Source organism: Telopea speciosissima, chromosome 6 (genome assembly GCF_018873765.1).
Source record: "Telopea speciosissima isolate NSW1024214 ecotype Mountain lineage chromosome 6, Tspe_v1, whole genome shotgun sequence".
NCBI classification, from domain to species: Eukaryota; Viridiplantae; Streptophyta; class Magnoliopsida; order Proteales; family Proteaceae; genus Telopea; species Telopea speciosissima.
This window is the reverse complement of record NC_057921.1, coordinates 30,821,694-31,110,051: the sequence shown is the minus strand read 5'-3', so window position 1 is coordinate 31,110,051 and position 288,358 is coordinate 30,821,694. Positions and strand designations below refer to the sequence as shown.

The 288,358-nt window shown below is 40.7% G+C and overlaps 7 protein-coding genes and 2 long non-coding RNA genes across 13 annotated transcripts; 5 read left to right on the top strand and 4 right to left on the bottom strand.

Annotated features, from left to right (window-relative positions):
* Nucleotides 1–6,497: 6,497 nt before the first annotated feature.
* LOC122665611 (exonuclease 3'-5' domain-containing protein 2-like) lies at nucleotides 6,498–7,091 on the bottom strand. The gene has a single exon (XM_043861765.1). The coding sequence runs from the start codon at nucleotides 7,089–7,091 to the stop codon at nucleotides 6,498–6,500; it is 594 nt and encodes a 197-aa protein (XP_043717700.1).
* A 42,955-nt stretch (nucleotides 7,092–50,046) lies between these two features.
* Nucleotides 50,047–113,217, top strand: LOC122664089 (phosphoenolpyruvate carboxylase 4). 2 transcript variants are annotated; one of them, XM_043859775.1, is made up of 20 exons: nucleotides 50,047–50,266; nucleotides 50,517–50,680; nucleotides 50,842–50,956; nucleotides 51,048–51,125; nucleotides 51,237–51,305; nucleotides 51,383–51,461; nucleotides 51,616–51,692; nucleotides 52,044–52,139; nucleotides 70,558–70,699; nucleotides 75,392–75,526; nucleotides 76,949–77,022; nucleotides 77,150–77,431; nucleotides 78,095–78,220; nucleotides 78,322–78,423; nucleotides 78,509–78,655; nucleotides 106,126–106,224; nucleotides 106,357–106,445; nucleotides 107,344–107,470; nucleotides 107,557–107,763; nucleotides 112,206–113,217. In XM_043859775.1, exons 1-20 carry the CDS (start codon nucleotides 50,111–50,113, stop codon nucleotides 113,028–113,030), a joined length of 3,189 nt encoding a protein of 1,062 aa, XP_043715710.1. In that variant the 5' UTR covers nucleotides 50,047–50,110; the 3' UTR covers nucleotides 113,031–113,217. The 2 variants fall into 2 exon arrangements, with proteins under 2 accessions (XP_043715710.1, XP_043715711.1); XM_043859776.1 differs by having other exon boundaries at nucleotides 50,842–50,959; nucleotides 51,051–51,125.
* A 12,114-nt stretch (nucleotides 113,218–125,331) lies between these two features.
* On the bottom strand, nucleotides 125,332–173,211 carry LOC122666167 (protein Dr1 homolog). Of its 3 annotated transcripts, XM_043862299.1 has the most exons (7): nucleotides 173,207–173,211; nucleotides 159,984–159,989; nucleotides 150,133–150,198; nucleotides 147,397–147,486; nucleotides 126,835–126,929; nucleotides 125,902–125,970; nucleotides 125,332–125,794 (listed from the first exon to the last, which is right to left on the bottom strand). In XM_043862299.1, the coding sequence occupies exons 3-7, from the start codon at nucleotides 150,185–150,187 to the stop codon at nucleotides 125,636–125,638; spliced, it is 468 nt and encodes a 155-aa protein (XP_043718234.1). In that variant the 5' UTR covers nucleotides 150,188–150,198; nucleotides 159,984–159,989; nucleotides 173,207–173,211; the 3' UTR covers nucleotides 125,332–125,635. The 3 variants fall into 3 exon arrangements, with proteins under 3 accessions (XP_043718234.1, XP_043718235.1, XP_043718233.1); XM_043862300.1 differs by lacking the exons at nucleotides 159,984–159,989; nucleotides 173,207–173,211 and adding an exon at nucleotides 150,270–150,335 and having other exon boundaries at nucleotides 125,902–125,964; nucleotides 126,829–126,929; XM_043862298.1 differs by lacking the exons at nucleotides 159,984–159,989; nucleotides 173,207–173,211 and adding an exon at nucleotides 150,270–150,332.
* LOC122665610 (zinc finger BED domain-containing protein RICESLEEPER 2-like) lies at nucleotides 158,413–160,670 on the bottom strand. The gene is made up of 3 exons (XM_043861764.1): nucleotides 159,018–160,670; nucleotides 158,587–158,911; nucleotides 158,413–158,501 (listed from the first exon to the last, which is right to left on the bottom strand). Exons 1-3 carry the CDS (start codon nucleotides 160,668–160,670, stop codon nucleotides 158,413–158,415), a joined length of 2,067 nt encoding a protein of 688 aa, XP_043717699.1.
* A 1,981-nt stretch (nucleotides 173,212–175,192) lies between the features above and the next one.
* On the top strand, nucleotides 175,193–178,529 carry LOC122665609 (ABC transporter G family member 21). Its single transcript, XM_043861763.1, has 5 exons — nucleotides 175,193–175,339; nucleotides 175,431–176,229; nucleotides 176,558–176,749; nucleotides 177,563–177,744; nucleotides 177,838–178,529. The coding sequence occupies exons 1-5, from the start codon at nucleotides 175,193–175,195 to the stop codon at nucleotides 178,486–178,488; spliced, it is 1,971 nt and encodes a 656-aa protein (XP_043717698.1). The 3' UTR covers nucleotides 178,489–178,529.
* Nucleotides 178,530–198,617: 20,088 nt separating this feature from the next.
* LOC122664837 lies at nucleotides 198,618–199,196 on the top strand. The gene is made up of 2 exons (XR_006333382.1): nucleotides 198,618–198,814; nucleotides 198,918–199,196. It is a non-coding gene; the product is annotated as an uncharacterized LOC122664837 (long non-coding RNA).
* A 2,160-nt stretch (nucleotides 199,197–201,356) lies between these two features.
* LOC122665347 (probable isoprenylcysteine alpha-carbonyl methylesterase ICMEL1) lies at nucleotides 201,357–235,070 on the bottom strand. 2 transcript variants are annotated; one of them, XM_043861468.1, is made up of 11 exons: nucleotides 234,636–235,070; nucleotides 224,401–224,477; nucleotides 224,113–224,182; nucleotides 223,938–224,018; nucleotides 223,545–223,619; nucleotides 207,510–207,611; nucleotides 207,298–207,438; nucleotides 203,734–203,799; nucleotides 203,480–203,623; nucleotides 202,206–202,296; nucleotides 201,357–201,640 (listed from the first exon to the last, which is right to left on the bottom strand). In XM_043861468.1, exons 1-11 carry the CDS (start codon nucleotides 235,031–235,033, stop codon nucleotides 201,479–201,481), a joined length of 1,407 nt encoding a protein of 468 aa, XP_043717403.1. In that variant the 5' UTR covers nucleotides 235,034–235,070; the 3' UTR covers nucleotides 201,357–201,478. The 2 variants fall into 2 exon arrangements, with proteins under 2 accessions (XP_043717403.1, XP_043717404.1); XM_043861469.1 differs by lacking the exon at nucleotides 234,636–235,070 and adding an exon at nucleotides 233,915–233,958 and having other exon boundaries at nucleotides 201,359–201,640; nucleotides 224,401–224,472.
* Nucleotides 235,071–271,851: 36,781 nt separating this feature from the next.
* LOC122663782 (arabinosyltransferase XEG113-like) lies at nucleotides 271,852–276,056 on the top strand. Its single transcript, XM_043859426.1, has 4 exons — nucleotides 271,852–272,184; nucleotides 273,321–273,605; nucleotides 273,741–273,946; nucleotides 275,694–276,056. The coding sequence occupies exons 1-4, from the start codon at nucleotides 272,010–272,012 to the stop codon at nucleotides 275,916–275,918; spliced, it is 891 nt and encodes a 296-aa protein (XP_043715361.1). The 5' UTR covers nucleotides 271,852–272,009; the 3' UTR covers nucleotides 275,919–276,056.
* A 290-nt stretch (nucleotides 276,057–276,346) lies between these two features.
* On the top strand, nucleotides 276,347–277,748 carry LOC122663781. Its single transcript, XR_006333221.1, has 2 exons — nucleotides 276,347–277,324; nucleotides 277,453–277,748. It is a non-coding gene; the product is annotated as an uncharacterized LOC122663781 (long non-coding RNA).
* The last annotated feature ends 10,610 nt before the right edge of the window (nucleotides 277,749–288,358 follow it).

The following is a 288,358-nucleotide window of genomic DNA, read 5'->3' as shown; positions in this document are numbered from 1 at the left end:
TCAAAAATCAAATCAAAATCAGCGGAATCGCCCAACTTGAATCAGAATTGATGGAGGCTAGTTCAAGTTTCTGGCAATTCTATACAATGAAATTTGGATTGGTCAAATGTTCAAGAAACCAAAAAGACAAAAAAGTGAATGAAATTCACTGTTTTGGCCAAATTTGTAAGTTTATTGAGTAAAAACTCTAAAAAATTGAAATCGGAAGAAACCTACCCTTCTCTCAGATGCCTATTGATTTCTGGAAATTTTGAATCGGAATCAATGGAGATCAATATGGTGCCTGATTGTAAATTAAAAACCATTGTTTTATTTTATTCATGTCATAGGATTGCTTTTACTTTTGAACTTGGGGCATCTTATAGGACCATTTTCCCTATAGGGTGGACTTGTAGTAGTTGTGAAGTTTTTATGTTTTTATTTTATGAGAAAAGAAAATATAATTTTAAATAAAAGTGTCAGCACGAAATTAAGGTCTACATCAATGGAAGCAGGTCAGTTGGTGAGCTCTGAGCAATCTCTACATTGACCTGTCTTTCTTAATGACTAAAACAGAATGAAAACGGGTCAAAAGGTTTCAGTATCAAACATTACTGCAAATAACTGCCATGTCCAATGAAACTCCTTATTGGTCAACCAATTCACCATTTACTGAGAATCCGTCCAAATCTCTATGGTGTTTGTGCCCATCTGCTGTTTGGCTTCCTGAATTCTTTGTTGGATCCCTCGAGCTTCTGATTCCTTTGGATATCTTGCAAAACCATATTCTATGAAGGCATCGATAATATTCCCTTGATGAATTATAACAGGTGCCCCATCCTGCTTCCTTTGTGTCCTCATTGAAGCCACCATCAGTTAGGATGATGGGATGACAACCAGTTGAGAATACCGTGGGTTTTGGGGGTGGGCGAGATTGATATATCCGTGACTGTTATGGGATGTATGATCAGATAATAGCAGAGATCATTTTCCAATTTGAGAATGTTCTTTAGAACTGGGGGGAGGGTGGGTTGGTTCCAATGAGAAGACCAGGTGTGCCAAATAAAGTAAATGGTGATAGACATTAAGTTCAAATTTGTTTTCTTTTCTAATTTTCCTAATGGGATTGAGGTCAATTTTTTTGAAAGAGGTCACAGAGTGATTCTGTCCTCACGTTCTCAGTTCTGAGACCCAATGAATTTGCTGCCCATATCCTTTTAGAGAACTGCATTAAAGAAAAAGATGCCATAAAGTCTCCAGCTCTTGATGACAGAAAGGGCATGTGGGATTTAGGTTCAAAAATTTTGCAAAAGAGTTTTTCTTGGTAATAGGCAACCCAAGGTGTTGGGAGGGGGGGGGGGGTTCAAAAACACTCCTAGGCACCGTGTAGGCGACCAAGGTGCCCATCCAAAAAAAGGCGCCTGGACGCCTAGGCGACGCTTTGACAACTATGCCCTTAAGTACCTTCCATACAAACAAAATGAATTTGTGATGGGGTTGAAACTTTCATAACGGAGGCCAAATCTTATCCTGTGCACTGTTGGATAAGCTGGTTGTGAAAGTATTGGAAAGGTATGCAGCTGTAATCTTAGAAGAGAACAAACCCGATTTTGAAAAAAGAGTGAACCATTGATCCTCATTTGTGTTAGTACTCAAAGGTATATGAGCAATTTTTGAGGCAATGGTATATTGGAAGATGTTGAATATTAGGTTGCCAGACCAGCTTCTGTAGGACATGAGCTCATTGACTTTTGAGAACATTGAGTTCCTCTGAACAGAGTTAGGGATGCATAAATCATCACATCATGGTATCTATGAGTCAGTCCATATATCAATATCAGTCCCATTACCCACTTGATGACATACCATATTTTCTAAGATTGGTCAATGTTTTTTAAAATATATTCCACATTTGAGATCCATGGACATTTCTTTGACAGTGGATGAAAGTTGCATGATTATTTAATTATTTAACCTTCAGCACATGAGCCCAAAGTTGGGAAGGATTGGTTAGAAGTCTCCAACCAAGTTTTAGTTGAAAAGCACAGTTATCCATTGAACTTTTTCTGAATTCCAATCCCTAAGTAGCTTTGAGTTGAAGCCCGTGATATCAAGTGTAGTTTTCTGTTAAATTCCTTGTGTCTCCACTCTCCACCAAAAGCTCGATCTAATTTTGTCAAGTTATATGCAAACCTTCTAGGGAAGAGAAAACAGGACATGGTATATAGAGTTAAAATTCCACAGAAGACATGGCTGCTGTCATTGTTATACATTGACCCGTTTATCTGGGTGCCTGATTCATTGTCACTCTTGAATGTCATGTCAATGAGAGCTGTCGTAACTTGTATTATGTAGCACAATTGTACTTTCCTGTTTCTTTCTAGTTTCTATTTCGACCCTTTTGACTTCTTATTTGTTAAGACTGGGATGCTTTTTAGTAGATGTCTAATCTTAGCAGTGGAGGATATGCACATGCTGTTGTCTGAATATTTCTTCTAAGCATCTGTCTTCAATTTGCATTTGTAAGTGCTTTGTGGATTCAATTGTGTATAGATTAGTCAATCTTGTCAGTAGTTTGGATAAAGCTTAGTTCAGTTTTTTTTTAAAATTAATCTTGTTGGAGAGTGCCACATTCTGTTTATGGTGGTGAGAAGTTATAAAAGCTTAGTTCAGTTGAGGATGCCATCACTTATTGGGTTTTCTCATTTAAATGGTGTGAAAGGAAAGAAGAGTAAGAGACTTAAAGAGGAGAAGGACAGGATCCCGTCTCTAGAAACGGCACTGGTTGCCCAGTCCTAAAATCATGTGAGGTGGCTAGTGATTGCAATGTCAAAGAAAATGATGAATTAGCTTGGGTGATTGCAATGTCAAAGAAAATGATGAATTAGCTTGGGTGACATTAATGAACCTGAAGCCATTGATTTAATAAAGCTGCAGCTACCTGGAAGATGAAAGGGGATGTGAAGGCATAACTGTCACCTATTGATGATATTTTTTATCACTCCACAATATCATCAATAGTTCAGGGGACGTGAAAGGCATAACTGAGGCAATCTGAAAATCCAGATTAAGGATCTCAGATGCAAGCATACCCAATAATCAAATCTGTGCTCAGATCTGAGATAGAGGAAGCAACTGTGTTGTTAAGGGAAGAAATTAGATTGATGGAAGGGGAGGGAACAGAGATGAGATCGATCTTCTTGGGAGGAAGAAGAGAGAAGACAATAATAGAAGAAAAGAGAAGAAATCAGGTTTGAAATACCAATCCCGTATGCACTGTTCAACAGCACCAAAACTCTTAGAAAAAACTCATATTCATTACTCAAATCATTCATAATTGATGGGTAATGTATTACATATATATAGACCTTTTAAAATTCCTAATTTGGCTCATAAAAGGACTTTCAATCACTCTAATACACTCAATAAAGTAAATAAACTCAAAACAGAATTCTATTTATCTATTAAGTATCCTAATCTAACTCAAACACTCAATTTAACTGCTAATCCCATGTACTAACATTATCCCCACTTTTTTCCACCAAAAAAAACATTATCCCCACTTTATGGAATTATAAATTAGGCCCATTACATCAATAACCCAAAAATAGGAAGACCAAGGTCTATAGAGCCCAACCATGGGCCAAAATAAAATCTTCTAAGGCCCAATTGACCCAATTGGACAATCTTAACTACATCAATAACTGTCATTCAGCTCTCTTGGGTGGGTTGGTTTTTGTTCCATGACAGAGACTGGAAAATGAGCAACAAATTCAGAATCAGTTTTGCTTGTATGAGCAACTGTTCATGAGACCTTCTCAAACACCCCACATGTCCTCCTCTCACCTTTTTTATTTCTCTAAAGAATTTAATACGGAGAGGCATGGATTATTTACTTCTAAAGTTGTACAAGAAGTGACTACGTCTTTGATTTCCTCATAATTAATGAACCTCAAGCAAAGGAATTTGTAGTTAGGAGGTGGATCTTTAGGTTTCTTGATCAAGGCCATTGATGAGGTAAGATAAATACAAAACGGCCATTTGGACTTTTTTTATATTTCTAAATATGGAAGATATTGTTGTATAAGTGTTTTGTTGGGTATGTACCATGGTTGAACATGTTAGACTGAATGATATCTTGAATTTTCATTGGATTGCATGCAATAGTTGTTACAAGAAACTTCATATGTGTTGACATCAACTCCCTCTAGTCATTGTTGATGCAGCTGAAGAATGCAGTTGAGAAGGACGAGAAGAAGAGGAATGGAAGAGTTAACTGACTGATGCAGACCCTAGCCTCCTCGAATTGAAGAAGCCACCCTAAGCCTAGGGTTTTAGTAGGAGCCTTAGTTTAGTTTATTTGAATTCTATACTTAGTTTTTAATTGAACCGGTTTAAATTGGTTGCATCCAATTGCTTCAATTGGTTTAATTTAAGTGAAGTGTTCTTATTGGCTAAGAGGTTCTTATATCCTATTGGCTAGTAGAGAATCTTTTTTTATTTAAGTTGTTTTAAGTTGTCTTAAGTAATTAGGGGTAGATGAGTCTTTTCCTTTTAAGTTTTAAGTTATTTTTAAGTAGGGCCACCTCTCCACGATTTTAAGTGAGAGATTTGAATTGTAATAGATTTAGGAATAAGGCCCTTGGCCTCTTATTTAATACAAACCGTGGGAGAGGCTCCCCCACCAATTCATGTTTAAAAAAAAAATCAAGCTTTTGCTGTTGGCCTTTGTTGCTGCTGCTTCTCTCTTCAGAGACATGTCTTGTGAGTCATATCAAGACCCCTTGTGAGTCATATCAAGGGTGAGGGCTGATGGATTCTGGCGACTCCTTGCATCTTGTAGATCGGGAGGTCCTTCTTCTTCTTCTACAAGTTGATTCTACTTGCTGTTTTCAGATCCCCTGCAAAGCAAATAAGTTATTTATTTTTCTACAACTACCTTGCTGTTTCTCACCTTCTAACCTAGACCTACACTCTCCCAATCAATTATCATAAACCCTAATTATTCTTAAACCAGTCCAACCTTCATCCTTCATTAATTTTCATCCAAAATCTAACCACAACCCCTTCACAGCAGACCCTCCACTCGACTGCCATCTCAGCCCCAACTTACAACTCTAAACCCTAATTCCCCTTCATCTCCACTAAAACTCTAAATAGTCAAAACCCTATTCAGACCTAATTAGCCATCCAATTCAGCCCAAATTACTATCGAGTCTCCCCTTACTGTTTAGAGTACTCGATCCCAAGCCCAGCCCCTAAACACCACTTTAAACCCTAAATTCCATTCTTTTCCTAAAACCCAAGACCGAAACCGTAAACGTTGAATTTCAGGATTTTAATTTTTTTGTTTAAACCTATTTAAAACCTATACCATTAGCTTCCTTTAGACCTGTCCATCATATATCACATTCACTCATTCCCCTTACCTAACCCTAATTTTGAGTCAAATCACCCTACTTTGCCCCAATTGGCTGGTCAATTTCAGAACCATTGTACACCTGGCCTCTAGTAGGACTGCCTCCTACCTAGAGCTACATTACTGACCAATAAAATAGTTATATTGCTTATGAAGATTTTATAGTTACTGGTTAGAAAATAGTTACATAACTTGGGTTTTCATGTGGTATTACTTTAACAAACTGATAAAGATGATCCAACACCAGAAACATTTGACCGTAATAGAACTAATGTTTTAATTGAAGTATCAATTTTGGTTTGTTTTTTTGTCTGGAACTTTTTCCTTCTTGTTGCATATAGAATGTATTGGATTTGTCACCATCTGTTCATCTATAAGAAAATCTGGGTATGAGGCCTGGTCTGGTGAACAGAAATGATGTTTCTTCTGTTCTCTAAATTATGTATGGTAGAAATTTTAAATTCCACCTATATAGTTGTTCTTAGGTGGCTCTTGTTCATGGAATATGCATTGGTGGAGGTGCATCTCTTATGGTTCTAATGAAATTCTCTGTTGTCACAGATAAGACTGTATTTGACAGTGTTTGAGATATTGCTAGATGCAATTCATTAAGAATATCCTTGATGATGGCTGATACGATAGTTGAATATCCACTATTGAGATAATCGACATGATTGTTTTTGAATGAATGGTAGTCCCACACACACAATCAGAGTTTTAAAACACGGAATCGGGGATTCCCAAAGAACCCTAGAATCGGTCCTCAGATCCAAAAACAGAGAATTTTAGGGTTTTTGGGTATGAATCGACCGTATCAGATCGGTGAGAATCGGGACGATCAACTGATCTGATTCTCGATTCTTGAAACCCTGCACACAATAGAGAGGGAGCTGAGGTTCTCTTTCTGTGAATAAAAGAACATGGAAATATAATATACAGACAATTTAAATTAGTAGACCATTCTCTTACACAGACATGAGAGAAGAAGAAAATAGAGACAAACCCCAAGAAATCAAAATAAATTTCAACCCAACACAAAATTACAGAGGGCAAGTCCCAATTAAGTTCCTAGAAAATGATGGTAATGAACCACAAAAATTCACAAGCCCCCAAGCAACTTGTTCCCAATCTTATAAGAAGTATAAGCATCAATTGTTGCAAACTCAATCTCCTCCATTGTAAGGTTCTCTCCATTCCAATCACTCAAAAACACTGACGCAGGTTTCTTCATAACCTGAAGCGGTATGACATGATAAGCCAAATCAACCAAACCATAACCCACAAGCCTTCTATCATCAAGAACTGAAGAAGCCAAAATCCTTAAATCAACCATGTTTCTACATTGAAGTCCATAATCTCTCTCAAGCAGAGCAACATTCTCTTTAATTCCAACACCCACAAATGAAACATCAGGGAGACGAAGGAAATTGAAGAGGAAATGAGGGATTGTACCTAAATTCAGAAGCCTTATGATTAGACAGAAAGACCCAGTTGCCAATTTCAAGATTGAAACTTTATTTGTTGATTCAACTGGTGTGCATTCGATATCTAGACCCACCACATACTTTGAACCAGTGCCTTTACCGACGAATGACCATAGATCTTCTATTCCGGTCTTTAAAGCGATTACTGTGTCTATCACTCTGGGCTTCACCTTGATGCCCTGTACCTTCACTTCATAGTGGCCAGTCATCTCTGAGAACCAAAACTATGGATTGTGATTGAGATTGTGGAAGAGAAGCAAGCTTGAGAGAATGGAGAAGGAAGAGGAGGAGATGTTAAGTAGTAGAAGAAGGAACGTTTTTAACGATTCAAAGTTGAAACTTCAAACTATCATATTTCATAATCGTCGTGCGCAGCGACTTTCGCTGTCTTCAAGACTCACTAAACAAAGACGAGTAACGTGATTAAGGAACGCACGTTTTTGTTAAAAGAAACCCATGAAAAGTTGACGTGGAACGGTTCAATGGAGTTCTTAATTTCTTATATGGGTGTTGGAATCCAACAGATACTTTGATGCCTAGTTTTCTGCAGAAATTCCCTCGAGATGTCTGTCCATTTCATGGTTTTTTACTTATAAAAAAAGTGGGGGGGGGGGGGAATGGGGATTTTCTAGGGTAAGGAAACTTCGAGAAGGATCTCTACGTGGACAAATATTTATCTCCTCCAGTTCTCTGCTCGGCCCAATTCCCCAGTTCCTCTAACGGGAGAGCTGGAATCACCACACTATCCCTGCCCAAACACTCAGCCTGGATGGGGTCCATCACCCCGAGTTAGAGGAACTGGGAACTGGGCCGGGCAGGAAACTAGATGAGATAATTTTCGCTTGGTGGACTCTATTGGCACCTTTGGTCCCCTCATGGACCCTCCCTTGTTATTGGTCCATGTCTTGAACTAGTGGGGCTCATGAAAAGAATATGGAGGAATGTACTTGTTCAATTATCTTTTCTTGCAAAAAATATAATGAGGATAAAGGCCGGCTTGAAGGCTAGGTGCAAGTGCAATTACCCTCCAGTGTTGCATGATACTATTTCAACATCATTTGAAGGCTTCGGTCAAGGGATTTTATGACTGAAGAAAAATACTACCCATTAGAGGGCTAAACTATCAGATTGGGCGTCCAAGAGGTTGCCCAAATAAGGGTAAGGGACAAGGGGGTGGGGGTGAGCCACAAGAAGGCCTCTTGGTGTGGAAGGGGGTCTCGAACTTGAGACCAAGATCCTAAGACCTAAAAACTACCTCCAGTGCGCAACCAACTGCACAAGGCAAATTGTCCACATTGACTTCAATCTCATTTCCAAAACTTTTATTTTTCAGATAAAACGAGATTTTCAAAAGTTCAAAAACCGTGTAATTAAGTAGATTGATTTTCTATGGAGAGGAGTAGCATTTTAGATTTCAACATAAAAGTTTGAACTATTAGATGGAGGACCCAGCCAACAACATATGAAGACACCTAAAGGCAAACTGACCATACAAGTGGAAAGACAAACGAGACTTTGATACCATATTGAAAGGTCCAATGCAAAAACTGAAGCTATTAGATGGAGAAGGTTGAGAGACCAACTAATATATGAAAGGGTAAATTATATTTACGGTACCCAATGTGTTAATCATCCATAGACAGGATTATTCTTGGTATATCACAAGACTCCATGGACTTGGTTGTAGATATTCAAAAACTTAGCATCAGAAAGTTGGGGTAGAAGGGGTTTCGCTCAAAGGCTCCTCGATACCAGAGGAATATTACATTTTCCTTTCTATCCCTAACTTTTATTTCCAACCTTGTCCTTAGGAGTATAGTTCTATAAGGGTATTTGGTGTCTTGTGAAGTTTGGAAAAATAAGGCTCTCTGTAATACAATGTTTATGTTTAAAAAACAAAACTGGTTTTGAGTTAAACAACTTGTTCTATTTCTAGGTTTTTATCTATATTTCTGGAGTTATTATGGACCAACAAATGTTGTATTGTAAACTTGAAAAAAATTATTTCTTTTGTAATAGAAAAAACCAAAACATGTATGGAATGCATTTTCACAAAGTATATCTTCTGGTAATGGTGTCGGTAGTTCTAGTGGCTAAGGATGTCAAATTCGAATCAGAACCAAAAACCTAATTGGAATTTGACCAAATAAGCCAAACTGAACTAAATTGAAAAATATACGGTTACTTTGAGTATTGGATTTCAAATTCAATTCAGTTTGAGGTTTGGTTCCAGATCCAGCACAAAAACTGAAATCGAACCAAATTTGGATACTAGTACATTATAGTATGTTACTATATCATAATATTAATATTTTATCATATATTTTAGGGTTAAATACACATACCCTTATAATGCACCCAATATTCCTTATGCCCCCCAAAAGTTCTGACAAGTCCATACGCACCCCTTGAAAATTCCACGTACCACCCCTATTTTACCCCCTAAAGCCATTTAAGTCCAAACCGTTAATTTTAGGCGTTAAATACAAACGTGAAGAAGGTAATGTACAATTATACCCTTTCTTGGCTTAATTACCAAAATGCCCTTAAGTTAAAAAAACAAAAATGTCTGAAATTGAAAAAGCAAAATACCCAAATCGCCCTTTTCTTTTTTAATGAAATCAGGAATCTAGAATATTCCATCATCCCTAACTTTTCCCACGATTTCAATATTGTATGGTTTTGTGAAACCGTAAACTGGGTTGTTGAAGACGGCACACAAGGCTATCATCCGCCGTGCCACCGGCCGGGAAATAATCTCCAGTCTCAGGCGACGGTCACCACCCAACTATCAGCTGGAAAACCTCCCCCGTCGGCCGAAATCTCAAAGAAAATAACCTCTGTTTTGCCTCTTTTTTTTTTTGTTAAAGCTGCGGCAAAACGATGACTGTGGGCAGCGATACATTCCATCGCCGGGCAGGCCACCGCCCAAAGAGTGCTCGCCGGACTCCGCAGACGCCTGCCGACCAGGATATGGCCTGGAAAACCTATTTTTCCCCGGCCAACACCACTAAAACGGACCCTGTTTGTGCCCTTTTAATAATTTTTTTTTCAAATCCAAGAGCCTAACGAATATTCCAGATTCTCTTTTCTTCTCCATGCAAACACCAATTCAAACCCTAATTTGGGTTTTCAAACCTTGACAGTGGCCGCCCAGGCAAAACCGACCCTGTTTGTTCAGTTCATATTGTTCTGTCTCACATTTCAGAATATTCCAATCCATAAAGCTATCAATTAGTTTCTGCATTGCAATTACGAGAGCAGAAGAAGGATTCTGTCTCGAGGAAGACAAGAACATATTCCAGCCATTATGGGCATTAGAAGTTACCTGGGTCAGAAATATGGAAATTCACCACTTCACTCCAGGATATAACTTCATTGTTCGGTATTATTTTTTCTGCCAAAAAAAAAAAAAAAACCCATTAAATTACATGAAAACCTTCAAAAAATAGTGGGAGAGAAGATTATAGATAACATGGAGATGACATGCTAACTACATCTAAACTAGTATACACTTTTCCTTCTTCACCTTTTCAGGGCTCCTGGCTGTTTACACGGTTGTGAGGCTCCAACATCTCTTGATGGTTGGGGTCAACCATTTAAGTCCACGTTAGCAGAAGGAGAAGAGACGGAATACAGAAGGAGTTAGAAGAAGGTTGGCCATAAAGGTCTTCTCAAATTATGAACAAATAGGTCAGGGCAATAAGGTCCTTTCAAATTTTAGGAGTGGGTAGAAGAAAGGGTAGTTTGGTCAATAAGAAAAAGTTGTTAGCATTTAACGCCTAAAGTTAATGGTTTGGACTTAAATGGTTTTAGGGGGGTCAAGTAGGGGTGGTACATGGAATTTTCAGGGGGTGCGTGTGGACTTGTCAGAACCTTAGGGAGGCATGAGGAATATTGGGTGCATTATAAGGGGTATGTGTATTTAACCCTATATTTTAATACATTACAATACTAATATATTATAGTATATATTACTAATGTTAGTGTTAGATTTTATAATACTATTATACGAAACTATACTATGATACTATACTATATATTGTATATTATAATATATGGACCGAGTACAAGAATCGAACTCAAACCATGTGAGAACATAATAGCGGAATCAAATAAGAACCAACATCGAGCAGGTTCGATTTGAGTATCGAATTTTAGAACGGATTCGGCTCTCGGTTCGATTCTGGATCACACCTACAATCTCTGGAACCATACCAAAACCGAACCAAAAAACTGATTTACACCCTTAGTGTTGGCAATGGTGGAGGTGGTGGTGGTTGAAATCGCATTAAAGGTGGTGGTGGTAGTGGCAGTGAAGATGGAGATTGGTGGCTGAAGTTGCATTAGAGGTGGTGGTGGTGGTGGTTTCATGCGCCTAACTCTTTTTTTTTTTGGGTACAAGTTTTTCTATTTCTCAAAAGGACCTCAAATCTGTTTTTTTTTTTTTCATCTTGTTCGTTAAAAAAAACAAAACACCAGAATAGTGTTTTTTTTTTGGGGTTAAATGTTGCCATACAGACCCTAATAGACCATTGTGACAAGAATACTGCCCCATAATCCAATTATCATCACAAGAAAATGAATATGTGATAAGGCATAAGACACCCCACCAATCAGAAGCTGCCACATGGCCGAGCCGAGGTCAGTCCAAGAACCGAACCGAGCTCAGCGGAAGACCGGGCTGACCCGATCTTCGATAAACCTTACTACTTGGCCGAGCTCGTCAGAAACACCCAAGTCAACCGGACGCTGAGCCGAACTCGTACGGGCCCGACGAGGCCTACCTAGTAGGCCGAGCTCTTTGACCGATCTCTGGCCACACGACACGGCATGACAGATCAATACTGACCCAAAGATCCCCCACCACGGCCGAGCCGCACGCCTGCCGATCTCATGGTTCGAGCCTATGCAAGTCGGCTGTGATTGGAGCACCATGGCACGGCCGAGCTCACACACACACAACTAACAATATGACCCCCAGGTCATATTGGCCGAGGCCGACCTCCGATGCCGAGCCCTCCACCAAGGTCATCATAATGACCCGCTGGGAATCACGGAGCCACGTCAGCACATCCTGAGAATCACGAGATAAGGATCGAGCCACGATCGTAACGCGAAACGGAATCATACTTTACATAGACTCTTTACCTTAACAAGAGTCCGACCTCGAAAGAAACTCTCCACTCCGCTCCACGAGGAAGAGCCTTACCAAACAAGGACTCTTACCATACAAGGACTCCTCCAACCGCGTCATCTCCCTCTATAAATACCCAGGTATGGAGCTCTATTGCTCACTTGACTTTTCACTAGCTGTTACGCTATTGCATTAGAGACCTAACTAGAGCGTCGAAGATTCCTAGGTCAAAGCCACATCGGCTCTCTTGCGCTCACTCGGTTTTTTGCAGGCTCATCCGTGGGTGAATCGGGCACCGGAGGTTTCCACAGGCAACAGATTTGGCGCCGTCTGTGGGAACGACGTTAGCAAGCCATCGTCATTTCTACCAACTTCAAGAGCAGCAATAATGGTGCACACGAGATCAGGGCAGTATGGCTCGACTTGCCGTGGGGATGAGCTACAGCCCGTTGTGCAGGCGAGTCGATCACCGCCCCCTGAAGCCTCGCTACAGGGCGCAACCGAAAGACCGCCTTGGGCAGGGGGTGCGCAGCCCAGCATGGGCGCCGCAGCCAATCCCATTCCCCCGCCAGAGGGTGGGAACGGTGGAAGTGTGCTCAACACAGCAGCGGCTGACCGGGCACAGGTCGAGCCAAACTTGAACGGGCTGGGCCTACCACCGCCGCCGCCGCCCTTACCAGAGAATTTGGACCCCAAAGCCCCGACAAATAACTGACATGTTACGGACTTGCACCTGCAGATGCTCCACACCAACGAGATGCTGCGTGCTTTCATGACCCATATGGCTCGGGGTGGGCTGATGGGCCAACCACTGGTCGCGCCCCCTCCAGCCCCGGTGCGCGTAGAGGGAAACTTGTAGCAGAATGGTGGCCGACGTAGGGCCAAGCCGAGCCGGGCTGCGTCATCACACCCGTCTCGTCAAAAGACTCCTCCTCCACACCCTAGTAGAGGCGCTCGACGGGATGAGCAAGAGCATCACTGAAGCCCAGAGGGAGGGTAAGAAATTGAACCAGCGGACTCGGTAGTGAGAAGGTCGGTATTTTTCGGTCGGCTCCAAGAAGACGGGCAATCGAAGGGAAATCGAGAACAAGGGAACGATCCAAATGGAAGATGTGTTGCGAGGCAAGGAGAAGGATCTCGCCATAGCCCCCGACGTCGAAGCCCACCTCCCCGAGAAGAGCAACAGAGGAGCCCCTGTGGGTCCAATTTCCAGGTGGAAAGAAGATTAAGGAGGGATGGCGCTGACCGACCCGACTAGAACGACCGACCACAGCGGGACGACCGAGCATACCGACCTCGAGCTGAAGAACAAAATGGCCGACCTAGGCCGAGTGAACAAGACAATTTGTACCAGGTGGATGAGCCAAACGGCCGAGCACCTGAAATCGAGCTGGAAAGGATGCTACAAGACTTGGCTGAGCAGGTAGAGGGATTGAAAAAATAGGCGACCCCGGACGCCTATTCACTAGTCGGGCGACACCCTTATCCTCCTGAGATCATGACCGCGCCACTACCGGCCGGGATCATATCAACTACTTTAATGCGATGATGACCATGTACAGGGGAACCGAGATTATTTCTTATCGGGCTTTCCCTGCATCCCTCAAGGGCGCGGCGACCTCATGGTTCTCCTGGTTACCGCCGAACTCCATAACAAGCTTTACTTAGCTCTGTCGAGCCTTCGTCACGTGCTTCCAGAGTAGTATGAAACACAAGAAGACGATGGTCAACCTCCTCAGCGTGAAGCAAAGGTTTGACAAGTCGATCCGAGCATTCGTCTCCCGCTTCAACAAGGAATCCTTAGACATCAAGGATTTGGATGAGGCCACGACCCATACTGCGATGAGCAACGGGCTCGCTGACATGGACCTCATCAAGGACTTGGCCCGGAAGCTGACCAGAAACCTGGCCAAGCTCTTAGAGAGGTGTAATGAATTTGTAAATATGGCCGAGGTGCTCCAAGCCAGGAAGGGAAACCAAGGCCGAGCCGATAAGAAAAGGCCGACGACAGATGACCGCAAGGAGGACAAGCGGCCCAGGATGGATTGTCGAGCCGAGAGATCAGACCGAGCTCGGAGCCCCGATTACACCCCACTAAATGACCCGGCTTGTCGCGCAAGGAGATTTTGATGCAAATACAGGACGATGGGTACATCCGTCGACCCCGATCGATGCAAGCCGGGTCATCTCAGAATCCCAACAAGTATTGTTAATTCCACAAGGACACCGATCACGACACCGAGGATTCCTATTAGCTGAAAAGAGAAATCGAAGAGCTGATAAAAGCGGGGCACCTAAAGCGATATGTCAAGGGAGGCCGAGAAGAGCGTGGGGGTCTGCGACCTGAAGATCGCGATCAAAGGAGAGCCGAGTCGAGGCCTGAAAATAGGCGAGCCGAGCGAGATGAAGACAAAGCCCAAGCTGAGAAGAAAGAGGACGGATCCGGGCCCAGCAGTGACAAGGGAGCTCCCATATACACTATCCTCGGAGGGCCCGGACAAGAGTCTACTGGAAAGGCCAAGGCAAACGCACGGTTCGTCCGAGTCGCCGAGATGCCTACCAAGAAGCTCAAGCCAGTGGTGACGATCTCCTTCACCGAGGCTGACCTCGAAGGTATAAGTTTGCCTCATGACGATGCTTTAGTGGTGTAGGTAGAAATTGCGAAGAGACCCGTCCATCGAGTATTGATCGATATCGGCGCATCCGTGGACCTTATGTCGCTAGACGCGTACCGATAATTTGGCTCCAGCGACAAAGCGCTCAAGCCTGAGGGCACCTCACTTCACGGGTTCTCGAGAGCTACCACGACCATCAAGGGCTCAATCGACTTGCTGGTCACGATCGGACAAGCTCCATGTCAAGGGACGATCCAGGTCAAATTCATTGTAGTACGGTCGGTGGTGGCTTTCAACGTCATACACGGTCGCCCATCATTGACCGCTCTCCAAGCCATCATCTCACTGACGCACTTGAAGATGAAGTTCCCTACCGAGACGGTATCGACGAAGTCCGAGGTGACCAGAAGAAGGCACGGGAGTGCTATGCTACTTTTGTCATGCAAAACAAAAACAATGTTCGAGGAATTGCAATGTGCGTTGAGCACCTCCCTGAGGATCAGCGGGATGAGCTCATCGAAAGGAGAGGACGACCCGTGGAAGACCTGACCCCATTCCCCCTCTGCGAGGAAGACCCAACAAAGGTGGTCCAGCTCGGATCATTGCTGAGCGAGGATCAAAGGAATCAGCTCAAAAATTTCTTAAGGGCGAATGCCAATGTCTTTGCCTGGTCGGTTGTCGACATGCCTGGCATACCAAGGCATATAGCCGAGCATCGACTCCACGTGGATCCGAGCCGAAAGCTGATCCAGCAAAAGAGAAGGAACTATGCCCTTGATCGGTAAGCCGCGATCAAAGAAGAGGTGGAGAAGCTCCGCCGATCAGGGTTCATCCGAGAAGAAAAATTCTCGACCTGGTTGGCTAACGTCGTCATGGTCCCCAAGTCGAATGGGAAGTGGAGAATGTGTGTCGACTATACCGACCTCAATAAGGCTTGCCCAAAAGATGAGTACCCGCTACCTCGGATCGACCTCTTGATCGATGCCACGACAGGCCACGAGATGCTGAGCTTCATGGACGCATATTTCGGCTACAACCAAATCATGATGCACGAGAAGGATGAGCCATACACGGCATTCCGAACTGACCAAGAAATTTTTTGCTATAAGGTCATGCCATTCGAATTGAAAAACGTCGGAGCGACATACCAGTGGCTCATGAACAATATATTCCGTGAGCCGATCGGAAGAAACATGAAAGTCTACGTGGACGACATGTTAGTGAAGAGCTTGAAGGCCGAGCACCACTTGGCCGACTTGGAAGAAGCCTTTGGCGTATTGAGGAAGAACCAAATGAAGCTGAACCCCGCCAAGTGTGCGTTCGGCGTGACCTCAGGAAAGTTCCTCGGCTTCATGGTCTTTATCAGAGGCATCGAAGCTAATACGGCAAAAATCAAGGCCATCCAAGAGATGAGCCCTCTAAGGACTATCCGAGAAGTACAAAGGCTAAACGGGCGAGTGGCGGTATTGGCACGATTCATGTCGAGGTCGGGCGACAAGTGTCTATCGTTCTTTAAGGCCCTCAAGAACATCCGGAACCCGTAGGACTTTGTCTGGTCAGGCGAATGCCAACAAGCTTTTGAAGAGCTGAAGAAATGCTTGGAGAACCCGCCTCTTCTCAGCCGACCCGAGCCAAAAGAGGAGCTTCAAGTTTACTTAGCCGCTACCCCGGTAGAGGTCAGCGCGGTGTTGGTTGGGAAAGAAAGCCGAGCTTAAATACCCATATAATACATCAACCATGTTCTTGTCGACGTCGAGACAAGATACTTCGGGTTCGAGAAAGTAGTATTCGCTCTTGTCACGACCGTGAGAAAGCTAAGGCCGTACTTCCAAGCTCATCCGATCGCGGTGCTGACCGACCAGCCACTCAAGAAGATATTGCACAAGCCGGACATGTCAGGTCGGCTGGTCACCTGGGTGGTCGAGCTGAGTGAGTACGATATAAGCTATCGTCCAAGGACAGTGATAAAAGGACAAGCCCTTGCCGACTTCATCGCCTAGTACACAGTACCTGACCTCAAAGTCGAGGAAGAGAAGATAGTAGAAGTGGCTGGGGCTAAGGCCGACCCGACTTGGACCATGAATGTCGACGGCTCGAGCAACTCCGGAGGAAGCGGAGCTGGCCTGATCCTGGTGAGCCCCGAGGGGTTTCGGATTCAATATGCCCTAAGGTTCAAGTTCCCCGCCTCGAACAATGGGGCCGTGTATGAAGCCCTTCTAGCCGGACTTCGAGTCAGCAAGGCAATTGGCGTAAAGCGGTTGAAGGTGCGAGGAGACTCCCAACTCGTGGTCAACCAGGTCAACGGAGACTATGAGGCGAAAGACGAAAGGATGATAGCTTACCTGAGCCAAGAACGGGATCTGATCTCCGAGCTCGAGCACTTTGAGATGACCCAAATACCAAGAAAAGAGAACGTCGTGGTTGACTCCCTGTCAAAGTTGGCCGAGGCCGACCTCCAATATCTGAGCCGATCAATGTACATAGAGATCTTGGAGAAGCCATCCTTGCAAGAAGAAAGCGTAAAGCATATTGAAGAGGACGGGCCGACCTGGTTGGACCCCATTGTCAACTACTTGGAGAATGACCAGCTCCCGGAGAACCGAGACGAAGCAAGAAAGGTCAAGATCTGAGCTGCCAAGTACACCATGATTGACGGAGTGCTCTACAAAAGAGCAATTTCGACACCTCTTCTCCGATGCCTTGGACCGAAGGGAGCCGAGTATGCCTTGGTCGAGGTACATGAGGGTATATGCGGGAATCACATGGGTGGCTGAGCTCTGGCATACAAGATACTTCGGCAAGGATTCTATTGGCCAAGAATGCAAGAAGAGGCGATGAGGTATGTGAAGACATGCGAGAAGTGCCAGCTATTTGCACCAATTCTGAGCCGACCAGCAACAAATCTGACCTCAATGCTGAGCCCAATCCCTTTTGCTATGTGGGGGATGGATATTCTCAGAGATTTCACCCCGGCGTCGGGAAACAGGGAGTACGTGGTGGTGGCGATCGATTACTTCACTAAGTGGGTCAAGGCCGAGCCCCTGGCAACCATCATCGAGAAGAACATGGAGAAGTTCTTCCGAGATAAGGTCATCTATCGGTTCGGACTACCAAAAGTGCTCATCACAGATAATGGCACGTAATTCAACAACCTGGCTTTCCAAGAGTTCTGCAAGCACTTCTACATTGACTTCCACGTCTCAGTAGCTCATCCACAAGCAAATGGACAACCGAACATTACTCGCCGGCATTAAGAGAAGGTTAGATGAGGCCAAAGGAAGATGGGTGGAAGAGCTCCCAAGTGTCCTATGGGCATATAGGACGACGGTAAGAACACCAACTGGGGAGAGCCCTTTTCGCCTCGCTTATGGGATCGAGGCCCTCGCCCCGGTTAAAGTTATGGCATCATCATACCGAGTGCTCAACTTCGATGAGAAGACCTATGAAGATGGGCTGAGAGCCAACCTTGACTTCCTCGATGAAGTTCCAAAAAATGCCCTACTCTGGAACACGGCATACCAACAGAGGATGACAAAGTACTATAATTCAAGAGTAAAAGAGCGGCACTTCCGTCAAGGGGACCTCATCCTCAGAAATCTTAGCGCATCCCAGCCAAGGTAGCAAGGAAAGTTAACACCAAATTGGGAAGACCCGTACATAGTCTCCAAGCAAATTCGCCCAGGGACGTATCGCTTGCAGACTCCGGGGGGCAAGAAGGTACAGAGACCTTGGAACTCGAAAAATTTGAAGAAATTTTTTCAGTAATTTCCTTAAGTATCCTGCTCGGCAACGTTTATGACGAGCGTATTTATATTCGGCTTTGGCCCCAACGTTTGATTCAATAAAACAAAGTCTTTCTCCACCACTTGACGTGTTTGCAAGCTCCAAAATCAAAGTCATAAGACCGGTCCTCATAGACCTGGCCGACCTCAAAGATCGACCCTCATAAGTCGGCAACCAAGTCATAAGACCGGTCCTCATAGACCTGACCAACCTAAAAAATTGACCCTCATAGGTCGGCAACCAAGTCATAAGACCGGTCCTCATAGACCTGGCCGACCTCAAAGGCAAACCCTCAAAGGTCGGCAACCAAGTCATAAGACCGGTCCTCATAGACCTGACCGACCTCTAAGATCGACCCTTATAGGTTGGCAACCAAGTCGTAAGACCGGTCCTCATAGACCTGACCGACCTCTAAGACCGACCCTCATAGGTCGACAACCAAGTCATAAGACCGGTCCTCATAGACCTGGTCGACCTCAAAGATCGACCCTCATAGGTCGGCACTCAAGTTGTAAGACCAGCCCACAAAGATTGGCCGACGTTTGAACCAACAAGAGCAAACTCTCCCCATGGCCGAGCTGAATAAAGTCTAAAACTAAGCTAAGGTATTACGCTCAGCCATGGAGGCTGCTCGGCCACGCAGCCGCTTATGTGGTAGCTGATCTGATCTGACCATTGGGAACAACGAATTAATTAACCAAGGCGAAAGTCATCCTGACCTCAGACATGGCATGGCCGAACCGACGATCCAGTAAAGCATAGCTAAAAAATAGCCAAGTCCTTAAGATCGACTAACGGAACGGGTCGTCAGCTCGGCCACAACATCAAATGGAACAACATACACAAGGAAAAGAAGGCTAAAATTGCCGACCTAAAACACTTAGATAAATTTTGAGGAAAAGAGATTTTCATTCAGTATAAGCTGACTGCTCGGCATGGTTACAAAGTGGGCAGTTCGGCTTAGCAAAAAAAAAAAAAATAAAAAAAAAAAAAAAAATATATATATATATACAATAATAATTACATTTCAATCTCCTCGACAGCAGACTTAGAAGCTACCTCGGCGACCTCCACGGTAGTATGCTCGACAAGGAGGTCTTGGGGCTCAGCGTCGAGGGCGAGGGGGTCGACCTGCGTAGGGTCCTTAGTTGGCAGAGCCTACGTGACCTCCGCGCCCTCCTCATCTCCCAACTCCTCAGCAAAAGTGGTCGCATCATCGTCAAAGCACGAGAGATTGAGATGGGGATAGGCGGCCTTAATCTCGGCTAAAAGTTCAGCCCGACCTACCTCAAAACCATCAGCATAAGGAGGCTTCCTGATCTCATGGCATACGTCAGCATACTCCTTCGATTGGAGGTAGTCGTTGATCGCCTCGTCCCGAGCCAGAGCCAGGTCCTCCTTGGCTCTCTCCCTCACCTCGTCGAGCTGAGCCTGCAGAGCCTTGACCTTCTCCTTCTGCTTGGTCACCTCGGCCCTAGAGCTCTTCACCTCGACTTCGATGGCGGTGAGCTTCTTTTGAGTCTCCCGACGCCTCTGAACGGCCTCCTGAGCATCCTGGTAAGCCTTTTTACACTGGACACCCAAGGAGTGGTTCTCGGTCAAGAGCGGCTCAAAATGAAGCATGGTCTCCACTGCCTTGGCGAAGCCCTACAAGAAAGCATTAGAACAAAGGTCAGGTCGGACTACACAGGTCGGATCCAGTCACAAGAGCCGAACAGGAAACTTACCATATTAATTTCCTGAAACAAGGTGGAGAGGAGCTTGGGGTCGGATAGTGCCTCGAGCTTCTCCTTGTTGGCCGGTAGCCGACCTGCGTCCAGCCATTCCTTGGCATGCACGGCCAACGCCAATGCAAAGTCCCCTGGGAAGAGGTGCCAGGTCGGCCTCACCGGAACGTTGCTGGCCGAGGCCCTCCCCAAGATATATCGGGAGATGTCGGGGGTGAGGCCACGGGCGGAAGACCACCACTCGTCTGATTGAGCGAGAGCTTCTTACGTTTGATGTCCCTCGGCGGGCTCCTCTTGCCTTTTCGACCTTTTCCCTTCCTTGGAGACCCCACTGGGTCCGTGCTCTTCTCGGCCTCAAGGCCGACCATGGCGTCTGAAGGGCTCGGCAACACAGCCTTACCCTTGGAAGCCTTGGAGGACTCACCCCGGGACTTCTTCTCGGCATTTTTTCTCCTCCTGTCCGTAAGGGTCTCGGCCCTGAGCCGAACTGAATCCATTGGGGGAATGTGGCCGACCACTGCAAGAAAAATAGAACGTTAGAAGCATATCAAAAAGGAAAGAAAACTAAGTAAAGGGATCAGCTTGGACAACAGAAACTGGCTCAGCTCGGGCTCCTACCAGGGGTCATATGCTACCCTTGGAGGAACCCCTCGTCCTGAAGCTGGAGGATGTTGAATGGCTGACGCTGGAGGATCAGGTCAAGTGAGGTCAGCTTGTTCTCGGTCAGGGGCAATACCCTGTTGACGTAGTTCAAGTGGATCTCCTTCCACTCGGCTCGAAAAGGGTTGTTTGGAATGGAAGCGAAGAAAAAATGAGGCTTCCATGATTTGTTGAAGCTCGGCGTGCCGACCAAAAATTTATGGCCTCCCAGGGTCGCCCTCTTCCCAGTTCTGCGGGTGAAATAGTACCAGCCCTTCTCTGGTGACTTCTTCAAGAAAAAGAGCCGAGTAAAAAGCGCTACGCTTACACCTCGGCCCATCTCACAGAATAGGGCGTAGAAGCCATACACGGCCAGCCAGGAGTTCGGCACCAGCTGACCTGGGGACAGGTGGAAGTGGTCCAATATCTGGTCCACCAAGTCGAGCACGGGGAGCCTGAATGCATACTTGAAGGGCAGCTCGTACAAAACCACCTCATCGGGCCTGATATAGCAGGCCATCTCCCTTGGGTTCGGAGCTAGGAGCTGGATGTTCTCGGGGATGGCGTAGATTATCCTGAGGCGGTCGAGGTCGGCATCCGTGATCGTGCTCGGGACGGTGTCGACACTCCCTTCTTCGGGTTCAGGGGCGTCAGCGGTCGAGCTGATCGAGCCGACCCCCGCTTTTGAAGAACTGTCCTCACTTGACTCCTCATCATCGGACGAGGATGACCCGGAGCTCTCGGCTCGGTCTTCGGAAATTGATTGGGCCTTGAGGTCGGACTCCAGAGGCAACGAAATCTCGATAATGTCGACTTGATGAGGCTCCCCTGCACCGGGCTTGTCCGAAGTCGAGCCCAATAGGTCTATTGTGGGAGAACAAGCTGGGAGCTCTCGACTCAGACTTGCGTCCTCTGTCGCCCTGGCCAGCAGCTCGCCGATGTGACTACTACCAACTGACATACTGGGCGGAGAGGACTTACTGGTTGAAGAAGAGCTGGAGATGAGTTAAACACGAATAAAGTAGAAAAGCAAACCAATCACGAACTGGAAAGCATCGAGTACTGCAGAGCTGAGAAATCCGAGCTAGCCGAGTGGTCAACAACTTGAAGCAGTGAAGAATGAACAAGGAGGAGTCACCTATTTATAACTTTTGGGCTGAACTGATCCACCGACCTAGAAGAACTTAGCAAGATTCAACGGCCCAGATCAAAAGATGATTCGAATTCCCGAGCCTGCCATAATGACTCTGCTGACGTGGCACTGACGCCCAACTGTCAGACCGTACAATGTCAAATCTTTGACAAAATGAGCTCCGCTCGGCCGTAAGAATCTTTCAGACGAGCAGACCAGGAAACTTCACTCATCAGTACCGAGCTGATCCCTGATGAGTGGGGGGGCCTGTGATAAGGCATAAAACACCCCACCAATCAGAAGCTGCCATATGGCCGAGCCCAGGTTAGTCCAAGAATCGAACCGAGCTCAGCAGAAGATCGGGCCGACCCGATCTTTGATAAACCTTACTGCTTGGCCGAGCTCGTCAGACACACCCAAGTCAATCGGATGTTGAGTCGAACTCGTACGGGCCCGATGAGGTCGACCTAGTAGGTCGAGCTCTTCAACATATCTCTGGCTGCACGGCACGGCACGACAGATAATACTGACCCAAAGATCCCCCATCACGGTCGAGCCGCATGCCTGTCGATCTCACAATTCGGGCCTACGTAAGTAGGCTGTGATTGGAGCACCATGGCACGGCCGAGCTCACACACACATAACTAACAATATGACCCTCAGGTCATATTGGCCGAGGCCGAGCCCTCCACCAAGGTCATCATAATGACCCACCGGGAATCGCAGAGCTACGTCAGCGCATCCCAAGAATCACGAGATAAGGATCGAGCCACGATCATAACGCGATACGGAATCATACTTTTCATGGACTCTTTTCCTTAACAAGAGTCCAACCCCGAAAGAAACTCTCCACTCCGCTCCGTGAAGAAGAGCCTTACCAAACAAGGACTCTTACCATACTAGGACTCCTCCAACCGCCTCATCTCCCTCTATAAATACCTAGGTATGGAGCTCTATTGCTCACTTGACTTTTCACTAGCTGTTACGCTGTCGCATTGGAGACCTAACTAGAGCATCGGAGATTCCTAGGCCGAAGCCACACTGGCTCTCTTGCGCTCACTCTATTTTTTGCAGGCTCATCCGTGGGCAAATCGGGCACCAAAGGTTTCCACACACAACAATATGCGTGTCAGTATTATCCCTCAATCTATCCAATGATATTTGATTTTTCTTCCAAGGATGTTTATTTAGAACTTGACACCTTTTTTTAATTACTCCTCTTATTCCCAATATTTCTTTAAGGTTAGGGATAGAAAATGATTCTCAAAAATAATTTGGAAGTTACGTTTCATTGTATCATTATCAAATTGCCATGTACATATTTCGAGTACACATATAAAAATGATAATATTTACCCTCATTGGAAAAAAAAATCCGTAGCAGAAAAGGAAATGCGTCAATAAAAAATCCATTCTTCTAATTGGTTCGCCACCTTTACTTTATAGGAAATAAATGCCTATTCAGCCTCACCCAAGATTCTAAGAAGATTTTAGTGTACCCTAGTAGACAAATTCCCACGGTGGACCTCCAACCGAGATATGTATTCTAACAGGGTCAATTAGGGGTCTGTCTAGCAACGTTTGAAAGAAACATTTTTAGGTGTTTTTGTGTGTTTTTTTTTTTAAATAAATTTGGAACAAAACACTGTGCAATGTCTAGTTTGTTTTTATGTTTTTTTTTTTGAATTAACCGGGTGAAAAAAAAACACATTTATTGGTCATTGGAGAAACATATTTGATGTGGTTTATCACGAACCCAATAAACCAAAGTCTTAAGCTTGACTCTGTCTACCGCCACCACCACAAAACAAACAATATACTTATGTTAATATGCATTCCATACGTGTTTCTGTTCTTTTTTAGGGATAGAAATATTTTTTTTTATTTTATCATACAACATTGATAGAAATATTTTTTTCCAATTTTATCATACAACATTTTTTGTACAAAAGTATTTCAAACAAGGATCCTTCTATACGTCACTATGAAGAGTGAAGCAGTTCACTTCATTATTTTTTTTTATCTACCATCTTAAATCTTTTCCATGAATTGAGGTAGAGGGATAGAAGTTATAAATTCAACACTAATGTAATCTTGTAGGAAACTCTATGTCTCCCTCCCTCTCCCGCTCCCGCTCCCGCTCCCCCACCCCCACCTCTTCTCATTGACAATTGATGAGGCTGGTGGGTTTCTGGGCCTGGGCAAGGTTGCGATTGAATTTGACACGTTGATGGACGTGGAGTTCAAGAACATTACCAGCAACCACATAAATTTGGATCTAAATTGCATGGTTTTTGCTCAGTGGGTGATTTAGATGCCATTGTAGTCAATTTTAAGAGCTGAGATCTTGGGAATGATTGGCTCGATTACAGTCTCTGCTCGTCTGCTTAATAGCTCCGTCTCTCACTCTAATCTCCACCCAGTTGATTCCCCTTTTGTCCTCCCATCTCGATTTGGATCACTTCATCAACGATTTCACGTTCGTGGGCTTCTTTGGTTTCAATCAAGGGAGTACAAAGATCCATAGTGTTGAATGGTGAAACTTCTTAGTCCGCCCCTTCTTCTCTGTGAATCTTTGGTCAGTGGTGCCATGGAAGGAGGGATGTGGACTCGAATAGTGCCTTATCGAGGCTTCCCTTAAACATAGAGTCTGAAATTAACTTCGTATAGAGTCCCGAATGCTCCATGTACTCTACTTAGGTACGTATAGAAGGACCTTGTTGCCTATTGCAACACTTTATAGCCAAACTTTTTGGAGGGAGGTTTGACGGTCTTCAATACTAGAGAGACCCCTTTTTTTAGGAGTTTTGATCCTTTTGGAGAAAACCCAAATGAGAACACCAACGAAAATGGAGAGAAAAAAAAAAAAACTCTGGTTGTTCCCACCCCTACAACCGCCCTGGGTTGTTGTTTACAAAGCTAATTACGGCAGGACGAGGACTTGCTGGTCATTTTTTGTTTCGAAGAGTTTGAAACTGAAGCAGAAGGCACATGATGTTGGGTTCGGTGGCTTTTATCTAGATCGGTTGAAGGTTCGGTTCGATGGTCTAGATGGGTGAACGAAGAATGTAGAGAATTTGTTGGTGTTGGACTATGTTGGGTCCAAGTCCACGTGTGTAAGTGCCATATGAGTGGGTCACTTTGGGTATGTGTGTGCAGTGGATTTTCTCTACCATGAGAAGAAGAAAGAGAGTGAATGGATGCTGGCAAGGTTGGGTCTTCTAAGAGAGTAGAAGAGGTGGAGCCTTCCAAGTTTTGGGAGTTTTTCAAGGAAGTGAAGTCTTCAATGGGGCTTTCCAAGTAAGTGGAAGAATGAAGTCTTCAACAAGATTAGGTCTTCCAAGGGAGTAATAGTGGGTTGATGGTTGAAGACATTAAGCAAGAAGAAGAGAGAGAGTTAGTGGGTTTTCTCTAAAGAGAGAGAAAAAACAAAGTAGATATCAAATCCTAAAAAAGGACAGAGGTGTCTACCAAAGAGAGTAGTGTTTATCCAAGTGATGAGCCAAGATGTGAGGATCTAAGTGAGAGTCCAAGAGTTACAATGTGAGTGTAACATGTGTACAAGGATTAAACGAGGATCCAAGGTGAAGATATAGACTGAATGGGAGACGAGAGAAAGGTGTACATAGGTGCTTGGGTTCGGGTATCAAATCACAAGGGTTGTACTATTTTCTCTTTTCTTGATTCATAGTGGATGTTGGATCTCACTTCATGTATGTAGGCAGTTTTGCTGAACCACGTAAATCTCTTGCCTCTTCTTTGTGTATGTGTGTGCTTGTTTTCTCTTTTGTATTTATGTTGATCGTGCACATATTGATTTGGTGCATTTCTCACATCACAAAAAGAAAATTGAAATTTTTGTTTTTCCAATCCCAACACATGAGATAGAGGTGTGAATTTTGTAAGGGGATTTATGCTTTAAAAGAAGGAACATTTCTTGTTGTTTGTGACGATGGGTTGTGGGTGTTTGCAAGGGTAGAATTGCAGCAGTTTGGGGGCTCAACTGCCCCTCAAAATAGAAACAAGGCTTCGATGGAGAGGGAGGGTGAGGGGGATTAAGGTAAATGCGAGCAAGGGAGGGTGAAATGGGCAAAGGGCAGGGTGATATAGGGGGAGGGCCAGGTGAGATGTGTTGGATGGGGGCGACAGAAGGAAATAACGACAAAGATGAAGACGAAGAAGGGGTCAAAAAAATGTAGGGAATCTCCTCCTTCCTGATCCAACGACCCAAAAATGTTGATTCTTTTCGGTGCGGCGACACCACTATTCTACTCTTGAATGAAAGCCAAAGGGATAGACTATCTCTGCACACATTGAGTCAGTGCCTCTGAATCACACTCAATCCATAAGAAATCGATTCTTTAAGATTGAGCTAATTGGATACCAAAACATAGAGCCGAGAATTCTGCAAAGAAATTTGTCTTGGTGCCAACAAAAAAGGAGAAACATCTAGACAATTTCCCTTTGTAATCACGAAAAGCTCCACCCAGTTGCGCCTGGATTGCCAAGGGAGTTGTGATCGACATTGAATTTATTGTTACATTTGTAAATGAAAGGATTGTGGAATTCCCCTTCAGGTTTTGATGAAGAATTTTAAATTTGACATATTAATCTTGCATTACACCAGATTTCTGCACTTGGTTATATTTCTCTCTCTACCATGAAACAAATGTCCCCACGTGCATTTGCACATGAAAGTTTACGAGTATATAAACCAGTAATAGTGCATAGGCCCAAGATTGAACCATATCACTAACCAACATCCTGATTATTAACTTATTTATGCCAAATATCATTAAGTTGTTTACTAGATTGAGGACTGGTTTAGGTTCTAAAAACAAGCTGAAGAAGAAGCTTGAAACTTTTAATCAATCAATTTATTTTGATGAGGAAGATGACGATTCCTTGACTAAGAATGATGAGGATAATAATGATGATGATGATGGAATCAGTGGCAGTGATGAAAGCATTGACAAAGTATTTGCACATAATGCCACTAGTGGCAACAGTAATGTTGGAATTCAAAATAAATATGGGGGGAGAAAGGAAGAGAAAGTGTGTCCATGCACCAAAAGATGTTGATAAGGTTTTCACAACTCTCTTTAATTCTATTTGGGAGAAGGGGGAAGGTAAAGTGCTTTTGGATAATTAACTTCTAACTGCGATGCTCGCAAAGAAGAAATACATTCACCTGTGGTTGAGACGAAGCTTCCATTGAAGTTCTCTTTTGGAATTAAGAAGCCTGTACCAGTAGAGAAGTCAGATTCTAAGAAAGAACTGGATCGACTGTAGGCAGAGTTTGATTTTGTTCTCAATTCCAATGAGATTGATTTCTTTGGTTATTCTCTGGTAAGTTTGGCATAAATAGAAACCTAGCAAAAACAAAACTTCTACCTTGACTTATTCAATTAAGAAAGTCATCTTTTGTTATTCTATATTCACATGTGTCGACGTTTATGGACTAAAACCTTCCTGATACAAGAATATATATGGTGAGATAATTCTTACCATATCAGAAGATTAGATATCAACAATGACTTGTATTTGAACAATTTAGGTTTATTTTTCTTACAAATATTCTCATTGTTCAAGAGAGTCAAGTTTACTTTATATTAAGATCTTTTTCTTTTAATATACTGAGGCTTATTCAATTGACTTAAAGAGCCTTGGACGTCTTAGTTAGGACCCATTCCCAGTGTCAGGACTCAATCTTTGTGCATGAGTACCAATTTACATTGAGACAGAGGTTCAATGTGTGATCTTTTTGTGAATTTTTTTTTGTTCTATCTATTTATTGTTTTTATGCTGGTTTGACTTCAGTATATTCAATGCTTGTTAGCAAATAAAAGCCTCAAGACATATCTGAATATTGGTCTCCATGTCTAAATGTCCCTTGAAGCTAGCATGTTATCTATTAATGCATTTGAGGTAAGACAGCTTCGTAAAACTAATAATAAAACTACATATGTTATTTTGGTTCTTGAAATTCCTTAATCACCTACTGGACTATCAGAGAAAGTCCACAAAGACTAGGAAAATTAGGTTACACGAATGGACCAGGGTAAGGCTGAATTGACACATTATTACACTGTAACTGTTGAATTTGGGCTTAGGTTTTGGAAATATTAAAAGATAAATGCGAATTAGAATTTAACAGCAGAAGTAATGACCGAAAAAAATGACTTCGGGAGAAGTGATAAGAAAATACATGCATAGATGAGGGTTGACAACAAGTATGGATGTCAATAAAGTTGAATTACAATATACTATCCATGTAGCCGACCCCATTTAGTTGGGATAAGACTTAGTTGAGTTGAGATAGTTGGAGCAATTAAGGAAAGATTAGATCATCTAGGTCCTTCCTAGGGCTGGCTGAGCTCCTTCTCTTCTTTATGTACAAATGGAGAATGCTCAAGACGGAGTTCATTAAGACTCAAGTCCAAGTTCTTTTTGAGGCCCACTATTGATGACTGTTACTCTATTTGGCTCGGCTTAATGCCAATGATAATTATGGTTACAAATCAAATATGATTTTATAAGATTGAGTTTTAAGAACGTGGTGTTATCTTGATGGTCCTAGGCTGTGGACAGGTTTTTATTGAGTCATATTTTTTATGTTTTGCATTTGCTACCACTATTATATTATATTGCTGTTTTTTATTACAGGCTGACCCCATTAAGTTGGGATAAGGTTGAGTTTGTTGTTGTTGCTATTGTTTATTACATATGTTAATCTATAATACTTTCAAACTGCTTAATTTTGTTGTCATTATTTCTTTTCTAATCACCACTCTTGAACTTTCCTTTAATGTTTGAATTATTCATTCAGTCTATTTTGTTCTAAAAAGGGTGTTTCTAGTGCACGGGACTAACCATATAATGAATTGATATTTAGCTACTCTAATGTACTAGTGTATTTATATCTACAAGGCGATGCTAAAGACACCAATGTACCTGATACTGAAACAAATCCATGTTTTCTTTGTAATCAAGGAAAGCATCAGGTCTTCCCTGATGAGAATATAGGAATCTGATGTAGGTTTTCCACTTTCGTGAAGTTGGAGCTTAAATATATATTGCCATCATGGGTAAGCAATGAAAGTTTACTTTCAAACTGACCTTTTTCACTATTCTCACATTTTATGACAAAATTAAGGACAACTCTGTAACTGTATGATATGTTAAAGTTATTTTATCTTTTTCAATGTATAATAATAGTTTTCTAATGTTTATCAAGTTTAAGTTACGTGTTCTGAAAATTGCATTAAAGTATTTAGAATTAGGGGTGTTAATGCTAGGCCCGCACCGACCGAACCCGATCGTTAAAAAACCGACCCGACCCAATAAATAAACGTGTCGGGCTAAAATAACTGATCGTTCCCGGTGTTGGAGTTAACACCGTCGGGTACCCGATCGAACCGACCATTTATAATCCTGACCGAGCCCGACCCCCTTGCCCTTTAAGCTCGACCCCCTAGGCCCGATGTATATTCCCTAATCTACCCCCCAAGCCCAAAGCCAAGTACAAACGACCCAAAGAGCCGAAACATCCCAACTCCCTAACCCTAAGGCTAACTGGCTATGTGGCCAACTTTAACTTTTTATATTCCACTTCTCCTTTTTATTTCCTCTTCAGTCTCACACAGTCATTGAGACATTGACCTGGTGCTCCATTGCTGTAAGTGAACCTGCAAGTGCACAAGTGCAAGAGTGCAAGGCTGCAACAGTGTCACGCCCCCAACCCGATGAGAGATATTTTAAAATAAAGGGGGTGACTGGGACAACACGTGTCATCCCAATACCTACCAGGATCACAGATACAGTGTCCCGAGCCACAATCCACCCTGTCATCAAATCATGATAACAGCAAAGAACGTGCCCAATGGAATAAATCGTTCCAATTACAGAGTTTGTGGAAGTGAAATTTAATTAAATCATGTGAATTATAGAGCATCGGTTCTCTAATGATAACACATAGTACAATTTCAATATTTATAACTATTCATTTCTCTCCCTATAATTAAACATAAAGTTTATACATGATTGTGGATGAATATAGAAAATTAAATAATAAATCACGCTACTAGTGCACCATTCTTGGGTGTACATCGACAGCCAAGTCACAGCCATCGGCTCTACTTGATTCGCATCTGTACGTGCGCATCAAGAGATTACCTGCATATCAACTAAAAAGGGGTTGAGCAACGGGGTTAGCTACACTAGCTAGTGAGGGAGCAAAGGGGAATGCACATACATACACACAAACAATTTCAAGAAATATGATGCATGCTAATGTTAGATTCATTTTCCACCTAACACACAATTCTATAAGTCAAGTATATGCTACTGTGATAACTCGGGAGACACTGAGGGTCACTTGACTTATCGCCCCAGTGAAACCTCAATTATCACATGGGAGCCTATGCTGGTAGAAGCCATCAGACGACCCAGTGGCAGACCCCGATAGTCATCACTATCCCTGACCTGGCCTCTCCCACCTCCACAGGCAACAGGTGCTTAGACTATCCAACACATAAATCCCTGTTGGCAAGGGTCGTAGCATAAGGGAGCAAGCATCCTAACCACAGATATACTACATGCAAGTCCTATCGTCCTGAGAGGTATTTCGGGTGCATCAACGTCCCATTCCATCTAGTACCCGGGTACCAGCACGGCATGACGCATACAGATCAGGATGGCAAATAGTAAATTTTATAATTTAAAATTGGGGTTCCGGTACCAGCACACCCGGCACCGTAACCCGATACAATATTGAGAATAATATCACATTCATAGCAGTCACAATTGTGATAAATAATGCAATGCGCACAATACTTATATTTATATAATAGCATGATAATGGTTGCTTAATATGTATATTCAAGCCCAACAAAGTCACCTAAAACCCACTCACCGAACTCGGGTGTCACCCGACGTGGTTGATATGAATCTCACCGGTGCACCAGTAATCCATCGAGTTGGGTAGCTTAAAAATACAAAAGCAATCATTAAAGATGTATAGAGGGGTCCTATGTTAGGCCCCCAAGGTTAAAACTAAGTTTCAACCAAGACAGCACGAGCGGACTCACAGACGGAAGCAACAGGGTGAGTCCGTGCCTGACTCCGTTCAGGCCAAAAGGTCGAAACACGAGGAGCGAATCCACGAACGAAACATCTTGCATGGATCAATTCCTGCATCTGTTCGATTTTTGAGACACTCCCGAGAGCGAGTGGATCCACAAATGGATGCACCATCTTAATCCACCCTTGCATCCGTTCGATCCCTGAGACATACCCGAGAGGGAACAGACCCACGAGTGGAGGCAACAGAGTAAATCCATTCCTTCATCCGTTCAGGTCCAGTCATTGGGATTACACTAGACGGACTGACGGATAGAACCAAGATAGTGAATCCGTCCGTGAGTCCATCGAGATTCTTTTTCGAGATTTTTCAGGGTTTTTTATCTAGCTTGAAGCTTGGAGTTCACCCAACACTCAGGGTCATAGAAGGGGTGTCTTAGGTCTCCCTAGGGTCACTAGAACCTAGGCTTACCTCATGGATCCAAGATCTCATAAGGATTTGGTCCTATTTGGTCCAAAGGTAGGGTTTCATAGTTTAGAACCAAAGGTTCAGCAACAATGGCTGCAAAACAGCTTTTGGAAACCTTAACTAGGGTTTGGTCATCACCATTTGAGCTCCCTCAAGGGTCAAGCCTCACCTTGAGTCCCAAATGGAACCCTAGGTTAGCTCAAGCTCAAGGAATCTACTTCAATCAAGAATAAGAAATGGGAAAGAAGGTTGTACTAAGATTTAGGTCATACCTTGGTGAGTGGAGCTCCAATCCCAGCCCTAGCTAGCCTTGAAGATCCACCTCCTCTTCCTCCTTCCCTTCCTTTCCTTCTCTCCTTTTTCTTCTTTTCTTCAAGCCTTGTCCGGACAACAAGAGGAGGAAATGTGGGGCAGCCAGCCATCTGGCATGGCCTCCATCTTCTTAGCTTCCCCTCTCATTCCTCTCCTACTTTCACTGCTTCTTCTTCCTTGTCTCTTCTCCTCCATGGTTTGCTTAGGAGGGGGAGAGATAAGGGAATATGAGGCTTGTTTTATCTTTTAAGGGTTAAAAGGGACCTTAGGTCTTGTTTGTTTAGGTACTTTAAAATATAAGTTAGTCTTTTGGGTTTAATTAGGCCTTAGGTCTTGTTTGGCCCTTGTCATAAACCATTAGATCCATCTAGTTAATCAGGACATGTTTGGGTACACCCTAAGTCTCATAAGACCTATTTGTCCTCTAAGGTTTGTTTGGTTTAAGCTAGAGTATAAAACCTATTATTTATTTAAGTTAAGTCTTGTGGGCCCACTTTAATGGCCCAATTAACAAATTAATGGTAACGGTGGGGGTCCATTTGGTCCGAGGGTCCAATTATGGTGTTCGGGACAAGGGGATGTGGGTCCCATAGGAAAATAGATCAAAAGGGCAAGTAACAGCACGGGCGGATCCACGAGCAAAATCAGTTAAGTGAGCCCATTTGTGACTCCGTTGCTGCTGTCAGGGTCCAAACTTCAAGGAAAGTTGCGGGGCTTTGACCCGTACTCTCAAGGCTTCGAGCGGACACTTATAAGAAAATATTAGGTTCAAGGTCATAGAGGTTGACCATTGCCACCATGGCATTACCCGTCGGTAAGGTATAGTGTACCCCGAGGTATTAGGGTATATTTTGGGTGCGGGTGTAACATCCCCCCAACCTTATTAAAAATATTATCCCCAAAATTTGACTCATCTAAGGGTCTCAATGGGTAAGGGCTGTTAAATAACACCTCTAGTCACCCACTACATGGACTAAGTAAAGGGTTTAACCAAGGTGGGGCAGTGCCTACATGGCACGACAAGGCATGTTCTATAATTCCCTTTCCTTATAGGGTCACATTACCACAGGAGGTATAGTTCACAGTAACCCTGGGCTCCATTGGGTTAAGAGCCGGTGATTACAATATTCTAGGGGATAACATAAGGCCTCAAACACTAAGTTAAGCCACAAGGAACAGAAGGTTCCTTAGATCTTCCAGATCAGGTCGGTATTACACTCTGGTCATCCTAGAGTTATAGGACTTAGCTTGCCTAGTCTCAAATCATAGGATTCATATTTGAATGCTTTCACTTCGGGTTATCTGATTACCTAACCCAACTTTATAATGATTTGGAATATTGATGGAATCTCCTATTGTTCACTCCCAGTACGGAGGGAACACATTTGGTGACCCATTACCCCATTCATATCTGTTGTTGGAGAAGATCTTGTTACATCCTTCAGTTTCAGCCTTCACAGCCTTATAAACTTACTACACAGTCATCCCACAAGGAAAAGTCCACCTTAGTTTTCTTTCGAGAACCGACAATCTTTTAATAGGTTTCGGTCTAAGTCAACTCTTTTGAGCAGGTCTTAATTATTAGCCTAACCGGTCATTGTCAAAGCATTGACCACTAACTCGTGATCAACTTGACCAAGGTCGGGGCTCAATTAGCTAATCATAGTAAGATCAAGGTAAGGTCACGTTTGTAATGCAGGGAAGTTAGTCTAGCCACACACTTCAAGACTTAAGGATGTATTTATTTTATTTTATTTTCAATTCACATATATACATAAGCATAAGTTTAATAATTATATTCATGTCCCTAAGGACGTATCTGTAACCCAGGTAAATTCACAAGGGTAGGCTAGTCTTAGGCATGGTATACTAGGTCATTTGGAAAGTCTAAACATGACCTGAGACTCCAACTATGAGTCCAAGTAAAGTTTGGACGGACCAAACAAAATTTTGAACAAAATGGTCACTAGTTTGTGAGGTGTCATGAATGACCTTCACTTCTACAAGGTCTCTATTGATCACTCAACTAAACCATTCGAAGCCAGCCTATTAATTCTCTTTCTTATTATCTAACAACGAGTTCAGATTCTATACACCCCATTAAGGGTTCCTACACCGCATAGGTTTAGGCTTCCTTTTCATAGGTTTTGGTTCATTAAAATCACGGGGTTTAAGAGTTTTCATTCTCGAGGGTAACTCTCCTTCTCTCACATAAGAGGGGAGTCACCACGCTTACTAAAGCCTATCATCTCTTACCGGCTTGGCCAATTAGGTGTAGGCCCTAACCTTTCAATTTCAAGGCATTAAACTAGATTTGAGTGGTCTCCAAGAATGGGCCAAGCAACAGGGGTGTTAAATCTAGGGTATAGGCACATAATCATCACATATAGGTGTGGCCAAAAGGTCTAAAAAATCTGGGCCCAAAATCCTAAAAGAAATTGGACAAACTCACTGGCGAAATCAGTTTATGAATCTGTTTGTGGCTCCTCCGCAAGATAGGCAGAGCGAACTAACGGGCAGATGTGGAATGTGAATCCGTTCATTCGTCTATTCTCAAAAGACTAAGTTTTATAAAAATATCAAGGGATCAGATCTTCGGACGGACTCATGAGAGTGGATCTGTTCGTTGTTCCATGCAGTTTTAAGAACCAAATTTTACAATTTTGTGCTGAGCGGATTCACGAGCGGAATCACGATAAGTGGATCCGTTCGTACATCCGTTCCCAGAATTTTAATAAAACAGAGCCACGAGTTTTAAAACTCATTTTGGCTCCAAAAGAGAGGGACACAACCTTATGAGAAAAGGCTCTCCAAGGACTTCGGTTCAAGCATCCCTTGCTCTTCTTGGGTGGTTTTTGGCAAATCTAAGGCCTAAAATCGATCTCCTCCATTTCTAAGGTAAGGTTTTTCTTCCCATTTCTCCTTTCCTTTTCACTTCCTTCCCATTTCTAGGGTCTTTATGATGGTGTCTCTTCATCTTCCGTTCCTTTTTCTTGGATTTGGGATAAACATCTCAAGTTTGTGATTATGTTTTGATTTTGATTGCATTTTCCTAACTATGTACACTAAGACCATGCCAAAATCGATTGAGACTAGGGTTTTTGGGGTTGAATCAAGCCCTAATCGATCAATGGCACTATGTTAGTGGTCCCTGTATGAACATTGTATCTTTTATTGAATTTAAAAGTCTTTATAAGAATTTTAGAGATTTTGTCATGTTTGCCATGCTTAGTTGACTCTCAAAAGCATGTCTATCTTTTTATATGCCCTAAGTTTGCATAGAAAATCATTCCTTTGATATATCCTCAAGCATATTCTCTTATTCATGTGGTCATTGGTACAATCCTTGGAATTTATCCCCTTTTTCCCTAAAATAATTAATTCCTTGTCTCTTGTTGGGGTCTTTCACTCAATGATTTATTGGTTTGACATTGATTGGGATGTAAAGTTGCCAAAAGCACATATCCTTCACATTGATCTCATCCCTTTATGCTTGTGCTATATGGTCCTCATATGGATTTTGTATGTGTATTGTTCTTGTCTCTTTTCCTTCACTTTAAGCATCTCCCCAATGGTATCCATGTTCTATTTTCTCATTGATTAATCTTCTCATCTAACAATTTTCACATCACATAAGCATTTTGCTTCTACAATCTTATTTGCCATTTATATTGCATTCATTCCAATTTGCTTACATTTGTTGTCTTCTTTTGTGGTGTCTTGTGTGTAGAAAATTAGCCATGGCTCCCAAAAGAAAGAGGGATCTAGCCATTGTGACAGCGATTCTCATAGCATACATGTGAGGAGGTTTATCTTGGCAAAGATTGAGGGGATATTCCTGGAACACCTCTACGACAGCAAAATTTTAGTGGAGAGAGATGTAGTGGTGGAAGAGCTTCTGGCCTACAAGGTGGGTACCAGATTTGACAAGCTGAAATGGAGTAGCATGCTGACTCATTCGAACCTCTACTATCCCACATTGGTCAGAGAATTTTATTCTAATCTGGTGTTAATCAAAGAGGACGATGATGGCTTCAAGTTGACTTGCTTTGTGAAGGGGATCACCATTGCCTTCAATGAGGTGGAGTTGGGGATTCTTCTGGATGTTTCTGCAGAGGGTGATAGGATTTATCATCTCCCAGGTAGTGATCCTAACAAGTGTTTATCTCTAGTAGAAAATCAGAAATTGTTCAAGACACTCACCAATAACAAATATGATGAGAATGAAGACATTTCTAGGTTTCCTCCTTCACAACGGGTTCTCACATTTATAGCCAAGACCAATTTGGCTCCTTCCAAGGCACACAACACCCAGCCTCCTCTGATGTCGGCAGTACTAGCATACTCCCTGTACACTGGCCAGCATATGATCATCCAACATGTGGCTCGCGTGGTGTTAAACCCTACCCGCAATAATACTTTGCCATATGGTAGACTGCTTACCGGGTCCTTCTATATTTTGGGATTGATCTCGACCATGAGCCCAAGGAAACAAGTACTGAGGGACCTTTTGGGTTCAATGCAATACAGAAGATGGGATTGTACTGCGATTATGACAGTTCTAGGGAGTCGGTTAGATATGGGTAGGGTGGAGGACTCAAAGATATTGATGATGAGGATGATGATGATGACATCGAGTTCATGGGCTCCGGGCCATTTGCTGCAGGGACTTCTGGTGCACCAGGGGGAGGTGGAGGTGATATTCTGTTTGCCATTAGACGATTGAACCTGAGGATGTTGGAGGGCTTCGATGATGTCAAGAAGCAGTTCACTTCTCAGGCTTGGCGTCTCGAGAGCATAGAGAAAGAATTGAGCGGCATCAACACCTTCCTAGGTTGCGGTGATGGCGATGGCACGGATGATTAGCCCAGTTCTCTTTCCAAGTAATTTGAAGTTGTTTTGATCAGTCTTTTAATTTTTTGTCTTTGGATGGATGTTTGTGGAACTATCTTCTTTTAGTTTTCTTGCTTTTCTCTTCTCTTTTTTTTTTTTTGATCAGTTAATTTGGAAACTTTTGAGTATGATGGACTCGTATCTTTTGATTTAGGATGGACAGAATCATAGGTTTTAAGTTTGGGATAGATGAAATCATGGATGTCAAGTTGAGAAGGACATAATTGCCTTCAAGGAAGAATCGAAACAATTTGGAAGTTGTATTTAGTTTTATATATATATATATATATATATATATATATATATTTATATGTTTACTTATTTCTTCTTGTTTGAATCATTGTTCATAATTGTGGGTTGGTTATATTTGGTTTATTATTGTTTATTAGGAATCATCACATATAATTGCCCATCTATTAATTGCTCAAGGCCCAACCAAACATCAACATGATTATCAATTGACAGTCTATGTTTCAAGTCTTAAATCACATGGTTGCCTATTATCTTCTAGGTTTTTATTTCACCACAATCAGTCTTCTCCTATGTCTGCACACAGTTATTTATGTTCTTGAAATTTTTAATTGGGAACCTAACTGTGGAGAGTAAATTAAGTGGTTACGCCAAACTGTGGTCAGTGCAGAGCATCATTGCTCTGATACCACTCTGTTACACCCCCAACCCGATGAGAGATATTTACAATAAAAGGGGTAACTGGGACAACACGTGTCATCCCAATACCTACCAGGATCACAGATACAGTGTCCCGAGCCACAGTCCACCCTGTCATCAAATCATGATAACAGCAAAGAACGTGCCCAATGGAATAAATTGTTTCAATCACAGAGTTAGCGGAAGCAAAATTTAATAAATCATGTGAATTATAGAGCATCGGTTCTCTAATGATAACACATAGTACAATTTCAATATTTGTAACCATTCATTTCTCTCCTTATAATTAAACATAAAGTTTATACATGATCGTGGATGAATACAAAAAATTAAATATTAAATCACGCCACTAGGGCACCATTCTTGGGTGTACATCGACAGCCAAGTCATAACCACCGGCTCTACTTGATTCGCATCCGTACATGCGCATCAAGAGATTACCTGCATATTAACTAAAAATGGGTTGCGCAACAGGGCTAACTACACTTGCTAGTGAGGGAGCAAAGGGGCATGCACATACATACGCACAAACAATTTCAAGCAATATGATGCATGCTAATGTTAGATTCATTTTCCACCTAACACACAATTCTATAAGTCAAGTATATGCTACTGTAATAACTCGAAAGGCACTAAGGATCACTTGACTTATCGCTCCAGTGAAACCTCAATTATCACACGGGAGCCTATACTGGTAGAAGCCATCAGACGACCCAGTGGCAGACCCCGATAGCCATCACTACTCCTGACCTGGCCTCTCCCACCTCCACAGGCAACAGGTACTCAGACTATCCAACACATAAACTCCTGTTGGCAAGGGTCATAGCATAAGGGAGCAAACATCCTAGCCACAGATATACTACATGCAAGTCCTATCGTCCCGAGAGGTATTCTGGGTGCATCAACGTCCCATTTCATCTAGTATCCAGGTACCAGCATGGCACGACGCATACAGATCAGGATGACAAATAGTAAATTTTATAATTTAAAATTGGGGTTCCGGTATCGACACACCTAGCACTGTAACTCGATACAATAGTGAGAATAATATCATATTCATAGCAGTCACAATTGAGATAAACAATGCAATGCACACAATGCTTATATTTATATAATAGCATGATAATGGTTATTTAATATGTATATTCAAGCCCAACAAAGTCACCCAAAATCCACTCACCGAACTCGGGTGTCACCCGGTGTAGTTGATATGAATCTCACCGATGCACCAGCTATCCATCGAGTTGGGTAGCCTAAAAATACAAAAGAAATCATTAAAAGATGTATAGAGGGGTCCTATGTTAGGCCCCCAAGGTTAAAACTAAGTTTCAACCACGACAGCACGAGTGGACTCAAGGACGGAAGCAACAGGGTGAGTCCGTCCCAGACTCCATTCAGGCCAAAAGGTTAAAACACGAGGAGTGGATCCACGGACGAAACATCTTGCATGGATCCGTTCCTACATCCATTCGATTTCTGAGACACACCCGAGAGCGAGCGGATCCACGGACGGATGCCCCATCTTAATCCGCCTTTGCATCCGTTCGATCCCTGAGACATACCCGAGAGGGAACAGACCCACGGGCGGAGGCAACAGAGTAAATCCATTCCTTTATCCATTCAGGTCCAGTCACTGGGATTACACTGGAAGGACTAACGGACGGAACCACGACAGTGAATCCGTTTATGCATCCGTCTGGTTTTTTTTCGAGATTTTTTAGGGTTTTTCCTCCAGCTTGAAGCCTGGAGTTCACCCAGCACTCAGGGTCATGAAAGGGGTGTCTTAGGTCTCCCTAGGATCACTAGAACCTAGGCTTACCTCATGGATCCAAGATCTCATAAGAATTTGGTCCTATTTGGTCCAAAGGTAGGGTTTCATGGTTTAGAACCAAATGTTCAGCAACAATGTTGCAAGGCAGCTTATGGAAACCTTAACTACGGTTTGGTCATCACCATTTGAGCTCCCTCAAGGGTCAAGCCTCACCTTGAGTCCCAAATAGAACCCTAGGTTAGCTCAAGCTTAAGGAATCTACTTCAATCAAGAATAAGAAATGGGAAAGAGGGTTGTACCAAGATTTAGGTCATACTTTAGTGAGTGGAACTCCAATCCCAGCCCTAGCCAGCCTTGAAGATCCATCTCCTCTTCCTCCTTCCCTTCCTTTCCTTCTCTTCTTTTTCTTTTTTTCTTCAAGCCTTGTCCGGACAACAAGAGGAGGAGATGTGAGGTAGCTAGCCATCTTGGCATGGCCCCCATCTTCTTCGGTTCCCCTCTCATTACTCTCCTACTTCCACTTCTTCTTCTTCCTTGTCTCTTCTCCTCCACGGTTTGCTTGCGAGGGGGAGAGATAAGGGAATATGAGGCTTGTTTTATCTTTTAAGGGTTAAAAGGGACCTTAGGGCTTGTTTGTCTAGGTACTCTAAAATATAAGTTAGTCTTTTGGGTTTAATTAGGCCTTAGGTCTTGTTTGGCCCTTGTCATAAACCATTAGGTCCATTTAGTTAATTAGGACATGTTTGGGTACACCCTAAGTCTCATAAGACCTATTTGTCCTCTAAGGTTTGTTTGGTTTAAGCTAGAGTATAAAATCCATTATTTATTTAAGTTAAGTCTTATGGGCCCACTTTTATGGCCCAATTAACAAATTAATGGTAAGGGTGGGGGTCCATCTGATCCGAGGGTCTAATTATGGTGTCCGGGACACAGGGATGTGGGTTGCATAGAAAAATTGATCAAAAGGGCAAGTAACAGCACGGGCAGATCCACGAGCGGAATCAGTCAAGTGAGTCTGTTCGTGACTCCGTTGTTGCTATCAGGGCCCAAACTTCAAGAAAAGTTGCGGGGCTTTGACCCGTACTCTTAAGGCTTCGAGGGGACACTTAGAATAAAATATTAGGTTCAAGGTCATAGAGGTTTACCATTGCCACCATGGTATTTCCCGTCGGTAAGGTCCAGTTTACCCCGGGGTATTAGGGTATATTTCGGGTGCGGGTGTAACAAATAGTGCAACCCACCTACACCATTCGACCACGGCCGCCGCTGTAACCCACCATGGCACCATTTGACCACTCTGCCGTTGCAATCTATCACGGCAATACTCTAAGAGACTTGAACTCCGTCCGTAGCTTTGTATAAGGGAGAGAAGAAGAAGAAGAAAGATGATAAAGGTAAGAAATATGCATTAGTTTGGACACAACTTTGTTCATTCTTCCTTTAAACTCGACTTAATCATCTATATCTCTTGTTATCATAGCTCTTCCTGTGGCTGTGGACATTACTGTGAAGCTTCCAGATAATCTGTTATTATTTTGAAGGTTAGTTTTTGCCATGTTCTGCAGAGTCAAGAACAAATATCTTAGTGATTGCCATTTTACTTGTCATGTTTAATCATTTCATGGGCAAAATTTACTGTTAATTCCTGTATCAATTCGGTCGATTATTGTTGGATTGGGAATGTTTCTTTTGATGGACCTGCTATTTGTGAAAAGTATTAAAAGTCAATTGACATTTCTTTGCCTTTTCAGATACAGTAAGTTAGTAATCCTTTTTATTACTTTACTTTAGATCAATATAAGATAACTTTTATAGAAATGACCATGGTTTGAACTTGAAATTCTGCCCATGCTGTTTAGTGCCTGTTTAGAGGTAAATAGGTTATTAGCTTGACTGAGGCCCGTTTCAGACCCATTTACCCGAATAAGGCTGGCTCGATTAAAGATCAAACATCGACCAACCGAAATTAAAACCTAAGCTGAACATGGTGCAATCTATAAAATTGGTGAGGCCATGTCCACCACCGAAGGCCAGAACACCTAAAATTAAGGTGAACATGGTGCAATCTATAATAATCTCGGTTTCAAAAGTAATCCTTCACCTTAATTCTAATAATATTGATGGTGACTTAGTTAAGAATCCTTCAACTTTAATTCTAAATACTTCAATGCAATTTTCAAAACACTTAATTTAAACTTTAAAAACATTAGAAAACTATTATTGCACATTGAAAAAGATAAAATAACTTTAACATATCATACAATTACATAGTTGTCTTTAATTTTGTTACAAATGTGAGTGTAGTAAAAAAGGCCAGTTTGAAAATAAACTGTCATCGCTTATCCATGATGACAATATATATTTAAGCTCCAACTTAACGAAAGAGCAAAACCTATATCAGATTCTTATATTTTCATCAAGGAAGACCTAATGCTTCCCTTGACTACAAAGAGCACATGGATTTGTTTCAGTGTCAGGTACATTGGTGTCTTCAACATCAACCTGCAAACATAAATACACCACTATGTTAAAGTAGCTAAATATCAATTCATTATATGATTAGCTCCGTGCATTGTGTATGCCCTTTTTAAAACAAAATAGACAAAATAAATAATTCAAACATAAAAGGGCAGTTCAAGAGTGACAATTAGATAAAATAAAGACAAAAAATTAAACAGTTTGAAAGTATTCGAGATTAACATATGTAATAAATATAGCAACAACAACAAACTCAGCCTTATCCCAACTTAATGGGGTCAACCTATAATAAACAATAATAATATTAAATATTTGATGAGTGACTTAGTTAAAGTAATCCTTCAACTTTAATTCTCGAAACTCAATCTCATAAAATCAAATTTGATTTGTAACCATAGTTGCCATGGCACCAAACCAAGCCAAAGCAATGGCTAGAGGCATAGGATAATAATTATCAATAGTGGACCTCCAAAAAGACTTGGACTTGAGTCTTAATGAACTTCGTCTTGAGCATTCTTCATTTATATATAAGGAAGAGAAGGAGCTCAGCCATCCCTAGGAAGGACCTAGATGATCTACTCATTCCTTAATTGCTCCAACTATCTCAACTAGACTAAGTCTTATCCTAACTAAATGGGGTTGGCGACATGGATAGTGTATTGCAATTCAACTTTATTGACATCTATACTTGTTGTCAACCCTCATCCATGCATGTATTTTCTCATCACTTTTTCCGAAGTCATTTTCTTTTCGGTCATTACTTCTGCTGTTAAATCCTAATTTGCAATTATCTTTTAATATTTCCAAAACCTAAGCCCAAATTCAGTAGTTATAGTGTATAATGTGTCAATTCAGCCCTACCCTATTCCATCCCTATAACCTTAATTTCCTTAATTTTTGTGGACTTTCTCTAATAGTCCAGTAGGTGATTGAAGAATTTCAAGAACCAGAACGATATATGTAGTTTTACTATTAGTTTTGCGAACCTATCTTACCTCAAATGCATTAATAGATAATATTTTGAATGTCGATATGAGATAGACAGTATAAGGGTTCTACTCGACATTCAAGGGGGATGGGTCGATGTCAATGGAACGTAGGGTAGATGCTGACTCGGGGCCTTTTAATATTACTCTAGGTATGGGTGTCGACAAGGGATTTTGGGCTATCTGGACAGGTTTTGTGTTGGGCCAGGCCAGTTCCAAAGAGGTCTGGAACAGGGCTAGCCTTTCCAGTGGATCTTAGAATGATTTGGGGCTATGATTTTGGATCCAATAGTGGTTTGAACATTGGTGGACGGACTCAGGCAGTGCACAATTACGCTGCATCTACAGATATCGATTTTACACCTTGGAGGATGCTCATCATCGTCACAAGAAGCCTCCGAGGGAATGACAAAATGAGGTGTCTACAATAGGTTAGAGTAGCCTAGGCTCAGGCTTTGATGGATAACTTACTCCGCACAAAGAAGTGGGGAATATTCCTAACCTACTGGAGAAAAGAGTGATGGACAGAGTTCATGAAAAAAACTAATTGAAAAATGCATATAGCTATGCATGACATCACTACCCCATGGAGGGCAGCAGTGAGGTGTGCTCAATAGAAAAAATATTAAAAATCACAGAAGAATCACAAAAATACAAAATAATGACCAAAAGAAAGAAGACTTACCTGCCTACAACTTTTGTGAAGGGAGGAAGACTGTTTGAGTGACCTAGATTCAAGTTAGAGAAGCTTTAAGAGTTGACTGGCTCAGTAGAACAACTCATGCTCCAAAGAATGTTCAAATGCACTAGCATATGAAGATGTTCATCGAAAACTAGTCAATATTCAAATCGGAATCCCCTAAAACGTGTAAGGGGTGCCTTATTTAAAGTGCTAAAGTCCCAAAACCGTTCAAGGCATGGGTTCTCATCTTTCATTTACGGAACATTTTCTTACTATAAGAAGAGGGGTTTGATCTATACTTGGGATCAAAGAAAATTACTTTGATCCATCAAAGGAAGGCTTATAGAGTCTTGTGAGGGTCTTTTGAGTCCTAAAGGCGGTGCTAAGGTCGTGAGATGCGAAACCAGGTCGAATCTCACATTAGGATTTGCCAAATCCCTAAATTATCGACAAAACAATATAGAATGTAAAAATGACATGGAGTGAGACTCAAACAGTGCCACTTTTGGTAAAACGGCACCGATTGAGCTACACCAAGTGCCATTTTGGATCAGAGTGAATATGGTCCAAATGCAACACTAGGGAGGGGGTAATGTAGCCGGTTCTAAACTTATTCCAGCTAGTGTCTAGGTCTATGGGGTCAGTCTAGGGTCATCTAAGCGTGACAAAACCATGTACCATTATTTTGAAAATCATTTTTGTTCATTTTTTAGCTACCTAAACCATCATGGAAGCTGAGAACATTGCTTGGGGCACGAAGACATTATGAACTATAACGATGGAACCACTTTCATACTTTAGGTCGATTCTGAGTTCATCATCATCTAGGGCCGCTCGGGGTGACAAAATGGGGTGTCTACAGCCATGGAGTTGGATTAAAACTTTCATGTAGTAAAACACATCCATTCTGCAATCTGGCATGGGAGTCCACTTCTTCAGAGAAATTCAGTGTCCCTGTACCAACTAGCGGCCCTATGAGAGAGCTCTCTGAAGATCAAATTGATGGAACAGTTTGATCAAATATGTTCCAACTATTTATGGCTCTACAATCATTCCAACTAATATGTTCCATGCTCTATTCAGAGCACATTTGACGGCTTCCAGATGGTGGGACTGTTTCAGATCTATCACCCTCCCCACTAGGGTTAGCTTTCACTCATCACGTATGTTATTAAGCAAGGCTTTGTGGACCACAACTAGGTCTGTAGATCTGGAGGGTTGTAGGTCCCCTAACTCATCTTCTTCCATCATCGAGTCCTAAGTTTCCATTGCTCCTTGACAGAGCTCTGTGACTATTTGGAATGGAATGGTAGTACTCTAGGGGTAGGTCTAGGGGTTTAGTGATTTTTGAAATATGATTCTCTTTCAAAACATTGAATGGACTAATATATAATATACATGGAAGTGTTTCCTGTAGGGGAGAGTGACTGCACGCACGGGGTCAATGGGAGTGCGCACAAAAGCATCAAGTAGGGGCGGCCATTTTGAATCTCATGGGGGGGGTGAGCGGTCAGTTCACCACCATGTGTTTGGCGCAGACGCCATGCTCACCATATAAACCATTTTCCCATAAAATATATTTGGATGGACATAAATACTTGGTTGGGCTTAGACTTCCCTTGGTCCTTGAGGCCTTGATCATATCAATTTCTTATTTAGGGAAAACAAGAAGGGTGGGAGGAATGGTTCTATCATAATTATGCTGATCTTTGCCTATGACTGAAAGATGATGATTTCATTTGATGCTAACTTGATGCAAATGTCCTAGTTGGCTTGGCTCTTAATGGCAACTTGTATTTATATAATTTAGCAATAAGAGTGCATTAAGGAAATAGAGTTTTAGGATGCCTCGATTCACAAACCTTTCCATCAATAATTGTCGCATTGCAATTGTTGGGTTCAAATTTGGTGGAAGTGTCATCCACATCATCATCATGACATGGGAGAAAATTTAGACCAATTTAACATGCCCACGTGTCAATTATGGAGGTCTATAAATAATCTAGAAATTCTAAGATATAAACTTATTAGGAACTCACTTGGAGTCATTGAAAAATCAAAGGAGCAAACTCATATTTCTTGAGGTCATATGCTTGAAATAGGTCATCAAATTTGATAGGTGTTTCACTAAGAGGGTCAAGTCAAGAAAGGATTTTTATCTTCTCCATTTCTGACATCCTCCATTTTTGTCTATTTCCCCCTTAGATTGCCGACACATGGTATACCTAAATCCTAAAGTTAAATTAGGAGGATGGCATTTACCCACCCAATCCTAATCTAACCCGAGTTACCTATTCTCTCACTCCTCTCTCTCTCTGGTGCAACTCTCGAAAATGATGGCAACGGCGGATGATTCCTGCAAATACTTGTGTTCCTCCTTGCCGGCAGTGTGTAGCGGCGAGAGAGGTCAATCTCCTACAGGCAGAATCTCCATCGGTTCAACAACAGGACCTATCGGCCAAGCTCAGATTCAGAAGAAGTAGAGATAAAACTAGCCGGTTGAGCTCTATCGTCTCTACAAGCGTGTCTGAAATTGAAACCTCCGTTACAATAGTTCTTATTTGTTTCCATATTCAAAATTGGTTGCAGACCTTACGATACTATGATTCGCAGTGATTAGCCATTTTGAGACTGTTCTGTTGATTTCGTTTCAAGAAATTGATGCTCTGGTTTTTTTTTTTTTTTTTTTTTTTTTAAGGTGCTGCTTTTCTCCATTTCAAGACCTTTCTGTTGATATGATTTAAAACAAGAGCCCTTGGCCAAGCTCAGATTCAGTTTCAGAAGAAGAAGAATAATTCAACCATCTCGAGTAGAACTCCTTAACTTAATAATGAGGAAATCCAAACAAAAAGATCAAAGCACAAAATTTATCAGCAAAATCAAATCAAAGGGGTAAAGAGAAAGGAATGAATCATTATCAGATCGGTAGAACAAGAGTAATTGGTTTCAAGAACCGACAAAGTAACCATAGTTCAAAAAATATCGTGCCACACTGTAAAACAGCCAAATCTAAAAGAAAAAGAAGATTAGAAGAATATGGAATCAAGACTCAAAAGAAGAAAAACCCATAAGCCCCATGTGAAACATCACAAAGTTACAACTTAGAGAAGAAATATCGAATGAATGGATAAGTAGAGAGAAAGAAGTGACAACTTAAAGAAATTTTACTCTAGGAATATGAGATTCTGTTATGTGTAGAGATGTTGCTTCTGCGCTTCTCTTTCGTTTTTCTACAAGAGATTCTCAGAAGGGCTCGTGTTTTATCCTGTTCGCGTTTCTTCCTTCCAACCCTCTGCGCCCAGGATTTGCAAGGCTTTGATATGCCCTCGGAAGAGTTTCCGAGAGAGAGAGAGAGAGAGAATGGTAATTTGGGTTAGCTTAGGGTTGGATGGGTAAATTCCATCCTCCAAATCTAACCGTAGAATTTAAATATGCTATGTGTCGAGAATCTAAAGTGGAAATTGACATAAATGGAAGATGTCAGAAATGGAACAGATAAAAATCCGCCAAGAACTCAGGTCAAGAACCCCATTCCTTTAACAATTAGCTCACAAAACCAAGAATTCACTATGATTCAAAGATTCCTCAACAATATGGCTGGGATGGAAAGCTCTTGGGTTACAATGTCATGGAAACATTTTCACCATTAAGTTGAACTAAGATTAAGTCTATACATTTAACAAAAGCAACAAAGTCCAACACATCAATTCTAAGTGGGCCTCAAACTCCAACTTTAAAGCCAGCCCAAGCACCTTCCCTATGCTTAACTAACCCATGAGGCCATGATAGCTTTATTCTTTATCTTAAAGAAATAACAATCCATCCAGATATTCCTAGATGCTCTCATCAAGATAAATCAGTAGTTCACAAAATGGGCTCCATTTGGTTTAATTTATTACTAACATTTGATTAGTTGCATTATTATATGTTAAATTTACTATCATTAATTATAGCTTTATTCTATATGTTTAAGAAATGGTGATCAATCCAGATATTCCCAAATCCTTATCAAGTTAAAGCACTAGATAACAAAGTGGGCTCCATTTTGGGTTAACTTATTAACATATGCTTTAGTTGCATTACTATATGCTAAATCTAACAAGAATTTGCTACTACTCATGTGAATTGTGGGCCGTGGCATCATTTCTGTGGTTGCATCACCTTTCATATGTCAATCCAACCAAACCTCTATTTTGTTTGTTTGTTTTTTGTAGATGGTGGAACGTGGCGACATATCCCACACACGAATTTTTCTCCTCTCAGGTTCCCTGCCCAGTCAGGTTCGTAGGTTCTTCTCATAGGGAGGGCGGAAATGACGACCTCACCCCACTCGGGCAGTGTGTTCGGACAGGGGGTGAGGTTGTCATTTCCGACCCCCTATGAGAGGAACCTACGAACTTGACTGGGCAGGGAACCTGAGAGGAGTTAGATTCCCCACACATACCTTTGCAATTTGTCATCTGATATCAAACAACAATTTAAGTGTTTTGAATCTGTAGTATACAATTACTAAAGTTAGTAGATATTATGTTCACTTACCTCATAATTATGCTGTATTAGCTAAATGTTCTAAGGTATCTATCTGCCTCTCATTTAGAGTGCAATGTAATTGATTGTAGCTAATTATTTAGATCTTAAGTGTTATTGTTTTCTTTCATATGTATATATATAAAAAAATTTGTGATCTATTACCAAACACCACTTTTATATTTAACTCACAGGGAAATTATTCCTACCGGTGAGGCGATAGATACAGAGCGAGAGGTAGCACTTTCCGTTTTCGGGTAGGAAATTGCTCCCCTTAATTCATCTAGAACTTTTTTTTTTTCTTTTTTGTGGAACATTTCTCACAATCATGATTTCAAATATTGGTTTCCAATGACTGTGATAAGGGCAAGATTTCGTTTAAAATTAATTTTCCTTTTAGGAAAAAATAGAGGCAAAATTGTCTGATATATGCTGATTTGTCTTAATATTAGTATCAACTGAGATCGATACATTCCAATATTTAGAACCATGCTCCCAACCAGGCAAGAAATTTCATTAAGTCTTATTTGGCAAACATGGATTTACAATATGCAAGATATCCTATAAAACAGTGATTTTGTTGTTACACTTGTTATGATCATCAGTTTTTTTTTTTTTTTAATGACAAATTGTATTAATTCGGACTTACCCCTCTAAAAAAAAAAAAGGGAAGAGAAGGCCACCAGGTCGTGCAGTGCATGCTGCCCTTGCGCCCTGACATAGGGGCATGCAAAATGACCTCTGCACCCCTTGGAAACCCGAAACTGACCAGGGGTGCGGCGGTCATTTCGCACACCCTTGTATCACGACGCATGGGCCGCATGTCTGGTGCAACCGGATGATACTTTTTCTCCCAAATGAAAAAAATGTATTAATTTGAGGACCTATGTGTTAAAAAACCTATTTTTATCCTCTCTTGTTACTGCACAGTGATTACTGCATCATGCGGCGCTGCAAAGATCATGTGGCACAGCGAGTCCCACATAATGCACATGGCCTCTGCAACCGCCGCACGATGCATTATTGCACCATATAGTGACCGGAGAGGAAAACGATTCCTTCTAAGAAGCTCTCTCTTTGCCATTATAAATCTTGACGGATTGGAAGTGTCACAACTCACAAATAATTGTTGCTCATAGAAGGATACATTACTCCATAATTAATTGTTTGGGGTAACGTACGTGTCTCCATTATTTTTGGATCAGTATGAATTGTTGGGCAAACCTAATTTGGTAAAACCATTTTTTTTTGTTTTTTGTGGGTTATCAAATTGATCCTGCTGACTCCATTTGGTTCATAGATGAACTGGAAAATATGGCCACACAGAATCGGAGATTGAATCGGTTCTAGACGATTTCGATCAGTTCAAAGCAATCCTAAGAACCTTAGAATCGGCTTTCAAATTTGAAAACTCAACGATTCTAGTGTTTCTTGGCATGAATCATCAGTCTTGTTGAATTGGTCAGAATCAAGATTGATCACGATCCATTCCAATCTGAATCGACTGACCCACCGATCCAATTCCAAAATTTTGAACACTTGGTTGCAACAATGAGGACGAACAATATAGTTCTAAAGCCTGGTGGTTTGGTTGATAAAACCCGATTCAATCAATGGGTCAACCAGATAAATTCCAAAGGAAACTCCTTGAAAATGGTTCCCAAACAAAGCTTTTAGAATTTATCTGGTCGACACATTTCTTGAACCGGATTTTGAACATGGAGCTGAACTTGGTTCAACATCCGGGTTATGAGAGTGAAAATAAAAATGGGGAAGCAGTTCCCTATACGGGAGTGTGGCCTACGCCAGCATTCCCATGTGTCTATCTATCTCCTCCTTAAAACAAGAGGGCAGAGGTGTCTTTTCACATGGGGAGAAGAGAGATAGACTCATGGGAATGCTGGCGTAGGCTACACTCCCGGACAGATATCTTTTTCCCATAAACATGGAACTGCATTATGCATTAGAAGCAATGTATGGGGCCCACCAACCGAGTGAATATCCCCGAAATCCAGGTCGGATGATCCATGCAAGGCCCATACGTCTCAGACCCACCTGAAGGGCTGATGGGGAGAACAACCCGCTAACTACGGTTTTATTTAACACGTGTCATTCTCTCCGTGGTAGATGACACGGTAAAACTTTAAAGGAAATAAATAGGGCCCACCTTTTCGAGCTTTTGACCCTTCCTTCCTACATCAACGTTTCCTTCTCCGCCTTGTCTTCTCATTACCTCAACCTTTCTCTCTCTCTCTCTCTCTGCTTCTCACTTCTCTAGTTCTTTTCTCCTCTGTTTCTGTCTTCCATCTTTCCTGGCTCTCTGCTACAATGACGGACACAACAGATGATATTGCAGAGGAAATCTCGTTCCAGACCTTTGAGGATGATTGTAGGTTACTTGGCAGCCTTCTCAACGACGCCCTTCAGCGAGAGGTTGGGACTCAAGTCATGGAGAAGCTCGAACGAATGCGAGTCCTAGCTCAGGTACCCTAGATGACTTCCCTATTTTCTGATGTTCAGGTTACTCGTATACCTTCATCTTGTTCTCCTTGGTTCATTTCTATTTTTTTTATTTGTTCTGTAATAGATTTTGAGTTCTTCTTTTAAGCATCGTTTGCTAGATTTTCTCTTGTAGTTCAATCTTCAGTGTACTGTTATGGGTTGTCATTTTCTTTCATTTCTTTGTTTCCTGGAGTATTCAATGTATTGAGTGTATTCTATTGTGGGTTTTTAGAGTGGTTGTAATATGAGAATGGCGGGAATCGTGGACACAGCCGAGCTGCTTGAGAAGCAGTTGGCGTCGGAGATATCAAAGATGACTCTAGAAGAAGCCTTAACTCTCGCCCGAGCATTCAGCCATAATCTCAATCTGATGGGTATTGCTGAGACCCATCACAGGTGATCTCTTGTTGCTGATCCCTTGAAGTCCTTCTGATCTTCCCCTGATTCAAACGTTTATATGCTTACATATATATGAATTTATACATGTAAGTGTCTCTATATATAGGATTCTCAACAGTTTGATGGTTTACCTTCTATAAGTCTATTTCTTCATGCAGGGTGCGTAAGACACGCAGCGTTCCCCATTTATCAAAATCTTGTGACGATACATTCAACCAATTGATACAGGGAGGATTTTCTCCGGATGTGCTCTATGACACTGTCTGCAAGCAGGTGGTGTTGTTGTCCTGCGTATATTCATTTTCTTTGTGTGTGGAAGTGGTATAATATCTTTGAATGTATTATTGATTACTTGTTACTGTAGGAGGTTGAGATTGTTCTTACTGCTCATCCCACCCAAATCAACCGGCGCACCTTGCAGTACAAACACATTAGAATTGCTGTAAGATATTAAGATAGACATGAGTGATAAATTCTTTTTTGACCCTACCATCGTATGTGTAGTTTTATGAAGGTTTGTAGTGATGGGTTATTCCCTACTCTGTTCTTGTAGCATCTCCTGGAGTATAATGATCGTCCTGATCTTAGCCATGAAGATCGAGAGATGTTCATTGAAGATCTGGTACTTATCACTGCCTGAATAATTTAAGAAAAACTTGTTGTATATTAAATATCCACATTCAATTATGGTTTTGTTAGGCGAGGGAGATTACTGCAATATGGCAGACAGATGAACTGAGACGCCACAAGCCTACGCCAGTAGATGAAGCTCGGGCTGGTATAACACTTGTTTATATATATTAGTACTCTCTCTCTCTCTCACTCTCTCGCCCGTGCACACACACACACACACAACACATTTTATTTTATTTTCTTTTTCTTTCTCTGGGTTTGTTTTCTATTTATCAAATGATATTTCTCATTCCTCCAAGGCTTACACATTGTGGAGCAGTCCCTTTGGAGAGCTGTGCCTCATTATTTACGTCGTGTCAGCACTGCCCTGAAGAAGGTCCATTTCTTCAATCCATGGTTTTCTGTTTTTTCTTCATTCCACTTACAGTTTTAATTCTTTTCGTTTAAGAAATCCCCACTGCCTGGGCTTTATAGGTATGTGTCATCGCAAAATGGTGTTTCAGTTATGTATGTCTTCTAAGTTGGTATCAAATATTGATCCTGCCTCTGTCCATGGAATCCTTTCAAGTGCTGTTGTGCCCCACCATACTGGGATTCTACTTGTTTACCCTTGCTGGTTCTCTGATGTCCTTTGCGATTGTGATGTGACCTTTTGTGTCATTGAAGTGCTTATAATATTTGATAGGCTTCTCAATCTCATGTAATTTGTTGTGCGTTGTTTTCACAGCATACGGGTAGAGCACTTCCACTGACCTGCACACCAATAAAATTTGGGTCTTGGATGGGAGGTGACAGAGATGGAAATCCCAATGTGACAGCGAAGGTGAGTAATGTACTATTGAATATTGATGGGAAATTCCCATGTGACAGCAAAGAGGGGTTTTGAACCATGACATTGATCATTTTGAAAATTATAGCTTCGGGTTTCTGTAAAGATTAGACCTTCCACTGTACTTTGATGGATCTTCATGAGCTTATGCATTCAAGGAAAGAACCTTGTTTGAAGTCAGAACAAAATGTCTTTAAAGGTGTAACAATATGTTCCTTTATTCCACAAGACCTACAAATTCAAGAATAAAGTTCCAACTATAAGGATCCATATTCTTTTGGTGTTCTCCTCAAGCTGAACATATAACACTACATGCTGTAAAATGTTCTGAAATTCAAATTAATATCTCTGTTAGAGTTCTGGTAAGAATAGCTGCCAGCTTATTTTCACTTAGAAATGACATCTCTTATGTCAATGACACTAAAGGGATATTAAATGAATGGAATTGATGTAGATCAAGAGAGGTTCTACCACAAGTATTCATGCCGGATCAAGCCCAAATCCTATCTAATGGGTTAAATAAGTAGTCTAATGGGTTATATGGGCCATGAGATTAGTATTTTTTTATATTTTCTATTGTAATGGGCTTATTTTGGAAGCCCATATATGAGGGATAAAGTTGTATCTAGTCCTCTAAAAGTTGTGAAGTCTTGGGGATATCAATAGGTTTTTGGGGATGTTAATAGGTTAGTTTCATTGTTAGTTGTGAAAGACCTTGAAAATGTGAGGCTCATTTACTATTATGAAAACAGTCCCAATGTAAGTCCTTGGAAATGTAAGGGCCATTAAGTCTAGGAGGAGAGACCAAATTATCAATGAAGGTCTAGAACACTCCAATCCACTCTATATAAGGAGCTGCCTGTAAGCTAATGGAACAACAGAATTGAATGAAATCTTGGTTCTGGTTTTTGCCAATGGCTGTGAGAAAAAGTTTAGGAGAGAGTCCTATGTGAGGTGAGAGGCCTAGGTGTGAGTGAGAGACTCTACCATCTATTCCATCTTCTTTCCCTAGTCTCCCAATCTATACCTCTGTTTTTATTTACTGTTCTCATTTCTCTACGATCTTATGTTGAAGGATTTGGGATTGACCCGGTTCAGTTCTCTTTTGTTCCCTTGTTGATGTGGTAATGTAACTAGGTACACTAAGTGTCTAGATTCATTATGCACATATTGCACATGTTAATTATGCTGAGTAGATCTTCCATATTTGTAATAATCTTAGATTATATATAAAGTGGTGCCCTCAGTCATCTTGACAAGCCAAAATCATTCTCTCATTTTCTTTTCTCAACTTGGTATCAGAGCTCAATCCCCTTAGGCCCTATTCTCGCACCATGCTAACCATCTCTGACCATTAACCACCACCATGCTACTTACTGCTGCCTACCATTGCCGCACCCCTGTGGCCCTTTTGCCCTCTTTTAGGGCATCTTTTTTGCGCCGATTACATCGCCCACCCACTGCCACTGCCTGTCGGCCCTCCTCAGACCACCGCTAGGCCTTCTAGCCCCTGCCGGTGGCCCTGCCTGCTTGTGCCAGGCTTTCCAACCCCTGTCGGTGCCTCTTTAGCCCCTGCTGGTGCCATGTTTGACTCTCCAGCTACTGTGGCTTACCTTTGATGCTTCTTTGAAGTGGTTCTGCCCTTTGTATGGTTCTTTAGCTCTCCTCATCTTGTGAGTAGCATCTTCTTTCCAAACTATAGTACATTTGTTCGGTTTTTAATGGAGGGTTTTAGGACATCCGTTGGTTCTGGGAGCGGCAACCTGAGTCACTCTACTGCTCTTCACCATCATCACTCTCTCCAACCTGGACCCACTAAGTTGAATTGTTCGAATTGCCTTACATGGTCTCGTTCCTGCTTTCTTACCAGTCTTGGTAATCATTTTCTGGGATATATTACTGATGACTCACCTATGCCCACTTAAACTCAAGTTGTGGATAACTGGTTAGCTAATGATGCCCTGATCATGTCGATCCTGTTGAACTCCATGGAGTCTTCCATTAATTCCAGTTTTGTCCTCCTTAATTCAGCTAAGGAGTTAAGGGATGCTGTGAAGCACACTTATGGCCAAGCTAGCAACTATGCCCAAATCTATAAAATTTGTCATCAGGCTCAAGAAACTAGACAGAAGGACCTTTCTATGTCTGTCTATTACTCTGCCCTTTCTACATTATGGCAACAATTGGATTTCTATCATCCTGTTACCATGACCAGCCCCATTGATGCAGCTACTTTTGCAAAGGAACGTGAAATGGAACGAGTGTATGCTTTCCTCACTGGACTTAATCCCGAGTATGATTAGATGTGCATCAGGTTTTAAAATGGAGCACATTCCCTACACTACTTGAATCGTATAATATGATTCAACATGAGGATCATCGTCGTTCTGCCATGATGCCTCCTACTGCTCTTCCTCGGTCTGCTCTTGTTTCTACACCACATACCTCTTTACCTGTGGACAATGCTGGTTTGGTCCACAAGGCTGGTGCTTCTCGTGATCTAGTAAAATGTGACTGCTGTGGGCCCCCCACGTCACACCAGGGAGACTTGTTGAAAATTACATGGCCGTCCCAAAGGGGGTGGGAAGAAAGGCAAGCTATGGTTAATTGGTTAGCTAATGATGCCCTAATCGTCTTTCCTGTTGAACTCCATGGAGTCTTACATTAGTTCTAATTTTGTACTCCGTAATTCAGCTAAGGAGTTATGGGATGCTGCGAAGCACACTTATGGTCAAGCCAGCAACTATGCCCAAATCTATGAAATTCGTTGTCAAGCTCAAGAAACTAGACAAAAGGACCTTTCTGTGTTTGCCTATTACTCTGCCCTTACGATTTTATGACAACGATTGGATTTTCTATCATCTTGTTACCATGACCAGCCCCATTGACGCTGCCACTTTTGTAAAGGAATGCGAAATGGAATGAGTGTATGCTTTCCTCACTGGACTTAATCCTGAGTATGATCAGATACGCATAAGGTTTTAAACAGGAACACCGAACACATTCTCTATACTACTTGAATCCTATAATATGATTCAGCATGAGGATCATCGTCGTTCTGTCATGATGCCTCCTATTGCTCCTCCTCAATCTGCTCTTGTTACTACACCACAGATCTCTTTACCTGTGGACAGTGCTGATTTGGTCAGCAAGGCTGGTGCTTCTCGTGATCCAATAAAATGTGACTACTGTGGCTGCCCATGTCACACCAGGGAGTCTTGCTGGAAATTACATTACTGTTCTAAAGGGGCGGGAAGGGAGGCAAATCTGCTTCTACTTGTCTTCATGCTCACTTAACTGAGACTACAGAGGTCATTGCTAATACTTCATTTATGTCTGCAGAACAACTTGTGACTCAGCTTGGTTCTGCCTCTTCTACCACGGCTTCCTCTACCTCACCTGCTTCCCATTTAGCCCAGTCAACTATTTTTCTTGCGTCCTCTTATGCTGATTCTTCGTGGCTAATTGATTCTGGAGCCTCGGATCCTATAACCAGCTCATCGGACTTGTTTGCCTCTCATAACCTTTATTCGGGCAAGGACAAGGTCTGAGTCACTGATGATTCTCTTTCTGCTATTTCTAGTAAAGGGTCCATCTCATGCTCACCCACTATTTCTTTATTTTCTGTCTTGCATGTTCCCAATCTCTGTATGAGCATGCTTTCCATTCACCGTCTTAGCATTGATCTTAATTGTTCTATTCACTATTTTTCTTCTCACTGTGTTTTTCAGGACCTAGCGACGGGGGCAACGATTGGATGTGGTATAGTATATGGTATAGTGCTGGATGTTCTTTACTACTTGGATCCAGCTCTTACTGCTGCTCCCTCTCTTGTTTCAGCTCATATTATTCGAGAAGACAGTGCTCTCCGACATCTCTATTATTGGCATCGTTGTCTCGGTGATCCTTCCTTTTATAGTCGTTTGTTTCCTTCTTTAATCAAACAGTGTAATTTTGACCATTTTAATTGTGATATCTATGAACTTGCTAAGCACACCCGTTCCTCGTATCTTTCCAGTGATAATAAAAATTTGATTCCTTTTTTTGTTATTCACTTTGACTTATGGGGTTTTTCTCGGACTGTTGATCAGGGTGGGTTTAGATGGTTTATCAGTTTTATTGACGACTGTACTTGACTAACCTTGGTATGCCTTCTTCGGTTCAAATCCGAAGCTTTCTCCTGTTTCCAGTCCTTTCATAGAATGATCCAAACCCAGTTCAATGCCCAGGTTAAGGTTCTTCGCAGTGACAATGGAACAAAATACATTGAAGGTTCGTTTCTTCAATATCTTGATACACATGAAATCCTCTTTTAGACCTCATGTTTCTGCACCCCTGAGCAAAACGGTATCCCAGAACGAAAGAACCACCATCTTTTGGAGGTCACTAGGTCTCTGATGTTTACCACTCAGGTTCCTAAGTACTATTGGGGTGATGCTGTGCTATCTACTGCCTTTCTTATCAATCAAGTTCCTTCCGCTGCCCTCGATTTCAAGACACTAGTCAGCTAGCTTCCTGATCTCACTAGTGCTTCTCATCTTTCTCCCCGTATATTTGGGTGTGTTTGCTTTGTTCACAGCTCAGCTCCCTCTCGGTCAAAACTTGACCCACTAGCTTTCAAATGTATCTTTCTTGGATATTCTTCTTCCTAGAAAAGCTATAAGTGTTATCACCCTCCTCGATGGATGCGACTTTTCACGAGGATGAACCTTATTACTAGCTTCTCTTCAGGGGGAGACTCTAGAAGAAGAGAATCCATCATCTCCTTTTGTGTTTGATAGTGTTCGTCTTCAGTGGAAGCAAGCGGATGAGATTGATGCTGCCATTGAACAAAAGGATCTCATCAAGTGTTCTTGGCAAAAAAAAAAGTCTATCCCAAACATACCATGTTCATCTACGCCCCCCGAGTAGGTTCTACCAATCCAAGCAATAGGTAATGAATCTCCTTGTGATCCTGATGATTTCCCTATTGCTCTCAGAAAAGGAGTAAGGGCCTACACAAAACATCCAATTTTTACTTTATCTTTTATGAGTCCTTGTCCCCTTCTTATCGTGCCTTTGCTTCTTCTCTGTCTTCTGTGTCTATTCCACAGGGTTGGAAGGAAGCTATCATAGACCCAAAATGGAAGAATGTCATGGTAGAGGAAATGCAGGCCTTGAAGAAGAATGACACTTGGGATCTTGTACCTTGTCCTAACGGAAAGAAGACAATTGGATGCAAGTGGGTATTCACAATAAAGTAGAATGCAAATGGAACCATTGCTCGCTATAAGGCCGGACTGGTTGCCAAGGGATTCACTCAGACCTATGGCATTGATTACCAGGAAACATTTGCCCCAGTGGCAAAAAATGAGCTCTGTTCGAGCTTGGTCTTGTGCTGCAAACATGGGATGGGATCTTTAGCTGTTGGACGTGAAGAATGCCTTCCTCAATGGTGTTCTTGAAGAAGAAGTCTACATGGACATTAGTCCTGGCTTTGAATCATCTGCTACAGCTGGTAAAGTATGTAGACTTTGGAAATCACTCTATGAGTTGAAACAATCCCCTCTTGTTTGGTTTGGCAGGTTTCAAAAGGCTATGCAAAAGTTCGGCTTTAAACAAAGTAATGCTGATCATACCCTGTTTATCAAACACATAATTGGCAAGGTTACAACACTTATTGTTTATGTGGATGATATAGTAATCACTGGATATGATGAGGAAGAGATCTCTCTTCTAAAGACTTGACTGGAAACCGAGTCCGAAACTAAAGACCTATGACACCTTAAGTACTTCTTGGGAATCGAAGTAGCCAGATCTAGTGAAGGGATTTTCATCTCCTAAAGAAAGTACATTTCTTCTTGAAGAAATTGGGATGCTTGGTTGTAAACCTACTAATTCTCCCATTGAAGTTTACCACCAACTCAGCAACACCAGTGGTGATTCTGTAGATAAAGACCGATATCAACGTCTCGTAGGAAGACTTATATATATTTGTCTCACACCAGGCCGGACATTGCCTATGCTGTGGGAGTTGTTTCCTACATGATCCGAAGATTGTCATTCTTGAGGCAGTATACATAATCCTTTGGTACTTAAAGTCAGCTCTTGGAAAGGGTATTCTATTTTTAAACAATGGAAGTCTTAAGTTAGAATCCTTTACTGATGCTGATTGGGCTAGATCCATTGATGACTGCCACTCCACCTCTGGCTACTGCACATTCTTTAGAGGAAACCTAGTCACCTGGAGAAGTAAAAAACAATCCGTAGTTTCTAGATCTAGTGACGAGGCTGAACAGTGCTATGGCTTAAGGGGTATGTGAGCTTATATGGCTGAAAATGCGTCTCAGTGATCTAAAAATAGCTCTTGAGGGACCTATGAGACTCTCCCACGACAACAAAGCTGCAATCAATATAGCCTATAACCCGGTTCAACATGACAGTACCAAGCACTTTGAAATTGATTGACATTTTATCAAGGAGAAAATCAAAGATGGTCTGATATGCACTCTTTTTGTTACTACAGAGAACCAATTGGCAGATGTCTTTACTAAGGGCTTATTCGTGAAGATCTTCCGACCAATTGTTTCCAAGTTGGGCATGCGTGACATCCATGCACCAACTTGAGGGTGAGTGTTGAAGGATTTGGGATTGACCTGGTTCAGTTATCTTTAGTTCCAACATGCTTGGTGCGATCATGCTGTACCGGGTTGTGTGCAATGCTGATTGCAGCCTTGTTGTCACAGTACAACATCATAGAAAGGTGAACAAGAACACCAAGGTCTTGTAGTAAGCCTTTCAGCCAAAGTAACTTACAAATGCCTTGTGCTATAGCACGAAACTCTGCTTCAGCACTAGAACGAGCCACCACATTCTGCTTCTTGCTATGCCAAGTGACAAGATTTCCACCTACAAAAGAACAATACGCAGAGATAGACTTGCGATATGGAGAACCAGCCCAATCAGCATTGGTATAAGCCTCTATCCATAGGTGACCATGAGGAGACAAGAGAATGCCTTTTCCAGGGGCTGACTTCAAGTAGTGAAGAATCCGAAGAATAGCCTACATATGAGACGAATAGGGATCATGCATAAACTGACTCACGGTACTCACATCAACAGCAATGTCAGGACGTGTGTGTGAGAGATAAATCAGCTTCCCCACAAGTTTTTGGTACCGGCTTTTATCAACAGATTCACCCTCCTTTTCTTTAAGACAGACAGTAGCCTCCATAGGAGTATCTGAAGGGTGACATCCTAATAGACCAATTTCAGCCAACAAGTCTAGGAAATACTTCCTTTGGGAGAGAAAGATGCCTTTGGAAGATCTGTCAACTTCAATCCCAAGAAAGTACCGTAGCTTCCTTAGATCTTTAATCTCAAACTCCTGCCCAAGAAAGGTCTTCAACCGGCTGATCTATTCACCATCATTGCCAGTAACCACAATGTCATCCACATAGACTGTAAGAACAGTGAGTTTTTCACCAACCTTCTTTATAAAGAGAGTGTGATCAGGATTACTCTGTTTATAGCTCACAAAAATCATGGCCTTGTGAAATTGGTCAAACCATGCTCGAGGTGACTGCTTCAGCCCATAAAGTACTCGCTTCAATTTACACACTTTACCTTAATTACTATCACTAGAAAACCTTGGTGGAATATCCACGTACACCTCCTCACCAAGTTCTCCATTGAGGAAGGCATTCTTCACATCTAGTTGTTGTAGATCCCATCCAAGATTGACTGCACAAGTTAGCAAAACTCAAACAATATTCAGCTTTCCAATAGGAGCAAAGGTCTCATGGTAATCAATTCCATATGTCTGAGTGAAGCCCTTTTCAACCAGACGTGCCTTATATCGATCCACAGTCCCATCAGCCTTTTGTTTGACCACAAACACCCATTTACAACCCACTGGTTTTTTCCCTGGAGGAAGAGCTACAAGATCCCAAGTATTATTTTTTCTCAGTGCTCTCATTTCTTCCAACATTGCTGTCTTCCACTTTCCATCTGTATAAGTTTCCTGCCAATTTTTAGGAATGGAAACAGAAGAAAGAGAGGATACAAATGCACGAAAAGATGGAGAAAGAGAACTATAAGAAACAAAGCGAGAAATGGGATGCTGGGTGCTAGTCCTAGTACCTTTGCGATGAGCAATAGGTAGGTCGGAAGAAGATGTCTTACCAGGAGAAGAAGGATCTGGATCCTGAGTCGGCAACTGGATGGGTATTGGTACTACAGTGGATTGAAACTGCCCTCTTTTAGAACACCCCTTTTTATAGGTTATAATGTTAGCGTTGTCAATTCTCTTCTGAAATTCACTGCTGGTTTTCTGGACTGGAGTCAACTCCCCTTGACTAGGAACATTACCACCATTATTTCCTACGAGCTCCCCCTGTAAAGGATTCCCTTCGGATGAAGGGGCAGCAGCCAATGGAGATGGGGCAGCATCTAAAGGAGATGGAGGAACATCTGAAAGTGATGAAGGAACATCTAATGGAGTAAACACATCTTCACTAGAACTAGAGCTCTCCCCCTGGAGAGGGGGTGAAGAATAATATGAAAGGCTTTCATGAAAAACGACATCCATACTGACCAGAGTACGACAGGAAGTAGGGTTGGTAACACTTATAACCTTTTTAGGTTGGAGAGTAACCCAAAAAAATACACCGCAACCCACGGGGTTAAAGTTTGCCTTGAGATCTAGTATTTCTAGCATAACACACACAACCAAACACCTTGGGAGAAACCACAAAGGAGGAACTCTCATGTAAAATCTCAGCCTTACTGCCGGAGTCAAGAACACGAGAAGGCAACCGATGAGATAGGTTGCAGTGAGAACAACATCCCCCCAATATTGGGATGGAACATGTCGAGCAAACATCAATGCTCTGGCCACTTCTAATCAATGGCGGTTCTTCCGTTCAGCCACACCATTTTGGGCTGGGGTATCGGTACAACTAGTCTGGTGAATAATCCCATGATCAGCAAAATATTTTTGAAATTGATTTTCTGTATACTCAGTTCCATTATCACTTCTATTTTGAGAGTAGCCTGGAACTGAGTTTGAACCATTTTATGAAAATGTTGAAAACACGAAAACACCTGTTTTTTTTTTTGTGCATAATATAAACTCATGTGTGTCTAGAGTGACAGTCAATAAAGGAAACAAACCAACGATTACCAGAAAGAGAAGTCTTACGATAAGGGCCCCAAACATCAGAATGCAACAAATAAAAAAGTGAAGAACTCTTTTTATTTGAAATAGAATAAGTTGAACGTGTCTGTTTGGCCAGAACACAAGCCTTACAAAAAAAAATCATTCTTATCACATTTTTGGACCAAAGTAGGAAATAAAGTTGTTAAAATTCCTAATGGAGGTTGACCTAATCTAGAATGCCATTGTTAAATTTCAGAAGAGACTAAAGAGTTTTGGTGTAGAGAAGGGAATGGTGGTGGAGTGAGACGCCCATCATCAAGTAGGTACAAACCACCGTGCACTTTGCCCAATCCAATCGTCTTCCCAGAGGCCAGATCCTGAAAAACACAATGAGAAGGAAAAAATGTTACTTTGCAGTTAAAACCAGTGTCAGTAGTAGGGGCTGTAGCAACAGACTCAGAGTGATGGGCCTTCTTGTTTGGTTTCTTCTTGGCAGCACGCCAGCACGTTTGGCTTCAAAGTCCGCTGGTTTTTCATGAAGTTTCCAACATTTCTCTTTGGTATGGTAGGGCTTGTTACAGTGCTCATAAGTGACAATGCCCTTGGTAGAATCACCAGAAGAGGAGTTACCAGCAGGGATAGGAATGGCCGTGGAAGCAGTCTGGAGAGCCGATCTCTAAGTAGGTGGAGGATGAAGCATAGCAGCCCTACGATTTTCTTCAGAGGAGACCAAGGCATAGGATTGTTCAAGTGTGGGAAAAGAAGAGTGACCTAACACTTGAACCCGAATCTGATCATAATCCAGATTTAATCCAGCTAAGAAGTCATAGACCCGTATCTTGTCAACATGCTTCTTATAAGCAGCTATATCACCAGGAGTGGAAGGATGGTAATCAGAAAAATGATCCAACTGTTGCCAAAGGCTGCGAAGAGTAGCATAGTACTTGGAGACAGACAATTCCCCCTGAGTGGTGTGAAGGACTTTCTTCCGGAGTTCATAAACCTGGGCATCATTGCCAAGCTGTCTATATGTTACCTTGTAGGTAGACCATATCTGTGCAGCTGTATCAAGAAGAAGAAATCCACTCGCAAGGTCTGATTGCATGGAACCAATCAAATAAGACATGAGGATACCATTATTGGATATCCACCTGTTCAGAAGATGGCCAGCTTCAGTTGGCATGACAGTAGTACCATCAATATGGCCAGTAAGCCCACGACCAGAAATGGAAAGTAAGCAGAGCGAGACCATATCAGGTAATTGCTCCCATCCTATTTGATTGGATTAGGGAGAAGGTCACGGGTATCATTCCTACCATACCCATCAGCAGCAGAAGTGCCAGTAGAGATTTCAGAGTCACCCATTATGGAGCAGAGACACCCAAATCGTAGAGAGGGGCTGTGGTGATGACAAACCCAATGAATACTCCAAGATATGAGCTGGAAATTGGAGGTGAAACTTCTTTAAATGTAGGAAGAGTTGTCCCCAAAAACCAGCAGCAACAGATAAGGCAATCCCCTAGATCGACTTTTTCAGGGTTTTAAAAAAACCCTAATTCAAGTGAGATCGATGTGGGGTAGAAGGCAATCAAAAAACCAGTCTAATGTACTTGTAGTAGTGCTGAACCACCCTTCCAAAATCCAGCATCAACAGAGAAGTAAAACTCCAATATCGATATTTGCAGGGTTTTGAAAAGAACCAATATGAGAGCAAAAATTGATCAGGGAGAGAAGCCGCAATATGGCTGGAGATAGAATCTTGTCCAATAAGTATCTGCTGCAGTAATTGAGCTTCAACAATGCGGAGAGATCCCTTGTAAGAGTAGATTGAATCAGTCCAAAAAACCTTGAAGTCTACAAAAGTCGCAGTTAGAGAACAGGCTCCCATCGATCTGAAATTTCTATAACATTGAATGAGGTGATGGAGGGCAGCAACTGGATCTGTAGATCACCTCATTAGTACTGCCCTAGTGGGAGAATGAAGAACAAATAGGGAAAGAGCGGAAGAAGAGCTCGAGAATGAAAGGGAGGAGAAGGGGAAATCGAGAATGGAGAAAAAGGAGACTGCTCTAATCCGAAACCTGCTCTGATACCGTGTTAACGGATCTGAATTAGCGAGTAATTGCTTGGGTGATCAATATGATCAAACAAGCCTTGTATTTATAATAGAGGAGATTACATCCTGTTGAATTCCGTGAATATTGGCTTGAGTCAGAGTGACTACACCCATCTTTATTTATAACAAAGAGAAGAACATTCTGGAATGAGTGCAAGGACATAAATACCCTTATGACTATTCTATCCCTGAACCAATATTACAACACTCCCCCTCAAGTTGGTACATACATATCAAACATGCCCTACTTGCTAACAATAGGAAAAAATAACTTATTGCTGATCCCTTTGGTAAGGATATCAGCCAGCTGTTCACTAGACTGGATAAATGGAATACAAACTATTCCCTGTTCCAATTTCTCTTTGATGAAGTGCCGGTCAATCTCAACATGTTTGGTACGATCATGTTGGACTGGGTTGTGAGCAATGCTGATTGCTGACTTGCTGTCACAGTAGAGCCGCATTGGAAGATCAATATTCATCCCCAAGTCTTGAAGAAGCCCCTTGAGCCAGAGAAGTTCACAAATACCCTGTGCCATAGCTCGAAATTCAGCTTCAGCACTAGATCGAGCTAAACAACTTTTTTTTTTTGCTCCTGTAAGTAGTTAGGTTCCCTCCAACAAATGTGCAATATCCGGATGTGGACTTCCTATCATTAGGACTGCCAGCCCAATCTGCATCAGTGTATGCTTCTACCCGGAGATGGTTATGTGAAGAATACAAGACTCCCTTTCCAGAAGAGGACTTGAGGTAACGGAGTATTCTGTATGTTGCTTCCAAATGAGAAGAGTGAGGATCATGCATGTATTGACTGACAATACTTACAACAAATGTGATGTCTGGTCGAGTATGTGAGAGGTATATCAATCGGCCAACTAGCCTCTGATAGCTACCCTTGTCCACTGGTTCACCTTTCTTACTCTTCAAATGTGTGGTGGGCTCAAGAGGGGTGTCTGCTGGTTTACACCCAAGCATCCCTGTTTCACTCAATAGATCCAGGGTATATTTTCTTTGGGAAAGAGATATGCCCTTAGCTAAATAGGCAACCTTAATCCCTAAAAAATATCTCAATCTCCCCAAATCTTTAACTTCAAATTCGATGCCCAAATATGTCTTCAGCTTCTGGATTTTATGTGCATCACTACCCGTGATCACTATGTCATCAACATAGACAATCAAAATGGTCACTTGCTGTTCCATCCTTTTAACAAACAATGTATGGTCAGCATTCCTCTGCTTATACCCATAAGCAACCATAGCCTTGTGGAATCGGCCAAACCAAGCCCTCGGTGACTGCTTCAGACCATAAAGAGCCTTCTTCAACTTACACACCTTTCCTTGAGTCTCTGAAGAGGTAAAGCCAGGAGGTATCTCCATGTAGGAATGCATTCTTCACATCAAGTTGTTGGAGTTCCCATCCTCGATTCACAGCACAAGAGATGATAACCCGCATAGTATTCATCTTTGCTACTGGAGTAAATGTCTCTTGATAGTCAATTCCCTGGGTTTGGGTAAACCCTTAGGCTACGAGTCTTCCTTTGTATCTTTCCACTGAGCCATCAGCCTTGTGCTTCACGACAAAGACCCATTTACAACCAACCCGGTTCTTTCCTAGTGGAGGACTTACCAAATCCTAGGTCTGATTCTTCTCAAGGGCAAGCATTTCTTCATTCATCGCATCCTTTCATTTTTGTTCGGCTATTGCTTCCTGCCAATTGTTAGGGATGGAAACAAAGGATAAAGAAGATACAAAAGCATGGAAAGCAGGAGTTAGAGAGTTGTATGGCACAAAGTTGGAATAGGATGCTGTGTACAACTCCTTTTTGGTTTCTGAATAGCAATGGGTAAATCAAGACTAGGATCAGGAGGTGGCTTACAAGAAAAATGATTAGGAGCAAGACTTGGAGCAGGAACAGGTGCCGATTGTGTGGGGTCGGTATTGGTGGTCTCTTTGTACCGAGGGCCATCTAAAGGAAAATCAGTTCCCCGAGTGTAAGTCTTCACATTAGTCTTCACATTATTCTCCCCCTGCACCTGTTGCTGTTGCTCAATCTGTCCCACTTCTTGTTCCTGACTTGTAACTCCATCTTCTAGTTCAATAGAGACATCCTCTATAGTAGGTATCTCAATGTCCAGAGGAGCAATCAGCGGGACCTCTTCACCACTTAGAATCTCCCCCTGCTGAGGTACCGGCTGTTTACCTCAGACTCCCGGAAGACGACATCCATAGTGACAAACACCTTTCGTGTAGGAGGATGATAGCATTTATACCCTTTCTGGGTAGCTGAGTAACCCAAAAAAATGCACCGCAGTCCTTTAGGATCAAACTTGCTGTGTACATGGCGATTCTTGGCAAACATGACACAGCCAAAGACCTTTGGAGGCTCCACAAAAGTCGATTTTCCAACCAATGTGTCCAAGGGACAGTGGGCACCTAAGACTCGAGAGGGAAGCTGATTGATAAGATAGGTGGCTGTAAGAACAGCATCACCCCAGAAGCATGGAGGAACAACCATAGTAAACATAAGAGAACGAGCAACCTCCAAGAGATGTCTATTCTTGCGTTCAACCACTCCATTCTGAACAGGAGTGTCAACACAATAAGTCTGGTGTATGATTCCATGTCCAAATAGGAGCGAAAGGCACCATCTATATACTCTTTTCCATTATCTGAACGGAGAATCTTCACCTTGGCATCGAATTGGGTCTGGACCATTTTATGGAATAGAGTGAAACAAGTGAAGATGTCACTTTTACTATGCATCAAATACACCCAAGTTGTCCGGCTAAAACAGTTAATGAAAGTGACAAACCATCTAAATCTAGAGGTAGAAATACATCCGGCAAGGCCCCACACATCAGAATGTATAAAACCAAAAGGCACATTGCTTCAATTATCAGAAATAGGAAAAATACTTCTAGTTTGCTTTGCCAAAGTGCAGTCATCACAAGAAAAATTATGTTTATTACACCGTTTTACTAGACTAGGAAATAAAGTAGATAAAACTCCTATAGGAGGATGACCCAAACGACGATGCCAATTATTCAACTCAAATAGTGTAGAATCAAAATCAGAAGATGCCGGCTGAGATGTCAAAGCTGCCCGGGAACTCTCAAGCACGTACAGACCACCAACCACTTTACCACATGCAATCGTACTGTCCATTGCCAAGTCCTGAAACAAACAATAGGTTGGAAAAAATGTTACTTTGCTGTTTAAATCCTTAGTTAGGCTACTAATGGAAAGCAAATTAGTAGTAAACTTTGGAACATGTAAGACAGAGGAAAGGCTAAGAGAGGAAGTGCACTGGACAGATCCCTTCCCCGAGATAGGAGAAAGAGACCCATCAGCAACACGAACCTTGTTATGACCAGAAAGAGGAAAATATTTGGAAAAAACAGATGAAGAATCTGTCATATGGTCGGTTACCCTTGAGTCAATTACCCAAGAATCGGGCATGACCGAGGTGCAGTTCCCACCAAATGAAATACTTGTGGAAGAAGAAGAATTTGGGTTGGTAGGCAGAGACAAAGCCGGGACAGCCATGGAAGGAGATACTGATGCCGAAGAAGATGTGTCCAATCGATTCACCATATCCCGAAGATTTTGCAATTCAGCCAGAACTTAGGAAAGAGATTGATCAGGCCGGTCGTTAGAAGTTGCCTGATGGGCACAGGTGTTACTAGGCCGATTGGAACCACCCTTCCCACGTCCTCGAGTCTCTGCAGGGCGACCATGAAGCTTCCAACAGCGGTCTTTGGTATGCCACTCCTTCCCACAGTGATTGCATTTAATGGCAGGGCGATCACCAGATGTCCGATCGGTAGTCGGTACTAGCAGACCGGGAAGAATTTCCTCGGGAAGCCTGTGAACCAGAGATAAGAGCCGATCGTTCCTGAGTAACTGGATGAACCATAGCTGTACGTCTACTGTCCTCAGCCGAGAGAATCACATAGGCCTTCTCCAGAGATGGAAGTGGGTTGCAATTCAAAATATTGGCATGGATTTGATCAAACTCAATATTGAGGCCAGCCAAAAAATAAAAAAAACATAAGCCATCCTCCCACTTACAGAAGGCCGTGGCATCAACATCGCAGGTGGCAGTGAATGTGCCCAGATAGTCCAACTGCTGCCACATAGTACACATGGTGTTGTGATACTGAGACAGAGACAACTCCAACTGCTTGGTAGAGTGAATTTTCTAACGAAGCTCATAACATTAGGCAACATTCCCAACCTGAGAATAGGTGTCCTTGGCTGTTTTCCAAATCTTCGCAGCCGAATCAAGGAGATAGCGCTTGACAATATCTTGGTGCATGGAATTAACCAGATATGACATAACCAAGAAATTGAAGTTCACCCATCGAGCATGTGCAGAACCAGTCTCATCAGGCCTGACCTGAGTGCCCGTGATGTAGCCAGAGAGACCACGGGAACCAATCGCAAATAAGCAGGAGCGAGATCATAACAAATAATTACTACCATTTAACTTGATGGGATTCATTGGAAACGGAATGAAGTCACATTGCGACAAACCATCAGAACCAGATGAGGCAGAAGTGATCTCAGAGTTGTCAGGCATGATGACTGGTAAAAAAAACAGAAATAAATCCCCCCAAAAAAATTTAGAACATAAGGAGGGAAGGTAGAAAAATCTTGGTGGGAGTCAACTCACCACCAAGGGGGGTTTAGGAAAAAGGCAGCAAGAGAGAAGCCTCTCACGCGAAAGGAGGAGGAAGCGAGAGGCTTGCGGGACTGGTGGGGTGTGGCGGAAGGGAGGGAAGAGGCCTACGGGGCTTGGCGGAGGTGGTGGGTAGGTTGTCGGAGCCTAGCGGAGGTGGCGGAGGGTTGGCGGAGCTTGGCAAAGGAGGCAGAAGGCTGTGGAGGGCTTGACGAAGGTAGCAGGAGATGGTGGAGGACCTGTTGGGGGTGGCGCTAGGTGGAGGGACTGGCAGTAGGCTTCTTTAGGGCAGAATCACGAACCGAGAGAGAGAAAAAAAGAAAAAGGGAAAACTTTTTTAATTCCCATATCCCGGAATATTTTTGGCTCTGATACCATGTTGCAACCGCTTCCTCTAAAAGGCCGACCTTGTAGGAAAGGGAGGAAACAATATGTATAACAAACAGGAGCTCTAACACGGCAGACTATCCAAAGGGGGACACGGGTGGATAAATAATTTCAACACCTGCCTACTCCCAGGGGGACTCGATACCATGACCCCTGCCTGCTTTGATACCATGTTGAATTCCGTGAATACTGGCTTGAATCAGAGTGACTACAACCATCTTTATTTATAACAATGAGAAGAACATTCTGGAATGAGTACAAGGACAGAAATACCCTTATGACTATTCTACCCCTGAATGCATATTACAACACATCCTAATGACCAAAATACCCCTAGCATACAAAGAATATAAAAAAGAACTGTAAAATGACCAGAATACCCCCACAGTATTCTGGTGTACATAATTCAACATATAGCCTCTAGTGGAATCCTCTACCTTTCTAGGGTTCCAAAAAGAGGTGTAGAAAAAAAAAAAGAGCTTAGTCGACTCTCAAACCAGCTCTAATACCAAGTTAGAAACTAGGTATGGATCGATTGTAGTAGGGAATAAGGGGTATTAGCTAGGAAGAGAGGAAGGAGAAGAGAGGAAGGAAGAAGAAGTAGAGAGATGGGAGAAATCGTGGTGTGTAGCTGATGTGCTACTCTCAGCTGTTTGATTCAGTAATAATATCCTTGGAATTACATATGCCTCCCTAGGGAGGTAAAAGGTAAAAAGTAACAAAAGATAAAATTACAACTCAATATGAGTATATGACTTACAATAAACTTGGACTAAAGTACCTCTAATACATAAATTCTAACAACCAAGTTCTCATCAGTTGGTATCAGAGTGTGGAAGGAAGTTCAAATAACCCTAGACCAGCACCTGGGAATCTTCATCTTACTAATCTCATGAAGGTGATGACAACATAGTTCAAGGAATTGTTTAATTGCATGATTGCTATTGAGTACATGTTTTTTGAAGCCATGTATGGGCACTTGACTAGTTCTGCCCCAACGCCAAAAGAATGCTATCATGGCAGCCATGACGCCAATCCGGAAATGTAGTTCTATGATGGACTTCCTCTTGAGGAGGTTGAGGAACAACCTATTGATGAGGACGGTACAATGATCCATGATACCCATGTCTTATGTTTGGTTCCATCAATAGAGATTACTAAGGATGGCAGTGATGGCGTATGCTACTACAATGGAAGCTGAAGTGGAGAGTGAAGAAGTCGATTATTCCGTTACATGACACCCCTTGCGTACATCCTTTACTCTTGATGATGGTTGCTAGTTGCTACGTTGCACACATCGAGTTCGTCATTCCACCTGAATACTTTGAAGAGAAAGCTCCCAAGGTTGAAGACTTTATCCTAAAGTTCCTACATCACCAAAGTTCTGTTTGGGACTGGTCAAAGCTGCTATTCACATGTTGTTACCCCATCGTCTCTACAAAACTCAAGGTCAAGTTTTTTCAAGCCGGTGAGAGCTGATGTAGGTCAAGAGTGGTTCCAACACAAGTATTCTTGCCGGAACAAGCCCAAATCCTAGTCTAATGGGTTAAATAAGTAGCCTAATGGGTTATATGGGCCATAGTATTTCTATGTTTTCTATTGTGATGGGCCTATTTTTAATGCCCATATATGAGGGATAAGTGGCAGATACAAATTTAACTAGTTAGTTGTATCTAGTCCTCTAAAATTGTGAAGTCTTGGGGATATCAATAGGTTTTTGGGGATGTCAATAGGTTAGTTTCATTGTTAATCATGAAAGACCTTGAAAATGTAAGGTTCGTTTAATATTTTGAAAGAGTCCCAATGTAAGTCCTTGGAAATGTTAGAGCCATTAAGTCTAGGAGGAAGTACCAATGAAGGTCTAGAACACTGCAATCCATTCTATATAAGGAGCTGCCTGTAAGCTAATGGAACAACAAAATTTGAATGAAATCTTGGCCATCACACTTAGCTTGTTCAATGTCATGCCTAACTGTATTGGAAAGTTTAGTTTAAAATGCAAAAGGAACTGCTTTGCATTTTTTTTTTTTTTTAATTCCTTTGGTCAGTAGATTGCCATGCCATACTTATGATGTTGTTGTTGTTGCAGGTGACGAGAGATGTTGCTCTTTTGTCTCGTTGGATGGCGATTGATCTCTATATTCGGGAAGTTGACAACCTCAGATTTGAACTTTCCATTAATAGAAGCAGTGATCAGCTGTCAGAACTTGCCCATGAGATTCTACAGAAAGGTGGGACATCAACGTGTCTTTGGCATGAAATAGGCATCTTTATGCAGAACATCAAACTCATGAGTCAGTGGAAAAAATTCAGAATCCTGCATATCATTACTCATTATTTGTTGCTACAGATTAGAATCAATGACTAATGTTGGAAGAACCGTGGGTTAGCAAAGAGAGAATGAGAGAAAATTATATCTTGTATTCATTGATAGGTAAGCCCCTCTATTTATAATAGAGGGGAAAATACAAAGGGACTGAAATAGGTGATGTAGGACTAAAATCCACATAGCCGACTGTAGACATAATTACCCCTAACTAACTGTCTCTATAAGAGCAGTGACTTAAACCTAGTAACATAGGAATTAAACTACCCCAAAAGGACTAGAATACCCCCACGGTATTCTGGATTACATATTCCAATACTCCCCCTCAAGCTGGATTATACAAATAAGTATAGAAAGAAGATCCAGCTTGAACTAATAAGAAAAAAAACTCCATAATAATGCTAACGCTCCCCCTCAAGTTGGCACACACAGGACACTAATGCCCAACTTGAACAAAAAAGGAAAAAACCAAGTTGTACCAGAATCCAGCTTCATGACGAATGTAGCTCCCAAATAAACCTTCAAGAACTTGAAAAAAATAGGTTTTCAAAACCTGGGCAGACTTGATCAACAAACTTTCACCAATCTTTAACAGCTGTCCAGTGATGAATCTCTGGCTGATAATCTTGAAGATAAGCAATTAGGGCAGCAAGCAGCGGAAACAAATAAATTAGGTGGCAGAAATGATCAACCCAACTGTAGAACTCATATAGGCAGGCAATAACCAAACATCTTCAATACTCTTCGTCTCCCCCTTACGGCAAACTCAACCCAAAATAATGAAGGATACCCAATAGCAATGGTGGAGAAGACTGATCTTTTATATTTTGCACCAAACATTCTGCAAGTTCTGCTTTTTGTAATGGCTGCAGGTGTAGTGTACATAATCCCCCCCTCACGTGTAGTAGTACACATGAACAGATAACGGAGATGATATAAGAAATAGTGCAAAAAATATAATATTCCAGAATATTCCAAAAGGTGCTTAGGGCAATGGAAAAGGAAGAAATGGCTATGTAGAGAATACCATAAACTTTCAAAGTGGTTATGGGTATATGCCAAAGGTATTGTATGGGAGGTGGTGAAGTAAAAAAAAGTTGTGGGATAAAGAACCATGGACAAAAACAATGCAACACAGTAATCATCAACCTTCTTTAATCGATCAAACTAATTCCAAAAACACCATCTCCAATGATCAGATCTGAGTTATAAAAAACAGGTCTGATTTTTAGAAGGAGAAGGCACCATTCTTCAAAACTTGATCGAGCTTCACATAAGGAAGAACCAGTGTGCAAAATTCCAAACTATAAACTCCCATATGCTAAATAGAACTAATGAAGATATCTGGGCAGAATTGATGTAATAACTAATAAGCTTCAACAAAAAACTTGGATCAGATCTGAATTAGTGACCAATGCTAGGATCAAGCCCCCAAAGTAAGCTGGATATGAACCAGTAAAAAAAAAGCTTCACACAACTGAATAGGTTCGTAGTTGCAACCAATAACCATGGAACACACTGTTGCAATCCCAAATAAACTGATCTCTAGGGTAGTAGATACGGATCTTCAATAATGAAAGAAATTCGATCTCCAATAGTAGGATACTCAGTCTCAATAATAGGGCAGCAATAGTCCTCATAAAGGTAGCAGTAACATGTCAACCAGTCATGCTTACAGAAGCCAATCAATAGAACCAGCAAGGTATGTAGTAAAGCTCAATAGAACCAGCAAGTATAAGATAAATAACTCAACAAATCCATAGGTAGTTGAAGCAGCCAGCCATATAGGAACAAGTAAAAGAATAGGTTGATAAATGATGAAATCAAGCCATAAGTGTGAACCTGAATTTGTTCAAAATAATTCAATGAATGATGCTGAAACTTGGGTTGAATACTCCTTTGATATGTATAAGACTCTCCTCAAAAAATTAGGTTGATAGGACAGCCCAAACCCTAAAATCAATTATTGTCAGGGTTTTAGAAAACCCTGAAATTGAGATCGATTTAGGGAGAGGGGACTTCAATTGCTGATGTAGACTTCCAATAGATGCTGATCAAGACTGCTAGAATGGAACCTCCAAGGTGAACAATCAATCTCCAGTAAGAGTGAGACTTTATCTTCAAAGGGGAGAGCTTCCAAAAAATCGCAGAAGAATAGGGCAGCAACCATTGCAGTAAAATAGACCTTCTTCAAGCCTTGTATGGATGTAGGAAAGTTCTCTTTTAATGTTAGAACCACCTCCAAAGCACTTCAACAGCAGTAAACATCCCTATCCCAAGTCGATTTTTATCAGGGTTTTGGAAAACCTTGAAAAGCTGAGCTTGATTGGGGTAGGTGTCTTCAAAAAAGTTGGATAGGTGCAATATTGAGGTTGATTGGTCCTTGAAGTGGAAGTAATCAGCCCTCAAAAAATCAGCAAAAGCTGAAACCTGTAACCTTCAATTCGATTGGAGTCTAAGTTTTGTCAGGGTTTCGTGACATGTAACCAAATTTGAAGGTTAAGGATGCTTTGCTGTAGAAACTAATCCAGCCATCAGAAAGGGTCCAAATTCAGGACGAGTTGGGCATATAGTAGTAGGGAATCACCCCCAAAAAATCAGCTGCATCTGAAAAGGAAAACCCCAAAATCGATTGGAGTCAGGGTTTTGAAAAAAACCCTGACAAGTTGGGATCGATTTGGGTATGGAGGCTGGATAGGTTAATGAAAGATGGAGAAAAAGAAAAAAGGGAAGGAGGACAATGGAATAGGGTAGAAAGGGGCTGGAAAAGGGTGCATAGGAGTTTCCAACAAGTGAGGGTCAGCCATCTTTAGTGATAGAAATCAGATCTCCAAAAAATTCTGGAAAGCCCCAAATCGCAAAGGTGGTTCCAGCAGAATTTTAATGAAAAAAAATCGATAGAATGGAGGAGGGTAGCAACTAAATCATTGGTTAAGGTTTTTACCTCATTAGTGCTGCCCCTTTACAAGGATAAGAAGAAGAAAACCAGAGGAAGGAGAAGCCGAGAAAGAGAGAAGAAGGGAGAAGTCGATTGATTGAAGAAGGTCTAGTTCTTTCTTTCTAACCTAGATCAGACCAGCTCTAATACCATGTTGGAAGAACCGTGGGTTAGCAAAGAGAGAATGAGAGAAAATTGTATCTTGTATTCATTGATAGGTAAGCCCCTCTATTTATAATATAGGAGAAAATACAAAGGGAATGGAATAGGCGATGTAGGACTAAAACACACATAGTCGACTGTAGACATAATTACCCCTAACTAACTGTCTTTACAAGAGCAGTAACTTAAACCTAATAACATAGGAATTAAACTACCCCAAAAGGACCAGAATACCCCCACGGTATTGTGGATTACATATTCCAACAAATAATCATAAGATGTAAGATGACGATGACATGATATCAGGAGTAATTTTTTTTTAGAATCATAAACTTTCAGATAACATCATGATTGAACTCGTCATGGCATTTACTTCCAAATTACTGATTAAGTACGTTAAATGTATGAACAGTAAGGCTCTGCTAAATTTCCTACATGATCATGTAGTCACCATTGGTAATTGCCCATTAAAAGAATCACATGCTCTGTTCAGTTGACTTGCACCCTAACAGTTATGTTGGGTTATTTCATGGGTCATATGTTCACCATGATGTGGGAATGATGTTTTGAGGTACACAGCATTCTAACAATTTTTTTTTTCAATTATGTTTTTTACTAAGAACCACATTATTAGATGGGTGAAGTGAGTAAAAAGAAGAGTGAAATTGTGCTTTTTCTAAGTATTTTTGTTTTCTACAATGGTACTGGTAAATCCAGTATCCAACTTATTGGACTTGTGGTGGAATTCCTTAATCTGGATGGTTCAAGTTTTATGTAGAGTCTGGTGCATCAATCCACCAATGATCATTTTTGGACAAGAAAGTTATTTACTTCAAGAGCCAGTTATACTGGTTTTACTCTTTCTGATGCATGGTCCAACAACTTACTTTCTGATAGAAACTATAACTTTAACTGCTGATCATCAGATTTGTTCAGGTTTTTATACACTTATATCTGCTTGAGATGTGAATTTTGTTTCTGAAATGGTCCAACTCGCTCGAGATCTTTATGTGTCTTGCCCTGAATCATATGGGTTTTTTATAAATAGTCTTGAAAATCTGGAGTATTGCTGCTTAAATTATCTTTCCAGTATGGAAGGTTTACCTTTGTGCTTCTTTCCCTATACCAACATTTACATTTCTTACTGGAGTTGTGAGAGTACTTTTTTTTGGGTCAGAAGACAGTACACATTTACATTTCTTTCTTTTTGTCATTTTACAATTTTCTTTTCCCATCTTATTTCCCATCCCTATTTTCCCCTTCTCTGTGTAGACCTCAGTTTTCCATATTTTGTTTTGTTTGGATCCACGTAGCCAACCCCATTAAGTTGGGATAAGGCTGAGTTTGTTGTTGTTGTTGTTTTAAGACAGTACATGTGTACTGCTCAATCTCTTTAACTGGGCATATGGTTGGTTTATGTCTCTTGAATTCCACAAAAGCTCCAATAAACAATGCCATAGCTCATCAGATCTAAGGGTTGTACAAATTGTTCTGCAGAAAAAGCATCAGAGGATCGGCATGAGAGTTGGAACCAATCATTAAGTAGAAGTCAGTCGAAAAAGCTTTACAACCAACAGGCTTCAGCATTGCCAACACAACTTCCAGTCGGTGCAGATCTGCCGTCTTGCACAGGTACTCTTTTTCTTTAAGTTTTGTTACTGAGAAGGGTTAGTGGTAAACTTCTGTTATATGTATTGCTGTTTTGGTCAATTTTTTTTGTTTTTGTTTTTGGTTTTAATAAATGGTCGTATTTATCTCATCTGGGAACTCCATGGTTGAACTAACCCAACTACCTAATTTTCCAGCAAAAAGTCTGGTGAGTATTACCGCACCTCATTCCAAACATTTTCCATAGTTGTGAGGCTTCTAAACCCATAATGGATGTTTGCTTTCATACCCTTCCCCCGACCATGGTCAACGAACCAAACTTTTTACTTGTGAGCATGTGGTTTAAGTGCACATTTTTTTATGAGCTTCAGTGGTTCTATCTAGTTATTATGCATTTTAAACACTTTCTCAACTCAACTCAGCCTTTTCCCAATTAAATGGGGTTGGCTACATGGATCCTTTCCCTCCAATCAGGTCGGCTGCCGGTCCCAAGCCCGGATAAAGGAGGAGGGTTGTTGTGTCAGGTTGGCAGCCGGCACCAAAAAAAAGCATTAGCCAAACCCTTTTTGCATGAATCTTAAACAATTGTGTGCTAGTTATTAAAAAAAACTGTTTTCCAGTAATTTCTAATCCATTCCTTCTTTTTAGTTGGTGAATTATGTAGTAATTAGTTTTTTTTTTAACATGTGATATTAGCAAAACTCATTTAGTCACCATCTTTGAAAAATGTACTTGACACTGGTTTCCTTTGTTTTCATGTAATCACTCAGAAACACTTTCAGCAAAATTACATTGTTATGAAAGCTAGATAGTGCCAGAAGCCTTGGTGCAATGGTAAGGTTGCTCTATTGCGACCTAGTGGTCACGGGTTTCAGTCTGGAAACAGCCTCTCCACGAAGCTGGGGTAAGGCTGTGTACATTATGATCCTCCCCAGACCCCGCAGTGGTGGGAGCCTCATGCACTGGGTATGCCCTTTTTTATGAGACCTTAAACAAACCTGTTTTGCAAAATGACATACTAAGATCTAAGATGCATTAAAAAAAAGGCCGTACCCAGTGCACAAGGCTCCCGCGTTTAGCAGGGTCTGGGGAAGGTCAAGTATACGCAAGAATTTTTCTATTAATAATATCTTATCTATATGTCATCCATGAAGGGTTTATTGGATGTTATCCAACACCTGACTTTATGGGATGTTTTCAATATTTATAAAACAAATGGTGTCTTAAATTCGTACTATTTGGTCCCATTGCATTGGTGCCAATATTAAATGTCCATCTACCTGATAACTTTTGAAGAATGAAAAGGGGGCTCCAACTGCTCTAGGACCAGTCAAATTTTCTTCTTGTCTCATTTTGATGTAAAATTCACTATTAGATCTAGTACTTGAGCAAGAATCAATATTACTCTTGGATTAGAATTCCTTATGGACTTTGTTCTTCATATAGACTGCAATGATGGAGAATCTCAATTGCCCAGACTGGAGATTCCACGCACTGATTATATGGCACTGAGTTGTCAGGTATAGCAATATCCAGGGAAATGAGATTTATGTTCTGGCTCTTCTTTTAGCCAATTTATAGTTTCAATGTCCAATGTCATTGTATTGTAGCTGATATCTATTTATATTTGTAAATCTATATGGTCAGGATTCCCCAAGTTCAGATTTTTCATCAACTCAAAACTTGCAAAAAGCATCTGGAAATGGAGTTCTAGCTGCAATCAGAACTTCATCATCTTCTAATAATCTCCAGACAGTCGTGACACCAAGGAGTCCATCATTTAGCTCCAGTCAGCTCCTTGCCCAAAGGAAGCTATTTTCGGAATCTCAGATAGGAAGGTCCAGCTTCCAGAAGCTTCTAGAACCGAGCCTACCTCAACGACCTGGAATTGCCCCTTATAGAGTTGTTTTGGGAAATGTTAAAGATAAGGTATTTCTCTTCTCATAAAAACTGCTGAAGGTTAGGACCGACCGTCTCCAGTCTGCTCCTTTTGCGACCATGTGGAAGGGGGGACATGTACAGGTTACAATTTTTTTTAGTTAGATGGTACTTGGGAGTAGGAACAAGGATACCTTTAAAAAGATCCATATACATAGCCCATACCTGACCTTGTCCATTATGGAGAGTTACAATTTCATTTATTGTGTTTTTGAATGACTTACCTTTGTCATGATTGCCCTCATCCAATACTGCCCATCAAGGCATGCTTGACTTGACAGTTCACCATTTTCCAGTCACGTGGATGGCTCCTCTTGTCAAACTAATCCTGGGATGGGGAGTATTAGCCATGTGTCAAGTTTTGCATGCCATCTCCACCATACGGCCCAGCATGTACCCCTGTTACCCTTGCATTTAAATCTGTTGAACCAAGGTTGGCAAAGATGAATTTTCAGCCAAGATTCAGATATTTTTGCACGAAAGGGGGCATTCTGGGGATATCTTTCATCAGCAAGCTTACCTTGACACTGAGTTGAGGAAGCCTTTAACTCATATACATGTACAAAGACAAGCTAAGAACTCTATTGTAACTGTTAAATAAACTCTGTCCATCTATAATATAATGAAAAGATTGTCTGTGCTCTTTGAGTTTAGCTCATGAAAACACGAAGACGACTGGAGCTTCTCCTTGAAGGTCTTCCTTGTGACCATGAACCTTGGGATTACTATGAAACATCAGAACAACTTCTGGAGCCTCTACTGCTCTGCTATGACTCCCTGGTATTCAGATGGCTTCTCTTTGTTTTCTTTCCTTTCTTCCTCCCTGCTTCTCCCATCAGAAAATGTTTAATCTTCTGATGTATGATCGTCAATGTTTTCAGCAATCATGTGGATCTGGAGTCCTTGCTGATGGGCGTCTTGCTGACTTGATCCGAAGAGTTGCTACCTTTGGAATAATATTAATGAAGCTTGATTTGCGCCAGGTCTGTTTGGTCTCTCGTTCTATGTTACATCCGGTTTATTCAATTGGTCTAGGCTCACCTTCTCCCCCACCCCCCAATGTGCCAGGAATCCAGTAGACACTCTGAAACATTGGATGCAATTACTAAATACCTGGATATGGGTGTCTATAGTGAATGGGATGAAGAAAAAAAACTTGAGTTTCTAACTAAAGAGCTCAAAGGCAAGAGACCTTTAGTTCCTCCTACCATAGAGGTCAGCTGATTTTGACGATACTTTTCTGGACTTTGGATGTTGAACCTTATGTTGTCTATATAGGTTTCATTGATATTTTTTATTGATTTTTCTTGTTGAAAAAGCACATATAAAATTGTTGGTACAAACATTGGTTTATGTGAGTAATTTATTTTATTATATTTCATACTGATTTGCTATCTTTAAAAAAAACTTACAGAACATCTGTACCCTGAGTTTTCTTATTTCCACCATCACACACTTCTGGGTCTACTTATAATACAGTATGAGCATTTAATCTTCATAATGATATTCAATAATTGATCATGAAGTTTTATATCATGGAATTCTTTTGCATGCAATATATATATATATATCAATTCGTGAAAGTAACAGAAGAAATAGCAAAATAGCATACTATTCATACTTAACTTGTATTCATTGATCTAAGTATGTTCATATAGGTAGACGGATATGGATATTTATTTCTGTGTAAATACATTATTCATGTGTTCTCTTATATGTTCATATAGATAGATGGATATGGAAGTTGGAATCTAAAGATTGTAAGAACACAAGAGAACAAGAGAGAAGTTGAGAGTAGATGGTTGAAGGAGAAGAAGAGAACGGAAGAGAAAGAGGTGGCGGTAGAACATGTGGGAGAGTGTTGCACTACTCTTCCCCTATGTTGATTTACTTAGCCAATAATAAGAGTGAAATTATATTCCTACCCCTCAAGCTAATGTAAGGTAGCTAAGAGAGGTAGAAAGATAGAAAAGTAAAAGAAAAATACAACATAATATATCCCAGTACCCAAAGTAACATTATTACATGAACTCCAATAGTCCCCCTCAAGCTGGAGAATAAATGTCGTACATTCCCAGCTTGCACAAAGGGTACTGAACTGATGATCATGGTTTGAGAACTCGTGAGATCTCGGTTTTTTGAGAAATCGAGTCGAGTTACCATACGATTTTAAAAATTACACTATCTCGGTCGAGTTCTCTGGTCGACCCAGAACTCGACCCATTTACCTCTTTAAAACTTACCTAACTCGACAGAACTTGACATATCTCAGTTGAGTTCTGTCCAAAGGCCATTTTCTTCCCCATTTGAAGCTCCTTCTTCATTTTACTTGTGGATTTCAAGTTCTGACCTTCGGGAGAGTTGAATCAGCTGCACATTTGAAGGATTCAGCTACACATCTTCAAGTGGGATACTATGTGCAAAACTACAACAACACTATGACATGGGAATTCTATGTGAATCGTGTTGGGACTGAATACATTAATGAAGAGAGATTTAAAATTAGGGAAAGGCTTGGATGATTAATTCACCCCAAGCTCTACTTTATTTATAAGAGTAAATAAAACATAAAAGGTTGTACATGAGCAATGTGGGACTAAACCCATATACAAAACAATCAAATAAATAAAGGGAAAAAGGTCCAGAATACCCCCCACGGTATTCTGGCCCATATCTAACACTCTCCCTCAAGTTGGAGCATATATATCATGCATGCCCAACTTGACTAAGATAGGATGAAACAGCTTGCCATTCAGCCCCTTAGTGAACACATCCGCCCGATTGATCGATGAGACTTCACAAAGGGAACACAAATGAGGCCAGCTTCAAGCTTTTCCTTGATGAAATGTCTGTCAACCTCCACGTGTTTAGTGCGATCATGCTGGACAGGGTTATGAGCAATGCTAATGGCAATAAACAATAAAGCATCATTGGAAGATGGACAGCCACACCAATATCCTGTAATAACCCTCTAAGCCATAGAAGTTCACAAATGCCTTGGGCCATCGCTCGAAACTCGGCTTCAGCATTGGACCTTGCCACAACATTCTGCTTTTTGCTACCCCATGTGACAAGGTTCCCACCCACAAAGGAACAATAGCCAGAAATAGATTTTTTGTCAGGAGAACCAGCCCAATCGGCATCAGTATAAGCTTCAACCTTGAGATGACCATTGGGAGATAAGAGAATTCCCTTTCCTGGAGCAGACTTCAAATACCTCAAAATACGACGGACTGCATCCATATGAGAGGAATAGGGATCATGCATGAATTGGCTCACCATACTTACAACAACTGCTATGTTAGGTCTGGTGTGAGAAAGATAGATTAGTTTGCCCACTAACCGCTGATAACCACCCTTGTCAATAGTTTCACCTTCTTTCTCCCTAAGTTTTGTAGTAGCATCCATAGGAGTATCTGAAAGATGACAACCTAGCAGCTCTGTCTCAGTCAATAGATTAAGGACATATTTTCTTTGAGAAAGAAAGTTGCCCTTTGAAGAGCGAGCAACTTCTATCCCTAGAAAATATTTTAGAGAGCCTAGATCTTTGACCTCAAACTCACGGCCAAGGAGAAGCTTCAAATCCCTGATAACAACATCATCATTACCAGTCACCACTATATCATCCACATAGACTATGAGTAGAGTAACCTTGTCACCAACTCGTTTGATGAACAAGGTGTGATCAGCATTGCTCTGCTTATAACCTGCTGAAATCATAGCCTTATGAAATCTGCCGAACCAGGCCCTTGGTGACTGCTTCAACCCATAGAGAGCACGTTTCAACTTACAGACTTTGCCCCTAGTCCTGTCATCAGAGAAGCCTGGTGGAATGTCCATGTATACCTCCTCCTCAAGCTCCCCATGTAGGAAGGCATTCTTTACATCTAACTGCTGAAGATCCCACCTAAGATTTGCAGCACAAGATAATAACACCCTGATAGTGTTGAGCTTTGCCACTGGTGCAAAGGTCTCCTGGTAGTCAACTTCATAAGTCTGAGTAAACCCCTTTGCAACCAGACGTGCCTTATACCGATCCACTGAACGATTAGCCTTCTATTTGACTACGAAGACCCATTTACATCCTACTGGTTTTTTCCTTGGAGGAAGAGCCACAAGATCCCACGTGTTATTTTTGTGTAGTGCTCTCATTTCTTCCAACATTGCAGCCTTCCACTTTCCATCTGTATATGCTTCCTGCCAATTTTTCGGAATAGAGACAGAAGAAAGAGAGGATACAAAAGCATGGAAAGAAGGAGAAAGAGAACTATACGAAACAAAGCGAGATATGGGATGTAAAGTGCAAGTCCTAGTACCTTTGCGATGAGCAATAGGTAGGTCGGAAGGAGAGGGATTACCAGGAGATGAAGGATCCGGGTCTGGAGCCGGCAATTGGATGGGTACTGGTGCTACAGTGGTTTGCAACTGCCCTCTGTTGGATCTGCCCCTTGTATAGGTGATGATGTTGGTGTTGTCGTCGATTCTCTTCTGAAATTCACCAATAGTCCTCTGGACTGGAGTCAGCTCCCCCTGGATAGGAACATTAACAACATTATTTTCTATGGTCTCCCCCTGTAAAGGACTCCCATCAGGTGAGGTAGGAACAGCCAGAGGAAGTTGGACATCCAAAGTAGGCTGGACAGCAGCCTGAGGAACCTCTGGTAGAGGAATCTCAAAAGGCACATCTTCACTAGTCCTCTCCCCTTGAAGAGGTGGCGAAGAATAGTAAGAAAGGGACTCATGGAAAATAACATCCATACTAACCTGGGTACGGCGGGAAGGGGGATGGTAACACTTGTAACCTTTCTGGGTCGGAGAATAACCCAAGAAAATACAACGAAGTCCTCGAGGTTCAAGTTTGCCAGGAGATCTAGTATTCCTAGCATAACACACACAACCAAACACCTTGGGGGGCATAATAAAGGAGGAATTTTCCATTAAAATATCAGAGGGGCTACGAGAGTTGAGAACCTTAGAAGGCAGCCGATTGATGAGATAGGCTGCAGTCAGTACCGCATCCCCCCAATATTAAGATGGGACATTCCTCGCAAATAGCAAAGCCCTGGCCATCTCTAACAAGTGGCGATTCTTTCGTTCTACCACACCATTCTGGGCAGCGGTATCAACACAACTAGTTTGATGAAGTATGCCATGGTTAGCCAAATATTTTTGAAATTGTGACTCAGTATACTCGGTTCCATTATCACTTCTCAAGACTTTGAGAGTAGCCTAGAACTGAGTTTGTATCATTTTATGAAAATGCTAAAAACATGAAAAAACTTGATTTTTTGTGTGCAAAAGATACACCCAGGTATGCCGAGAATGACAATCAATGAAAGAAACAAACCAATGATGGCCAGAAATAGAAGGTTTATGACTAGGGCCCCAAACATCAGAATGCACCAAATTAAAACAAAAGGAACTCCTTTTATTTGAAAGAGGATAATTTGAACGTGGCTGTTTGGCCAGAACACCAGCCTCACAAAAAAAGTCATCCTTAGTACGAAGGGTGGCCAAACTAGAAAATAAATGAGCTAAAATCCCTAAAGGGGGTGACCTAACCTAAAGTGCCACTGGTAGAGTTCAGAAGAGACCATGAAGTTTTGGTGTGGTGGAGAATGTAATGGTGGTGGAGAGAAGCGACCGTCATCAAGCAGGTACAACCCACCGTGCACTTTACCCAATCCAATCATCTTCCCAGACTCCAGATCCTGAAACACACACTGAGAAGGAAAGAAAGTGACTTTGCAGTTAAGATCACGAGTAATACTACTAATGGAAAGCAGGTTAGTAGTAAAGTTAGGAATGTGCAAAACAGAAGACAAGGGAAGAGAGGAAGTGCAGTTGATGATCCCCTTTCCAGAGATGGAAGAAAGAGAACCATCAGCCACCTTGACCTTGTCTTTCCCAGAAGTGGGAGAGTATCTATGAAACAAACTAGAGGAACCGGTCATATGATCTGTAGCTCCAGAATCTATGATCCAAGGATGGGAAGCTACAGAAGCACAATGACCCCCAAATGCAATACCTGACCGGGCAAAGTGTGAACCTGAAGGAGCAGGGGAACTGGCAGTAGCTGATGTAGTAGAGGCCGCAGTAGCGGAAGACCTTAGCATACGTAGGAGTGCCTGTAGATTATCTTGGGATAGACCAGGGTCAGTAGCAGGGGCTGCAGTAACAGTCTCAGTCTGATGGGCCTTTGTCTTTATCTTATTCTGGTTCTTGGCAGCCCTTTCAGCCTCAAAATCAGCTGGTTTCCCATGGAGTTTCCAGCACTTCTCTTTGGTGTGATAGGGTTTGTGACAGTGCGTGCAAACAACAGTTCCTGTAGCAGAATCACCAAGAGAAGCATTGCCACTAGGAGCAGGAGTGACAGGGGCAGCAGCCTTGAGAGCCGATCTGTCTGTAATAGGAGGGTGCAACATGGCAGCCCTACGATTCTCCTCAAATGACACCAATGCATAAGATTGGTCAAGTGTGGGAAAAGGCTTATGGCCCAACACCTGAACACGGATCTGATCATACTCCACATTCAATCCAGCCAAAAAGTCATATACCCTGGTCTTGTCCACTTGCTTCTTGTAGAAGCAATATCAGTCACTGTAGTAGGGTGGAAGTCAGAGAAATGGTCCAACTGTTGCCACAAACTGTGGAGAGTAGCATAGTACTTGGAGACTGAAAGGTCTCCCTGAGTGGTGTGAAGAACCTGCTGCCGAAGTTCATATACTTGGGCTCATTGCCAAGCTGCCCATGCGTTTCCTTGCAAGCAGTCCAAATCTGGGAGGCAGTGTCCAGGAGAAGGAAGTTATGTTGTAAATCTGAAGTCAGAGAGCCTATCAGGTAAGACATTAGAACACCATTATTAGCAAGCCACTTTTCCTAAGCAGGCCCTGTGTCAGTGGGCATAACACTAGTGCCATTAATATGGCTGGTGAGACCACGGCCAACAATAGCAAAGGAGGAAGATCTGGACCATAGGAGATAATTTGAGCCATCCAATTTAATAAGGTTGGGTGGAAAACTGTGGTAGTCTGGCTTGCTGTGGCCATCATGATCCGAGGTGGCTGTGGAATTGGAAGAATTCCCCATACTGGCAGCAAAGAAGTCCAATAATCCTCCAAGGTACAGGCTGAAAAATGGAGGAGAAGCCCTTTATATTGACTAAATAAGTCTCCAAAAAACAGAACCAGCAACCAAGTGAAAAAACCCTAATCGATTCTGTCAAGGTGTTGAAGATACCCTGAATGGCTGAAATCGATGAAGGAAACAAGTGGCCAAAAAACTGCAGTGAATGGACTGAAATTGAAGTCGATGAAGCCTCTAAAACTGAGAAAAACACCTATAAAAATCAGATCTAGAGAAGCAGCAGCAGCCCTAAGATCGATATGTGTCAGGGTTTTAAAAAACCCTGTGATGGTGGAGGATCGATCTCAGGGGTCTTCAAAAAAATTGAACTGATGAAGCCCAATTGCTGTTGAGTGGAGCTTTAGAAGTGGAGAAGCAGTCTGCAGAAATTCAGGTCCAAAAGACAGCAGGAACCCTAAGATCGATAATTGTCAGGGTTTTGAAAAAAACCCTGTAATGGTGAAATCGATCTTAAGGAAATCTTCAAATCTGTGGGATAAGAACAGAACCAATAAAAATATCCTGCAGCAGGTAGTGGTCTTCAAAGATAGGTGGTGATTCCTTTGTTGTAGAGGCAATCCCCAAAAAAAGGCTGAAGGACCAATATCGCAGGCAAGTCTGGTTTGTTCCTATCGAGCAGCAGCAGAATCATGGAGCATAATTGAGGTAATGGGGGCAGCAACTGGATCGCATGATGACCTCATCAGTGCTGCCCTATATGGGATAGAGAACAACGGAGAAAGAGAGAGAAAGAAAGGGAGAGGGAAGAAACCGAGAGAAAGAGAGAGGAAGGAGATCGAGAGAGAGAGGGAGAAAAAAACTGAAATCGAAATTTATTGGTCCCTAATTCGAAACCTGCTCTAATACCATGAAGAGAGATTTAAAATTAGGGAAAGGCTTGGATGATTAATTCACCCCAAGCTCTACTTTATTTATAAGAGTAAATAAAACATAAAAGGTTGTACATGAGCAATGTGGGACTAAACCCATATACAAAACAATCAAATAAATAAAGGGAAAAAGGTCCAGAATACCCCCCACGGTATTCTGGGCCATAACTAACAATTAACATATCATATTTTATGTAAACTTTGTTGAAAGATTGATGTATTGTACACTTTAACGTTTCTAATGCTTATTTAAGTTATTTTAAGAACATTAATTGAATGTTTTGATTGCTTTCTATTATTAAATTATGTGTCGAGTAGGGTATTTTTAGTACGTCGTCGCCTACCAACCTATGGTCCGAAGTGAAACTCATATTTAGACTTTGTTTTTGCAAAATCTGATAGTGCCATTGTGTTTAAATGGCATAAAATTGGTCGAGTACCAAGTTTCAGACCCAAACTAGGTCTAAAAATCACCGAGCTGAGGTTTCGAGTTGAAAAAAAAAATTGTATTAACTCGGCGAGATCTCGACTCAACTCGGTTTTTCCAAGGGCCGAGTTGGTACCGAGTTCCGAGTTTTAGTACCTTGCTAATGATGGACAAGCCCTTTGGTGAAGATATCTGCCAATGGATCACCTATCCTCACAAAAAGAGTGCATGTATTGCCAAAGTCAATCTTCTCTTTGATTAAATGTTGGTTCACCTCAATATGCTTTGTCCTGTCATGTTGCACAGGGTTGTGGGCCACCATAGGCTGTTTTTTTCTCCTCCATGTAACCAAGTTACCACCCATAAATGTATAATAGCCTGATGTAGACCATTTGTCAGAAACTGAACCAGCCCAATCGGCATCTGTGTGAGCCCTCTATCCTCAAATGGTTGTGCTTGGCATATAATAGTCCTTTCTCTGGGGAGGACTTAAAGTGCCTGAGGATGCGATATACAACATCCAAGTGCCTACTCTTGGGCTCATGCATAAATTGGCTCACCTCCCAACTTCATAAGTGATGTCTAGGCAAGTCAAAGGGAGGTAGATCAACTTCCCCACTAGTCTTTGGTACTTCCCTGGATAAAGGATGAACCACAATCTTCTAATAGCATGTGACTCTATTCAATAGTAGAGTTTGCTGGCTTACACCCCAACATCCCTGTTTCTTTCAACAAGTCTAGCACAAACTTCCTTTGAGAGATTGATTCCCTTCCTAGATCTTATACTTCAACCCGCAAGAAGCACTTCAAAGGTCCAAGATCTTTAATCAGAAACTGTTGGGCCAAGTAGGACTTCAGTCTAGTTATCTCAACCATGTCATTTCCAATTACAACCATGTCATCCACATAGATACTAAGGACTGTGATAGTACCATTACCTCACCGGGTAAATAAAGTGTAGTCAGCTTGACTCTAGGAATACCCATTCTTCAGAATGGCCTGTTTGAACCTGTCAAACCAAACTTTTGGGGATTGTTTGAGGCCATATAGTGCCTTTTTGAGGAGATATACTTTGCTTCAGTTGAAGGGAACTTGAACTTGGGTGGAGGTTGCATGTACACTTCTGCTTATAGGTCACCATGGAGGAAAGCATACTTCACATCCAACCATGTTTGAGGTTTCGGTCTTGGGCATGGTTTCGGCAAGGCTAAAAACTGAGTTGTCTTAGTCGACACCCGAGATCTCAGCCGAGAGCTAGGGGTGTAAATGAATAGCCAAAATCCTTTTCCGTATCCATGTCCGTATCCGTTTAGCACTATCTGAATCCGTCCGAAAGCTAAACGGATGCAGATACGGATAGGCTATAGCTATCCGAAAAGCTATATTTACATGTAAACGGATAAAATATACGATCCGTATCCGTGTCCGTATCCGTTTAGCACTATCCGAATCCGTCCGAAAGCTAATCGGATGCAGATGCGAATATAGCACTATCCGAGCCGAATCCGATCTGTTTACATCCCTACCGAGAGCATGAATTTTTTTTTCTTCATATTTCGGCCCTTGGTTTTGGGGGCCATATGACCTACTTAGGTCATGAAACTTGTATGACAGCCTATTGAGGCCCTATAAACATAGTGGAACCCTTACTTTTTTTAATAATCACGCCCAAAATGATTGGTAGTGTAAGTTGTATACACTGTTATGGCCTATTCTGCACAATCCTTAGTATTAGAACACATATAATTCAAGTAAAACCACTTAAATAAGCAATAGGAGATTTAGAGCAAATCTCCTCCAAATGTTGTTGTTGAGCAACAAATCCTCTTGTTCCAAGCTTGTTTGGGTAAGTTTTGGAGCAAATAGGAGAGTTTGGGGGGTTTTTGAAGAAAAACTGACGAAACCAGTCAAGTCCATTGAGAGTTGGTCGATATTTCGACTGAGACAATCAAGTTATGGTATTTATATAAGGTGGATTGTAACATTTCGACCTGATACGAAATCTCGGACTGAAATTTCGGTGAGATACCAAAAGTTCAGTCGAGATTATGTTCTTTTCTTCTTTCATGGTTGTTTTTGACTTGGCATCTTGAAATACCGAGATATTTACCAAGATCTTGGCGAGACCTTGTACTATGCATCCAACTGATAGAATGGCTAGTTTCTATTGGTTGCCAATGATAAGAGAACTCTTATTGAGTTGTGTTTACCGACAAGAGCAAATGTCTCCTGATACTCAATCCCATACACCTAATTGTACCCTTATATCTCTCAACATCACCATCTGATCGGTATTTGATTGTGTAAACCCATCTACATCTAACTAGATCTCTCCTTAGGAAAATCAACCAGCTTCTATGTATAGTTCTTCTCAAGTGCCATCATTTCCTCATATATGGCTTCCTTCCACTTTGGACCAGATATGGTTTCAATGGCATTCTTAGGAATGGAAGTGGAGGAAAGAGCAACAGAAAAAACAACACTTGTAGGAGAGATAGCATCATAAGAAACAAACTTTGAGGATTGGTGCAAGCTCTCTTTTGCGTTTGAATAGCAATGGAGAGATCTAAATAAGGAGGAGGAGTGTTGCCTGGCTGAGGAAGGTAGATCTTAGGATCTGGATCTAAAGAGGACTCTTGGCATGTCTTCTTTCCTTTTCTTTGGTACATAAGCAACTCCTTATTACCAGAACTCCCTGAATGATCAACAACATACACTTCCTTGTGTTTTCCAACATCAAACAAAAATGGAGGAAAGGGTATAGGTGAAGGAAGAGGGGTAACATCAGTAGAGTTTTCACTCCCACTATTCTCCCCATGAAGAAGATGCTGACGAGGAGTAAAGAAAGGTACAAATTCAAAGAAGGTGACATATTTGGATAGAAGTCACCTTCCGGAAGAGGGATGATAACACTTATAGCCTTTTGTAGAGAAGGAACACCCTAGAAAGAGGCATTTGAGGGCCTTGGGGTAAAGTTTAGTCTGAGCATACTTATTAGTATGGACATAACAGATACACCCAAACACCTTGGGGGGAAGGGAGAAAGCAGAAGCCTGAGGAGACAAAATTTTCAAAGGGGATTTGGAACCAAGGAATATAGTAGGCATGTGGTTGATTAAGAAGGCAGCATAAAAAAGGGCATCAAACCAAAAATTCTTAGGGACATGCATGACAAATAGTGATTTTTCTTCTCAGCTACCCCATTCTGTTGGGGTGTGTCAACACAAGCAAGTCGATGGATTATTAGAATGAACAATTTTAATTTTAATCTCAAATTGAGTACAAATCATCAAAAATGAAGGCATCATAAACATCACTCTTATGCTTTATCAAAAAAAGTTCATGTGGACCGAGAATAATCATCAAAATGAAACAAAATAACGATAATGAAAGAAAGAAGTAGCGGGAGCAGGTCCCCAAACATCAAAATACATAATATGAAAAGGAATAATGGATCTATTACCACGATATGGATAAGAAGAACGATAATATTTGGCACACATAAATGGTTCACACTGAACAACATAGGAAGAAGAAAAAGGAGAAAACAAGTGTGGCAATTGTTTTTTCATAACAACAAAACAAGGATGGCCTAAATGTTGTTGCCAAAGCATCTTAGAATTCACAGTACTGTTGTCACTATGTCCACACACACAGGATTGAGCTATGGGCAAAACAGGTGTGCGGGGTTCAAAAAGGTAGAATCTTTTCTCCTCACATCCACTGCCAGTTTTCCTCTTCGTTACCAAATCCTAAAAAAGACAATGAAAAAAGTGATACAGCTATTCAAAAATTTAGTTAAGTGGCTCACAGATAAGAGATTAGTGGCAAAGTTAGGGACATGAAGAATAGAGTCAAGGGAAATAGAAGAAGTAACATGGAAATTGCCCATACCAGAAATGGAGGAAAGGAATCTGTTAGCAAATCTGAATTAGAGAGTAATTGCTTGAGTGATCAATATAATCAAACAAGCCTTATATTTATAATAGAAGAGATTATATGCTAATGACCAAAATACCCCTAGTACAGCCGACTTAACTAGGAGGTACAGAGAAAGTAAAAATACAACTGTAAAATGACCAGAATACCCCCACGGTATTCTGGAATACATAATTCAACACTCCCCCTCAAGTTGGAGCAAATATGTCAATCATGCCCAACTTGACTAAATTAATGGAACAATTTTCCAGACAATCCCTTGATGAAAATATCAGCAATTTGATCAGTAGATTTCACAAAGGGAACACAAATCAACCCTTCTTCCAATTTCTCTTTAATAAAATGCCTGTCCACTTCAACATGCTTAGTACGATCATGCTGTACTGGGTTGTGTGCAATGCTGATTGCAGCCTTGTTGTCATAGTACAACATCATAGGAAGATGAACAGGAACACTAAGATCTTGTAGCAAGCCTTTCAGCCAAAGTAACTCATAAATGCCTTCTGCCATAGCACGAAACTCTGCTTCAGCACTAGAACAAGCCATTACATTCTGCTTTTTGCTACTCCAAGTGGCAATATTGCCACCTACAAAAGAACAATACCCAAAGATAGACTTCCGATCTGTCGAACCAGCCCAATCAGCATTGGTATATGCTTCTATCCGTAGGTGACCATAAGGAGACAGAAGAATGCCTTTTCCAGGGACTGACTTCAAGTAGTGAAGAATCCGAAGAACAGCCTCCATATGAGAAGAATAAGGGTCAACATAAACTGACTCACAGTACTCACAGCAACAGTAATGTCAGGACGTGTGTGTGAGAGATAAATCAGCTTCCCCACTAGTCTTTGGTACCGGCCTTTATCAACAGGTTCACCCTCCTTTTCTTTGAGACGGACAGTAGCCTGCATAGGAGTATTTGAAGGGTGACATCCTAACAAACTAGTTTCAGCCAATAAATCTAGGACATACTTCCTTTGGGAGAGAAAGATGCCTTTGGAAGATCTAGCAACCTCAATCCCAAGAAAATACCGTAGCTTCCCTAGATCTTTAATCTCAAACTCCTGTCAAAGAAACTTCTTCAACCGGCTGATCTCATCACCATCGTTGCCAGTAACCACAATGTCATCAATATAGACTCTAAGAATAGTGAGTTTTCCACCAACCCTCTTTATAAAAAGAATGTGATCAGCATTACTCTGCTTATAGCCCACAAAAATCATGGCTTTTTGAATCCGGCCAAACCATGCTCGAGGTGACTGCTTCAGCCCATACAGTGCTTGCCAAGGAATTAAGTCTCAGACCGTATTGTATCGTCTTGACCAATACGTCTTGGTATTGGTCGTGGTCGATCCGATATAGGTCGAGACGTATCTTTTTTTAAAAAAAATGCAAATGTCTCGACTGTATCGAGACGTATCGACCGATACGTACCGATACGATCGATACGTATCGATACAGACGAGACTTTTTTAAAACATTATTTTATTATATTTAAAATAGCGATACGTATCGAGACCCGACGACTCGATAAGTCTCGATATGTATCGGTTGATACATATCGAGACAATTTGATACTTATCGTTAACTTAAAACGCGCATGCCCAAGTCATTCTCAGAACAGAAAATTGAGCTCCTAGCAGGCTGGCGGAAAAAACCTGGTTCCAGCTTTGAGAAACCCATAAAAAAACATATCTAAACTTGGTTTTTGGGTAAGATTTGTTGAGGGCTTTCATTCCTTTGCCAAAAACGACCCTAAAGGAGCTGAAATCTCATCATTTGGTGCATCTAACAGTCTACATTCGAAATCAAAAGGTGTTCTTGAAGGGAAAGGTAAGTTTTTTGAAAAAAATTTGATTCTTGTGCTTAAATCTTTGATTTTTGGTATGTTTTTTGGTATGAATCAAAGGGAATATGTTAAACTAACATAGAAATTGCATTCTTTGTATACATTTACAAAGATTTGAGTTCAAAATCCATGTTTCTTTGCATTTTTTACCCAAAACCGAAAATTCCTTCTTTAAAATGATTTTTTTTTTTTTAATTTTCTTCTAAAATTTAAAACAAATGCTAATGTATATAATATATGTAGTACATTATGTATAAATCTATGACATCCCAAGAAGATTATACATTTAGCCTAAAATCTGTAAATTTTTTTAATTTATTGGGTATTTTCTGAATTTATAAAATACTTAAAAAAATGTCAAAAATCATGATTTTTCCTTCTATACTCTTTCATTATAGTTTGATAAAATGTATAATTGGCTGAAATAGAAGAGAAAAATTAGATTCATATTATTTGTATGCTAATGTAGTATATTAGATTATTATGTCATTTTTTTTTCATTATTTGAAAAATTAAATAATGTGTAACTAATTATAGAACATATATAAATGTTTAAATATTGTTTAGAGCAACTTTGCTAGGTAGTAAATACATGAAAATGATGTAATGCATGACGTGCATCACAATTCTTAGTATATATGCATGATATATGACACAAATTGCTTGTTTATATTGTTTTTATTGTCCAAAAGTGTATTTCCATGTGTATTTTGATCATTTTCATACGTTTCTGCACCGATCGATACGTATCTCCGATACGATACGATACGATACGATACGTCTCTTAAAATCGCCCGACCGATACGATACCCGATACCGATGCTTAAATCCTTGGTGCTCGTTTCAATTTGCACACTTTACCTTGATTACTGTCACAAGAAAACCCTGGTGGAATATCCATGTACACCTTACTAAGTTCTCCATTTAGGAAGGCATTCTTCACATCTAGCTGTTGTAGATCCCATCCAAGATTGACTGCACAAGATAGCAAAACTCGAACAGTATTAAACTTTGCAACAGGAGCAAAGGTCTCCTGGTAGTCAATCCCATATGTCTGAGTGAAGCCCTTTGCAACCAAACATGCCTTGTATCGATCCACACACCCATAAACCTTCTGTTTGACCACAAACACCCATTTACATCCCACTGGTTTTTTGCTAGAGGAAGGGCTACAAGATCCCAATTATTATTTTTTCTCAGTGCTCTCATTTCTTCCAACATTGCTGCCTTCCACTTTCCATCTGTGTAAGCTTCCTGCCAATTTTTAGGAATGGGAGCACAAAAGAAAGAAATGACACAAATGCACCAAAAGATGGAGAAAGAGAACTATAAGAAACAAAGCGAGAAATGGAATGTTGGGTGCAAGTTCTAGTACCTTTGCGATGACCAATAGGTAGGTCGGAAGAAGAGGTCTTACCAGGAGGAGAAGGATCTGGATCCTGAGTCGGCAACTGGATAGGTATTGGTGCTACAGTGGATTGAAGATGCCCTCTTTTGGAACATCCCTTTTTATAGGTGATGATGTTGGACTTGTCAATTCTCTTCTGAAATTCACTGATGGTTCTCTGAACTAGAGTCAACTACCCTTGAATAGGAACATTACCACCATTATTTTTTACAAGCTCCCCCTGTAAAGGAATCCCTTCGGATAAGGGGCAGTAGCTATAGGAGATGGGGTAGCAGCAATAGGAGATTGGGCAGCATCCAAAGGAGATGGGGCAACAACTATAGGAGATGGGGCATCATCCATGTGTGTCTAGAATGACAATCGATAAAGGAAACAAACCAACGGTGACTAGAAAGTGAAGTTTTACGACTGGGCCCCCAAACATCAGAATGCACTAAATGAAAAAGTGAAGAACTCCTTTTATTTGAAATTGAATAAGTTGAACGTGTCTGTTTGGCCAGAACACAAGCCTCACAATAAAATTCAGTCTTATTACATTTTTGGACCAAAGTAGGAAATAAAGTTGCTAAAATTCCTAATGGAGGGTGACCTAATCTAGAGTGCCATTGGTAAATTTCAAAAGAGACTAAGGAGTTCTGGTGTGGAGAAGGTAATGGTGGTGGAGTGAGTCGACCATCATCAAGCAGATACAAGCCATCATGCACTTTACCCAATCCAATCGTTCTCCCAGAGGCCAGATCCTGAAAAACACAATAGGAAGGAAAAAAAGTTACTTTGAAGTTAAGATCACGAGTAATACTACTAATGGAAAGAAGGTTAGTAATAAAATTAGGAATATGCAAAACAGAAGATAAAGGAAGAGATGGAGTACAGTTGATGATTCCTTTTCCAGAGATGGAAGAAAGGGAACCATCAGCTACCCTAGCTTTGTCTTTCCCAGAAGTGGGAGAATAGCGATGGAAAAGGCTAGAGGACCCGATCATGTGATTTGTAGCTCTAGGATCAATGATCCAAGGATGGGAAGCTACGGAAGCACAATGACCACCAAATGAAATACCTGACCGAGCAAAGTTTGAACCTGAAGGGGTAGGGGAATTTGCAGTAGCTGATGTAGTACAGGCAACAGCAGCAGAAGACTTTAGCACACGAAGGAATACCTATAGATCCTCCTGGGATAGACCAGTGTCAGTAAGGGGGTTTGTAGCAATAGACTTAGAGTGATGGGCCTTCTTGTTTGGTTTCTTCTTGGCAGCCCGTTTGGTTTCAAAGTCAGCTGGCTTCCTATGAAGTTTCCAACATTTCTCTTTGGTATGGTAGGGCTTGTTACAGTGCTCACAAGTGACAATGCCCTCGGTAGAATCACCAGAAGAGGAGTTACCAGGAGGGATAGGAATAGCCGTGGAAGCAGTCTGGAGAGCCGATCTCTCAGTAGGTGGAGGATGGAGCATAGCAGCCCTACGGTTTTCTTCATAGGAGACCAAGGCATAGGATTGTTCAAGTGTGAGAAAAGGGGAGTGGCCTAACACTTGAATCCGAATCTGATCATAATCCACATTTAATCCAGCCAAGAAGTCATAGACCCGTATCTTGTCAACATGCTTCTTATAAGCAGCTATATCACCAAGAGTGGAAGGATGGTAATCAGAAAAATGATCCAACTGTTGCCAAAAGCTACGAAGAGTAGCATAGTACTTGGAGACAGACAATTCCCCCTGAGTGGTATGAAGGACTTTCTTCCGGAGTTCATAAACCTGGGCATCATTGCTAAGATGTCCATATGTTGTTAGCTTTTAGGGTGGAAGAAGGAGAAGAGAAGAAAGAGATAGAGAGTGCTCCACGGTTTTGGTTTGGTGTGTTATGTCTTAAAACAAGAGACTAACATGTTTATATTGAAAAGAATAAGTAATTGCACATAGGCCCTTGGCCTCATACAAATGACAAAAAGAATACACAACAGAGGGGTTATGTACATATATACCCCTGAACAACTATTCATTATTCTTAACACTCCCCCTCAAGCTGGGTGGTATATGTCATACATACCCAGCTTGTGTAACATAAAACTAAAGTGATTAGAGCCAAGTCCTTTGGTGAAGACATCTGCCACTTGTTCATTTGTCTTCACAAAAGGAGTACAAATAGCCTTAGAGTCTATCTTCTCCTTGATAAAGTGTCTGTCAACCTCAACATGCTTTGTCCTGTCATGTTGAACTGGGTTGTGAGCAATACTAATGGCTGCCTTGTTATCGCAATATAGACTCATAGGTTCAGTCGTCTCAAATCCTAATTCTTGGACAAGTTTCTTCAACCACAAGATTTCACATACACCATGAGCCATGGCTCTAAACTCTGCTTCAACACTTGACCTAGCTACCACAGGTTGCTTCTTACTTCTCCAGGTGACTAAATTTCCCCCGACAAAGGTACAGTATCCAGAGGTGGATCTTCTATCAGAAATAGACCTGGCCCAATCAGCATCTGTATATACTTCAATTCTCAAGTGACCATTCTTAGAGAAGAGAAGACCTTTTCCAGGGCATGACTTCAAATACCTGAGGATCCTGTAAACTGCATCAAGATGTCCCATCTTGGGTGCATGCATAAATTGACTCACCACTCCAACAGCATAGGTGATGTCAGGCCGGGTGAGTGAGAGGTAGATTAGCTTACCTACTAACCTCTAATACTTTTCAGCATCCACAAGAGGTTCACCACATTCTTCCCCTAGTTTGTGGTTCTGCTCAATAGGGGAGGAGATTGGTGTGCATCCTAAGTAGCCTGTCTCTGTAAGTAGATCAAGAACAAACTTCCTTTGGCAAACATTGATCCCTTGCTTGGATCGTGAAACCTCAATCCCCAGAAAATACTTCAATAGACCGAGAACTTTGATCTCAAACTGCCGAGCCAAATAAAGCTTAAGCTTTGAGATCTCAGCTTCACTGTTTCCTGTGACCACAATGTCATCAACATAAACAATGAGATCCGTAATGGTGCTGTCCTTCCTTTGTATAAACAATGTGTGATCAGCTTGACTTTGAGTATATCCATTTTGCAGGATAGCTTGTCTGAAGCTCTCAAACCAAGCCTTAGGAGACTGTTTGAGTCCATAGAGAGCCTTCCTAAGTCGACACACTTTCCCATTGTCACTAGGATGCTTGAACCCAAGAGGAGAGTGCATATATACTTCTTCTTCTAGGTCACCATGTAAGAATGCATTATTCACATCAAGTTGGTACAATGGCCAATCAAGATTTGCAGCCATTGAGAGAAGTACACGAATGGAGTTATGCTTGGCCACCGGAGCAAAGGTTTCCTGATAGTCAAAGCCATACACCTGTGTATAACCCTTGGCGATAAGTTTTGCCTTATACCTCTCCACAGTACCATCAGACTTGAACTTGAATGTAAATACCCATCTGCATCCAACAGGGATTCTCCCTTTAGGGAGTTCAACCAGATCCCAAGTGTGATTCTTCTCAAGTGCCAACATTTCTGTGTTCATTGCTTCTCTCCATTTGGGATCTGCCATAGCCTCTGCTACATTCTTGGGAATAGAGATGGATGAGATAGCCACAGTGAAGGCTATACCTGTAAGGGAGATAGAATCATAGGAAACAAACTTGGCAATGGGATTAGTGCATGCCCGAGTTCCCTTGCGGTGGGCAATAGGAAGATCTAAGTCTGAGAATGTGGAGGAAGCTATACCTGTCTCAATGGATGGAGGCTCAGGATGAGGAGACAAAGAAGGATTTTGGTAGGTCTTCTTTATAGGAAGCCATGAAGAAGGATTTCTCCTATCCTGCGTATACACCAGTAGCTCCCCCTGTTCTCTGTTCTCCTGTGCACTAGGAAGCTCCCCCTCAACAACAGTATCCACAGAAGGTTCCTCATCAACAACAATAGTATCCACATAATTTTTCTTTCCCTTGTCAATCTGAAAAAGGGAAATAGGGACAAGAGAAGAGAAAGGAAATGACACAAACTCGGGAACCTCTTCACCCTCAACACCACCACCAAGAGAGGAACACTCCCCCTGAAGAGGTGACCGAAAATACGGAATGGTTTCAATGAAATGAACATCTTTGGAGAGAAGCCACCGACGAATAGGAGGATAATAGCATTTATACCCCTTGGAGGTGGGGGAATACCTAAGAAAGATGCACTTGAGAGCCTTAGGATCCAATTTAGTGCGGGCAGATTTGCTAATATGTACATAGCAAATACACCTAAACACCCTTGGAGGGAGAGAAAAAGAAGAAGACCTTGAGGGGAGGACATCAAGAGGAACCCTGAAGTTCAAGACACTAGAGGGCATGTGATTAATAAGAAAGACAGCAGTGAGTAGGGCATCAGACCAAAAAGTTTTTGGAACATGCATGGTAAACTAAAGGGATCTAGCCACTTTAAGGAGATGGCGATTTTTCCTTTCAGCCACCCCATTTTGTTGGGGGGTATCAACACAGGCCACCTGATGAATAATGCCATGGTCAGAAAAAAAGGTTTCCAAACCACTATACATATACTCCCCACCTTTGTCAGAGCGGACAATTTGGATCCGAGTGTGAAATTGGGTAGACACTAACTCATAAAACTGTTTAAATGCAACATAGACATCACTCTTATGTTTCAAAAGGTAAACCCAAGTAACCTTAGAAAAATCAATGAAAGAAACAAAGTAGCGGAAGCCACGCAAAGAAGTAACAGGGGAAGGCCCCCAAACATCAGTATGGATAAGATGAAAAGGTAAAGTAGATCTATTACCATTAGATGCATAAACTGTTTTACAACTTTTGGCAAATAGACAAGGTTCACAATGAAAAACATGAGTGACAGGAAAAGAAGTAAATAAATGTGGCAACAGTTTCCTCATAACAGAAAAGGAAGGGTGCCCCAAACGACGATGCCAAAGCAAAATATCCTCCTGAGTACGTCCACCTTCTTGCCCACAAACATAAGGCTGAGCTTGCACAACAGGGGAAGCACCAGTCTCCAAAACATACAAGCCATTAGCTTCACGACCATTGCCAATCACCCTCCTCGTCACCAAATCCTGAAAAAGACAATGGGTAGGAAAGAAGGTGACAAAGCAGTTCAAAGATTTAGTCAATTGGCTAACTGAAAGAAGGTTAGTGGCAAAGTTGGGAACATGAAAAACAGACTTCAAAGGTAAAAGTGGGGTGATCTGGATATCTCCCTTACCAGAAATAGAAGAGAAGGAACCATCAGTAATATTTACCTTATCTTTCCCAGAAAAACAGAATAGGAATTATACAGCTGAGACCTACCAGTCATATGATCCGTGGCACCTGAGTCAATGACCCAAGGTGTGGTACCGGAGGAGGAGGCCTGCAGTGCAGTGGAAGGAGTAGCAGAGGAACCATCCAGATGAGCCACAATCCGGCGAAATGCAGCAATGTCTTCTTTGGAAAGAGAGGATTCATCAGATTCAACGACTCCAACATGAGCCTTAGGCCCCTTCTTCCGCTGCCCTCTCGGTCCTTCAGATGAACCAGCAGGGGGCTTCCCATGGAGATCCCAGCAAAAGTCCTTCGTATGCCCAGCCTTGCCACAATGGTCACATAAGAATCAGCCCTTCACAGCTCCCTTAGCAGCCCCCTTATCAACTCCCTTAGTGGAGTCCTGAAGGGTGGAAGAAACAAGAGCAAAGTGCTCAACAACAGTGGGAGCAGTCCCCATGGCACCCCTACGGGTCTCCTCACTCTGTACATATCCACACACCTCCTCCAGTGAGGGAAGACTTGGGCGGCCAAGGATTTGCACCCTAAGAGGCTCAAAGTCAGAATTAAGGCCTCCAAGGAGAAATAAGACCCTCTCTTTCTCAAACAACCGGTGCACTTTGACCTCATCATCAGGGCATAACTGAAGGTCTCTATTGTGATCATACTCCTCCCACAGACCCACAACAAGACTGTAGTACTCAGAGATGCTTCTATCCCCCTGGCACAGGCTAACAATCTGTTGGAGAAGTTGGTACACCTTTGTAGAGTCCCCAACTCGATAAAAAATACGAGCCACACTGTCCCAAATGTCCTTGGCAGTTTCCTTGCCCATAAATCTTCTTCCAATCTCAGGCTTCATGGAGAAAAGAAGCTAGGCCATCACAAGAGAGTTCTCAGTGTCCCATTTGGAGTACCCTTGCTCGGTAGGGAGGGGGGCCTTGATGCTACCATTGATGTAGCCCATCTTCCCCCTACACCGAAGAATCAATTTCATGGAGCGGGACCAATCCAAATAGTTTTGGCTCTCAAGTTTGGCAATAGGAAGTTGGATATTGGGGCTCTCGAAGGAAGAGGAGTGAGGTGGAGCTGTTTCCACAAGGGGTAAGGATGTTTCAACATTTTTCTCACCCATAGTGAAGCTGAAATCAATCACTTAGGCTAGGGTAACAGCAGTACTTCAAGCAAACAGATATTGCGCAAAACAGTAGCCACAAACAGGGCAGAAAAATGGCCAAAAACAGCTTAAAACACTTATAGATCTTCAGAAATTGTTCAAACAGCAGCGGAGTAAGGATGAGTATTGTTCCTTACCAAAAAACGATGCAAATAGACCATAAACAATGGTCAAACAAAGACCTATTGAAGACCACAAAGCCAAACCAGACTCTAGCTGGCGGAAATTCTGGGCAGAACAGCAACCACGAAATCTTTGTGGATTGAATGGAAGCTTGTAAACAGCTTAAGAGAAGTAAAGGGAATCAAAGAGGACTCCCAGACGAAATGGATTCCAAACCAAAGGGAAACAGCTTGGAGAAGATAACCTAACCTGACCTTGGAACAGCAGCAGCAACTAAGTGAAAGAGGACCTTCCTCGCACTCCAATCTTCCTTCAAACACTTGCAAACAACAGAATCAGCTCTGATACCATGTTAGCTTTTAGGGTGGAAGAAGGAGAAGAGAAGAAAGAGATAGAGAGTGCTCCACGGTTTTGGTTTGGTGTGTTATGTCTCAAAACAAGAGACTAACATGTTTATATTAAAAAGAATACGTAATTACACATAGGCCCTTGGCCTTATACAAATGACAAAAAGAATACACAACAGAGGGGTTATGTACAGTATACCCCTGATACAACTATTCACTATTCTTAACATATGTATCCTTGCAGGTAGACCATATCTATGCAGCTGTATCAAGAAGAAGAAATCCACTTGCAAGGCCTAATTGCATGGAGCCAATCAAATAAGACATGAGGATACCATTATTGCATATCCACCTGTTCAGAAGAGGGCAAGCTTCAATTGGCATAACAGTAGTACCATCAATATGGCTAGTAAGCCCACGACCAGCAATGGCAAAGTAAGCAGAGCGAGACCATATCAGGTAATTGCTCCCATCCAATTTGATAGGATTAGGGAGAAGGTCACGGGTATCATTCCTACCATACCCATCAGCAGCAGAAGTGCCAATAGAAATTTCAGAGTCACCCATTATGTAGCAGAGACACCCAAATCGCAGAGAGGGGCTATGGTGATGAGAAACCCGATAAAAACTCCCAAGATAAGAGCTGGAAATTGGAGGAGAAACCTCTTTAAATGTAGGAAGAGTTGTCCCCAAAAACCACCAGCAACAAATAGGGCAATCCCTTAGATCCACTTTTCAGGGTTTTGAAAAAAACCCTGATTCTGGTAAGATCGATGTAGGGTGGAGAGCAATCAAAAAACCAGTGTAATGAGCTGAAACTTGGCTTGAGTGTACTTGTAGTAGTGCTGAATCACTCTTCCAAAAACCAGCATCAACAGAGAAGTAAAACCCCAAGATCGATATTTGCAGGGTTTTGAAAAAAACCAATATGAGAGCAAAAATTGATCAGGGAGAGAAGCCACAATATGGCTGGAGATAGAACCTTGTCCAATATGAGTTTGCTACAGTTCTTGAGCTTCAACAATGTGGAGAGATCCCTTGAAAGTGTAGATTGAATCAGTCCAAAAAAGCCTTGAAGTCCTCAAATATCGTAGGCAGTGTACAAGCTCCTATCGATCTGAAAATTTTATATCATTGAATGAGGTGATGGAGGGCAGCAACTGGATCTATAGATCACCTCATCCGTGCTGCCATAGTGGGATAATGAAGAACAAAAGGGAAAGAGGGGAAGAAGAGCTCGAGAATGAAAGGAAGGAGAAGGGGAAATCGAGAATGGAAAAAAAAAGGACTGCCCTAATCCGAAACCTGCTCTGATGCCATGTTAGCAGATTTGAATTAGAGAGTAATTGCTTGAGTGATCAATATGATCAAACAAGTCTTGTATTTTTAATAGAAGAGATTACATACTAATGACCAAAATACCCCTAGTACAGCCGACTTAACTAGGAGGTACAGAGAAAGTAAAAATACAACTGTAAAATGACCAGAATACCCCCACGATATTCTGGTATACATAATTCAACAGAATAGACAATATAGGAATCATAATACTGGGACATACTGGTCATATGATTAATGGCGCCAGAGTCAATAACCCAAGAAGGAGCCGATGTTTAGACCTGCAAGGCTGAAGCCGAAGAGTCTGGTACTGTAGATGTAGAAAAAAGAGCTGCTCAGCTGTGACATAACCCTGCGAAATGCTGCAATATCCTCCGTGGTAAGAGAATTGTGGTTTGCCTGCAAGCCAAATGAATACCCCATTGGTTCAGTCTCAGCCATCACTGTATGTGCCCAAGCTACCACTCTCCTACCATCATACATATCAGTAGGACCACCGTGTGTACTAGGGAAAGGACCATGGAGTGCCCAACACCTATCTCTAGTGTGTCTATATCTCCCACAATGATTACATCGGAGTCTATCTCTGTTATCCCCACGGGGTGGCCCTTGGCTTCTTCTTCCATCATGCCAATCCGATGCAGGGCCATCGGCAGCCCCTACCAGGCCCAGGCCAGAACCAGTCAATCACCCGACAAGGTACCATCTTAGGCCCGGGCCCAGGCCTTATCAGCCCCTGGCTAAGCCCACGGTCCAGCCCAAGTCCAAGATTCAATCCAAGTTCAAGACCAGTTCAGACCTGGACTGATTTCATCATGGACTCCTTGGGACAGTCAAGTCTGGCCCCACAAACTCTAGCATAGTCTTGTGTCTTTTCATATTCCTAGGCAGCTTTAATGTTTTCCTTTATTTAGTTTTGTTTGTAGTTCCCAAGTCTTGGGAACATTTTTCTATTTCTTGGGTCTAGTTTCCAAGTCTAGGAATTAATTTCTATGCATTGGTTTTGGTTTCTAGGTATGCAAATTCTAATTAGTCTTGGAATTCCAACAGTCTTTTGATGTAATCCAAAAGGCTATTAGGCCTCCTCCTAAGCTATATAATGGAATGGTGGGTTGTTGTTTCAGCATCCAGACTTTTGAAGAAAAAATTCCTCTTTTGAGAACCCTTGTGAAAAACAAGAGCTATGAGACTCAGCAACCCAGGTGGGACTCCTGCAGATTGGCCTAGGTGTTACTCCTACGTCTGGTAGACTGGTGGGACTCCAGCTCTACAATCTAGCTATCCATTTTCATACCTACCTAATTCTCTACCTGATTCGATCTTGGCAGGCAGCCTTTTTTTTAGGTCTGCACCACAATCTCTTTGGGAGCTAGAAGTAAGGGTAGACTGCTCAAGAGATGGTACAGTTTCCATTGCCGCTCTCCAGGTCTCCTCACTTTGTAATGATCTTCTAGAGAAGTTGGTAAACTTTAGCCGAGTCACCCACTCAGTCAAATGTCTTAGAGACACTATCCCAAATGTCCTTGGCAGTCTCCTTTCTCATAAACTTCCTACCAATCTCAGGTTTCATAGATAAGATCAACCAAGTCATAACCATGGAGTTCTTGGTCTCCCATTCATGATACGTTGGATCACTTGAGTCAGGTGCCTTAATGGTACCTGTAATGTACCCCAACTTCCCTCTACTTCGTAGGGAAAGCTTCACAAAATGGGCCCAATCCATGTAGTTGGTATTGTCCAACTGACAGTGGAAAACTGGGTGTTGGGTTGCTCAAAGGCAATTTGAGTAAAATGGGATCTAGTCGAATCACTAACCGAAGCTTCCATAGGTCCATTAACTTTCAATGACAAGATATAAGAGTTGGTTTAATATCCAAATCAAGTGAGGAGTACGAACTCTACCCAAATACCCCTTCCCAGTACTTACAGAAAAATTCTAGCAAGAGGAGCAAGCACACAACTCAAAGAAATTCAACTCAAATACACTTTTCAAGGTGTAACATCATCTCGTAACAATTCTAGGGGACCCAAAAACATAGGTTACCAACACAAAGCTGCTGAGGCATCACACACAATTTCAAGAACACAAAAAATGGTAACAAACAGTGCTGGCTGTACATTTTTGAACCAAGAAAATCGAGTTGTGCTTCAAGAAATCTTTCATTCACTAGCTGAGACTATGAGGGGGTTAAAGAGGGCCCTTAGGCAATCAAATGAGTCCTAACTCATCTCCAACATCTGGATGAGAGAGAAGAACATTAAAGAAAAAATTGGCAGTAAAAGCAAGGATGCTAGCCTTTGTTGAGTTGGGCTTCAAACTTCTATTTCTTCACATGAGACCTCTTAGTGTTTCTATGACCTTCAAGCAAGCTCATGTCATGATTTCTTCAAACTTTTCGCATAATAGCCTCCTCCTTGGAAACCCTTTGTAACCTAGGGTTCCAAAGACAGGAAATGGAAGCAGAGAGCTTGGAGAAAGACTCTCAAACCAAACTGTGGGCTCTGATTACCTAGTTGGAATCTGAAGATTGTAAGAACAGAAGAGAACAAGAAGGAAGTTGAGAGTAGAAGGTTGAAGGAGAGAAAAAGGAGAGGAAGAGAAGAGAAGAGAAGAGAAGAGAAGAGAAAGAGGTGGCGGTAGAACATGTGGGAGAGTATTGCACTACTCTCCCCTATATTGATTCACTTAGCCGATAATAAGAGAGAAATTACATACCTACCCCTCAAGCTAATGTAAGGTAGCTAAGACAGGTAGAAAGGTAAAAAAGTAAAAGAACAATACAGTATAATATATCCTAGTACCCAAAGTACCCTTATCACATGAACTCTAATAATGGATGGATATTTAATTGTGTGTGTGTGTATATATATATATGGAAAAAGAATGGTAACCGGTTGTGTGGTTCCTGCACGTAGACACAGGACTACGCGAAATTATCGCTCAGCCCCCAGTGAACTAAAAAATCCTATTCACTTAAATGCTTCTGCACATGCTCTTATTGGCCCCTGTGCTGGTGCTGGTGCTTGCGAACACGACATGTTGAATGGCTTTGAGTACTGTTGATGTATACATTGATTCTGCTCTTCCCTAACAGTTCGAGCTTTTAGGTGAAACGGTAGTGAACTTGGTATCAAAGCAGGGAGGTCAAGTGTTCGACTCTTGGGAATTGCATCGGAAGAGTTTTCCCGACATATCTTCTTCTTCGGTGTTGGGTGAAGGAAATGCCGCATGAGCTACACGTGCAAGGACCATGGGATCTTGGCCTGCACGTGCGGGGTAGTCTTGAAATATACATTGACGCTGACCTTCCCTAGCAGTTTTAGGTGAAACGGTGGTGAACAAGTACCCTTGAAGAAGGAGGGTGGGGAGGATAAATTTACAAGAATTGAAGTTGTGATTATAATGAATGGAGTTTAGTGGTGATAAAGCTTTGCAAAGGCTAATGGACGGTCACATCCCTCTCCACTTGATGTTTCCGAAACATTATTTTATTTGAGGAGAAATTTCTGCATAGAATTGGGATCTCATTCTGTTGCCGTCGGTAATCTCAATTCAAACACTTGATTGTTGAGTATACGCAAAATATTGGATAAGAAATATATGTCATGACACTTTCAATCTAGTAACAATTAAGAGGGCATGTTTAATGCAATCTGAAAATCCATGTTATGGATCTCAGATGTTGGCAGGCCCAATGGTTGGATCTTGTGATCAAATTCAGATCTATAGGAAGGGAAGAAGGAGAGATGAGGTCGATCTGCTAGTGGGGAAGAGAGAAGGGAGAGAGAACGGGGGATGAAAGAGAGTTCTCACACATTACTTTTTAAATCAGAATTTTAATCCATCCAATTAATTTGACAAGGAATGGATTTACAATCTTTAGATAAGAATAAACGACCAGAACTATTGTCAATCTAAACTTCCTAAAGTATTAATCTGAAAATAATAAAATAAGACTTTTAGAATGAATAAGATACTCCCTAAACCCTAACTTAGGGCCAGATTGGCCCCACTTCTAGTGACAGCTATCTAAAAAAGTATCAACATAAAATAATCTACTAACTAATAAATAATGGACCCCACATAATCTTATCCATATATTTAATCCCGTGTACAGGATTAAGACCTCAAATATGGGCTTATAAAAGAGGGTTATTACATCAATAAACTCAAAAAAAGGAAGCTCAAAGTCTATAGAACCCATTGATGGGCCCAAATAAAGCCTTTCTAGGCCCAATTACACAATTTTAACTGCACGGATGTTTGCTTGGGCTAGTTATTTCTTGTTATAGCCAAATGACAAAGTAAGATAACATGATTAAAAAGCACAAGGCTCATGTATTCTGGTAGAAATGAAGCCAGAAGGAAAAGGAAAAAGATATCCTAGAGTTCGATTAACATCCTGGGAAAGTATGATTGCATACTGAAAAGCTCTTGAGCATATGGCCATGAAGATATCCTAGAGTTAGATTAACATTCTGGGTAAGTATGATTGCGTACTGAAAAGGTCTTGTACATATGGCCATGGTACTTATTGCTCTGTTTCCTACACCTATTTAACATTACACTTTATTATTTGATGATTCAAGATGATTCTGGTTTTTGCTATATGAAGCTAGTTCTGGATTATTACTAGAGTGACTAAATTTAAGAACTTTTTTTTAATGCGTAACTAAATTTAAGAACTTTCTTTGGAGGTATAAAATAGTTCTCAAGTGGTATCCTTCCTTGACTTTCCATCATTAGATTTGTTGTTGTGGACTTTATTTTCTTTTTTATACTAGTGCATTTATTTATCCCGACTCTTGTTTGGGCATTTTTCAGGTTGCTCCTGATGTAAAAGAGGTCCTCGATACTTTCCGTGTTGCTGCTGAACTAGGAACCGATTCACTTGGAGCATATGTTATTTCCATGGCTTCCAATGTATGTATTAGCTATAGATGTCGAATTCTTGGTATATAAGACATTTTACAGTTAAATAGTTAAAACCAAAGCTTCTGTTCATTTTTTGTTGAATCAGTGGTGACAATTGCTATAATTCTTGATAATTGGTAGGCGAGTGATGTCCTTATTGTGGAGCTCTTACAGAAGGATGCACGACTTGCTCTGAGCGGGGAGCACGGGAGACCATGCCCTGGGGGAACGTAAGTGACATGGATCAAGATATTCTCATCTCAGGTGGCTGAGAAACATTAGGGAACAACAAAACCAAATCCAATAATCACTGATTAATCTACACACTATATAATTGGAAAAACCTAAAACAAACTGAGAATAAAAATTCACTATGTAATTTAAGAAACTAAAACGATAAACTTTACCATACTTTCAAGACATTCCCCAAAATAATATCACTGCAACAACCTACTACCCTATTTATTGTTTGCAGATTCACTTAATATAATGGCAACTCCATCTTCCACTACTGTGCTTAAATAACTTTTTTTTTGGATGAATGGTGTGCTAAATAATTTCAATTACATTGGGAAAGAACAAAAGATACAAACTTGGGCCCGTTGTAGTATAAACTAGAGTTGCTAGTTTGGAGTAGCCAAAAAAAATACCTTCTAATTTGAGACTACAGAATAATCAGAAAACCAACTGTTGACAGGGATGGACTAATCTCTCTCTGTAGTTGACCATGTATTTCCTCTTCTATACAGTGGCACACAAACTTGGGTCCGTTGTAGTATAAACTAGAATAGCTAGTAGACCTATCTAAACCATATGGTGAGGCTTGATTATAAGATTGGTAAGCTTGCCCTCATGCACAAGTTACCAATGCCTTTTCTGGAATGTGTCGCATGGAATACTCTGAAAAATATGATTTGTCCTTCTGAACATAACCTCCGAGAATCTATGATATATAAATTAAAATTATGCTTGACCAAAGTCCAAACTTGTGAGAAGACATGGTAGAAAAGGAGAAAAATTGAATGTCCTAACAATGTTTAACCGAGATTTAACTAGCACATTTGATTCACATCTCATGAAAGAATGCATAATGTAATCTCAAATTTGTTGGATTTCTCTTTAATGCAGGTTGCGGGTAGTCCCCCTATTTGAAACAATGGAAGACTTGAGAGGAGCTGGTTCAGCAATCAGGAAGTTGTTATCAATTGATTGGTATCGAGAGCACATAATAAAAAACCACAATGGACACCAAGAGGTGTGTATTTGAATAATGTTTAAAGGTGATTGTGTTTCATCAAATCCTAAAGCAAGTTGTGGAACTTAAACTTTCATTGTGCATAGGTCATGGTTGGGTACTCAGATTCTGGTAAAGATGCTGGGCGCTTTACTGCAGCATGGGAACTTTACAAAGCCCAAGAGAGAGTTGTAGCAGCCTGCAATGAGTTTGGAATAAAAGTAACCCTCTTCCATGGGCGAGGTGGGAGTATTGGGCGTGGTGGTGGGCCTACCTATCTTGCCATACAATCCCAACCACCCGGTTCTGTGATGGTACGTGCTCCAATCTATTCAGTTCAGAATTCAGATACTTTCATGTTTGATTCTTGGTGCACTATAAACTACTTGGCATGGTTTGAAATTTTCCCTTGATATCTGAATAGTAAGAGCATGTGCCATGCACTCAGTCACGGCCAAAGTATAGTCTGATCTCTTCACCCATTTTTCAAATATGCCTGCATTCTAATTGAGACATGCTGAAGTCATTTCCCCCACCCCCCTTTTTATGCTGCTATTCATACAACGATACAATCTTTATGATCTGTACTGATATCAGAGATAAGAGAACCAGCAGGGAGAAAGGGAGAAGATGAAGTGGAGAGAGAGAGCTAGAGTGCGATGGAATAATCCTATCGCTACTAGCAGCCAACTATATATAATTAAGGAACCGACTCTTAGTAGAATCCTACTAAGAGTGGAGGTCTAGTTACAATAGAAATAGACAACTCTTAATCCTAAGTACAAAAATAAATAAGAAAAAAATAAACAGAAAGACAACTAATACTAAAATATTAAACAGACTAAACTAAGCTAATTGACACAATCCTACGATACATTGTTGCATGAAAGACCATGGAGCTCCACCCCACAATACACACTCTAACACTCTCCCTCAAGCTGGAGTATATATACCTCCCATACCCAACTTGGAACAACCACTAAGAAAAACAGGTTGGAATCGCCAGAGTTGGCAAAAGAAGTCAAAATAAGCTTTTGCATAATTCCTCACAAAATGACAATCGACCTCAATATGTTTTGTCCTCTCATGAAGAACCGGACTACTGACAATATAGATTGCAACCTGATTATCACAATACATCTTCATAGGTTTTGCAATTGAGAACCTCAATTCTTGAATGAGAGATTTCATCCACATCAATTCCCCAATAGTATATGCCATAGCTTTATACAGTCTCCGCACTAGATCGAGCAACAATAATATGTTTTTTACTCCAAGTTACAAGGTTACCACCAACAAACATGCAATATCCAGTAGTTGACCGGCAATCATCTGTAGCACCAGCCCAATCTTCGTCAGAATAACCCACAATATCTGTGCGACCATGACGTCTATAGACAAGATCTTTCTCGGGACCCTTTAAGATATCTTAGGATGCGGCACACAACATCTCAGTAAGCCAGTTTAGGATTCTCTATAAACTAACCAATAACTCCAACGACAAAGGAAATATCAGGACGAGTACCAGTCAAATAAATAAGCTTCCCAACCAGTCTTCTATATTGATTTATCTAAGAAATCTTTGCCATCACACACCCCAAGCTTCAGATTAGGATCCATAGGATTATCAATAGGCTTACAGCTCAACATGCCACTCTCAGATAAAAGATCAAGAACACATTTCCTCTGAAATAAGCTAGCACCCTTCTTGTAACGAACAATTTCAATTCCCAAAAAGCACCTGAGCATCCCTAAGTCCTTCATCTGAAAATTCCGGTGTAAATATGATGCAGATTTATCACCAAACTAGGCTTCTTTCCATAAGAATAAGTCTAGGGTTGGCTTATATACATGTTGGATCTTTGGTCCCTTGGGTTTTCAATGTAATAGGTCACTTTATGGGCCTAAAATATGGGTAATTAAGTTGCATACGAGATTAGTTGTTTTAGTTCCATACTTAGTTTTATTTTGGAGTTTTAGTTCATAAATTTAACCGGTTCAACCAATGGTTCAATTTAAGTGAGTACAGTGGTTTTCTTTTAAGTGTTTAGTAGGGCTGGATTAGGACTCTGTTTTGAGTCTATTTTAGTTTCCTAGTCAGTTTAAGTTACCTAATAGGTTATGGATTGGGTTAGGCCTTTCCTTTTTATTGTAGGAGTCAATTTTTGAGTCTTTTATATAAGGTTGTAAGGGGGGGGGGTTAAGTATTGAATACGAATTTTGATAATGAAAAGGCTTTTTGTTGCTCTCATCCATTGAAGATTTGTCTTGTGTTTGATCAAGGCTGGTGGGATTGGTGTTTGATCCAATCGACACCTTGCGGTGTGAGCCCGGGTTGTTCTTTGAAGCTTTCTTTCAATTCTTTGAGGATCTCCTTCGAGTTCTTTGAAGATCTCCTTCAAGTTCAAGATCAAGATCAAGATTCAATTTTTATTCAAGAACATCAACCAAACAAGTTGCTGCCAAGATTTCTCTGCAATGACAGTAAGTTTGATATATCCCATTAACTCATCTCTTAATGGTGATACAAACTGACTATCTCCAGATATAAAAGTAAGATTGGCATTAGAGGGTGACAGCGCTATAGAACTCTGAGAAGAGGTGACAGTGGTAGCTGAGAGTTGTGGAGCCCATTTTGGCCTACCATGCTTTTCCCAACACGTATCAATAGTATGATTCTGCTTTTCACAGTGTGTACATTGACAAGCATGACTTGGTTTGGTGGCTGTCCTCTGACTCGACCACCACCAAGACCTCTTCCTCCCCAAGAACCACAACCTCTACCAGGAAAACCAGTACCACGGCCAAGACCACCATTATTCGAAACAAAAGTGAAATTATCCTTGGTAGAAAGAGTCAGATTGGTGAAGGAGAGACACAATACGCTGAATTCGACATAAAGCCTCATTCATGGATGGAATCTTCTCGCCTGCAAGTATTTGGCTTTTGACAGATTGAAGATAGAGTCCAAACTAAACAAAAAGTTAGCAACTAAGAATCCAGCACATTGAGACTTCAGGATTTCAGTATCAGTGGACAATGGTTGATAAACATCGAGTTCCTCCCACATGCCCTTTAGATAACTGTAATAATCACTAACAGATTTGCCATTCTTCCTGAAGGAGAAAAACTTCTCATATAAATCAAATACTCTGGACATGTATCTGTCTTGAGAGAAACTCTCTGAGTTCGTCCCACATGCCCTTGGTTGTGGTATGAAACTTGAAATTAGCAGCCACAGAAGGATCCATACAGTTCCACAGCCAGCAAAGTACGGTGCCATCGTCTGCTATCCATTCAGGATACTCAGGAGCAGTCATAGAAGGTGGTGGTTTAGTCAAAAACTCTATTTTCTGCTTGGCAGTGATATAAACCCGAACTACTTGGGCCCAGAGAAGATAGTTGGATGCACGACTAAGCTTGATGATAGATGTGATCTGAGCAGTAACAGTGTCCGCTGGAGGTTTTGAGTCATCCATGACGCGTAGGATACGATAAACAGCCAGTAGTATATCACCAGATAACCAGCCACAAAGAACACAATATATCGATATCTCAAATGTACTCAAGGAGAGTAGATATTGCAGGAGGAAGCAGAACTTGGATCAGCCAGATATATCGAGGAACCTTAGAATAGGGACCAATGGTACCTCACACCCCCCCCCCCCCAAAAAAAAAAAAGAAAAAGAAGTTCAGATTAAAAGTAATTGAGAAAAAAATGCTGCCTGGATAGTAGAAACCAGAAAATATGATATTTTCTGCCACAGAAATAAGACAGGAGAACTGTCTGAAATTAAGGTTGAAGGACCCTAATGGGGTGGCAAATAAACACCCAAAATTTCAATTTAATCCAGATTCAAAAAACCTGGAAAAACAGGGTACCGCTGGGAGACTTTTTCTGCAATAGATGGAAATAAACAGAGACTTGAATCAGTCTCAATCTTGTGTATAAGATCCTTTCCAATAGGGTTAACAATCCAATGGAAAAATCAGAACCAAAAGGCTGCCATAAGATAAATTATTGTGTCCATTGATTTAAGCAAACTTGCTCCAAAAATATGGCATCACAGGGAAGATAAGCCAGCAACTATTCTTCATGATCTAGATGAAATTACTCCATGAACTCGATGTAGTAGATCAACTCCTTTATGTAGGTAGCATAAACAAGAGAAACCTAGTTAATATTCATATAATCAATAAATAGGGTTTCATAAGTAGGTAGGGTAGCATAGGTTGCTGCAAACCAAGGGAAAAAGCTCTTAGAAGACTATCAAAACAAGGGTTGAAGGAAGCACTGATTAACCTTGCTCTGAGAGAGAGAGAAAGTTACAATAGAAGGAGACAACTCCTAATCCTAATTACTAAAGAAAATAAGAAAAATAAAGATGAGATAAAGACAACTATACTAAGCTATTAGACATAGACTAAACTAATCTAATAGACACAATCTATGATACACTGCTCCATGGAGAACGATGGAGCTCCATCCGACGATACACACTCTATCATGATCTATATGCATATCTACTAAATTACACCATTTTATATTGTTGTGTTTCCAAGTGTAGATTAAATGAAATTTCTGTTCCTGTTACTGAATGCTATTGCCCCTTGAGTTTCTTGTGTCAGCATGTCAAAAACCTGGTGTCCTCTGTTTGCTAATGTATTTATTTAAAGTTACATCATTACCAAGGGTCTCCATCTTCATTTTTGTTCCTCTGTTCGCTAATGTTTTATTAACTACTGGTATTGGCAGGGTACGCTCCGCTCAACAGAGCAAGGGGAGATGGTGCAAGCCAAATTTGGATTACCACAGACGGCTGTGAGACAGATGGAGATCTACACAACAGCTGTGCTGCTTGCAACCCTATGCCCCCCACAGCCCCCTAGAGAAGAGAAATGGTGTAATCTTATGGAGGAGATATCCACAATCAGTTGCCGCCATTACCGGAGCACTGTATATGAGAACCCAGAGTTCCTTACCTACTTCCAGGAAGCTACCCCACAGTCTGAGCTTGGTTTCCTTAACATAGGGAGCCGACCCACAAGAAGAAAGAGTTCGATAGGCATTGGACATCTTCGGGCGATACCATGGGTATTTGCATGGACCCAGACCCGGTTTGTACTCCCTGCTTGGCTTGGTGTGGGTGCTGGCCTCAATGGTGTATGCGATCATGGATGCACAGAGGACTTGAAAGCTATGTACAAAGAATGGCCTTTCTTTCAATCCACCATAGACCTTATAGAGATGGTACTGGGGAAAGCTGACATTCCTATAGCCAAGCACTATGATGAAGTGCTAGTATCACCGAGCAGGAGGGAGCTTGGTGCTGAGTTAAGGAGGGAGCTAGTAACAACAGAAAAGTATGTGTTGGTGGTTAGTGGCCATGAGAAGCTCTCTGAGAACAATCGAATTTTGAGACGACTTTTTGAGAGCAGACTCCCATATCTCAATCCAATCAACATGTTACAGGTGGAGATACTGAGGAGGTTGAGATCCGATGATGATAACCATAAACTTCGAGATGCATTACTTATCACTATAAATGGGATAGCTGCTGGCATGAGGAACACAGGTTAAGTGCTATATACATGTCAAGCTTCAATGCCGGAACAACTTAAATGAGATATCCTGATAAGCCGGTTGGATTGTGTCTTCCATTTGCTCATTTGTTGTTAAGTTGATATAATATGGAATTTGTATTTGACATAAATTAAACAAGTTCTACCAGGTATGAGCAAAAGGGGTTTTTTGGTCCTTGTATTGATGATAAAGGCTTTACCACTACTATAATGAGATGTTAAATGCAAACCTCTGAAAGGGGATAGAAAGCAAAGTTTAGCACCATTTTCTTCTTTCCATGCTTTCCTTAGAGCAAATGTTAGATGACATTTGTATGAAAATGTGTTTGATGCTAGAGGAAGAAATTACATTTCCTCTGGAATACCCTCTTTCCTGTTCTATTATGGATGTAGGGGTTTTGTAGATATTTGATATATCGAAGTCGGGAAAACGGTTCCTATATTCTTACATGCCAACTATTCTTTTGACATGTAGACAAATGATGTGGCTATTCCCACCATTGGATAAAGAGATCATGCTCTGGAATAACGACGTGTGAAATTTCAAAGCCTAATTCAATCAAATGCCTTGTTGTATATTAGCATGCATCCCTATAATTCCATTCCTTGGATTTTCAAAGGTCTATTTTGCATATGGCAGACTCTAATAGGGCTGCAACTTCAAGTGTGAGTAGGAACCTAGGGTTTATCTGTCTACAAAATTTTGGGCTTCATCTAATTTGTGATGTTACAAATTTTTGGCATTTAAACTTTATAGTGGATTTGTATGTTCCTACCATGGGTGTGGAAGAAGGTAGGAATTATGCTCCCATAAAAACCCTCCCCCCTCTTGTTTTTTTTTTCTTTGAAACAAAAAAAGGTGTCTGATTGTAGATGAAGAAGTACTGGCTAGTATTATTATAATGTTTTCATGATGGGATTTTTCTTATTGACCCCTTTTATGATGGACCTTGGTGCAATGGTAAGGTTGATCCATTGTGACCATGTGGTCACAGGTTCAAGTCTTTGGAAACAGCTTCTTTGTGAGGCGGGGGGTTAAGGCTACGTACATTATGACCCTCCCTAGACCCCGTAGTGGCGGGAGCCTTGTGCACTGGGTACGCCTTTTTTACACCCTTTATGGTGTCAAATAATTTGTAAGCTTCTTTTTTTTTCTTCTTTTAGTATAGTAACTGTTTTTTGGTAATCACACAAACTACAAGCCAATCCCAAAAGGTTAGAGTAAATCATTTGGTTTCAAATTGTACTCGAAAATTGTGCAAGATAATGACAATTTGTGATAATGACATAATGATAAATTATTTTTTTTTTTGGTTAAAGAATCAATTTATTCAGACAAGCGAGATACACTCCTGAGATTTGGTTAAAAATGCTCAGATAAACAGGGATTGAAAATAGGCCATAAAGTCCTCGTGACAGACAAAGCCCTCCTTGCAAGAGCATCTGCTACAACATTAGTAACTCTTGGAATAAACTGAAAAATACATGACTCAAAGTATCTAGCCAGGTATCTAATGTCAAATACAATAAAACAGAGAATAAATCTAAAATTGACGGATTCAGACCGGGGACACGATATCAACTCCTGATTATCACTCTCCACAATCAAGTTATCGACGCCTTCTGAAAGCCTCCAAAAGACCTTGCCAAATTGCTATGGCCTCTCCCACCAGAACATTATCAAAGAACAGGGTTCGGAAACTGCAAAGATACATCTCCCCAAATAATCTCTAATTAAAAAACTCATCCCCCCTCGATTCTCATTTTCAAGAAAAAAAGCATCACAGTTCAACTTTACAAAAGGTTGAGAAGGAGGTTCCCATGTCAAGGTTGGTGGTGCTTGAGTGGCCATCAATACTTGCCCCTGAATGGGAGGAGCATTCATGAATTCCAACCAAGTCGACCGGGCTGAATCTATAACCTCACTTGGCATCCACTTCCGACGAGCAAAGAGCAACCCGTTACGAGAAATCCACAAGAACCAGCAAATAAAAGCGTAGAGAGATGTCATTTTCTTGAATAAATGCTTCCCATGAATAGAAGAGAGAACTCCAATCGTCAATACATTGGGACACCGAAAACTCCATGCTGCTTGGAACAATATAAGAAAGACTGCAACCGAACCCTACTGCTTTCGCGAAAGGGCAGTGAAGGAAGATATAGTCCGCTGTCTCCAACTCAGCTCTACATTGTTGGCAACAATGATCGGCCATGATTTGTCTCTGACAAAGAGCTGCTGATACAGATATGCCGCCTGCACAGATCCTACAAAGAATATTTTCACCTTTGGCGTTGAGTGACAATTCCAAATCCGCATCCATACATGTGAAAGCACAAAATATTATCGGACCTTTATCTGCTCCATTTTCCCAAGTTCCTCTAATAGAGGGGGGCAAAAATGACCACCCTACCCCTACCCGAACACACTATCGGGGTGGGGTCCACCCCCTCTATTAGAGGAACTTGGGGAAATGGAGAGGGCAGGAAATGGAGCAGATAAAAAATACAAAATTATCTTTGAAAATCCATTTTACTCCAAAATCTTTTGGGAATAAGAGAAGGGACAATTAAAAGGTGTAAAGTTTAAATACACCTATGGGGGTGTTACTTAGATTAGACAGTTCCCTTATTTATACATAAGAGAAAGAATTATATATTATGTATGTTAAGATACAATATATGAGAAGAATATTTTACCATTGGTATCTAGGAATGGTAATTTACAAACAAGGTGTTTACCAAAAAACAAATTACACATGAGGTGTCAATCAGTTCGGTTTCGGTTCGATTCTAGAGAGTGTTATTGTGATCCATAACCTAACCGAGAATTGAATCGATTATGAAATTTGATAATCAAACTGAATCTGTTCGATTTCGATTCTTATTTGATTCTGGTATTTAGTTCTATTAGGTTCGTACATGGTTTGGTTCCGATTCCTCTACTCAATCCATATACTATAATATGCATACTATAATATTTTTTTTGGGTTAAACAAAAGTTTATTCAAAAGAGCGAGAAAGAGCCGAGGCATCCGAATTACACAGGGTTTGGAGCTAAGTAGAGGAGTTTTGCAAAGCTGACTTACTCGCAATAGTCAGGGCTTTCCGGGCTAGAGTGTCAGCAACATGGTTGGACTCTCTAGAGATGTGAAAAAAAGAACAATCCTCAAAATAGGAAGACAGACGCCTGATGTCCTCAATCACAGGTGATACACATGAGGGTGGGGATCTAGACTCATTGTTGACAAGATTAATAAAGCTCAAGGGTATTGGACTCCACCTGAAGCTTATCAAAACATTCCCCAATACAATGAAGCTGGCCAGATCTCATAGCTAGAGCCGAAAGTAGCTAGCTCGGAGCTTGCAAGGTGACATAGCCCAGATTGATACAAACGATGAAACCCAGACCCCCTTATCAGATTCCAAATTTTTTGAAGCATCACAGTTTAATTTGAGAATCTCAAGCGAAGGAGGAGCCCATGGGGGCGCCAGAGCCTTGGGATTGGGAGGGGGAATCCCTATTGGCGAAGCCATAACTACTAGGAATTCTGAGTGATCTACCTGAGCTGCATTGATTACTTCGATTGGAGTCCAAGCTTTGTTCGCAAATATGAGATCATTCCGTGCTATCCATAGCTTCCAGCAGATAAAAGCAGCTAGGCCGAAGACTTCATGAGCTTGTTTCTTTGGGCCGGATTGGATGGAATCCCAACCACTAATCCACCTATGAAGTTTTGGATCTTGATCAGAGGGAGGAATATATGAAAGGGCGCTACTAAACCACACCGCTCTAGCGAATTCGCACCCAAAGAAAATGTGGTCAGTGGTTTCTACTTCTGCTCCGCACCTTTGGCATGACTTATTCACAAGAACTCTGTGTTGAACAAGGCCTTTCCCCGAGGCCAATCCCCTAGCACAAGCTCTCCAAAGTAAATTCCTGATTTTTAGCAAGGTTTGGCATCCCCAAATTCTCTTCCAGGCGCACTCCTCGATCTACTCCCCTTGGCTGTATGATAATGATGATGGTCTACTTTCTTGAGCTTGAAGAACCAAGTTTAAGAGATTATGATAAGCCGATTTAACTGAAAACACCCCATTTCTAGCCACTCCCCAAATTTGTTTGTCTTGTTCTGGAAAATATCACTTTAATTGCACTCACCTCCTCTTGGTTGAAGAAATGATTCAGCAAATCATGTTTCCAGGTCCTATTTTCATCATCTATCAGCTCCGCCACAAACTCCAGGTCACATTCTTCTAGTGTTGGGTTGTTAAGTTTGAATCCAGGAATGGATGGCACCCAACCATCTCCCCAAATTTTTTTTAGAAGAACCATCTCCTACTCTCCACAGAAGGCCTGCCATTAGCACTTTCCTGCCTTCCAAAATGCTTCTCTAGGCCCATGATGGGTGGGATCCCAATCTAGCCTCAAGAAACAATGACTTTGGGAAATATATGCATTTTAAAAACCTCGTCAAGAGAGAGTGAGGCTGCTCCCATAACCGCCAAGCCACTTTGGCCAGATGAGCCAAATTGTGAAGGGATGAGTCCTTGAAGCCTAAGCCCCCTTTTTCTTTTGATCTGCACATTTTATTCCAAGATATCCAATGTATTTTAGCCTCTCTATCTTTGCTGCCCCAATAGAAATCAGAGACCAATTTGCGAAAACCATTGTGTATGGATTTGGGGATTTTGAAGTGGAAATCGGTGAAGTTTGGCATAGTAAAAGCCACGGACTTTATCAAACTTTCCTTGTCCGAGTGAGATAAGAGATTATGCTTCCAGCTCTGAATGCAATCACCCACCTTGATGTTGATATCTTGAAAAACCTGGGGTATTTGTAAGGCCCATCTCCGTAAGGGATTTTTAGGATCCTTGAAAACCACCTTTTAAACTTTTGGTGAGTGTTGGGGCTAAACATGATACTTGACTTCTTGAGGTTTGCTGCTTGGCATGAAGCTTCACAATATAGGTCCAAGCATGTTTTTAAGTGGCAGACCTCATCGAGTTTTACCTCCGAGAATAACAGGTAGTCGTCCATGAACATAAGGTGCAAAATGCAGATGGCTCGGTTATGGACTCTAATATCTTTAATCAGATTTAGCTCCTCCGCCTTGCCAATAACTGAGGACAGTGCTTGAGAGCACAAGATGAACAATGCGGGTGAGAGGGGATCGCCCTGCCGTATACCACGCGAGGGAGAAATAGACCCCTGGATTGTGCCATTTATAAGGAGGTTGTAACTAGAAGATTTGATACAAGTCATCACGAGAGCAACCCACCACTGATGGAAGCCAAGTCTATCCAACATAGCTTCAATAAATGACCATTCCAACTTCTTGTATGCCTTTTACATATCGAGCTTCAAAGTTAGGAGCTTCTTTTTCCCTTTCTTCCTCTTCTTAATGTAGTGGACGATCTCATGCTCCATAAAGGTGTTGTCGGATATAAGCCTTTTCGGAATAAAGGCCGATTGACTTGGGGAGATGAGATCACCAAGCACTCCTTGAAGCCGTCTAGTCATGATTTTTGTGATGACTTTGAACACTACGCCACACAGACTGATCGGACGAAATTGGTACACCGCCAAATTAGAGACTTGTTTAGATCTGCTAGAACACAACCTGTGGAGAACACTTCACTCACAACGTTATATAGATCTGCACTAATAGTCTCCCAGTTATGTTTGAAAGAAAATAGGAGGAAGCCCATTGGGCCCAGGTGACTTCAAAGGGCCCATTGAGAAAAGGCCATCTTTGATCTCCTCAAGGGTGGGGGCATTACATAACAAATTATTCATGTCTTCAGTAACAATTGGGCTAACATATTGGAGGATTAAATTAAAAGCATCGGTATTAATATTACCTAAAGCAAAGGCACTTTTAAAGTGTTCCTTAAGTAAGTTGTTTACCTCAGCCTGGGATGACATCCAATCTCCATTTGCATTTTTGAGCTTAAGAATTTTGTTTGTTGATCTTCGTTGGATGGTTGATACATGAAAGTAGGTTGTATTGCGATCTCCATCTCTTAGCCAATTTATCCTCGACTTCTGGCGCCACAGCGTTTCTTCTCTAGCCAAATCATCATCCAGACGGGAAGTGATTTAATTCACTTTTGCCTGGCAGTATTTAGATTGGGGTTGGCTATGAAGAACTTGGAGTTCCTGCTGCAGATTTTTAATCAATGTCTGGATATGGCCAAACACTTTTGAATTCCATTTTTTGAACATTTCTTTGCACTCTCCCATCTTCCTCTGAATCTGAATTGTCGCAGGACCATAGGTAGAAATTAACCAAGCCTTACTAGCTACCATCTTACATTGGGGATGACGGAGCCAGGCTGCTTCAAAACGGAAGGGCCTAGACCCTCTGGTTTTACCTCCATCAGAATCAACTATGATCGGGGAATGATCCGAGCCAATTCCTGGCTTAACGAAAACAACAGCATCATTGAATCGAGTTCTCCAGGCTTAATTTACAAGGGCTCGGTTGAGTCTGACCCAAATGTTTGAAGCACCATGTCTTTTGTTTGTCCAGGTGTATCCAAGCCCATTAGCGTCGAGATCCAACAGCTTACATATGTTAATCATAACCTGAAAATTCTTGGAGTCGTGCCCAGATTTTTCTGATCCTCCTGATTCTCGTACCATCGCAGATGAGAATTGAAATCCCCGATGCATATCCAATCTTCTAACCTTACTGCTCCTATACTCGTACGCCTGTCCCCAACCATTTCTCTTTTCGATTTAACAAGGTCTCCATAGATGCAAGTAAGATAAAAGGATGGTTCATTATTCATAGATATGGTGCAATCTATTATACAAACATCAGAGTAAAGGATGTTGACTTTAACATTTTGCTGCCACGGAAGAAACAGACCTCCAGCCGTGCCAAGGGGATCGACAGAGAAACTAGAAAGGTAGTTTAAGGCTTTACATACCTTTCTTACCTTTACAGAAAAACATCTTGACTCCATTATAAATATCAGATCAGGCCTTTCATTTCGGGAGAAGTTCTTAAGGGATCGGATTGTCAAGGGTCTCCCTAGCCCTTGACAGTTCCAACTCACCAACTTCATGATGACCTATGGGGCTGATTTCCCCCAGTCGCCATGGGGCCATACTTAAAAAAATGCTCTGTTGCTTCTGCTCAGTCGGAGTCTCAAATATCATCTTCCTTGCCCTTTTGGTTTTTGCCCTTATTTTGAGTGGTTCGGCTAGAGGGGGATGGGTCAATTTGGTGCTAGGATTGGGGTACAAATCCGTATTTGGGTGCTAGTTTGGCTCTGATTGTGCCTGGGTAATTTGAGGTGGTATTACGGTGGTGGGTGGATTCACAAGTGAGCATGTCATTTGGTTGGTCTATGGAAAATTGTCCTGATGTAGTTATGGAGGTATTTGGTTTAGGGGTTGTGGGTTAGAGATGTCGTTGAGGAACATTATTGTGGCAGTTGAATGGTGGGGACAGTGTGCTGGGTTTGGTTGGAAATGGATATATTAGATATTTGGGGTAATAGGGTCAATAGGGCATTTATTAATTCTGGGTGTTGGTTCAGTTGGGCTTGGAGGATAGATAGGGGGTTGATGTTCTGGCTTGGGATTAGGTTATTGGTTTGCGTTGCAGGTGTAAGGATTATGTTCAAAGATAGGGTATTGGGTTGAGTCATGGCTGGATGGATGGTGGTGGGATTCCCTGATAGAAAAGAGTTATGAAAGGATGGTTCGTTTAGAATGCTTTGGGGCAAATGGGTGGTATAGAGGATTCCAAGATGGTTTCCAATCATTGTAAGAGACAAAAACTGCAAAGGATGATTACATGTGAATTGATTTCCTTATGTCAGGTGGAGTGTCATCTGCCCTTCGGGAGCACGCTTGTACAGGTACTGTGATGGCATGTGAGAGTTCAACTTGAGCATGATGGGGAGTTACGCCGCTGCTAGGTTCGTCTCTGTGAACTCCGGCTCGATGACCTGGTTGCCGAGGTATTACGGTGGGTTGGAGGTCCTTCGCTGTAATGTAGCCGGTATGTTCGCTTAACCTTGCTAGGGAGTTGTGCCCCTAATCTCTGGCCCAAATCAACTTGGAGGAGAGGCTTTGCATCTCAATGTAGCATAACAACCATGGCTACTTCGGTGCACTTGTATGGCTTCAAACTTGGCAACACATCATTGTTCCTCCTGTCCTATAATGCCGCAGAAATAGTAATACATCAGCAAGTGCTCAAACTTTATCTGGATGTTGAACTGAGATCCATTTCTTCGGTTCAATGGAACCGTGATGCGCAAAGGTTTGGTTATATCAATGGACGCTCTAACATTGAGGTATCCGGTTCTCTCGCCGGAAACCTGTCCATCGATGTGCATTGCCTTCATTAAGTAGCCAACCTTAGCTCCCAGTTGCATAGCAAGTTTTAGGTCTTGAAGTTCCACAGGTACCCCATGGAGCTGGATCCAGAATTCTGTACGATTGAAGCTCCAATCTCTGGTCTCTCGCCATCTTTCTAGAACTAATAGGTTCCCAGCAATGGTCCATGGTCCTTCGGCTAAGACATTCTCCAAGTCTAGTTCATGTTGGAAGTGAAATAGAAAGGTTCGATCTAAGAAGAGTTTAGCCTCGACCCTTTGCTTTGTATTCCAGGCCGTGAGGAGGGACTCAGTAACCATTCAAGTCTTGAATCTTTTTCCTGCCATGACTTTTCCTACCAATGTAGTCGTCCACGATTGAGCTAACCTATCTTCCAATTCATCGTCAAGAATGAAGGGATCTTCGTTGGAAGAATTTTTTGGCGACGCAGTAACATAGTGAGGGGGATCAGGGACGGGTAGAGGTGGATGATTCCCACTCATTTAACTAATCTAGCCGGAGAGCCTGGTGACCGAGGGAAAGGATAGCAGAAGAAGACTTCGGCGAGAAGAAAGAGGGGGATTAATCATTTCCAGGAGACGAAAAAGACCACATGCCCTAGAAAAGGAAACAAACAGGAGGAGATTAAGATTATCCTAAGACAATTTGCAGGAGTAGAACGAAGAAATCAAGGCATAGGTAAGCAAAAAGGATTAGAGGAGGTAATATGCACTTCAATAGAGGTAAGAGAAAAAGATGCACGAACTCCTCGTTGAAGCTCATGACGACCGAGAAGGAGGAGGAGACGGTTAAGGCTAAGAAGGGAGGTAGATCTTGAAAGCACTGATGACCTAGGGGAAGAATAGCAGATGAGATTTTGCCAAAAAGAAAGGAGGGGATTAATCATGCCCAGGTGGCAGAAAAGAAACATGCCCTAGAGCGAAAAATTTGGATAAAAAAAAACATGGGGGTTAGGCTAAAGTTATACATACTATAATGTTGTAGTATAGTATAATAATATTATAAAATCTAATTATTATTAACATTAGTAATATATACTAGGCCAAATGTTCTCTGTGCTAGAGGCGTAGGCTGCGCCCAGACACATGAGGGTGGGCAAAATGACCATCCTACCCCCTGAATGGTAGACCCATGTGTCTAGGAGCAGGCTGCGTTGCGGCACAGAGAACATCTGCCCTATATACTATAACATATTAGTATTATAATGTATTAATATACTATAATATATTAGTATTATAATAAAATAACATGCTATAATATACTACTATCCAAATTCGGTTTGGTTTCGATTATGGAATTCGTATCTTATGCTTGATCCTGAATCTAACCAAGAACCAAATCGGTCTAAAATCTAATACTCATATCTAACTGAATTTTGTTTGGTTCGAGTAGGTTTGGCTTATTTGATCCGGTTTCGATTTCGGTTTTCGATTCCGGTTCTAATTTGAGACCCTTACTCATGACTGGGGTTGATAGTTACGATGGTTGTTCGTGATGGGGTTTCTGGTCAATGATGAAGATGGTAGTGGGGTTCTGTGCAAGCAAAGCCCAATAGAGGGTGTGTCTTGTGGGAGTGATCCATGGCAGCGAGTTGCCTGGAGATGACATCGACAAACACCAGAGGAGATGAACTTCGACAACAGAGGAGTTGGGATTCAACGATCAGAGGAGACAACTGCACAAGTTGCAATGGCTGAGAGATGATGGCAGAGATGGTTTTGGTACGGATTAAGCTCTTTATGCGGGATGGTATGCAATGCACATCCAACAACTGGGCTGTCACAACACGCACACCAAGACACATCCCTAGATGTGACAAATTTTATTAGCATTATTATGTCGAAGATGTACAATATTTTAAAACTAAGCCTATAGACACTGAATTTTGTCACTCCCACGACGATGATGACAACAGGACACGGACAGACATCGGTATCTCTCTCAAGAAGGACTCTTGTCCCTACATCTAAGCTAAATCACCCTAACATCCCTAAAATGACGTATAAGACCCTTTTACCAAATGCTGAAGGAGGTACTGCTCACCTTCCCCAACAATGGCTTTGGCCCAAAAAGTGGAAAAAGGAGGAACCCTACTGACTACGACACTATGGACAGTCCCCCACGGCAACCAAGTACAAAATCACGCCGTTGGGGGGGTTTCCGTCGTCAGCCTGCTGACGTCGATCACGGCGTCGTGGTGGGCCCCTCTAGGCCCATGAAGGGGTTCCCCTCCCCTATAAATAGGAGGGTCCCCCTCCCTTGTTTTTCATGGATTTTCGGGTAGGGAGACCCTCCTAGTGCAAGATCCAACCCTTTTTTGCCCCGATTCCCTTTTCTTTTGAGCAAGATTTTAAAGGTACGGGCAGATCTGTCAATTACCTAGCCAGGTAGAGAGCGATTTCATTCCCTCCGAGTTGTTATCCCGTCTGTGCACGAAAAACAAAAGTCTCCTTTTATGACCATTATTCTGTCTGTATACAGATAACGAGAATCTCTTATACAGTCGTTGCTCTGCCCGAAGTCTGAGTAACGAAACCCATCTCATATAGTCCTTACTCTGTCAAGAGAGAGGTAAGCTAATCGTCCGTCTCCACCTGAGCCGTGGGACATCACATATTTCGTACTTGGTGTATTTTCATTAATTTCTTGTATTCCTTGACAGGTATCTGTTTCTTTCCTTCTTATTATTTTAAGCAAAATGTAGACAATTAAAGTAACTCGCTTTAGTGTACATAGTAAATGTTTTTTTTTTCTTTCTTTGTCATGATTAGTGCATCATAACTTAGCCTTGCATATTAGTATATGATATATTATTAAGGGTGAATATTTGAAAAGAAGCATCTAGTAGAAAGACTGGTTTGTCCGGGCAAGGTGGGTGCCTAACACCTTCTCACTCTTGTAACCTGACTACTTACCCTGAATCTCTGACCAGACCATATGGAATCATGTAACCCTTTTCGCTAATCCTGGATGGGGCTACACCCATTGGGTCCTAGGCCCTAATCCTAGGTGGCGACTCCTCATTTTATTTTAATATTTTTATGAAGTATGACCCTTACCCCATGATGATGTATTAAAATGATACCCCACTTTACCAGACCCAATAGTCTGTCGCCAACAAGGCTAAAGAAACCTCATCCCGAGGACCACGGTACTTACAAAGCCAAATTTAGATCAATAAGACAAGGCACAAGGCTTCTTTTCTTAAACAAATATCCTTCCACCCTCACAAGAAATTAAGTAATCCATCTATTGTTTGTTTATTCAATCATTGGGTTTTCTTCCCCATCATACTAGGTAGATGAGAGTCCAAGAGTAAACGTAGCTAAAATTACACAAGATGAACATAGCTAAAATCACACAAGATGGCATTTAGGTAGTGGGAAAAAGAAGGCTGCTTGGTCACGCAAGACACATGGGTGGCGAAATGATCACCCAAACCCCATATTGGATGCTTGGGCGTGTGTTCCTATTGGTCCCGCATTGTCGCCAGGGTCGTGCGACCAAGTAGCGTTCCCTCTCCCATAGGTAATTTACTCTTTGAATCAGAGTTTAAACAACTTCCCTTGCTTACCTTGGACTAAAATTTGGCAATTGAGATACATGCAAAGACCTCTATCACATGGACTAGCCCATGTACAACCAAGTGGCAAATGGTGAAACATTACACTTCCCTAGGCATATTGACACCTAGAAGGACCCAATAAATTTATCAAAAGACCTGTACAATGGAAGATATTGAGGAGAGCTAAGGAAATCTCCTCCCCCCCCCCCCCCGCGGGGGGGGGTGGGTTGAGCAAAGACTGATAAGCTGTGCTTGGAAATAAGCTTAAAACCCGAGTAGACCAAGAAAAACGAAAATTTCAGGTTCTTGTGGTTGTGGATGCTCTCCTTAGTTCAGGTTTCAGCTCCTTGAAACAAACTTGTACAAGCAGTGCAATTTATCTAAAAGACAATCTGCGGACATTTATAAGTGAATCTTTCTGCATGTGTTGTTTCTGGGTAACCCTGAATATAAAATAAAATAAAATAAAATTCCAGATCTAAAGTGACAGTTGTTCCAACCAAACTCCAACTTCTCTATAAGGGTATGGAGAGATAGATAACATATCTCACATTTTCATAATCCATAGCCACATACAGGACAGAGTTGAAGTCTACAATGGCTGGTTCATCCCCAAGGTCTTATGTACAATACTAAAAGATGCTTGCCAATGGTCCATTAAAACAAAAGAACATTGAAGTTAGCTCTCCAAGCTCCGATCAGAGTCGGATTGCTTAGGGGCAGTTGTCCCACCATTCATTCTAGCACGTGCCTCTGCAAACATCCTCTGCTGCTCTGCCAAAGCTTCTTCCTCTGTCATCTCGGCTCCACCACCCCACTTACCACCTTTTGGTGAGTCCTGTTCATGAGATTTTGGAACCAGAACATGGATAGATAATCAATAAATAAATAAAAAATCTTATCTAAATCAAGCTGAGGAGAAGAAAACATCATAAAGAAACAAACCAGGGTCTCAAGCCTATGTTGCTCATATGCAGCATAAACTTCCTCGATGTACTCCCCAAAGCCGAGGACCTGATTCCATTATACCATTAATCACCATTCGAAGTATAATATTAGTTAGAAATGTAGAATACAGGAAGTGGATAGCAAGGTCAGTTTTGAAGGGTCTGTAATGTGGACTCGCTTTATTGGAAAAAAATATATTAGCCACATTGTCAGAATTTTATTCCAATAATAGATTACACGGATGGCTGCAAAGTACAATGATGCATGACATGTATGGGCAGGTATTTTAATGAATTTGAGTATGAAATTTGACATGTGGCTAATCCATAACAGGTACAACAAGTTAGTTGGCCAAAACCAAAACTCCAAATGATTCAAAATAGTTGGGACAGTTTGGATAAGCTAATCCAGACTGGCTGTGTGAATGAAATTTTGCCCAAATGAATTTAGACCAACCAATTCGATGGTGGCCCCTGGACGGCCTAATTACACAACTGTCTAAGTTCCTCAATGATTTCTTGTAGCATAGTCACATTGCAACCAATCAAAAGGTGCGGACTTCGTGCTATGGGAAACTGAAAAGGTCACAATGAAGGCAATGCCTATGAATTAGATGATCCACTTGATGAAAGCTTGCTTTGGGAGTGGAGGAAGCATTATCTTCCAAAATAACAGTTTCATGCATAATCAACTATATCTCCAAGGCACCCATGAGCTGTGAATTCCCAAGTTCATTTAGTGGACCATGTAGCTAAGAATCCCTTGGGTTCACAAAAAAGTTGCACAAACTGCAAGATATGTAACTTGAACGGAATTGCGAACTAGTGATTCAACCACTCAGAAGATATGGCAGAGAATACATAAACATGCATGCAATAAGACAACACCAAACAGGAATACGGAAAATCAAATGTGGGTTATGTCAAGAACCTCTAAAGCCTTGAGGACATGCTCAGGTGCAATTGTTCTCTTTTCTTCTCGACTACATACTTCATTAGACTCTGAAGAAATGAGGTTGATAAATTCTGCAACCACATAAGTGAACCACAAAATTTCTTCAGTACCAGAGAGCATGCAAAACCATAAATATGTCAGACATAAAAGGTAATCAGAAACTTGAAGGTTCTTGTTACTACAACTTAAAAATGCTAAATGAACATACAGTAATAGTTTAACTAACTGTTAAGATCTTAACAAAAAAATGTTAGAGAATAGATCAGTGGGATAGAGAAAAGCAAACCATTTGTAAAAAGAGAAATAAAGTGAAATCATTCCATTTATTGCTCTTTTGAGAAACACAAAATGATTATTGTTTGGACCAACAAATTAACTTCTTCCTCTTGGGTTAATATAGAAAGGATGTGTTTTAGTGAAAGAAGGGACAACTGAAAAAATAAATCCTTTTTTTGGGGCCCCAAGTCAGGAGAGCTGAAAGGAGAATCAGTATAGAATACTGGTAACTGCTGACAAAGGCCATTATACATTCAGGAATAAGTGATGAAGTCTTCAGTTTAGAACCTGAAACCAATACAATTTTGCCTGCTATAATAAAAAAGTGCTTCCGAATTGAACTCATCTTTCATTTTCAAATTCCAATTTTTATTTGTTTAGTAATAACTTAATCCTTTAATAAAATACCCGTTCTATCAATATCAATAGAAATTTCGACCCAATAAGATATATATATATATATATTGTGATTTGAGAATAATGGCTTATGACTAATTGGTCACAGCGCCTCTTTATTTATAATAGACGAGAGAACATTCTAGAATAGGAACAAGGACAGAACAGAAATACCCCTAGGACAAAATTACCCTTGAACCCCTTTTACAACACTCCCCCTCAAGTTGGTGCATAAATGTCAAACATGCCCAACTTTTTTTTTTTTTTTTTGGATGAATAAATATATTACCATACCCCAGGAGGGGGCAGGGAAGAAAAGAGGGGGGAGGGGAACATACAAAGGGAGAGAAGGGGGGGGGGGGGCAGCCAAGCCTATGCAGAGGAGGGAGGCCTTAAAATAGACAAATCAAAACCCCAGGAGACAACAATATACCTGTTCCTTGGGGAATCCAAAATACGACGGATGCGGCCGCAGTTGATTTTAGAAGAGACGTCAAAGGAGATGGCCTTCCAAATCTAATCAAAGGATCGGGAGTTGGAAGTCCATCTCCTAAGGTTCCTCTCCATCCAAATATGATAGATAGCAGCACAGAAGACCAGCTTACCTATAGTGGCACAGACTAAGGTTCCTGAGAAAGCTTTGTCCAACCAGCGCCATTCCCGATCAAAGTCCATAGATCTTCTACTTTGGTGCCAAATGAAGGAAAGGGCTTTTTTCCAGATGGTGGAGGAGAAGGGGCAGGCAAAGAAAAGATGGGCTATGTCCTCATGACCATTCCAACAGAGGGCGCAAGAAGGGGAAACAGGGATGTTACGGTGCATCAGGAAGGCTTGGGTAGGAAGGCAAAGTCTAAGGGATCTCCAGGCAATAAAGCTATGGCGAGGGATGTGGCCCTCGAACCAAATTAGATTGTGCTAGGGGACGGTGGGACTGGGATCACGAACAAAGTTCCAAGCTGATGTGGCAGAGAAGGAGCCATTGGGGGAAGGAAGCCAAATGATCTCATCAACAAGGGTAGAGGAAGGAGGGGGAAGGGGGGGGGGGGGGGAGGGACTGCCAGAACAAGGAAATGGTAGAGGGATTAAGAGGAGGGGAACCCAGGACCCTAAGACGATGAGGCTGGAAAGGGGGGAAGCTTTAGGGAGACCTGAAGAATAGATCGCCCTGGGGCCAAGGTGGTTATATAGAATTCCAAGCGGATGCCAAGGATCAAGCCAGAGAGAAATGGAGGAGCCATCTGCAATGGAGGCAGAGGTGCCACGGAGGGCAAGAGGCCTGAGCAGGAGGATTTTGCACCAGATCCAAGAACAATCCGAAGGGATCTTAACAGTCCAAATGGAATCAGATTCCAAACATGCTCAACTTGTTAACAATAGATACAAAATTTTTACTAATAATACTCTTAGTAAGAATATCGACTAACTGATCCGCGGACTGAAGAAATGGAATGCATATTATTCCTTGGTCTAGCTTCTCCATGATGAAATGACGATCGATCTCAATATGCTTGGTACGATTGTGTTGCACTGGGTTATGAGCAATACTTATTGCTGATTTGCTATCACAGTATAGGCGCTTAGGCAACTCAACAGAAACACATAAATCGTGAAGGAGTCCTTGCAGCCAAAGGAGCTCACAAATACCATGGCCCATAGCCCGATATTCTGCTTCAGCATTGGATCGGACAACAGCAAATTGCTTCTTGCTCCGTCAGGTCACTAGATTCCCACCAATACAGGTACAATATCCCAAGGTAGACCTCCCGCCATCCGGACATCCTGCCCAATCTGAAATAGTGTAGGCCTCAACTCGTGACTCTGACAGGGAAAAGAGGACGCCTTTCCCGGGGGCAGATTTCAAATATCTCCAGATCCTATATGCTGCCTCTAGATGAGCTGAGTGAAGATCATGCATACACTGACTCACTATACTAACTGCAAACTCTATATCAGGCAGTGTGTGTGATAATTATATCAAATGACCAACTAGTCTTTGATAGGTGCCTCTATCCATAGGATCTCCATCCTTACTCTTTAGGTGAGTATTTGGCTCCAAAGGGGTATCTGCGGGCTTACACCCCAACATCCCTGTTTCAGATAACAAGTCAAGAGTATACTTCCATTGTGAGAGGAAAATACCTTGAGCTGAATAAGCGACCTCAATCCCAAGGAAATATCTGAGTTTCCTTAGATCCTTAATCTCAAATCTGTCCCCAAATAGGTCTTCAACTTACTTATCTCATCAATATCACTTCCAGTTATGACAATGTCGTCTACATAAACAATCAATATAGTGATATGCTGACCTCTCTTCTTGATAAACAAAGTATGATCAGCATCACTCTGTTTGTAGCCAATCGACACCATCGCTGTATGGAAACGTCCGAACCACGCTCTTTGTGACTGTTTTAGACCATAGTTCAAAATCTCACGAAATCTCGATCGAGATTTCGAGAATTTCGACCCCCTCGAAATGAAATGACCCCTTGAATCAAAAAAATACTAAATTTCGATCGAAATTCTCGAGATTTCGAGATTTTTTCAAAATCTCGCGAGATTTCGAAAATCTCGAGAAAATGCTTTATATAAAATACCATGTTTCGATAATCTCGGTCGAAATTTCGACCGAGACCGAGAAACAGAGCATTTTTCCTCTTTTGCTTGGTTTTTGAAGGTTTTTGCTTATTTCTTCTTCAATCTTCCACTTCCCACTTGAATCCTTGCCACATCTACACCGGAATCACTTGGAGAACAAACTTCTTAGCACATTTGTGAAGCCTTTCCACTATTTCAGGTAAAACCATATTCTCAAAATTGATTTTTTTTAGGAAAATGCTTGATCAACATGTTTGTTTGTGATGAAATAAATATATGTTAGACACCGGAAGCCGATCTACGACTTCACGGTGTCGAATTTTTTTTTTGGTATATATATTATTTATTTATTTTTCTACTTCAAAAATTGGATTTATTTACAACAAAAATAAAAAAATAATAGGGGTTATGTATATTGTATGTAGATGAATTAAATATATATTAGACACCATTGGCCGATCTATGGCCTCATGGTGTCAAAAATATTTTTCTGCCAATAATTAATTATTTTAATTTTTGAAAATTATAAAAAATATTTAAAAAATTCAAAAAAATAGCAAAAAATAAGAAATAATATGAGGTTTTTGTTTTAAAATTACTGAAAAATATAAAAGTAAATTGTACATACTTCTTATTTGCTGCCCATTTACATATCTTTCGATTTTGTTGTGCTAGGCCAATATTTATTTGAAAAATATTTTTAAAAATTGTTTTTAAATATGAGAAAAATATGAGGGTTAGGGGAAAAATACTAAATAGTTATATACTTATATACTTGTGTTAGTGCTCTTAAATCTTAATTCTTAAACATTTAAAATTTTAAACTAAAAGAATTGATGTGCTTGATGATTAATGAATTGTCTTTTATTCATGCAACAAAACTAGTTTGATTATGACGAACCGTGGTAAGCAGCGAGCCAGGAGCAAGAGGGCGAAGGCGGCCCGGACCCGGAGGAGGAGGAGCACACCCAGGGCGCACTAGGGGTGACATTGCATGGTTGCATGGCACTCCAATTGATGGGGATAAAAGAAAATCCCAATGCAACTATTGTCACATGCAGTTTTTGGGAGGTGGTGCCACTAGACTCAAACAACATCTAGCTGGGAATTCTCCTGAAGTGGTCGCATGTCATATGGTCCCTGTGGAGGTATCTAGGGCTGTCATTGATTACATGAAGGGAGGGAGTAAGAGGAAGGCTCAGAGGGAGAAGGCAAAAGTAGATCTTGAGGAAGCAGTGAGGTGTACAGCGGGAGGCCAATCAAGCCATCGTGATGATGATGATGATAACAGTGATGATGTCTATGTTCCTGATGATATAGAGACTGAGCAAGAGGCTAGGGATTGGAGACGAGCACAGATGATGAGCAGAGCTAGTTACAGAGAGTAGGTGGTAGTGGAGGAGCTAGTACCTCTAGAGCTGGTGCTAGTAGTAGTGGAGGAGCAGGTACAAGTGGAGGAGGTGGGTTGCCTAATCCCTTTAGGAGATCACAGAGTACGAGGGCAGATCCCCCTCCGCCTCCACCACTTCACCAAGCACCTGGTGTTTATAGAAAGAAAGGCAACAAACAACCAAAAATCAAGGGAGCATAGAAAAATCTGAAGGGGATGGTGAAGGAATCTATAGCTAAGTGGATGTTATACCTTACCATCCCAGCAAACACAGCACAAGGCCCCTTTTATCAGACTATGATAGATTCCATTGCTGAGGCTGGCCCAGGGTATAAGGGGCCCACCCCATATGAGATTATGAATGTGTATTTGCCCCAACAGAAGAGAGAGCTTAAAGGCTACATCAATGAAATGAGGGGGCTGTGGGAGAACTATGGGGTGACCATAATGTGTGATGGTTGGACTGGTCCTACAAGAAAGTCCATCATCAACTTTATGGTGTATTGTGATGGGAGGACAGTCTTTCTGAAGTCTGTTCATGCATCCAAGGAGAAAAAGGATGCAAAGTATATCTACAAATTGCTGAAGGAAGTAGTAGAAGATGTAGGAGTGGGGAACGTTGTCCAAATTGTAACGGACAACGGAAGCAACTACAAGAGTGCCGGTGAGAGGTTGATGCAAAACAATAAGTACCGATTGTTTTGGACTCCATGTGCTGCCCATTGTATAGACCTCATGTTGAAGGACATGGGAAAGATCAAATTGGTACAACATGTCGTGGAAAAGGCAAGGTAAATGACCAACTTTGTCTACAACCATGGGTTTGCACTAAACCTCTTGAGGGAGAAGTAGGGGGGTGACTTAGTGTGGCCAGGCATAACTAGATTCGCCACCAACTACATTGCACTCAAGAGTATAGAAACCAAGAAGTCTGGACTGAGATCAATGTTTGCTTCTGAAGACTGGTTCAACTGGAATGGGTCCAATACCCATGGTGGTAGGGAAGCACAAGCTACAATTTCATCAGATGACTTTTGGTCTAAGTTGCATAAAGTGGTACAACTTCTGGACCCAGTGGTCAAGGTTTTGCATATAGTTGATTCTGCTATCAAGGGACCAACCATGTCACATCTATATGCTGCCATAGACTTGATGAATGAAGGTGTTTACAATGCAAATCCACGAGGTAGCAAACACTTTCTCAAAATTATCAAGGAGCGCTGGGAAAATCAACTTATGCATCCACTGCATAAGGCTGGTGAGTGTACACTCTTTGTTTTTTATGCAATTACATCTTTTAAAGTTAATTTGAAGGATATATTACTAACTAGTGAATATGTAATGTCAATTTCAGCATATTATTTGAACCCCAAGTACCAATACAGTCATAGGCTTGGGTTGAATAATAGTCTTATTGACGCAGTCAAAGAAGTAGTTGCCAAGTTGGAGCCGAATAGTAAATTACAGGCGAAATGCAACAATGAGGTGAGTCTTATAAGTTATAATTCATTTGGAATTACTCAATTCAATACTAAATAGTAACAAGTCATTACTAATTTTAAATATTTTCCAAATGATTATAGTTGAAGACTTTTAGGGCTGCATTGGGAAGTTTTGGAACCGAAGCTGCATAGCAAGGCCGGACACACGGTGATGCCGGTACTCATTAGTCATTACTCAATTCAATATCTTATTCTTTTGAAATGAAGGTGACATGTTTCTTTTGTTGTAATGCAGCTGAATGGTGGGTGTTGTATGGGGGTTCGGCAAACAATTTAAGAAAAATAGCAATCAAGGTTCTCTCCCAAACATGTTCAGCATCTGGCTGTGAACGGAATTGGAGTACATTTTCTCTCATCCACTCCAAGAGGAGAAATAGATTGGGTTCTGAACGTCTCTCTGACTTAGTGTATGTGCATTATAATTTGAGGTTGAAGATGCAACACATACGCATGGGACAAGAGGGTATCAGGGAAAATATCGATCTCGCCGACATTTTCCAGGTGGAGTCAGATGATGAAGATCCTATTGTTGATTGGGTGAGGGATAGAGGTGAGCCAGTGTTAGATCAGCTTGGAGGTAGACCTGACCCTATGATAGCTGAACACATAGAAGCTGATGTGGATGATTTCATGGCTGCAGAGGGTGAGGTACATGCACGGGACGCGTCACCCATACCGTTCCAGTCTACTGGTGGTGTTGATGAGGAGGATGAAGATTGGTCTGTCATCTGGTGGAGATGGTGGTGGTGGTCCTGGTGGAGATGGTGATGATGGAGGTGATGATGAAGGTAATGATGGACGTGATGATGATGGTGATGGTGGTCAAGCATATGAGAGAACTCGAGTCCCGTTTGTGGTACAAGAGCAGCAAGAGGCAATCCGTGCCCCCACCGGCCCCACACCAGCCACACGGCCCACATCATCTACCTCGACCTACTCGAGAAAGCGTGCGTGCATCCGTCCGGTGGTCGTGGTAGTGGTACTAGTAGGCGGTGAGCTTATGGACATTGATGCCCTATCGGCTCTATTGGTGGGTGAGTATTGGCGATAGAGACGATGGTCGAGTGGGCATTTCCGTGCCCCATCTTTTCATGTAGACAGCAGTCCATCTCCAGCACAATCAGAGCATGGTTCATCTCATTCACATCCATGTGGCGAAGGGCATTCTGGGCAGTACCCTTGGGGGCAGCAGCCTATATCTTCTCCATCCATTCCCAGTTTTGAGTATGACTCCCACTCACAAGGATATAGTGGATCGTCTTTTGTGCATGACTTCTTTTCCTACACTGGCTACCCAACCCACCAGCCGCAGCCGTACAACCCGTACATGCTCCCAGAGCCGTCATATGACTCATATCATAGTGGATCGATGGGTAGTACTTCTTCACGATTTGGTGACCTATATCCTAGGATAGGTTACCTTGACATGTTGATGATGCATTTTACATGGCCACTGTGAATGACTACACTCGCTTCTTCTCCCAGACTATGACGTGGCATGCATTTGTCCTACAGTCGAAGAGCAATACACGTCGGCTCCAGCGGACCATGAGTGGGGTTGATCCTGGACGGCGGAGTAGTTATTATTAGCAAATTTGTAAACATTTGAGATGAATGATGACTAGTTGACTACTTGACTTGTAGCCTTGTAGGGGACAATTGGGGATATTGACATATTGTGATTTGGAATGTTTGATATCATCTTCTTAAATCTTAACTCTTAAGTTGTTGTTTGTTAACTTGTTATTGACTTGATGTCTTATGTACTTTATATTATGATTTATGACTTAACTTATCCATTATGTTTCCAACTTAGTTCCAAGTCAATTTACTTGTTTAATGTACAATGTGTATGTGTAAATATGTAATTAACTAAGTTATACACTTATACATTAGGGTTCGACCGTACGTTGCCAATCAATGGTGCACATCCAAAACACCATTTTGGGTGCCTATTTTTGCAATTTGAACATTTAAATGTGTTTATATAGCCTAAAATAGGGTTTCCATGAAGTTTCAGGCCTTAACTTGGCCTAAAACCCACTGAAATGACCTATCGAAACATACCAGAAAAAATACAATATTTCGACCGAAATATCCGAAATTTCGAATATTTCGGATATTTCGGTCAGCTCGAAATACCGAAACGAAACGAGTTCTCGAACTATGTTTTAGACCATATAGAGCTTTCTTGAGACAACATACTTTGCCCTGAGTTTCTTTAGCAACAAAACTTGGAGGAATGTTCATGTATACCTCCTTCAAGCTCCCCATGAAGAAAGGCATTCTTCACGTCCAATTGTTGAAGATCCCAACCTTGGTTAGCTGCACAAGAGATGATGACTCTAACAGTATTCATCTTTGCTACTGGAGCAAAGGTTTCTTGATAGTCGATCCCATGTGTCTGAGTGAATCCTCTAGCAACTAGTCATGCCTTATATCTTTCCATTGTTCCATCTGCCTTATGTTTGACAGTGAAGACCCATTTGCAAGAAAGTCGAAGACACAAAGATCATCCTCCCATTTTTTCAATGTTATAACATCAATATCACATGTAGCGGTAAAGGCCCCATAATAATCTAGCTATTGTCACAAGCTATACAGTGTTGAATAATACTGGGAAAGAGACAACTCCCCTTGTTTGGTAGAATGGATTTTCTAACGAAGTTCATAACACTGAGCGGCATTACTGACTTGAGAGTACGTGTCTTTGGCTATCACAAGCTATGCAATGTTGAATAATATTGGGAAAGAGACAACTTCCCTTATTTGGTAGAATGGATTTTCTGACGAAGTTCATAACACTGAGCGGCATTACCGACTTGAGAGTACATGTCTTCGGCTGTCTTCCAAATTTTGGCAGCAATATCAAGAAGTAAATAGCCCCCCCCCCCCCCGACTATGGTAGGATCCATGGAGTTGATGAGATAAGACATCACAAGAAAGTTTGATGTCATCCATTTGTCGTGGGTAGGAGTGCAGGACAAGCAGTGGTAGGCATAACAGTAGCTCCTATAAGGTAGCCAGAAAGACCATGAGCACCAACGAAAAGGAAGCAAGATCGCACCCACATCAAATAATTGCTCCCATTTAATTTAACGAAGCTAGCAGGGAACGGAAGATCTTGTTGATTGACTCCTTCCTGTCCGGTAGATGCGGAGGAGATCTCGGAGTCGCTCATGGTTGCTGGCATAGTTGTCACAGCGTCTAGGCGATCCAAGGCGGTGGAGAGGGTCCAAAATCAAGGTGACACCAATTAGCCGACCAAGGCATCCAAGTCGACCAAAGCGTATGGACGCCTAGGCGACACCTTGACAACCATGCTTTCTGGTCAGAGACAAATCACCAATACAACATGTCGTGGATCCGAAAGAGAGCATCAACCATTGAAAAACAAAAAATATTCGGACCATCGAATGGTCAAAAATCCCCTTGGTGGGAGGAGTAACTCACCACCAAGGGTGAAATCGAGAGAGAGGCGAAAGTGGTGGAGCTACTAGAAGTGGGAGGCGGTGAAGGGTGTAGGTGGTGGAGACGGTGAAGGGTGAAGGTGGCAGAGGCGGTAAAGGGTGTACGTGGCGAAGGTGGTGGTTAGAACCGAGAAGAGAAGGGAGAGATGGTGGTGAAGGCGATTAGTGCTAGTGGCACAGAAACCAAGAAGAAAGAGAGAGATGATGGAGAGAGCCTAGGGTTTCGAGATGAGAACCATTAGGGTTCGAATTCCAAAGAAGATCCCCACTCAGATACCATGTTATGATTTGAGAATAATGGCTTGTGACTAATTGGAATTGGTACTTCAAGCTTGTCAACAAACATCATATTAATGTGCCTGTTTGCCAACATGATGTGAACAAGTTAGGAAGAATGCCTTCACGATTTAAACAAATCTTGTGGTTCATCTGATAAGCTGACAAAATATGTCTTATTTTGACAAGAACATTGTTTCATAGTGTTATCACTATGACAAAATCTTCAACTTCAACAAAAACCTCAGAAAGAAACAATGTTATTATGGTGTCCTAAGATGAGTTCCTTCATTCCTTACTAGAGTGATAGAGTTTAGTCCAAGAAATTTTAGCTGATGCTGCCTAATGTAAGACTAGGTTACTAGCCCCCAAAACCCACAAAATAAAAAAATTGGAATAAACTCAGAATTAGAAATTTAGGGTTTCAAACCAAACCAGCCCTGTGATGGTGATCAAACTTGGATCGAGTGTAGAAGTTGGTAAGAGGATCCTTGGCTCCAAATCTCATCCAATTGTGATTAGTTGGATGTTGAGATATAAAAGAAACACCAAATTAGAAGGTTATGGAAAACCCCCAAAACGATGCTGATCTTGGACTCCAATGATAACCGAGTGTAGGTCTCGATGGTAGCAGACTTGCTTGCAAGTTTGAGTCAACCTTGATGGGCAGAAGTGGATATTGAGGGTGGAGAAACGAAAACAGAAAGTTTGTGAATATGGAGGGTTCCAGCATATGGAATAAAGTGGGAGTGAGGATCAAGTGGAGGGAAAGAAAGGGGGATGATGTGCTTCAAAACCCAGCAGAGTTTGTTGATAGAATGGGGAGTTATGAAATTGGAAACTTGCAGCCAAAGGGGTTTTGCAGGGTGCAGCAACAGCTTCAACGGAGGATCAATTAGCAGCAGCAACAGTTGAGGTCGAGGGATGTCTTCAACCTTCGGGTGGTGATCTTCAGTAGCAGCAACAATCAGCAGGTACTCAAACATGGAGGAGGAAGAAGAAATAAAGAGAAAGAATAATGGGATTTGGCTCTCCCAGCCAGGCTCCTAACAGCCCTTCAAGTCATGCACATACTTGACAAAAGGAAACCATATCTTGCAGCAAGCAAAATTTCATTCAACAGTAAATCGTGGGGGAGGCATTAACAGCCTTTACAATATACAGAGGGCTATACTTGCACCTCAAGTAAGAAGAGAAATAGAAACTTCACATAATAAGTTGTAACATGAAAATAGAAACTACTCTAATTAACTAGGACTGAAAGAAAATAGAAACATAATAAAATCTTCACTCCTCCAAGGTGATAGCCAAAATCTTCATGTGGTCCCCACCAAGGGTAATATCGGCCAGCACTTGAAAGTCCCAAAATATGTCAATAAAGATTGACAATAATACCCCCACGATCTGGGTTTGAGAGACCCAGCAACTCCCAGCCCTATGGCCCATTGGATTGGTCCACCAATTGGTGAAGTGAACCAGCCCTTCTCCCATGAGTTCCTTTAGTGTATTTATTGCCAAACAGCTTGGCATCTGCATCATTGCCCCTCACTAATTAGAATTGTAAGATTGCGAATTTGAATCTTGTACACTCTTTTCTGATAATCTATTATTGCTATTCAAAAGTAAGGACTAATCTTGATGCAGGCCCAGGCCTGCATCCCAAAATGAGCCAAGGCCAAGCTTCATACTCGGTTCAGAGTAGGCCACATCATCAAGACTGATTCACCCCTTGCCTGGATTTGACTTTTAGAAGAATCCCCACGAGTCTACATCAGTGTGAACACAACCTATATTAGCGTAGACACAACCAGCCACAAATGGAGGCAGCTTTCTAGAAGGCTGGAAAACGTGGCAATAAGAATCCCCCCTATGGTTGCTAAAGAGTTCAATATTCCTATTTTTGAGGAGCTTCAAAAGAGATTAATCCTTTTGCCTATTTTGTCAACTCAATTTAAGCATTAGTATGTGGAGAACTTGCCAAACCGTAAGAGATCCTTCAATCCTATCTTTTGGGAAAGAGATCTTATCTAGAAGGAAAGAGTTGCGGCTTTGGATGTTGAGTTGGAAGATAAGATCTCTCCCTTGCTATAGTTTAGGAAATTCATTGACTTTTAAAGCCAACATTAAAGCACACATAGTTGGACGAATATGGGGATCCAGCCAAGCCTTTTTTTATATATAGTTCCTTCCCTATTTGTTTGGCTTGATTTTGGATGTCTTAACCAAGGAGTAGCCACCACCCAAGGACAGCTTTGTGGACTACTTGCTTTTTCTTGGGATTTTAATGTGCTAAGAAACCCTCCATCGTTTAGGGTTATCTAGCTAGACTCTTTTTTTTTTAAATATCATCTTTGATTCAATTTCGGCCCTAGGATTATTAGGGGTAGGGAATGAGATTTAGGATTCTTGTTATTCTCTATTTATATGTAACTTGTTTGGGCATTAAGTTTGGTGAATGAATGAATAAAACATTTACTTTGGCAGACATTCTTGGTGTATAAACCTGAAACCACGGAGAGTTTCACTATAGTCTTGAAGAACTGTAGCTTTCCCTCTTGCATTTTTCTTTTCTAGTGTTCATTTTGTACGGTTGCACACCTAGAAGAGTGTGTTTGATTCTCCCGATCCGTAACTTCCAACGAGGCTACATCATTTGGTATCAGAGCTTTGGAGGAGAGCGAGAAGCTGTGATGGCGCCCATGCAGAGAGGTGCATGAACAGCTCCCGTGGAGGACGTCAATGCAAGAGAAAGGAATTTGCAGCTTCAACAATGTATTGCTGAGTTGACTCTTGAGAAAGAGAGACTGCAACTTCAGTGACAAGTTGCCGATTTGGTTTTTGTGAATATACGATTGAGGAACGCTTCACAACGTCCAAGTCCGACTGAGGAGTCGCCTGACACTTACTCTTCATATTCAAAGAGTCAAAAATCTGTTCGAAGGAGGAGTACTCATCGACATAGATCCCTTGAATGAAGTTCACCATTACAGGACCTGAACGTCAATGGCATGAGCATTAACGACGACAAACCAGAATTCTGGGAATCGATTACAATCAATAACGAAATTATGGACTGCCCATATACAATTTCTGAGACATGTTATTGCATCACAGTCAGAGATGACCTTGTGCAACAGTGAAGAAGAGGAAACGGTAGCGGATGATGAATTAGTTACTACCCTTGTGACTAAAATGATTCATTTTTTTATTCCCACGTAAAGGATGCGATGTTGACAACAAAAATCCTTGACTCCCCTTTCATGCTAACAACTATGAATTAAGCTTTGAAAATTTCAGGTGGTATGGAGACGTGTTCACTTTCTATCAAATGTTCGTCGATTCATATCTTGAACACATTTCGAGATCCATTCCTGGAGGAACTCGAACACATTCGGATGAGTACCAACATCAGTTCATTAAGTTTTTCCAGCAGTACCTTTGAAGATTATATTGGACAACATAATTTTGATGAAGGTTGTGAAGCCCTACATCGACCCGTGGTTAAGCTGTTGCATGTGCACAACATTCTTTCCATAATTGTTAAAGATGTGGCGGAGAAGACGGAGGCACACATCAGTACCTTTAGTGCGTATGAAGATCCATTTATGGAGATGACTATGCTGCCATCTCGACATCAGTTTCTTAGAGTCGAGTATATTGATCCGTTCTTGGAGATATGTACACCTTCATATGTGAATGCATTATATGTTCATGTTGAGAATATATTACATGGACCAGCTTTGTTCGTGTCTAGGAAGATGGAGACGTGATGTAGATTCTGGCCAGAGGGAGAGGCAAAAGACCCATTGGACCAGGCCCCTTTTTGGGCCAGAGATGGACCAGCTTGAGCCAGCACAGCACAGCCAACCAGAGATCTAAGATGCCCCACGATTGTCATAGGATCCCCTTTTGACCAGTCAACTAGGATTGGTGCACTTATGTAGTTTTTATATTTATTAGTTTCTAATTTTTTCCTTGCATGTGGCTGAATTATAAAGCCTAGTAGTTTTAATTTTAGGTATCTTCTATTTTAGTTAGAATTTAGTAGTTTCTATTTTAGATTAGCTTCTATTTTGGAAAGTTTCTATTCTATTGTAAGCTTGCCTAAGTAATTAATAGGCATCACATTATGAAGAAACAGAATTTTGAGAAAAGATTTTTCCTGGCCAAATTAGCCATTGAGTTATGGGAGTTCCTCCTTGTTTCAACAGCTGAGATAGCTGTGGGTGAGAGAGCCATTCCCCCTACCCCCTTCTTCTATCTTCTCTTCTCCTCCTCTTCATTACCCTGCTCGATTCCCTGTTGCTGGCTGCTGCTTGTGATTGTTGCTGCTGCTTCTGGAGACATCAATCGAAGGCCACTGAGATCTCCCTTTCACTTCTGAGTAGTGCTGCTGCTGCTGTTGCTGATTAAACAAAGAGATTCCACCCCCTGCGGATTCCAGTTCTGCTCCAGTTTGGCAGCAAGCTTCAAGACCCCACAACTCCATATTTCTTCATCAGATTCTGCAGAGTTTTGGAGCATAGAATCCCTCACCAGGCCCTACACTCGATCCTGGTTTGGAGATCAGACTCCCTCTGGTTTGTAAGCTCCAACCAAACCTTCTATTTTGGTGTCACCCCTGCAACTCTCAAACCTGCCATAAGAATTGTACAAGAGTTACAGCATAGGTGCACCTCCTGATGCAGAAGCCGAAACCATGATTAATTTGGCTGTTCTTTGATTTTTCGTTGGAGCCTTTTTATTTGTTTGTTCTTTTAGCCTAGGGTTAAAACAGTCTTTTTCATGGTTTATCTTCTTAGTTCCCCTCCACGATTTTAGAGGGATTAGTATTTTATTTTATTTGTTTTAGTTGTTTACACTTATACTCCTATTTAGAGTATAAGTCTATTCTGTGTTTTATAATTAGGATTCAGATTAGGAATCCCAACTCCTAATCTGATTAGGATTGCTTTAGATTGATTATTTGTAAGGCCTTTAGGCCCCCCTTTATTATTATAAATAGTAGAATCGTGAGAGGCTCCCCCACCTATTATGTTTGAAATTTTGTTTCTTCTTGCTGCTGCCGCCATGACTGCTGCTGCTTCTCTGCCTTGTGTGTCATATCAAGACCCCTTGTGAGTAATATCAAGGGCTAGGGCTGGAGTAATCCGGCGACTCCTTGCATCTTGCAGATCGGGAGGTTCGTCTTCTTCTTCCTTCAAGTTCTTCAAGGTTGCTTCTGCTGAAATTCTGCAATTCCAGTAAGAGTTACAATTTCCTGCAACTTTATCATCTCTTCTTCTTACTTCCATCTAACCTAATCGACTTCCCCAAACCCTAGCTTCATCTACATTCATCACAGCCCTATTCCCTCATCAGATTACACTCAAACCTAACCACAGGTCCATCACAGTAACCCTCCCACTCGATCTCAGTTGCAGCCTCACCTATCCACTACAAACCCTAAATCCCTCCCTCAACATAAAAACCCAGAAACCCTAACATCTGCCTAGACCTAACCAGCCATCAAAACCCCACCAAAGTCCAACCGAACCACCCCCTCCCTACTAGGAAAACTCGACCTAAAGCCCAGCCCCTAAATCTGCTCCTAAACCCTAGTTTCAGCTTAGATCCAAAATCTGAAAACCCAAAACCCTAACCCTAATATTTCTGAATTTCTATTTCTTATTCAAACCTCATTAAAACCTATTCTAATAGACTCCTAAAATTCTGCAGACCATTACCCAATAAAACCCTAACTCAATCTCCCATTCCTAACCCTAATTTTGCCCTAGTTACCCTAAACTGCCCATTCGGCCAACCCTAAAACAGAACCTGGTCCTAAGTGAGATTTATTTCACCTAGGCTACATCACCTCCATAGGACCTCTACTCGATCCAAGTATTGGTCCAAGTTGCTGCTTGGTTTGGTTTCTACACCTAACTCCCCTACTTTCTATTTTTGTGACTTCTCTCTTTGACTGTCTCTAGCCATCCGAATTGGCCAATTTTGGAAGTGACTTGTGCAGCCCAGACTTGAACTCGACCCTAACATTAGCCCTTTCTGCTGGCTGAAACCTGAGTTCCAGCACTACCCTTTATTCTGAACCTGTGTTGGTTCATACCCTTATACTTGGGTTTGTTCATTATTGTGGATTTATTTTGGACTAATTCTGACCTAGTTTTAGTCTTACATTAAGATGAATGGTAAACCAATGGCCGAATTGCATAGTCAATTTTGCACAATCAACAACATGAATGGTAATTTCGTATTGTTCCTGTTTGATCCGGGTGGAGGACATGCATCTGTGTTCGACAACAAGAGTTCGAAGACGAACTCTTTTTCAACCTGGAGGGTATGATGCAGGCCCAGACCTGCCATCCCAACCCGAGCCAAGGCCAAGCTTCAAACTTGGTTCAGAGTAGGCCACACCATCAAGGCCAATTCACCCCTTGCCATGTGGATTTGGCTTCTAGAAGAATCCCCACGTGTCTACATCAGTGTGAACACAATCTATATTAGTGTAGACACAACCAGTCACAACTCGCAAGTGGAGGCTGACTCAAACTTCTAGAAGGCTGGAAAATGTGGCAATAAGAATCCCCCCCCTACGGTTGCAAAAGAGTTCAATATTCCTATTTTTAAGGAACTTCAAAAGAGATCAATACTTGCCTATTTTGTAGGAACACTTCGCTATTATGATGGCAACCCAATTTACCAAACCATGAGAGATCCTTCAATCCCATCTTTTGGGAAAGCAATCTTACCTAGAAGGAAAGAGGTGCGGTTTTGGATGTTGAGTTGGAAGATAAGTTCTCTCCCTTGCTATAATTTAGGAAATTCGTTGACTTTTGAAGCTAACATTAAAGCACACATAGTTGGAAGATTATGGTGATCCAGCCAAGCCTTATATATATATATATATAGTTCCGTCTCTATTTGTTTGGCTTGATTTTGAAATGTATTAATCCCGGGATAAGAGTCGAGAAGCATTTTGTTTAGATAAGAACCTAGAAGTGCAGTGACGATCCAATCCGGTGTTATTCAATCAAAAAGAGAGTACCGCCGAAAGTGAAACAACATTGAGGTGAACCAAGGATTAGCCGCCACTCAAGGACAGTTTTGTGGATGACTTTGCTTTTTCTCTTACATTTTGTTTCCTTTTTCTTAAACCCTCCATCGTTTATGGTTATCTAGCTAGACTTTTTTTTTTTTTTTATCTCATCTTTGATTCAATTTCGGCCCTAGGATTATTAGGGGTAGGGAATGAGATTTAGGATTCTTGTTATTCTCTATTTATATGTAACTGGTTTGGGCATTAAGTTTGGTGAATGAATGAATTAGAATTTGCTTTGGCAGACGCTCTTGGTGTATAAACCTGAAACCATGGAGAGTTTCACCAGTCTTGAATTACTGTAGCTTTCTCTCTTGCATTTTTTTTTTCTTTCTTGTGTTTGCTTTGCACGGTTGCACATCTAGAAGAGTGTGTTCGACTCTGCCGATCCATAGCTTCCAAAGAGGCTGCATCAAATCTCCATATCCCTTCTTCTAAAGCATGACAGTTTGGATTTCTCAACATATTTATTTGAAGCAAATCACTTGTAAGTGCTGAGATGCTCATGATTGCAAGAAGTCCAAAATGGTTACACATTTTATAGAGCCGATGAGGGGTATGTGCCACAGTTCCGTATGAACAATAAATAAGTGCTGGTAGATTAGTATTTTCCCATCTATACATGATGCAGTTGCCTTAGCCCCTATGCCCGCCACTCACTGAAACCCGGGAATCCTCCCTCTTTAGGAGTCATTTCCAGTCTCGGTAATGAAGTCCTAGAATAGGAAATAATCCTACTAGGAGCCAGGTAGAATCAAGCTCTGGTTAAGCCTGCTGTTTAGGGCTGATTAGGGGCTGTTTTAGGGCAAAATTAGGGTTTAGGATGGGAATTTGGGAATGGGGTTTATAGGGTTTTAATCTGCAGGTTTAGAGGGTCATTATGGTATAAAAATATCTGGATTTGGTTAGGTTTCAAAATTCTGCAGATTTAGGGTTAGGGTTTCGGGTTTTTAAAATTAGGAAAATAGCCAAAACTAGGGTTTACAGTAGGATTCAGGGGCAGGGGTTAAGGTCAAGTATTAGACGGACTAGGGGGAAGGTTCGGCTGCAGCAGGAAGGTTTTCTGATGGCTGAATAGGTCTGGACTGAAATTAGGGTTTCTTAGGTTTATAGTGATTAATGGGGAGTTAGGGTTTAGAGTGATGGAAAGGGGCAGCAACTGAGATCGAGTATAGGCAGGGGTGTGATGGAGCTATGGTCTGAATCTGATTGAATTCAGATGGGTGATGAGTATTAAAAATAACCTAGATGATCTAGGGTTTAAGGGAAATCGATAGGGAAGGAGAATGAATGGAAAAACAGAAATTAAAGAGCAAACTTACTACTAGATTCCACTGGCAGCAGCTTGATTGAAGAAGGATGAAGCCACCTTCGAATGAGAGACCCTCCCAGCCGTCACGGCGTAAGGAGTCGCAGGATTCCACCCACCCTTCCACCTTGATGTACCCACAAGGATGCAAACACTCTTGAAGAGCAAGGAGCAGCAGCAGCAGTCGGCCAGCAACAGAAAACAGGGTTTTTTTTCAAATTTCAATTGTGGGGGAGCCTCCCACGATCTCTTATATTTATAATAAGACCATAGGCCAATTCCTACTACAAATTAAATACCTCTCCTTCACAAAAACGTAGAAGGGAGAGGTTTAAGTCTAATTAATTACTTAAAACAATGTAATGACTTAACTACCCCTACTAACTTAAAAATAAAAGAATCTAATTTAGAACAATTAACTTAAGTGAAGATTCCATACTAGCCAATAGGATATAAGAACCTATTAGTCAATAGGAACATTTTACTTAAATTAGACCAATTGAACCAATTGGATGCAACCAATTTAAGCCGGTTCAATCTAAAAAACAGAAAAATAACTAAGTATGGAAAAATAGAAATCCTAGCCTATGGCTCCCTATTTAAACCCTAAGTTCAGGGTTTCTTCTTCTTCTTCTTCCTTCTTGGAGCTGCATCACTCGGTCAATTGAATCTGACTGAGCTTGCTTTGCCTATTTCATACCCTTGCTTTTCCTATTCTTTTCTCTTATTTAAGTGAGGGTCGTTTTATGTTATTTTTGCGTTGAACTGTAGCGCTGGAGGGGACTTTTTTTTTGGCCCTGGTTTACATTAAAGCTAAACTATCTTTCACACTTTATCGCACTCCTACTTCGCGATTCTGTCTGAAAATGAGGTCACAAGTCCTATTTATAGGCGATCAACGACCACCAACAATCTTAGCCATCAATCACAAGTCACCACGTGTCAATAAGAGTACTGGCCAAGTGCCCTGAATGAATAAGAAATGGACAGAAGAGGGAATCAATGATTCTTATTCGACCGACAATCAGCTAGCAACATGTCAATTACACACCGGAGGTTGGTAAGAAATAAGGGACAATGCCCCCCTAACGTAAGTATTTTTAAGAAGTTATATAAATTCTTAGCTGCAAGACCAAAACAAGGTGCAAAAAACCGAAAGCCCTTCTTTGAGGTTCCTCCCAGATACATGGCTTACATACCCGGCTCAACATTGTTGGAAAACAATTGAATCGAGCTTAGATGAGTAGCCAGGCCAACAATAGTCGTTCCCACTGTCTCATTCATATTAGGAATCACCATCATAGGAAAAAGTCTTTCTAAGGGACGGAGAAAAGTTCGAGAAGGAGGAAAACAAAATCTTCTTTCTAGCTTTCCGATTCTATCTCTTGCAAAGGGACTTTTCCAACCTGCGAACCGTGCATCGGGGTTATGAACCACAATTCCGTATGAACAATAAATAAGTGATGGTAAATTAGTATTTTCCCCTTTATACATGATGCAATTGCCTTAGCTTGGCTGGACCGACATGACCCACTTTGGAGGCCCAAACCAAGGAGTGGCCCTAAGCCGGTTTTCCAGTCTGTCAAGGGCTGGTAGTTTATTTTATTTGATGCAATCTTTTAGTTTATTTTATTTTATTTTATTTTAAATGGGTAGATTACGTAGGTTTTTCTTTGGTAGTTTCCTTTTCTTAGATATGGCTTATTTTGGTAGTATCCTCTTTGAGTTGTTTCCATTTTAGTTAGGTTACTATTTCTATGCAAGAGTTTCCTCTATTTATTCATTGTAATATGTAGGAGAACACAAATTTGAAGATTTGAAGAATGAATAGAGTTTGAGTTATGAGTGCCTGCGTGGCTTTGGTATTGTGCGATACTTCTCCCCTCCTTATGTGATTCTTCTCTCTTCCCCCCCCCCTGCAACTCTGGTTCTTCCCAGGTTTCCTCCTCCTCCTAACTGGCCCTCCACCAATACATTTCCCAAGATGGTTCGTACAAGAGAGAGAGAATACCATCATTTACAAAGTGAATGAAAATTGAAAAGTATATGCAAATCCAAAACTTCAGCGAAATTATAAATGCTAAGGAAATTGAAAATTAGTTCCAATTCATAAAACTTTTTCATAGAGGGCAACAAAGTAGCAGCTAGATACATTGATCAAAGGGAAGTACAAGAAATGGTATGCTCCACTATCAACATAACCACAGTTTGCAGCTATTTTAACTCACCAACGCAACACTCAACAAGAAGATCTTGAGCATCTCTTGCAACACGAACATCTGGCGGTAGCATCTCCTTAATGATCTTAAACATAGTTGCTGGAATGAAGTGAAATTTTCACATGAGCAACCTCAAACAGGGAGGGGAGGAAAGAATACATGGACAACCCAATAAATGTTCAATCAGTTTCTACAGCATGTGCATACAATCAATACCGTTTATGAATGCCTCTTATATGACCATCACATACCAAAAGTAGCCACAATATCACAAGAGAAAAGAATGAACTGCTGACTTGTACTATCACCAGAGGCTTTACAATTAGGCGTTCAATATATATGTATGTGTATATATATATATATTTTTTCTTTAAAAAATTTTTTTTTAAAATTTTTTTTTTTTGGGGGGGGGGGGGGGGAGGGGAGGAAGGGGGTAGGGTTCACGAAATTTCCTCTGACCCCTGCTCCCCAAAAGCAAAGGTAGGATTCGATCCTAGGATGTAACAACAAGAAGCAACTGCTATTATCAGCTGTGCTAGTTGGCACCTTCAATGTCTGATTAGTTACTACTCAAAAGAACACCTATTTTAACTTCTATAAGATATAATAACAAGTTCTTAGTTCTACACTAACATTTATTGGAAACCTAATGTTGTAATATGGATGGAAAAGCTAGCCATTAAGGAGAGGGTGCCCAAGTACCTATAAGTCTCCACATCGTCCTACTCACATCCAATGTGGGATTATTACTTTCGCCTTGCATGGAACCCCAACAATTGCCCCTCCACGTGATAGCAATCGAGATCTTCCCCATCTCCCTCTCCTCCACGCGGGAACAATTGGGTTCTTCTCCGACTTCATCCTCAAAGGCACATTGTTCGGTTTCCACGCCCTGGCTTAAATACCATTTATTGGGACTCGAGTAGAACTCATCGTTAAAAGCTAGCCATTAAGGAAAGGGCGCCCAAGTATCTATACGTCTCCATAGGCTACTCACATCCGACGTGGGTTTATTACTTCCGCCTTTCGCGTGGAACCCTAACAATCCCCCTCTCCACGCAGAATGTCTACATCACCCGAGAGAACTAAAGATTTTCCACTAAACTTGGAAAACCTAGACACAAGCAAAGGGGGATCACTTTGTGAGGTGGAGAGTGGTGTAGAGAGTTTTTTACTGGAACAGTAGATTCGAGAGGTTTCAGATGCTCATTTGGAGATAAAGTTTTCAGGGTTTCAAAAGGGACCATAGTTGTGATGCAGGGATAGGTGATTGAGAATCTGTACAAAATTGCAAGGAGTGTTGAAATAGCTGGAGCTACTGTTGGAATTCAGACATGAGGTACAGGTGGACGACAGAGATTCCATATGGTTCAGGCGATGAACAAGTGCAAGTTTGGAAACAAGTGGGTGTCTTTTGCTTCGGATTTGGTGAGTGGCAATGATTTCTCAAAGAGGGTTGTAGCAAGAGGAGAGGTGGAGAAACGTCACATCATGCGACGACAGGGAGCTGTACGGGACACCCAGGATGGGGATGGGGGCCATGCCGGTTGGGTATGACGGATAGGTAGAGAAAATGGAGGAGTTTGTAGAGTCTAAATCAACACCGATCTTCTTCAGGGTGGCTTGCATAATCCAAGCCAATGTGGAGATTTTTGGGATTGGATGTATCTTGTATTCTTCGGGTCCACATCATTTCTATTGAACTGGTATTTTTAATTGGGTCAGGTTTAGAGTCCATTACATATAAATGGGTAAATTTATAATTGTGTGGGGATTAGGGTTTTGGGGTTCCTCATATATAGTCTTTGTGGGAAAAAACCTAAACACAAGCAAAAGGGAGATCAATTTGTAAGGTGAAGATTGGTGTAGAGAATTTTTCAGGTTTAGTGGATGTAGGCATTCGTGCTGAACCACGTTAAATTCTTTGTGTTGTGTGTGATTGTTTGTTTGGTTTCATCCTTGTGGTTGCGCGTTCATCCCCAACACTGAACAAGGTGATATTACCACAAATTTAAAAGGATGCTATCAAAGTCATTATGAATACACAGTAAGGAGCTTAAAACAAGATGGAAATATAAAAGGCCTGCAAAGCATTGGTGAGTAGACATAACAAATTCCTTGCTCGGACATTAGATGACAACCAATCTCAAAGACACCAAAAGAATTCCAGTTTAAAATTAAAAGAACCCTAAGACTTTCAGACCCTGCTAAACACGGGAGCCTTGTGCACTGGGTACGGCACTATTTTTAAGACTTTCAGACATAGGCAACCTTGGTGATTCCAATGGGGACAGCTGAACCAATAAGGATGCATATGATATTATTATACTAGACAAGTACTGTTGTACTCAATATCATTGTCAGGAAACGAGTAATAAAAATAAAATAAAAAATTATCTTCTTTCGATGTGTCCAACCCGGCAAAAATTTTAGCCCAATACTCTGTTCAGAGAAATAGAATGAGCATGCAACGGATAGATTTCTATTTCCATTTCCCTCTTCCCCTGGAGTATTACCTAACTTTGATATATAATAATTTCTAAACTAAAACTATAGCTGGACCTTACTATCAGTTATTTACAATGTAATGAAGGGAATCTTCTCCTCTAATACAGAATACAGTGAATAAAGGGGTGAAATTCTGAAACTATAACAGACATGTATTTGATTCATTCAGCAATTAGAATTCCAAATAGAAGGAACAAAACGAAGCTAGGGCTAGAAATAATAAAAACAAATCCTCACCTTTTGGAAGCGAAACGTCCTCTTTCGATTTGCCAACGATGTCCATCGGTTCCATCCTTCGAAAACCTTCGATTGAAGAATAAACGAAAAAATAACAGATCAAGCGACCAGAAAAGAGAGATCGATTTTCGTCTCACTCAATGGTATAGTTAAGAACCAACGAGGGAAAAGAGAACAGAAGGTGTGAGATGGAGAACGAATTCAATCAATCGAAGAACGACGAGATGCAGAAAAATCACAAAAACGATAAAGAATCATCGCGCCCCCACTGTTTTTAATTTTAGAGCTATTATTACTTTGGTAAGTCGTAACTCGATTTACTCGTAACCTTCGCCCTTGTCCCATAACTCCATATCCAATTGGACTTCAGAGCGTGATTTCCGTGGAAGTCTTGGGACTTTAGACTTTGTACTTTGGAGCGATATTTTCGAAGAAGTTTCCTTCATCCTAAGGGCGAGGTGTCTTATAAGACGGAATCTGTCACGCTGCACCAATGACGAGTTGAAAAATGGTATCATCTATGTAAGATTCGCATCATAGTTACGAGAAAGAGAGAGCAAAAATGTAACCGGAACTGATTTAGATCGAATTCAATTTGGTTAAATCCTAGATCTGAAAATGTCTTTAATTATAATTCGATTCAAATCGAATCGGTTCTACCCACCTATCTAACGGATTCTTCCAAAAACCTGCCTTAAAAATTGACATAAAACCCTAACAATTTATTAGGTTTAAAATCTTCTACTCATTTGAAATAGTTGCTTGATTGAGGATTTAATAAAAACAAATTCAGGTCTCTTCATGAATTGATAGTTGCTATAAAACTTAAAAATTGTCTCATTTTTAAATCAATCTGTTCCAATTAGATTAATATTTTTTTCAATTAAAATATTCTATCAATATTTTTTTTACATAAACAAGTCATATATTTTGATCTCAAACTTTTGTTTTGCTTTGTCTCCTGAATATCAGAACCGAACGAAAATCGTATGGCATAACCGAATTTAAATTGGATAAGTAATTGAATGTAATAACCAGATAAGAATCGGATTGTAACCAAATCCGAACTAAACCGTCCAAGATCGGTTAGAGTATTCAATTCTAAAACCCCTCTAGGACTTGGTCCGGATCTGGATCCCACTGCCACTGCTTAGAACCGGACCACATCCGAACCGAGCGTACCCAATTGACACCCTTACTGGCTACGTCTTTTGAGGTGGAGAGAGATGGACACATGGGAGTGCTGTCATTGGCCACACTCCCAGACAGAAAACTAATTCCCTGTTTTTTTGGGAAAAAGATTTCAGTCCGGGAGTGTGGCCTACGCTAGCACTCCCATGAGTCTATCTCTCTCCTCCCCATGTGAAAAGACACCTCTACCATCTTATTTTAAGGAGGAGAGAGATAGACTCATGGGAGTGCTGGTGTAGGCCACACTCCCGTACAGAAAACTGCTTCCCTGTTTTTTTAAGATAGACGGAATATGTACAAGGACAATGTGGTAATCTTTTTCCTATAATTCCAAAATGTATTACTGAAGGAAGAAAGTTTTTCTTCATCGCACCCTAAAGTTTCACCAACCCATCCTAGGGTTTACAAACCCCTATAGGATTGTAATATATTTCCAAAAGTACCCACCTTATCGATAACCTCTCACTCCCATCCTTCAGCCCACAACCTATTCAGCGTGGTTGGAGGAAAACTCTATCCTTACTTAAATGTCCTTGCAAAGCATCACCTGAATTTTTTTTTTTTTTTAACCTGTTTACCTCTGAACTTTGCAAAAAAAAAAATAATTTGTTCAAAGGTGTTAATCATGGGAGCATGAGTGAGGTAGACTACGTAAGTGTGGATGTGAGGGCCTACCTCAGAGTGGGCACTCTTTTAAGTATTTCATTAATGGGTAAGAGATCACTCTTTGGTCAAGCTACGCTTGCACAAGTGCGTAGCTAATGAGAGCACATGCAGGGATATCAAACATAGATGTGATTTTTGATTTCTTGGGGGTACGTTCACGCTCCTATTTATGGGTGCATGAACCACGCACTCTTTCCCTTCATTAATACATGTTTATATTTAGGATAATTTGATTAAAGGAAAGATTGATGGATAATTAAGTAAACTAAAACTCAATTTTTGATAATTTGATAATTTCCCAAAGAATTATTCCATCATATGGTAATTGGTAAAAATTATTAACCAATGGCTATTATTCCATGACAGGCTTTCTAGTTTTTTTGATCCGCGTCGTCCAAATGGGAGCTCATCCACGTGGCAAGCTCTAGTGTTTTGCCACAAGATCTCTGGTGCACCTCCACACTATAGAGGAGCCAAATCCGTTTTTCTCCACTTATGATGAAGAGAGAATCTCTTCATCCAAGGTGATGCCACCCTATGATTGGTTTCTTGGAGAATGAATTTCATCATTAGACTCCCTCCCTTTATTGTGAAGTCGAACATATCCTTCCCTAATCCAATTGAAAGGTCAGATGTTGTGGCTTTGGAGGTTCTCTCTTCACGATGGGTGAAAAGAAACTTGGTATATAAATTAAGGAGAAATGTTCTATGTGGGAGAGTATACCTCCCATGCCCAGACACAAAGGGGAGGGGGGGAAGACTGCCCCACCCCCATGATGCCAATGCGTGTGCTTTCATTGGCCCCCTTGCGCAAACATGGGCCATGCTCCCCCATAGCGAACTCCGACCCATAAATTAATAATGCATCTGGTTTGGCTAGAATGAAAACATGCAAGCCCATAAATCCAGACTAAGATCCATTGAAACTAAAGAAGTCGAGCCCAGTTGAGCCCTTCGGATTAAGAACACTTGACCAAAACTAATAAAGGCCTTTCAGCCCAGTGGTACGGACACCATGCCTTAGTCCATGTAAATTCTTGTTTCATGTAGATCAATTGTGATTAGAGAACTGTTCATGTCTGAAGGAAGAAGTTGCTCTAGACATGCTGATATGCTTATCGGTGTGGCCCACCAATTTTAGCCACGTGGTGGCAAATGTGGCAATTTTGACTATTGAATGGACAGGTCTAGGGTTTTGCATTAGCCACATGTAAAAATTTCAGATATGCTGATTTAGTAAAGGGGAAAAGATCTCTACTTGATGGTCTTTCCTACGCCCTCTCACAGGGTACCATGAGATGACGCCTCTGCCCCTGGGTAGATACCTAGGCGTGCTCACCCATTGACCCAGACACTTGTGTAGAGACCATGCGACCTAGTAGAGATCTCTTGCCCTTTAGTAAAATAACCTAACTTGTACTGACATACATCCATTTATTTTTCAGCTGGGCATGTATGTCCCTACACTAAAGTGGCCATTTATTATATGGGATAAATTAATGCTCTTTGCATTGGGGCGCATGCGCCCAGACACATGGGGGGTGGGCAAAATGACAGCCCCACCCCCTAAATGATCGAGATGACTGTCCCGTCCCGCCCGCCCCATGTGTCTGGGCACAACCTGCGCTTCTGGCCGGGTAGAGAACATCGATCGCCCTTATTATATCTGGGTGTATGGGCTAGGTGTATATAGGTTTGCTAGACTTCCATTAAGCAAGATTCTTACTACTTGAGTTAGGCAGATTTGGGCACCATATATATATATATATATATATATGTATATGGTCTGGTACTCATCCCTTGAGTTGAATGTCTCATGTAATAATTGGGTCTTACTGTTAACCTCGTCATCAGATAATATTGATACGTACAACCAATAATATGAAAAAAGGAGCGGCGGGGGTTAAGGGCTTCCCTTCTTCCTCTACAGTAACAAAATCCATTGAGGTGAAAAGATGCTGTTCCAATGATCTTTCCAATAGAGATTTATCTAACTTTAGAATCTATCCTTATAGATAGCCATTAAAATGCTCTTTTGCTTTAATTTCTTCCAAGTGAGGGAAATTGGTTGATTCCTTTGTTAGGAAGGTCTGGTCTGTAACTTGTAGGACTGTTTGACCCTTTTCCATTTCATGGTTTCTTGAAGTTTGTAATTAATTCAGAATCTGCTTACCTCTCCTTAATTTACGGGTTCTGTTTAATCTGGTAGTGCCGTGTATTATGCGTGTATATATATAGAGATAAATGCATGGAATAATCTGATTTCTAGCTCCTATATTTGTACTTTTTCCTATAAATGGATCCTTCATGCTATAAAGAAAATGCTTTAACAGTAAATAGATGTAGGAGAGAAGTTTCAATGAATAAAGCCTGCAAGGATTACTATGAATGAGAGAGCTTCACAAGAGAGAATGAAATATGCATTCGAGCTCATGTTCTCTGTGCCGCAGCACAGGCTACGCGTAAACACATGGGCCTGCCACTCAGGGGGCAGGATGGTCATTGCGCCCACCCCCATGTGTCTGAGCGCAGCGTGCGCCCCCAGCACAGAGAACATTCTCCCTTTGTTTTTTGCTGTTTTGAGTGCTCTCCAGTTTACTAATTTGACTCTTTTCATCAAAGTTCTCCAGACCTGATTCCATGGTGGAACAAACTAAGTTTTTTTTTCTGAGTGACAAGTCATTTCATCATGGCATTGAATCAAAAGCTGGAAAGAGCATAAAACTGACTGAAAATCAGATTCTTGAAGCTAAGTGCTAGACTGCCTAACTTAATTTTTCATGAATCTAATGAAGGTTTATGTATGATGTATTGTAATTTTCGGGTTCCGACAACATGTCGACAAGCTATGATTAACATTTCCATAGAAGGAAGGAAAATCATTGACAGTGAGATGTTTAATTGTGTGATCCTTTAGAATTTGAACTCCACTAGTAACCTACTTAACATCTACATAATTCCAACTTTACAAGAAATTTAGAATTGGATATTTTCTATATATACCATCTTATACTATTTGGAAAGCACATTATTGTACAATTTGTTAAGAAAACAATGCCCAAAATGGTAATTTGCAGAAGAAATACGAAAAACAGAGAAGAACAAACACACACAAACACATAGGATTTACGTGGTTCACCCCCAAGATGGAAGCTACATCCACGGCCGAGCAACAGAACGAATTTCACTTTTCTCTGAAAATATTACAAAACCTCTCTTATAGTCCTCTCAGAGATAAGAACATTATATAGAGAAGCCCTAACCTGAAGAAGTACAAGAATACCCCTGGACCCAGAAATTGCCAAACCGGACAGGGTCGAACCAAAACATAATATATATCCCATAATATACTGCTTCGAAGATCTTGACGAGCCCAACACAACCCCCAACCTTTAGTGGGGATGTACACCATTTTTCGGCAATCTGAGATTGTTTCGAGGCCAAAATGACCCTCAGAAGATCTCAACCACACATTTTGAACAAAAAAATCAAGCTTCACCAATAACACAATTGAAGTAACAATTTTGAGTACCTGATTTTGTACAATATCTTGTACACATATAACTCAGAAGTGCCTCTGTTGTATACTATATATGATTATACTTCTCAAGTTAAACATTAATGCATGGGTAGATGTACTATATATTTATAGATTTGTATTTTTTTGTTTTGTTTGGCATGATAACTATTTTTGCCAAATTTATAGATAATATTTGTTCATTTGACCATTAGATAGATGAGAAATTGTCTTGGTAGGTAACATATGTCATATTCGGTGGTTCATCTCAACAACAATGTTACCAAAGTATGGTTTCTTTCCCTTTCCTTCCGTAGTCCAATTTCATCAAATAGAGTTTGTAGAATACGAAGCCTATAACAATGTAGAAAAGAATGAAAACTGTAAATAAACACTCATACAATGCACACAAGGATTTTTGCGGTTTGACAAGATTGCCTATATTCACGGTGAGATAAGGTCTCTTTACATCCACTCATCCTCACACCTCTCTCAGATTGCATTACAAAAAAAAAAAAAAGCTGGTTGAGGTGTGCTATAGAGGAAGGGGATTAGGGGTTTCAGAGAGATGGGTAGTAGTTGGTGTGAGGGCGATATTGAGAGGGAGGAGGAAATCGAATGGGGTGGGGGTGGGGGTGGGGGTGGGGGTGGGGGGGGGGGGTTGTGGGAGAAAGGGACAAGCTGATGGGGAAAGGGGTTATAGTGGTAGGGGCTGGGAACAAGTATAATGGTGTGGGGTTGCAACAATGCAAGAAAGGAGGGGTGAGGATGGTCACATGGGGAAGAGGGTGTAGGGTGAGGTTGGGCAGGACGGGGCAGGGGAAGAGTTAGGCGGTGTGCGTGGGGGAGGGATTGTAGGGCTGGGCGGGGGTAGGCCATAGGAAGGGTGGGATTGGGTTGCAAGGAAGGGCAGGAAAGCGAGGGTGTGGATTGGGGGAGGAACAAAGGGAGTTGAGTGGTTGCGTGGGGAAGAAGATGGTGTGGGATGGGGCTGGGCAATGGTGGTAGTGGCAATCGCGATGTTAATGGCAGTGATTGGGGATATAATTGAAAATATCAAAATAAATACTCCAAATATAATTTCACAAACGTTGGATACCTTAGATGCATTTTTCGACAAACATTAGATATCCAAAATGTCAATTCTCCAATATGTTTTGATCTCTCCTTTTGATGACTTAAATACTTAATTTACTAAAAGGATAGAAAATATTATAGATCTGAATTTTGGGTGGCAATAAGCTAATGCATTTGTTACTTCACAAATGGCTAAAAGAGAACCAAGCAACCAAAAAAAAAAGTTATAGAAGATGTATGATTTCTATGATCTAATGTAGAATGAGGGCTATACTTGGATTGATTGATTGTTTGTGTATCTATCTAACTTTTCAACTCCCCCTGTCCAAAAGGTTCCAATTACCAAATGCCTACACAACACTAGTTTTTGACTTGATGGAGCCATGCTTAAGGAACCAATGAGAAATTTGTTTCATGTATATGTAGATAGGGGCAACACTACCTATGCCTTGTTAATATTCCAATTAATCTTTGATGCGTAACTATTTATTCTCCTCCATTATGTTAGGCTGAACTGTTGAAGGTTGAAGGTTGAAGGTTGAAGAGGAAGAAGATAAAAAGAAAAAAAAAAATTCTTTCTTTTAGAAAGGAAGGAATGATCAAGTGTGACACAAGCGTGACATGACTATAACCAAATAGAAGTAATCAGAACGAAAAGTTTAATTAGAAAGAAGTAAGATTCCCTTTGGATCACATTCACGATTACACACAAACACACAGACCTCACTTTGTCTGACTCGTCAATCAAATAAAGTACTCAGGTACGTATCCATTGCTCACCACCCACGTGTCACCATCTTCCTTTCGACACTTATGCCACCACATGACTATTAACTATCCAAAATCCTTTTTGCATAGTAGTTTTAGCTTTGTACAATATTTCAACATTTCAAATTTTCAAACCACATTTAAACCCAAAAGAGACAACCTTGCCATCATCACGTTTTATCACAACATGGCTATCTTTTTTTTTTTTGGATGATAAGAAAAGAAACACAAAGCAAAGAGGGTTATACACCTGATTAGGGGTGGGGGGTGTCAACGGGCCGGTTCGGGCCGGTTTCGGTTCGAGCTTTTCGGTTTCGGTGTGATTTTTATACAAACCGAAACCAAACCATTAAGAAATATTTGGTTTCGATGCGGTTTGGTTTCGGGCCGGTTTCAATTTATGATAACGGTTTGGTTTCGGGCCGGTTTCGGTTTATGACAACGGTTTGGATTCGGTTTGGTACCGGTTTTATATGACTACTAAGATCCGATAAGTGCTTTTTTTTTTTTCTTTCTCTTATAAGAACAACATTTGAACGTTAGATAAAAGTTCATATCATATGGAAGTGGAACCCAAGAAGATTTTCAAATGCAATTACAATATGTGACCCACTTAAAAGTCCATACAACATCTACTTAAAAATTCATGCAACATTTACTTAAAAGTCCATACAACATTGAACATCCACTTAAAAGTTTTAAAAGTTCAACATTTAAAAATTCATGCAACATTTATTTAAAAGTCCATACAACATTGAACATCTACTTAAAAGTCTTAAAAGTTCAACATTAAGAATTAATGTTCCCTTAAAATAATTATGTTCTTCATTCCTCAAGAACGATAACACAACATAAGATTTGAGAGTTGAGACCAAAAGTGAAATAACATGTCCTGCACACACAAGAATAAAATATATATATATATATTTAACTCCAAAGATCAACAATTGTTATATTTTCTTAAGAATCAAATAATAAATAGTGAAATGTGTGCAAATGCAAACTACCTTTTCAACAGGCTCGAGCAAATCCTTCTCTATCTATTATAACCTGAAGGCTCATCAGTCACCGATCTCCCTTTCAATCTGCAACTGTCCAAGCACATTTCCTAGCGCGTTATCCACATCAACGGGATCATCAACATGTTCAGCTACATACATAAGAATATAAGATAGTAATTTAGCAACTAAAGTAAGCAAAAATGAAAAATAACTTAATGGAAATTGAAAAATTACATCTGAAATCTATATCAAACATCCAGTCTCGAAGACATATTAGTGCTTCAGCGTTGGTAGGTAGTAGTTTGCTCCGATATTTGTCAATAACACGACCCCCAACGCTAAAAGCTGACTCAGATGCAACCGTTGAAACTGGTATAGCTAAGACATCACGAGCCATCCGAGCCACATCTGGATACCTTAACCCATTCGCCTTCCAAAAAGCCAACATATCATACTCATCATCATGATCACTGAATGGAATCTTGGGTTCATCTAGATACACATCTAGCTGATATTTAGTTCCATTATCTGCCTCAGCAATCACAGATTGCATAAATTCCTATAGAAATTGAAAAATATGAGTCATTAATAAGATTAGCAATGAATATGGAAACTTGCAACTTAAAAAATAAATCAAAATTACAAGAAATATAAAATTTACTTACAGTTATGGTTCTAGATTTCCCAGGACGAGTGAACAGTACTGGAATCTCATAATCACTTGCATTCATACTCTTGTATTCATTAAAAAGCTGATACAAAGCAGATTTCACATTGTTTCCCATATCAATTCCAGTTGGGTCCAAAGGAGCAAGCTTAGCAAATGCCCAAGTCAAAAAACTAAGTTTGTAACGAGGATCGAACACCAAGGCAATGGCCAAAATTGGACTATAGTTCCTCCAATATTTGTCAAATTTCTTTTTCATTTCAATTGCCATTGGCCTCATAAAACTAAGCCCATGTGATACCTCTTCTAACAAACTTTTGTGAATCTCCCAAACATTTTCAAAATACAAATTTGATGTAGGATACTTAGAACCTGAAAGCAAAACAGTGATTTCATAGAAGGGATGCAAAAAATCCATCAATTTTTCAATCTTTAACCATTGATCAGAATCTGGACAAGTTTTATAATTGTCCTCCACTAGTCCAAGGTTCTCAAATGCTTTCCGATAAAATAAAGCAGAATTAAGCATGATATAAGTTGAGTTCCACCTTGTGGTGACATCTCCATGCAACCCCTTACTACTTGGTAATGACAATTGCTTATAAATATCCAAGAATTTCATTTTCCTTGCTTGTGATCCTTTCACATAGGCTATACTAGATCGAATCAATGCCACAGACTTGTCTATGTGCTTTAGTCCATCTTGTACAATGAGACTGAGAATATGAGCACAACACCTATTATGAAAGAATTCTCCTTTACATAAAAGAGCATTCTTCAAATTCAGATTTTTCTTCAACAACTCAACAAAGCTGAAATTAGAAGTAGCATTATCCAAAGTAATTGAAAACAATTTTCGATCAATACCCCACTCAGACAAGATCTTTGAAACCATTTCACAAATATTGATGCCAGTATGTGGAGGTGGCATGATGCAAAACTTCAATAATTTCTTATGCAACACCCAATCCTTATCAATATAATGGCCAGTCAAAGATAAGTATCCATCATTGGTGATGGATGTCCATAGATCACTTGTCAAAGAAATCTTCCCATTAAATGATTTGAGTAGATTATGGATTCTACTGGACTCCAAATTGTAAAACTTCAAAATCTCCGCCATTTGTGTGTTGCGGGTAATATGGGTGTAGTCAGGAAAAATGTATGTGATTAATTCCCTAAACTCCTCATACTCAACAAAGATTAAAGGTAACTCATGTCTCACAATAAGCCTCGTGACCTTATCACGCACCCAGACTTGGTCAACCTTTTTATCTCTTAACATTAATTTCCCATCATTAACACCCAGAGTCATTTGGGTTGGTCCTTTGTTTTCCCGTTTTGGGCAATGTAAAATATGTCTCCTAAGGGTTCCAGTTCCATTAGTAGTACTATCAGCCTTATAGATTTGCCTACACCTATTGCATTTCGCTCGTTCCTTCCCATCACTAAAACCCTTCCCCTCAAGAATTTCAAACTCCTCCCAAACAATACTCCTTCTTTTTCTCTTGGTAACATCTATTTCAACAGTTGTTGTGCCAGCAGGTTCTGTTGCTGAAATTCCAGGAATGTAAAGTCCATCATCGGACATCACATCAGCATCTGAGCCACAATCGGGCTCATCTTCCATGTTGACTTGTGTGTTGGACATTTCTATAACTATAATTAATAGAAAAACATATAACAAAATAGAAAACATTTTAACAACAATATTTGTGAATTTGTGACAAGTGCTATCATATAATGACTCAGAACTTGAACTTAAGGCTTAGCAAATAAAAATCTAAGATTCTAAGTAGGAAAAGAAAGTGTTGAAGTATCAAAATCAGAAGTTCAAGAAAGTTCCTATTGCTCCCCAATTCAACAAATAAAAGTGTGAAATACCAATAAAACTGCAATGTCCTCCAATCTGACTCAAGTCACTTGGAAGGGTATGAGATGGGACGAACTTGAGCTATGATTAGTTGATTACCCATAGGTCATAGGACTTTAAAAAGCCAGGCTATGCAAGGGAATTCAAAACTTTACCACTTTGAGTTTATTATCCAATGATGCACTCCCTTTGATCAACAAATGCTTAGTGATACAATCATTCCAGTTATGGGAGAGTAAGAGAGTATATAACCCACAAGACTAGAAGACACTTCATGAAATGTGGAGGTGTAGAGTATGTAACTGAACAACTTTAACCATCATTTTAAAATTAAATTAAAACATCTCTTTTCTTCAATTACATGATATCAGTAATCAACAGTTGAGGAAATAAGCATGTGGCTATTTATAACACCAACTAATTAATATGTGGACTAAGACACGTATGCAATACGATCAATGGATTTTGCCAGGCTGGGAGTGTTTAGATCATTTACCTAATTTCCATTTTAACTCACAAATTGGTTCCTAGCAAACCAGTCCCAAGTTGAACCTTCAAAGAGGTGAGTATATATTTCTAGAACAAGTGTAGTGCGAAACTCACACTCAAAAACCTAGAAAGACTGGCAAGGTTGGGGGGGGGGGGTTGGATGAAAAGGGACAGAGGATAGAATCCAGATAAACAAAAGGAATCCAAAATAATTATTTCCGTAGACCTGCCAAATGCTATCCATCAAACATCATTCAAATCTCATGAAAAAGCAACATAACTACTCAACAGTACCAATAAATCCAATTTCTCGCAAAACAAAGATCACTGAGAATTAAAGAACAATCTTAAGTATAACTGTATAAGTATCACAAAATTTCAGAACTTCAACAGTCAGTTTGAATCTGAAGATCCAAAAAAATTAAAAAAAAAAGAAGTTCAGAAGAAACTAATTCCAAAAACAAAACAAAGCAGTGACACAGAAATTAGAAATGAAGAATCAGGAGTTGAGATTGGAAAAAAGAAGAAGGGATAATCAGAACCTAACTCCGGTGCTGCCGAGTGACCTTGAGCCCTTGAGCCTTGAGGCTTGATTGCTTGAACAGTTTAACTCTTGAAGCTTGAGTGTCGTTGAGGGATTGAGGAGTGAGGAGTGAGGACTGAGGAAGTGAGGAGTGCCGCGCGCTGCGCTTGCCTGCCTCGCTGCCCGCCATTCTTGCCTTGCCGCCTGTTGCCTCTGCCTTGCCAGCTGCGCTGCTGTCGAGAGTCGAGAATAGAGAACTCGAGACGAGAGAGGAGAGACTGAGAGAGTGAAAGAGATTAGGCCATTAGGGCATTTAGGGGGGAGTAAGTGATTTTCGGGCCTAACGATTCGGGTTGGGTTCGGGCCTAACAGTTCGGGTTTGCGGTGCACCGTCGGTCTGGTCCGGACCGAACCAAACCGAACCCGGTTGATCTCTGGATCCACAAACCGAACCCAAACCACTAAGGGATCAGTCCGGTGTGGTCCGGGCTCGTTCAGGTCGGTTCGGGCCGGTTTCAGCGGGTCGGGCTGGGTATTGACACCCCTACATCCAACTGTAGTTAGTCCAGTGGTAGAATATCCTGCACAAATCAAAATAGGAAAATTAAACATAGGAAGTTTAAAAGAAGATGGGGGAATTGATAGGGAATCCACATGGTCCATTACAGCTAAGGGCGAAGATGTGGGTGGGGATATGTTTAGATTCGAAATTCACTTTTGAATGTTTTTTAAAACCCACAAAGGATCAGGCTTTTCCAAAGCCACCACAACTCTATTCCTAAGAGCCCAAATAAAATAACAAGTAATAAAGAAAACATTGAAAAACCATAAACATAAACGTTTGTCAGACTTGAACTGGAGAAAAAAAGACAAGCAGAGAGATTTGATATCAACCAAAGATATACGGTCGGTTCTTAGCCCCAAAGGACCTCCCACCCAAATGCGTTTGACCCAATCACAAGAAAAGAACAGGTGCCATGATGATTCAACACCAGCTCCACATAAAGCACAAGTGGAGTCAATCTGGATCCAGTTCGAGAGAGTATCCTTAGTAATAAGTCCTGCACGTAACAAACGCCACATGAAACTTTTAAATTTAGGATGAATCTGAATATTCCAAAAGAATTTCCACCAAGAAAAATCAACAGTAGACAAAGCAGAGCAATGAGAACTCAGTTCAAGGGCAGCTAATTTGGTGGTTAGAATACCATTGTTTGCTTTGATACACCACCACTTATCATCAAAGTCAAAAATATCAATAGATTGTATTAGGGTAGTGATTGAGTGGGGTAAATTGGGATTAAACAGATTTGAGTTCCAACGAGTGTCTTGTAAGAAGGACTTTACCACCATTGTTCGGTCCAAAGGGGATAATGGAATAGAGGATACGTCAGAGAGATTACCGGGCAATCCTGGGATCCACTTATCAAACCAAACATACGTAGAGGAACCATTACCTAGTTTTTTAACCACCATCTTTTCTAATTTAGGTATGGCATGCAAAATGCTATTCCACACCCAAGAACCTTTCTTTTTCCTTATCCATGGGTCAAAGAGAGAGTGATTGTGGAAATACTTGGCTTTGAGAATCCGGGCCCATAAGGAGGAAGGCTCAATGATCAACCTACACCCAAACCTCATTAAAAGAGCATTGTTATGAGTTTCTACCTTGCGAAACCCAAGCCCCCCATGAGACTTGGGAGTGCACATTTTATCCTAAGAGATAAGGGTAGCTTTTTTCCTTGAGGTTTTGCCATTCCCCAACCAGAAATTAATTAAGACAGATGGAATCAATTTTACGACACGTTCTTAAGGGGAAACGGAAACAGTTCATTAAAAAAGCTGGTGTTGAAGCAAGCACAGAATTAATAAGTACGCTACGACCAACATAAGTTAAAAGATTAGCTTTCCAAGATGTAAGCTTCTTTTGCAGTCTAGCAATTACATCCTCCAACTCTCTATGTTTGGACCTGCCATGAAACAAGTTAGTACTCAAATACACTGAATCCATAGACATTTTCTTAATACCTAAAAGAGAAGAAAGAGAAATTCGATCAGCATGAGGAACATTCCTGCTAAAATGAATACTGCTTTTAGACAAGTTTATCTGCTGGCCCGATAAATCCGAGAACAGATCAAGAATAGCTTTAATAGTAAACAAGTCCTCAGAGTTGACACGACAAAAGATGAAAATATCATCTGCAAAAAGAAGATGTGTGACCTCAGGCGCATAATTAGAAATTTTGATCCCCTTAAACAAATTCAATTCTCTGTAGGTGGAGAAAAGATGGGATAAAACTTCCATGGCAACAAGGAACAGGTACGGACTAAGAGGGCATCCCTGCCTTAATCCCCTAGAAACAGTGAAGAATTCAAAAGGACTCCCATCCAGCTTGATAGAACAACATGGCTATCTTATTCTACGATTAATATGTGAAAAAGTGATTGTGTCTATTTAAAATTTGGGAGAGGGATGGGTATCCTAGCAACCTATATGTCTATCTCTTTCTTCCTCTCTTTGAAATGACTTCTTTACCCCTAAAAGGGAGGAAGAGAGAGATAGACACATAGGATGCTAGCATACGATAAACCACTAGCATACCCAACATTTTCCCTTAGGCCCTGGTTATTTAAGAGGGGAAGGTAAGGTGTGATTGTTGGGAATATGGGACCCATATGTTGGTAGGGTTGTGATGGGGTGAAAATGTTGAGGTAAAGTTACTTTTCCCATGAATGATAACCAAAGTCCCATTAATTTGGTGGGACTTTGGATAAAATATGGGTGGGATTTTGAACTACCACATCAGTAGACAAAGCAATTAATGATGTACTCTAAGCTTTGGTGGGACTTTAGATAGCAAATAGGTGGGATTTTGAAGTATCACATCAGTAGACAAAACAATTAATGATGTCCCTTGAGCTTTGGTGGGACTTTGGATAACAAACGGGTGGGTTTTTGAAGTATCACATCAACAGATAAAACTGAGCTTTTGTAAGTTTACCACCCTAAATTAATCAAACAAGATTGGGGTGAGATTTTAAAGTGTCACATCAGCATGTTCTCACCCAAATTCTCACACCCCACCTAAGTTCCTTCTAAACAAACGGGACCTTAAAGTTTAAAGGAAAGGATTTGTTGGCTGATCACGTGGCTCCTTCAACAATGCGTGGCCCAATTAGAAGGCATGTAAGGGCATTCAACAAGATGGGTGGGGTTGTCATTACATCTCATGTGTGTGAGCATAGGGGAGACTGACTACTAGCAAGACATCAACCCATTGAACAAATAATTGTGAAGAACCGCTTACTAGATTGGTTGGAGATTTGCCAATTGACGTACTTGCCCCCACGACACCCTTTCCCCCTCCCCCTTCCCCCTTCCCCCTTCCCTCTCCCTCCCTTGGTAGTTGTACTTCTGTCAGGGGACGCCAAGAAATTAAACCCAACTAAACTCCCCCAAGCCCAATTAATCATCCCCCACCCCCCAAAAAAAAAAAAAACAAAAAAAAACAAAAACATATGACGAGAAGCTCTCAACCTTTCAAGATATAAAAAAGGCATAAAAGGATAAACCAACCGAGCATAACACCTTAGCCACAACAATACCCTCAAAATCTTGAGACACTTGGCACCATGATCTTGTCTCCTACTACTCATTATGCACATCTGTGATATTCATTATTTTTAGACAATGTATAATAAAAGGATACATTGCACCACAGGTTCTATGTATGCGTCTATCCATGGTTAATTTCATTTATTTTGAGCCACATGGATGCTAACCTTTTTCATATATTTCAACTATAAGATTGAAGGGTGTCTTTTTTAAAACCAACCCACCCACCCTCCTCTTCTTAAAAAAATAAAAAATAAAAAATAAAAAAAAGAGATAGTTTTCTGTCCGGAAGTGTGGTTTACGTCAGTATTCCCATAGGTGTATCTCCCTCCAACACCTTGGATCGCCTAGACACCATGGCAACTATGAATTAGACATCTCACTCATGAAAATAATCCAAATTCAATCATTTTTTTTTTTTTTTTTTGATAAATCTAAACTCAATCATTACAATCTTCTAATTTTCAAAACAACCATTTAAACCTTAAAACACCCAAACGCCTAAATTATTTTTCAAAACAAATTGCCATCTCTGAGAACATTGTTCAAAATTGAAATTTACTATTTTTCTTTGCTTTATTATGATTCTTGGTAAAATTAATGAGACTCACTTGAAACATAAGTAGGGAGGATGACACCAACCTTTCACTAAAAGTTGGCCACTTTTTACCTGCTACGCATGTGGAATAAATGGCCCTCAAAGTTGCACCTTAGTTGAAATTCCATCTTTATAACCAAAACAAATGGAAATTAATTTTCTGACTAGCTAATAGAGTAATAGAGAAATAATTATGTCTAACCATATGTAATAACATTTTATAGTTCGAAAATGTCTCTATGTTCTTCAATTATGCTACTAAGTCTTTCCTCCTTTGAATATTTTACATTGGGAAATTAGGGTTATCACCACTTTTCAAATTATGCTTTGAACTTCATGTAGAAGTTTCACTCTTGAAACTAAGGCTGTGTTTGGTATGCATTCTTGGAATGCATTCTAGGTCAATTTCGTATTCTTGGACGATAAAAACAACAATTTTATCATCCGAGAATGCAAAATCAACCTAAAAGAATGCATACCAATCACAGCTTAAGGGAATACCTAAGAGTAAAATTTCAAGTGTATGAAATCATTTCATGATAACAACTACTAGCGCAGTTGGTTGGCATTTCGCTACTAGATTAATGTAAGCATCGTAGGTGGAGATCATGAGTATTCACTCTCCTCTCTTCCCCCCCCCCCCCCCTTCTTCACTTCTCCCCCCTCCCCTCTAGTAGTTGTAGTTCAAAGTCTCACGTGGCATCATTGTAAGGTAAGCTGATCCTTAAAAAAAAAAAGGGCACTTTTTTATAATAGTTAGTATGAAATCATAAATAAGATTTGAAAAGTAAGATTGACTCTAATTTTCCCTTTGCATTATTAGGTAGTATAACACTTTTTTGTAAATTTCGTAATTTTTTACGAGCTGAGACATTCTATTCTAGTGCATTATTCTTTGTATCCTTCCTGGGGTTGATCTTCCCTTTCTTCTATCTTCAACAACTAGTAAATTATCTTTTTTGGAAAAAAAAAGTGTCTAAATGACACCTCTAATTTTTTTTATTAACAAATGACACCTCTATTGGTGTATTTAGAATTTGACACCTTCATTTGGTTTTCCCTTGTCTTATTCTCAAAAGCATTTAATGCATTTTTTCTATTAGGGTAAATCTATCATGTTACATAGGAATTGCATCAAATGTTGTAATAAATGAATTTCAATTTCTAATAAATTTCTTTTTTACCCCTACATTAAATATTGCATTAAGTACATTTTGGGAATTAAACAAAGGGCAAAAAAGTTTATAAATCTAGTGACACCTTAGAGAGCAAGAATTAATGATGAATTCACTATTCCACGAGTCCAACCATAACATCAAATCACCTTAGATGAAGAGATTCACTCTTCACCCTAATTGGAGGGAAACTTTCCCCACTCCCAATTAACTTATTCTGCAAAGTTTGCAAGACCATGTTCAATGATTTAGGGGCCAGGTCCACCAGGATGAGGAACACCAAAGGTGTGTTAGGTATGCATTCTTGGACTGCATTCTAGGTTGATTTCGCATTCTCGAGCAATAAAAACAATTATTTTTATCATCCGAGAATGTGATATCGACCTAGAATGCATTCCAAGAATGCATACCAAACATTGTCTAAGGTTATGTTTGGTATGCATTCTCTCGGAATAGATTATGGGTGTAGAACACATTCTAAAATCCAATTCTTCACCATACGTTCTAGATCCAAAATCTATTCCAAGAATACATACCAAACACAACCTTTATGTATTCTCTTAAAAAGCAACAATATTTTATCTTAAAATTTGAGAACCACATAGATGTCCCCATTCCTACCCATGTTATATATCATTACCAAGTGTCCTATACATTTAATATAGTTTAGGATTAAAAACCCATTTAGATATTCAACTAGTTGAAGCACTTTTTGTTTCTATGATGTCCTTTGGTCCCTCGAGATCCTCCATTGGGTGACAACATATCTGACACTACCCCAATCCTTCCCATATGAAAAGAATGTATTATATATACCTCATCCTCATCACTTTGTTCTTACTTACTTCATGAGAATCTCTCTCTTAAAAGCATTCCTTCATCCTTTTTTTTTTTTTTTTGTCATAGCTCATAATTCTTAGTTTGAATCCTAAGTTTTGTATCTCATTAATTAAATGGTACAAAATTTGAGGAGCTCTTCTCCATTGCACATAGTGCTCTTATTCAATAAGACTTTCTATACCAAACTCTCCGTTGACAAATTGAGCCACAACCCCCCACCACCACCCCTACTATAGATATCTAAAAAGAAAAAAAAGAAAAAAGAAAAGGAGTATAAATGAACTTATATATATATTGGTCATGTTCATGGCCGACCATCCAAATGTCAGGCTAAGGTACTTCATAACATAACAAATAAATTGAAGAGACCCAAATGGAATGGACAGCTAAGTTTCACTGTATCACTACAGTGATCTTGATTTTTTTGTTTCTTTTTTCCTTTTTTTTGATGGTGGTGCAGCACCAACTACCCAAAAGAGAGAAAGACTTTGGAGGAGAAGAGAACAATAATAAGAAAAAAAAAATGTCACTTTCTCCTACTACCTAGCTGGGGAGGGCATAATGGAACACAAACCCACTAAGTAAAATGAGGCGTCTATGCCTCTTAAACTTACGTGTCTATTGTGTTCCTCCCCCTTTCCTCCCCGAATTTTTATCCTCTTCTGTTATAGTACGGTGTTATAACGCATTATGCGGTGCTGGAGATGCCATATGGTACAACATGCCCCACATGGTGCACATGACTTCTGCATCCGTCGCATGATGTGTTACAGCACCGTATTGTAATAGAAGAGGATAACGATTCGCCCCCCCTCCCCCTCCCCCTCCCCCTCCCCCTCACTTTCTTTCCTCAAGAACCCTAGTTGTTTTGTAAATGACAAGCTAACTAAAGTGTAATGCCTTACTTCTTTGGTTGAACATCTTGGTTCTTGTGTGGGTCAAGCTATGATGATGCTTTAAGGAAAACATGCATTCATGTCTCTTAGGATTTTTTGGGGAGGCCTTGAAGTATAATGGGGTGTTCATCCATTCTGGATTGAGAGGCTTATGCCCTCACAGATTTGATCTCAAAGGTGTTGTTCCTTGATTTTAGGATGCTTTTGGTTTGGTCATTGTGAGTCGTTCTGGTCTTGTGGTCCTAAGTGTTTTCTTAGTTTTGGACACCTTTTCCCTTATACTTAGATTGGCTGCCTTTGAGTTGTAATTGTTTTGTGAACCGAGGCTTAGCCTAACGGTTGGTTCCATGCTTTGTTGTGATGTAGGTGCCTAGGAGATCTTAGGATCGACTCGTCACATGTGTGTATAGTGTGTCCCCCCCTCGTCCTATCATTCACCCCTCCGGGAGGATATTACTTGGAATATATATATATATATATATATTTTGCTAAAGGTCATTAAAAAAATATATTATTATAAATTAAGATGAAAAAAAAAAATCACAAATTTGACTTGATATATTTCTAGAATATATTAGTACCTAATTAATGAAGATGATTTGTGCCACCCTACACTTGGAGCCACATGCTTTAATTCAGGAAATGTCAAATTTTAATTGGTCTGATTAGATAAAATTTTCCAAAATTAGATAAAGAAGAATTAGGTCATCAAATCAAATACTTTATTGTAAAGGGAGGAAGCAAGCAAATGGTGCAGATTCCTGGAGATGATTTATAATGAAATGACTAATTAATCCAAATTAATTTTGGGGGATAGAGAAGAGACCCACCAAAATTGGATAGATAGAGTCATGACAGCAAAGATTATCACTTTTGTAAAGCTCAGGTTTTTTTTGTCAAATGGGTGGCTTGATCGCATAATAGAAAGATTTGAAAAGACTTCGCTTTACAAGATTATCCAAAGGTAATAGCTAGCTACAAGATGGGAGACCCGCATATCTTAATCTAACTTTTGCATGTGCTTGTTAAAAACGATTTTTTATTGGTTGTTTGTTATTAATTGTACCATAATAAACTTGACTATCTTGATTAAGGACAGGTTTAGAATTTTTTTTGTCATCAGATCTCTTATTTGGAAGTATTAAGACAAAGTAAATCTTCTAATTAATGGATCCATCATGCCAATTAGATTAATTCCCCAAGGGGATAAAAATGGCCCATGGTAGGGTTTGAATCCATGAACTAGGGTTTGGTTTGAGGCAACCTGCTATAAAGTTTACCTCATTCATGATTGAATGTGGATCATGAGCATGCATGGTTTGAGGTATCGGATCGTCCGATACCGGCTATACGTATTGGTATCGCTAGACACCGAACACAATATTGTTAATTATACCCAAATATAACTATCCAATCAGGTCACGCCACGTAATCAAAGGGCCACGTCCCTATAGTAAACGAAGATCACCGGATCACTTCCGAAAGTTTTACTTGTGGGGAATCTACTAAAGATAGCGTGATACGACACATCAGCCTAGACTACTCTTTCCTTGTGCCAGCTTACTTCAATAAGGAAATTATTAGAGAAGCACTCCTCAATCCCTATGAAATAGGGATCACACTCCTAAAAGGACTCGACCAGTAACGCTCTCACCAAAGACAAAGCTTACCATATTGGGACTCTCTCCCTCGCCGCCTCGACCAGCCATAAGCGTGCTATATAAACTCAGGTATAATCACAACACATAGGATCAGAATTACTCTCAATTGTTGCTTAGAGAGATCTGACTTAGGCATTGGAGAGTCTCCCGCTGGTGCAAACTGGCTTTCTGGTGTCTTCTCTACTCTTCTGTGCAGGTTACTGCGTAGGAGAACAACCTGTGGAGATTTCTTGATGCAACAGATATCATACCAATATCGTATCAATGAAATGGTACGAACAAGGGTTAAAACAGTAAAAAACCCAATATTTTAAGAAAAATCATGAGTAAACTTGTCCGATACCGGAGGATATTGTTCTTGATTTGGATTCTATTGAAGAGATCAAGAACATTAAAGATTTTCAAAATTCGCACATTAGGTTGGGGGATTCTCACTGTATCAATAGTATAATCTTGTTTTTATCTCAGATTTCTACTTTTTTTCTTTTGGTTATAGTAACAGTTTTCTTATTGATGAAGTGGCTCACTAGTACTGTGGCTAAATTTGCTTTAATTAATAAGCTAGCTAGCTTTAAGGAATGTCTTTTTCTTGGTTTAGTTCTTGTCCTTCCTGGTTAACATGTAGTTTTTATTAGAAAGAAATGGAATAAGTACAAGGGAAATCTGCCAATCTACAATATTGGGGCGGCACAGCATAATGGAACAATGCTGGGGTTCATCCCTTTACAACTTAGAGGTACAGGTGGAACAATTTAGACTCTCCATTAATTAAAAAGAAAAACACTTGATGAATCGACCACTACCACCCAATTATCTACTGTTAGCTTTCATTTGGGAGGGGCCAACAACATCTATATTTTAGGGAAAAAGAGTTTGATTTTGATGACTTAGATGGCTAGCTATGTTCAATTGATTCATTCATATATTCATATGGATATGTATGAATATGGATGACTTAGATGACTAGCTATAAATGTTCAATTTGGACACATTGATGCTTCCACCAGATAGATGTAATGGAGTTGAGCCCTAGAACAATTATTTGTGGTTTTGAAGAGGGAGGTGATGAATTGCCTAGAAAACTAAATTAACAAATGATCATAATTAGAATGATTCATCAATATTTGCCTTGCAGAGTTCTTTTAGGCATCACTATGCCTAGTCAAGTATAATGCTTCATTATTTTTTACTTGGCAGTACATGGTTGTCCATGTGATAGAGGACCCCACATACATCTCAATGACCAAATTTTAGTCCAAAGTAAGCAAAGAAAGTTGCTCAAACTCTGATTCATAGTGGCAAATAGTGAAGCATTATATTTTCATTCATATTTGTTAGAATCACATACACATATGTACGTAGGCAGCCGTGCGATCTTACGTTTTGGTTCGGTCATTCCCCACTATGCATATGTTTTCCCCCACTATACTTCTATGCGTACATACACACATACTGCATACACACAAACTTTACAGTAGTCAGACCTAGTTGTCTAGCTTAGGTCAGCTTTCTTCCAAGCAATATTATTAAGCAAGCATAGTATTTAGAATTAATTAGCATGCTTAATTATCCGAATAGATTGGTTTACATAGAAAAAGACTGGCCATCGGGTAGGTGGTTGCTAGGTGTCTAACACTTTCTTAGCCTGTAAATTTGGCACTTCCCTAGAAACTCTAAAATGACCAATGCCTTATTCATTAGAGTCAATAACGAGTCCTAAACCCTAATCTAGGTGGCGATTCCAAATGAATATTAAAAAGAATATGAGGGGAAAAAAATACTATTTCCCAAGGTTGAACCCATCTCTCTTCTCACATACAATCTCACATATAGCTCCAGGAGAGGTGAGATGGGTGAGGGAAGGGAAGAGGATTGGTCCCCCAATAGGGATATACAGTGCACCACCTAGCCCATCACTAGGGCCACTGTTTGACGAGGTAGCAGCAACATTCCTATACCCCACACCTATATATTGTCTCTATGGGAAAAACCTAAACACGAGCAAAGGGGAGATCACTTTGTGAGGTGGCAAGTGGTGTAGAGAGTTTTTAGGTTTAGAAACTAATAGAAGAGAGAAAGAGTGAATCATATAGTGAAAGGAAGAAATTTACATAAAAAGGCAAAAGATCATGTGACATCATTGTTAAAACCAAGAGGGAGTTGTGCATACTGCCTACGGAACAGAAAAGAAAAAGTACGCATTAGGATAGTAAAAAATAGAAAGACCGAAAAAATAAAAAAAGAATTGAGCTGATTTCATATGGGTTTCGTCTTTGTACAAAAAGTCTGATTTCGTACGGAGAGTGCGATACAAAGGTTAGGTGATCCTAAGGTTTTTTGGGGTTTTAGACGTCGTTGAATGGGCGAATAGGGTCAATTATGCTCCAATGGTATAGATTATGTAGGTTCGTGTAAAAATCAACAATGATCAGGTCTGTTAAGGTTGATGACAGGCACGAAGGACACAGATCGGGTTAATTAGATGGTGGTGAACGGTTCAAGTTTTTTGATAGAACGTTTCAATGGATATAATGAATTTACTCTGTAGCAACAACATGTGAAGAATATTCTTACACGAGAGGGGACAATTAAGGCTCTCAAGAAGAAATAGGAAAAGGCAGAGAAGATGAAGGAAGTTCAGTGGCAAGAGTCGAGGGATCTAGCAAACAACACGATTCAGTTGTATCTTGTAGATAACATTTTTTGTGAGATCATCAGATTGGTGGATCTAGAGGAAGTCTGGGCAAAGATAGAGAGCAGGTACAAGTCCAAGTAATTCCAAATCAGATGTTTTTGAAAAAACACTTATATGGCCTTCGGTTATCAGAAGGAGCGAAACTTGAGGTGCACTTGGATGAGTTCAATATGATATTGACGGGATTGTTGACTATAGATGTTAAAATCAAAGAGAAGAACAAGACACTTATCCCGTTGGCTTCATTACCTCCTTGATTTGATCACATTGTGATTACGCTACGATATCTTATATAGTTCTACATATTTATTAGTTAATTAGGGTATAAAGAAGAAGCTTGTTTCAAGATCATCTGTTCCTTCCGCCTCTCTCACCCGAAACCGAGAAGGCACACTACCGAGGCCGGGTAGGTAGTCCGATACTTCTCCTCGATTATAAAGAAAAGAAACCTCCCAAAATTCGTGTTGTACTGTATTAGGGGGCGGTGAAAGCCCTATATATTTTTTTATATAAAGAAAAAAAGATAGATGGTCATGGTTTATTCTATATTGGCCCGGGTGGAGTTGGATTGGATGTCTTGGGTGACTCTCCAGCCTAATAAAAAGCGAAACCATGCGTAGATTTTCTCATCACTTCAAATGTTATCGCCAATCCGATGGCATACAAGCTTTTATTTTGTTAGGAAATGCTTTCCTCTTCCTAGCCACTATAATTTTTGTTTTTATATAATTTGTCTCGTGCTAATTACTCCTTGATACGCTACTATATCTTATATAGTTCTACATATTTATTAGTTAATTAGGGTATAAATTCAGCTTCCTCATATACAAGCATATGGTATATATAGAAATGGGGAAAAGATTGTTGCTTGGTTGCGTGCAGCCTATGCTCGGACACAACTCCCCATGAAATGACTGCCCCAGTCCCTACAAAATGAAAAATCCTCACTTGTCAATGCCCACACATATTTACTCATTTGCCCCCTGCTGATGCAGGGGCCATGCAATCGGGAAGCAATCTTTGAGCTGTCAAGGACGATAACTGGCACCCTCTCGATCTCTATCTCTCTCCTCACATGAAATGACTTTGCTGCTCTCCCATATATGAAATCATTCCATCACACCTCATTGGTGTGCTTCTCTATATCTCTTGTTCAGACACCAGCTACCCTTTGTGTGAGTGTGAGATAGACCTTTCCTTGATGCCGACACCACCTTCAAGAGAGCCATTTCAGGAAACAAGACGCAATCTTGGCCACTATCTCTCACTCTTAAATGAAGAAAGAAGAAAGGACACGTATTAAAGCCAAGAGTAGCCCCCCCCCCCGCACTTTCACAGTTTCACTTAAAGACTCCTCAAAAAGGAGATACCATCCCTTCCAAAATGAAATCATGAGAAATTAAGAAAAACATACACTATTAAAAATAAAAAATTAAAAAGATAGAAATAGGGAAAAGATTATGTTTGATATAATTATAGTCACCAATCAATCACTTCATAAAGTCATATTACATTGTTAAACTCACCCCACCACAACCCAATCCAACACAACACCCTTAATTTGTTCTCAATCTCTTTTTCTACTTCTATATAAACTCCTGCTCATAGGCTGTATCTTAGTAAGTCAGATGGTCTGTTTCTCGTGCCATCTACCTTCACTTTAGAAAGTTCACATGCCCAGTTTGTTCATTCTTGTGACCCTTCCCTACTTTGGACATTTAAGTTCTTAAGCTTCTCATTGCTCTTCTCCTCCTCCTTTCCTTCTTCATCTCTATCATCCTTTTTGTCCTTGAAATCTCCACAGATGATGCCCTCTGAACAAGAGAACATTTCAGTACATGCTGAACCATCCACTAGAAGCTCATGTTTGGAAGATGGGTTATCAGAACAACTCCAAGCAACCATTTTTCGATGCTCCAAATTACGTGGATCATTAAGGCCTGTGACTCTCAAGGTAACAAGAGAAACACAAACTTGAAATTTTTTATTTTATGTATTTGTTAGAATGGAGCATTGAGAAGTGTATTTACATTCATGTTGTGCAGTTTGAAGATGTGGCCTACAGTATTAAGCTACCAAAAACCGGAGGAATTTGCTTTGGATCAACCGATTCCAAACCGGACAGAGTCGTACTCAACGGCGTGAGCGGAATTGTCCGGCCCGGCGAGCTCTTAGCGATGCTTGGACCGTCTGGTAGTGGCAAGACAACTCTCCTAACCGCCCTCGCCGGAAGGCTTCCGGGGAAGGTTTCCGGCACCATAACCTACAACGGGCAACCCTTTTCCGGGTCAATTAAGCGGAAAACTGGATTCTTGACCCAAGATGACGTGTTATACCCTCACCTCACAGTGCTGGAAACTTTAACTTACACAGCTTTGTTGAGGTTACCCAAAAATCTAACTAGGGCAGAGAAAGTGGAGCAAGCCGAGTTGGTTATTTTGGAACTTGGTTTAACCAGATGTCGTAACAGTGTCGTGGGAGGGGTTCTTTTGCGTGGGATATCGGGTGGGGAGCGAAAACGGGTCAGTATTGGACAAGAAATGCTAGTGAACCCGAGTCTTTTGCTGCTGGACGAGCCAACTTCCGGGCTCGATTCGACCACGGCTCAACGCATTGTCGCGACATTGCAAGGGCTGGCTAGAGGTGGGAGGACGGTGGTGACAACGATACATCAACCGTCGAGTCGGTTGTATTGGATGTTCGATAAGTTGGTTGTGTTGACGGATGGGTACCCGATATATAGTGGTGCCGCGAGTCGGGCAATGGAGTATTTCGGGTCTGTCGGTTATGTGCCACGAGTTGACCTCGTTAACCCGGCTGATTTTCTGCTAGATCTTGCCAACGGTATGGTTCTCAAAATTACCAATATACCCTTCCTTCTCAGTTCCTTCAATGGTTCAGAGATGATCTGTTATGTTAGTTAAGTGAGTTGGGTGACCGTTGAACTACCCGTCATATGTGAGCATGCCACGTGTATCGTGTTGTTTATACGTGGATGGGACCATTTCACTTTCACTGCCCATGCATTAACTGTTAACTGACGAGTAATTCTAACATTTTAGTTGATCCAACGGTTGTAAAAATTATTCATTTATATTGTGTCTTTTTTTATATCTGTTTTTCTTTTTTGATATTTTTTAGAGGAGAATTTATGGATGGTTTGGAGATGCAGGTGTGGGTCCTGATACGAAAGAAGGTGATAGATATGATAATCATGGGCGATCAGAAAGTGATGATAAAAATTCTATGAAACAGTTCTTGATATCATCGTACAAAAAGAATCTAAATGACGTCTTGAAAGCCGAGATCCGTGGAAATTGTGGGGACCAAAATGCTTCTCTGCCACCCACATCATCCATCAAGAGTAAGTGAGCTATATTTATCTTCTTTTTCTTTTTCTTTTTTTTCTTTTTTTTTGAGATGGTGGAGAGTGGAGACGAAGAAGAAGAGAAGGTCTCGAACTCAAAACTTCAAATCTCCTGGGGATGGGGGTGCACTGTCCAGTGCATCACAAAAGTTCATCCGACAGTGGTCAAGAACATGTTCTTAGATTTTAAAGATGAATATTATCCATCGTTGGTTGCACTAGGCAGTACGTCGCACTCGAGAGGATATAGATCCTTAAGCTCACCACATGGGGACAGGTGGAGACCCATCTTCACCGTCCATGCGTTGTGGGACTCACATCCCATGGAGGGTGGAGATCTGTCCCCGCTATCCCATGTGGGGAGCTGATCTAGACTCCAATTACAGTAGTCTCAATCCATCTGAACTAGTACGTAGGCTTGAGATGAAAAATATAAGGAAAAAAGACTATTGGGCTCCGTCGTGCCTGGGCCTAAATGCAAGAAAGGCGAAATGATCGCCCAACACCCATGAAATGAAAAATCTCATCTGCTGTTAGATGCCCCCATGCACACTCTCATTGGCCCCTCGCTGAAGCAAGGAGGCCATGCAGTCTGGCAGCGACCCCCTCCCATATATAAGCATGCCAACCAAAGAAACCTAGATTGTTTAATTAATCCAATCAATCATGGATTGCCTAATGCATGATTGGATTGGAAATGAAGTGACCATTAATTACTTTGGTTCTTAATTTTATCTCCATATTAATTTAATTGTTAATTATGAAAAATTGTGCTTATCAAAATAGAAGTGTATGATGGTATATCATTAGGTTCTCATGAGCAACAATGGACCACAACCTGGTGTGAGCAATTCAAGGTGTTATTGGTGAGAGGCTTAAAGGAGAGAAGGCATGAATCTTATTCAGGTCTCCGGGTTTTCCAATCCTTGTCTGTTTCAATTCTTTCTGGTCTCCTATGGTGGCATTCTAATCCTTTACACATACAAGATCAGGTATATTTAATTAATTTCATACAACATATATAATTTGAGAAAAAAACAAAAAACAAAAATTTATTTTCTTCCTAATTTTTTATGATGATACAGATGGGTCTCCTCTTCTTCTTCTCCACATTTTGGGGATTCTTTCCAATGTTCAATGCCATATTTGCTTTCCCTCAAGAGAGAGCCATGTTAATGAAAGAGCGTTCATCGGGGATGTACCGACTTTCGTCCTACTACTTTGCCCGAATGGCCGGAGATTTACCAATGGAGCTTGTTCTACCAACCATCTTTGTAGCCATCACATATTGGATGGGTGGTCTTAAGCCTCTTCCCATCAATTTTGTGCTAACACTCTTAATCATCCTCTACAATGTCTTAGTCTCTCAAGGATTAGGCCTCGCGCTCGGTGCCATTCTAATGGAAGTGAAACAAGCAACCACATTAGCTTCAGTGTTAATGCTAGTGTTTCTATTAGCAGGTGGATACTACATTCAACACATTCCTCCATTCATAGCTTGGATTAAGTACATTTCCTTCAGTTACTATTGCTATAAGCTTCTCATCGGCGTCCAATATACCGAAGACAACTACTATGATTGCGAATTCGGGCAGCACCATTGCAAGACCTTGGAATTTCCTGGTATAAAGCATCTGGGTCTCAATAATATGGGATTTAATGTAGCTGCATTAGGAGTTATGTTGGTTGGATATAGGTTCATGGCTTATGTAGCCTTAAGGGTTAGGCAACATTGATAGATCATATAACAAAAACATGAGATTTAATTAAGGATTGAAAAAAAAAATGTATTTATCAATGGTAGAGAAAAATGAATGAATTGAAACTGTTGTAAGAATTTATCAATTTGATTCCATTGAATGAAAATGGATCCAGTATTAGCATTATGAATGCAAGTTCTTATTTGATGATTAGCCCAAGAACATTTAAGTTCCACTTTATAAGAAGATCTATATAACTGTATTCAAATGGGCTTCCTATTTCAATAAAGTTAGTTGGATCTTATTTCTAACTATTGGCTGACATTTAGGGCCTGGCCCATATCCTATCAATTGTTGGGGGTATGATGTCTTGAATTTCGTCGGTTGGATTTCCCTCTGATAACTGTAGATACACCAAGACTTGTACCTCAATTGCAATTTGATATGAGTGATCCTGATATAGATATTTTATGTGCGCGAGCCTCTCGGCAATAAACTTTAAATCTTTCAAAATCTGGTGTCGCTTAAGAAGTTTTTGTCAGAAATAAACATTAAAATCATACATATCAACATATATGTAATTAAGGAGGTTAGATTACTTATCTTAATATAGACAAACCGAGGTTGATGATAACAATCTCAAACACCATATAACGCATCATTAGTCTAAAACATGAAGAAACTAAAAGAATTGGTGAGGCTGAGTCATGACAAAAATCACTCTCCTTAAGATTGTAGACACCCCCTATGATGCAACTGAGTCCCTGTGAATTAACCTCCAATATAAAACAACACTCCAAACAAAGCTATCTAGTAATGATGCACTTCAAATACTAAGCTACTAAGGGCACGGAGAGTTGCACACAATTGGATATAAACAACGGAGAAGTAAAGTTAAAAGGAGAAACACTAAGTTGTCTCAAAACTATTAGAGAAATGGGCAAGACTCTTCTCTTTATGTAGGAGAATTAAAGGCACCCCTAAGGGATGTCTCCAAAGAATATGCATACAATTCATGTCTTTTTCCATAAGACTAGTTTGTTGAACATTCAAACAAGTCTTCCAATTGATCATTAAGGTGTCTATTAAAAAATGACGACAAAACCCTTTAATAAACATTTTATAAAAAATAATAATATTTTGAATCAAATATTTTAAAATCATTTAAAATTCCAACAGTTTCCACACGGCTATGCCTAGGACATAGGATAGCAATGTAGATGGATCACGACCATAAACAATCTCAAAGGGTGTAAGCCTGTGAGGATGAATGGAGGCTCGTATTGTAACAATATTCAGCCCATGAAATTCAAGTCACCCAATTGTTTGATCTAGTGCCAGTGAAACATCTAAGATAATCTCCACTGTTCGATTCTGGTTTGCCCATCTGTTTGTGTGTGATACAAGGATCTGAAATTGAAATTTGTACTATTAGGTCGGAACAAGTCCTTCCAAAAAATGTGCTAGTGAAGGTAAGATCCCTGTCACACATAATTGATTGGTTCTTTATCCTCTCAATTTGCCTGTCCATACTTGACGTCAAGTACATCTAACAGAGGGGGCAGAAATGACTATCCTACCACCTGCCCGAACACACTGGCCGAGGTGGGTTCACGTGAGGCCCACCTTCCTCTATTAGATGTACTTGCCGTCAAGTACGGACAGACAAATTGAGAGGATACAAATTCCAATTGATTGGGGTATACCATGAAGTTTGATGACATGATAATTTCATTATCCTCTGCTCCCGAAGGTATTTTAAGATCCTTTATTAGTCACTTCATACAATGAAGTGTCGCCCAAGAAGATTGGGTCTCCACTTGCGAATTACTAAAACAAGGGCCATAACTTTTTATCATATGTGGACTAAAAGATAATAATCTTCCTTGTAATATACGGATCTTTATCTCATCCAGTTTTTTGCCCGGTCCAGTTCTTCAGTTTCTTTACTGAAATGACCACCCTACTCTTGCCCAAACGCCCCTATTCCGCACAAGGAATATAATATCATATAAAGGGTGACTAGGACGACGCGTGTCATCCTACTAAACCGCCCGGATCAACGACACGTTGTCCCAACGCATCGTCATAACCAATATTAACACAATATAATATTAGAATGCGAGAAAGAGGAATATTACATTCCAAGGATCGAGTATTAAGCGTATAAATCGAATAGTTACAAGATGTTCAAAGGCTAGATGATAAATACAAGAATTAGTTACATTTCCAATGACCATCTAATAACTATCAAAAACGGTATAATAGTAAGTATTTCAACATAGGCCTTAGCCTCAAAAGTAAATCAAAAGGGATCGAGTCCCGAATATCCTCACGGCCCGTAGGCACAATCATCGCAAGGACACCCGTCGCCATGTTCCTCAAACACGGCCTCCGGTTCCTCCTCACCAATCTCATCGTACTCCAGGGTTGCACTCCAAGTCCCGCGAGATATCCGTCACCGCATCATAATCTAAAAAGTGTGCGCACGAGGGGTTAGCTCCACTGAGCCGGTGAGGGGATGGGGATGCACAAACACACAATTCACATAGTCCAATGATGCATGCACATGTTAAGTCCATTTTTCCACCTAACAAACAACTAAGTCAATGGCATATGCTACGTGACAACTCGGGAGACACGTGGGTCACTTAACTTATCGCCACAATGAAACCTCAATTGTCACGTGGGACCTACGCCGATCGAAGCCTCCAAGACCACTCGGGGCGGACCCCGATAACCAATACTACCATGACGGCCTCTCCCACCTCCACGTAATCCGATTGTCGATTACCCAACACCTAAACCCCTGTTGGTAAGGGTCGTAGCATAAGGGTGTGAAATCCTAGCCACAATATACTACATGCCGTCCTATCGTCCCGAGAGGTAATCCGGGCGCATCAACTTTTCATCTCGATTTAGTGCCCGGTTACGCGCACGGCACGGCGCATACAGTTCAACATGACATTCAACATAATTTCTTCATAAATGTATATAAATGTATACCCACCGCACCGAGACCCATCAAGGTACAACATTACCGATCAACATTATAACAATTGTATATAAGAGTATGCAATATGCGCAAACATGCTTATTAATTATAATGATTACATAATATATAATGCAATAATAATAACAGCCCAAACGACCAAACCCACTCACAACGTATACGCTAAGCACCAAGATTATCGGTTGTCGCCTCGATTAAGCAATAAGCCACAAGATGAATATATTAACCTAAACAAAGAGTGAAATAAGGTTAAACGAGAGAAGGAAAGGATCCCCAAAAGGTCTCCCATAATCACTTAAGTATAAGGTTTCGAAACAAAGTGGTTGCAGGAGTGGTTTCATGCCCAAATTCTACAACCACATGTAAATCCTAGGAAACCGGGGTTCGGGACAGCTTTTAGTCAAGGTCGGATGCGGATGTGGTTTCGAAAATGAAACCGAGTGTAAATCCGAGCTTCACAGGGGCTCAGGACAATTTTAGTCAAGGTCGGATGCGATGATGGTTTCGTAAAATAAACCGAGTGTAAATCCGACCTTCACAGGGGCCTTCTTGGGAAGGTAATTTCGGGTGGTTTCTTGCGTGTCTGAAACCACATGTAAACCCTCACACCTTCAGGTCCAAAATCCAAAGGATTCCCCTCCAAGGACCCCATTTTCAAGTGGTTTTAAAGCACAAGAACTTCTAGGGAACTCCATCCTAAGCTCATTAGGGTCCAACCTCAAATCTCTCAAATGGCAATGAGAACCCTTACATTAGAGCTCATAATGGAGTGAAATAACTCTACCATAGCTTGGGCTTTAATGCTCCATCGACTCCCTAGGTTCCAAGAGAGATCTAGGTCAATCTCTCCCATTACCCAACCCCTTTTAAAATCCAAAATAGAAGAAGGAAGAAGCTTCAATAGCTTACCTACCCCCAAGATGAGAGAGCTCCACGATTTATGGCCCAAGAGATGGGTATAAGTCCCCAATGTACTTCCTAAAGGTACGTGAGACCCGAACTTAAATTATTCCCTTCTCTCATGAAATAGCTCGAGCGGTTCAAGCCCGGACCCGCACTTCAAGGTTACCAAGGGAAGAATAATTAATAAGTCTTGAGGCTAGAACTTACTTTTCCCCGTCATGGTTTATCACCCATGACCCGAACAATTTCCCACGGCAATGCTAAGCTCATCACCGAACGAATTATCCAAGCGAGGTGACGGTCCAGGATGCTCTCTCTTGAACTCCTCGCTTCCGGGCTGGTACTTGGAGGGTAGTCGACGAAGTCGCCGTCAACGAACTTTCCCCATCGGCGGTTGAGGAATCTTTCCTCCACAGGCAAACCCGTCTTGTGGTCAACGATTTTGTAGCTAGGTTTGACCATCATGGAGAACAGGTCACCAAAGACATACATGGCAGCGGTATCTACACGTCACGAGAAGAAATGATATTTAATTATATCCCGGGGTACGGGTATAACACAAACACTCTGTCCGGGTGAAGTCCACCACCCGCTATTAGAGGAACTGGGGAACTGGGTCTGGCAGGGAACTGGAAGAGATAATTTTCCAGATGCCAAGCTGAAATATGTAATGGACTTCTGATTTTGTAGTAGGACAACACCTAAGCCCAACCTAGGTGCATCACATTCTACAATGAATGGTTACTCAAATTTACCTCAAGCTATCCCCACTTTGCCTTTTGATAAAAACATAAAAAGAGAAATAAAATATAGGGAAAAAGGAGTCTCGTCCGGAGTGTGGCTCTTGTGCCTAGACACAAGGGCCAACAAATTAATCGTCATGCCCCAATGAAAGGCGGAAATCTTTCACCAAACAAAAAAAAATAAAGGTAAAAATCCCACCCCCATGATGCTTCTAGGTGCGCTTCCGTTGACCCGCTTCCATTGTCCCACATGCTTGCACAAGGGCCACACCCTGGAGAGAAAACTCTCGCCCTAAAATAAAATAAAAAACTCAAAGTCAAAATATCCAAATCTTTTAAATACAATCATTATCTTCCCCTACTTAAAAGTAAAAAAGAGAAATTTTCTATCACTCCTATGAACTTGCACTCTTTCAAATTCCTCAGTTAAAAGTTTCACCTTTGATTCCTCCAACTCTTATCTCTTGTTTTCTCTTGCTTTTTTAAAATGACAAAATTGCATCTCCTATTAACCTGTTAACCGGTTTTAATTTCTTCTTCTACTTCTTCCTCTTCAGGGAATGCAACGAGCTGGTCAAATCCTGCAACCCCCCCTACCCCCTTCCTCTACCCCCTTTGCAAACCATTTCCCTCCCTCTCCCACTCTCACTCTTACCTCCCCTACCCCTTCCACCCTGCCCTGAAACCCAAGACCCTTGTTACACACTCCAGCCCCTGGAATCTGTCTATCCCAACGAATTTTTATCGTATGCGGTTCCTTGACCGGTGCGGTTTCCTAGTGCCTCTCACAAGAGGAGGGTGGATCCTACCCGAGTAGAGTGTTTGGTCAGGTGCCCCGGGTGGGTCCCACCCCCTCTTGTGAGAGGCACTAGGGAAACGCACCAATCAGGGAACCATAGACGATAACGATTCCTATCCCAACCCCTCACCACCCCTAGCCTTCTGCAACCCTGCGACCACCCTACAAATCCCACCTTGCAAATCATGTGATGCCCCCCTGCGACAACCCCTTTGAATGATTTTGCATACCTCCTGCAATTTATTACTTTAAATGATTTTGTCAAAAAAAAAAAAACTTTAAATGATTTTGCATCTCAAGTCAAATTAGGTTTCAAAATCCATGATGTAACAGCTACAAGATGGCCAAGAAGTTGGGAATTTCCAACTTGATCAAAAATATCTATGTCACTTCAGTCAATGGAGTCTTGTTACAACTTACTTAGTGTAAAAGGCAAGGTTTTAAAACTTGGAATCAGTAAGTGAGAGGATGTCGATCCTAATTGGAATCGAATTGGCCTATGAATTGTTCCGAATCATGATGGATTACAAAGAAAATGACTAGGAATTGAAAGATTTGGATCCGATTCAATGATTAGGAGCGGTGATAATCAGGATCGGTGTCAATTGGCGGATCCAAGTTGACTGATTCACTGACTCGATTCCAAAATTTTAAAACCATAATAGTAAAGAGGAAGCCAAAAACCAAAGTAAGAACGGTGGAATTACCAACCTCGACCTCTCGTAGCATCAGAAATGGAATCTTACAAACAAACCTTTGGGTGCTCTGAAATGGAAGAAATTCATTCCTAATTTTCTATATTCTTCATGAGATTAATTGATTGATTCAGATACCTGAGAATGATTGGTTCGCATAGAGCGGGTAGGGGAAGGATAGCAGAAGGTGGTTTTCTACATGCGAACATGAAGGTGTTCATCAGAAAACAAAGATGCACCAAGGGACACCTGCAAGTAGGCCTGTAAACGGATCGGATTCGGCTCAGATATGGATCGGATGTAATCGGATGCAGATGTTTCCTGGTCGAATACGGATACCTCTAAACGGATTCGGATGGATTCGGATGCGGATCGAATTCGGATTATCGGCCATCCGTTTATACCTCTGCCTTGTGTAACTCGAACCTTCCTCCCCCTAGTGGATACAATTCACTCTCAATCCATAGTTTTAGATCATGATTCTCTTTTCCTCATATTCTAGAACCTGTTGAATCTTCAAAAACCCCAAAGATCGTTATTTACTTAATTTTTTATAATTAAGTATTCTTCGGATTTCTATCGGAGTATTTGGATTTTTTTCTGGGTATCTCTAAACGAATATGGATGCCCCTAAACAGATACGGATGCGGATCGAATTCGGATTTTCGATTATCCATTTATGGCCCTACCTGCAAGCTTGTAATGCAGAAAAAAGCCTCTCTGCCATCCATGGCATTTTCTCCTATATCATCCATCCGTGGTTTCAAGTTTCTAACAAACCCCACAACAAATATTGTTGCCTCCTCACATATCCACAACATCGAGCCCCCTTCTAACTATTTCTTGGGCAAGAAGAAATATATATAATTGTATACTACATGGTTATAACATACAAATCATACGAGCCTGGACCCTCTCCAGCGTCATAGAAGAGGATTCCTCTCCAATAACGCTCTCCTAAGGCCACGTTTCATATCCATTCATGCTGATTTTCCATTTTTCTCATTCTCGTGATTGAAAAAGAAATAGGTAATTAAATCTAGAATCTAATCTCAAATCTAGAATCTCTCTCTCTCTCTCTCTCTCCTCTCTCTCATACCTTATGCGAAACAATCCTGCAACTTAGTTCATGGGCTGAGGTATTATTGCATCGTGAGGTATTGGTATCATATCGCTCGTATCGGGGCAATATGTAACGATTTTGGTTGTGGCCAATCAGTGATACGTTACAGACAAGGGGTAAATTAGTCAAATATCTTTTTTTAAAGGGAAATCTGGGGTAATTTTGTCAGATATGGCCGATCCTTGTCGATATCGTAGCGGTATCATTTTGGTTTTGCAAGTAACTGATACCTGATCCAATACCATGCAGTAAAACCATGGGTTCTAGTAGGGGTGCTAGTTTGGCCCTGACGGCCCGAACCCGCCCTAGCCCGCCCTTAGCCCGAACAGGGCCTGGGTTGAGATACCTTGACCTTGAGGGTGGGTTAGGGTCAGGAATTTCTGACCCTGAGTCAGGGTCGGGCCAGGTCAGGGTTGAGGCCTTGGCTGAGCCCAGCCCGGCCCAACCCAACCCAACCCTATCTTCTATTTTTTGTTTTTGTTTTTGTTCTTTCTTCTTTCTTCTTTGTTGTCTTCTTCTTCCCAGCCTGGCAAGCCCATGCATCTTCCTTTCCCAGCCTAACCAGCCCATTCATCTCCCTTTCCCAGCTTGGCCAGCCCATACATCTCCCTTTCTCAGTTTGGCCAGCCCATGCATCTCCATTCCTCCCCATGGCTAGGGCCAATCAGGGTCAGCCCGGCCCGACCCTAAGGGCGGGTCAAGGTTGGATTTTTCTGACCCTGAGTCAGAGCCGGGTCGGGCCTGGGCCGAGCTAAGGGGACTCAAGGTTGGGCTGGGGTTTTAATAGGCCCGGCCCAACCCGACCCTATTGCAGCCCTAGGTTCTAGTGATCGATAACGGTCTCTACCGATCTAGATCGGTTAGGTTCACCCTTGTTTCCTTAAAAAAAAGTAGATTTTTTAATTTAATTTAAAATTTTACCCTTGTCTGTACTGGTCCACCGAGACTGGATCAGCAAGGAATCGATATTGGTCGCAACCGATACTGATGCGAATCGGCCAATCCGATATTGATTCTTCAAACTATGATCTTAATATTGTGTCGATACTGTATTGGTGAAATGGTATAGACAAAGGGTATATTAGTAAAAAACCTATTTTTTAAAAAAGAAAATCAGGGGGTAAACTTATCTGATACAACCGATCAATGTCGATGCCATATTGCATATTGATTTTACAGGTGATCGATACCCAATCCGATTCAAGTGACCAATACTTGATCTGGCATTAGTAACCACTCTGACAATATAATTTCCTCACCATCCTTATGTAAGACCAAATCGGTAGTTGTTCATCAGAACCAATGTGAGTTGCAGGATTGTTTCGCATAAGGAGAGAGAGAGAGAGAGAAAGAGATTTAGATTTGAGATAAGATTCTGGACTTAAGAGAGACAACTTTGAGATTAGACTTTGGATGTAATTACCTATTTCCTATTCAATCACGTGTTTTATGGATTCCTTAAAAAGAGGGAGAGAGAAAAAAGAAAAATGAATGAGGAAACGGAGTTAAGTCTCCATGAATGGCTATGAAACGTGGCCTTAGGAGAGCGTTATTGGAGAGGAATCCTCTTCAATGACGCTGGAGAGGATCCGGACTCCAAACCATACCTCCTATTTTTCTGAAACTAAAGAGATCCTTTGCCTTTTCTTCGGGTTGATTGTCTAACATACCCCTTTAATTAACTAAATTCTATCCTGGCTAGTCTTTGCCAATTGGTTAGTTTTTTATTAAATTATATCTATATTTTACTGGGAGGGGGTATTAGACCTCAAGGAGAGTTGATCTTAAGACAAGATTCGAAGTTTTTATGAAGGCTTGAAGGGAAACGTGTAGATTTTAAAAAGCAAGAAAATGTTTGGAGATACAGATCGGTCTAATCGCGTTTTATCTTACCGTTTTGTTTTTAAAATATCGATATTTTGGTCCATTTTATCCTCTCTTATTGATACCACAGCTGGAGCATTAGAATTGGTATTAGTATCGTATCAATATTGAGTAGTGGCGATACTAAACGTATAGGCCAATACGATACCGATATCTTCAACCGTGGATGGAGAGTTATTCAAGTGGGTAGACAACATATATCTCAGGTCTGATCAGATGTAAAAGCTAAAAAAAAAAATAGTGAGTCCTTCCTTTGATTGTTATCTCAGTGGTGAATGGTGACTGATGCTGTCGGAATCTGGTTCGATGATGTTGATGACTTGTAAGAAGAGAAAAGCACAGAAGAGACCCAGAGTGGACTCTGAGGGGGAACTCTCCGATGCCTAAGTTAGACCCACGCAACAGTAAATTTGTAGAGGGAGTACGGAGAGAGCAGTAAGTCAGTGAAAAAGTGAAGCCCCTCTACTTGGGTCCCCCTTTCCTATTTAAAGGAGGGAGCGATTATTGAAATGATGGCAAAGACGGTTGCTGGGTCATGGCAGTTGGCATCCTCCTTGAGTCGTGTATCTCCACATGTGTGACAGAGTGGGGAACATGTATCCCTTGATTTGGGGAATATTCCCTATAGTGGTGCATCAGTTGCTTGGAGTTAATTACTGGACAAGGTTTGGGTTTGTTTGAAATCGTGTTGCCCAAGGAAATGACTGTCAAGTCCTTTTTAGTTGTGTCCCATCAGCTACGCTGACTGGCCTTCGTCCACATGTCACCTATTTACTTGGTGGACAATTTTATGTACATCAGATGCCCCCCCACTCTCTTGGATACAGAATGGGTGCAAAGGAGTAATATTGTTTTTTTAACTAAGTATTTGGTCAGACCCCAGTTGCACTGGGTTTTGGACAAGAGGGGTACCTCGGTTCAAAATGCCAGGTTCTGGACAAGAGGGGTATCTCGGTCTGTTATGGTCAACCAAGGTCGCCCATGGAACTTTTACCTTGGTCCATTATGGTCGGCCATGGACCTTTCACCTCGGTCCGTTTTGGTTGGCCAAGACCTCAATCACCTCTATCCGTTTTGATCGGCCAGGACCTTAATCACCTCGGTCTATTTTAATCGGCCAAGTTTTTTGGTTAGCCGGGACCTTAATCACCTCAGTCCATTTTAGTCGATCAAGTTTTTTGGTCGACGGAGACCTCAATCACCTCAGTCCATTTTGGTCGACCAAGTTTCTAGTCGGCCAGGACCTCAATCACCTTAGCCCATTTTGGTCGGCCAAGTTTTTGGTCGGCTATGACCTCAATCACCTCGGTACGTTTGGTTGGCAAAGTTTTTGATCAGCTAAGACCTCAATCACCTCGGTCCATTTTAGTCGGCCAATATCTCAGTTTGCTCGGCTTAGGTACCGCGTCATCTTGATTGGTTATGGTCAGCTTTGGTGTCGTGCCATTCCAATAGGTTATGCTTGGTTTTAATATTGTGCCATCTTGGTATGTTGTGGTCAGCTTCAATGCCGCACCATCTTGGTAGGTTAAGCTAGGATTTAATGTTGTGCACCCTCAGTAAGTTATGCTCGATTTTAACAGCTTACAATCCATGCAGAATTGATCGAGGACTAGAACTTTTGATGAAAAACTCTTATTTTTGTTAAGTGGTTGACCATCTTTTTCTTTTTCTTTGCTTCATAGCTTTAGAATTTTTAGGCCATCGTCAAGCAAATGTCCATTTCTCTGACGGGTTAGGTCTAATCCATCTTGGTAGGCTTTAATGCTTGGTGTCGGGCCCAAAACATGGTCATCATGGCTTAAGTACCACCTCGGTCGGTCTTAGTCGGCTTCGATGCCTAACCCGTGACTTAATTAGAGGCTTAGCTTGGCAACTCAGTTCATTTTGCTCGACTTAGATACTAAAGCTACATCGACGTCTTACTCTAAATAACTTACGTACTCCAAATGTGCCGAATAAAACCAGCTTCATTGAAATTTGAATTTGAAACTACAAATTCGTGCTTGACCATGGTTTTGATCTGGATCATTGTAAAGCATCGAAAAAGGTGTCTTTGCATCCACAGTAGGTGTTTGGTCAAAGTTATGGTCAATGGGGTGTGGGCAAGTAGTTTACTGCCAAAGTTGAGATTTTTTGGGGCCTATGGGAGCCAAAGTTCGGATCCAAGTTGCCAAAATTGAGCTTTGTCGCAAAAGGAAGTGAAATCGAAACTAAACATAGAATATTTGGGTGTATCAGATTTGCACATATTCGACATTGAAGTGGGGTCAAGTCGACATTGAGGAGGGTTAAGGTCTACATCGAGCTAATGTCGATGAATAGGTGTCCACATCGGTGAAGGTATTTTTCAATGTTGGTGAGTAAATGTCTGAATGTTGAGGGTATGTAAACATTCGAAGGGCTCTACTCGACATTTATAAGGGGAAGGTCAATGTCAATGGAAGGTATGCTCGATGTTGACTCGGGGTCTTTGAGTGTCAGCCTTGAGTTTTAGTGTCAACAATGGGATTTGAGTTGATTCTATGCTAGGTCAGGTCTAGCCCTTTCAGGGATGGTTTGGAGTATCCAGGGGCTCTTGTTTTGGCTCCAATGAAGGTTTATGGGGTTTTCCCTCTCAGGGGCACTGTGGATGAACGATTTGTGAACGAATTCGGATACTGCACACTTGCACTACATCTACAGATACATCGACTCTACGCCTTTGAGGATGCTCATCATCGATACGAGAAGCCTTCAAGGGAATAACAAAATGAGGTGTCTACAGGTAAAGGTGGCAGTTGACCGGATGACCATTAATCATAAATCACAGTGAGAAATCGAACGCGACTAGATAGTCAACCGGTCGATCGAATTTGTCTGGATGATCTGGTGGTCAACTGGTATGCCTTTGGATCTGACAACCGGATGAAGTTGAGTCATCCGGTATGCATCTAGATAGTTCAACAACTTAGTCGGTGAGCAACCGGTCGACCAGATGTGCTTGAAATAGACATTTAAGTGAGGTTTTCATTCATTCTCCATTTCTTTCCAAAATTAGAAATTAGAGAAGAGAGAGAGAGAGAGAGAACAAAGAGAAAGAAGGAGAGGAAGCACAAAGGGAAATCAATTATAGAGGCTTGAGATTTGATTCACGATCAAGGAATCAGATCTTGAATCGAAAGATATAAAAAAGAAAAGCTTGAAAGGAGGTTTTTGTATTCAAACGATAGGTTTTCATCTCCCCGTAGTATATTTGGGGTTTTAGTATGTATTAGAGTATGTTTAAATGCACAATGATTGTGGCATAATTATTAAAATGATTTAGAATGAAAAGGACAGAAAACCTATAGTATTCTTGGGGAAAGTGCCAGAACTGCCATTCTCGAGCAGTTTTCCCAAGAATTGGTTGACCAGTTCGACCTAGCTATCAACTGGTTGTACCCGAATGATAAGGGCCGATCGGATACTTCGTCCAGATGCCTAACAAGGGGATTTTTAGGATTGTTTCAGTGGGGGATTGTGAGGGATCTTACCACTAGGCTAACACTATTATGAACGGCCTAATTGACATAAATTACTTATGTAGGAATGTAGTTGGATCGAGTGACTTTGAAAGTTGGAACTGTGATGGACTAGTACAGTAGAGACACACAGGTGAGAGGAATTCTATCATATCTCCTCATGAATTATGTTTAAAGTGAAATCATGTTTTAACAATATTTATATCGTTATCATTACCTTTGAGAGTATTTTGTGTTTAAGTAAAATGATATGCTTTTTCTTTCAACTGTGTTACAAATAGTGATGAATGATAGTTCTGAGATTAGAAGACAAGTATAAAAGGACTGAAATAGAAGGTTTGTCAAGGTCCACCTCAACAAAGGATTGGGAAGGATAATGGGGTCACTTAATGTACACCTCATTAGTATAGGGGGATAGTAGGGTTCCATTAGTGTCCGTCCCACCTAAGAGTTGGGATGGATAGTGTGGACTAGAAGTAGAGGTAAATATAGTAAAAGAAAGGAAACGAGTGTTATAGACTCAAGAAAAGAAAAATAAATGAAAAGAAAAGATTAGTTACAGACCCTGTGGCTGCCAACCCTTTCCAGTAGGGTTTCATTTTTCTTTTATTTGGATCTGAAAACAAGTAGCAGCTTCATCACCGAACCAACAGCTCCATCACCGAACCAGTACCATCATAGTTTTAGCAGCCTCGTGCCTCACTTCAGTGCGCTTGCGTTTCATGGAAAATCATCGTTGTTCCTATCGTTTGTTGATTCGAACCATGAGTGGCTAAGTATCTTCTGTCTTTTAGTGTAGATGAAACATTGACTTTTGTTAATTAAATTTTTGGATGATACATTTGATTGCTTGATGTTAAGGTTTATAATTTTATTTTATTGAATGGATTTTATTGCTAAATCTAGTTTAGGGAATTTGTTTCTGTGATTCATCTTCTCCATTCAAGCAATGGTATTCCTGTGATTGTAATTGAAACCGATGATAGTGTATAACTGATAGAACTAAGCGTGCTAAGCCAAAAGCGAAAGACGATAGTGATCGGTAAAATAGGTTATAACTAGGTTGAATTGCAATTTATCATTTTGTGGTGTCATTAGGCTTGTAGCTGTAATGAACAGTAAGTGTATACCATAAATTAACTAATGAATCAATGTGGATTCGAAACTTGAAGATAGTCTCTCTCTTTCATCTCTCAAATTGATTTTTAGTATCCCTTATAGTTAATTAAGTTATTGTTTTTTGTTTAGTTTAATCAAACCCTGAAACGATTATATTTCATCCTTAGCATTTTATTCTTCCAGTTCCCTGTGGATTCGATCCTTATTTACCACTGTTCTATTAGTTCTAATTAGGATTTATTTTTTATCACATAATGACACGATCAAATAATTTAAGTCGAAGAATCCAATTATTGTTTCTTCGTTGCAAAGTTGAAGCATGAAAAAACCAAGTGTTCTTATCCCCTTTAGTAAGCCAAGAAATGTGTGACTTTTGCCTCCATAGTTCTTTTTCATTAGCAAGCTCATCATCAAGTTCTCTCTTTAAAGTAAGAATTTGAGAATTAACATCGTCAGTAAAAGGTACTTGTTGCATACGATCAATAGAGAGCATAAGAGATTTAATCATGGTTTGAATATTTTCAAAGACCTCCTTATTCCATCGAATATAATCATCTCTACAAAATTGTAGTTTCTGATGTAAAACAAATGAAGGATCACCCACACAGAAAGAAGTCCAAGCAGAAGATGCAACAGATTTGCAGCAGGGATGCTTAAACCATATAGATTCAAATTGGAAGGGCCGAATACCCCTAAATCGTCCACCCTCCGTATCAATAATCAATGGTTAGTGATCTGATCTAATAGCAATTTTAGAAAAAACTAAAGCATCGGCATAACTAGCTTGCCACACATTATTACACAATGTTCTATCTAGGCAAATTTTGACATTTGCATCACCTAGTCGCCTGTTACTCCAAGTATATGCTAGACCATGACAACCAAGGTCCATAAGATTGTAAGAATCCATCATAGATTGAAAATCTTGAGTATCTTTACTATTACTCCTTAATCCACTCTGCTTCTCCTGCCAAGTGAGATGAGAGTTAAAGTGTCCAAATAGAAGCCAAGCTGAATTCCTAGGTGCACCTAAAGATACCAATTTATCCCATATTTTATGACATAGAGACTTAATTGGATCCCTATAGATACAACTCAACAAGAAAGAATTCCCAGCACCATCAGATACCAATAAATCTAAGATGTGTTCAGAAGTATATAAGAACCGTATATTATAAGTAGGGATGTCAATTACAAGCCCGCATCGATGAGGCCGACCAAAACCGACCGATCAAAAATCGGGACCGATACAACCGATTATAATTGGGCCGAGCTTAAAGGCCAACCAATTATTAATCGGTCATTCCCAGTCCATAGTGAGGGACTGATTGACTGACCAAAATTTTCATTGAATGATATTTTTTAAATGAAATTGGGTAATGATGAACCTCCTTTTTCATTGTTTTTCTCAATTTAAAAAAAAAAAAAACACTGCGTAGTGGTTAATGAATGTGAACGTGACAGTTGTTATATAATATATTAAATATAAAATTAATGGACGTGAATGTGAGGATATCTAATTTTTTATTATAATATAATATATACCCACTGACTAGAGTCATTTAAGTCTTGTTCCATCATGTCCTCTCCCATCTCTTCTTCTTTTTCTCTCTCTCCTTTGTGTGTTTCAAGTTCTAACTTCTCACTATAATTTTGTGCGGCAAGGTGAGACTTGAAAAATCTTCTTATAGTGTATCTCCGAACGATGAGACCTAAATCGTGAAAATAATCATCAAGGCCCAAGCATACTCAAACCGTCTATCACCTCTAATTTTAGATGGTATTTCCCCGTCTTCCTATGAAAGTTGCAGGCAAGCTCGTTCCATCTGCGTAACCCAAAATTGTAGCAAATTCCTCCCATCCCTCATTTAGCCTCTTGGAGTTGATTGGGGCTTTGATTCAACAGTGATGGAAGGTTAGCGATAGTGATAGAATGAGTTTCGCTATTTCGTAACCCTTTATATCTCTCTTTTTCTCACTCCCTGTCAATGGCCTATCTAGTTTCTCTTTCTCACTCTGTTGTACATGGCCGACTCTGCCTACCGACTCCGCTGCTCATTTTCTTGGCCCTATTGGGATAGAGTCTGACTAAGCCCGACAACCAATCGATTATGTACCGGTCGGCCACTAAAAAGAGATTTGGAGACCAATGTTTTAATCGGTCATTCACAGTCTGAGGTTTCAAATTGGTAGGATCGATGAAGGCCCGATCAAAACTGACCGGTTGACACCCCTAATTACAAGATTCACACCAAAGAAAAGCTAGCCCACCCAATAGACCATTAGGATCAATTAAATAAATGATCCATATGCAAACGCCTCCTGATGCAATCCATATGACACCTCCTATACTTCGTTTCCATTAAGAAAATCATATCAGGGCTATCCATACGGGAGATTTGAGAAAGAAAACAAGCTTTCAAGGGTCTTCCAATCCCTTGACAATATCAGCTTAAAAATCTCATTTTTGTCTATGGTGCTGAGAAAATTCAGCAACCACAAGTATAGAACCAGAGGGAAGTTCGGATGTCATAGTGTCTGTATGAGATGAGAAGTTAGGTGAAGAGGAACGTGGACCCTTGTGAGTATGATATAATCCACCACCAGAAGGAATGAAAGAAGTTCCACCAACATATGTCTCTGAAGTATCCAATGTTGTTGGCATTGAAACATAAACAACATAAGTAGTCGTGGATTGATCAAAAGTAGGAACACCAGGTTGTTTATCATGTAAAACATCAATAGAGTTCGATATAGTTGGAGCATTCAAATGGGAGTCACCATCAATAGAGATCGAATATGAATATGGTAATAATGAAACCAAGGTTTGAGCCATCTCGGGAGAAAAATCCATTGGTTTGCCAGCATTAGAGGATACCTCCACTAACTTCGCCAAAAAAAGGAGAAAGGAGTTGATGTGGCATAACTGAACTCAGACTTGAGCGGTTTTCTCTAACGGAAAATGGAGAAGAAGAGTTATCCAAGCGGCAATTTCCACATGCAATAACGTTGGATGCAAATCCAAGTTACCATTATTAACATGGGCTGCATTAGATTCTAGAGTATGACTTGACATAGTAGAATAAACTCCATCTGGCCTCATAACTGCTCCTCTACTTTGATTAACATCCAGAGTCCCATGTAGAGTAGAATAACCACCACCTTCTTCAACAGTAGCCGCCGACGGGAAATGAGCAGTAGTCGAAGAACCAGAAGCTGCCCAGAGTTTAATAGAAGATTCAAGCTATCTTGGAGAGGGAATGAAGCCATGCATAGAAACACCAAAGCGATGGCCTGGGCAGGAAGGGAAATCCTCGTCTTCTCCACAACCATGGTCGAGTCGATGATCATGTTTAGCCTCAAAAAGCTTAACACACTTCTTTGAACATGACCTATTAAACCACAATAATAACAATAATTGGGTAAACGTTCATATGCACTAGGAATAGAGATGTGAAGTCCTCCATGAAGCTTGATATGGATCATAGAACTTAACCCCTTCCGATCAGTAACTGGTGGTTCCTACTTTTTTGGCCAAGGGTAGGCTGAGATACATGGCCACGTGGCAGAATGTAAGAGGGGCGGCTAAGATAAAGCAAACCACAGGCGCATGGGCAGTTGGTTAGTAGAGTGGGGCCCACCACACCAAGAAGCGATCATAAAAGAAGGAGACGCAACAGGGTGGTTCACTCCATGAAGGGATCGCATGCAGAATCGCGGACATGTGGCATTAGAGTGGTTAGACCATGGATTCATGGGTGTGGCGGTTACGGCAACTGCCAAATAGGAACCCTTGTGGGTTCCATCTATAAAAGACAAGGAGTCTTTATTGAGGAGGACACTGAACACAACATGACAACACCTAGCTTTATTTTTTAGACTTTGTCTTTCATTTAGCTTTTTTTAACTTATTTCATGATGTACGCTTTACTCATTGGATCATCTGTTGTACGGAGTCAGGAGTTTGATCGCCTCTCAATAACGGTATGATATGGTGTTTATTTACTTTCGTTTAATTATTCCTTTTTAAATAGTTTTCTTCATTCATCTTCTCTTGTTGTCTGTGTTTTTTTCCTTTTTGGCATTGCTTATTGTCATTGTGCTCGGTTGTGATCTACGCTTTTAGTTTAACCCAAAGGTCCTTAGAGTCACTCAGGCACGTGCAAACCCTAATCCCCTGGTTGTAAGTCAGATAAGGCAGCGTAGCCTCATTTGAGCCTGCGTCAAAGGTTTTGGCACGCCCACACCTACACCACATTTGTGCCATCCTGTGAGGGTGTTGGAAAAAATCACCAACAGTAATAGACTGCTTCCTGTATGGTTTAACAACTATCATCTTACCAACTAAAGAGAAAGTGTAGTCTGCAATGATATGATCCTCCAACTCATCTGCTAGAGTAAATGTATCATCTGAAAGTGGTAATTCATCATAAGAGACGTTGTCGATTGAATGTGTTGGCAAAGGGGACTGTTCAAGTGTAGAACTTGAAGAGGATGGACGGGAAGGTAGTGCCAGAGACGAGTGTAGGGCAAGAGGGGAAGCACTATTGGAAATGGAAGGTGGTGTGGAGATTAAAGGCGATTGTAGTGGATGGGGGTGGTGTTGAAGGATAGGATGTTTAGAAGGACTTGAATTTGAGGATGCCATGGATCATGACTATAAATTAAACAAGAAAAAGGACAAAAGAAATTAAGTAGAAACGAATGGAAGCATAAGGAATTTGGAAGGAATGAAAGGAAGCTAAAGAAGAAACAGATCAAAGAGAAAGTCGAAAGGTTGAAGAAAAACAAGAAGAGGAGAAACACGCACAAAGGCGGAAATTATTTTTTTTTCGTCAAAATCAAAACACCAGAGTTCCTAATTGCTGATATTACTATGAAGGACTCCTCATCCAACTCATCAGCTAGTGTTGGAAATAGGAGTAAATTAGTGTAATCTTTGTTAGGAATTTTCCAAATGCAACATGTGGGCTTAATTAATTATCGGGTCGATCATTGATGGAGATCAAAAAATACAAGGGCTGACGTGGCTTGCTACTATTTTATTGAGATGGACCGAACCGGTCTGGCCCATTGTGGAAGTGGGTTAGGGTTTGGGGAGTATTATAAATACTAATGATGAAGGGTCCCTGTAGTCACTATTCTATTCTCTTTTCTCTTTTCTCCACAAGAAAGAAAACTCAGTGGGAGAGTCTAGGAGATTGTAGAAGACCCCCATCGCGATTGTTTGCAAACATCATCTGACGGATTGCTACTGTTCGTGGGTATATTCTTATCTCTTCTACATCAACATACATGGGTGCCAGGTACGCCTTACTTTCTCTGCTCTTTTGATTCAATCGTATTCTAGATCTCTGTATGGGGATGGAATCTGGTTTGACAAAACCCTTGATTGTTCTAACAATCTTAATTTGTAGGATTCTAGTTTGACAATCTCTTGAATAGATCGATGTTATGTATTCAATCGTTCGAATGAGCGATTTTGGTTGAATACAATTAACAAAATCTATCTGTTTTGTCCCCTTGAAGATCTTTGTTTCAATTGGTCGTTTTTCATCAAAAAGTCCTTGGATCTACCGAGGCATAAGGACAATCCATAGTTCCTGAAAAAAGTTAGATTAACATATCCAATCTTTTTTAGTCCTAGTGACTGTAGCATGCTCGCGCATTCAACATTTGGTTCGTGACCGAAAATAGTGAAAACAATATGTATGCTTTAGGATGGTATTTTTCGGATCTTTATCCCCTCAATTTGACTACCCCTCAATTTCCTCAATTCCATCTAATAGGAGGACAGAAATGACTATCTTATCCCCTGCCTGAACACACTGCCCGGAGTGGGATCCACCTCACTCTATTAGAGGGAATTGAGGAAATTGACGGGCAGGCAAATTGAGGTGATATTTTTCCGTATTTTTCCATATTTTTGTTGCAGTAATTATATTCTGTTAGGGGAGCCCAGCCCAAATTTATATATAGCATCTTCCTCTCTCTCTCTCTCTCTCTCTCTCTCTCTCTCTCTCTCATTGTGTGTTTGTAATATAAACCAAACTTGAAAAGATTTCTACCCAAAAAATCTTGTAATAATGCATCAGCATATGCTTTAGGAATTGAAATACGGGTGAGTAAAATGTAAGGGGAATGCTAAGTTGATAACTAAGCATCCTATACTATGCCCATGATCATCAATAATGGTGCCCTCCTCTATTTCAATTTATTCTTATTCCCTCAAATGCCCACCTTTGTTGGGTGTAACTTGTGATTCTAATTCCATTTCCACACACTTGCAATGCTATATAAATACATAGCTTCTACGTAGAAACAAACTACACTTGAGCGAGCTAGCTAAGAAGGCCAATTAAGTACTACCTTTTTGCATTTCTCCATCTCTAGCTACCTTCTCTTTGTGAAAGCAATGGCATCCGTGAAGGCTGAGAGACCTGTTGGTACTCAACTGTTTGGTCAGGCCAAGAAAGAGCCTGCTGCTGCCAAAGCTGGTGAGACTGCTGGACCTAAACCTCCGGCCACCAAACAAGCCCCTAAGAAGGCTGAGCAAAAGCCTCGGGAGCCAAAGAAGAAGGTATATATATCTATCTAAAACTATGTTTGATGTGTCAATTAATGCTCCTTAATTCATGTTTAATTGTGATCTGATTAATTGATGTGTTTTGATGGCTTTCTAGGCTAAAGGTGGCAAACCAGCTGCAGCATCCAAGAACTAATTAGGGAAGGTTAATTACCATATCATGCCACTATGAAGGATTATTCTATTAATGAAGCCTTTTATTATCGATCGATATATTGTGGCAGTTAATTTGATCATTAATTGTCATTTTATATCGTTCATGAATTTATTTTTGTTTTATTTTTATTTTAGATTCCCCCTCCCCCTCATCCTTTTTCCTCCTGGCATGTATGTGGTATTTTAAGCTTTTAATGAAATAAAAATAGTATATTTATAGCGAAGGTTGGGGATTGCTCTCTCTCTCTTTCTCTCTCTCCTCCCTGACCATGTGAGTCCCTCCTGTATACGAATCAGAAGACATTTTCTCTTCATATGTCCATCAGCTTGACGTAGGAGATGTCACTACAAGCGGAATCCCTCCCCCCTATAATCAATTATTGTATAGAAAGGACACAAATCCATCCAATTAGACATGACACCTTTCTCTATCTTTTTCCAACTTGTTTGGGAAAAGTACCCATCATCTATCACATTTACATTATAGATCCCACCCTAACTGTCCCACGTGGGAAGGATGGTCTAGCAATTCTAACCAATGGATATCTAAGTAAGTGTCTAGACAGCCCACAAGTCGAATTTGACTCAAATCCAATGACATACCCTTAAACCTCCCATGATGAATTGAACTGGTTGTAGGATCAAATCCTACTTAAAGAGATTTGATTCATTTTGAATTAAATGAATTCAAAATGAAAGGGCTCGCTTTGACCATTAGGAATAGATAACCCATCTAAGATCACATCTTTGGAATAAAATCCAATTAGAGATAAGTTACCCATGAGCATCATGGCATAGGTAAAGGAGAACAAGAAGGCAAGCAACCCATCCCCTACCCTCTCAATAGTTTCTGCACCCTCTGCTTAAGCCTGATGATTTTTCAATGCTTTGTTTTGCTACGTATCCAATTTTTTTTTTTTTTTGGTTAATCTACGTGTCCAATTTTACTTCATTGAAATTTGACACGTGAAAGCGGATCTTTAGGTCTACCCATCCACAATATTTCATTCTCATCTTACCAGGACAGGCAGTACTTTTTCAGCCCAAAGTACATTCTAACTACAGTCCAATAAATTAAGGGAAAAAGAAAACTGCCACATTGTACGACACCTATGTGCCCAGATACAAGAAAGAGGGCAAAATGACCACCTCACCTCCCATGAAATAAAAAAATCTCACCCCTATTGAATGCCCCCATATATGCTCTCATTAGTAACCCACACTGGTGCAATGGCCACGTAGTGTGGCAGCGATCTCCTCCCATAAATTAAAACAGTGGATTATTTTAAACGCCTAGTATATCCGACTAGCAAATATTAAATGAGTCTATCTGGTCGACCTAAAAATCTGCCATGTGATAACTTGAATGGCATCAAAATTTTATGGACGGATAGATCCTTATCTCTCCTGCTCAAGTATAAAAATTTAACCTAAATGAAGCAAAATATGGCTGGCTCTTGCAGACTTCAATATTACTCTCTTTATATTAAGAAGAAAAAAAATGGGGAAAAGGTTCCATCATGTCTGCCACATGCCAGTCCCACTAAAATGATGATTCCGCATTCTAACTGATGGATTAGATTTGGGCCTTTCTTAAATGAGATGACAGAGACACAGAAAAGGATCAAAAGTCTGGCAGAGGTGTTTTTGATAATAAGGATGGCTGAAGGTTGTCCTGTTCTTCTGGAACCAAAAGCTCAATAGAATGGATCCAATTTCAGCTCCAGCCTTGGGCTGGGCCAGCACTGTAGATCTTAAGAAAAACTGCCCCTATAATAAAATGGGTCATCTGTTTGAACCAAGTCATCAAATTCCCAATTGAAATATTAAGAAAGGCCCAAATCTAATCCAACAGTTAGACTGCGGAATCATCATTTTAGTGGAACTGACATGTGGCAGACATGATGGAACCTTCTCCTCCTTTTCCAAAATCACCAGCATAATATACATGCAGCAAAGAAATTCCACTCTCACATATAAGTAGAACAGATATTGTGTTCAGTTCAGTATCATGTGTTTTAGTGTAAAAAGCAGCAGCTTTGGTTTAATAAAACTGGCCCACACAACACTGGTGACTGGACCAGCCAATCACCATGAAAGCAAGCAGAGAGCAGGACACATGTGGCACTGCCGTTGCTTGGAGTCTCCATGACCCACCCAGATGTCTCCAATGATTTTTATTACAACTAATCATGGTCTTAGCCCTTCGTGTATTATTATTATTATTATTTCTTTGAGATTCAAACTTGGATTGCAATCCATTTGAAAGGTTATGCCTATTATTTGGCTCTTTCAGAAAGACAGGGATAGAAGAAGATCATTCTTTGTGATGATCCTATTCAATATATTCCTCCAATTGATGACAGAAGCTGATCTATGGAATGCCTAATGCCTGCTATTTTTTACAAAGATGGAGAGAGTGAACTTACAACAACACATGGATGAGCCTTTGGGCCATTCATTTAAGGCAACCAACCAAACCAACCTCCAAAGCTGAAATGCTTAGAAGGGGCTGATTTTCCTAGCTAACTCCAACATGAAATCTGGAACAAAACGTTTCCTAGGAGGTGCAATCACATCTTTGGCAAGGGCCTCTTCATCACCAGCATGGATGACAGCAACTATATCCTCGAGAAGCTCATCCCGACCACCTCTCATAGGATCCTGGTTAAGCAAAAAACATAACAGAAAAACTCAAATACCAGTATTTCAGAAGGGTCAAAAAGTTTACGATATACGAAGGTAGTAATAGTCATCAACAGTTATGCATTGAATAAATGATTCATTCATGATAATAAGCATATTGTCAATCCTTATCTTTCTTTGAACTTGCAGTTCCCAAATTAAAGGGCTAGAATCTACTATTGTGTTTAGTAGGAGGTAAGTTTGATCTTCCATCAGTTGGAAGGGCAGTTATCTAATGGTTAAGAACTGGTTTTATACTTTGACGTTTGACAAAATTATTTGCTCAGTAAAATTCTCTTCTTTACAAACCTCCCACCCTCACTTTGAGCACAAGAATTCAGCTTTGCGGAGTCTCCTTGTCCCTCCACTCTCCTCCAAGCTTTGACATTTATTTAAATTGGGAAGAGAAAAAATAGGAATCCTCTAATTAACCAGTTGTTCATTTTTACTTGGCTTAAGCAGGAGGAATAAATGGGGATGCACCCATCACAACTAAAACCTAACCGAGCAAAATTGGTAAGGCAAGATCATCATTGAAGCTTACCTGAATAAACAAATCTGTGTGAGTTTTTCCTTCATATAGTATTAGTTCAGATTGAGCTCCAACTCTCCGGAGGGTCTCTGCAAAATTCTTACTGCATAAGATAAACATGCTACTATCAGGATATTGCGTTATCTGAGAGAGTTCCGTACATGTGCAACTTACAACATAAAAGAGGATACTATTAAACTGATTATTAGAAAAAATATACAACAGTTGGACAAAACTAAATGCCCTTCATTCAGAAACCCCCTACACAGAAGATTTCAATTTATACTGACTCCTGGAATCTACAATAAATATTAACATCACATGGCATATGCAAAAATGATAACTAAGTACGATTACGTAGTGCAATGGTCAGTATACAAGAATTAGACTCAGTACATCATGATTAACAGCCAATTATTAAATCTTCTCAACTTGCATCTAAAACCCTCCCTTGTATCTTTATAACATAACAGTTCATGTTGCTAGGAGTAAGAACCCTTCCTTCTCCTATGGGTACCCTACAGGAACTCGCTCTGTGACTGGTTCAGGTGTTCACCTGTTGATAGAACTAACCAATGGTTTAAATTTCCAGAAGTTTACATTTAACAATTTTATGTCAGCTGTTTATACAATATGCAGATATTAATATATTTTCTGTATCTTCTGAATTGCATCAATCTATCAGATAGCAATTTTTTCTTTTAAGAAAATATATAGCATTTTTTTATAGAATATCTAACAAAATGGTGAAATTTTCTTCAAGACCTCAGTAATGATATCTACTAACATACATGCATACATATGGTGACAATTTTAATTCCAAAGTTAACTACATTATCATAATAAGTCCTCAACCTAGTACTGTTGGATTGCCAGACAGTGATATCAATACCAACAGAGGTAGAAGTCTTCATTTCCAGAAAATGCAACAGACAGGTGAGGATTTAAGAATCCCATACCATATGTCTGAGAGGTCTAACCATTTTGCCCTATCTTCAAGCTAATCGGTCAAATGCACACCAACACTGCACAAATTATTTTCCTTTGATTAATCAACAGGACAGCTGCAGCCAGCCATGCTTTTATTGTATCATTTGAGCAACAGTTTAAAAGTTGAATAAATCATTTTATAATCATTGAAAACAAGAAGGGCACTATTTAACAACAGCAACCATTTGTATATAACAAGTTTCTTTCTATAACTCAAAACAAATTGTCATAACCTACTGGGAATTAAACATTGATTATTTCATGATAATAGAGATCCAACTAGAGGAGACACAGACCTGGCATCTGATGGTATGGAATAATCTGCAGTTCCATGGAACAGGATAATAGGAGGCAAGAGAGAAACTGCATCTCTAATGCTTAGGTCCTGTACCATTACTTCAGGAGAAACTCTTCGTAGAGATTCCTCTCCTTCCATTATACTGAGATAACACTTCAATACATCAGTTTGTCAAGGTTAAAGCACAAGAGACAAGAAGTACTAACACAAGCATGGATCCCAATCTCTAGCAGAATAGAAAAATGCAGGTACCTGAGAAAGATGGAACGGTACAGACCTCGTCCATGGAAGTGGTCCACTAAGTCAATTAAATTGTACCTGTAACAAAATTTGTTGTAAGAGTTGTTGAAAGGAAAATATGGGGGCCGCCCACAAGCAAGATTTAAGTATCGGAGGGATGATTTTAAGAGACGTATCATATCCTACCGTATCCTATTGGAGAGATGCAAGATATGCTAAAGATACGCATGGAAATGGTCAAGAAATGTATGGATGGGTTTATGATACATATAAAATACAGTTTTGAAGCATAAAACACCTTATTATGCAATATGTAAATATAATTCAGTTTGATGCAAGGACTTGAGTTGTTTTACCTAATCTAGTGATGCATAACAAAAACAAAAAACAAAGTAAGAAAAAAAAAAAGATTTGAGCACCCCAAAAAAGGATATTTACAACATTACCACTTTTTCTCCCAAATCTGTTTCGAACTTTCGATCCGTGACTTTTGCACTATAAATCCCCAAAAATTATTGAAATTGTGAAGATTAGGATCATTTTTAATGTTAGATGATTTCTACTATCTCATATCTAAAAGAAAAACAAGTTTCCAGGTAAGGGTGTCAATGAGTAACCAGGAACCAAATACTGAATCCCGATACGGACCGAATTTAATATGATTAAGTCCTGGATCTGAAAATGTCTTTATAATTCGGTTTGGTTTGGATCCAGATCTAGCCACTAACCCAACGGTTCTAACCGATTACCCTCTTAAAAGTTAACTTACCCTAATAGTTTATTAGGTATTTAGGTTTAGATTTTTAATGGTTTAAGACTCTAAGTTGACAGTTAATTCTTAGTGGCTTAGTGCCTTAGTCTTCTTACTCCTTACTCCTTACGTCTTACTAAATACGGATTTCTTCACAATCACGACTTCTTCTGTAATTGTACTCTGTTCTTCAATTTTTCACCTCTTTCTCTTTACCTCTTCATCTTCTCCATCTCGAGCAGCATTGCAGCGGCTTCATAGTCGATTCTAAATCTTCAACGGCCTTGCAATTTCAACCTCCAGAGGCTTCATTCTTTTTCAATTAAAATATTCTATCAATATCTTTTTTACTTAAGCAAGTCATTTTTATGAATACACTGTAATAGCAGCACAGATCACTCAATGTCCAAGCATGAAACGGTTGATATAGGAGCTCCATCTATCCAAGCTAGAGCATCATCCTTTATACAGTAATTTACCATTTCTTCTCATCATATATTTTGATCTCAAACTTTTGCTGTGGACTCGAGAGTCGAGACCCATCTAGTATAGTAATATGAATCAGGTTTGGTAGCATTTCACCTAAGCAAGTCATATATTTTGATCTCAAACTTTTGCTTTGTCTCGTCTCCTGAATATCAGAACCGAATGAGTACTGAATGGCATAACCGAATTTAAACTAGATATAGTAACCGGATGTAGTAACCAGATAAGAACCGAATACAAGAACCTAATCCGAACCGAACCGACCAGGATCGGTTAGAGTATTCAATAGAACCAATCCGGGACTTGGTCCGGATCTGGATCCCACTGCCACTGCTTGGAACCGAACCAAATACCCGGTTTCAAACCAATTTACACCCTTATTTCCAGGGCCTTTTGTTGCTCTCAATTCCATATCTCACTCACAGTTTCTGCTTTGCAGGTTTAAAGGAGGCGTATCAAGTGTATCTTACCTATATTTGGACCGTATCGGACTGTATCAGTCCCATGTAGGACTGCATCGATCTGTATTGGTCAATACAAATTTTTTTTTTGAAAAATAAGTATCATATCGATACCCCACCAATACAGATATGTATCAGCTGATACAATACGACATTTACCAATACTTAAAACCTTACCCAAAAGGTTCTCTAGGAGCTCCCACTAGGTGCAATTGGACCATATGGAGGCTCCTTATGATGATTTCCACTTTCTGTTGTGATATCTCAATCCAACACCTAGAGAATCTGTACGAGAGCTGTGAATCCACTAGTTGGTATGCTAGTCAAACTATGAAAATTTAAAGTTCTAGGTAATTTCTATTTGCTATTGAGAAGAATTTAGTCGCATTCTTACTCTAGTTAGAGCTTGAGTATGTTGTATTTGTCTTTGTTTCATGTCCAGATAGTGTTAATTTAGTTTCTAATCAAATTTCAAGTCAAAACTTGGGACATGGTCTGCACTACCCCTTATACTGTCTATAAATACTGAAACAGGGGCTACTGGTTCATAATTGATCAATTTGAAAAATGTAAAGATTCCAAACATCTGCTCACTTCTGATATTTACTGGTCGTTACTTACTTGGTGTGATGGTAAAAGCTCAGGCTGCCAGCGTGGAGACACAGCTTTGAGTCTTGAGAGCGGCCACTTTTTGCAAAATGCCAAATGTTAGGACCGTTTTCAATCCACCACTCCCAGGACTGTGAAAGCAGGACCTGGCACCAGGCCAAAGCCCTGATGTTTGCTGTATACATATTCATTATTGGAGTCTCTATTTCATTGATTTATCTTGGTTTGCAATTAATGCAACACTTGTTCTTGACCATGAAGAAGGTGCATTTTCTTTCTCTAAACATAGATTTCTACTTTTGGTTTTGTAGGCTCTTAAATGCTACAATTCAGATATCAAGTTTAGTTTCTAGTTGTTGAATAATAAATGCCTCTATCTTAGTTCTTAGCTGCCATTTGATTGTCCTTGGTTTCATTAGCAAACCCTAGTTAATTTCTTTCAATTTCCAATACTCAAAAATTCATCGATCCCTGCAAACCCTAACCCCAGGATTTTCTAGATGAACTTCTGATTCTTAGAACCCTCATCTAAATCTATCCAGCAAGCCAATCCAGTAAATTAAAAAGAAAAGGTCAGTACAGTTTGACCAATCCAAGTTTGAGACCCATCCTGAACCAAAAGTCAAGTTCTTCAGAAATGCTTGTTTTCTGATTCTTTCTTGAAACCCTAGAATTAATTGCTTTTGCTTGTCCACTTTCTTTGTTCCTGATTATTTCAAATTTGATTTGCTTTGTTCATGGAGAAAATAAAAATCTCTTTCACCATCCTATGTCACTAAACCACTGCCTACTGTTGTAACCTGCAAGTGCAAGTAAAAACTTACCTAAGATTCTTTCTTTGTTCCTTATTATTTCAAATTTGATTTCCTTTGTTCATGGAGAAAATAAAAATCTCTTTCATCATCCTATTTCACTAAACCACTGCCTACTGTTGTAACCTGCAAGTGCAAGTAAAAACTTACCTAAGAGAAATGCTAATAAAGTGGTACTTAGGCATGGAGGAGGAGAGGTTTCAGTCCCTTCAGTCCAAGCTGTTTATGCACAGGCAAAATGTAGGACCCAATATTCAACGGATCTCACTTTGGAGACTTTCTACACCAAAATCAGCCAAGTAATATGATAATAATAGTCTAGTTGATTATAATAGACAAATAGGAAAGAAAATATGCAAATGGTTCAAAACAGAGGGGATGAACTATTTGCAGAAAATTCAGTGAAGAAAGGTTCACAAAAATTACAAGCTACAAAGAGATAATCGGTAACACTTACCCTCCAGATATACCAAAATAAGCTTTTATCTGGGAAACACTCCAAGAGACACTTTCTTTTTCCCTGGATTCTTTGATGGCCTGATCCAAGAGTGCACAAGCAGAAATATGTGCACCAGCTGATTGCCCCATTAAATAGATCCTGCACATAAAAACATGAATACAATAGTGTCCTTTTTAATGCACAGATAGATAACATCAAGAAAATTTTACCTGTTAGGATCACCTCCATATTCAGCAATCTTGTTGCAGACAAACGATATTCCTTGAGAAGCATCATTCACCATATCACTGATGGTTCCCTGAGGAAAATTTCTGCATATGCATATCACAACATGAGATGAGAACATAGCAGTTCTGCAGCAGTCCTGCAAAATCTTAAGTATTATATGCTGATATGATGATACAAGTATAATTTGACACCAACCACCAAAGATGGTTCAATTTATTTATTTCATTCTCAGTTAGATGTCTGATATATTTAAGAGGTAGTATGGAAAACTAAACCTACACTCTAAACTTTATTAATGCTCGTTGGCATTAATAAAACAAGATGTTTTAATGACCTCAGCGCCCATTGGAGGGCAAGGATCCACGTTGTCGACACCATGTAGCTGAGATTTTCCTGATTTTCTAGGCTATCTCTTTCCTCTTTCATTTTCCATTTATCACTTCTCTTACCTCTTTTCTTCATTTTTATTCTTCATTCCTCTTACCTTCATTTCCCTTCATGAGGACCTCAGTCTTCCCCTACTTTGTTGTGAAAGGATCCATATAACCGATCCCATTTAGTTGGGATAAGGCTGAGTTGTTGTTGTTTTAGTGCTTCCTGCTTCTATTCTAGATATTCTATTTTGCAACCAACCAGGATTTGTAGGACACTTCACACTTGTAGAATTCTCACGAGTTCATACATCCCATGTTGGACATGTGTCCAGGCAGTGGAAACTCATAGACACAGCTGTGAATCTCTTGCATAAAGCCTACTGAGACGGGCGTATTTTCCGATACTAGGCCTTAACATAGTGATGCAGCTCCAAGAAGGAAGAAGAAGAAGAAGAAGCCCTGAACTTAGGGTTTGAATAGGGAGCCATAGATTAGGATTATTATTTTCCATACTTAGTTTATTATCCTGTTTTTAGATTGAACCGGGTTAGAATTGGTTGCATCCAATTGGTTCAATTGGTCTAATTTAAGTGAAGTGTTCCTATTGGTCAATAGGTCCTTATATCCTATTGGCTAGTATGGAATCTTCTTTTAAATTAGTCGTTTTAAGTTAGATTCTTTTATTTTAAGTTAGTAGGGTATCTTAGTCAATTTACTCTTAGTTTTAAATTAGTTAAGTTAGATTAAATCTCTCCCTTCCACGATTTTAGAAGGAGGAGACTTTAATTTGTACTAGGATTTGGTCATTGCCCCTTTATTATAAAAGTAGAAATCGTGGGAGGCTCCCCAATTCAAAGGGAATATGTTAAACTAACTTAGTATTGCATTCTTTGTATACATTTACAAAGATTTGAGTTCAAAATCCATGTTTCTTTGCATTTTTACCCAAAACCAAAATTGCTTCTTTAAAATGATTTTTTATTTTCTTCTAAAATTTAAAACAAATGCTAATGTATATAATATATGTACTATATTATGTATAGATCTATCACATTCCAAGAAGATTATATATTTACCCTAAAATCTATCACAATAGTCACTCCTATTGTTGAAGACCCTCAGACATGACTTTGATCCACCCCGACATTCTTCATGGCAATTGAGTGACTTTACATGTAAGAAATTTCAGCTTTTAATCTTTTATAACAATTTCAATGTGCCGCACTTTCCGGTTATTGATTATTCACAATTCTTAGTATATATGCATGATATATGACACAAATTGCTTGTTTATATTGTTTTTATTGTCCAAAGTTATTTCAAGGTGGAAAGGGTGGTGGATTCCCTCGCGACTTTACGCCGTGACGGCTGGGAGGATCTCTCTCTCGAAGGTGGTTTCATCCTTCATCATTCAAGCTGCTGCCGGTGGATTCCAAAGGGTGAGTTTGTGTTTAATTTCTGTTTTTTTATCATTCCTTCTCCTTCCCCATTCGATCCCTTTATTTTCTGTTTTAATTTCATAAACCCTAGTGTTCTAAATTCAATCCAGCCATATCCTATCAGCCAAATCCCTTCAAACTTCAGACACAGCATCACTACATCAACCCCTCCATTCGACCTAGCCTGCTGCCTCATCTTCCATATCTAAACCCTAATTCCCCTTCATCTCCACTAAACCCTAAATAGTCAAAAACCTGTTCTGACCTAATTAGCCATTCAATTCAGCCCATATTGCAGTCGAACCTTTCCCTTACTGTTTAGAAAACTCGACCTCAGTCCCAGCCCTTAGATCCCACTCAAAACCCTAGTTTTGGTAATTTTTCTTAATTTCTAAAACCAAAAACCCTAACCCTAATTCTGCAGGAATTTTAAACTGACCCAAATCCCAATATTTTTATATCAAAATAACCCCCTAGACCTGCTGATCATTACCATATATTACTTTCATCCATAACCCTAGCCTAAACCCTAGATTTGCCCTAAACAGTCCCAAACTGCCTAGCCAAATCAGCAGCTGTATTTAGATCATGTTGCTTGGCCTCTAATAGGATCCTTATCCTATTGTGAGCTACATTATTTTGGTATCAGAGCCATGGATGAACATGACAATCCGGTGCTGCCACAACCACCCGACCCTATGGCAGCAATGTTAGAGATGTTTCAGAAATTTACTGCTGACCAGAAGACTTTGGTTGAAGACTTTAGAGTTGAACAGAGAGCTATTGCTGAAAGGCTGCAAGTAATTGAGCATAGACAACTTGCACTTAATGGGGACAGCAATGTACCCATAGAAGAAGACAGGTACCAACTCCATTCAGTGGTACAGAGACTGCCTGACAGAGATGGGAGCCCCAGAGATGACTACAGGGGTTATAGAGATGGACACATAGGTCACAGGGACAGATTCAGGACTGATCGAGATGACAGGGATGGTAGAGATTATTATAGAGATCGTCGGGACAGACCTAGATATGCCCGTGAGCCTTCTCGGGAACACAAAGATCACCACCGAGGCTACAAAGACAGAGATAGAGAAGACCGGGACAGAGACAGAGGTCGGCAGCCTACTTTTGAGGAGTATATGAGGACCTACTTCACTGGAGACCAGGGTACTAATCGGCGCTACACAGGCAACCAAAAAGTGAAGCTTGAGCTGAAAGAATTCGATGGTCACTCCGACCCCCAGGTATTTTTTGACTGGCTTGCTGCAATAGAAGATTATTTCGACTAGTATGACGTGTCTGAAGAGGGGAAAATGAAGTTAGTCCGTGCTAAACTTGTCGGACCAACACGTGAGTGGTGGAGAACTGCTGAAAGAGAGATGAACTTTAATGGGCACCCTGTACTTGGGAAGACATGAAATATGACCTGAGTAAACAATACTTGCCAAGATACTTCAGGTCTCAGTTGCAGGATCAATTCAACTCCCTCCACCAAGGGACCATGACTGTGACTGAGTACATGAGGAAATTCGATGCTCTTTCTTCTCGGACTGGCATTAGGGAGGAGGGCATCCAAATGCTTTCCCAATTCAGGTTAGGACTGTCAAGTGAGATCAACAGGACAATTGGGGTGGTTGACGTTGCAGACGTTCGAGATTGTTTGGAGAAGGCCTTGAAAGCAGAGGAGTTATTAGCTTCAAGTAAACAGCCGGGTTCTACCTTCAAGCCAGCCTACATCAACAATAGCACCTCAAAACAAGGTTCCTCCATAGGCAGCACCTCTCGCCCTACTGTTCCCCCACGTATGGATGATAAGAGCAAGGCTCCTATGGGCCGAAATGACCCCTTCACTTGTTATTACTGTCAAGCAAGGGACACATTGCTAGGGACTGCCCACACAAGAAGAAGCCTCTCAACGTGGCTGAAAAAGAAGAAGTTCAAGGTGAAGATGAAGACCAAGGCGGCATTCATATTCATGCACTCCCTCCTGATGATGATGCTGATTATTTTGATGATGATGATTCACGAGGTGTTCATGTAGTATGTCAAGGGGCTGCTGCCCAACCAGAATTCCAGCCTTCTTCGTCCATCAAAGAGCAGCTGTCCGCATACAAGCTTGAACCATCCGCTGAAGATGAACTCAAGAAACTTGATACTGATTTGGAAGACCATTCTGTGATCTCCAGCCATTCATCGGAGATGAATGCTTTCAAGACCGGGAGAGTTGATGCAGCTCCAAGAAGGAAGAAGAAGAAGAAGAAGCCCTGAACTTAGGGTTTGAATAGGGAGCCATAGATTAGGATTATTATTTTCCATACATAGTTTATTTTCCTGTTTTTAGATTGAACCGGGTTAGAATTGGTTGCATCCAATTGGTTCATTTGGTCTAATTTAAGTGAAGTGTTCCTATTGGTCAATAGGTCCTTATATCCTATTGGCTAGTATGGAATCTTCTTTTAAATTAGTTGTTTTAAGTTAGATTCTTTTATTTTAAGTTAGTAGGGATATCTTAGTCAATTTACTGTTTTAAATTAGTTAAGTTAGATTAAATCTCTCCCTTCCACGAGTTTAGAAGGAGGAGACTTTAATTTGTACTAGGATTTGGCCATTGCCCCTTTATTATAAAAGTAGAAATCGTGGGAGGCTCCCCCACATTGAAATTTGAATTAAAAGACTGTTTTCTGCTGCTGGCCGATCTGCCGCTGCTCGCTCCTTTGAGTGTGCATCCTTATGGATTTCAAGGTGGAAAGGGTGGGCGGATTCCTGCGACTCCTTACGCCGTGACGGCTGGGAGGATCTCTCTCTGAAGGTGGTTTCATCCTTCATCATTCAAGCTGCTGCCGGTGGATTCCAGTGGTGAGTTTGTGTTTAATTTCTGTTTTTTTATCATTCCTTCTCCTTCCCCATTCGATCCCTTTATTTTCTGTTTTAATTTCATAAACCCTAGTGTTCTAAATTCAGTCCAGCCATATCCTATCAGCCAAATCCCTTCAAACTTTAGACACAGCATCTCTACATCAACCCCTCCATTCGACCTAGCCTGCTGCCTCATCTTCCATAGCTACACCCTAATTCCCCTTCATCTCCACTAAACCCTAAATAGTCAAAAACCTGTTCTGACCTAATTAGCCATTCAATTCAGCCCATATTACAGTCGAACCTTTCCCTTACTGTTTAAAAAACTCGACCTCAGTCCCAGCCCTTAGATCCCACTCAAAACCCTAGTTTTGGTAATTTTTCTTAATTTCTAAAACCAAAAACCCTAACCCTAATTCTGCAGGAATTTTAAACTGACCCAAATCCCAATATTTTTATATCAAAATAACCCCCTAGACCTGCTGATCATTACCATATATTACTTTCATCCATAACCCTAGCCTAAACCCTAGATTTGCCCTAAACAGTCCCAAACTGCCAAGCCAAATCAGCAGCTGTATTTAGATCCTGTTGCTTGGCCTCTAATAGGATCCTTATCCTATTGTGAGCTACATTACATAGTCCCACTAAAGTTCCCTTTCTCTGTCTGTAATTTATTTTAGATGGTTTGCTTTGACTTGTACTTGTATGCATCATAATACCAGGTTATCAAAACCTGAATTCTGAGAATGCTTGAATGATCAATGAGATCAGTCAAGCTCTCTATTTATAATAATAATAATAAAAGAGATTACAAGGGGAAACACTGTTCACGGCACTGTTCACGACAATGTTCACTTGAACACTGTCACTGCCCAAATTACAACTCTACCCTTATTCAAAAATACATAAATAAAGCATAAATAAAATACCAAAAGTACCCTTATAATATTGGGTAACACATCTCAACACTCCCCCTCAAGCTGGGGCATAGATATCACACATACCCAACTTGACTAGGCTAGGATAAAACAACTTTCCAGGCAGTCCCTTGGTGAAGACATCAGCAAGCTAATCAGAAGAAGTCAAAAAGGGAATACAAATCTGTCCATCTTCTAATTTCTCCTTGATGAAATGCCTATCCACTTCAACATGCTTGGTACGGTCATGCTGTACCGGGTTGTGTGCTATGCTAATTGCAGCCTTGTTATCACAATACAGCATCATAGGAAGGCGAATAGGAATACTCAGATCTTGTAGCAGACCTTTAAGCCAAAGTAACTCACAAATCCCTTGTGCCATAGCTCAAATTCGCTTCGCACTAGAACGAGCAACTACATTTTGCTTCTTGCTACGCCAAGTGACAAGATTTCCACCTACAAAGGAGCAATACCTGTAAATAGATTTTCGATCCGCGAACCAGCCCAATCAGCATCGGTGTATGCTTCTATCCGTAGGTGACCATGTGAAGACAAAAGAATGCCTTTTCCAGGAGCTGACTTCAAATAGTGTAGAATGCGAAGAACAACCTCCATATGTAAAGTGTAGGGATTATGCATAAATTTACTCACAGCACTCACAGCCATAGTTCGAGAACTCGTTTCGTTTCGGTATTTCGAGCTGACCGAAATATCCGAAATATTCGAAATTTCGGATATTTCGGCCGAAATATTGTATTTTTCCGGGTATGTTTCGATAGGTCATTTCGGTGGGTTTTAGGCCAAGTTAAGGCCTCGAAACTTCATGGAAACCCTATTTTAGGCTATATAAACACATTTAAATGTTCAAATTGCAAAAATAGTCACCCAAAATGGTGTTTTGGATGTGCACCATTGATTGGCAATGTACGGTCAAACCCTAATGTATAAGTGTATAACTTAGTTAATTACACATTTACATATACACATTGTACATTAAACAAGTAAATTGACTTGGAACTAAGTTGGAAACATAATGACTCATAAGTTAAGTCATAAATCATAATATTAAGTACATAAGACATCAAGTCAATAACAAGTTAACAAAAAACAACTTAAGAGTTAAGATTTAAGAAGATGATATCAAACATTCCAAATCACAATATGTCAATATCCCCAATTGTCCCCTATAAGGCTACAAGTCAAGTAGTCAACTAGTCATCATTCATCTCAAATGTTTACAAATTTGCTAATAATAACTACTCCGCCATCCAGATCAATACCACTCATGGTCCACCGGAGCCGACGCGGTATTGCTTCTCCGATCGTAGGGACAAATGCATGCCACGCCATAGTCGTGGCGAAGAAGAGAGTGTAGTCATCCACAAGGGCCATGTAAATCGTGATCATCAACATGTTGAAGGTAACCTATCCTAGATATAGGTCACCAAATCGAGGAAGAAGTACTACCCACTCGATCCACTATGATATGAGTCATATGACGGCTCCGGGAGCATGTACGGGTTGTACGGTGGCAGCGCGGGTGGGTCAGCCGTGATAGGAAAAGAAGTCATGCACAAAAAGACGATCCACTATATCTCATGAGTGGGAGTCATACTCAAAATCGAATGGATGAAGAAGATATAGGTAGCTTCCCCTGGGTACCGCCTGTAATGCCCTTCGCCACATGGATGTGAATGAGATGAACCATGCTCGATTGGCCGAGATGGACTGCCGTCTCACATGAAAAGATGGGGCACGAAAATGCCCACTGACCCATCGGTTTCTATCGCCAATACTCACCCACCAACAGCCGTATAGGGCATCAATGTCCATAAGCTCACCGCTACTAGTACCACTACCACGACCACCAGTGACGGGATCGCCACGCCGCTTCGAGTAGGTCGAGGTGGACGATGTGGGCCGTGGTGGACGTGTGGGGCCGGTGGGGGCACGGATTGCCTCTGCCGCGCTTCTTGCCACAAACGGGACTCGAGTTCCCCATATGCTTGACCACCATCACCATCATCATCACGTGACTCACGTCCATCATTACCTTCATCATCACCTCCATCATCACCATCTCCACCAGACCACCACCACCATCTCCACCATCACCATCTCCACCACCACCATCTCCACCGATGACATGTAGACCAATCTTCATCCTCCTCATCAACACCACCAGGATCGAACGGTATGGGTACCCGTCCCCATGCATGTACCTCACCGCAGCCTAGGTCATCCACATCACCAGTGTGTTCACTATCATGGGGTCGCCCACTTCCAGGCCGATCTAACACTGGCTCACCTCTATCCCTCACCCAATCAACAATAGGATCTTCATCATTCGACTCCACCGGAAAATGTCCAGATCGATATTTTCCCCGATACCCTTCTCTCCCATGCGCGATGTGTCATCTTCAACCTCAAATTATAATGGACATACACTAAGTCGAGAGACGTTCGTAACCCAATCTATTTCTCCTCTCGAGCGGATGAGAGAAAATGTACTCCAATTCCGCTCACAAATGACATGCCGAACATGTCTCGAGAGAAAACTCGATTGCTATTTTTCTTAAATTGTTTGCACGAACCCCCATACAACACCCACCATTCACCGCATTACAACAAAAGAAACATGTCACCTTCATTTCAAAAGAATAAGATATCAATTAAGTAATGACTAATGAAGTAATGACTAACTAGTACCGCATCACCGCTGTCCGCCTCACAGGCAAATTTTCGGTTCCAAAACTTCCGCAGCATTGAAGATGCAACTCCAAGAAGGAAGAAGAATTCGTGAAAAAGAAATGCCATGCAACTCGAGAAGGAAGAAGAAGAAAAAGAAGCTCTCGAACTTAGGGTTTGAATAGGGAGCCATAGATTAGGATTATTATTTTCCATACATAGTTTATTTTCCTGTTTTTAGATTGAACCGGGTTAGAATTGGTTGCATCCAATTGGTTCATTTGGTCTAATTTAAGTGAAGTGTTCCTTATTGGTCAATAGGTCCTTATATCCTATTGGCTAGTATGGAATCTTCTTTTAAATTAGTTGTTTTAAGTTAGATTCTTTTATTTTAAGTTAGTAGGGATATCTTAGTCAATTTACCTTCGTTTTAAATTAGTTAAGTTAGATTAAATCTCTCCCTTCCACGAGTTTAGAAGGAGGAGACTTTAATTTGTACTAGGATTGGACCATTGGCCCTTTATTATAAAAGTAGAAATCGTGGGAGGCTCCCCCACATTGAAATTTGAATTAAAAGACTGTTTTCTCTGCTGCTGGCCACGCTCGCTGCTTACGCTCCTTTGAGTGTGCATCCTTATGGATTTCAAGGTGGAAAGGGTGGGTGGATTCCTGCGACTCCTTGCACCGTGACGGCTGGGACGATCTCTCTCTCGAAGGTGGTTTCATCCTTCATCATTCAAGCTGCTGCCGGTGGATTCTAGTGGTGAGTTTGTGTTTAATTTCTGTTTTTTTATCATTCCTTCTCCTTCCCCATTCGATCCCTTTATTTTCGTTTTAATTTCATAAACCCTAGTGTTCTAAATTCAGTCCAGCCATATCCTATCAGCCAAATCCCTTCAAACTTTAGACACACATCTCTACATCAACCCCTCCATTCGACCTAGCCTGCTGCCTCATCTTCCATAGCTACACCCTAATTCCCTTCATCTCCACTAAACCCTAAATAGTCAAAAACCTGTTCGACCTAATTAGCCATTCAATTCAGCCCATATTACAGAACCTTTCCCTTACTGTTTAAAAACTCGACCTCAGTCCCAGCCCTTAGATCCCACTCAAAACCCTAGTTTTGGTAATTTTTCTTAATTTCTAAAACCAAAAATCCTAACCCTAATTCTGCAGGAATTTTAAACTGACCCAAATCCCAATATTTTTATATCAAAATAACCCCTAGACCTGTGATCATTACCATATATTACTTTCATCCATAACCCTAGCCTAAACCCTAGATTTGCCCTAAACAGTCCCAAACTGCCAAGCCAAATCAGCAGCTGTATTTAGATCCTGTTGCTTGGCCTCTAATAGGATCCTTATCCTATTGTGAGCTACATTACATAGTCCCACTAAAGTTCCCTTTCTCTGTCCTGTAATTTATTTTAGATGGTTTGCTTTGACTTGTACTTGTATGCATCATAATACCAGGTTATCAAAACCTGAATTCGAGAATGCTTGAATGATCAATGAGATAAGTCAAGCTCTCTATTTATAATAATAATAATAAAAGAGATTACAAAGGGAAACACTGTTCACGACACTGTTCACTTGAACAGTATCACAGCCCAAATTACAACTCTACCCTTGTTCAAAAGTACATAAATAAAGCATAAATAAAATACCAAAAGTACCCTTATAATATTGGGTAACACATCTCAACACTCCCCTCAAGTTAGGGCATAGATATCACACATACCCAACTTGACTAGGCTAGGATAAAACAACTTTCCGAGGCAGTCCTTGGTGAAGACATTAGCAAGCTAATCGAAAAAGAAGTCACAAAGGGAATACAAATATGTCCATCTTCTAATTTCTCCTTGATGAAATGCCTATCCACTTCAATGCTTGCTTTTTTTGCTATGAATGTTTTAAATATTTTATAATTTTCAAGTTGTGTGCTTATGCTAATATTTTTGACAGCCTTGTTATCACACATATAATTCATCACATCATAGGAAGGCGAATAGGAATACTCGATCTTGTGGCAGACCTTTTTAAGCCAAAGTAACTCACAAATCCCTTGTGCCATAGCTCGAAATTCGGCTTCGGCACTAGAACGAGCAACTACATTTTGCTTCTTTTGACGCCAAGTGACAAGATTTCCACCTACAAAGGAGCAATACCCGTAAATAGATTTTCGATCCGCAGTAACCAGCCCAATCAGCATCGGTGTATGCTTCTATCCGTAGGTGACCATGTGAAGACAAACGAATGCCTTTTCCGAGGAGCTGACTTCAAATAGTGTAGAATGCGAAGAACAGCCTCCATATGTGAAGTGTAGGGATTATGCATAAATTAACTCACAAAGAACAAGCAATGTCTGGACGAGTGTGTGAAAGGTAAATCAGCTTCCCTACAAGCCTTTGGTACCGGCCTTTATCTACAGGCTCACCCTCATTTTCCTTGAGATGAACAGTGGGATCTATAGGAGTATCCAAAGGGTGGCAGCCTAGCAAACCTGTTTCAACCAACAAGTCTAGGACATACTTTCTTTGGGAGAGAAATATGCCTTTTGAAGATCTGGCCACTTCAATCCCAATAAAGTATCTTAACTTCCCTAGATCCTTGATCTCAAACTCCTGGCCGAGGAAGGTCTTCAACTGTCTGATCTCATCACCATCATTGCCAGTAACCACTATGTCATCCATGTAGACTATAAGAACAGTGAGTTTTTCACCAACCCTCTTAATAAAGAGTGTGTGATCAGCAGTACTCTGCTTGTAGCCCACAAAATCATGGCCTTGTGGAATCGACCAAACCAAGCTCGGGCGATCTGTTTCAGCCCATACAGCACGCTTTAGCCGGCACACTTTTCCTTTATTTCTCCACAAGAGAACCCTGGTGGAATGTCCATATATACCTCCTCCTCCAGTGCTCCATTTAGGAAGGCATTTTTAACATCTAGTCAGCGCAAATCCCAACCAAGGTTGACAAAGACATGATAACAACACACAAATCGTATTCAGCTTTGCAACAGGTGCAAAGGTCTCCTGGTAATCAATGTCGTATGTCTGAGTGAAACCCTTGGCCACGAGTCGTGCCTTATACCTATCCACAATGCCATCCACCTTCTGTTTCACCACAAACACCCACCTACATCCAACGGTTTTCTTCCCAGGTGGAAAAACCACAAGCTCCCATGTGTTATTTTTTTTCAAAGCTTCCATTTCTTCCATCATGGCTGCCTTCCACTTTCCATCTGATAGAGCTTCCTGCCAATTGTTAGGAACACGAACAGAAGAAAGAGAAGAAATAAAAGCACGAAATGATGGGGAAAGGGAGTCATAAGACACAACATGAGATATGGGATGCTGAGTGCAAGTCCTGACACCTTTGCGAAGGGCAATAGGCAACTCAGGAGAAGGAATATTACCTGGTGGAGAGGCAGGTTCTAGATCCAGGTTCGGCAACTGGATGGGTACGGGAGCAACAGTTGATTGAACCTGCTTATGTTTCCTTGCATAGGTCTTTATTTTGCTAGCATTAATCATACCCTGAAATTCACTAATGGCCCTTTGGACAAGAGTCTGGGCTGGTGTGGTTTGCTCCCCCTGTACAGGAACCTCTCCCCCTGACTCAGGGGGAGGAGGAGGAGGACTAGAAGGAGGCTGAATGGGAGAAGTAGGCTGAATAGATTCAGCCTCATCATGAACCAACTGGAGTGGAGGTGGAGAGTCTAAAGTCAACACATCTTCGCTAATACTCACCCCTTGAAGATGTGGGGACACATAGTAGGAGATACTCTCATGAAACACGACATTCATGCTGACAAAAGTCCGGCGGGATGGAAGGTGATAGCACTTATACCTCTTCTCTGTTGCAGAGTACCCTAAGAAAATACACCGAAGACTACGTGGGTCAAGTTTGCCCGGGGACCTTGTATCCCTGGCATAGCAAATGCAGCCAAAAACCTTAGGGGGAACAACAAAGGAGGAAAAGCCAAGTAATAGCTCAACAGGGGGTCTAAAGTTAAGGACCTAACTGGGCAGCCTATTAATTAAATAGGTTGCAGTAAGAACAACATCCCCCCAATAAACGGAAGGGACATTACGGGCAAACAGAAGAGCACGAGCTACCTCCAAGAGATGGCGATTCTTCCTCTCAGCCACACCATTTTGGGCCGGAGTATCCACACAACTGGTCTGATGGAGGATGCCATGGGCAGCCAAGTATTTTTGGAACTGACCTTCCATATACTCTCTCCCATTATCACTCCTTAAAGTCTGAACAATGGCATTAAATTGAGTTTGAACCAACTTGTGAAAGTGCTGAAAACAAGAAAAAACCTCACTTTTATTGTGCATAAGATAGACCCAAGTGAACCTGGAATAGCAATCAATAAAGGTGACATACCACCGATGACTCGAAAGTGAAACTTTTCGACTAGGACCCCATACATCAGAATGAACAACATGAAATAAAGAAGATGATCTTTTATTAGAAGTTGGATAATTTGAACGTGTCTGTTTGGCCAAGACACAAGGCTCACAAAAAAAATCTTCTTTATTACATGAAGTACTTAATGCTGGAAATAAAGTAGATAGGGTACCTCAAGGGGGATGTCCTCGTCTAGAGTGCCATATGTGTAATTTAGAAGAGAACGATGCTGGGGAACAAAGCCTAGAAGGTAATGCCTGCGTAGATGTAGGATCTCCATCAAGCAGGTACAATCTGCCATGTACTTTACCCGATCCAATCGTCTTCCCCGAGTCCAGTTCCTGAAAAACACAATGAGTAGGAAAGAAGGTCACTTTACAGCTCAAAGATTTGGTGATACTACTAATGGAGAGAAAGTTAGTGGTAAACTTGGGACTATGCAACACAGAAGATAATGTCAAAGAAAGGGAACAACTAATGGATCCTTTCCCTGATATGGAGGAGAGGGACCCATCAGCAATCTTAACTTTGTCCTTACCAGAAGCAGGAAAGTAAGTGTTAAAAATACTAGAGGAACCTGTCATGTGATCAGTAGCTCCGGAATCTATAATCCAAGGAGTGGAAACTACTGATGCACAATGACCAGCAAAGGAAATACCTGCACGGGCAAAGACGGAACCTGAATTGGCAGCAGATGTAGTAGGGGCAGCAGATGAAGTCAACAGATGCCGGAGAGCTTGAAGTTCTTCCTGGGAGAAGCCAATGTCAGTAGTGGGAGCTGGAGCTACACTTTCAGTGTGATTGGCTTTGTTTTTAGACTTAGCACGACCTCTTTTGCTCTCAAAATCAGCAGGCTTCCCATGAAGCTTCCAACACTGAGTCTTAGTGTGATAGGGTTTGTGGCAATGGTCACACTTCACAGGCTCTTTAGCAGTAGCATTAGCAGCAACAGTATCAGCAGAAGTATCAGTAGTGGAACCAGCAGTCTGTAAGGCTGATCTTTCAACCTTAGGAGTAATCATCATAGCAGCCCTCCTTGTCTCTTCACTATGGACATAGGAAAAAGTTCCCTCCAAAGTGGGGAAAGGAATCCGTCCAAGAACCTGCACCCGAATAGGATCATACTCATCATTGAGTCCAGGCAGAAAGTCATAGACCCGAAACTGATCTACATATGTGTGGTAGGCAGTAATATCCGCAGCAGTAGTAGGCTGAAACCTAGCATAGTGATCCAGCTGTTGCCATAAACACTTGAGGACAGCATAATACTTAGTGACTGTCATCTCCTTCTGAGTAGTGTTTTGAAGAGTTTTCCTGATCTCATAAACCTGAGCACCACTCCCTGAATGACCATAAGTACCCTTGACAGCAATCCATATATGAGTAGCAGTGTCAAGGAGAAGATACTGACTAGAGAGGTCAGTTGTCATGGAGTTCAGAACAAAGGACATCACCATTGCATCATTGGCAGCCCATTTAGTACGGGCAGCACCTTCTTCAGTGGGCTGTTTGGTGGTACCAGTAAGATGGCCAGTGAGTCCCCTACCAACCACAGTCAGGGATAATGATCTGGCCCAAATTAGGTAGTTGGTACCATCAAGCTTGATGGCTGCAGCATAAGGAAGGAAGTCATTCCTGGTCTGATCTCCTCCAGAAGTAGCCGAGGTTATCTCTGAGTCACCCATAGGACAGCTAGACAGATGTCGAACCTTGAGGTGAACAAAAAAAAACTGATCTTCAAAAAAAACCTTGCCAGGCTGAAATCGATTATGAATTCTAAAATTCTGATCTGCAGGAAAAAAACTGCACTAATTGGTGTGAAACAGTGGTCGATTGCAGCAGTATGAGTAGGGAATTAACCCACAAAAAAACTCCCCAAACAGCAGCCCAAAAAATCCAAATCGATAATGAAAACTCCCCAAACAGCAGCCCAAAAAATCCAAATCGATAATGTGTCAGGGTTTTACAATTGAGATCGATAAGAAGGGAAAAAAGGGGCTAAAGCTTTGAGGTCTTCAATTGAAAATAATCCAAGTATGATAGATGTTGTCTGAAGCCCTGCCAATGATGCTCCAAAAGAAGTAATCGATCTTCCAAGAGTTGTGAGATCGATTTCCAAAAAAGGTTGAAGCAGTCCAAATCGTAGAGAGATAATTGCAGCAGCTATTGATCAACTTTTAGGGCATTAAAATTGAGGTGGATTGGAGGGCAGCACTCGAACCATAATTGGATCACCTCATTAGTGCTGCCCTTAAAGGGTTGAGAGAACCAAGCAAAGAGAAAGGAGAGAGAGAGAGAGGAAGTCAATGAAAAGAAGGGAAGAGAAGGAATCGATGGAGAGGGGAGAGTTTTGAAAACCCTAGATCAGAGAAGCTGCTCTGATACCAGGTTATCAAAACCTGAATTCTGAAAATGCTTGAATGATCAATGAGATCAGTCAAGCTCTCTATTTATAATAATAATAATAAAAGAGATTACAAAGGGAAACACCGTTCACGGTACTGTTCACGACACTGTTCACGTGAACAGTGTCACAGCCCAAATTACAACTCTACCCTTGTTGAAAAGTACATAAATAAAATACCAAAAGTACCCTTATAATATTGGGTAACACATCTCAACATATACCTAGCTATATAAATAAATATGGGCAATGACACTAGTATTGCTTGCCATTGATTTATTCTTTAACCTAAATGATGTACCTAAGAAAAGAGTAGCAGAAAAAGTGCTTTTTCATCATATAAGCCTCAAGCAGTTCCAAAGTTTGGGATTGTTCACATTTTAAAGGAACTTCAAATGTTCAATTTTGGAGATTCACAAATTTATTATAGTTTACATGATATATCAAATATACACAACAACCATGACTGCATCCACAGATCACAAGTGCCCAAAAATCCAGACCAGTTCTGATTGGATTTAGCCAGTAAATTATGTCAAGTCAGATAGGATACGACAATCAGTTCAGCCCCAAATAGAAGTGAGGGGGAAATTTCATATACATTTTCTGTTTCACAAATTAATATGATTTGGACGAGTAGATGAAAATCAAATAGAAATTGCCAGTCAAGCAAGAGACAGACAGTGTATATGCATATTATGAAAACTCGATGCCAGCATGATTTTCTAATTAAGATGATGATATTGTAGCATAAGAGATTTTTTAAGATAACTGATCAAAATTGGTGCTGTGACCTTTCTATAACAGATAGAACAGGGATAAGATGTCATAAAAGCACCAAGTGTGTCCAGGAAGAATAGAATGTGACCTACAACATGGAGCTGCTGCAACTAAGACCAATTACCTGTAATCTATGCATGCCACAATGATTTCTCTTTCTGCCAACTGTTGTCCTAAAAGGGAACCCCATGCTTTGTACCTGCACCAAGAAAGCATACAATAACTTAACTAAGAAAAACAAACAGTTTCAGATGGTGCAAGGAATTATATTAACAACGCTAGATCACACAACACAACCAATTTAAAAAATAACCATATCGCCTACTTCTCTGATGCATTTTATACAGAATTTGTCTCATACTTCTTTACTATCTCTTTCAATTACCATACAAGTGCCTTAAGGTCACTCTGTCTAACAACTTTCAGTATCTAAAGTCAATACACCTTCTATGCCACCTTAAATACAAATAGAAGGCTGTAGACATACAAGAAGTAAATCAATAGCTTAATTCCTCACCCAATTATCCAGGCTCCACCAGTTACAAATGCCACAACTGGCTTTGGCCCATTACTATTTACGGGTAAATACAGATCAAGCCTGCAAAATCAAAATGAGATGAGCAATTAGAACAATAGAACATGTAAAATAAATGTACATTGTACAAATCAATAAGGTAACACCTAAACTGTACCTATTTCTTGGTTGATCCCCATAAACTACACTTCGACGGACCTGACTTGAAAAGAAATAGTAATATCCAACTGAAAGAAACAAGAGGGATCAGTTATACACATGAGAACCAGAAATAACCAGCAGAATCCTGTAACATGACAACTACAGCATATACTGTTTTTAATAGATAGATAGATAGAGAGAGAGAGAGAGACTGGATAGATAGACAATCTAGCCATGAATATTGGAAGAGCTGAAATTAAACAACAATATATAATTATATTCTTGTCATCAGAAAAGCACACACCTTTGACAAAACCTGGGAAAAGTAGCATAGCATAAAATCCAAGGGCAAGAAATTTTGTGATCCATCTGTAACCTACCCTGAATGAAAATAAACTGTTAGAAAGCCTATCAAATAGCATTAAACAAATTACAAGATTTAAATATTGCAAGTACAAAAAATAGCCAAGCGTATTCATCAAATTCTTTTTGTTCTTCATGTTCGGCATGTTTTTTTTTTTTTTTTTTTTTTAACCCGAATATTACCTGGGACCTGGGCTGGCCCCTGAGCTTTTATTAGATATCAGAAAAAATAAAGAATACAGGGGGGGACGTGCCACCTTACCCCAACCCACACCTCTAAGTATTCATTCCATTCAAGACAGCGTAAGCAGCCCTTTCAAGCAGAAATAGCACAAAAGCCTAACATCTAAGAACAGGCAGTCCTGCTTTGTCCTCACGGAGGATACTTTGCCGGGGTCCCGTGGGTATGCACCCAGGCCGAAACCTGGCAGAGGCCTCAATAACACAAGACAAATTGGCCAGCCAGTCTGCCGCCCTATTGCTCTCCCTGAAAGTAAAAGACACATGTGCCCGTGTGTAATCAACCAGCTCCAGAATCTCCTTAAAGTAAAAGACACATGTGCCCGTGTGTAATCAACCAGCTCCAGAATCTCCTTAAAGTAGTACCAACCCTCCCACAACTTGCACCTCCTCATATTAACCCTTACCGTTGTCTCAGAGTCCGAATTTACAACCACATCCCACAAACCCATCTCTTTGCATATTTTCAGACCATCCCTCAACGCCCTCAGCTCTGCCAATGAGTTCGTACAGTGTCCATAAAAACTAGAAAAGGCAGCCAGCATATCCCCATTCCGGTCCCTTATTATCCCTCCCCCACCACCCGGGCCAGGGTTGCCTCGGCAGGCACCATCCACATTCAGCTTAACCGACGCAAAAGGGGGGCACCAATACACAAGAAATGGACGTTTCCTCCTGCGTATTGGCTCCGATAAACCAAAGCACTGCAGCAATAAACTGTCCCTAGCTGAAGCATGACCACCAACCATGGATGGGTAGGAAAGCTCCCTAACCCATCTCTTAATGCACTCGATTAAAGTACTAGCTGTCCTCCTCTGTTCTCCATGCCTTCTGTTATTTCTTTCCTTCCAAAGTTCCCAGACAATCAGAGATGGCAGCAGCCCTGTGATATACGCGCTCTGAGGCAGTGGCCGCCCGCCAATCCCTGCCAAAGCAAAATTCTGTGTCTGGCACCCTGACCAGGGAGAATGGTGATGTCAAACATACGGGAGAAGTGTCGCCAGACTTTGGTGGCTGTTCCACCATCAACCAGGCAGTGATCTGTCGTTTCCATCTGTGGTCTACCACAACAGGAGCACTTTGAAGCCAGGGGTATACCCATCGCCATTATGGCGTTGTCAGTTGGAATCCTCCCATTCAACAGCTGCCAAGAAAAATAACCTATTTTCACCGGGAGAGCTTGATTCCAAATCCATTTCGCGTATGCTACCGTTGGGGCCCCACCCCGCACTTTATTCCAAACAGCCTTGGTGGTGAATAAACCATTGCTAGAGGGGGTCCAAGCCAACACATCCTCGCCTTCCGATAGGACAAAAGAGCCTGAAGCGATACTATCTCTCACAGCCGCAGAGTCAATGCTGTCCAACACGCCCTGCCTCCAAGAGCCATCCCCACACACTGCATCCTTTACACGTAACCCCAAGTCCACTAGGAGCCCATTGTCCACAGTGTCTACCAACGAACCAAACCCCGTCCAATTATCCAGCCAAAATGAGATGTTGCCACCGCCCAGCAACCATCTGGAGTTGCTCAACAGGAGATCCTTATAGGCTAGTGTTTCCCGCCAGGATTTTGAACCAGCCCCCATCGACCCTGCTAATTCCACATGCTAATTCTTAAAGAACTTTGCCATAAAAAACTCACTCCATAACGACCTTTCCGTAAGAATCCTCCACAGCCCCTTTAGCCTAAGGGATAGACCTACATCCTCTAGCAGTCTAATCCCCAGCCCTTCCTCCTGCGGCCTGCAAATCTTCTGCCAGCTAACCCAGTGCTTCCACTTACCCCATTCTGAAATGCCCCAAAGAAAATTAGCAAAGATCCCATAAATTCTGCGTAATACTGCCTTAGGCGGCGCTAGCCTGGCGAGAACGTGAATGGGGATCGATGAGAGCACATGCTTTAAGAGAGTAATTCTGCCACCAACCGACAATAACTTTCCTTGCCAGCCTGCTACTTTGTTCCGTATCTTCTCAACCAGCCCATCAAACAAACAGATTTTGAGCCTTCCCGAATGCAGCGGCGCTCCCAAGTAGGTGAGAGGAAAAGACTTCTGTGCGAACCCAGTAATCTCCCCTACAACTCGAGCTTTTGCAGAAGACGCCCAGTCACACAACACAAAACAGCTCTTCTGCCTATTTATCAGCTGACCCGAAAAACCTTCATTTCTGATAAGGAACCCCATTATCTGCTTGAGAGAGCCCTTCGGCGCCCTAGAGAAGATAATAGTATCGTCCGCAAAGAGACAATGTGTAACCCCAGGACACCCTCTTGGCAGTTTAAAGTAGGAGGCATGCCCTTCTGCAAACAGCTTTCTAATTCCCCTGCTTAGAACCTCCTCTGCAATGATAAAGAGAGCAGGGGAGAGGGGATCCCCTTGCCTCACCCCTCTAGATGACTTGAAAAAGCCAGACTGTCTGCCCCCCAGAACTGTAGAGAACCAGCAGTTAACCACCATCTTCTTGATCAAGCTGATCCAAACATCGCTAAACCCAAAACCAGAAAGGACCTTCCAAAGAAAGACCCACTCCAGCCTGTCATAGGCTTTAGCCATATCAAGCTTAAGAAGCAAATTGCCTCCCTTGGTTTTTCTGTTGATGTCATGGGCCATCTCTTGGACAATGGAGATATTGTCATGTATACTTCTGCCCTGCACAAAAGCCCCTTGCTCCTCTGCAATGATGTAAGGGAGGATGCCTGCAAGCCTAGTTGCAAAAATCTTCGCAATAATCTTATAAGCAAAGTTGCACAGGCTTATGGGCCGAAGATCCGACATTACCTCAGGGTTCTCCTTCTTGGGGATGAGCACCAGATTGGCAGAAGTGAAGCTCCTGGGCAGCTCTCCTCCCTCAAAGAATTCCTGGACAGCAGCCAAAACATCCTTGCCAACCACGTCCCAGCAAGATGTGAAAAAGTAACCAGAGAAACCATCCGGTCCTGGTGCACAATGAGAAGACCGCCCCCTTGACCTCATCCATTGATGGCATTACGAGAAGAGCAGCATTGTCAGCGTCAGAGACTTACTTGGGAATCAGAGTAAGCAGGCCCTCGTCCACCAAACAACCCTGAGTGGTAAAAATGTCCGAGAAGTGCCTCACCGCCTCTGCCTGTATCCCCTCCGGGTCCGTGACCCAAGCACCATCCCCCCCTTTAATTCTCAAAATATTGGCCTGCCTCCTTCTGATGTTAACCAAAGAGTGAAAGAACTTCGTGTTACGGTCCCCCTCCTTAAGCCAAGATACCCTGGACTTCTGCTTCCAGAAGATTTCCTCCTGCAGTAATCTCTTGTAAACCCTCCCTAGCCCTTCCCAAAGCATCCCTGGACTCATCAAAGGCCTGTTGATCAAAGGCCAACTCAGCTCTGCGCACTGAGTCCTCCGCATCCCTGACATTCTGGTGTATGTTGCCGTAGACTTCCTTGTTCCACTTTCGCAGAGCACCACGAAGGGACTTGAGCTTCTGGAATAAAACAAAAAGGGGCGATCCATTAGCCGGCACATTCCACCGGTCCTTCACAAAGTTATGAAAGTCTGGGTGCCGAAGCCACATCTGCTGAAATTTGAAGGAGGAATGGAACTGAAGGTTAGTAGTCTTGAACGCCAGGCCAATGGGCGCATGGTCAGAGCAAGTCCTGTTAAGATGGGAGACGGAGCTGCTTGGAAATTCATTTAACCAAGCAGTGTTAAGCAGGAAGCGATCCAACCTAGCCAGCACCCTTCGAGCACCAACCTGGTTATTCGACCAAGTAAACATGTTACCAATATAAGAAATTCAACCACCCGAGTTTTTCATCCCTAACCTTTGTTACTGACTTGGCAGGTGTACAAAAAGAACCTTAGCAATTACCGCTTTTGCTTTCATATTGATGTTAATTGTAGAAAAAGCTATCCATGAACTTGGTTCATGCCATAAGAATGCAGGATACAGTAGGCAATGGATCATCTATCATTAAAATATTCCCTAGTTAGCATTTGCTTATTTCAATAGGAGCAAGATAATAAACCATTGCGAACTTCAAGGCCCAAACAAAGAGATTCCTAAAGTCATAAAACATGTCACGGTAATTTGCTTTGAACTAACTTCGGAAAATGATCATAATGCCTCTTTCCCCTTCAGAAGACGAGAAAGCACCCAAATTGGGAAGTAGCCAAACTAGAATCAGAATGCTAATGAAGGTAAAGTAGACTAAAGTTAGAAAAGTCATCAAATTTGGGCCCCACAATGTTGGGGGAAGTTAGGGAAGTAGCCAAACTAGAATCAGAATGCTAATGAAGCTAAAGTACACTAAAGTTAGAAAAGGCACCAAATTTGGGCCCCACGATGTTGGGGGAAGTTACAACAACAAAACATCCCTTTTCTAGCTGTTGGTTGGGCAGAGAAAGTAGAAGTATAGTGGGACCAATGGAAAGTGAAGAGTGTACCCAAGGATTATTTGGAATTTTGCAACTGGCAAAAAGAGGAAAGTTATTTGTGGGTGGGGGGAGAAAAACAACAAAGTAAATCCCCACCACGCAACCCAAATAAGCTGAAGTTTTATATTCACACAAAGGAACCCGTCAAAGTTTCCCGAATTTGCTTGGCAACCAAACGCAGGCTACGTGACTTGAGGAAAGAATCACTAATATGCAACATCCAATAGTTTTTTTTGTAAATTAGTAAGGCCACTACATCCATCAAATAGGTAAAGATAGGATGTTCCGAGTCCTCTTCCTTAGCCAACAACTTCAATAATAATATAGCTAGAGAATTTCTAAATATTCCATTTTGAATTTTTCTTGGAAAACTTCTATAACTGAATAAATAGTTTATTCTCTCTTCTTTCTCCCGAAATGGTGGAAAGGAAAAACCAAGATTAAACAAGAATAGAAGTTAAATATTGGAAAATTTTCTCACTCCCCTATACTTACCCAATATTTACTCAAACTCCCCTGCTCAAACTTTTACATCTGATTCCCCCAAAAAATCAAACTCTTACATATCCTTCTCCCCTATTAATTTAAAATACCCAAATTACCCTCCCATGGTTCAATTGTCTCATTTCTTTTTTAATTTTTAATTTACAGAAGTGGGTCCCACTTCCACTTTCTCCACAGTTCACCTTGCCCAGCCACCACCCCCTCACCTTGGTCCGCCGCCGCAACCCCCTCGCCTCTCCCCTCCATCCTAGTCCCCACCGCCCTACCCCCTGCTTCCTTGCACTCCCGGTCACCCTCCGCCCCTGCTCTCGCATACACTCATTGAATCATGGAGTTACATAATGTACCTGCAGTTACCCAACCGCACAGGATCTACTTGAGTCAGTTTATTGTTGCACGGATTTGATGAGAGTGATGTCGACCACTGGCATCTTCATAAAGAAAATGTTGTGGATAGCTACTTGGTCGAGATCCCAAGTACTCATGATATTTCTAACTTTTTCCTTCCTTCCTCCTCCCACGGTTCTAATTGATTCCCTATCAGTTCTCTCATCCGATTTGGTGTTCTAGACTTTTAGCGCTCTAGAATTTGCGAACCTTCACCTTTTCTGAAACTTTGGTAAGATTCTTGTATTCATTTTCCAAATTTGAACAAACCGCAATTAGTTAGTCCTGTTGAAAGATTATCGAAAATTATTTTCGAATTAGAATTTCTCCGTCGTTTCATTCTGGCCAAATAATCTTTTGTTTTTATACCCGAAAATATCTTTGCTTGTTCTGAATCCCTCCTTGTTTCAGTGAAGATGTAAAGATCACTTCTTTTTTTTTTTTGCCAGAAGCAAAGATTAATTTAAAGTGTTCTGTTCTGCTTTTCCTTTTCGGTTGAAAAATGAATTAAGAGAGGGAGTTTGAAAACAAGTTTAACAAGTTTGCTCCATTGCTTGGAAACCTGGAACGAGATTTTTCTCCGCATATAATAGAGTTTTGAGGCATTTGTAATTGAGGGATGGAGTGGAGAGGGATTGAACACAGGGAAGGCAGAGTGTGATGGGGGAGTGCAGGGAAGCAGGGGTGCAGCGGTAGGAACTAAGATGGAGGGGAGAGGTGATGGGTTGCAGTGGCGGGCCAAGGTGAGGGGGTGAGCCGCAGGGAAAGGATAGCTGCAGAGAAAGGAGAAGAAGAAGAAGAAGTAGAAGAAGTGGTGGGACCCACTTTTGTAAATAAAAATTAAATAGAAATGGGACGATTGAACCATGGGAGGGTAATTTGGGTATTTTAAATTAATAGGGGAGAAGGAGAGGTAGCAGTTTGATTTTTTGGGGGAATCAGATGTAAAGTTTGAGCAGGGAAGTTTGAGTAAATAGGGGGTAAGTATAGGGGAGTGATAGAAATTTCCCCTTAAATATTTTATGTGAAAAAATGGCTTAACTGCCACAACCCATAAGCACAAATCAGTAGACAATATGAACTTCTACAACCATGAGCAGGCTAATAGCTCTAAGATTGGAAGATGGAAACTTTGGTGGATGTTGTCATCCATACAGATAACCAGGATCTAGGAAAACCAACAAATGAGAAACAATGCCAGCTTCATGTATCCAAATGTGGTGTTCCAAGGCCTTGAGGAATAGTAGGAACAATAGTAGAGAAGAGGTCCAAAGTTGGAACAGCAGATTAATTAGAAGCTTCTCTAACTAAAGCTCAACGTTTTTCGTTCTCATACATTCTAACATTGAATGAAAATGGAGTTGAACAACCACATAACCCTGTCAGAAGTCCTGGAGTCCACAAGGAAGAACAGAATTTTCATTTATTCAAAGGGAGGGGGGACAACTCGAATAGTTATGATTCTACCTACATAAGACGTCATCCAAAAATCAGTTAAGCCCATAACTCACAATCCCCATCAATTACTGAAAAGAGCCTTGGTGTCACATTGTGTCTGGACCCCCTCCAATGCCTTGGTCGCCTTACATCTGGACCCCCTCCAACACCTTGGTCACCTTGCATCTGGACCACCTCCATCATAGTTGTCACGACATCTAGGCTACCCAAGGCATTGGAGGGTGTCCAGACGCAAGGCAACCAAGGAGTTCAAGGCTTGGCTGCAATCAGTTCTATACCATCCCTTCCACTTAAAGGAATCCTGTCCTCAAGTTATTTAGCCCAAGAGCTTGCTCCTCCAGTGAAAGAGAAGCAAATGAGACAGAAATGTTAAACAACTTTGAGAAGGTCAGGAAGATCAACAACCCATGCAGTACATTAGTCTCCTTATTCACAGGATATATCTTCCTCTATAGCCACTGCAACACACTCAAAAATCTTGCTTCAACAGTAACAATCAAATGGTTTCCATCATCAAAACTTCTATTCCTCAATGTTTATCATCATGTAATATGTACTTTGCATTAGAGTCCTCCAGTTTCTTCTTAACAGCAACGTAGATAGACATGACCCCCTTGCCCACATTATCTATGGCAAAACTCACACCTCATATTTTCAGTAATAGCACGAAGACCAATCCAACTATGTAAGCATCCCTTGTATAAATCTCCTTCTCCAGAGCTGAGGTTTTGACTTCTCCTTTGTTTTCAATGCTTCCATCAGTTCATAAAGCCAACTCAATGTCAAAAACTTGAGGATGTTAGCAACATGATTATTAGAAACAAGGAGACCAGAAAACACTTCTCTTGTCAAAGCCTCGAAATGTCTGAGGAATTCAATAGGAAACAACAAATTGACATGAAAAAATCATTCTTTTGACAGAAAAACTGTTCAAAAGAAATCGCGTATTAAGCCAAACTGGATTAGTTTGCAAATTAAAGAAGAGCATGTAACAACCCTAGTTCAAAGTTTTTTGTTCTGGATAGAAGAAAAACTTCTTGCTCAAGGAAAAAGATGAACCATTGCAAAAAGATAAAGCAGCACCATTAATAGTAACTAGTATTCGGGATCATTACTTGAAACAAAACTATTGAACCCGATCCATTGCATATAGATCACAAGTTCAGGTTTATATCTGCTATGCAATGAATACGAAAAGGAACCAGCATAGTCAATTGAAAATTGGTAAGATATGGATTCAGCAACAAATTCACAGGTTTCGAAAGGGCTTTTCAGATTTAGAAATCATAGTTGTCACGGCGGTTAGGCGACCCAAGGCGGTGGAGAGGGTCAAAATTCAAGGCGACACTAACTAAGCGAACAAGGCGTCCAAGGCGCCCGCCTAGGCGGCCAAGGCGCCCAAGTCGACCAAGGCGTCGCCTTGCCAATTTTTTCAAATCTAGAAATACAAAGCTGTACAGCTTTTCCTCTGAAAGAAACCATGGAAAATCTTCACATTGGAAACCAGCCAAATAGCAGCATGCATATCAAGATTTTAGCAATACATAGCTATACAGACATGCTGCTCCTACACCCATTAAATATCAAGATCTTGTCAAACTTCAAACTCAACTCAACTCAGACTTATCCAAACTAAATGGCGTCGGCTGCATGGATCCTTTTTCTCCAATCAACTCTATTCAAAGCCATACTTGTTACTAGTCCTAAGCTATGCATGTCTTTCCTCACCACTTCTCCTAGAGTCATTTAGGCCTACCCCTGGCTCTTTTAGCACCTTCAATCTAAATCAAATCACCCTTCTATACTAGAGCATTCAAAGGCCTACGTTGCTCATGTCCATGCCACCTCAAACGACTTTCTCGCAACTTATCACATGTCAGAGCTACTCCTAAATTAGCTCTACTTTGTTCATTCTTTATTTTATCCTTTCTAATTTTACCATTAATTCACTTCAACATCCTCATTTCAGCTACACTAAGTTTATTTATATGTTGGTTTTTTCATTGTCCAACATTCAGCTCCACACATCATTGCTGGTCATATAACTGTCCTATAAAATTTTCCTTTTGAGGTTTAAAAGAATACATCAATCACACAGCACTCTAGATGCACCCCTCCACTTCATCCACCCTATTTTAATTCTTAGTGCAACATCATCCTCTATTTCCTTCTTTATTTATGATTGAACCTAAGTAACTATCAATAAAGAATAGAGTTACAGCCACTAGTCTTCACAGCTCTCTCAATCGATTAGAGAGAAAGAACCCTCGCTACAAATATATAGTGAAACTCTATACTGGTAGTTTACCGAAAAACAAGACATCATACTCCCAACAGCTCAAGAAGTCAGAAACAGAACACTCCCACTAAAGCAACTCTTCCCCACATAGACATCTATAAAGAGAAGGGTTTGGACACTGTAGCTCTTATTATGATCCTGATACAAAATTGTACCACAATTGCAGATCTTTTCCAAATCCATTTTGGACTTCCAATCATTCCAACTTACGTAAAAGCAATGTCTTTGTCAATGAATGGCCCGTCACATGTCAAAAAAGAAAAACAAGAAACACCCTATTTTAATTCTTAGTGCAACATCATCCTCTATTTCCTTCTTTATTTATAATTGAACCTAAGTAACTATCAAAAAAGAATAGAGTTACAGCCACTAGTCTTCACAGCTCTTTCAATCGATTAGAAAGAAAGAACCCTCGCTACAAATATATAGTGAAACCCTATACTGGTAGTTTACCGAAAAACAAGACATCATACTCCCAACAGCTCAAGAAGTAAGAAATAGAACACTCCCACTAAAGCAACTCTTCCCCACATAGACACCTATAAAGAGAAGGGTTTGGACACTGTAGCTCTTATCACGGTCCTGATGCAAAATTGTACCACAATTGCAGATCTTTTCCAATCCATTTTGGACTTCCAATCATTCCAACTTACGTAAAAGCAATGTCTTTGTCAATGAATGGCCCGTCACATGTCAGAAAAGAAAAACAAGAAAAACAACCTTGGCAAATTTAAAGATTCTGATCAGGGAACAACCATATTACGTATCAAACTAGTTGTAAACACAATCCAAACAACAATTCTATCAAATCTAACAATCAGAGCACCAAGATGAGTACTTAAAAACCAAAAAGAATTGAGAGAAAAGGAATAGTACCCCAGATAGCGTAAGAGCTTGAAGCTAAGGCGAGTAAGCAAATAGGTCTCGGCAGCAGCGTGCCCAACGTCCCTCTTCAATGAATATTGACGGGGAGGGATAGAAGGAAGAGAGGAAAGAGACGAGTCGCTATTGACCCTCCGCCTCCTCTGCTCCTGTAGTTTCATGTTGTTGCGGTTGCTATTGGTATTGGTACTGGAAGCTCGGGAGAGCAGAGGTCTTTTCTCCATGGCTTTCTCGCCTCCAAACAACATCGAGGAGAGGAAAAGAAAACGACCCTGATTACCACGTTCTCTAAACAACATTGACTTCGTCCCCATAGTCGAAGGAGAAGATGAAGAAGAAGAAGAAGTGGAAGAAGGGGGAGTCTCAGAGATGGGTAGGATTTGAGATTGCATGTGGTATTTATCTCGGTGGAACGAGATGGAAATCGATCAGAGAGGATCCGGGAAGGAGGTAGGAAGAGGGATTTGTTGTTACATGAAATGGGTTCGTTGGATTTATCTGTTTCGTAATTGGGTTCGATTTGTTTGGCCAAAGGGAGGAGTGGGAGACAGAGAGAGCGAGAAAGATAGCACATAATAGCACATTTCTCTATTTTATACTCAGAATTTTGATTTGAAGAGAGAGAAGATTACACTCATGAACTTCCTAGAGAGAGAGAGAGAGAGAGTTGCGTCGTCGACATGTTGTGTTGTCGGGATTTCGAGTTCGGAGGAATCTGAGGATTTGGATTCCACATGGCGTGATTTAGATCGATATGGGGTGAAAAGAAAAGGGTTTGAAATTCGAATGGGTTGTTAGCTTTCGGTTTCTTTTTCTTTTCTTCTCCTCTCTCTCTAGTTCTTTTTTCTATTTTTTCTCCTTTGTTTCATTCGTTTGTCCACCTCTCCTCCTCCTCCTCACCGCGTCGTCTGTCAATTCACTTATTTTTTTTCGTTCTCTTTCTCTTTCTCTTTCTCTTTGTGGTGTTGAAGCTTCATCACCAAAAAGGCACAACTTGCGTGGCAGTAACAATCACCATGCCTCACGCATCCTTTATCAAAATTATCTTCTCCAAACTTCCTGTAATGGAGAGGGTATAATTGTCCGTGTGTTTGTGTAATGACCACAAACACCCTTTTTTTTTGTTTGTTCAATCTAATGTCTATGGCTGTAGAAGTCATTTCAGGATTCTTGGCTCTGTGGAATGTTTAAGAGTGTCTATCAACAAATTAAATAATTAAATAATGAGAAAAAGACCCTTGCTTGGTGGTGCCCCTACGCCGTGGCACTGTGAAATGGCACCCCTATCCCCTAGATAGATACACAGCGTGCTCCTCCATTGGCTCAAATGCTAGTGTGGATAATGATTTTGAGGGTCTGAAAAAAAAATTCTATCTAATCCAATTAGATATCAACAAATATTAAATAATTAAATCATTAATGATCTTGAGGGTCTAGAAAAAATCTATCCAATCCAATTAGATTTCAATAAATATTAAATAATAAAATAATAAATCATCTTAAGGGTTTTTGAAGATTCGACAGGTTCTAGAGAATGAATCATTTATGTTGGGGGAGGAAGGCCAAGTTACGTAAATGGATAGTCAAAAATCTAAATTCAGTTAACATATGTATTCGATCAAGAAATATCTTGATTTGATTACATCTGATCCGTATTTGATCCGTTTACATCTCTATCGTTAAATCCCTCTTTTTTTTCTTTTTTTTTTCTTTTAGTGTTGCTATTAAATCTCTTTTATTGAAACGGCATATAAATAATGACTTTTTATATTATTTATGTTTATCATATGAGGAAACCCTTTTTAGGCTTTGTACATGGAGTTTACAAGGTAATATAGTTAAGGAAGTAGTTCTCTCATTTTCTATGCTTCGGCCAAATTTGAAAAGTTAGAAACTCTTTTGTATTTTCTTATTATAATTTTTTCTCTCCTTGGCACTATTCAGGCCTTCAATCTTAATGCTGAGAACGGCAAGTGGGATTTTGCAGGGCCAAGGACCTTGTTGCCCCGGCTGCTCTGTGCATCTCTTACCCATCAACCTCTTCCTCATTTTACTATTGGAGAAAAGTTCTCTATTTTACCATCCAAAAAAAAAAAGTTCTCTGTGGGAGACATAGGGGCCACGTCCAGGCATAGTGGAGAGCAAAATGACTGTTCTACCCCTCATGAAAGGTGAAAATTCTACCCCCAAGATGTCAATGTGCACACTCTCATTGGATGTTGTACGCGTGTAGCCCCTGCACTCCCCCATAAAGAACACTCCCCCTTAATATTTTCACAAAGGGTTTTTGGAAGGCTAACTCCTCTATTGGTGGTAGGGGTGTTATGGTTATGATTAAAGATAAAAGATGGGCTCCAGTTGGCCTGTAGCATCCAGCTTGAGCATGTCTGCTTTTCCATATTGCAAGTCATTATTGGCTTTTTAAGGATAACTTGTCTATTAAATGGGATTTCTCTCATGTTGCATTTTTGTTTGTTCTTTGGTAACCCACCAGATTTTGTTGTAAACCCTTCTCTTTCTTTCTGTCTTTTTTTTTTTCCTTTTTTTGGAGCAAGAAACGCTTCTCTTTGTTTTTATAAATCTTTCAGTGAGCCGAAAGGCTCTCTCGTTGACCCAAAAGAAGAAAAATTTAGACGGTTTTGATTTTTTGACAATTCTTAATTGGTTCCAACTTTTTGAGATAAGAATTAGAACTATTTTAAATAACATACAGGTTCCAAACCTTGGAACAAGGTTCAATTGATATTGAGATGGTCCGATTCTAGTTCCTAATTCTTAATCAATCCAAAGACCAAAGTACCAATAAATTAAGCCTACAGTATATATATTTGGCCTAAATTTATAATAAAAACCTGACACATCTCTATGAAATGTATAGCCCGTGGACTCAATAGCCCATTTTAACATTTTTTTTTGGGTACAATAACCCATTTTAACGAGTATGTTAATCCCACAGAATGAATAGTGAGTGAAAAACCTAAACACGCATCAATAAACCTCCCCCCATTCCAGGGCTTGTCCTGGTGGTTTGCTACTCCCTTGGGAGAACTGCGTCACCTAGTCCACATTTATTTGTTTTCCAAGAAGTGGAGTCTTTGGGTACCATATTTGACCCCCTTGTAGGTCCTCTCCTTGCCTCCTTGTGTGGCCCTGATGGAGTTGATGATCGATCGACCCTTGAATTGCACCCAAAAAAAAAAAAAAACCTCACAAATAATCAATTTGGTTCAATCCAATCTTAATTCTAACATATTAATCACTTTCATGGTGATCAAAAGATTCATTACATTTTGTGTTTAATGATTGAGATAAGTCACTAAATTAGATATGTCAAATATTCAACCGATTCTACATCTATCTATTCATCAAATAATATGTTGATATTGTAATAAATAAAAGGTTTTTTTCACTTATTTTATTTTTATATATTTGCCTTTAATTTAAAATGAGAGGTGAGATTTGTTTTGTTTAGTGAGGAATCAAATGAGTGCATGTGCAAGGAAAACCAAATACAGCTCATTAGATGAACCGTCTTCAGCACCAAAACTAGGGATTGATTTGGCCCAGGCTGGTCCATCACGACCTGACTAACCTGACTCTGCATCATTGATCCTGATGGGTTTGTCACAACTCGAGCCCAAAATCTTAGAGGCTGGTTTTTGAGTAGCATCAGACAAGCCTGGGCTTGACTAACCCTGCTCTACTAAGAATTACTTATAATACAAGGGAAAAAGGACTTTGTTCGGGAGTGTGGCCTACGCCAACACTCCCATTAGTCTATTTCTCTCTTCTTCATATGAAAAGGCATCTTTGCCCCTTGTTTTGAAGAGAAGAGAGATAGACACATAGGAGTGTTGGCATAGGTGTAGAAATCTCATTTTTCATCCCCCTAGAAGCTTTCTTTGACGATGATGAGTATCTTTCAAGGCGTAGAGTTGATGTATCTGTAGATGTAATGCAAGTGTGCATTGTCCGGATTCGTCCACAGATTGTTCAACCCCAAAAAAGCTAAAACCAAAACCCCAGAGCACTCCAAAACCCCCCTGGAAAGGCTAGTCTTGACCTAGACCTTCTTGGAATTAACCTAGCCCAGCACAGAACTAGCCCAAATCTCACTTGTCGACACCAAAACCAGGACCGACACTAAAAGGCCTCGAGTCGACATCGACCACACATTCCATCGACATTGAAATGTCGAGCAGAACCATTTAAATGTTTATCCTCTATCGACATTCAGACCATTCATATTGACATCCAAAAATACGTTCACCGATGTCGATAGTTGTTCATCGATTACAGCTCGATGTCGACCTACCCCCTCCTCGATGTCGACTTGACCCAGTTCACTGTTAATCATGTACAAATTCGAGAGGCCAAAATTTGTCATGTTTAGTTTCGATTTCACTTTCTTTCATGTCCAAGCCTATACTTAGCAACTTGGATGTGAATTTTGGCTCCCTTAGGCCCAAGCAACTCTACCTTTGGCAACAAACCACTTGCCCCCACCCTATTGGCCATAACCTTGACCAAACACTCATCATTGATGCAAAGACATCTATTTTGATGCTTCACCAACGATCCAAATCAAACCTCACCACCTAGCACAAATTTGGGAGTGCCGCACACCCCTTCTACATCCATAAATACACCTCCTCTCACGTTGAGGAGGATCTTTGGATTTTTTGTTCCAAGTCCTAAGCTTAGAAACACCTTCATTTGGTGATTCTTGAGTTCGATGGCGAAATGTTGTCCAAGGGAGAATCAGAGCAGCCTAAGGGTGTCAAAACCTAGCCCGAACCGTTAAGATCGAGCGAAATCGACTGAAAAAACCCGGATCGAACTGAATCGATCATTATTAGATTGTTTTGGGCTGGGTTATGACGGGACTGGCTGAAACCGAATTGCACCGGACCGACCGATAACAAACCAAAAACCAAACTGAATGAAACCGATAAAAAAATCATTGAGTATAAGGTGGATATCATTCCAAGTATCTGTTTCTCATTAATAATGTGGCAGAAGGTGCATCAAATTATGAGTCAATTCTCAGCAACTGAAAATGGTCCAGCTATGTTATTTCGGGTTATATCAAGAAATTTCTTTGATTTTCTTTAACCTTCATAAATGAGACAATGTTCATCTACAGTTCTTCCCTCACTCCTAAGGCTCTACAAAGATAGCATATAAGCACATAATCTGTTAAGCAACCATGGTAACAACAGCTGCCTTTAAAACTTAAAAGACAATAGAATGAAAATTAAAACAAAAATGAAATAACAATTCAAACTACAGAAAAGTTCCAATGTCTCAGAGGGCTTCATAAATTCATGTTGTGACGATCAATTGAAATTACAAGTATGATGTGGATTGCGCAAGAAAACAAGTAGCAAAGACAACATATTTGAATCTCCTATACAAAGATCAATTTGAGCAATACCTTCTGAAGTGTTATAAACAAAAATAAGCTACCAAGAAAAGAAAAAAGTCAAAAACCCTCAACAGAAATGAACCTTGAAATGCCCATTCGGTAAACTTCAAACGCATTCACCAACTTCCCCTTTGATTCCAGAAACATTCAATAACTTGATAGATAGAATCCACATTTAAGATTTGGTGGGCTTATGAGATACCCACTTGCATGGGCTTACGAGAAGAAAGTAGGCACAAATCGAACCCAATCCGTTTAAAAAACCGGTACCAAACCAAATCCAAACCGCTATCAACCCATTATCATAAATCGAAACCGACACAAAATCAAACCGCATCAAAATCGAAACCAAAAAAAACCTTATTGGTTCGGTTTCGGTTTCCCTAAAAGTCACATCGAAACCAAAAAAATCGGCCTGAACTCGGACCGAACCGACCGATTGACACCCCTAGAGCAGTCCAAACTATTTGCGATATTATCTCAGAACATCTCTCCCTTGAGTCACAAAGGGAAACCTCCACTTCTTTTAGTTCAAGTTCCCCTAACTAGGTGAGTTTTCCTTTATTTTCAATTGTTTTACTGGTTTTATCGCCCTCTTTTTCACTATTGTTTCACATCTAATCAAAAGGGGCGTGTGATCTCATCTCTTTAGATGGTGATCACGCACCCCAATTGTTGTTTTCTTATATCTTTTTCTATTCATTTCTTATATATTGAATGATCCCCATCCCCTCCCATGTTAATACTTGTACTGCATGATCTTCTTTCTTTATCTTTTACTTTCATGCTGCGTTCAATGTATTATAATCCACGTCTTGTATTATTCATACCATGATTCTATCCCTTGTTCGTTACACTCATGCATTTATTTATTCATGATTCATACACCATCTCATGTTTCCACATCTCCGCTTGTTTTCATATCTTTCTTCTTATATACATGCATGTAGGATAGGCTTTCTCTTCTCCATAACACCATGTTTTTTGTTTCATATAATCATAGTCACGTATATTCAGTCCCGTTGTCTTTCATACCATTCTCTATGTTCATTACTTACCCTGTCATTCATCATGTGTTTAACCTTATATGCCAACTTTTATGTATACTAACCTCTACCATGTAGCCAAGCTTCCAAGTATATTTTCTATCATCTTCTGGATTTTAAATTTTCTTTTCTTGTATTCTTAGGATCTTTTTGGTATCATTTTTTCATTTTGTGTTTTTTTTTTCCTGACACAAAAACATTTTTCCAAGTGTTCGGTATCATTTATAAACCCTATTTCTATTTTAAGAACATCAAAATAATAGAAAAACCATAATAGATTTGAGACCTTATTATGGATTTTGGCCAAAAATCGTTTTTAGTCATTTTTGCGGAACTTTAATGACCATGTGCTCATAAGTCCCCAAAGTCGACGTAGAAGCGTCATTTCTTCCTTTAATTAGAAAAACAAGTCCCAACCCTTCTTCTTCCTACTGCATCCCAACCGACGTCCTCCTCCTCCTCCTCCTCCTATTGCTGCAACCCCAGCCACCCCCACCCTTCTTACGACCCACTACTATTTTTTTGGGTGTTTAGTTTGGTGAAGAGAAGCACGATCATTAATGGTGGTCTCTCCATTTTTCCTACTTTGATGTGTTGTAGTGAGGTATGTCAATTGAAAGTTCATCTTTTATCTTCCCTCCTCTCCCTCCTAAAATACTCCACTTTTGAAGCTCTCTTCAGGCATGAGATTTATAGAGGGAAGGCCATGGAGAGGCTTATCTCTTCAAGAGATGGTAAGATTTATCAGAGACGAGTCGACAGAGCGGGAGTTCCTCCTTCTTCTCCCACACAGCGCACTTGGAACCAGCTATCAAACAAGAAAACAATTCTCTTGGGCGATGGTAAGATATGATCTGTTAGAGATGAGTCGACAGAGCAGGAGTTCACAGCCTGGGGAGTTGATCGGTTGAGGAAGCTTCTCCATTGCAGACTCGGAACACAAAAGCAAGGAAGATTGAACAAACAAAGGCAAGAATATTCAAACATGAAGGGGTGGTGGTCTTTTAATTGTCTGCTCTAGAATCAAGAGACAGATAATCTTTGCTGCCAGATGTTGGAGAATGACAAATTACTAACCTACCGGTAGGCATACATAACGGTTTGATTGAGAACAAAGATGTTGCAGAGAAGTAAAAAGATGGAAAATCTACTTCACCTTCTCATAGCTACTACAAAATTAGTCTGAGATATGATGTCTGCAGCAAGTTGAGTCATGTACTCACCAATTTCCACTTCAGTTTGTCCTTGTTTGATGACAGCCGCTAGTGCTTCAAGCATCTGTTTTGTGCATTCCATCTATCCCATATTCCTTTGCAGCAGAAAAAAAAAATCATTTTATAAAGGAGAATTATAACAAACCAAAAGACTTGGTGCGAGTATTTTTAAGTTCAGTTATGTTCATATCATAAGTTTGTCAGCCATGAATACTAGAGCAACCATATGTCATTGATGGTACCAGTCATTGTCATTGCCAATGTAGTTTTAGCCTGTGATCACTCTATATCTTGCCAACTGTAAAGAAAAAAATAGCTTAATTAAAAGACATCTTAGTGAAATTCTGGATTGATTGCGGTTTCTCAATGAATCCCCATCTCTTATGGTTTAGAGTTGAATTGGAAAAGAAAATGGGTGGTGGGAGAATTTCTTCACCTATTGCTAAAATATATATGGGCTTTGGGCCAATTTCTCTAAAAAAAAAAAAAGCCTAATTTCAATACTGAATTCCCATGACTTGGGTCCATTTGTTCAAAAATGTTATAAAAAGATATTTACACATAGGAAGTTACCAAACTTATTTTTCATTTTACAATCTATTGTGTTTGGTAGTTACCAAACAGTTTTTATTTTTTGATCAAAATGTTTTTCAGTAATGATTTTTTTTAAAACTAGGCCAAAAACAAAATGAGAAATGATTCCAGAAAGACCCTTAATTCCATATTCTTTCTATATCATTCTTCATACCCAAAAGCATGTTATACCACTGTCTAGCCAAGTGATAGAAAGATTGGTTTGACCGGACGAGCTGGGGGTTCCGGACCGTAGCTTGACGGGTACCCAGACCAATGGACTGATCAGTCCCCAAGAGGGCATTGCATGAAAGTTATTACGTCTACATATTGGGTCCGGCCTAGACCCCCCTCTAGGTGGCAACTCCAACATTCAATTCACCTCTCTCTTCTCCCCAGAGAGTGATGAGGTGGACAAATGACGATCCCTCGCCCTGTCATTTGTCCTCATAGTAAGCTAGACTCCCAGACAAAAAGCTACTTCCCTATAATACAATATGGGAGGAGTTTTCTCTCCTGGTGTGCTAGCATAGGGTCTACCTCTCTCCATCCCCAACAGGGGTCAAAAATGTTATTTCATAGATGGTAATGGGAGCATTCCGAGACAAAAATATTCCCTATATAATAGAAGGGAGAGGGTTTCTTACAAGGGCAGTGTAAGAACGAAGCTGCACACTACAACTAATGAGGGGTTCGAAAAATGGTTTCTCATCTATATGGAGCCTACATGGTCGAAATAAGAGAGAAATGTTAGTGTGGATCCTACTGTTTATTATGTGAAGAGGATATAAAAGAATTTGTACAAGGGTAGTGTAACAATCTTTTTCCCATAATATAAACAAAATATTCTATACAAATTTCATCAAAAAGAAGAAATTATTCTATAATTAAGGGAACAAGGTTCTTTGATGGCCCATATAAAGGGTTTTTTACACGATCCACCTAGTTTGTGGCACATAGAAAAGAAATGTTCTCTCTCTCTCTCTCTCTCTCCACCTTACTGATGAATCCGATCAGTGCCCCCTTACTGGTGCACTCCCCCATCCCGTTAGCTCAGAAAACATGAACCCTAATTTTGATAAGGTCAGTTGACAAGAGAGGTTTAATTAATTTAGGGACACAAAGACAAACTTAATAAGTGAAGATAGAATTTAGTGTTAACTATGAGTTGCTTTTCATCATTCATGGGATTGGGATTAACAAGTGAACAACCACCGAGTTGATGGAGGGAATGGGAGAAGGGAGATCAAATTTGTGATTAAATTCCACAAATAAACATAGTGTTGTGCGCATGGATAATCTAAAGAGAAAAAGAGAGAGAAATAATACATATATATAGAGAGAATAGGGATTTGCTTTATAGACGAAGCAAGGCAAGGTAGCCGACCTCTTCTCGAATAATTCTAAGAGATAATTTAGGATTCAAAAAAATCAAAGTATACCTCCATTCATTCTCTTGTGATCCTTAAATATATGTAAGGAACTCACCACTACTCCTACAATTTCTCTACTTATCCACTAATTAACTACGTCTCTTATAACTACTCACACTACTCTCTCATAACTACTCACCCTCACTTACCATAATACAACTCCCTTACATATTAAAATATTAATTCAAATTAATTAACATGTAACATCTCTTCCCTTGTTGTCTTTGTCCTCAAGGACAAATGGCCTGTATCATATGGGAAAGTTATCTCTCCCCCTTGGAATTGTTCTTGAAAAAACACATGTGCACTATGATGGCAAAAAAACATGAACTCACTCTCACCTTCCATTCCAATAAATGTTGACAATCCACACCAAGTCTTGAAATCCTAAAATCAACATTTGTAGGAGGTTCACGAAGGGCCTTCTTAAATGTCGGTCCTACAAGTGAGCCACCACTTCGCGACCTATAGGAAGAGATTTTGGTTCACCATTAATGCCACTGGAATGGGGAAAGTTCGATCTTGCCCAGTTTGGGAAGCACTAGAATGGAATGTTCAGCCTGAGTAGACTAACTTTTACCGTTGAAGCTGGCCACCAACAGCTCAAGGCAGGTGAGCATCGCCCATAGTTTCTCTTGTCTGATGACAAGGGATGCCACCTTTGCCTCCAACTTACTAATTCTTTGCTCCTCTGCCATGTTTGGCTTGATACCAAGCTGTTATATGTACGAATAATCTAACGAGAAAATAAAGAAAAAAAAAGGAGAAATAATAGGGGAGAGAGAGAGAATAAGGATTTTTTTTATGGATGAAGCAAGGGCATCTGGCTTATTGGGAGGTAGCTGACATCTTCTGGAATAATTCCAAGAAATAATTTAGGATTCAACATACTCAAAGTCTACCGCCATTCATTTTCTTCTGATCCTTAAATACATGTACAAACAGTTAAGGAACTAATAGCTACTCCTACAATTTCTCTACTTATCCACTTATTAACTACATCTCTTATAACTACTCACACCACTCTCTCATAACTATTCATCCTCACTTACCATATACAACTCTCATCTAATTAACTACATTTCTTATAACGATTCACACCACTCTCTCATAACTACTCACCCCGACTTACCATATAGAACTCTCTTACACATTAAAATATTCAAATATTAATTCAAATTAAATAACATGTAACACATAGCCTGATCCAACATAAAACTAAAGCAGTATATATTTCTCGATAGAGTTTCATCATCAAGATCCAACATAAAACGGATGGGAATTGGAATGTTCGTTGAAGTCGTCGGACACGGCACAACACGACACGACATGGCACGCACAACAATCCATCCTTGTACATTTTAACTATTAAAGTTTCATGACTTCCTCTTCTTCATGTGTACTTTTGGAACGTGAATTATTACCCAACTCATCTCTTGTGCAAACATTTTATTTGGGAGCAACTAAGGGCATGTAAGGTAATGTTACAGAAAAACATTTATGGTATTTTTTTCGTATTTTGAGAACAATTTTGGAGCAGAACCTATATGGGTTATTTCTTTATTTGGTTTTTTTTTTTTTTTCTTTCGAAATAAACCGGATGAAAAAAAAATATTTGAGTGAAGTTTGAGAAACATAAGAAAGGAATTAAAAAAAAACAGAAGTAAAGATCTTCTAACTAATATGACTTTTTATCCTTGAGGAGTGAGCAAAACTTCACAACCGTCTCGGATTGCCAAATCGAAATCTCAAATCCTCGATTGCAAAACTGCGTCTACAACCCTCGCGAACTCGAGCTTCACCATTGCAACCTTTATGAACTTGAGCTTCATTTCTGCAACGATCTTGGAGTCGAGCAAATCTCTCCTCTGCAAACCTCGTAAACTAGAGCAACACTCCATTTCACCCGAGCAACTCTCGCGGACTGGACCAACACTCGCCTCTGCAACCCTCGTGGAATCAAGTAGCACTCCATCGTAGTTCTGCAACTCTCACAGACTTGAGCAATACTCACCTCTGCAACCCTCGCGGACTCGAGCAACACTCCATTGTAGTTCTGCAAGCCTCGTGGACTCAAGAGCCTTTAGAATCTCCAACTTCAGACTTCGATCGCCTAAATCCTTGTGCTAACTCTCTCTTCTTACTCATTCCATCGATTGAAGGTTAATTTCTATCTGGGTAAGTTTTTTCATCTCTCTACTCTCTTAGTTTAGGATTTTCTTAGATAATCCTTCGATTTGGGTCTGGAATTTTCTATTAAAGCAACAATGTAGTTCAGAACCCTATAATTTGGGTGTGGAATTTTCGATTGAAGCAACAATGTAGTTTGAAACCCTAGGATTTGGGTCTGGAATTTTTGTTGAAGCAATAATCAACTTCGTATAGCCTTTGATTTGCCTCTATTTTTACGATTTTAAACAATAATGCATGTTACCCTATGGTTTGGGTCTGGAATTTTCAATTGAAGCAATATTGAACTTCGTAAAACCTATGGATTGGCTCTGTTGGTTCGATTGAAGCAATAATGCAATGTAATCATGTGATTTGTGTCTAAGATTTTTTATTGAAGCAATAATCCCACTTTGGACTGCCTATGATTGCCTTTGGTTTTTAGATTTTAAGCAATAATGCACTATAATCCTATGAATTGTGTCTGGAATTTTCGATTGAATCAATAATCCACTCCATAAAACCTATGATTTGCCTCTGTGTGTTTTTTTATTATTATTTTAAGCAATAATGCACTGTAATCCTATGATTTGGGTATGAAATTTTTGAATGAAACAATGATGCACTTCCTAAGCTTATGATTTGGCTCTGTTGTTTACACCAGAAATATCTTGATTTGACTGTGTTGTTTACACTAGAAATACATTGATTTGTTTCTGTTGTTTCGATTGACTCAATATGCAATTGGAAATAGGAAGAGTTTTATGTATGGAATCAAGTCTCCAAATATCAACAATAGTTTGATTTGGCTCTGTTGTTTACACTGGAAAATATATTGATTTTGCTCTGTTGTTTCAATTAAGTCAATATGTAGTTGGAAATACCTTGATTTGGCTCTATTGTTTCGATTGAAGCAATAATGCATTTATAAATACCTTGATTTGTCTTTGTTGTTTCCAATTAAGCAATTATACAATTGAAAAAACTATGATTTGTCTTTGGCTATTGGTTTATACAATCATGGAGATGGAATTGGAACTTAAACATTGTTTGTGGTAGTTGGTGTCTGTTAATATGGAGATGAAACTCTTTCTATTGATATGATACAATGATAATGGTCACAGAATTGTTATACATTGTGATAATGGAGTTTTGATTAATTATGTATATGTATCATAGTTGTATGTTAGTTGTTACCTCATTCAACCAACTCATTATAGACTTGTGTATTTGTTATGTCAAATAGTAAATAAAATGGCCACTTTACAAGTTGATAGTGAGAGTGCAAAGTGGACTTCCACAAATGTTGACTTTTTGTAATGCTAATGTTTAATGAGGTTAGGAAAGAAAACAGAATTACCACAACATTCAATAAGTTAGAATGGAGAAACATTATGACTGAGTTTAGGGGGAAAAAAGTGGATTTTCATTTAAACTAGTGCAGTTGAGGAACAAAATGAATAAATTGAGCAAAACTACAACTTTAAGAAGTTGTTGGAGACAACTGGCTTTGGTTGGAACAATGTAAATCGTTCTTGTATTGTAGATGGTGAATCTGTATGAGAAGTGTCACAGCCTGAATTCCAAACCACCGGAATCTGTGACCAGAGCATACCAATACGCTCCCGCACTACCGCCAGAATCACAGATGCAGTAGTTAAGCTAACTCGTCCACACCGCACAAGACATAAATGGTCAAGAGAGAATGTAATATAATAAATCAGAGTAATGGAAACTAAATGATAGTATAAATAACATATCGGTCGATGTTTATCCCTGTTCTACAACCAGTTACATACATACTCAAAACCATGATATCTTCCCATCAGGACTTATGTATTATGTAGTATATAAATAATACATTCTTCATGACGAGACTCAAAATGATAAAATGGTAAATATACAATAAGAGTAAATATCCAAATCAGGGGGGAGTAAATATCTAAGTCAAGAGTAAAATATCCAAAAAGGGACCACCGGCCAAATATCTCAAGAAGCTACTCTCCTAAGTACTAAGTCTCGCAGTAGCAATCTGGTCCATGCTCCCCTTCCTCAGGGATCCACTAGTTCTCGCCACTGCCGCCCTCAGGGGCCATGGGCTTTGAGCCGCTTGGCTCCACCATACCTGCATCATCATCTACAAAGAAGTTTCCCCGAGGGGTGAGCTCCACTGAGCCCAATGAATAAATCGAATCATGCAAAGGGTTACAACATGCATGGATGAATATGTTATGATGCATGAAACAATGATTGCATGTGCACCTAACTCTAACCTCTAAGTCAGGTATAGTACTATTGCAACGCCCTAGGTAGCATCCCCGGCCCTCCATCTCTCACACGCGGATGGCCTATCCGGCGATGTCAAACCCGAGTTGTGCTGGGAGCCTGTTGATCCCGGTCCTCGATCGGACTCGTCGATCCCAGCACCTCAATCGGTACACACTGGTTTACCCAGTAAACCCCCAAAGTTAATCCCACTGCCATGATTCCGGTCCTCGCGTCGGAATTGACGCTCCCAGCACCTCAATCGCTACACACTGGTGTCTCAGTGGGGGATTATCCAACACGTAAACCCCTGTTGGCAAGGGTCGTAGCACGGGGTACGATATCGACCTAACCAACAACATCTAATACCTAGAAAGGGGGTATGTGCACGTGTAAGCCATAAGCCGAGTCCATAGTCCCTCCACCGGGCTCCCTATCATCTCGCTCCCTCTAGCTTTACACGCACGCATACAGTCATAGTATAATTATCGATCCCAAGCCCAACGCACACTACGACACTTGGATCACATCATTCTCACACATACCATAGTCATTAGTCGTTCCCCCATTTCAATACAAAATCACAACCATTCTCACATTCATAACCACATTCATGTATAACCATGTTTATCATACATCCATACTTTCTCTACACACATTTCCATGTTCATTCACATCACATATTGTTGTCCATCTCAACATACACACCACATGTTCTCATGCCAATATCGTATCGCAATAGAAGAATTGAAAGTATAATGCACCCTAGCATATACATATAATATGCAAGCATTGCAATCAACATATTCCTTACAACACATGGTCCATTAACCGACCATTCTCGATAACCATTCATGCATGTAAATAAAGATAAACGACAACCATAAAGCATAACACGTTTCAAACATAGGTTCGGGTATCCGATTTTCTCACCTTAAGATTCGGTTTGATTGAGACGTGAATGATCCGGCGCGCTAAAATGTGAGCCGACCCCCGTATTTGGGTGCCCTAGATGCACACAAAGACACACAAGAGACTAATGCTTAGGTCCCCAAAAGGATAGGAATCAATAGGGGTTCAAAAATGTTAATATTGCAAAATGGTAGAAGCAATTTCTGAAAACGGTAGGAAGGTTCTAGGTTGCTTCTACCGTTTTTAGGCAGGGAGAAAAAGGTAGAAAGGCAAATCTGAAAAAGGTAGAAGGGCACCTGGGTTGCTTCTACCGTTTTCAGCCGACTGCATCTACCTTTTTACAGAAAAGACTTACATTGAATACTTGGATTGGGCTTTGGTTTCATGGCTCAAATGGGTATATCCTACGGTTATACCTTCTATTATGGTTAGAGCTATCACCCAAATCTAGGGTTTTAGGTCTCCTAACCAAGAGGGTTTATAAACCCAAGATTACACATGAGATGGGTTATAAATTTGAAATCAATGAACCCTAGCTTATGTATTCTTGAGCTAGAGTTAGCATTGATGGCTTAGGTCCCCAAATGGGGGGAATGGAAGCATTCACTTACCACATCAATGAGGTTTTAGTACCTTCCATTAATGGTTTCTCCAATAGATTGGTGAAGCCATTAATGGTAGGACACCACCCAAAATCCAAGAATGTAGGGATTAATGGAGGTGAGAGAAGTGATGGTGGTTAGGTGGGGGACTTACCAAATGGGTGTGGTGAGTGAGTAAATCCTCCTCCTCTCCTCTCCTCCTTTTTCTTCTTTTCCTCCCCAAATCGGTTTAGGGTTAAAGTGAGATGGGAATGGTGGCCTTAGCCTTATCTATTCCAAAAGGTCACTAGGGCATGTTCGGCTGGGTGTTGGTTCTTAGGCCTAAATGCTCTAGGGTCTGTTTGGTTGGACACCAAACCTTAGGTTCAGGTTCAAGTCATTGGGCCTCAACTTAATGAGGCCCACAGACCATCTTTATCTTTAAATTAAAGGGGTGCTACACACCCAAGCCTAATCAATTACCTATACATAATATCATTTATGCTATAAATGGAGCATGAGAATAATGGCTTACTCCCAATCGTCCCAAAGTGGTACATCGAATCGGGCCGGGCCTTGCGGGTCCGCCTGCGGAGGGTATGCTAAGAATACTTCTTTGTTGACAAACTTTCCCCTGTCCTTGTTGATGAACCTATCCTCGACGACCTCCCCCGTCTCAAAGTCAACGATCTTGTGGGACGGTTTGAGTATCATTGCCCATAGTTCCCTGGAGTACACTGCCGCCGATTCTACATAAGTTTAACCAGACCGGTTAGACTGGGCTTTAAGCTGGGGTTTGGGCACGGATTTAACATCCCCCTCACCTTATAAGAATTTCGTCCTTGAAATTGAGACATACCTGGCATGTCGAATAAGTGAGGGTGCTTTGCTCGAACTTCGCTTTCGCGCTCCCAAGATGCTTCCTTTTCAGAGTGGTTCTTCCATTGGACCTTCACATAGGAGATGACACGATTGCGGAGATTGTGTTCGTTCCTCTCAGGAATCTTCATTGGTTCTTCCACATAGGTTAGGTCTTCAGAAAGTTCAGGTGGTTCATGAGTCAAGACATGGGTCGGATCCGGAATGTACTTCCGTAGCATCGATATGTGGAACACGTCATGAACACCCACCAATATCGGAGGCAAGGCCAACCTGTATGCCACGGCCCCGATTCTTGCTAGGATCTCATATGGTCCAATGTATCTAGGACTCTACTTCCCTTTCTTGCTGAACCGCAACACCCCTTTTGTTGGCGATACTCGAAGGAATACCTTATCCCCCACGCTAAACTCGAGGTCCTTATGCTTCAAATCCGCATAACTTTTCTGCCTCGATTGCGCCGCCTTGATTCGAGCTCTAATCAAGTCTACCTTCTCACATGTAGCCTGTATCAACTCGGGCCCCAATATTCTTCGCTCACCCACTTCGTCCCAGTACAATGGTGTCCGGCACTTTCTATCATACTGTGCCTCGAACGGTGCCATACCAATAGTAGCCTAGTAACTGTTGTTGTAAGCAAACTCGATGAATGAAATATGTTCATCCCAGCTACCCCTCATATCGATGGCACAAGCTCTAAGCATATCCTCCAGCATCTGGATAGTCCTTTCTGACTGACCATCGGTCTATGGATGAAAGGCCGTGCTAAAATTTAGTAGTGTCCCCATAGCCTGCTGGAAACTACCCCAAAACCTTGATGTGAATCTGGGATCACGATCAGAAATAATGCTCACTGGCACTCTGTGCAAGCGAACAACATTGTCCATGTACAATTTTGCTAATTTGTCCATAGGATAGGACACCTTTATCGGAATAAAATGTGCGGTCTTGGTGAGCCGGTCAACAATCACCCAAATGGCATCAACCCCCTTAGCAGTTCGGGGTACTCCAGTGACGAAGTCCATGGTGATGTGTTCCCATTTCCATTCCAGAATTGGAAGTGCTTGCAAAAGCCCATAAGGTTGATGTCTCTCCGCCTTGACCTTTTGACAGGTGAGGCATTTCAACACAAACGTCGCCACATCAGCCTTCATCCCTATCCACCAAAAGTGTAACTTCAAATCTTTGTACATTTTAGTACTGCCAGGGTGCACCGAATATGGAGAACAATGGGCTTCATTCAAAATCTCTCTCTTCAACCGCTCATCATTAGGTATACATAGCCTACCTCTGAATCGAAGTGTACCATCCCCAGACAAGGTAAAATCCGATTCCTCTTGCATCTCCCCCTGAATGCCATCTATCAGCTTCTGTAGTTCCGCATCGGCGGGTTGAGCTTCCTTGATCCTCACCACCAATGAGGATTGCACTGTCAAGGCGGCAAGTGACAGAACAGTGCTATCAACTAATAGTTCCAACTCCATCCTTCTGGCTTCCTCTATAAGCCGCTTATTGATTATCAATGCCGCTAGGGAGCAGGTCTGTGATTTCCTACTGAGTGCGTCAGCTACCACGTTTGCCTTGCTTGGATGGTACTGGATGGTACAATCATAGTCTTTCATCAATTCCAACCATCTTCTCTGTCTCATATTCAACTCTTTCTGAGTGAAGAAGTACTTCAAGCTCTTGTGGTCACTAAAAATCTCACTCTTCTCGGCATACAAGTAGTGGCGCAATATTTTCAAAGCAAATACTACCGCCACCAACTCCAGGTCATGAGTGGGGTAGTTCTTCTCGTAGTCCTTCAGTTGCCTAGATGCATAGGCAACCACCATACCATGTTGCATCAAGACACATCCAAGCCTCAATTTAGACGCATCACTATAGACAATCATGCCACCAGTATCTGATGGAAGTGTCAGAACTGGGGCACTGATGAGCCTCTTCTTCAGTTCTTGGAAGCTCTTCTCACACGCCTCTGACCATTCCTATTTCACCCCCTTTCAAGTCAGCCTAGTCATTGGTGTCGATATGCGAGAGAAATTCTCAATGAATCTCCTGTAATAACCGTCCAATCCAAGGAAACTTCGAATTTCTCCCACATTCTTCGATGATTCCCAATCCAGTACCGCCTGGACCTTCCCTGGGTCTACTTCTATACCCTTCTCAGAGACGATGTGGCCTAGGAATGCCACCTGGTGTAGATAGAATTCGCACTTGCTAAACTTGGCATACAATTGCTTCTCTCTAAACCTCTGTAAAACTAGCCTGAGATGAATGGCATGCTCTTCCCTACTCTTGGAGTAGATCAAGATGTTGTCGATGAACACGATGACAAACTTGTCAAGTACTTATTGGAATACTCAATTCATTAGCTCCATAAATGCAGCTGGGGCATTTGTTAATCCAAAAGACATAACTAGGAATTCATAATGCCCATAGCTAGACCGAAAAGCAGTTTTGCTGATGTCACTATCCCTGATCTTGAGTTGGTGATAACCAGATCTCAAATCAATCTTAGAAAAGACTCTTGCTCCTTGTAGCTGATAAAAAAGGTCATCTATTCTTGGTAGTGGATACCGGTTCTTGATGGTTAGCTTATTAAGCTCCCGATAATCGACGCACATCCGCATACTATCGTCATTTTTCTTAACAAAAAGGACCGGTGCTCCCCATGGAGACACGCTGGGCCAGATAAAACCTTTCTTTAACTGATCCTGCAACTGGGTCTGCAACTCCTTCAACTCCGTAGGGGCCATCCTATATGGTGCCTTGGACACTGGTGCCGCACCCGGAACCAAGTCAATCATGAATTATGTTTCCCGATCTGGGGGTAACTCTGTCAGATCTTCTGGGAAAACATTAGGGTATTCGTTCACCACATCAATTTCAGTCAAAGATTTGACCATGGCTTCCAAGTCCATAACTGAAGCAAGGTAACCCTGATAGCCCGAGTCCATCAACCTTCGCGCTTAAAGGGCGGAAATCACTAACTTCTTTCGTCTCTTCTGGTCCCCTATAAATGTAAACTTCTTCCCCTTCCCTGGTTTGAAGACAATCTGTTTCTTGGCACACACTACATTCGCTTGGTAGTCTGCCAACCAATCCATTCCGAGGATGACATCAAAGTCAATCATGTCAAGTTCGATGAGGCGTGCCGTTGTCTTCCTACCACATACTTCCACCTTACAAGGCTTATAAACTATATCTAGTTGAACTACACTACCTGTAGGTGTACTAACTGCCAACCCTTGAGTCAGATCTTTTGGGTCGATGCACATCTTCTTAGCAAAGGTGGGGAATACAAATGAGTGGGATGCTCCAGAGTCAAATAACACATGTGTAGGGGAATTAGCAATAGTTAAAGTACTTGACACACAATTCAAATTAATTCCATAGTATGCATGCATGAAACTAGTAATGCAAGCATAAAATTTTGGATAAGGTGGATATTAAACCTGTCACCACTCCTAGTGCGCTCTCTGCCTCAGAGTTGGTAATTGCGAACACTTACCCAGGTACTCTGTTGCCTGGGTGAGGCTGAAAGGCATGGCCGACTGGGCGGGGTGGAGGTGGCTGTGAAGATGCAGGTTGAGGCACATCAACTCTCCTCTGGGGGCAGTTCCTAGAAATGTGCCTGTATTGCTAATAGGCGAAGCATCGAATAGGGACCGCAGTCTGTGAAGAATCAGAAGACTGGGTCGTGCGCGATGGCTAGGGCACCTCAGATCTCCTGAACTGGAACGGTACGGGGTTGGCATAGTATTGCTTGTGAAATTTACTAGGCCCTTGGCTTCCCTAATATGACATGGGTCGCTTCCCAGAACCAGACTACGTGTGGGAGGTGTCTCTCTGTCGGTCCTTGACCGTCTTGGCCCTCTGGACCACATCAACGTACCTCTGAAGGCCGTGAGTCACCACTATGGCCCCAATACTGTTCCTTAGACCCCTCTCAAACCTGCTTACCTTCCCTTGGTCATCCCTAAGATGAGGAGGTGCGAAGTAGTGCAATTCTTCATACTTCTGTTGGTACTCTATCACCGACTTCGTTCCTTGAACGAGGGACATAAACTCAGCCTCTTTCTTCTCCCTGAAATTCTTGGGAAAATAGTTCTCATAAAACGTCACCTTGAATTGGTCCCACGAAAGGTTTGGATAGATGGTCATGAGGGTTTCGCGCTCACATTTCCACCAAGCTTCAGCTTCCCCTTCAAGTTGGAAACTGGCATAAGTTATCCTCTGTTCATCGGTGCAGCCCAATAAATCAAATAGCTTCTCCATCTGTTGCACCCACTTGGAGGGGAGGAGTAAGTCACTTGTGGCCCCGGCAAAGTTCTTGGGCTTCAACTTTTGGAATCTCTCCACGATTGGTACCATGGGGTTACCATGTGCGGGGCATGATACCCATGAGGAGATGGAGTGTACGCTCGCGGAGGTGGTATAGCAGCCCCAGGTGGTGGAGGTGTGTTTTGAGCCTGCGGCACTTGATCGGTCAACGATGCTTGGAATCGGGCTCCTAATTGGGTCAAGAGGCGCTCCGGACGCAATTCTGATTGTGTAACCATGGTTTCCATATACTGTCGTTGTTCCGTTCAAAATTCTTTGAGAATGTCACTCACTAGGTTGGTGACCTCTCGAACTAACAATCCCAGCCCTGAGGAAGGAGGAATAGACGTGTCGGAACCCTCGGCGGCATGCGGGTCGGGCCGAGGTGGAAGAGTTGCCGGAGGTGGTAAGTTAGCCGGATCCGTGCTCTCGGCCCAATCTTGCCCTAGATTGGCGGCAGTCTCGGAGTTACTCCGAGTTAGGACCATTGCTATGCTCTAAAGGAAACAATAGAAAATTGTTAGAATCATCACAATATGGCATTAATTACTCATGAAAACTCCACAAGAAGGAACAAAATTCCCAAAATATCCTTAGGTCTGGCCATGTTAAATTTTGTTTCCAACACATGCATCGTTAGTGATGTACAATGTAGTAAGGTTAGTGTATTAAAGGAGGGGTATATAAGTCATTTTATTGGCATAGGGTTGCCCAAGGAAGGGGGAGCGGGCCCCACGGACACCTACAAACAAGGCCCAATAAGAATCCATTTAAAGCATAAAACGGTAGATACAATTAGTGCAAAACAGTAGAATGGTTTAATTACTGTTCCTACCATTTTGCTTCTACCTTTTTCTGGCAGTGGCAAACGGTAGAAAGGTATTGATGAAAACGGTAGATAGGATTTTTCCTGTTCCTACCGTTTTGCTTCTACCTTTTTCTGGCAGTGGCAAAACGGTAGAAGGGGTTTTTTGCAAAAAGGTAGATACATTCGTTTTTTTTTTTTTTGTAAAGGGAGGCCCAACAGCCTCGTTTTCCTTATTCTCAAACACCTCAATACCATGGAGGAGGGGCCCAGAGCACCCAGAGGTGGGTTTCGATTGTTTCCCTTCAAACATACAAGACTCATCCATCGATTTCTCTTCTCAATCCCCATCGAGGTATGCTCTCTCCTTTCCTTAAAAATTTCAGAATTCCCACACATTCTTGGGGAAGTTTATAATGGTTTTCTTCTCCTACTCCCCTTTTTCCTTCTATACCCACTATGGGAATCTTGTATGAATTCTTATTTTTATACAATCTATGGATGTTTTAACAACTCATAGCATGATTCATGCCTTCAATCCCCAATGTAACACCCCAAACCATGATCGTTCTCCAACCTTTGATTTTAGGGTTTGAGCTTGATGTTTCATGTTATGTAATGGATGAGCATCTTAGTAAATTGTTGATTCCTCATGGGCTTGAGTCTTGCAACTCATGACACTAAGCATGGCAAGGAATTTATCACTAAAACCCCTTGTCCTTGTCATGGTCCCCATGTGATTTTTCTTAACAACCCTAAATCCAACCTTGCTTTTGTCATCTTCTTTTGTAAAGTAAGTCCAACTCAGTTCTACATTTAACTGAAATATAAACAAATCAAACCCAGAAACTGTATTCTTTAACCTTCAGATATTTGCTTTCTTTTTGACTCCATGGTTCTGGTTCCAAATCCAGGGGAATTAGACTCAGTTTTTAATAATTCAATAAATTCTGAAATGATACCAACTGTATCTTTCTTAACTCTTAAATATGGGAACTTAAGAGATCAAACTTCTTTCCTAAGAGTTGTTTACACACATGGAACAACACTTGCACACCAATCAACACTTAAATTTCCTTCTCTTCCACCATTTTCGATATATATATATATATATATATATATATATATATATTTTTTTGGGGGTTGGGACTTGGGGTTCCATGCCATGGGATAGATTGGAGTATCAATCTCTTCCAATTACAGAAAAAGAAGAAAGATAGGAGTCCTAGACTGACTCATCAACTAGACCTGTGATTGAAGTATCAAACTCTTGAAAATAAATAGAAGATAAACCCAAACTGAAAAAGAGGACTTCCTCTGTATGCAGAACATGTTTGGTTGTCCTAAAGAGACCAAATAACTGAAAACTAAATCCAAATCAGATCTGGAATTTAACCCTTCAACTTATTATTATTATTATTATAATTTCTTTTATTTATTTATTTTTTTTATTGAAGCCTTTTAGGTTTGAGTTTTATGGGTCTTTAATCTTTATGCTTAGCTTTCTTCCCCCAGATCTTCGTACAAAACCCCTCTCCAATCAGATTCACAAACACTAGTTTTACATTGTACCTACAAGGTGTTTATGATATTGCTTGAGTGAGTTTTGCTAAGTGTGGAATAGTGATTTGTGGCCTTGTTAGGAGTGAGTTCCCTACACCTATCACGTGTATGCTATTTCTATGGTTTATATCTGTATATACCCTCTTGGTTCAATTTTAATCATACCAATTTATACTTGGATTTGTCAATTTCTTGGTGTGTGGAATCATTGGTTTAAGTTGTCAATCACGTAGATGGTTGGTACCATGTTGTTGTTCTTTAAATTTCGATTCCTTCTATCCACCTATGATTTTTTTTTATTTATTTAATCTTATTTCCTATTCTCTTTGATGTGTAGGTATCCAACATGCCTCCAAGGGCTGCCGGTACAGGTCGTGGCAGAGGAAGAGGTAGAGGTAGGGCACAAGGAGGGAGAGGTAAGGGTAGAATTCCACCCCCACAGCCATACGACGAAGCTCTATTTCGGTCTTGGGAGTACGCGTATAGGATGGTTAGTTGTGTAAACAAGACTGTGTTGAGTGAGAGGGATATTTACGCAAGTCATCTATCCTCATTCAAGGTTCAAGAGAGGTTTGCCGCCCAAGGATGGACTTCTGTACTTGCATATCCTCACGGCGCATATTCGGATGTTGTGCGATATTTCTATCCAAATCTCAGCTCGGAAGAACGGAACGATGGAACATTGCGCATTCGTAGCAGGGTTAAGGGTAAGAATATTTTTTTCACCTCCGCGCAATTGGCTACCATTATCGGGGTCTCCAATGAAGGTGAGATGACTTACTACCCACCTAGGAGGGGAAGCGCATTGCACCTTACTCTAGAAGAACACACCGCCATTAGTGGGTCCTTGAGACAAGACAATAGAAATGGAAGTTTCGATTACTCCGTTTACCATCCCACTGCTAGGGTGTTTACTCGGTTAGTACAAGCGAACTTGTTGCCTACAGTACGTCATCTCGATGAAGCGGGGTTGATGACTTCCTTTATGGCCTATTGCTTGATTACTGGGTGTCGCCTTAATCTTACTAACGTGATCGTCCGGACCATGGCTTTCAAAGCTACTAGGGGAAATGAGAAGTACCTTCCCTATGGGAGGCTACCATGACTGTCTTTGCTCACTTTGGGTTGGGATTCGACGCGGAAGATGTGTTGGATGAGATACCAACGAGGTTTTGTAAGACTGCCATCCGTAGGATGAGATTGAGGGGAAGAGAAGGTAGCGGTGAGGATCCCGTGTACACTGACGTAGGCTCCAGCGATAGTAGCAAAGAGGAGGATAATGAAGAGGAGGGCAACAGTGAAGAGAGCAGCGAGGGAAGAGATGAGGTGGAAGGTGAGGATGAGGGAGGTGCGAGGTTAGTGGCGGGTGATCCTCAGGACATTCAGGAGCAGGCTGATACAGAGGTCCTTCCACAGAGCGATTGACACTCTGGGGAGGATAGCCATCAAACTAGAGGGTCTATACCTCAGACGAGTCGCCGGAGCGGCTTACGTCCTCGTTCACAGTTTATTATCACACATGATGCAAAGGCTACTTCTTCTAGGGCTTCTGAGCCCACACTTGGCTTTCTTGCTGGTCAGATGACCACCATCCCTTCGCACCTAGATGCGTTCCAGGGCCAGCTAGCGGAGTTCGGGGGTATGTTTCGTAACATGCACGGGATGTATCGTGACATGCAAGACAGGGTGGTCCGTATGGAGCGTCGTACGAGGCGCGCCGGTTCTCCTGATATGCCACCACCGCCAGCGCCACTCTGATGATAATTGATCGTGTTTCTTTCTTGTCATCTCGGACTTAGACTTTTTAATTAATTGTTTTAACTCCATTTGACTCAATTGTAATGTTTCTAGTCTTTGACTTTTAGTGCTTAGTGGTGAATCTGGGTATCTACCCAGATCAAACACTGTTTGTTATTTATGGTTTCAGAACTCCTTATTTCTGTAATTGTTTTCTAATTATCGGATGTGTTCGTATAAGCTCTTATTTAACCCTATAATGGATTAAATCGGATCGGTTGGATCATGAGTTAGCTTAAGGTAGAGCATCGCGCTCTAATACTAGGTTGTCACATCCTGAATTTTAAACCATCATAATTTGTGATCGGAGCGTACCAATACGTTCTAGCACTATCGCCAAGATCACAGATGCAGTAGTTAAGCTAACTCGTCCACACCTCACAAGATATAAATGGTCAGGAGAGAATGTAATATAATAAATCAAAGTAACGGAAACTAAATAATAATATAAATAACATATCAGTCGATGTTTATCCCTGTTCAACAACCAGTTACATACATACTCGAAATCATGATATCTTCCCATCAGGATTTATGCATTACGTAGTATATAAATAATACATTCTTCATGACGGGACTCAAAATGATAAAATGGTAAATATCCAATAAGAGTAAATATCCAAATCAGAGGGGAGTAAATATCTAAGTTAAGAGTAAAATATCCAAAAAGGGGCCACCAGCCCAATATCTCAAGAAGCTATTCTCCTAAGTAGTAAGTCTCGCATTAGCAATCTGATCCATGCTCCCCTTCTTCAGGGATTCACCAATCCTCGCCACTGCCGCCCTCAGGGGCCATGGGCTCCGAGCCGCTTGGCTCCACCATACCTGCATCATCATCTAAAAAAAAGTTTTCACGAGGGCTAGGGTTGTAAACGGATCGGATTCGGTTTGGATAATGCTATATCCGTATCCACATCCGATTAGCTATCAGACGGATTCGGATAGTGCTAAACGGATACAGATTGGATATTTTATTCGTTTACATGTAAATATAGCTTTTTGGATAGCTATAGCCTATTCGTATCCGCATCCATTTAGCTTTCGGACGGATTCGGATAGTGCTAAATGGATACGGACACGGATACAGAAACGGATTTCGGCTATTCATTTACACCCCTAACAAGGGGTGAGCTCCACTGAGCCCAATGAGTAAATCGAATCATGCAAAGGGTTACAACATGCATGAATGAATATGTTATGATGCATAAAACAACGATTACATGTGCACCTAACTCTAACCTCTAAGTCAGGTATAGTACTAGTGTAATGCCCTAGGTCCGGCCCTCCATCTCTCACACGCGGATGGCCTATCCGGTGATATCAAACCCGAGTTGCGCTGGGAGCTTGCCAGTCCCGGTCCTTGATCGGACTCGTCGGTCCCAGCACCTCAATCGGTACACACTGGTTTACCCAGCAAACCCCCAAAGTTAATCCCACTGCCACGGTTCCGGTCCTCGCGTCAGAATCGCCACTTCCAGCACCTCAATCGATACACACTGGTGTCCCCGTGGGGGATTATCCAACACGTAAACCCTTGTTGGCAAGGGTTGTAGCACGGGGTACGATATCCACGTAACCAACAACATCTAATACCTAGAAAGGGGGTATGTACACGTGTAAGCCAGAAGCCGAGTCCATGGTCCCTCCGCCGGGCTCCCTATCATCTCGCTCCCACTAGCTTTACACGCACACATATAGTCACAGTATAATTATCGATCCCAAGCTCGGCGCACACTACTACACTTGGATCACATCATTCTCACACATACCATAATCATTAGTCGTTCCTGCATTTCAATACAAAATCACAACCATTCTCACATTCATAACCACATTCATGTATAACCATGTTTATCATACATCCATACTTTCTTGACACACATTTCCATGTTCATTCACATCACATATCGTTGTCCATCTTAACACACACACCACATGTTCTCATGCCAATATCATATCGCAATAGAAGAATTGAAAGTATAATGCACCCTAGCATATACATATAATATGCAAGCATTGTAATCAACATATTCCTTACAACATATGGTCCATTAACCAACCATTCTCGATAAACATTCATGCATGTAAATAAAGGTAAACCACAACCATGTAGCATAACACGTTTCAAACATAGGTTCGGGTATCCGATTTCCTCACCTTGAGATTTGGTTCGATCGAGCCGTGAGTGATCCGACGTGCTAAAATGTGAGCCGACCCCCGTATTTGGGTGCCCTAGATGCACAAAAAGACATACAAGAGACTAGTGCTAAGGTCCCAAGATGGGTAGAAATCAATAGGGGTTCAAAAAGGTTAATATTGCAAAATGGTAGAAGCAATTTCTGAAAACGGTAGGAAGGTTCTGGGTTGCTTCTACCATTTTCATTCTACCGTTTTTAGGGAGAGAGGAAAAGGTAGAAAGGCAAATCTGAAAAAGGTAGAAGGGAACCTGGGTTGCTTCTACCGTTTTCAGCCGACTGCATCTACTTTTTTTACAGAAAAGACTTACATTGAATACTTGGCTTGGGCTTTGGTTTCATGGCTCAAATGGGTATATCCTAGGGTTATATCATGTTATTATAGTTAGAGCTATCACCCAAATCTAGGGTTTTAGGTCTCCTAACCAAGAGGGTTTATAAACCCAAGCTCACACATGAGATGGGTTATAGATTTGAAATCAATGAACCCTAGCTTATGTATTCTTGAGCTAGAGTTGGCATTGATGGCTTAGGTCACCAAATGGGGTTAATGGAAGCATTCACTTACCACATCAAGGAGGTTTTAGTACCTTCCATTAATGGTTTCTCCAACAAATTGGTGAAACCATTAATGGTAGGACACCGCCCAAAATCCAAGAATGTAGGGATTAATGGAGGTGAGAGAAGTGATGGTGGTTAGGTGGGATACTTACCGAATAGGGGTGGAGAGTGAGTAAATCCTCCTCCCCTCCTCTCTTCCTTCTTCCTCTCCTCCTTTCTCTTCTTCTCTTCTTTTCCTCCCCAAATTGGTTTAGGGTTAGAGTGAGATGGGAATAGTGGTCTTAGCCTTATCTATTCCAAAAGGTCACTAGGGCATGTTTGGTTGGGTGTTGGTCCTTAGGCCTAAATGCTCTAGGGTTTGTTTGGTTGGATACCAAACATTAGGTTCAAATTCAAGTCATTAGGCCTCAACTTAATGAGGCCCACAGGCCATCTCTATCTTTAAATTAAAGGGGTGCTACACACCCAAGCCCAATCAATTACCTATACATAATATTATTTATGCTATAAATAGAGCATGAGAATAATGGCTTACTCCCAATCGTCCCAAAGTGGTACATTGAATCAGGCCGGACCTTGCGGGTCGGCCTACGGAGGGTACGCCAAGAACACTCCTTTGTTGACAAACTTCCCCCTATTCTTATCGATGAACCTATCCTCGACGACCTCCCCCGTTTCAAAGTCAACGATCTTGTGGGACGGTTTGAGTATCATTGCCCATAGTTCCCTGGAGTACACCGTCGTGATTCTACACAAGTTTAACCAGACCGGTTAGACTTGGCTTTAAGCCAGGGTTTGGGCACGGATTTAACAAGAAGGGCACATAAAGGTAATTTGTTTTTTAGTAGGGTTTTTTTTTATGTCAAAGGTTGAATGACAAATAATATTAGATATTTTATTTTAAAATTTTGTTTATGCCAAACAAATCCTTATTGGTTAAAGTTCAAAAATATGGTCTCCCGCAATGGCTAGAACTATCAATGATTTTTGAGGACATATATGCATCAAAGGATGGAGACATTGGATACAAAAATGTCTTGTCCAGAGTTGAGTGTTCCCATGAAAAAGAGGATAACCATGACTCTGGTCATGATTTTATTGACCTTGCGAATCTGAAACCATTGGGCCAGACTACATCTGCAGGCAACATACCAAGTACAACCCAAACAACAGCTCCAACCCACAGACATGATAGAACTCCTAATACAAAAAGAAGGAGAAGTAGAAGCTTTGAGTTCACAATGGCCTACATGGATGTTCAAGACATCTGTAGAACTAGGGTGGAGAGGCAAGGAAAGTGTGTCTATGCCATCAACTCCTGAGCAATCATTTAGCATTTCAAAGGCCATAGAGGTGTTTGAAACTGTCAAGGGGGGGTGATACATAGACCAAAGATGTTACATGGATTTTGGGAGACTCAAATTGGAAAGAGACCTTCATATGCTGCCCTCACACCGAAAGAACCTACTTTTGAATATGCTTGACTGATTATGTCTTTCTTTAGTGTATTTTATGGATGACTATATTAGTACAATTTCTGCATGGCATAGTTTTATGTGTTGGATGATTATAATGAGTACAATCTTCTTCTTTTTTAATATTTTTTTTTCATGATACCTTGGATGGTTTTAACTACATGACTGTAATGATGCAATCTTTTTTTTTTTTCATGTGATGGAATGGATGCTTATTTTATATAGATTATTTAATTTGTTACATGAGTACATATTTGTGTAACCCAAATCAGATTTTATCACAGTAATGGATCATAGTACTCTTATATCTAGTGCAAAAATGTGTGATATTGATAGAGACAACCAAAAGGAAGAAAAAATCACATGTTGTACATTTTTGTTACTCTATGCATATGATTCATTACATACTAGAGAACTTATCCAAGATAGTGCACTGATAGGTCTTGAAATTGTACGAGAGGTTATTTATGGGCATGTCTATAGTTGTTATGAGAAATATAAGATGGAACGACATGTCTTTCTCAACCTATGTACCCTGATGTGAGACCAAGGATGGTTGGAGGATAGTTAATATGTTAGAATAGATGAATAACTAGCAATGATTTTTAGCATAGTTGATCACAATGATCGATTCAGAGACATTGCTGAACATTTTCAAAAATCACTAGAGACCATTGGTAAATACTTCAATAGAGTACTGAAAGTGTTCCTTAGACTGGGTGAAGAAAATACTAGACCTCCATCATTTGATCGTACGACATCTAAGATTATAGATAATTTCAAGTTATGGCTATTTCTCAAGGTAAGATCAAAATGAATATCAATTATTTCATAGTTGACATGATTTTACTTGCCTATGTTTAATTTGATAATCTGTCTTAGGATTATGTCGGTGCTTTAGATGGTGCTCATATAAGTGCCTCGGTACTTATTGGAAAACAAATACCTTATAGAGGAGGGAAGGGAACCCCAACACAGAATGTCATGTGTTCATGTTCACATGACATGGAGTTTACTTCTGTGTATTCTGGTTGGAAGGGTTCTGCCAATGACTGTCTAGTTTTTACAGCTGCTCTTATCGACCCGTCTTTAGAGTTTCCTCTTCCTCCTTCAGATAAATACAAAGTCAGAATTAATTGAAGTTACATTATTTACATATTCATTTGATTTTCAGAATTAATTATAGTTACACTATTTACAAATTTAATTAATTAAATATTATTTTCACCTAGACAAATATTATGTAGTGGACTAAGGCTATCCATCAGCAAGATGCCTTGTTTTCCTCTTAAGACCCAAAACTACATATTCACTCAAAGTCTCCTTCATCTTGGTAGTTGGTACAAGTAATTTAACTATATTAAGGGCTTTAAATAATTTAGAAGACTAAACCTAGGCTCCACTTTGATTGGATAAACAACCGCTAAGCCAATAAGATGTCCTGTGTTCACTCTTAGATTAGGTTGGTCAAGTTTTTTCAACCTCAGGATTCTACATCCGAGCTCAAGCCAACCTATGGATTAGTTAGGGTAAGTTGCCTACTGATTGGGCCTGACCTAGCTAGGCTTAGAATCATTAGCCATTCTGTGGATAATAGGCTATACCCGATGGATGCTATCAACCAACTCAATTCAACTAAGTCTTTTCTAAGTACCCTAAAAAAAAGGAAAAAAGAATGTTAACCAGTCACGTGGTTCCTAAGCCAGACATAGAACTGCACAAAATTATTGCTTAGCCCTAGTGAACAAAAAATTCCATTAAATCAAATGCTCCTACACTCTCTTATTGGCCTCCACATTAGCGATTTTACCCCCCCCCCCAAAAAAAAAAAATAATAATAATAAGATTGAAGCTAGTTGTTTGTATAGATCTTGTTTAATTCACGTTAACCAGTCGTTTGGTTCCTAAGCCAGACACAGAACTACACAAACTTATTGCTTAGCCCTAGTGAACAAAAAATTCCATTAAATTAAATGCTTCTACACACTCTCTTATGGGTCTCTGTATTAGCAATCTCTTATCCCCCCTAAAAAAAAAAATAATAATAATAAGATTGAAGCTAGTTGTTTGTATGGATCTTGTTTAATTATTTTTTAATATCATATTTGTTGTTAACCCAAAACTATAAAATCTTTCCTCAACACCTTAGTGCCCGCTTAATAACCTTACCAGAAACAGTTTTTGGTGTTTTTCCATTTTGAGAAAAAGGAAAAACACCCAAAAACCGCTTGATAACGCAGTGTTTTTTGTGACTGTTTTTTGAAACATAAATCAAAATTTATGCTCCCTAGAAGACTTTTGACCTCAGCACAAATTGGTCACACTTGTTCCCGATAAAATACAAATCTATACTTAACCACTCTTCCAACTCTCTCACAAGGTCGTCCTCTTCACTGGGAAAACCCTAACGACGGCAAGCTTTGGTGGATCCATAAGGTTATCAGGTACCCTCTTTCTCTCTCGCTCTCTCGCTGTGTCTGTCTTCCTCTCTCGCTCTCTCTATCTTCCTCTGTCGCTCTCTCGCTCTCTTTGGCTTTGTGTCTTACTGGATCTGGGTTTTTTTTGAAGATTGAACATCTTCACCGCAAGGAGGGAGAGCATCTCTCAGTAGCCCTTTGTGGTTTCCCACGATTTTCAGTACCCCAGTGGTTCAAATCTATTGGCAGGTATGCTTTGTTTTTTTTTTCTTTAAATTTGTTTAATCCATGTCTCTATACCTATGTATCAATGGATATTGTGTATGAGTTTTGTTTGTTTAGCCCGTGGTTATTCATTGAAGCTAAAAATCGAATTGATTTTTTATTTTTATGTGTCTGAGATTCTGATGTATAACCTGTTAATCAACTTGTATCTTCTGCTATGGCTCAACCGAGAAATATGCTGGTGTCTTGTATGGTCTTGGTGTTGAGAATGGACAGAATACTCATTGAAATGAAAAATAAAAATAAGAAATAAGAAATAAAAAAACTTTGTTTGAATATATCTTATTGTTCACTCTCAGACTAGGACTGCTACTGCTGAAGATTCTGTTTGGGAACGGGCTATACAGGTAATAAACGAAGTTTCAATTATTATATGTTATTTATATAATTAAAGTTTAAAAGCTAGGTGTACTAAATCCATGGTTTTTTACCAACAGGCAAACCCTACTTGGTCAAAATTTCGAAGGAGTGGTCTTCCATGGTGGCCTGAGTTGGAAGAGATTTATTAGGAACATCGTACTTGGGGAGATAAAGGAGTGAGTAACATTATAGTCGACATTCCTCCTAGGGTCATCAATGAGCCTGAGGATGTTTTACCTCAAACCCAAATAGAATCCCCCCCACTATGTAGGTTTAGATGACATAGAAGAAACTGATGGAGAGGAAGAAGTGACTCCTACTGCAAACAAAAAGAGGAACCTAGATAGAACACCTCAAGATCGAAGGAAGAAGGGTACTGAAAAAGCATTGACTACTTGTACTGCAGAATTTAGTAGGTATCTTAATAGAAAAATGGAACGAGCAGGCAGTACCACTCCCACTTCATCCAGCCAACCAACAGCATGTACTAGTACTGTCATTCCTACTGATCCTCTAGTAGATGGACCCTACAGTATGAAGAATTGTCAAGCTATGTTAGACTCCATATCAGACATTACAGAAGACATGTATGTGAAGGCTCAGAAGAAAATTCACACTGACCCTAGTTGGAGACTATCATTTATAGAAGTGATTCCTAAATGAAGGATATGGATGTTGCGGGCGTTGCTTAGGGAGTAGTCTTCTAGGATTGGAGTGTGTGATGATTTAGGGATTTGAACAATGGTGTTTAAAGTTGGTTGATTGCTTTAGAATATTTATGGTACTTTTAGATGATTACTTTTTTAGTTATATATTATGCATTTGACAACTTCTACTTTAATTAAATTGCATTTTGCTAAATGAATTTGTATTCATATTGATATCTATATGTATATACAGATATGTCAATGAACAATGATGACCATGATGATGATATAATCATGATACTTAAACTTCAAAGACAAATATATCATTACCGGATTAAAGAGTCATTAATGGATAGTAGTTACATAGGATCTGTTAAGGTGACAGAAATTTTGAATGGACATTCAAATCTATATTACCAATATTTTAGGATGGAAAGACATGTTTTTCTCAACCTAAGTGATAAGATGGTACGTAACGGTTGGTTGACAGATAGTCGGTATATTCGAGTTGATGAACAACTTGCAATATTTCTCACTACGGTGGCGCATGGTAGATCTAGTAAACAAGTATGTATGTCATTTCAACGCTCTACACAAACGATTAGTTCTGTCTTCCATGTAGTGCTGAAGGCTATGCTCAAATTAACGAAAGAAACAATCAAGCCGCCTTCTTTTGATAAGGTCCCCGATGAGATTAAGTACAACAAAAAGTACTACCCATTTTTTAAGGTAGTCTCAAAATTATAATTTTGAACTACATATTATTGTTTAGTTGTAGTACATATTATGAAAGGACCCAAGATGACAATTTCATGACTTTGGTTTGTTATATGTTCCATATAGGATTGTATTGGTGCGATAGACAGTACTCATATTAGTGCTGCTATCAAACCTAAACATCAAACCCGATATAAGAATCGAAAAGGATTAATCACACAGGATGTGATGTGTATATGTTTCTTCAATATGCGTTTGGAAAGGAAGTGTACATGATGCTCGGGTATTTGAAGCAGCAAGATCAGTTCCAAGCTTAGGTTTTCCTCATCCACCTCCAGGTATAGATTATTATTATAATTTTAACCTTATATAAATTATAATTGAATGTTTATATTGAAATATTAATTTACAATGTCCATAATACTTTAGGCAAATATTATGTTGTTGACTCAGGTTATGCAAGTCAACTAGGATACTTAACATCGTTTTGAGGTGAAAGATATTACTTGCAAAATTTTAAAGGGGATAGAGGACATGCAAGAACAGCGAAGGAGTTGTTCAACCATAGACATTCCTCTTTGCGAAATGTTATTGAAAGGACCTTCGGCGTGTTGAAAAATAGGTTTCAACTTTTAAGGTTAATGAAACCTAATAAAATTAGGGACCAAGCCGTCATTATAGTAGCATGTTGTGACTGTACAACTACATCAAAGAAGAACAATGGGGGGATGAATTATTTGAAGAGTATGGACATGAGCAACCAGTGGAAGATGAACTAAATCCAAGTCATCAATGTTTTGAACAAACTGGTGCAACTATTACTCAAAGGGTAGGGGCAAGAATTATGAATGAGACTCGGATAAATATTGCAAATCGTATAACTAGAAAAAGGGGGATACCTCAGATTCCAGTTCAATAGTGGTCTTTATGTTGTTATGTTTGAACTTTCAAAGGTTACACTGTTTAAGGGTGTTTGATTTAATAGTTTTATTAACTTTAATTTGACACTAATTTTAGTATATTTGATTATGCTACATCTTCCATAATCGTTATTGTATTTATTTTTTTAGTATATTGAATAGATGGCTTCCAATGAGTCTATGGTTACCGTTGCAAGATGTGAAATCTGTCAACCATTGTGTAAAGTTTATACAACAAAGAACTGTCCTAATAGTGGCAGAGACTACTTCAAATGTCCAAACCATAATACATTTTTTATGTGGGTGGATGAATTTTGATTATGTGAATGTGGGTTGAGACAATATAAAGTTCGAGTAGTAAAATCATAAGCAAACCTAGGCCGACGATTTTGGTGTTGCCCGCAATCTACAGGGGTATGATACTATCAACTTCTACATTCAATTGAAATTCAGTCAATTTTTTCCTTTTTAAACCACTAATAGTATCTTAATATGGAACAATGTATTTGGAATACAGGTAGAAAATCATGGTTGCAAAATTTTCAAATGGGTGGATGATGATATCAATTGCTCTACTACCAAAATTTACCCACTCACAAGTGATTCTGTGGGACCGTCCACATCTGCTCCTTCGCTTGGTACTCCCCCTTCATCAGATTATGCCAAGGGATATATACAAAGAGCAATCCAAGGCGAGGAGGAAAAAAAAGAATGTTAACTGGACAAATTCAAGATGCAGATGAAAGATCAAGGATATTTAAAGATATCCTTGATGCTGTTCAGAAACTTGATTTAAACAAAGGAGGAAATTAGAACCCCATTTAAGCATATTTGGCATTTTGTTTTGTTGTAGACTTTTATTGGACCATAAAACTTTTAATTACAATGTTTATTTTAACATTTATTATCTAAAGTACATTATTCAAGACAAATATTATTAAAATTGATCAAATTACATGTTCCTAGAAACAGATTTTACCAAACACTAACGGTGTTCCAATTGTCTTCTGGAAACGTTTCCAGAATAGGTTTACCAAGCGGGTCAAAAACGGTTTCTCAGCACAGAAAATGGAAAAACTGTTCTGCTGTTTCCCAGCACATAACCAGAACAAAAACACCTATAAGGTTATCAAGCGGCACTTAGTTTTGCTGTCACTTTTTATAGATCAAATTTTTCTACACCTTGATTGTGAAAGGAATTTCTACATCCACCCCCATTTGGAACCATTGCATTTCATCAAAGATGGGTATTCTAGACTTTAGCAATGGGTCTGAGAGTGTAATGATGACTCAAGAGTCAACTCAAATGGTTAAGTGACTACAGTTTTATTTGAAAATGAACAGTGGAATAGGTTAATTACCATAGTATCCTCAACTCTTCCCTGAAACGTAATGATACAAATTAAACATACCCTTGCACTGATTAGACATGTCCAGTAATAGTATACAGTGTTTGTGGACTTTGGTGAATGATTTTGACTGCCACATTATGTTGGTAGTTTTGGGTTGGGTCAGCTAGGTTTAAGTGGTAGCCATAGGCTTATATTGTATATTTCTTCTATTTTTAATAAAGGTTCCATCTGTTAAACGGAACAGGGAAGGGAAGGGAAGGGTCGGGGACAGGGAGAGGGAGCACTGTGGGGATGAGTTCGGTTCCTCACGTGCAGGTGCATGTACATGTGAGAGGTAACCACATGTCCGATTTTTACCATTTATAAGGGGAGGAGGGGTATTTATGAAAACAGCTCGGACAGGTGGTTACCTCTCAGATGTATGTTCACCTGCACGTATGTGTAGATTATCCATTCCCATGGGGAATGTAGGGCTGGACAACGATTGTGGAGGGAGGGGTTCAAAGAGGGGGTGGTTGTTGCAGAGGTGATCGTAACGGAGGGGTCATGGGTGTCTGGGCCGATTCAGACCGAGGAGAAGAAGAAGAAGAAAGGGGATCATCTGCATGTACAAGCAGGTGAACGTACATCAGTACATGTGAGAGGTAACCACTTATCCTTTTTGTTTCCATTAATACCCCTCCTCCTCTTATAAATGGCAAAAATGGGTTCGATGGCAGAGGAACTGGACTCAAATAAAGGTGGGTCCCACTCTACTAATTAAATAAAAAAAGTAGGAAAAAAGATCTTTGTTTGGGAGTGTGGCCCATGCTAGCACTCCCATGAGTCTATCAGTCTTCTCCCCATGTGAAAAGATTCCTCTGCCACCTTGTTTTAAGGAGGAGAGAGAGAGATTCATGGGAGTGCTAACGTAGGCCACACTCCCGTAAAAAAACTGCTCCCAAAAAATTAATAGTAGAAAAGAAGGGAACAAAGGTTACCGGTGTTGTGTATGCCACGTGTTACCTATCCAGGGTTACAGGAGAGTATCTATTCTCCTTGGCCCAGGAGATGATCCGGACTCGGATTGGTGACCTTTTGGAGCAGTGAACGGTATTGGAGCTTTTCTGGTTCTCTGTACTTTCCTTCAGTTTGTCAACTTTTATGTTTTTGTTTTTTTTGGATAAAGTTTTCCACCTTTTTTAAATCGAATAATTTCTTCTTGAATTGCCATCGCAGAGGCAGTCATGGTGGTTGACCTTGACGGGCGGCACTGGGAGAAATTAAAACCTATTTATATTGATGATCTTCAGACATTAAAACCTGTTTATTCTTGTGGAGTTTACGAACATAAATTCATTGCAGTTAGACATTTTTGAGTTTAATTTCTGTTTGAATTTGGCAAATTTTGAGGAAGAGACAGATATGGAGATCTGGAGTTGAGTGTGAAACCGTAAAATTTTCCATCGATGGCTTGGAATCCGTTCCATGACATCAGTAACTCGAAGCCATTGTTCTTGACGATCTACGCGACTGTTCTAATCGGTATCATCTGCTCCTCAGTCTATGTATTCTCTGCTCTTTACGGCGGGAAAACTATCGATCCGACCACCTTGTTTTCTCCCGGTTACTCGACCACTCAACGTAAGTACTCCTACATTTCTGTTTTTGAGATGAAAATTACTTTTTTCTTCTTCTTCTCTCTCTTCTTTAAGTGTATTATTAGCTCAAATTTAGAAACATTAAGCGAAACAGAAGTAGGTTTGATTTTGAACTGAACGAGTTCGATGAGTTTTATCTTCCAAATTCAAATAAACGATGGAGAAGGAGAGACATTCACAGCTCATGGTTGTGAATTTGCAATGCAATGTGAAATCAAGTATAAATTAAAACACAAACATGAAAGAAATTATTTTGGAAATTTTGCAAAAAGGAATTGATCACTCTTTGCGGCATTCTTAAAAAAAAAGAAGAGTATCCTTAGTTTTTACTTTTATCCTTCGTCTAGCCCTCTTAATAATCTTATTTTTTATATGGCAAAGAGATGTCTACTTGGTCAAAAGTGAGAACATGCTCCAAATTGTTGTAGAAGATATCTGCTTGAGCATCCATAATGTTTAGGCAAAAGCCATTTTCTTTTGTTATATTGGCATGGGCAGATCACATTTTTGTTAGTCTTTCGAAAGTTGAAATCAGCTAGAAAGTGCAATTCACTGGCCTTTCACTTGGTGCCTTGTTTTGGCATATCAAAAATTCCTTTTATATTGGCCATTATATGCATCATTCATCTAGGTTAGGTCTATGATAATGTTGGAAATGAGACTCGAGTTATTTGACCTAGTTTAACTTTTGTAACTATTGAGATGGTTTTTCGCTTTTGGTTCTTTGGTAATAGCTCCTCTCTCTTGATATGCCCAAACCAAGTGATAACATACTTAAACGCAAGATGAGATTTTGTCTGTACAAAATCAATACTTAACACCTAATGACTCTTTCCAAGTTGTTATCTCCATGGGATCAGGACAAGAACTTGGATGGGTTTTTGCTTCGTCAATCAGTTTGCTTTTATTTGGTGATAGTTACTTTCTTATTGCTATTGATATGTGAGACTAAGTGATGCAATACCTATACACATAACAAGATTGTGTCTAAAAAAATGTATACTTTTCCAAGTTCTTTTCTGGATGAAATCATCATAATGTTAACTGTTTATGTTTGCTCCTTGCTTATGACTGCCTGCAATTTGGTCATCTCATTGTGACTGCCTTCTTCAAATGTAGATTCTACTCAAGTGGATCATGCTCCAAATTCTGAACTTACGAAAAGGGGTGAAGCACCATCATTATCTGCATCAAAGCCTCAAAGGATGAAGCCTCTATGGGAGCTACCACCTCCTGGCTCAAAAATGCCCCCTCTGAAGACCTTTCGACTGACAAAAGAGCTCGTGAGTGACAGGGTGAAAGACAATGTTATCATTGTAACCTTTGGGAACTATGCTTTCATGGATTTTATCCTGAATTGGGTTAAACACTTGACTGATCTCGGCCTTCATAATCTTCTTGTCGGTAGTTTTTTTCCACTTCAAATATTCAACTCCTTGCTGAACTTGTATTTTCAGCAATGCAAATTTTGATTGTCTAGCTCTTGCCTGCTTTGAGATTTGTGTTATGCTGAAAAGAATTTTGAAACTGTTGTTATAGGTGCAATGGACACAAAATTGTTGGAGGCTTTGTACTGGAAAGGTGTTCCTGTATTTGATATGGAAAGCCACATGAGCACCGTAGATGTTGGTTGGGGCTCACCAACATTTCACAAAATGGGGAGAGAAAAAGTTATCTTGATAGATGTTATGCTGCCGTTTGGGTATGAGCTACTGATGTGTGATACAGATATGGTTTGGTTAAAGGTGTGTTTCTATGTGTACTCCTATTATTTTAAATAAATGACAAAATTGTCTTTATTTCTCTTTTGTGTATTACATGAATAACTATTGTTGCTTCCACTTATGCTGAAAAAACGACAAGGCCATAATGCTAACTGAATGCTAGGCTGCCAATGATGGTTTGTTTCATAGTGCACATTGCAAACCTTAACTGCTGAAAATTTGTTAGAATCCTGATTCTTTATTTCATGAAGTGTATCTAATGGAGTCCAATATTTACTGATTTGAAGATGTTAAATGAGTTAATGGACATTCTTGGGTCTCTGTTTCTGATAATTGAATTGTTACATTTAAATCTTAAAGTTGGCTGGCTATGGGTTGGGTTGAGTTGACCATTGAGGGTTATCGGCACATGGCTCAGCTGAAACCAAGCTGTCTATTATGCAGCATGAGAAGGATGACCCTGACCAACCAATTATTATACATGTTAACTCTTATCAAACGCGCCAACTTTCTCTACTCTAGAAAAAAAATGGAGATTTTCCTTTACACGGTCCAGTGTAGAGAGGCTTCTCTCCATGGGACTCCTATTATGCCATGTGGCAGGATGATGTGGCAATTTCAAACCGGTGGAGATACAAGAGACAGTCTGGACAGGCCACGTCAAATTTAAGACTCAAATTCAACCATATACCCCCTGGTGCATTGGCATGCATCCCCGTCTATGTCCATGCACATGTACAACAAGTACTGTGCACTCTTCCATTACCTGGGATTTTCAAATCCCTATTTTTCCACTTGGAAAATTCCATTTGGGCAAAAACTTGACATGTGAGCAAGGGACCTAGGGGTCTACCCTTCCAGTTTGCCACATTGGCAGATCTGGCCCTCGTGTAAAAGGGGCCATTTACACTCCTGTGAAGTTAAGAGAGAGAGAGAGAGAGAGAGAGAGAGAGAGAGAGAGAGAGAGAGAGAGAGAGGGGATGGAAAAGGATTTTTTTTTGTTATCAAACTATATTGGCCTTAGAGCAAAAGCATACCTGTAAAATTCATATTTCAAGCATAAACAGTTCCTTACAAAAGAGCATTTTTTCCCCTTACCTCTGTTTAGTTGTTGGAAGATTTAAATGGAAGACTACACATTACTTCTGTCATCTTGCATAATCAGTTTAGCTATTCACAGCCGATACTAAACTCAGGAGTAAAATGGGTCAACCCAGATTACCAATCTGTGCTGGTGGTTCAAGTCAATTTTTTGCAACCTTCAATCTGAGGGATGCATATAGATGTCTTAGAAACTGTGAACATATATTTCTAACAATTCATTTCCTTTATTTCCTTTATGGTGGTCGGTGATTTGGCTTCAGTCATTAAGTAAATGATTCAGAACAAGATAGTTCATGGGGGCCTGCACACATTATTTGGAGAGCAAGATCTTTTGTAACCAAACGAAACAACTCCATAACAGATTCATCAGTGAGAATAGGGCAGGGAAAGAAATATTATACAGGCTGATTTGATGACAGCTTTGAGAGATGATAGGTCCGCTGTGATCTAATTGTTTCTGTTCTGATACTTGTTATATTTCTTGTATACTTTCTTTCTTTGGGATATGCCCGTTAAATTTTTTGTTCTGATTTATAATATAGTGAAGCAATGCATTCCCTTTGTCTTGATCTACAGTATCTTCTTCTTCGTCTTCCTCTCTCTCCCATTTTGATTTTTGATCACTTTTTTAATAATAGTTTCATGATATTTTCCCCTTGAACAGAATCCACTTCCATATCTTGCTCGTTATCCTGAAGCAGATATCTTAACTTCAACTGATCAAGTGATACCGACAGTTGTTGATGACAGGTTGGAAAACTGGCAAGAAGGTGAAGATTGTATTAAAGGCTTTGATGATTGTTCATGTTTATTTCATACTTTACGGTTCTTAGTACACTTCTTCAGTTCTCAAAGTTCGGTGCTTTATAAATCTTCTGTGGGATTTTGACATTTTCTGTTCCTGTAGAGAGATGATCATAACTTAAACCCTTAAACCCAAGAAAGACTATATGACTTTTCCTTTTCTAAAAGTGGCTAATTAGGAGAGGGAAGGAGCATGGATATAAATTTTCATCTTGTATGTAAATACAATTTCTGTTTTGTAATGCCGTTGTGAATTGAAACACTAAACCTCGTATCTTTTGTCATTGCCTTCATCACTGCTGACTACCTCTAGGCTACTTTCTGTTGAACAAAAGTAAGTTTAAACCACGAAAACCATTAAACCTATGATAGGAGTTTGCACACCTGGTTACGGACTACATTTGTTCATTTTTATTTACTCCCTTTACTCAAGCATTTATTAGGTACATGGATTCTATCCAAACTTTTGGGATTTTTATTGAGGTTCCTTACTTGGGGACATCGCATCCTGGAGGATGAATCATAAATACCTACTACTGAGTTCATTGATGGATGTTCTTTGGGATTTAAATCTTTGTCCTTTCTGGGGACAAGACTAATAAAATTAGTTCTCATGTTGGGATTGATAGTTGATACCCTACTTAAAAAGACCTATCAATCATGACAATACATTCACTTGCACCATCAACTGACTTCTTGGAAGAAGCATAGACTGATGAAGTGCAAGATACATAAGAAGTTCCAATTGATCTGTTTGTTATGTCCTTTTAGGAATATTTGGTGGTTTTGTTGGTACTTTAGTCTAATCACGAAGTTTGTTAACAGTCTTCTAATCTAACAGTAATTTAGTCAGTGGTCTACTCAAACTTTGGAATTAGTTAGAGTTAGAACTTCATTATATATTAGTTATTTTTTTTATGGGTCCTATTAATCAAATAACCCAACGAGATCAATCTGCAACCTTTTGAATTGTGAAGATATAAAGTGTTTACGGTTTCAAAGTAATTTGAGCTTTAGTTTCTTTGAGTGCCAAAGTTAGTTTTTAGTGTTTGTTATGCACACAGCAATCTACATCAACTCTGTTAAGGAACAAGGAGGTGGTAATTTGCAAACATACTATTTTAAGAGCAAAAAAATAATTTTAGGTTGTATTTGGTTGTCCAATGATTGTGGGAGATTGGGGAGAAGTGTTGTAGAATGTACGATAGTGAATTAAAGTGAGAGAAAATGCTCCCCATTTTCTAAATTTTGTTTGGTTGCAGTAGGAAAGTGTAAAAAAGGTTACTTTCCTGAGAATGTGGTCAAGGTCCAACCATTTTGGTGGGATTCTTCAGCAGATCTATTTGGAGGAATAAGGAAATGGGTGGGCAAGCTGCCATTCCCAAGACATTCTCCTGAGCTACCCAATGACAAAAAACTTGCAGAAAGTGGCCAAAAAGGGTACTTTCAGATACTCTCCTACACTGTATGGACAACCACACAATGCCTAAGGTATTTCCTTGTCCCTTCCTCATGTTCTAGAGGAAAGCTTCTTTATTTAGTTTTTAAATTCTTCACTGTTCTCCATCTCTTCTTCTCTTCTCAATCTTCCATTGTATGTTTGATGTGTTCTTGTCCAGATCTTTGGGTTTTTCTTGCAGACTATGCAGACACGGAGGCTTGTTTTTCATTTACCTTGATGACAGATCTCTTTAACTCTTCCTTCCTCAAGAGCACTCTACCGCCTAACTGCCTGGCTCATTAGGATGAAGCCGCCCTAGTTGTTGTGCTTCACTGATGACCCATTTTTTCAAGTGTTATGAAATAAGTCACTTTGGTTCAGTTTTTGCAATATCTTTCACAACCACTCCATTAATTTTAATCCTCAAAGTACCGGTCAAAAATAAATAAATAAATTTAGTCAGTTTTTCTTTTCTTCTTTGCTGACTTACATATCTGTGGAAAACTTGTCTTTCCATCACCTTTTTTGATCCATCTTGTACTAGACTTCTGCGCCCAATCCATATATCCATACTAATGGAGTATTCTAATCACCTAAGGATTAGGGTTAGAAAACCTTATGTGAAGTAGGAACCAAAACCAGCAACTGAGATTTAACTAACCAGAGAAACACAAGTCTAATATGGCTAGAATTCTGGTCAAGTGGGCTAACAGGGTAAGAGAATAAACCCTTAAAGTTTGAACCAGATCCAGCGATCAGATTTGAGCATATTAGGAGATTACTGAAATAGTATTTACCGAAACTGGAGTACCAGCCATGCAGGTGCTGCTGGAATTTTCAGAAATTCGAATGCAGTGCCATTTGGGAGTTTCTCTAGCTACTTGCGAAATCAAACAAACTTCATGGCAGAATTTACAGCTTTTTTCCTTGACCTGGATATTGCTAGAGAAAAAGGGTTTCGGCATTTGTGGATTGAATGCGACTTCAATGCAGTTATCTGTGTTATTAACCACTCAATCCCTTGGAAGTTTCAGCAGCGATGGTCTCACTATAAGTCTTTCCTAGCGTCAATTTCTTGGAGGATATCCCACTGTTACAGAGAATTGAACTCAATGGCCGATTCTTTGGCCAATAAAGTTGGAAATGGTGTAAGGATCGAATCATGAGAGGAGAGGAGGAGGTAGGAGATGAGAAGAGAAGAAGAAGACGTGCAACCGAATGTTGGGGACAGAAGATTCCTCTTCCTTATTTGATTTACTAACATGAAGTGAGAATTACATACACCTCTTAGGGAGGTAAAAAAGTAAAATTACAACATAAGACAATAAGATACTAAACTAGTGCCCAAACTACCTGGTGGGAGAACCATGGGTTAGAAAGAGAGAATTAGAGAATAGAATGTGTTATTCATTGATAGGTAAGCCCCTCTATTTATAATAGAGGGGAAAGTTACAAAGGGACTGAAATAGACATAATTTGTTAGAGTTACTAGAAGTTATGTTCTAAGGGCAGTTTGGGAACTAGCCTGTTGACTAGTTGCCCTAATATGTAATTTCTATCTTTTTGCTTTTTTCTCTTTACCTCCTTAGGGAGGTGTATGTAATTCTATTATTTCTATTAGTAAAGCAATATAGGTGTGGCGAGATCTCTCTCACACACAACACATTACAACCAAATCTTCTCTCTTCTTCTTCCTTCTCCATCTTCTTCCTCTTCTATTACTTGTTTACCTAATCTAAAACTCAACTTAATTACCTCTAACTATCCCCAAAAGGACATAAGAGCAGCAACTTAACTTAATGACATAAGAATTAAACTACCCCCAAAAGGACCAGAATACCCCCACGGTATTTTGGATTACATATTCCAACACTTCCCCTCAAGTTGGATTATACATATAAGTAAAAAGAAGCTCTAGCTTGAACTAATAAGAAAAAAACTCCATAATAATGCTAACACTCCCCCTCAAGTTGGCGCATACAAGGCACTAATGCCCAACTTGAACAAAACGAGAAGAAACAATGTTGCAGCAGAGTCCAGCTTGATAGATGAATGCAGCTCCCAAATAAACCTTCAAGAACTTAAAAAATAGATCTTCAAAACTTGGACAAACATGATCAGGAAACCGGGACTGAAATTTCTTCCAAAAAGGCAGCTTTCAACGATCTTCAATAGCTATCCAGTGATGAATCTCAGATTGTCATAGTGACATAGAATCTTGAAGTGAAAGACTAGGGCAGCAAGCAACGGAATAAACTGAATCAGGTGGCGAAAACAACTGAATCAACCCAACTATAAACCCTTATATAGGCTAGCAACAACCAGATATCTTCAATACTTTAATACTTCAATCTCCCCCTTACGGCAAACTTAACCCAATAACAAAGGATACCCAATGGCAATGGTGGAAACACTGATCTTCTATGTTTTGCACTAAGTGTTCCTGCAAGTTCTGCTTCTACAATGTCTGCAGGTGTACTGTACATAATCTCCCCCTCATGTGTAGTAGTACACGTGGACATAATAGAGATGATGTATGAGGTAGTGCAAAAGGATAACCTTCCAGAGTTTTTCAAAAGGTGCTAAGGGTAATGGAAAAGGAAGAAGTGGCAATTTAGAGAATACCATAAACTTTCAAAGTGGTTATGGGTATATGCCAAAGGTATGGTATGGGAGGTGGTGAAGTGGAGAAACAAGCAGTGGGATAATGAATCATGGAGAAAAAGCAATGCAACATATAAAATGTCAACCATTTGCAAACGATCAAACAAACTCCTTAGATGGAAACTCCTGCAGGGGAGAGACACTAAACTCCAATATTCAAATCTGATAAGGGAACAAATCTGATTTGAAGTAAGGAAAGGCTTCAATCTTCAAGGCTTGATCAATCTTCTAACCCGGAAGAACCAGTGTGCAAAGCTCCAATTTGTAAACTCCCACATGCTAAACAGAACTGGCGAAGATATCTGGGCAGAATTGTAATAAACTTAAAAAAAACTTGGATCAGATCTGAAATAGTGAACAATGCTAGGATCAAGCTCTCAAAGTAAGCTGGATTTGAATCAGTAGAGAAAACTTCACACAACTGAATAGGGTTGTAGTTGCAAGCAATAACTATGGAACACACTGTTGTAATCCCAAATAAACTGATCTCCAGGGTAGTAGATTCGAGTCTTCAACAATGAAAGAAATTCGATCTTCACTAGTAGGATACTCAGTCTCAAGAATAGGGCAGCAGTAGTTCTCATAAAGACAGCAGTAACATGTCAACCAGTCATGCTTACAGAAACCAATCAATAGAACCAGCAAGGTATGTCGTAAAACTTAATAGAACCAGCAAGTATAAGATAATAACTCAGCAGATCCAATAGTAAGTGATGCAGCCAGCCACATAGGAACTAGAAAATAAATAGGTTGATTGATGTAGAAGGTGACCATAAGGAAGAAACCTGAATTTTGTTAAAAAACTCCATGAATGATGTTGAAACTTGGGTCGAGTACTCCTCTGATGGTGATAAAACATTCCTAAAAAAAAAATCAGCAAGAGAGGACTGCCCTAACCCTTACATCGATTATAGTTAGGGTTTTGAAAAAACCCTGAAACTTGAGATCAATTGGAGGGTAGGGGGCTTTAAAAAACTGATGATGACTTGTCAAAGTGTGATGATTTCAGGTAATAGATGCTGTCCTCAGCTGCTTGAATGGATCTCCAATACGAACAACCAATCTCTTGTAGTGTTTGAGATTTGATCTTAAAGAGGGAGAAACACCCAAAAGTGCAGAAAAGATAGGGCAGCAGCTATCTTGTATAAAAGAACTTCTTCTAGCCATGAATAATTGAAGTAAATTTCCTCTCTTGATAATAGAAACACCTCTAAAAAACTCCAGAAGCAGCAAGTAATCCTAACCCAAACATGTTAGGGTTTTGGAAAACCCTGAAAATAGAGATCAATTGGGGTAGGGGTCTTCTAGAAAACTTGGATAGGTGCAAGATTGAGGTCGAGTGGTCCTAGTAATGGAAGTAATCATCCCTCCAAAAATCAGCAAAAGCTAAAACCTGTTACCCTAAATTCGATTGGAGTCAGGGTTTTGTCAGGGTTTTTAGCAGGTAACCAAATTAGAAGGTTAAGGAAGCTTTGCTGTAAAAACTAATCCAACCATCAGAAAGGGTCCAAACTCAGGTTGAGTGGGGCTTATAGTAGTAGAGAATCATCCCCCAAAAATCAGCTGCATCTGAAAGGAGGAACCCAAAAAATCGATGGAGTCAGGGTTTTGAAAAAACCCTAATAAAGGAGATCGATTGGGGTAAATCAAGGCTGGGAAAGAAAAGAAAGGAGAGTAGATGGATGAGGGTAGAAAGATGCTGGAAAAGGTTGCATAGGAGGCTCCAACAATGGAGGATCGGCCTTCATGAGTGGAAAAATCTGATCTTCAAGGAATTCTGGAAAAAAACTCCAAATCACAGGTATGCTTCTAGCAGAATTTCAATGGAAAAAACATTGGTTGGATGGAGGAGGGCAGCAACTAAATCATTGGTTTAGGTTTTTACCTCATTAGTGCTGCCCTCTTACAAGGATGAGAAGAAGAAAAACAGAAGAAGGTGAAACCGAGAAAGAGAGAAAGGAGGGAGCAGTCGATTGACGAAAAAAAGGGCTTTTTTTTTTCTTTCTAACCTAGATCAGACCTGCTCTGATACCATGTTGGGAGAACCGTGGGTTAGAAAGAGACAATTAGAGAATAGAATGTGTTATTCATAGATAGGTAAGCCCCTCTATTTATAATAGAGGGGAAAGTTACAAAGGGACTGAAATAGACATAATTACCCCTAACTAACTGACTCTATAAGAGCAGCAACTTAACTTAATGACATAAGAATTAAACTACCCCCAAAAGGACCAGAATACCCCCACGGTATTCTGGATTACATATTCCAACACTACCTTTATTACATAAACCCTAACACTCCCTTTCAAGCTAGAGAATAAATGTCATACATTCCCAGTTTGCATAAAAGGGCACTAAACTGATTAGGGATGAGCCCCTTGGTAAAGATGTCAGCCAAGTGATCGTCTGTCTTAACAAAAGGAGTACAGATGTAGCCAGAGTCAATCTTCTCCTTGATGAAATGTCAGTCCACCTCAATATGTTGTCCTGTCATGTTGCACAAGGTTGTGTGTTATACTTATGGCAGCCTTGTTATCACAATAGAGTCTAATAGGTGCCTCGGCGGTATCAAATCCCAACTCTTGGACCAGCCGTCTCAACCATAGGAGTTCACACACTCCATGAGCCATAACCCTAAACTCTGCCTCTGTACTGGATCGGGCCACAACAGTTTGTTTTTTTGCTTCTCCACGTGACCAAGTTACCTCCCACAAATGTACAATATCCTGATGTAGATTCCCAGAAGCTGGACCAGCCCAATTTGCATCAGTATAGCCCTTTATCCTCAGATGGTTGTGGCTGGCCTATAATAGTCCTTTTCCTGGGATGGACTTCAAGTACATGAGGATACAATACATAACATCCAAGTGCCCATTCTTGGGGGCATGCATAAATTGACTCATGACCCCAACTGCATAGGTGATAGTTGGGCGAGTCAAAGAGAGATAGATCAGCTTCCCTACCAGCTTCTGGTATATTACTACATCAACAAGAGAAGGACCACAATCTTCTCCTAGCTTGTGGTTCTGCTAACAGAACTTGCTGGTTTGCAACCCAACATCCCTGTTTCTTTCAACAATTGTAAAACAAATTTCCTTTGACATATATTGATTCCCTTGTTTGATCTTGTTACTTCAATTCTCAAGAAATACTTCAAGGGTCCTAGATCCTTAATCTCAAACTGTTGGGCTGAAATAAAATAAGAAGAAAGAAGAAGAGAGGAAGAAGAAGAGGGGAGAAATAGAAGAGAATTGCTGCAACAGTTTAGGAGTCACAGCCGTGAGATCGACTGCCCCCAAACCTTCAATATATATTAATTTAATTCAAACACACAATAGGGTAAACCCAAAAGACCAAAACACCCCTGTGGGAGAAGTCGTGAATTAGTTCTAGTGCTAATTCACGACTCCCTCCCCCTTCTACGATAACTTCTAACACTCCCCCTCAAGCTGGAGCATATATGTTAATCATGCCCAGCTTGTTACAAATATAATCTACTCTCACACTCCCCAAAGACTTTGTAAACAAATCAGCAAGTTGCTCCCCAGTTCGAACATGACGAGGAGAGATAATCCCTTGTTGCAGCTTTTCACGGATAAAATGACAGTCAACCTCAATGTGTTTTGTCCTCTCATGAAACACAGGATTAGTAAAGATATGAATGGCAGCCTGATTGTTACACCACAGTAACATAGGAGAATCATCAACAAACCCAAGTTCTACCATCAACTGTTTAACCCACATTAGTTCACAAGTGCCATGTGCCATAGCACGATACTCCAACTCTGCACTGGACTGAGCTACAACGGTCTGTTTCTTGCTCTTCCATGAGATAAGATTTCTTCCAACAAACACACAGTAACCTGAAGTGGATCTTCGATCAACTGGAGACCCTACCCAGTCAGCATCAGTAAAGCCTTCAACCCTCCCATGACCATGATCAGAATATAGGAGACCACGGCCTGGAGCTTTCTTGATATAGCGCAAAACTCTTATAATTGCATCCCAATGAGACGTCCAAGGAGAGGACATAAACTGACTCAGTACACTGATAGGAAAGGAGATATCAGGCCTAGTCACAGTCAAATAGTTGAGTTTCCGTACCAGCCGCCGATACTTCTCTGGATCATCAAGGATGTCACCACCATCATTCACTAGTTTCAAATTAGGATCCATAGGAGTATCCAAAGGTTTAGGCCCTAGTAACCCTGTCTTCGAAAGCAAGTCACGTACATACTTGCGCTGAGAGATTGAAATTCCTTTCCCTGATTGGGCTACCTCAATACCCAAGAAATATTTCAGACGTCCCAGATCCTTAGTCTGCAATTGCTGTCCCAAATGTGTCTTCAAGCTCTCAATACCTGAAGAATCATCTCCTGTGATAACAATGTCATCTACATACACTACCAAAAATATCCTCCCTGCATCAGAACACCAGAAGAACACCAAATGATCACTCTCAGATCGAGTCAGTCCACACTGCAACACAACTTCAGTAAACCGGCCAAACCATGCCCGAGGTGACTGTTTCAGCCCATACAACGATTTCTTCAGTCGACACACCTTACCTGACTCCCCCTGAGCAACAAAACCAGGAGGTTGCTCCATATATACCTCCTCATGGAGATCACCATGTAAGAAGGCATTCTTGACATCCAACTGATACAAAGGCCAATGATGGGTAGCAGCCAAAGAGAGAAATATGCGAACCGAAGTAAGTTTTGCAACAGGAGAAAAAGTGTCTAGATAATCTATACCATAGACCTGGGCATAACCCTTAGCAACAAGACGGGCCTTCAACCTAGCCACAGACGCATCAGGATTAACTTTCACCAGAAAGATCCACCAGCAGGCAATTGCGGTCTTACCAAAGGGTAAAGAAACAAGGTCCCATGTCTGATTTTCCTGTAGCGCAGACAATTCCTCAGTCATAGCAGCCCTCTACCCAGGGTCAGACAAGGCTTCGACAACAGACTTAGGAATAGGATGACTCTCAATAGTGGATAGACAAGCAACAAAATTAGAGGACAAACCAGAATAGGACACAAAGTTAGAGATAGGATGTTGGGTACAACTCCGAACACCCTTACGGACAGCAATAGGAACATCCAAATCAGAAATAACAGGAGCAGGAGATGAAGGGGAAGTACCTATTGGAGGATCCGGATCTGGAGGCGAAGAAGACGTGGTAGAGGGAGCGAACCGTTTGCTATATTTGTCAAGGGCTGAAATACGAGTTGTTGGCTCGTCAGAAGAGCGACGATGAACCACAACATGTGGCTTAGCAGGAGGTGGCGCTGCTGGCAAAGGATCCTGCAAGAGAGAAGATTGCTCGACAACATAGAGTGGCAAATCATCGTCCAAATCTGAAGAAGGCAGCAAAGACTCAACAAATGGAGTGGACTCAAAGAAATTGACATCAGCAGTAACAAAGTATTTCTTCAAAGCAAAAGAGTAGCAACGATAACCCTTTTGAGTTTTAGAATACCCCACAAAAAGACATTTAAGAGCCCTAAAATCCAATTTAGAGCGACCAGGACGATGATCCCGAATAAAACAAACACTCCCAAAAACCCATGGAGGCAAAGCAAACAAAGGCCGCGAAGGAAACAATAAAGAATATGGAATACTCCCATACAAAACCGAAGAAGGTAGACGATTAATAAGATAACAGGTTGTCAAAACAGCATCAGCCCAAAAAATTTTAGCCACTTTTATCTCAAACAAAAGAGAGCGAGTAACCTCCATTAAATGCCTGTTTTTTCTTTCGGCCACACCATTTTGTTGTGGTGTGTCTGCACAAGAAGACTGATGAATAATGCCATGCTGACCATAAATGAAGAAAAAGGAGCAGAAAAGTATTCTTTAGCATTATCACTATAAAGAACTTTTAACGAAGTTTGAAACTGATTCTGAATTTCAAGAACGAAAGCACAAAAAATGGAGAATAACTCGGAACGATTTTTCATTAAATAAATCCAGGTAACTCTGGAATAATCATCAACAAATGTAACAAAGTAACGAAAGCCTAACTGAGAAACAACCGGACAAGGGCCCCAAATATCAGAATGAACAAGTGCAAAAGGGTGGGCAGCCCGTTTATTGACTCTAGGGGGATAACTCACACGGTGAAGTTTCCCAAACTGACATGACTCACAATTAAGACTAGACAAAGACTTGAAACGACTATCCAAAATTCGCAAACTCTCCAATGAAGGATGACCCAAACGACAATGAATCTGATGAGGAAGCGCCACACTCAAACATGCCACAGCTGATGTGTCTTCAAGTAGATACAGCCCCCCAGATTCCCGGCCTCTACCAATCGTCTTCTTCGACTTGAGATCCTGAAATACACAATAGCCAGGGAAAAAAGTGACAGAACAATTATGAGCTTTGGTAAACTTATGAACAGATAACAAATTAAAGGGAAACTTAGGTAAATAAGAAATAGATGATAAGGACAAAGATGAGGTAGCTTGCACAGTGCTAGTACCCCGAAACTAAGCTAAAGACCCATCAGCTAACACTACATTGGAAGAAGACTCACAAAATGAGGAAAAAATACCTGGAACCCCAGTCATGTGATCCGAAGCACCTGAATCAATGATCCAGGGACGAGAAGTGGAGGAGAGGCATGCAGAGCATTACTGTCCGAACCAGAGTGGCAATGGGAACTGAGATGACTGGGAATTCTGAAACTGAGTAAAACGCTCATAATCTTCATCAGACATCATCACAGTCTTACCTTCGGACTTGGAAGAAGAGGAAACACCCGACTCACTGTTGGCTGAGTTAGCAAATTGAGGTGGCTTACCATGTAGTTTCCAACAAAAGCGCTGAATGTGGCCAGGCTTGCCACAATGATGACAGGTCCGCACCTGTCCAGAAGTCTCTGAAGCACCAGTCGTGGGGGCTTTACTAGTATCAGTCCCACGACCCCTACCACCACCACCACCATTACCTGACCCTCCTGTAGGACCCACGGTTAGGTGGAAAAGAAGCAAGAGCAGAATTTTCAGCAGTGATGGTCTCTTAGTTGCTCTCACGGGAAGCACATAAAACTCGAGAAAAAGTGTCAGAAAGAGTGGTGACCTTATCCCCACCAAGTATTTGAGACCTCACCGACTCAAACTCCTTACGAAGTCCACCCAAAAATACCATAACAGCCAGCTGTTCGCGCTGATTTTGCATTGCTTGTACATCCGATGAGATAGGAAGGACTGAATTGAGCTCCTCATACAAACGTTTGAAGTCAGCAAAATATTGGGTAACATTGAGATTCTTTTGCTCCACTTTACAGAACGCTTGTGACAAATCATATATACGAGACAGGTTATCTTGTCCAGAGTATAGGACATTCAAATATTCCCATAGGTCCTTAACTGTATCAATATGAGTCACCAAATCTGCAATCTGATTTTCCATAGAATTTAACATCTTGCTCAAAATCCTAGCATCAATAGTGTCCCATGTGGTATCTCCATCAGGTTTTGATTTAGTTAAATGATCCTGTTGATCACGGCCAATCAAAGCTAATCTAACAACCTTCTTCCATTGCTGGAAATTTGATATGCCTTCTAATTTGCGATCAGTAATACGATGAGAAGCTGAGATTTCAGCCATGGTAGTCTTGGTTTCAACCATTCTCACAAACCACGGGGACAGCCAACAAATAGGTCACCAATTAAAATAAAAATCGTGACTCTTCTCCAAAACATAAACCAACTCACCATAAAAGATCACTGCTCAACATTCTTCATCACTAAACACAAACAAATCAGACCTAGTTCTTCATATAAACTCGAACTAGTCCCGAGACATGCATAAAAAACAGCATAGGGTGCTGTACCCCTTCCAACGAGAGCCTGAAAAAACCTACAAACCAATCAATTTGTCGACGCAGATTACAGCCACTGTAGAACCTCGATCAAATAGAGAAAGACTGATATTTGTAAGTGTAGATCAGTCCCTATCGATCCAGCTCTGATACCATGAAATAAAATAAGAAGAAAGAAGAAGAGAGGAAGAAGAAGAGGGGAGAAATAGAAGAGAATTGCTGCAACAGTTTAGGAGTCACAGCCGTGAGATCGACTGCCCCCAAACCTTCAATATATTTTAATTTAATTCAAACACACAATAGGGTAAAACCCAAAAGACCAAAACACCCCTGTGGGAGAAGTCGTGAATTATTTCTAGCGCTAATTCACGACTCCCTCCCCCTTCTACGATAACTTCTAACATGGGCCAAGTAAGTCTTCAATCTAGCTATCTCATTCTTGTCATCTCCAGTCACCACAATGTCATCAACATAAACAATAAGGGCTATGATGGGTACCATTACCTCGCCGGGTAAATAAAGTATGGTCAGCTTTGGCTCTGGGAATACTCATTCTTCAAAATGGTCTGTCTAAACCTCT

Excerpts from the sequence above, each read along its gene's own strand:
- LOC122665611 (XM_043861765.1), bottom strand. The coding sequence starts at position 7,091 with ATGACTGGCCACTATGAAGTGAAGGTACAGGGCATCAAGGTGAAGCCC.
- LOC122664089 (XM_043859775.1), top strand. The coding sequence starts at position 50,111 with ATGACGGACACAACAGATGATATTGCAGAGGAAATCTCGTTCCAGACC. Across the intron at positions 50,267-50,516 it reads GAATGCGAGTCCTAGCTCAG|AGTGGTTGTAATATGAGAAT; the intron begins GTACCCTAGATG and ends GTGGGTTTTTAG. Across the intron at positions 78,424-78,508 it reads TGAAGCTTGATTTGCGCCAG|GAATCCAGTAGACACTCTGA; the intron begins GTCTGTTTGGTC and ends CCAATGTGCCAG.
- LOC122666167 (XM_043862299.1), bottom strand. The coding sequence starts at position 150,187 with ATGGAACCGATGGACATCGTTGGCAAATCGAAAGAGGACGTTTCGCTT. Across the intron at positions 147,487-150,132 it reads GGACGTTTCGCTTCCAAAAG|CAACTATGTTTAAGATCATT; the intron begins GTGAGGATTTGT and ends ACTTCATTCCAG. Across the intron at positions 126,930-147,396 it reads TCTTGTTGAGTGTTGCGTTG|AATTTATCAACCTCATTTCT; the intron begins GTGAGTTAAAAT and ends ATGTGGTTGCAG.
- LOC122665610 (XM_043861764.1), bottom strand. The coding sequence starts at position 160,670 with ATGTCCAACACACAAGTCAACATGGAAGATGAGCCCGATTGTGGCTCA. Across the intron at positions 158,912-159,017 it reads GGAAATCTAGAACCATAACT|GAATTTATGCAATCTGTGAT; the intron begins GTAAGTAAATTT and ends CAATTTCTATAG. Across the intron at positions 158,502-158,586 it reads GTTTGATATAGATTTCAGAT|CTGAACATGTTGATGATCCC; the intron begins GTAATTTTTCAA and ends TTATGTATGTAG.
- LOC122665609 (XM_043861763.1), top strand. The coding sequence starts at position 175,193 with ATGCCCTCTGAACAAGAGAACATTTCAGTACATGCTGAACCATCCACT. Across the intron at positions 176,750-177,562 it reads ACCCACATCATCCATCAAGA|GTTCTCATGAGCAACAATGG; the intron begins GTAAGTGAGCTA and ends GTATATCATTAG. Across the intron at positions 177,745-177,837 it reads CTTTACACATACAAGATCAG|ATGGGTCTCCTCTTCTTCTT; the intron begins GTATATTTAATT and ends ATGATGATACAG.
- LOC122665347 (XM_043861468.1), bottom strand. The coding sequence starts at position 235,033 with ATGCAATCTCAAATCCTACCCATCTCTGAGACTCCCCCTTCTTCCACT. Across the intron at positions 224,183-224,400 it reads TTTCCCAGGTTTTGTCAAAG|TTGGATATTACTATTTCTTT; the intron begins GTGTGTGCTTTT and ends TGTTTCTTTCAG. Across the intron at positions 203,624-203,733 it reads TACCGTTCCATCTTTCTCAG|TATAATGGAAGGAGAGGAAT; the intron begins GTACCTGCATTT and ends GTGTTATCTCAG.
- LOC122663782 (XM_043859426.1), top strand. The coding sequence starts at position 272,010 with ATGGCTTGGAATCCGTTCCATGACATCAGTAACTCGAAGCCATTGTTC. Across the intron at positions 272,185-273,320 it reads CGGTTACTCGACCACTCAAC|ATTCTACTCAAGTGGATCAT; the intron begins GTAAGTACTCCT and ends CTTCAAATGTAG. Across the intron at positions 273,606-273,740 it reads CCTTCATAATCTTCTTGTCG|GTGCAATGGACACAAAATTG; the intron begins GTAGTTTTTTTC and ends CTGTTGTTATAG.